Source organism: Ovis canadensis, chromosome 14 (genome assembly GCF_042477335.2).
Source record: "Ovis canadensis isolate MfBH-ARS-UI-01 breed Bighorn chromosome 14, ARS-UI_OviCan_v2, whole genome shotgun sequence".
Lineage (NCBI taxonomy): Eukaryota > Metazoa > Chordata > Mammalia > Artiodactyla > Bovidae > Ovis > Ovis canadensis.
Genome location: NC_091258.1, coordinates 77,591,102 through 77,862,695, shown reverse-complemented (window position 1 = coordinate 77,862,695; position 271,594 = coordinate 77,591,102). Strand labels below are relative to the sequence as shown.

Here is a 271,594-nt window from a genome sequence, read left to right as displayed (position 1 = left end):
GGTCTGTCTGTGGTTTTGACGCCAAGCCGAGCATCTATCTCTTCGTGCGCTCGCCGGCTCCTTGCGTGTCGTTCTGGAGAAGCGTCTCTTCCATCCTCTGCCCCTTTTCAGTTGACTGATCTGTTTGAACCTAGTGCCTGGAAAAGATGAACCGGTCCGTGGGGTGGGGAGCGGATTTGGAGAGGGCTTGGAGGGTGCAGGCCCCAGGGGTGGGAGTTGGGAGAGGGCGGTGAGGGTGGGTGCAGGGCCTTCCCGGGGTGGAGGCTGAGAGGCAGCCACTGGGCCTCGGTAGCCTCAAGGCTGGGCCGGGGGCTGGGGAAAAATGGCTGGGGAGGAGCCGGGGGTCCCACCTGCGGCCTGACGGCAGCCCAGGAACAGAGAGGCTGGGGGGAGAAGCGAGGAGACGGCTGGGGCAGCTGTCTCCGGCAGCGGGAGCCCTGGGCAGGCTCTGGAGCAGGGCCGGCCGGAGGCGGCGGCGAGATTGGCAGCGGAAGAAAGAGCCGGCGGGTAATTGGTGGGCAGGCATCCAGTGCAGGTGGGTGGGTCTAATAACAAGAATAATAATAATTTGTCTCGCGGGCCCTGCCGACTCCCAGGCTAATTGGACCGCTGCAGGCCCCCGCGGGGGTGGGCCTTCGTCTCTGTGGAGTGGGTGGGAGTCAGAGCGGGGCGGCCGGCCCTGACAGGTGTGCTGGGCTGCGGAGCGTCTGGGGGGCCGGGAGCGCAGGACCCACCACCTTCAGCCTCCAGAGTCATCAGGTTCCACAGTTGGGCTGGCGCAGGAATCGCCCCACCTCCCCCAGGGAGCTGCCGGGTCAGGGGCTGCCCCAGCCCCAGCTCTGGGTGGGAGGGCTGCGGCTTCCCCCTCCCCCCAGGTCCTGGGGTAGGACCCCAAGGCCCCGGGGCTCGGGGCAACACAGGAGCCCGAGCGGCCGCAGTGGAGGACCGCACGAGCTGCTGGGGGTGACTCTGCAGTGCACGCTCTCGGCCCTTTACAGGGACCCAGGGGGTCTCCCAGGGTGCGCTCCGGCTCCTCCCCGCCACCACCCTGGGCTCCTGGGGTCCCTGCTGTGCGAGACTGCGGTGGGGGCACAGGGCCCGGCCCCTGAGCCAGAGCAGCCCCCCGCAACCCCCACGAGAGGCCCAGCAGGTGGATGCCAGGGTCACTCCGTGGCTGGCCTTAAGTCTCCCTTCGCCGGGGGGTGGGGTCACTGCCCTCTGCTCAAGGCCAAAACCAGAATGCAGAGCGGACTGTCCCGTCCCAGTGCCCTGCGCCAGGTGGGAGAGCCCGTGGGCCCTAGAAGTCAGCCAGAGAAGCTGCCACTTGTGGAGCATAGTCGGGGCTTCCTGCCAGGTTCCGAGTTCCGGGCGGACCGCCCCCGCCCCCTCTGCTGCGGGCTCCCCTTGGGCTCCTCCAGGCGTTTCCCAGGGTGCCCGTGTGGCTGGCACTTCCCTGAATCATGGCGGCCCCCGTGCCCTGGCCTCTGGGTCGCAGACTCTGTGACCTGCCACTGGGCGGCCTCGCTGAGGGTCTGTGTGGACACCTCGATCCCACTTAGACTCAGTGAAAAGTTGGATAGCAGCTCCCCACTCTGCTCCAGTCTGTCGACCGAGGGGCCTTCCCCTGCCCTCCTGGGGCTTCCAGCTGGACTTACTGAGGCGATCAGGAGGAGAGATGGATTCTGTTAAGCACCAGCTCAAGAAAACCGAGTGATGGGGCAGAGCACCAGCGGGGGGGTCTGCGTGCTGGGGGGTAACCTGGCTGCGGTGGGGGGGTCAAAGGAAGGTCATGTGGGCAGGTCCCCCGCCCTCTTGGGGTATCGTTCCCTCCTGGTGTGGGACCCTCTATCACGGGGGACTTGCCTCATCCTCTCAGGGAGTTGTGGGTTCAGAGTGAGCTCCTTACATCAGGAGCTGGGCGTGGGTGAGGGTCCTGCAGTTCGAGGCCCGCCCCGCTCCCCACCCGCCATGGGAATCAGGCAGTGTCTCCCTCACTCCCTGTCTGAGCTGCCCCGTCTGGGGGTGTGGGGACCTCTGGCCTCGGGGCAAGCTGCCTACCACCTCCCTGTCCTGCGTCCCCTCCCCTGGAGCCTATGGACGCCCTGGGGAGGCTGGAGGTCCCCCACCTTCTCAGTGCAGGAAGCGGCCGGAGGTGGACACCTTCCCAGGGAAGGCCCTGCTTGCTTGTCTTGGACATGGTTGTTCCGGCCCCACACGTGGCCGCCTGGCAGATAGGTATGGATCGGAAGGCTTGCCGAGCGGCCCCTCCTGCCCCGGCTGCTCCTGTTTCTCTTTCACTCTTTCTGACGTGGACGGTGCTTGAGTCAGGGCCTGCGCACACATCTCAGTCTGTTCACGGATTCACTGGGACATAAGCCACCCTCGTGAAAGGGACAGTCTGCTGGGTGTTACTCACAGACTTCGGCAGCCACCGCCGCCGTCTCGTCCCGGAACCTTTCATCACTCAGAAGCCCCGTGCCCCCACGTGGGTGCTCCTCCCACCCGCAGCCTGGCAGCCCGGCCTCAGCCCGACCTTCCATGGCCCGCTCCACTCCCCTTGCTGCCTCTGCGCGGCGCTGCTGTGAAGGTGGCCTCGGAGCAGGATTCTGGGGCCACGTGGGCTGAGCCCCTGTGGTCAGCCTGCCAGGCTGTTCTTATGGCGGCCCTCCTGGTTGGCACGCCCGACCACCCTCTGCCGGGACTGTGGGGTGGTACCCGCTCGGCTCTGGCCGTCTGTCCTGTGGGGTCTGGGGTGGAGGGGCCTGGATGGGGGGCCTGGGGGCCCGTGTATCGGCGTTTGGCGGGCTGCCTTCTGGACCTGGAGCCTCCACGATGCTCGGGCCGTTCATGGGCATCGCCCACCATCAGCAGCGCCTGCTGTGGGCCCAGGGATCTCGGGGTGGCGCGTCCTGGGGCCACCAGCTTCCTGGGAGCCACGTGGCCCCACGCTCCACCTCCGCTCGGGGCAGCCGTCCTGGGAAGGCGGCTGGGGTCCTCGGCTCCGGCTGAGCACCACCCAAGTCTGTCTTGTGGCCATCCAGCTCGGGGGTGGAGGGTGCAGCTGGGGCCCCTGCATGCGCTCTGGCGTCCTGTGAACCCTCTCCTTCTCTCCCCTCCGACAGGGCCCAGACATGGAGCTGCGGGAAGAGGCCTGGTCTCCGGGGCCGCTGGACTCCGAGGACCAACAGATGGCCAGTCACGAGAACCCAGGTGAGGGCCCCTGGGCTTCTCCTGGCTGACCTGGAGCTTCCCCCCGCACCGCGGCTCGGGGTCCCACCCTGCCTCCCGGGCCCAGCCAGCCACTTCCCGGGCCTGGTGGGGTCTCCGTGGCCCCCCAGCCGGGAGCCTTTGGGGGCTGCCTTGGGTGGGGGCTCCTCAGCCCAGGGAGGGCCCAGGGGCTGGGGGCCAGGAGGATGTAGGGCGTCCGGGTGGGCCTGGGTCCTCCTGGGTTTTCATCTTCATATAAGACATGGGCAACCTGTCTTATTTAATAAAGCGTTACCTGGCTTGAGTAACCTCCTCTGTGAGCCCCGGGGGATGAGACTTCGCGTGCTGAGACCCGGCCACAGCCTCCCCAGCCCCCGCCCTCGGTGGGAGCCATGGCCCCTTCTCCCTGGGCCTCGGGGCTTCCATGCAGGGCGCCTGTGAAATAAAGCGTGAAGTGCTCCGTGCAGCTGTCGATGCGTCTTCCTGCGTCCTGGCCGGCGACCACGACCTCTCCCTGTGAGGGCTCCCGGCCGGGCCCAGACCCCGCCCTACAGGGAGGCCCCAGCCCCTCCTTCGCTGCAGCGCCCCGCCTCCCTGTCTTACTGCTTTAAAGTAAGATTAAGCGGAGGGTCGGTTTCCTTCTGGAAACTTCCAGCCCGACAGTGTGGTGGCCGCTCGCCCGCTGCCTGGCCCCAGCAGTGAGCCACACTGGGCGGTCCTACACTGCCTGTGCCCCTTTCCTAGAGGGTTTCAAACAACGTCCCTGGGTGTCTCAGCGGTTCACCCATAAATTCTCCGGGAGCAGCAAACGCTCGTCTTGGCTGACGGCCTGAGCATTGCCCCTGCCTATCTTCTGCCGCCAGCAGCCTCCGGAGGGCGCTTTACCTCGGAGCCCGGAGTTCTGCCCGTCCACACTGTCCACTCACGTGCTCTGGCTGGGCAGACCTTGACGAGCAGGTGGGCTCTCACCTGTGCCCTGCCCAGCAGCCTGCTCGGGCCCCTACCCCGTGACCCCCTGCTGCTCTGCTCCCCCTTGTGGGCACCCCTATAGGCCCCTCCCGTGAGGGGCAGCGTGGGACCCCTGCTCCGAGACCCCGGGTGCTGTCTGGTGCGGTGGGGAGGGCCGAGGGGCCCCGGGGGTAAGGCTGTGAGCCCGGGGCACGGGATGGCAGGGCCACCAGGAGCCAGGGTTGGGGCTGGGCTGGACTGTCTGCAGGCCGCAGCCAGGTCTGTGCTGACTGCCTCATGGGCATGCTGACCCCTGCCCCAGGCCTGCAGACCCCCGGGGGGAGCCGGCAGGGATGCGGTGTGAGAGCTGGCCAGGTCTTCCACGTGGGCGCTCAGAGAGAGGTCCTCTGAACACGATCGTAGGTGAAGAGATGGTCTGACTGAGGTGCGGAGGAGTCTTCAGCTGGTGGGTTGGAGATCACCCTCAGGGCCAGGGTCCTGGCCTCGCGCGGTCAGGCCTGCCTCTCCTATCTCAGTGCCACTAGCATCACCCTGCAGAGTCCCCTAAAATGCTCTGCCTGAGCTGGGGCAACAGCAGACCCGTGTGAAAAGACAGCAACCTCACCCGGGCAAGACCCACATGCCCTGGCAGAGCCCTGAGCAGAGCGGGATGGGGCCGGGCCCGCCCGCGTGGTGTTAGGGGCGGGGAGCTGGCCGCCAGGCTGCCCTCGGGGGTCACTGTGGGCAGCAGCTGCAGCGGGTGCTCCATGGAGGGCAGCGGCGGGGTGTGCAGGCTGCCTGGGCCTGCGGCTTCCCGACCGTGTCCAGGGAAAGACCCACCGGGGAGGCCCCAGGCAGGGCAGGGCCTGCACGGGGGGCTTCAGGGTCCAGTGGGACCCCCAGTGGGGACCGCAGTGGGGAGGGGAAGGTACTGACCAAATGGGGTGGCGGCAGAGCGGGGGTCCCTGGGAGGCAGGTCACACACACGGCAGAGGACTCCCGAGGAGCTGCAAACAGTGTCCAGAAGGTAGCCGCCTGCGAATTCAGGGAAGCGGACGTCCAGAGATGGGCAGACAGGGAACTGAAGTTCCATCCTGCTGACCCCACCCCGCAGGAGCTAGTAGAATAAGGGAAAGGGGCCGAGGAGGGTGTCCTCAGATGGGGAGGCGTCAGAGGTGCGCTCCCAGACAGGTGGGACTGTGCGGAGGGGCTTGGAAGAACAAGACCAGGACCACGCGGCCGGGGGCAAGGCTGAGCAGAGAGCCAGAGATATAGACAAAGCCATTTCAAGACGAAGATGGGACAGCTCAAGACCAAGCCAAAGCAGTGCATCGTTCCCTGAGGAAACCTGCAGGTGAGACAGAGGGACGGTGTGAAATCAGAAAGAAAGACATGACGGCAGGGTGTGAAGTCAAAAAGAAAGCAAGATGACGGCAGGGTGTGCAAAAAGAAAGGTACCGAAGTTAGTTAAAGAAAGCTCCAAGAAGACAAAATCCTGTATAAGGAAGAGAACGGTGAAACCTACACATCTAGAACACACTCCTGAAATGGAGAAGTTGGGCGTCGAAGGAGCAAGTTGAAAATCTGAGAACATCAGCTCGGATGGATGGTCTTTGACTCAAGTCGCTGGGCTCGAAGAAGCAGATGCCCCCAGGTACCTGGGGAAAGAGCGAACGGCCCCGGGCAGAGGAGACAGCATCGCGCTCAGCCGGTCAGCGGTGCCTTCTGCCAGGGCAGAGTGGAGGGGTCCTGTTTCTGATTGTTGGGGGAAGCGGCGGGTCACATCATACGCCTGCAGAACCGACCTGCACATTTGAAGGGCGCAGGTGAACTGCTTACCCGCAGAGCCAAGCAGACTGCCTCCACATGGGCCCTTCCTGGGGATCTGCGGGCCAGGGACCCACAGGCAGGGAGCGGGGCCAGGCTGGCTGTGAGGTGGGCGCCCAAGTCCTGAGGAACCGTGCTTGGCCGTGCTGGTGTGGTGTCAGCAGCCTGGCAGAGACGGCGCCTCCGGGTTCTCTACTCGCCTTATGAGGACCAGGGATGCGGGTGTCTAAGGAAGACGGCAGAGAAGCCTGCTGGCCTGGATCTGTATGGAAAGTGTCAGTTAGAACTTACAGGAATTTTACCTTAAAAAAAAAAAAGCAGTGATCACTTCCATATTTGGAGCTTGAAATTGTTTCCCGCTCAGAGAAATCAGAGCGCCCTTGTAGAAATGGCCGGCTGCAGGTCTGGGGAAGGAAGTGTGGGTGAGCCCGTGGTGGCAGAGATGCTGTCAAAGGCCCCCCTGGGTCCCATCCAGAGGACTCGAAGCCCCCTCAAGGCTCCCACACGCCGCAGCTGGCAGGGTGACAGGCGGGGGGTGCAGCCCACCAGATGTGTGTAAATCCGTGGACTCAGCACAGTGAGGAAAGGGAAGGTTACCTGGTCATGTTGGAGGACAACGGAAGACCGGGCAGGTGAGGGAAAATGAGGTTCATCCCGCCGTAAACCCGTGAAATTGACCGCTGGGTCCCAACCAGCGGACGAGGGAGCGTCTCTAAAAACTACTCCACCTACTAAACAGAATCCAGAGCTGACCACGCTCAACGCAGGACAAATGCTGTCACGACGGGGGCGGGGCCCCTCTGAGCCCGCTGCGTGCAGGGGCCGCGCCGTGCATCCGTCTGTGATTCCGGAGACGGCCGAGTTCCTGCGTGTCAGTGGCTCTTGATGTCACAGAAACGATACGCCATCACACGAGAGACGATAATCCATGCCTTTGGTGAGAGGACGGGATTGCACCTTCAGAATGACCGACCACAGGGCTGGTGGGGTTGGGCCCCCAGCTGCAGCCCACGAGGAGGAATTGGCAGCCCGCGAGGGTCCAGATGGCCACAGGCTCCGCGAAAAGATTGTCAGGAAAAGCAAGAGACCCGGGAAGCTGTGTATTACATAGGACCTAAAAGACGTAGCTGAAGTCAAAAGTGAAGGGACCGAACTCTTGTCTGGGGATGTGCACTTGGGTGACGGCGCGCAGGAGCTCGAGGGGGCGGCTCCTGCACGGCTCTCTGGGGTTGGGGGGTTGGTGCGTGGGGCGGGGCACGGAGGGGCTCTGGTAGGGAGGGCGGACCGGGGGCAGCCGCTGACCTTCTTCCTGACCTGGACGGGGTGCAGAGTCGGACTCGGGGATGCGCGAGAGCTTGGGGCCCTGCACCCACTGCAGGAGACCAGGGGTCCCCGGGTTGAGAGGCAGGCCCGTCTCCTGGAGTGAGTAGACACTCCTCCACTGGGCCGTTTAACACCTGCTCGAAAAGTAGTGCCTGCGGTGAAGGCGGTGCAGCGCCGCCCCTGGCTCAGCCCCACTCTCAGTCCAGCCCTGCGGCACCCCCCACCGCCGGCTTTCTCTCCTGCTTCCGGACCGGCGCTCCGCCCCTCGCCCTCCCCCCGCATCCAGGACTGCTGGTTGAGTCCCAGGGGTCTCACGGGTTCAGGTGGGCTGTGTTATGTGCGGGTCCTCGCGATGGCAAGTGCCCGTCATCGCCGAGTCACGTGTCTGTTGTTAAACTTTCGGGATAACTTGGAAAGCAGAGCGTGTACTCCGGCCTTCCGCCAGTAGCAAGCGTGTTCCCACCCCCTCCCTTCCCCACGCCGCGGGATGTCGTGTTCTTATGACTGTTTCTCCTTCTTACCTCTCTTGGCCGCGCTGCGTGGCTTGCTGGATCGTAGGGCCCCGATCAGGGTGGAACTGGGGCCCGCGAGGCAGTGGAGTCTTAACGGCGGCCGCCCGGGAGTTCCCGATTTATGTTGACGTCGAAGTGGAGTGGGCCCCAGGCCATCTCTTCAGAAGCGCCTCCCACCCTGCCCAGGCTTCCTACCGAAGTGGTGTCCTGTTCCGGTACTCCTCGCGTGGAGTCCTGGTTCTCAAAGCGTCGGTGCTCAGTCACCGGGGGTGGCGCGGGGGGCATCGTCCCCCAGCGCTGCCGGGGCTCAGGGCGGCCACCTGGGATCCGGACTGCGGGCCCCTGGTGCTTCTCCGCCCCTAGGCGTGTCGCCGCGGGAGGCGGCTCATCTGGCTCGGTGTCCTCGCTGCGAAGGCCCGAGTCCCCAGCGCCCACCTCGCGGGACTTAACGCACGGATGCTTACCGAGTGCACGAGGACGTTATCTCGGGGACAGTGTTGGGGCACTTTGTCTCCATCCGGGTGCTGGAACACGGTCCGACCGCTGGCCCTGTGGGCCTGCAGGCTAGTGCGAGGGGGCGGGAAGACAGAGCTAGGTAGGTTATGGTGGGGTTCACCTTTGAGCGACGCCTTCGCGTTGCACCTGGGGGCGGGGCCGGAGGCTGGTGGGCGGGGCCGTTCCTAGGGTGGGGCCGAAGCCTGGGGGGCGGAGCTGTGTCCGCGGCCCAGGCCGGAGGCTGGGTCCGGGGCGAGGCTGGGTCGGTGTGGGCGGGGCTGTGCCCAGGGGTGGAGCACGAGACTGGTGGGCGGGGCCGTATATGAGGCGAGGCCACGCCTAGGGGTGGAGCCTGGGGGTTGTGGGCGGGGCTGGGCTGGGCCCCGGCAGGTGTCTGAGCTGGAGCCCCCCTGCCGTCTCCATTCTGTAGCTCAGGCCCGAGTCGCAGAGGGAAGGCAGATGTCGCCGAGGGTGCACCCAGATCTCGTGGAGCCGCTCATCTCTCCCGGGAGGCCGCCCGGGCAAGCGGCGGTGCAAATGTATTAGAGGCTTTGTCGGGCAGTCGGCCCGTGGAGGTGTCCGAGGTGGTGTCTGAGGTTCGCAGGCGCCGGGACCGAGGCCCCGTGCTCCTTTCTTGTCTCCACTGGGCACACAGGGCCCAGGCTGAGGACCTCTGTGATAGAGGCTGCGGAGTGTGGTGTTGCACCCCCAGTTAGTGGCGGGTAGTCAGGGCTCTCCTGCTGTAATCTCATTAACCAGTCCGACCCTCGCAGCGACGGTCGTCTTCCCAGAACCGAAATGTGACACCGTCCTTTCCCGGGCCGATTCGAGCCGCCTGGTGCGAGGATCTCCTGCCTCAGGGGTCATTCTGTACTAGGGCCTTCCCTAGCCCTCCACCCGCAGCCCCGTTCGATTCTGTTGATTCCTTTAGCAGACGTTTCTGGAATCCCCACCAAGTCCCGGGCATTGTTCTGGGCGTGGGGGAAACGGCTGTGAAGGAAGGAGAAGCCCTAGGGGATGGTTACGGAGTGTTTGGTAAAACGCAGGAAACTGGGGGTGTGGGGGGTTGTGGGGATGGGGACTGAGCGAGCACGTCTGCCCGGGGCAGGTCCAGCACGAGCAGGCCAGGTTCTAGGCGCTCCGAGGGAGGTGCCGCCCCCGGCCTGGTGGAGGGGAGCCGGTTCCGGAGGCCTCGCAGCGCGGCAGGGAAGCAGCCCCAGCCGCCCTCCGCGGGTTCTCTGACGCCCTCTCCCCCTTTCCTTGTAGTGGACATCCTCATCATGGATGACGACGACGTCCCCAGCTGGCCCCCGACCAAGCTGTCCCCACCCCCATCGGCGCCCCCCGCCGGCCCTCCGCCCCGGCCGCGGCCGCCCGCGCCCTACATCTGCAACGAGTGCGGCAAGAGCTTCAGCCACTGGTCCAAGCTGACGCGGCACCAGCGCACGCACACCGGCGAGCGGCCCAACGCCTGCGCCGACTGCGGCAAGACCTTCTCGCAGAGCTCGCACCTGGTGCAGCACAGGCGCATCCACACGGGAGAGAAGCCCTACGCCTGCTCCGAGTGCGGCAAGCGCTTCAGCTGGAGCTCCAACCTCATGCAGCACCAGCGCATCCACACGGGCGAGAAGCCCTACGCCTGCCCCGATTGCGGCCGCAGCTTCACGCAGAGCAAGAGCCTGGCCAAGCACCGGCGCTCGCACAGCGGCCTCAAGCCCTTCGTGTGCCCGCGCTGTGGCCGCGGCTTCAGCCAGCCCAAGAGCCTGGCCCGCCACCTGCGGCTGCACCCCGAGCTGTCGGGGCCGGGCGTGGCGGCCAAGGTGCTAGCGGCCAGCGTGCGCCGGGCCAAGGCGCCCGAGGAGGCGGCGGCGGCGGACGGCGAGATCGCCATCCCAGTGGGCGACGGAGAGGGCATCATTGTGGTGGGCGCGCCGGGCGAGGGGGCGGCGGCGGCCGCAGCCATGGCGAGCACGGGGGCCAGGGCGCCGGGACCCCGCTCGCGGCGCGCCCCGGCCCCCAAGCCGTACGTGTGCGTGGAGTGCGGGAAGGGCTTCGGGCACGGGGCCGGGCTGCTGGCCCACCAGCGCGCCCAGCACGGGGACGGGCTGGGGGCGGCGGGGGGCGAGGAGCCGGCGCACATCTGCGTGGAGTGCGGCGAGGGCTTCGTGCAGGGCGCGGCGCTGCGCCGGCACAAGAAGGTGCACGCCGTGGGCGCGCCCTCGGTCTGCAGCCACTGCGGACAGAACTACTACCGGGCGGGCGGGGACGACGACGACGACGACGACGACGAGGAGGCGGCGGGCGGGCGGTGCAGCGAGTGCCGCGGCGGGGAGGGCCGGTAGGGGCGGCGGCCCGGGGGGGCGGGGCCCCTCGGGCTGGGCGGGAACGACGGCGCGGGACCCAGAGGCTGGGGCGGAACGGACAGAGGGGCGCCCCGGGGCTGCGGCGGGCCTGGGGCGGGGCGCGCGGGGCGCCCACCAGGCCGCCCGGCCCCTCCCCGCGCCCGCCGCTCGGCCTGGCTTGGCCCCGTCGGTTCTCGGCCAAGCCCGAATCGAGACGTTGGTTGGGAACTAGAGAGACCAAGACGCGACGAAACCCATGAGCGGAAGACCATTCGCCCTCTTTCCTTTCCCCCGCCAACCGGGCTGCTGCGAGAACGGCGAGCCGTGCGCCCTTTACCCTCAGAGGGGCCCCAGCGGGAAGGGAGAGAGGGTCCTTTTCCCCTTTAGAATTTTCTTTTAATCACACCGCCTCCTGCCCCCGCCCGCCTGTTATTTTCTTCCCCTTCGCGGTCCCAGCCTTTCTCCTCTCCCTACCCTCCCCCACCCCGCCGGGTCTGGGGTCGCGGAGGCGTGCGGAGCCGAGCGACCGCGTCCCGGGCGACCCCGCGGACAGCGGGTCCCGGCTCATCCCAGGCCTGGGCGCGGCGGGAGGAGGGCACGGGGGCAATAAATCGCACTATCCGATCGTCCCTCCTGTGCGTGGTTCTTGAGTCCGGGGAAACGGAGGGCCCCGCACCCGGGCAGCTGCTGATGGGTGGGTGGGTAGGGGGCACCGGCCAGGCCGGAGGAGAGAGGCCGACGTCGGCCCAGGCCGCGCGCGTGCCCGGGTGCGCCCTGGAGGCTGTCCCGGGAGAGTGCATGAGCGGCGTCCTCAGTCCGGGAGGACAGACAGGCCCGTGAGGACCTGGGGCGGGTGTTCCGAGGGAGGCCCGCCCACCGCTGGTTTTAAAAGGACTCCGGCGGCCGGGAGGGGGCGGGGCGGGGCTGCACAGGCGGTGCCTCGCCTCGCGGAGGCAGACAGCTCTTCCCCCGCGCTGCCAAGGACCGCAGGCTCCCGTCTCCACCAGCCCCGGCGGCCCCGCCTGCGTTCAGCGTCTTGGAAGACCTGTCCTGCACCTTGTAGCCGTGTCCCGTCCTCAGATCCCCTGGGGGAGCGGGGTACAGCCACGGCGTCACAGGTCACCGCAGAGGAGTGCCTGTCTCGACTTCCCAGCGACAGAACTATTGCCTTTAGGAAGAAGCTGGACTCTGGTGGGTGGGCAGGTACCTGCCTACACACCGCCCCGCCCCGCCCCCGCCCCCCAGGAGCCAGCGGGGCCCGGGGGAAGACAAGGGTGGGCAGTGGCTTTCTGCTGCTGCTGGGCCACGTGCCAGACCCACAGGTCGGCCCGGGTGGGGGCGGTGCCTGATACCACCCCACCATCCCGGGACCCTCCGCTGGAGGCCTGGGGACCTTGGGAGGCTGGGGTCTTGGGAAGCTGCAGTGGGTGACCCCAGGGAGGTAGGCCCAGGGAGGTAGGGTCCTCCCTGGGGGTGTTTCCAGCCTGGCCAATCGGTTCCTCTGTGTTCCTCTGACCTCCGCGGAGCGCGGAGCTGACCAACCAGCCGGGGGAGCTGGAGGAGGAGGCAGGGGTGGGGAGTGTGTCCTCTCAGGGCTGAGTCCCCTCTGGCCTCTGCTGTCCCTGAGCATGCCCCAGGCCACATCCCCCTGGGGCCTCGGGCTCGGAAGCCAAGGTCAAGGCCGGCCACCCGTGGGCAGGGACGTGTAGCCCAGGAGGCTTCATTAGAACACCTTGTTCTCAAGTGGCCGTGGCCTCGCTTGGAAACGGTGGACCCGGGTCTGTTTCTTCTGAGGTCTCGGACCCCTGTACAGGAGGGAGGGGGAAAGCCGCTGTTTGTCCAGCAAGGCCGGGGGAAACATAAGGCTGAGGAGACGTTGCCCGGTGCCCGCAGATCCCTTCTCCGTATGCCGCGGACCTCGGGTGCTTCCGGAGGCGGGGAGGAGGGGGGGCAGTGCTGCCTGCTGGGCGCGGGGGTGTGCCATGTCCCCTGGGGAGGAGTAAGCGTTGGGTTGAGTCGTTCTGTCCCCACCTCCATGGGCAGAGGCAACACCTGTCTCCCGGCCAGATTCTGGGCCACAGAGAGAGGCTGTGTGACCCCGGGTAAGTGAACTAACCCCTCTGACCCTCCGCTGCCGCCTCTGCACAAAGAAAAACTTGCCTGTCACAACTGTTTGAAGGGACCCCTGGGGTGTCTCTAAGTGCCCGGATTCCTGTCCCAGGAGGAGCCTAGTGCGGGACTTGGGAGCCAGCCGTGCCGCCTGCCTTCTCCAGTCCTCAGCTCGCTTCTCGTCACAGTGTGGCATTCACTGAGCTCGAGGGGCTTCCCAGGTGGCTCGGTGGTCAAGAATCCACCTGCCAACGTAGGAGATGCGGGTTCAGTCCCTGGGTGAGCAAGATCCCCTGGAGCAGTGCATGGCACCCCACTCCTGGATTCTTGCCTGGAGCATCCCATGGATAGAAGAGCCTGGTGGGCTGCAGTCCACGGGGTCACACAGAGTCAGGCATGACTGAGCGCGCATGCAGTGAGCCAGCAGGGGAACGTACTTATTTATCCAGTCTCCTCCTGCTCCCAAGCTCTGGCGGCTGTGACTCATGCAGCCGCACTTTTGGGTCTAGGAAACAGCCCTCCTCCTCCGCGGGGAGCAGGCAGTGGCCACCCCCTAACATGTCAGGAGTACGCGGGCCTGCGTGGAGAGCACTTTCGTCCCGTGGGGCGTGGACGTGCGGCCAGGAGAGGGTTTTCGGTCTCAAGTGAAGCGGCAGTTCTCAGCTGCGTGGGTGCACGTGGCATCTAGTGGGGGAAAGGCCAGGGATGCTGCTGACGTCCTGCCATGCACAGGGGGGGCTCCCGCCCCCAAAGGGTTATCCTGCTTGGAGGCCGGCGGTGCTGGGGAGACACTGGCCCCAGGGACCCCTCCATCCTTCCTGCTCCCGCGCGCGTAAAGGGAAAGGCGACGCTCTGCCGCCACCTGGTGGGCACCAGGGGGAGCGCAGGGAGGTGGGCTGGGCGCCTGCTCCTGGGGCCGCGGGACTAACTAAACCTGGACTCATCCACCCACCGACTTGTCGCCCAGTGAACGGGGAGGCTCTACACAGCGGCCCCGGGCCAGGCATTCGGGGCTTGTGGCTTAGAGGACCAGCTGACATGGCCACACACACACACACACACACACAGACACAGACAGACACAGACACAGACACACACACACACACACACACCACAGACACACACACACACACCACAGACAGACACAGACACACACACACACTGACACACACACAGACACACACTGACACACACAGACACACACACAGACACACACACACAGACACACACACACAGACACACACACACACACCACAGACACAGACACAGACACAGACACAGACACACACACCACAGACAGACACAGACACACACACACTGACACACACACACACACTGACACACAGACACACACACACCACAGACACACACACAGACACACACACACACACCACAGACACAGACACACACACGGCCACACACACAGACACACAGACACAGACACACACGGCCACACACACACAGACACACACACACGGCCACACACACACCACAGACACACACACAGACACACCCACACACACACACGGCCACACACAGACACAGACACACACACCCACAGACACACACACACATACGGCCACACACACACACACGGCCACACACGGCCACACACACACACAGCCACACACACACACAGACACACAGACACACACAGACACACCACAGACACAGACACACACACACACGGCCACACACACACACAAACACACCCACACACACACAGACACACATCACACACACCACAGACACACCCACAGACACACACACACCACAGACACCACAGACACACACAGACACACCCACACCCACACACACGGCCACACACACACACCACAGACACACACAGAGACACACCCACACACGGCCACACACACACACACGGCCACACACACACACACGGCCACACACAGACACACACAGACACACACCACAGACACAGACACACAGACACACACAGACACACACACACACAGACACACCCACACACACCACACACACACAGAGACACACCCACACACACAGACACGGCCACACACACACACACGGCCACACACACACACACGGCCACACACAGACACACACACAAACACACACACACAGAGACACACACACACAGACACACACACACCACAGACACACACACACAGACACACACAGACACACCCACACACACACACCCACACACAGACACACACACACACACAGACACACACACACACACCACAGACACACACCACAGACACACCCACACACACGGCCACACACACACACACGGCCACACACACACACACGGCCACACACGGCCACACACAGACACACACAGACACACACACAGACACACACAGACACAGACACACACACCACAGACACACCCACACACACACAGACACACCCACACACACACAGACACACCCACAGACACACCCACAGACACACCCACAGACACACACACACAGACACACACACACCACAGACACACACACAGACACACACACACACCACAGACACACACACAGACACACACAGACACACACACACGGCCACACACACACACCACAGACACACACACAGACACACACACACACACGGCCACACACAGACACACACAGACACAGACACATACACACACAGACACATACACACACAGACACACACACAGACACACACACAGAGACACACACACGGCCACACACACACGGCCACACGGCCACACACACACACGGCCACACACACACAGACACACACACGGCGCCACACACACACACAGACACACACACACAGACACACACACACACACCCCCACACACAGACACAGACACACACACACCACAGACACACACACACACAGACACACACCACAGACACACATACACAGACACACACAGCCACACACACACAGACACACCCACCACAGACACACACACACACAGACACATACCACAGACACACACACCCACACAGCCACACACTGACAGACACACACAGACACACACACAGACACACCCACACCGACACACACCACAGACACACAGCCACACACACACACACACCCACACACAGACACACACAGACACACACACACACACCCACACACACAGACACACACACCCACCCACACAGACACACACAGACACACACACCCCCCACACACACAGACACACACCCACACACACACCCACACACAGACACACACACACACAGCCACACGCACACACACACCACAGACACACACACAGACACACACAGACACAGACACACACACGGTCACACAGACACACACCCACAGACACACACACACCCCCCCCCACACACACCACACACACACACCACAGACAGACACAGACACACACACACACCACAGACAGACACAGACACACACACACACCCCCCCACACACACACAGCCGACTTTATCCACCTGGAGAAAATGACAAGGGAAGAGCAAGAGCCCAGTCATCTAGGACGCAGTACGGATGCCACCCCAGGTCCGCCACCCCCCCGCCCCGCGCCGGCCCATGGCCAGACGTACTTGGTTGGTCAGGGCGATGCCCCTGGATTTGCCAAGGGTCACCCTCCAAAGCTTCCCTGGTGGCTCAGTGGTAATCCCCTGGCAGAGGAAATGGCAACCCCCTCCATATTCTTGTCTGGAGACTCCCAGGGACAGAAGGGCCTGGCGAGCTACAGTCCACGGGGTGGCAAAGAGTCGGACATGACCGAGCGACTGAACAGTAGGGACGGACCCCTCCAGGAGTGGGTCCCTGACCTCTTGCCCTGCCTTTCCCTGGTGCAAATATGGACGTAAACGTGCACATAACTGTGCGTCGAATTTTAGATTTCATGTGGAGTGATAACCACACGGCGTTTGCCTTTCTCTTCCTGGACTGTGATCATCCTGAGGCCACCCACGCTGCTGCAGATGGCAAGCGCCGCCCTTTACGGCCGAGCAGCACTCCCCGTGCGCCGTCTTTGCCCACTCATCTGTCATGCGCACTGAGGTGTCTCCGTGTCTTTGGTTATTGTAAACAGTGCTCCTATGAATTTTGGGGTGCAGGGTTTTGCTTTTTTTTTTTCAAATGAGAGCTTTCTCAGGATGTCTAAATGACTTTTTGTGACGCCGGGCCAATGTCAACATCCATCAGCCTTTGTTTCCTTCTCTGTAAAACAGGAAAAACATTCCCTACCTCGTGGTTGCTTTGAGGAGGAGACTCTGGCAGACCAGTTCTTTACTACAGTAAGCGATAAAGTCAACATTGTGTTCATACCTCTGATGTTCAGTGACAGTCACATCTTCCTTTGAAATTCAGATATGCACTTAAACAGTTTTTGTTTAAGAAACATCAGAGTTGTGACTTTTTTAAAGACCCAAGGCCTTCCTCATCTGCTCTGGAGTCACACCCCGATCGATCAAGAAGGCACTGGATGCTTCTTCCAAATGCTCAGTGTTTATTCAGTCCTGCCCGTGTGTTCAGGTAGGACAGACGATTCACAGATAACTGAAGTTCCAGGACGTGAAGGGCACACGCCTTCGTCAGAGGCAGACACCGGCAACCGAGCTGAAGTGGATACTCAGGAACCACCACCAGTGAGGCTTTGTGAGGATCAGGAATCGTCATCCGTCTCCTGAAGGGTCCCGCATCAGAGCGGGGGTGGGCGGGGGGGGGGGAGGCGGTTCTCCTGGCTTCAGATTCTCCACCAGCGCTGGTCCTCCTCCTCCGAGTACCAGGCGACACTGATGACCACGTGGGGCTTCAGTCTCTGCACCTGCTCCAGCAGCCTTCTCACTCGGGCTGGGTATTGCTCTTTCCACAGCCTGGGAAGGCGGCCAGAAAGGGGCCTCCTCACCCTGGGAACTTGCCTCTGATGCCTCTCTCTCCCTCAGCACTCCCAGACACCCCGCCCAAGGGTCTGAAACCTCTTCTTACACTGTTGCAGACAGACAGCTCCTTCCCCCTAGAATAAAACTCAGCCCCCGACCCTTTAAAAAAATCAAATTCCATCTCTTTCAGGGCTGTCCAAGGTGGCTCAGATGGTAAAGAATCTCCCTGCAACACAGGAAACCTGAGTCCCATCCCTGGGTCTGGAAGATCCCTTGGAGGAGGAAACAACAACCCACTCCAGTGTCCTTGCCTGGAGAATCCCCATAGACAGCGGAGCCTGGCAGGCTGCAGTCCAGGAGGCTCACAATAGAGTCAGACACGACTTAGCCGCCAAATTACCACCAAGACCGCAAGTGGTCTGGCTGGACCCTGCAGTAACCCTCCTTATGGTTTTTTGGAAGACACAAACATTTTGTCTGTTTGCATTTCAGAAGCCATCTCTGGGGGCTCACCCGATGGTCTGTAGATTAGAGGAGGGATGCATGAAGGCGGAACACAGCGTCGCCATTCCTCCGGGGCCGAGGTCGTTGCACATCAGGTTCAGGCTGGCCAGGTGCCGGCTGCAGATGAGGGCGGCGGACAGGGCCTTGCAGCCTTCAGAGGTCAGTCCACACGCCTCCAACCTGCAGGGTCAGCACAGCCAAGAAAGACCCCGCCATCTGGGAGCCTCCCTCCAACCTGTATTTGACTTCCACTACAGTCTTATTTATTTTCGATAGCTTTTTCTTTTATTATCATTATTTGGGCTCTTCTGGTGTGCTCGGATGGTAAAGAACCTGCCTGCTAATGCAGGTTCAATCCCTGGGTTGCGAAGATCCCCTGGAGAAGGGAATGGTAACCCACTCTGGGATTCTTGCCTGTACAACATTTTTAAAATTTTTAAAGAGATATATCCTATTGTTATCATCACTATTTGGCTGTGCCATGTGGCAGGCGGGATCTTAGTTCCCCAGCCAGAGATCAAGCCCACGCCCCCCGTACTGGAATAGCAGAGTCCGAGCCACTGGACCCCTAGGAAGTTGCCCTACTTCGAGTTTAAAAGTACAGTGGAATACTATTCACAAAAAAGAACAAAAATCTCGCCATCTGCAACAGCTCGGCTGGACCTGGAGGGTATTATGCGTGGTGAAGGAAGCCAGGGAAAGACAAGCGCTGTATGGTTTTACTTAAATATGGAGAGTCTGAAAAATGAGTGGATGAAGAAAGCAGGAGCAGAGTCACGGGCACTGAGAGCAAGCTCGTGGCTGCCAGGGGCGCGGCCTGTTTCGCTAAGAGCCTTTCCTGAGCGCAGAGTTGATCTGTAACGCTGCATTAGGTTCGGGTGTGCAGCAGAGGGACCCCGTGATACCGAGCGTAAAACCAGTGTTTCAGATCCCTTCCCCACGTAGGTCATTACGGAATGTTGAGTAGAGCACCCTGTGCTCTGCAGTGGGCCCTTGATTATTTCCCCGCACAGTGTTCTGTGTGTAATTCCAACCTCCTGCTTTATCCCTCTCCCACCACCGCTTTCCCGTTTGCTTGCTGCGTCTGAGAGTCTGTTTCTGTTTCATAAGGAAGCTCATCTGTATCATTTCTTAAGATCCCGCACTTGGGAGATACCATATGGTCTTTGTCCTTCTCCGCCCAACTCACTTCACTCCGTGTGGCCAGCTCTGGGCCCATCCGTGTTGCTGCCCGTGGCTTTAGCCCTTCCCTTTGCCGGGCTGCAGAGCAGGCCACTGTACATACTGGCACAGTGTTCTAAGCAGCCTCTGGGGCGATTCTGGTGCTCTCGAGAGTCTGAGCTCCACCCGTGTCCTCATTTGCTCTTTGATCCATCCTTCTCACTAGACCGGCAACGCCAGGGTCTGTATACCTTCACCATTCGGCACTGTGTCCAGCAGACACTTATCTACTTAGCTCTCAGCACCTCTGGACCATGTTGTCCAGCATTTGCTACTTCATTCATCCACATACAGGTGCCCAGTCGGCCTGGATGCCTCGGTCTGCTCCTCTGCCGAGGCTGGGCTCCACTCGATGGGATGGTGAGCAGAACCTGCTCTTTGTGGGAGCGATGTCGTGTCTGCGTTCCCCTCCCCCTGAGCCCAGCCCTCTGGGAGGTGATCCCAGGACCGTACCCGAGTCTCGTCAGGGCGTTCTTCTGCTTCAGCCCCTTGCACAGTGCCGCAATCCCCTCATCACCCAGGGCGTTGGCAGCCAGATCCAGGCTTCTCAGGTGCCGACTCCCGGTGATCACGTTGGACAGACTCTCGCAGCACGCGGCAGTGAGGCGGCAGTTCACCAAACTGCGGGAAGAGGGAGGGGATGGGGAGCGAGGGAGAGCTGGAGGTGGGGGGAGAGAGAGCAAGACGGGGACGCAGAGACGGACCCTGGAACTAACTCAGGGTGTCCTCTCTTTTGACCGGCTAGAACCTCAGGCCTCCGTATGGTAGACTTGATCTCCGACAAGTGGGGAAACTTACTCCAGGTCCTGGAGGGGACAGGACGGCTCCATCATGACCTCGCACAGAAGGTTCATCCCGGGATCTTCCAGGGGGTTCATGCTGAGGCTCAGGTGGGTCAGATGCCTGTTGCTCATGAGTGCCAAGGCGAGGAAGCCACAGCCAGCCACGTCCAGGCTGCATGCGTTTAGTCTGCGGGGCACACACAGAGAAGGGGGAGCTCAGGTGTGCTCCTCAGAGTGACCTCAGCCTTTCAGATGGCCCCCAGGGACAGTGCTGAGGCTACGGAGGCTGGAAGGCGCCTTAGAGAAAACGGCTGTGTTCCACAAGCTTCCTGCAGGCACGAGGTACAGCGCTGCTGGCTGTGAGCTCCACGTTTGTTCTTGAGTCGCTCAGTCGTGTCCGACTCTTTCGAGACCGCATAGACAGTAGCCCGCCGGGCTCCTCTGTCCATGGGATTCTGCAGGCAAGAATACTGGAGTGGGTTGCTTTGTCCTCCTCCAGGGGATCTTGCCCTCCCAGGGAGGAATCTCCTGCCTTGGCAGGCGGATTCTTTACCACTGAGCCCCCAGGGAAGCCTGAGTTCAATGTTAATGATTCAATAATATGTATTACATGAGGTGTCTGTAAACAGAAACACATAAAACAAGGTTAGGTATTGATCGGTTGGAGAACATAGGGCACAGATGAACTTTTCTCTGAAACAGAAGCTGACTCACAGCCTGGTGGTGGCCAAGGGCCAGGGGTGTTGCTGGGGGCGGAAAGGATGGGGAGTCTGGGTCAGCAGACGTGAGCTCTTGCATACAGGATGGGTAAACGTCAGGGTCCTAGTGCTTAGCACAGGAAGCGCGTTCAACATCTTGTGGCGAGCCACGATGGAAAAGCGTTTAGAAAAAGCTGAGTCACCTGTGCAGTCAGCAGAAATTAACACAACATGCTAAATCAACCATGCTTCAGTAAAAGAAATTTTAAGAAAACGCTGTGACCAGAGGCGCCCAGGAACCTAAGCCTGTATTCTCCCAGGAGCAGTGGGAGTCTCTCCGCGGAGAGTCACTCATCCTGCGCCCACCTGTCCTGTCCTCTCGGCAACTTTACCGAACAGGACTGCCGGGAGTAATGAGATGCGGCTGTGTGTGGATGAATGAGGACTTGTGGCTCGAAGGAAACACAGAAGCAGCGGTGGGATTTTCCAGGGTAGGAGCTGTCAGGAGGGGGCAGGATGCGGCGCTTCTGAGGTCCCCGCGTCCTGACCATTTCCCCGCTGCTCTGCACTCGCTGCAATAGAGCTACAGATGCTCTGGAGGCCGAGGGGTGGACTCACGCCAGCTTCTGCAGACCGCAGCTGGGGAGCTTCACGGCCCGACACAGCAGGCTCATCCCTTCGCTCCCTAGTTCGTCGCCCGACAGGGACAGGTGTGTCAAGCCCTGGTTCTCTATGAGAGCGGATGCCAGGTCTTGGCAGGTGGTGGCTGCAAGCCCGCAGCTCCCCAGGCTGCAAGGAGAGAGGCCAGAAAGGAGATGACGGCTCAGCCGGTGAAGAACCCGCCTGCCAGCGCAGGAGACGCTGGAGACGCGTGTTCCATCCCTGGGTCGGGAGGATCTCCTGGAGGAGGGCACGGCAACCCCCTCCAGTATCCTTCCCTGGAGAATCCCATGGACAGAGGAGCCTGGCGAGCTACTATCTATGGGGTCGCAAAAGAGTCAGACAGGACTTCGCGACTAAACAGAAATAAACAAACTTCCACAGAGGGCTTCCCGAAGGAGGCCCTCCCTCCCCATGCTAACCCTCAGCTTATGCATCAGCCAGTTCCCCTCCCTTCCCCCCACCCCCGTGACAAGGGAAGACAGGGCTGGTGAACAGAAGTACCGCTCACATTAGCTTCTGCAGGGCGCAGGGTGCAACCTTCAAGGCGTCACAGAGAGACTTCACGCCCTGGTCTGCAACCTTATTTCCCATGAGGCTGAGGGATTTCAGGCTGACAGACGTAGCAAGCACTTGGGAGATCACCCGACAAGAGGCTGGGGTTAATCCACAGCGATCCAACCTGCAGAGACAGGCAACGTGGAGCACGTCCTCACCTCTCTCCAGAAGCAGCCCAGCTTGCCCCCCTCAGCCGCCCTGTCCCTTCGGCTGGCTCCTGGGCGTTCTCTGCTCTGGCTTGAGGGTCCCAGCATTTGCCATGCCTGTCCGCAGCCTCAGACCTTTTTGTGGTTCAGTTTTCCGTTCACCCTCTGGGATGCCACTTCGCCTGAGCAAGTCGGTCTCACCACCTTCCCAAGCATGCCTGCCCGCCCTCCTCTGCCCGTCTTCTCATCCCCTATTACTTTATTCATCGCAATGATCACCAGCTGACGTGTTGTATGTCTGTCTGACCTATAACTGTGTAAGTTGGGGTGTCAGCGTGCTGACTTGGTGCACGGATATACTGCGGTATAACTGCCAAGGCTGCATTAGCTAACATCTGGATCCCACCACACAGCATCTTTTTTCTTTTGGTAGGAATCATTAAAATGTAGTCTTTCAGCAATTTTGATGTTCATAATACAGGATTGAGGTATGTTAGTCAATAAAGCTGAACAGACCTCATGTTTCTCTCTCTCAAAATACAGCCAAAGCACCAAGTAGTCCTGTTTTTTAGTCCCAGTGAATCTAACTGGCAAAACACACCCCCAGGAAATGACAAACTGGCAGCAACTGAGATGTCCCTGGAATGGTGAATGACGGCACAACTGCACACGCCGTATCACCGAATGGGGGGTGTGTGTGTAGGTGTGTGTGGGTGAGGGGTGTGTGTGTGGGGGGGTGAGGTGTGTGTGTGTGTGGGGGTGAGGGGTGTGTGGGTGTGGGTGTGTGGGTGTGTGTGTGGGGGGGTGAGGTGTGTGTGGGTGTGTGGGTGTGTGTGTGTGGGTGTGGGGGGGTGAGGTGTGTGTGTGTGTGGGTGTGTGTGTGTGGGGGGGTGGGGTGTGTGTGGGGTGTGTGTGTGTAGGGGTGTGTGTGGGGTGTGTGTGTGTGTAGGGGTGTGTGTGTGTGTAGGGGTGGGTGTGTGTGTAGGGGGGGTGTGTGTGTAGGGGGGGTGTGTGTGTAGGGGGGGTGTGTGTGTAGGGGGGGTGTGTGTGTAGGGGGGGTGTGTGTGTAGGGGGGGTGTGTAGGGTGTGTGTGTAGGGGTGTGTGTGTGTAGGGGTGTGTGTGTAGGGGTGTATGTGTGTAGGGGTGTATGTGTGTAGGGGTGTGTGTGTGTGTAGGGGTGTGTGTGTAGGGGGGTGTGTGTAGGGGGGTGTGTGTGTGGGTGCACGTGTGGTGTGTGCAGGTGTGTGGGTGCAGGTGTGTGTGTGAGTGTGGGTATAGGTGTGTGTGGGTATGTGTGTGGGTGTGTGTGTGTAGGGGTGTGTGTGTAGGGGGGGTGGGTGTGTAGGGTGTGTGTGTAGGGTGTGTGTGTGTAGGGGTGTGTGTGTGTAGGGGTGTGTGTGTAGGGGTGTGTGTGTGTGTGTGTGTGTGTAGGGGTGTGTGTGTAGGGGTGTGTGTGTAGGGGTGTGTGTGTAGGGGTGTGTGTGTGTAGGGGGTGTGTGTGTAGGGGTGTGTGTGTGTGTAGGGGTGTGTGTGTAGGGGTGTGTGTGTGTGGGTGCACGTGTGGTGTGTGCAGGTGTGTGGGTGCAGGTGTGTGTGTGAGTGTGGGTATAGGTGTGTGTGTGAGTGCGGGTATAGGTGTGTGTGGGTATGTGTGTGGGTGTGTGTGTGTAGGGGTGTGTGTGTGTAGGGGTGTGTGTGTGTAGGGGTGTGTGGGTGTGTGTGGGTGTGTGTGGGTGTGTGTGTGTGTGGGTGTGTGTGTGTGTGGGGTGTGGGTGTGTGCGCTCGTGCGTGGCTCAGTCAGTCCGACTCTGCCCCAAACCCCGCGCCTGTCCAGGCTACCCCGGAGCCCTGAGCAGAGTCCCGCGGGCCGTGCGCGCGCTGGGTTTTGGGGGGCGGCTCGCGGGGTCTGGTTCCCCGGCCAGGACGGAACCCGGGCGCCCCGCATCGCGAGCGCAGTCTCGGCTGCGGCGCCCCCAGGGACCCCCCCCCCCCGGAAGTTGCGTTTCACCCTGAAGCGCACGTGACCCGTGAAGCGCACGTGACTGCGCCCTTCGTGAAGCGCACGCGATACGCGAAGCGCAGGCGACCGCGCGCTTCCTCGGGTCGGGTTTGGCGGCGCTCATCATACACACGCGGTGGAGCACTCGTCCCGGCGCCAGACTCCCAGAGCTTGGTAAGACCTCAGCAGCTTTCTGCGAAAGCTTATTTCCAAGTGGAAAGCAAAGCAGTAACGCCCGGAAACCCGAGCGGCAGAAAGCGGGCAGCGCGGGACTCGCCTGAGAGTCTGCAGCGCGCAGTGCGGGTGCCTGAGGGCCGCGCCCGCCGCCAGCACGTCCTCCTCGCCCAGGCGGGAGCCCGCCAGGTCCAGGCGCGTGACGTTCCGGTTGACAAGCAGAGTCATCCAGAGGTGGCGGAGACCAGGGGTGACCCGGGCGCCGGTAAATCTGCAGACGAGAAAAGGGGGCTCGAGTTAGGACGAAGGGACAGGTTCCGTCGCGTCCTCGTCTTTCCTTCTCTGTTCCCGTTTTGACTCTGATCTTTCATTATTTGCGCTTACAGTTGCTCCTCACACAACACGGGTTTAAACTATATGAGTTCTTGTGTATGTGGGGTTTTTCTCAAGAAATAGAAAAACACGCATGAACACCATCGTATGCAAAACTGGTGTTGACGTGGGCCGCCTGTCCCTACACAGGAAGAAGGTGAGTGGCATTCAGTGTAAAACCAACGATGTGTTTTCTTACTATTTTAGAACTTTGCTTGCAAAGAATTACATTGCTGTACAGAATGCTTTTCTCTCTTATAACCAGAGAAACAGCCTGTCAGCCAACCATTAAAGGTACGTGTTTTTTTAGAATACAGCAATGTTTCCAATATTGTGTTATGATTGTGACCGTAATATGGACGCCATGGGAAGTGTGTAATGACTCATTCATCCGTGTCCAGGCAGGGCTACCGGGTTGTTCTTGCAGCTTAGTTGCAAAGTCGTGTCTGACTTTTTTCGACTCTATGTACTGTAGCCCCCCGGGCTCCTCTGTCCATGGGATTCTCCAGGCAAGAATACTGGAGTGGGTTGCCATTTCCTTCTCCAGGGGATCTTTCCTACCCAGGAATCCATAAAGCAACGTTATTGATGCTTCTTCATTATCAATGTGTACATCATTATATGTATAAATACATTTATGATTTTTTTACATTGTATTTTCATTTTTGATGTCCAGTGTTACACGTATGTATAGACACATACGTAGGTTATACGTATAACATCTAAAGTGTTTTCTATCACAGCATTGATGGAGGTACTGACACATGATTCGTCAGACAGGCAATGTAAGGTTATGGTATCAATGAATACAGTACTGAAATGAACCTTCCTCACTACCTCCCCTGCTAACCAACTCCTATTCATCCTTCAAAACCCTGAGTAAATGAACCCACCTTAGTAATCCCTTCACAAGATCCTTAGTCATTCCCCACCTGTACTTTTGGGAACTTGGTTCCTGCACCTTCCACAGCCCTTATTCCCTGCAAATACGTTCTAAAGATCAGTAGGTAGGAGAGGAGAACTGTGACACAGCCACACACAGAGGGAGGTACGGGGTCTGGGAAGCCTCACATCAGATTCTGTATTTTACAGGCTGGCTGCCGCAGCTTGACACAGAGGGTCTTCATGGCCTCCTTGCTCAAGACGCTGCCACTCAGGTCGAGCTCTCGTAGGTTTGGGTGCGTGCCGAGCACGGAGCAGAGGTCTTCCCAGTGCTCATCAAGGGTCTTGATCTTCAGCCTATTGCGGAGAAGGAAACAAACATTTGTTCACACAGGATGGATTCGACATGAGCAACTGCGCGATCCATGCCTGAGGAGAGCAGTCAGGCTGTTAGGATGGGGAGGATCTCAGAGGCTCTGAGTGGATCTGATCTCATGGTCTGGAGGAGTAGTGTCATAACCAAACTGCCTCCAGAACACTTCTGTACCCACAGGGCATACCGCCAGCTCTAAGTAAGATCTGTGCTTGAATTCTAGCTGCCTCTTGAACGTCAAAGTGTAGCCACTATGGAAAACGGTATGGAACGTCCCTCCCCCAAAATTAAAAATAGAACTACCATTTGTTGTTGTCCAGTCGCCAAGTCATGTCCGACTGTGACTCCATGGACTGGAGCACGCCAGCCTTCCCTGTCCTGTGCTGTTTCCCAGAGTTTGCCCAAGTTTGTGTCCACTGAATCGGTGATGCCATCCAGCCATCTCATCCTCTCCCATATGATCCGGAAACCCCACTTTTGTGGGTGTGTCCAAGAGAATTGGAATCAGGGTCCCAGAGAAGCATTTGTACATTATTCACCACAGTCAAGATGCAGAAACAACCTAAGTGTCCATCAGTGGGTAAAGAAACTGGCGTGTGTGCCCCAGCGTCCGCTGTGGCGCTGTTTACAACAGGCAGGACGTGGGAGCAGCCTAGATGTCCACCGGTAGCGGCGTGGATAAAGCAGCTGTGGCACATACTCACTCAGTGGGCTGTGACTCAGCCATGAGAAGGAATGAGGCTGAGTCAGTTCTAATGACGTAGATGAACCTAGAGCCTGTTATATACAGAGTGAAGTCAGAAAGATGAAAATAAATACTGCCTATTGACGCATTATATGGAATCCAGAAAGGTGGTACTTATGCATTTACTTGGAGGGCAGGGGTGGAGACACAGACCTAGAGAGCCGACCTGTGGACACAGCGGGGGACGGAGAGGCTGGGATCAGCTGAGAGTAGCCTTGGAACATGTACATTATCGTGTAAAACAGATGGCGGATGGGAATTTGCCACATGACACCGGGAGCTCGGCTTGGTGCTCTGTGATGACCTAGAGTGGTGGGATGGGGTGGGGGGGGAGGTTCAAGGGCGGGGGGACACGTGTATACCTGTGGCTGATTTGTGTGGATGTGTGGCAGAAACACAACACTATGAAGCAATTATCCTCCCACTAAACATAAACACTTAAAAAGAGAAAATGTGGTGTACACACACACAGTGGAACATGATTCAGGCCTGAAAAAGAGGGAGGCACTGCCATCGGCCACAGCAGCGGTGAGCCAGAGGACAGTGTGCCAAGCGAGATGAGCCAGTCACGGAGCGACGGGCCCGGTCTCACTTAGATTCTAAAGCAGCCAAGTTCACGGAAGCCGAGCGTGGAGCGGTGCTTGCCTGGGCCTTGGCGTGGGGAACTGGGAGATGTGGGCCAAACGGTACAAAGTTGCAGTTATCAGGATGAGTGCATTCTGGAGCTCTAACGTGTTAACACGATGCAGACCCAGGGGGATAGTCTTTAGGTGTTTTCACACACAAAGAAAATGGTAACTATATGAGGCATGGGTGTGCTGACTAGCTTGATGGTGATTATTTCAGGTACATCAAAACACCAAATCATACACCTTACATGCGTGCAATTTTGCTCAGTTATACCTCTCTTGTGTTGGAAAGAAACACAAGAATGGGAATGGCAGAGGTGGGGCACTCACCCTTGGGGAGCCCCGGGCCATGCCTCAGCAGACTCATCCTTTGGTGTCTCTCTGACATCCAGTCGAACTTTCCGTAAATGCTGGCAACGACGGAGACAGGAGGAAGACACCGTTAAGTCCATCGGCCGGTTCAGCTGCAGCCACACTTCTTGGAAGCCGTTCAAGGCCAAACGAACAAACTCGTCGTCCTGTGTCTCGAAAAGGCAGTAGAAGGCCTCGAGCAAGTCTGGGGAGGTGGCGGGGGCGGCAGGGTGCTGACCCAGCAGGCAGATCCAGTGCAGAAGGCACTGCTTAGCCACGGGGGCGACGGGACAGCCTAGGAGGGTTTCCAGGGCCCGCGTCGCCTCCTTGCTCACAAGGCCAAACAGGAACCTCTTCATCTGGACCAGGTGGACGTTGAGGTCAACGTGCCTGAGCTCCATCAGGCTCTTTGTGCTCTGGGGAAACAGTGGGTAGCCCTCCCCGTCTCCCTCGACGCCTCGCAGGACGTAGAACAAGGCAGCAAAGAACTCCTGGAGGCTGAGGTGGGAGAACGCGTGGCCCCTTCCGCAGCAGCTGTCAGGGAGAAGGATGCTCGCCTGCTGCAGGGCGGAGAGCTCGGGCCCCTTCAGCCCGTGGACGCCCAGGTCGTCGCCGTCAAACACGAACTTCGCGTTCCACACGCCGTCCACGGCCAGCCGGCACAAGCCCTTCAGGGCACTGAGTTCCTCCCTGCTCAGCGCGCGCCGGCCTGCATCTTTGGGAGCCAGGCGCTGGAACACGAAGGCGGCGTACAAGCCCGTGAGGGTGTGGCCGGGGACAGGAAGGCCTTTCTCGGGCTCCCCGTGCAGCTCGAGGGCCTCACGGACAAGGGCGCATACCACGGGCACCTGACACTTGTCAAGCACCTCCTGGTGGTCTGTGCCCGCGTGCCAGGCGCGCGTCTCCTGAAGACCGTGCTTCCCGCCGCCGAGCAGCAACTGCACCCTGTTTTCCACCGAGAGGCCCCCTACCCAGAGGTAACGGGGAGACCGGAGCAGGGCTTGGAGCCTCTGCACGCCCGTGTCCTGGACGGTGAGGAGGAGGGCGCACTCGGGGAGCAGGACTTTCTTCAGCAGGCTGTGTGCCAGGACGGCCGCGGGCTGCCTCTCCACCCAGTTGGCTGAGAGGCTGGAATCCTGGTCTCCGAGGGTGAGCTCCAGCTCCTCGAGTCCATCCACCATGATCAAGAGCCTTTTGGACTGGGACAGGACCTTCTCCACCGGGACCGGGGTGTCCGGCCACTCCCTGGAGATGAGCTCCGCGAAGCTGGTCTCCCTGGACCCCTGGAGGTCTCTGGCACGGAGAAGGAAGACGTAGGAGAACAAGCCCTGGTAGAGGTCGCCTTGTGCCCAGAACAGCAGGAGCCTCCGGGCCAGCATGGACTTCCCGACCCCCGGGGGTCCGTGCAGAACCACCGTGAGAGGCCGGAAGCCCCCCGAGGGGTCTGGGTTAAATGCCCCCGATAGCACGTGCGCGTCCGGACACTCGGAGGCAAAGTCTTCAAAGTGCTGGGGTGTGTCCAGCCTGGTGGAGAATGTTGTCATCACGTGGATCCTGTAGTCCCGCGAGTGCTGTGGGTCCTCTCTGGGGCCTGCGTGGGACGGAAGAGAGGGGAATAATGGGACTGGGCGTGAAGAGAGTCACGGTTTCAGCAAGAAACAAGCAGAGACGCAAAACGAAGACCACAGAGCCAGTCGCTGCGAAGACAGCCAGCCAGCCTGCCTCTGGGGCGCTTTCGTTTCTTCCTAGCAATGTGCGTATAAGGATCTCTGGCCCTAAGATCACCTCTTCAGAGCGGACGGATGTCCTGGGAAATAGATCTGTGTCCCTTTAACTGGGCCGCTCTTTCCTGCACTCACAGCTGACGTGTGACGCTTTACGTGTCTGTCTCCCACCATAGGCTGTGCCAGAGACTTTGCTGCTTGCTAATGTACCTTTGTGGTAAAGAATCTGCCTGCAATGCAGAAGACGCAGGAGATGAGGGTTCAGTCACTGGGTCGGGAAGATCCCCTGGAGGAGGGAATGACACCGTGCTCCAGCATTCTTGCCTAGAGAATCCCCACGGACTGAGGGGCCTGCAGGCTGCAGTCCTGGTTGCCATTTCCTCCTCCAGGGGATCTTCCTGATCCCGGGATCAAACCTGGGTCTCCTGCATTGCCAGGTAGATTCTGTACTACTGAGTCACCTGGAAAGCCCCACGAAGTTCTTAGCTATCACTACCAGGACTTCCCAGGTGGCCCAGTGGTTAAGACTTCACCTTCTAACTCAGGGGTTGTGGGTTCGACCCCTGGTCAAGGACCTAAAATCTCACATACCTCGGGGCTAAAATATATATATATATATATATATATATATATATATATATATATATATATATGAAACAATATTGGAACAAATTCAATACAGACTTTAAAAACGGTCCATATCAAAACAAAGTTTTCCCACGATCACCTCCTTGTTTATAAATGTTAAGAGCAGCGTAATTCATCCACTTTCCCACCACTTCTTCCCTCCCCATGATCCCCAACTAACCCGGCACTTCTTTCATGCTTGGACCTTGGTCAGTCTTTGCTGGTGCGGAATCTTCTGATGTTTCAGCCAGTAGATACTCTGCAATTAAGAACAGGCGCGCCGCTGTCTCAATAACATCATGGCAGCCACCCTCATCAGGGATGAAAACATCCCCAGCCCAAAATACTGAAGGGAACCCATGCTCGTCTCAGCATCTCAGTTTATTCCCCAGTTCGTCTGCAGCGAGGAAAATGGAGACGCAGGGCCCGTGCCAGTCTCAACACGGTGGCTCGGCTGGGGGTACTGATCAGTAAACACCCACTCTTATTCTGATTTTATAACCCTCATTTCCTACAGTGACAGATTTTATTATCCTGGGCTCCAAGATCACTGCAGACAGTGACTGCAGCCATGAAATTAAAAGACTCTTGCTCCTTGGAAGGAAAGCTATGACAAACCCAGACAGTGTATCAAAAAGCAGAGATTTCACTGTGCTAGCAAAGGTCCTTAGAGTCAGAGCTATGGTTTTTCCAGTAGTCATGTATGGATGTGAGATCTGGACTGTAAAGAAAGCTGAGCACTGAAGAATTGATGCTTTTGAACTGTGGTGTTGGAGAAGACACTCGAGAGGCCCTTGGACTGCAAGGAGATCCAACCAGTCAATCCTAGAGGAAATCAACCCTGAATAGTCATTAGAATGACTGATGCTGAAGCTCCAATACTTTTGGCCACCTGATGCAAAGAGCTGACTCACTGGAAAAGACCCTGATGCTGAGAAAGATTGAAGGCAGGAGGAGAAGGGGATGACAGAGGATGAGATGGTTGGATGGCATCACTGGCTCAATGGACGTGAGTTTGGGTAAGCTCCAGCAGTTGGTGATGGACAAGGAAGCCTGGTGTGCTGCAGTCCATGGGGTCACAAAGTCAGACATGACTGAGCAACTGAAAAACAACAATTTCCTATGAATAATACTAATATGTTTTCCATCCAGGGATTTTTTTTTGATTCTCAGAAGGAAGAGCTTCTGTTCAAGCCCTTTACAGACACAACAGCTGAGCAACATCGAGGCGTGGACTACCTGTAAGTCTTTAGTCAATCTGGCTGCTCACACTTGGGACTTTTTGTCCACAGTTGAAAGAGAGAATTCCTCCTGATAAAGGAGAAGTGAAGTGAAGTCAAGTCAAGTCGCTCAGTTGCATCCGACTCTTTGCGACCCTGTGGACTGTAGCCCACCCCGCTCCTCCGTCCATGGGATTCTCCAGGCAAGAATACTGGAGTGGGTTGCCATTTCCTTCTCCAGATAAAGGAGAGCTATTATTTTTTTTCTACTACCTTTCTCCTCAATACCTGAAGATAACCACAGAACTTGATGTAAGTACATTCCTAGAATATGGGTACCAACATTCTGAGGGAGGGCAATCCTTAGAGAAGTTCCTTGAACCTTAGTCTCTAAATCTAAGGCAAGAAATAAGGGAGATAGCCATTCTACAGCTGTTACTGTTCTTAAAAACAAAGAAACCCAGATGCTTCAGACCTAGGGACACACACTGAGACAGAAAGTGAAGGGCTGGAGAAAGCTATTCCATGCAAGCGGAAGTCGAAAGAAGCAGGAGCGGTAATACTCATATTAGATAAAACAGACTTTCAAGTAAGGCACTTCCCAGGTGGCGCTAGTGGTAAAGAATCCACCTGCCAGTGCAGGAGACAGGAGAGACTTGGATTTGATCCCTGGGTCAGGAAGAGCCCCTGGAGGAGGAAACGGCAACCCACTCCGGTATTCTTGTCTGGAAAATTCCAGGAAGATGGACAGAGGAGCCTGGCAGGCTACCGTCCATGGGGTTGCAGAGTCAGACACGACCGAGTACATTCACGAGACAAGGAAGGCCGCTACATAATGACTGAGGGATCTATCCAAGAAGATGATGGAACAATTATAAAGACACATGCACCCAACCCAGCAGCACCTCAGTGCATGAGGCAAATGCTGGCAACTGTTAAAGGGGAAATTGACAGCAACAAGATAGTCGTCGGGGACTTCAGTACCCCACTCACACCGAAGGACAGATCTTCCAGACAGAAAATTAATAAGGACAAACGGTGAAGATTCACTTTCTTACTGAACCTTGGCAACAGCACATAGAGGCAGCACAAAGACTCTTCCCCAGATGCAGAGGAGGAGAGAATTTGCCAGAAGTCACACGTGTGGGGGCACCAGAGCTCTGGCTTGGCACTTTTGACCCGTCTGCTACCTTCAACCCACCAGGCAGACCTGTCTGCTCCTTCATGGTTTCACAGGCTGCAGATGACTTGGGTTTCCAGCGAGGCAGGCTGAGCAGTGAGTGAGTGAGTGCTCCTAGTTCAGAGTCCCGCTGTAGAGATGGGCCGCCCCCACCCCCGAGAGACCAACGGTACCTTCCCCATCTCCTGGGAACTTGAGGTCACCCCCCGTTTCCCCTACCCCCGAGGTCTGCCCCATCTCACTCACTTTTCATCTCGTCCCTCGCCATCTCAGACAGCACCGACAGGCCCATCTTTTCAAAGATGCCGATGGATGTCTTCCAGGCGAGAGACGCTCTGCAGTGCTCATGCAGGAGGGAGGCGAGGGACGCCGCATCGGCCCTGTCCACCTGGACCAGCGGGAAGGAGCACGCTGCCGGTTCTGATGCGTGCTCCTTCAGGAGGGCCTTAAAGGTCTGAAGCTCCTCTTTGCCCAGCTGCTCGAAGCACCACTGCAGTCCGTAACTGGAGAAGGGTGCTGTTTTGGCTTCTCTCATCCTGACGCAAGGCTGAGCGCTCAGGCGGAATGGAAACGTAGTCTTCGGTAAATGAAGCCAATGGGACCTGTTAGAAGGGTGAAGAGTTAGTTGCTCAGGGGTGTCTGACTCTTTGCAACCCCAAGGACTGTAGCCCACCAGGCTCCTCTGTGCGTGGGATTCTCCAGGCGAGAATACTGGAGTGGGTTGCCATGCCCTCCTCCAGGGCATCTTTCCGACCCAGAGATCGAACCCGGGTCTCCTGCGTTGCAGGCAGAGTCTTTACCTGCTGAGCCCTGGGGAAGGTCGTAGAGGAAGATTGAAAACACTTGCCAGTGAGTGATCCTGGCTAACAGGCTAGGCTCAGCAGAATTGGCCAATGGGTTCCTGTCACTTAGTGAAAATCAGCCACAGGGTTTTCAGATGAGTTGTTCCCTGTTGCGCTTGTTAACGTACCCTCCAGTTACACAAACACAGTGAAGACTTTTGGTATAAAGGTATTCCGAGGACTTCCCTGGGAATACAGTGGCTAAGAGTCTGCCTGCCAATGCCGGGGACACGAGTTCAATCGCAGGAGGGTCCCCTATGCCGAGGGCAGCTGAGACCATGCAGCAGAGCTCCAAGGCCTGGGAGCCTCAGCTCCTGACGCTTGAGTGCCCCGAGCCCCTGCTCTGCAGCCAGAGACTAGCCCCCACTCAGAGCCCTGGGGCAGCAACTGCAGAAACCTGTTCTCTACGTCTGTGCGTTCGTTTTGTTTCATAGATAAGTTCATTTGCTGCAAAGGGGTCTTGAGTGATCCCACAGAAGCTGTTAGGATTACAGGGCCTGAAATCAGACCCTGTTTGAATATCGAGTCTTGTTGCCCCAGGCAAAGGCGTTTCACTCAGAAACTCGGTTTCCTCCCGTGACGAAGAGCACCCTCAGGACTGTAGGGTGTAGTAGAGTGGTTTGATGACCGTAAGCCACAGTGAGTGACACCCCCAGACTCCTTTAAGACACAGATACACATCAGCTGGTCCTGACCTTCAAGTCAGAGCACCCCAAGGTCATCTTCTACTTTAGATCAAGGGGCTTGCCAGGTGGCACGGTGGTAAAGAATCCGCCTGCCAGTGCGGGAGACCCAGGTTCAATCCCTGGATCAGGAAGGTCCCCTGGAAGAGGAAACGCAACCCACTCCAGTAGTCTTGTCTGGAGAATCGCATGGACAGAGGAGCCTGGTGGGCTACAGTCCATGGGGTTCAGAAAGAGTCAGATACAACTCAGCGGCTAAACAACAACTTCAGACCTAGAGGTTGGGAAGAGCCGGGAGATATACCGAAATTTGCCAAACAGATACGTTTTGTGGGTGGACTTTTTCATCAAAGCAGAGCAGTGGGACACACCTCCTTCTCTCTGAGGGTTTCTCTGGTCCCTGGGCTCTGACAAATCTAACTGGAGAGACTGAGAGCAGAGCGCAGGGCTCAGCGAGCAGGTTCCAACCAGGAAGGGAGAAAAACAGGGAGAGAGAGATTCCAGGGAGAAGGCAGGAGGAAACGCCCACCACCCTGACTCCTCACCTCTAGGACGGGATCCCGACTGGCAAGCATGTGGTGACGGGCCTTTGGGGGATCCGCGCGGTGACGTTCTTGCCGTCTATTGGCTGCTGCGCTCCACGTGGGCACACCCAGGGTAGACGGGGAGCAGCAGCTCTCTGCACATGCTTGCCCCGCGCCCTCCCACCTGTCAGGTGAGGATGGTCTGTTGGCCTTAGTTCACCTGTGCTGAAGACCCGTGGGTCAGTACAGCCCTCACCTGGGTGGCCCGGAGCAACATTGTGTGTGTGTGTACCTGACTGGCCCAGAGCAACGGGGGTGTGTGTGTGTCTGTGTGTGTGTTGGCACTTACTGACCACTCTTTAAGGGTGCTGCTGTTGCTTGCTCAGTTGACTTTCTCCATACCACCCTCTTACCTGGATTTCCGTGAATTCATAGTATTTACTTGCTCTGTTGCTCAGCCGTGTCTCACTCTTTGCGACCCCGTGGACTGTAGCCCGCCAGGCTCCTCTGTCCATGGGATTGTCCAGGCAAGAATACTGGAGTGGGTTGCCGTGCCCTCCCCCAGGGGATCCTCCCAACCCAAGGATCAAACCCACGTCTCCTGTGTTTCCTGCACTGGCAGGCGGGTTCTTTACCACTGGCACCACTTGGGAAGCCCCATGGTATATACACCTGTTTGTTATCAAACGAATCTTCTGCAGTGTTCTAAAGTGCACCTGTCTTCAACACCACTAATAAAGGAAATGCAAGTCAAAACCAGTGAGATCTCACCTGACACCTGTCAGAATGGCCATCATTAAAAAGAACACAAGAAATGTTGGCTAGGACATGGACAAAAGGAAACCCTCACACACTGCTGTGTACGAATGTAGCTTGATGCAATTTGAATGCAAATTGGTGCAGTCGCTGTGGAAAGCATTATGGGAGTTTCTCAAAAACTAAAACCGAAGCTCCTTCGACATTGAAACTCCAAAAATGTTACTGTATCTACTTACACATAATTGTGATTCATAGTGGAACTATATGTAACTTTGGTCTATTTTTTCCAAGTCTCCTGTAAATATGTTATCATACTTTCGTAATTTAAACACTGAGCAAGAGAGAGAAAGAACAAGTACATAAAATAAATCTACCATATGACTCAACAGGTCCACTCTTGGGTGTATTCTGGATCAGCACAGAAGCTCTCAACAGGTCCACTCTTGGTTGTATTCTGGATCAGCACAGAAGCTCTCAAGAGGTCCACTCTTGGGTGTATTCTGGATCAGCACAGAAGCTCTCATTTGGAAAGATACCTGCACCTCTGTGGTCTTAGCGGCAGCATCCGCAATAGCCAAGGTATGGAAACCACCTCCATGTCCGCCGACAGAGGAGTGGATAAAGGTGTGGTGCGTTTATACAACAGAGTATTACTCAGGCATCAAAAAGAGCAAAGTTTGCCATGTGCAGCAACAGGGTGAGACTCGGAGGTAGTGTGCTGAGGTGAGGGCTTCCCTGGTAGCTCAGCTGGTAAAGGATCCACCTGCAATCCTGGAGACCCCGGTTCAATTCCTGGGTCAGGAAGTTCCTCTGGAGAAGGGACAGGCTACCCACTCTGGTATTCTTGGGCTTCCCTGGTGGCTCAGACAGTAAAGAATCCGCCTGCAATGTGGGCGACCTGGGTTTAATCCCTGGGTCGGGAAGATCCCCCGGAGGAGGGCATGGCAACCCCCTTCAGTATTCTTGCCTGGAGAATCCCATGGACAGAGGAGCCTGGCGGGCTCCAGTCCACTGAGTCACAAAGAGTCAGACACGACTGAGCAACTAAGCTAAGGTGAAATAAGTCAGACAGAGAAAGACAAATACTGTATCTTACCCCCGATATCTGGAATCTGAAAAGGCAACAGACTATGGAATATAAAAAAAGAGAAGCAGACACATGTAGAGGGTAAGGTGCCAGTCCCCAGCAGCAGGTGCAGGGGGGTGGTTTAGGGGTGGGCGAGAGATCAGCTGCTGAGCTACAGGGATGTTGTGCACAACACAGGGAATTGATAGCCGAGGTTTTCTAATAACTGTAAATGAAGTAGGACCTTTGAAAACTGTATAAAAAATTAAAATTTGAAAATGCCCGTCTCAGTTAACAGTAAGACCAGCTATTTCGTGCCTTAAGTCTCCACGTGAATGGTTCTCTCCCAAAGCATTTCTTCTTTTTTCCCCGGCTTTATTAAGAGAATCATCAACCCTGCATAGGTTTAAGGTGTATAATGTGTTCATTTCACGCACATGTATTGCAAAACGTTTACCACAGTAGTGATTTGTCTAACCCCAGGAATTCCCAAATTTCTCTGCACGTTGGAATCACTTGGAGGAACTTTTACAATCCCTGAGCCTCAGGCCACGCCCATTTCATTTCAGACAGGATGGGGCTGCTTGGGATGGCATTGTTTAGTCGCTAGGTTGGGTCTGACTCTTTTGCGACCACATGGACTGCAGGATGCGTGAGATTCTCCAGGCAAGAACAGTGCAGTGGGTTGCCATTCCCTTCTGCAGGGGATCTTCCCGACCCAGGAATCGGGCCTGCGTCTCCTGCATTGGCAGGCGGGTTCTTTACCACTGAGCCGCCTGGGAAGCCCGCTACGGTATCTTTAAGGAGTCCGTGTAGTACAATGTGCCCCAAAGATGGCTCGCCTCAAGGCATTGTCCCTCCTTGCTTAATTTAGCAAAGTGGGGACCTCTGAGGTCCTCCTAGGGAGTGTGTTAGTGGGGGGTGGTGTTCTCTGGATTTACACTGTCCTCCTCCCAGCCTGCTGACCCCAGGGAAAGCATTTTGGGGGCAGCCATCCTCATTCACCGTGAATCCTCTCACCTGTGCGTGACGTGTCAAACTCTGGGCTTTGGAGAACAAGTTAAAGCCAGTGTTCCCTTTAGAGCCTGAGTTTGGATGGACCTTTATTTCTGTCTGACCCTGTAAGAGTGGAGCAGGGGTTGGGGCTGGAGGTGAGGGTCCCAACTGCTCTGACTTTTGGACAGAGCCCCTTTATAGTGTAGAGAAGCTGACGCAGGTCATACCTGGTCTTCACTTTGTGTAGAACAAGATGACTAAGAATGTAACCAAGCGGGCTCTGATAATTCTTAGACTTTACTTGGCTTTGATGACCTTGATGATTTTTGAGTACTTGTCAGAGTTTCCCTGGTGGCTCAGACAGTAAAGAATCTGCCTGCATTGCAGGAGATGTGAGTTCGATCTCTGGGTTGGAAAGATTCCCCGGAGGAGGGCATGGCAACCCACTCCAGTATTTTTGCCTGGAGAATCCCATGGGCAGAGGAGCCACAGGTGGGCTATAGTCCTTGGGGTCGCAAGAGTTGGACATGACTGAAGCCACGAACACACAGGCGTTTTTGTAGGATGCCCTTCTATTGATATTTGCCTTGATGTGTTTTTCATAATTAAAATATAGTTTTGAGATTTGGGGAGGGGTTAAGTGCTATCTACAGCCAGACATCCTGGAATGTGAAGTCAAGTGGGCCTTAGAAAGCATCACTACGAACAAAGCTAGTGGAGGTGATGGCATTCCAGTTGAGCTGTTTCAAATCCTGAAAGATGATGCTGTGAAAGTGCTGCACCTAATATGCCAGCACATTTGCAAAACTCAGCAGTGGCCACAGGACTGGAAAAGGTCAGTTTTCATTCCAATCCCAAAGAAAGGCAATGCCAAAGAATGCTCAAACTACCGCACAGTTGCACTCATCTCACGTGCTAGTAAAGTAATGCTCAAAATTCTCCTAGCCAGGCTTCAACAATACGTGAACTGTGAACTCCCTGATGTTCCAGCTGGTTTTCGAAAAGGCAGAGGAACCAGAGATCAAATTGCCAACATCTGCTGGATCACCGAAAAAGCAAGAGAGTTCCAGAAAAACATCTATTTCTGCTTTATTGACTATGCCAAAGCCTTTGACTGTGTGGATCAAAATAAACTGTGGAAAAGTCTGAAAGAGATGGGAATACCAGACCACCTAACCTGCCTCTTGAGAAATCTGTATGCAGGTCAGGAGGCAACAGATAGAACTGGACATGGAACAACAGACTGGTTCCAAATAGGAAAAGGAGTATGTCAAGGCTGTATATTGTCACCCTGCTTATTTAACTTCTATGCAGAGTACATCATGAGAAACGCGGGACTGGAAGAAACACAAGCTGGAATCAAGATTGCCGGGAGAAATATCAATAACCTCAGATGTGCAGATGACACCACCGTTATGGCAGAAAATGAAGAGGAACTAAAAAGCCTCTTGATGAGAGTGAAAGAGGAGAGTGAAAAAGTTGGCTTAAAGCTCAACATTCAGAAAACGAAGATCATGGCATCCAGTCCCATCACTTCATGGGAAATAGATGGGGAAACAGTGGAAACAGTTTCAGACTTTATTTTGGGGGGCTCCAAAATCACTGCAGATGGTGACTGCAGCCATGAAATTAAAAGACGCTTACTACTTGGAAGAAAAGTTATGACCAACCTAGATAGTATATTCAGAAGCAGAGACATTACTTTGCCGACTAAGGTCCGTCTAGTCAAGGCTATGGTTTTTCCTGTGGTCATGTATGGATGTGAGAATTGGACTGTGAAGAAAGCTGAGGGCCGAAGAATTGATGGTTTTGAACTGTGGTGTTGGAGAAGACTCTTGAGAGTCCCTTGGACTGCAAGGAGATCCAACCAGTCCATTCTAAAGGAGATCAGTCCTGGGATTTCTTTGGAAGGAATGATGCTAAAGCTGAAGCTCCAGTACTTTGGCCACCTCATGCGAAGAGTTGACTCATTGGAAAAGACTCTGATGCTGGGAGGGATTGGAGGCAGGAGGAGAAGGGGAAGACCGAGGATGAGATGGCTGGATGGCATCACTGACTCGATGGACGTTGAGTCTGAGTGAACTCCGGGAGTTGGTGATAAACAGGGAGGCCTGGCATGCTGCAATTCATGGGGTCGAAAAGAGTCGGACACGACTGAGCGACTGAATTGAACTGAAAGTGCCATTTTAAATCACATCAAGAATAAATATCAATACAGCACAATTTGTCAGTGTTGATTTTAATCTTAGTGAGCTGGCTGACGCGTCTGTCGGGTTCCCTGCCTTTCCATCCTTCCCTTTTCGGGTGGGAGTCACTAGGCGTGGCACACGCTTAAGGAGTCGCGGGAGTTCACTCCTTCTTTTGACAGCAGAGTGTTCATGTAAGTTATCTGGAGTTGTGCATGGAGGACTTGGCTGCTCTCCTGCGTTTATTTATCCACGTATATCTGTTACAGAATCACGTGCATTTGTATTTCGTCACAGCGCCGGCTGAGCCTGCGTCACGCTGCAGCCTCCCACTGGTTCTCCGTTGTGCTCGTGGTAATGAGTGTGCATTTGCACGCAGCTCTCAGTTCTTCCCACCCCCTCCTGCCCCTGGCGTGTCCACAAGCCTGTTCTGTCTGCATCTGTTCCTGCCCTGCAAATAGGCTCACCTGTACCACTTTCCCTTTCACGCATTGGAGAAGGAAATGGCAACCCACTCCAGTGTTCTTGCCTGGAGAATCCCAGGGACGGGGGAGCCTGGTGGGCTGCCGTCTATGGGGTCGCACAGAGTCGGACACGACTGAAGCGACTTAGCAGCAGCAGCAGCAGCACCATTTTCCTAGATTCCATATATATGCGTTGTGTTCTTCAGTCATGTCTCTTTGTGACCCCATGGGCTGCAGCACGCCAGGCCTCCCTGTCCATCACCAACTCCCAGAGCTTACTCACACTCATGCCCATTGAGTCAGTGATGCCGTCCAACCTTCTCATCCTCTGCTGCCCCCTTCTCCTCCTGTCCTCAATCTTTCCCAGCATCGGGGTATACGCGTTAGTGCGAGATGTTTTTCTGACTTAACGTATCGTCTTCCACCTAGCTTTTAGAAATGGTTTGCTGAAGCCCTTTTGGGACCTCAGGGTTTTTAGAGCATGAGCCACTCGTCTCTCTGGCCCTGCAGTAAACCTTTCTCTGCTCCAAACAGCGACATCTCAGTCTGTTTCGCTTCACTGTGTGTTGGGCACATGAACTCATGCCAACAAAAAGAGAATGACCCTACGACTGCTTTCGAGGTCTTTGAGTCCTAAACGCTGTCCTAACTTTTAACTAGCTGTGTGCTAGTTAGCAGGCTTCCCACGTGGCTCGGACAGTAAAGCGTCTGCCTGTAATTCGGGAGACCCAGGCGCTAGTTGGCCGTGTTTGCTATACTATGTGTCCAACTCCAGGGACTGTAGCCCGCCAGGCTCCTCTGTCCATGGGATTCTCCAGGCAAGAATGCTGGAGTGGGTTGCCATTCCCTTCTCCAGGGGATCTTCCCCACCCAGGGATCAAACCCTCGTCTCCTGCACTGGCAGGTTGATTCCTTACCACTAGGCCACCAGGGAAGTCCTGGGCTAGATGGCTAGAACCCCAAAAAGCCCATAGTCTGGGGCCTTCCCAGCTGGTCCAGGTAGGGCTCTGCACTTTCACTGCCAAGAGCCTGGGGCTGAGTCTCTGGTCTGAAACTGAGATCCTGCAAGCAGGGTGGCTGGAAAACACCAGAGCAAAGTCTGTCCTGGGTGGTACAGTCCCTCCAGGAGGTTGCACAGGAAGCCAGCTGCATGTTATACAACTTCTCAAGGCCCTGGGATGATAACTGGGGAGGCAAAATTGAGGAAACCACCCTCTAGACCCCCAGCTGGGCCCAGGCCCATCCCAGTATAAGTCGCAGAGAAATTCCCTTTGCTTTACTCTAGTAATGGACTAAACTCCTTTAAAAAGTTGAGAGTCACACTTCACTTTTTTCGTTGTTGTTTTCAGCTCACTGGCTTAGTTGCTGCACAACACGTGGAATCTGAACAGACCAGGGGTTGAACCTCTGTCTCCTGATCGGCAGGCGGATTCTTTACCACCGAGCCACCTGGGAGGTCCACCTTTCACCTTGTAAAAAGACTTCCTTAAATATGAGATAATTTCCATTTTCCATTGCTTGCTGTGTTATCTTCCTTGGATTTTCCTCCCCCCAAACTTTAGACTTTTTATTTTGTATGGGGTATAGCTAATTAACAATGTTATGATATTTTCAGGTGTACAGCAAAAGGACTCAGCCATACATATACGTGTATCCGTTCCCCCCCAAGCTCCCCTCCCACCCAGGCTGCCGCATGACACTGAGCAGAGTTCCCTGTGCTAACAGTGGGTCTTCTTGGTCATCCATTTGGAATACAGCAGTGTGCGCGTGCCCCTCCCCCACGCGGCAACCATAAGTCCGTTCTCTAAGTCTGTGAGTCTGTTTTGTAAGCACGCCCATTGGTATCATCTCTTTCCGTTCCACACACAAGGGATGTCATACGATATTTCTCCTCCTCTCCCTGACTTACTTCACTCGGTAGGACGCTCTCTAGATCTCCCCAGATCTTCACTCTAGTAGGACGCATGCTCTCGAAGCAAGATGTCTTTCCTTTAACAGTTGACTTGCAAGTCTGTTTATAAATGAACACTCGAAACGTTTTCTAATTGCATTTATGCACAATTTTAATTCAATTCTTGCAACACCCCAGTAGGTGAGTCAGAGACAATGTTAACAGGACATATTCAAAGACATCCAGAAGCCAGGAGTAGACGTGAGCTGGAACGCTCCTTCCCGTGGTGACCCCAGTTCCATGACTAATCTCTGTTGGACACACAACGTTCAGTATCTCCCAGGGGGCTCTTTGCAGGTCATGCTCCACAGAATCTCCTGGAATTTACTGCGCCATCCCAGACTCAGAATGGCCCACAGACAAGGCAACCGATTCCCAATTTTCATCAGGAAAAAAACCACAACTATATCCAGGGCGGGGGGTGGGGTGGGGTGGGGTCACGAGATCAAACCGTCCCTGCGGCCTGATCACAGAGCTCATCCTTCCAGTCCTGAACCACCTGCAGGACGTCCTTGTTCACCTCCGGGCCCTCCAGTCTCCTCATCATGTCCACGCCACGGCTTTGTCTCTTCTTGCTGTGAAAGGCAAGAATCAGTGTATGCTTTTTTTTTTTTGCAGTCCTGGAAAAATACAGAAACCCTCTAGAACAGAACTTTACCACCCAGGAGACGGATAAACGGAACACTGCCTGTCAGATCAGTAAACAAAGGATGTCCCAGTCATCAGTGGTTGCCAGCAGAGCCAAAGGTGAGCTGGTGAGCCCTGAGGAACTCAGGAAGGAAGGGACAGCTGCCGTCCAGCAGCCGTCAGACTGCACCCACTTCCCACGGTGAGCCCTGAGGAAACTCGGGACGGGAAAACAGGGTCCTGGCCCCAGAGAGCTGAGGTGCACATCAAAGGAAGGCGTGCAGTGAGCCCAGAGTCTCCCAGCTTCCCATACACATGCTAAGTCACGTCTGACTCCTTCTGAGCCCGTGGACTGTAGCCCATCAGGCTCCTCCGTCCATGAGATTCTCCAGGCAAAAATACTGCAGTGGGTTGCCATTCCCTTCTCCAGGGGATTTTCTCTACCCAGAGATCAAACCCGGGTCTCCCGCATCGCAGGCAGATTCTTTACCACTGAGCCACCAGGGTGGAGGAGGACATGCACACACTGCTATATTTAAAACAGACAACTGGACCTCCCTGGAGGTGTCTAGCAGCTAGGACTCTACGATCCCAGTGCAGGGGAACCAGGTTCAGTTCCTGGTCAGGGAACTATATCCCACATGCCACAGCTAAGACCCTGAGCAGCCAAATAAATATTTTTAAAAATAAAATAGATAACCAACAGGACCTATTGTAAAAAAAATTAAATAAAATTTTTAAATGTAAAAAAAAAAAAAGCAGACGGGAGTATCCGGGTCCACTTTCTCATCACAGACAAGCAAGAGTTGGGGCGTGGCAGCCCCATGAGGGAACTGTAGACCCCCAGGAAAAGGGTGCAGGATGTGGCCGCCTCCACCAGCAGCATCTCAGGCCCAGGGTCGCCCTCCCGACAGGGCGCCTTCCCTCCCAGGGCTGTGGCTGCCGCACCGGAAGCGGCGGGGACGTACAGGACGACCTCCGGGCGGAGCACCCTCTTCAGGGCGGCGTCCTGCAGGAGCTTGGCGCCCCGGAGCCCGACGCTGTTTCCGCTGAGGTCCAGGTGCCGCAGGGTCCGGTTGTGGAGGAGCACGGAGGTCAGGGCCGGGCAGCAGACGGAGGTGAACTGGCACTCCTCCAGCCTGCGGGAGGGAAAGAGGCCGGGGCTGAGCGCCGGGCAGCCGAGCTGTTCACAGCCCGGAAGGCGCACTGTGGCCGGAATACCTCGGTTCCTTCTGAGTAGTCTGATGCTTTCCAACTGTGGTGTTGGAGAAGACTCTTGAGAGTCCCTTGGGCAGAAAGGAGATCCAACCAGTCCATCCTAAAGGAGATCAGTCCTGAATACTCACTGGAAGGACTGATGCTGAAGCTCCAGTGCTTTGGCCACCTGATGAGGAGAGCCAACTCATTGGAAAAGACCCTGATGCTGGGAAAGATCGAAGGCGGGAGAAGAAGGGTGCGACAGAGGGCGAGATGGTTGGATGGCATCACCGACTCGATGGGCATGAGTTTGAGCAAACTCTGGGAGTTGGTGATGGACAGGGAAGCCTGGCATGTTGCAGTCCATGGGGCTGCACGGAGTTGGACACAACTTAGTGACTCAACAACAACAGAAGTTTTATTTTCCCTTTTAAAAATTTTATTTTGGAGCATAGTTGGTTGACAGCATTGTGTTAGTTGTAGGTGTTCAGCAAAGAGATTCCCTTGTACATGTATATGTATCTTTTCTTTGAATAATGTTTTCCCATTTAAGTTATTATAGAGTATTGAGCAGAGTTCTTCTGTGCTACCCAGTAGGTCCTTGCTGGTTACCTGTTTTATGTATAGTAGCAGTTTTAAAAAATTAAACTACTGTATAGCACAGGGGACTCTGCTCCATGCTGTGTGTTAGCCTGGTTAGGAGGGGAATTTGGGGGAGAACAGATACATGTATCGGAGAAGGCAGTGGCCCCCCACTCCAGTGCTCTTGCCTGGACGATCCCACAGGCGGAGGAGCCTGGTGGGCTGCAGTCCACGGTGTTGCTAAGAGTCGGAGACGACTGAGCGACTTCACTTTCACTTTTCGCTTTCATGCATTGGAGAAGGCAATGGCAACCCACTCCAGTGTTCTTGCCTGGAGAATCCCAGGGACGGGGGAGCCTGGTGGGCTGCCGTCTATGGGGTCGCACAGAGTCAGACATGATTGAAGCGACTTAGCAGCAGCAGCAGGGCTTGGAGAAGGAAATGGCAACCCACTCCAGTGTTGTTGCCTGGAGAATCCCAGGGACGCAGAGCCTGGTGGGCTGCTGTCTATGGGGTCACACAGGCAGACATGACTGAAGTGACTTTGCAGCAGCAGTAGCAGATACATGTATATGTATGTTATGGCCAAGTCCCTTCACTGTTCACCTGAAACTATCACAACATTGTTAATCAGCTATGCTGCTGCTGCTGCTAAGTCGCTTCAGTCATGTCCGACTCTGTGCAACCCCATGGACTGTAGCCCACCAGGCTCCTCCATCCATGGGATTTTCCAGGCAAGAGTACTGGAGTGGGGTGCCATTGCCTTCTCCAGTTCATCAGGTATACCTTAATACAAAATAAAAAAGTTAAAAATACATTACTTATTTAAAATATAGTTGATTTACAATGTTGTATTAATTTCTGTTCTACTGCAAAATGATTCAAATATACATATGTATATATATTTTTCCACTTATGGTCACCTGGAAATGTATTCCACAGTTGCAAATATACTTCACTCAACCTAGGAGATAAATCAATATTTAAATTTCTGGAGTAAAAGTATTGTGACCTCCAGTGAATTCCCTTCGAGTAGTTAATTATCAACAAAAATGAAATCCATTATCAGGATTAATCCTAGGAATTAAAGATGTAACATAAAGTGACTTAAATGATCTAGACTTAAGTGATGTCACTTATATGTGGAATATAAGAAATCACACAAGTGAGTAAACAGACAAAATCTCACAGATATAGAAAACAAACCAGTGTTAACAAGGGGGAGATGGAAAAAAGGGCAAATTAATTGAATTAAGAGAAACAGACTGTTAAGTATAAAATAAGTAACAAGGATGTATTGTACAACATAGGGAATCGTAATTATTTTATAATAGTGTTTAATGGGGTGGACTCTGTAAAAATACTGAATCCCGATGCTGTATGCCTGAAACAAGCAACTGGACTTCAATAAAAAAAAAAAAAAAGCTCACATATCTGAGTGAAAAAAAAGACCTAGAGCTAGAACCCAGATCATACCAATAGTGAACCGAAAATGCAGGTAGGAAAGAGGCAAAAAAAAGCGCATATGCATAGCTGAACCACTTTGCTGTTTACCTGAAACTAACAACATTGTTGATCAATCCCAATACAGAATTTAAAAGAAATAAAAAGCAACTCTAAAAACGTTTCAACATTTGTTACTGGAGAAGAGATGTTTCTAAATCTTTTCTAAATATCTGGAGTAGCCACTATAACAATTAAAAATAGGACAGATCCTTTTAAGTCACTGACTAGTATGATGTTGGCATAGAGACGTTATGGGAAGAAAAAATTATATGCAGAGAAAAGAGCCCCTAAGCACAAACATTGATTTCGGAAGACTCCACCTAAGGCTAAGGTATTCGTCTAAAAGTAACATGTTTTCTGTACGTTTCACTGAGTAGACGAATTTTTCCCGGAATGATAGTCCTTAAACCCTAGCGTTCCTGGGACGCATGGGAGGGGTCTGTGAGATACAGACTGTGCAGGGCCCACGTGATCCAGCAACCCGACGTCTGGGTATGGACCCAGGAACTCGGAACGAGAATACCAGGTAGAGTTCTCTGCACCTCATGTTCACAGTGGCACTGTTCACAACAGCCACGATACGGAGCGCCCTGGATGCCCACCGCCAGATGAATGGGTAAAGACGGTGTGGTATGCACACAGTGGGACGCTACGCAGCCATGAAGCAGCAGCTGCGGCGCATACTCACAGCAGAACACCTCGCAGCCACGAGGGAGAAGGAAGCCCTGCCGATTGTGATAACTCCGGTGGACCTTGAGGGCGTAACGCTCAACGAGATAAACCAGACACACACAGACAAATTGTGCGAGAACCTGCCTTTCTAACAACTTCCCAGACAAAAACATTCACGGTCTGAGCCACTTCCCACGTGGCTCAGGGATAAAAAATCCACCTGCCAATGGAGGAGATGTAGGTTTGATCCCTGGGTCAAGAAGATCCCTGGGAAGAGGAAATTGCAACCCACTTTAGTATTCTTGCTGGAAAATCCCATGGACAGAGGAACCTGGCAGGCTGCAGTCCATGGGGTCGCAAAGTCGGACACTATTGAGTGACCACACACACACACACACACACAGCCCACAGCGTCACCGAGACACGACCGAGCAACTGAGCAATATTTGAGGACTACACTCTGAGAACCACTGCTCTGAAGCTTCTAAGTCCTCTACCCAAATGGATGGCAAATCCCAGCAATGCAAAACACGTCCCCACATTCCACCCCGAGAATTTTACAGACCCCGGGTCCCAAAGGAAGCAATGGGGACAGCTTACTCGAGAACCTGGAGGCCAGAGTCAGGGTTCAACAGGGGCTGACACAGCAGGACCACGCCGTTGTCCCTCAGGCTGTTACAGCCAAGGTCCAGACTTCTCAGGTTTTTATTTTTATCAAGAGCAGATGCTATATCTTGACAGCACTCGGAGGTCAGGGCGCAACTCCTCAGCCTGCAAAGAAACACCAACCAAAACACCGTTAAGCTCCTTTTCTGCCTTTTGTATTTTTTTTTGTAAAACAGCTTTACTTAAATATAATAACTGGTGCTTTCGAACTGTGGTGCTGGAGAAGACTCTTGAGGGTCCCTTGGACAGCAAGATCAAGCTGGTCAATCCTAAAGGAAGCCACCCTGAATATTCATTGGTGATGCTGAAGCTGAAGCTCCAATACTTCGACCACCTGATGTAAAGAGAAGACTCATTGTAAAAGACCCTGATGTTGGGAAAGACTGAGGGCGGGAGAAGGGGGTGACAGAGGATGAGGTGGTTGGATGGCATCATTGACTCAATGGACATGAGTTTGAGCAAGTTCCGGGAGACGGTAAAGGACAGGGAAGCCTGGCGTGCTGCAGTCGATGGGGTTGCAAAGAGTCAGACACAACTGAAGTGACTTAGCACACTTGCGCAGCATCACTGGAAGGAATTTAGCACCATCTGCTGTTGGAACTGCCTCAAGCTAATAGCTCTGGCAGCGATGAAAAGGTGTCAGCATCTCTGACATCTCACAAAGCCGTGCCTCTGTGATTCCCCGGGGAGTTGCCCGGCACACAGTCTGAGAACTCTGCCCCTAGCTAGTTTGCCCCTGAGCCTGAAACCACTGCCATCCTCCTCTCTGATACGCTTTCTTCCAGTATCCGCACGATGCCCCTTGTGCGGTAGGCTCTTGATCATCCGTGGCGTAAAGAAACATATAACATACACAGGGCAGTCTCTCCCCACCGCCCTATCCTTCCCCAGGGAGCTCCAGACAGCGGTGTCTAGGACTTACACCAGCCTCTGCAGAGGAGACGGAAAGTGTCTTAAGACGTTCCAGAGCTGCTTCGCCCCGTCATCCTGCAAGGCGTTTTCTGCTAGGCTCAGGTGGGTCAGACTCTGGTTACTCACGAGAGAAAAGGCAAGACTTCCACAGGAAAGCGGTGTGAGGTCACAGCTCTCCAGCCTGTGGGTGAGACACTCACAGTCGGGATGCAGTCTAATTTGTTCCCTTGACTGGGTTTTTCCTGGGCTCCCGCTGAAACTCAACGGTTTCCATCTGGGCTTCCGATCTAAAGGCAGACGTCTCCTCCCACTTCTGTGACCAGGGCTTCCCAGGTTTAAAGGAGGGGACTGGGGGTCGTGATGTGAGAAGGAATTGTGGATTAAGAAAACAGTCACAGAGAGGGATGAAGAGGGTGAGAAAGTGGCCAGCAGGAACTCTAAGAGTGAAGACATTTATGGAGGTGACGTGGGAAGAGACAACATCTCTGAAAGTTACAGGAAGATGGAAAGGTGCCCTGAAGACGTACGGCAGGCCTTCGTGTTAGAGAAGCTAAGTGCAGCGGGTTCCTTGGAGGGCTGGTGGTTATGGCCCTGTACTTCCACTGCAGGGGCAAGGGTTTGATCCCCGGTTAGGGAACTAACCTCTCACATGCTGTGTAGCCAAAAAGTAGCCAAAAAAAAAAAACACAAAAAACCAGCTAAGTGGAGAGGATGGTCCTGAAAGCATTTTCATCCACAGCAAGGGAGGGCAGATGTAAATAAGAAAGTGTCTCTGGTGGTCCAGTGGCTAAGCCTGCACATCCCCAGGGCAGGGGCTCAGGTTCGATTCCCAGTCAGGGAAGTCGATCCCACGTGGTACAACTAAGACCAGCTCAGCCAAATAAATAAAATAAATATTAAAACGTTAAACGTTATAAAATGGAGAAAAGTATCTAATGTTGTCATTACTCGGCATGGTGACAGCTGATCACTGGACTTACCGTGGTGATCGTTCTGTGAGTTAGAAAGTACCAGGTCACCGGAAACTCACGTAAGGTTGTGAGTCAGTTATACTTCAGTTAAAAAATAATCTAGTGCTTGAGTTACACATAAACAGCAGCATGTCATTTTCTCAACAGATGGGCCAAAGCTGTAGCAGTAACAAGAGTCTGATGAGAATTTGGGGGATTTTCACACGCACCACAGGTGGGACTGCAAACTGGTACGTGTGGTCTGGAAACGAGCCTGGTAATCCTGAAGATGAGCGCCTCCGTGACAGGGCAGTTCGTATATGTGTGCGTGCGTGCGCGTGCGCGCGTGCGTGTGTGTGTGCGTGCGTCCGTGCGTCCAGCTCAGGCCTCAGCGGCAGATAGGACAGACACTTAAACTGTTGTGCGTCCATACACACGTTGCTGCTCAGCACCAAAGAGGGACAGCCTGCAGAAACGAGGAAGCACAGGAGCCGGCTGCGACCTCGGTTGGCTGGGGAAAGCACGCGCGGCCGACGAGGCCGCTCGGGAGCCCGAGGGCCTGCAGACCCGGCTCCGTGTCGGGTCCGTGTGCGGCCGGGTCGTGACAAGCACAGGTGGGGAGCCAGAGCCCACCTCCAGATGGGGCGGGGGTCCCAGGGCCACCCGTGAGGAGGGAAGATGGTGCCGGCGAGGTTCCCGTGCGAAGAGGGGCTGACGACGTGCCAGGATCCCCGTGCTCCTACCTCTCGGGACAGCAGGTGCAGACACGCGCTGGGCTAGAGCCCGGTCTGTCTCTCTGGGTCTCTCTCTGTGTGTCTTTCCCTGTCTCTGTCTGTCTCCGTCTCTCTGTCTCTGTCTGGCTCTCTGTCTCTCTCTCTCTCCGTGTCTCTGTCTCTCTCTCTCTCTGTGTGTGTCTGTCTGTCTGCCTCTCTCCGTGTCTCTGTCTGTCTCAACCCTCCACTGTCCCTCCCACCATTAACAGTCACAAGACTTCGCGTTGTTCCGTGATGCACTCTCCCCCTTTCCTGTCTGTCTCCGTCCACCGGCCATCTGAGCCGCAGCACGGCACCCAGGAAGACTCACGACAGCCTCTCCAGCTGGCGCGCCACCACGGGGGGACACTGCTCGCCCCTCTCCAGGGAGCCACGTCTCAGCATCAGGGTCTTCAGATGGATGTTCCTCTTGAGATTCTTGGTGAGGTCAGCCCTGTTGGTGGGGTCGAACGGGCAACCTTCCAGCCTGAGGGAGTCACAGCAACGGCAGCCCTGAGCTCCCGGGGGGGCGTGGTGCCCCCAGCCACCCAACCTCGCGTCCTCCTCGGCCCTCATCCCTCCCCGAGAGCTGCAGGAGGGGGCTTCCACCCTCCCCGGGTGAACCCCCATCCGTTCAGCATCTGAACTGCACGTCAGCAACAGAAAACAAGCTTCCCTGCTGGCTCAGCTGGTAAAGAATCCACCGCAGTGCGGGAGACTCCGGCTCAATTCCTGGGTTGGGAAGATCCGCTGGAGAAGGGAAAGGCTGTCCACCCCAGGGCTCTGGCCTGGAGAATCCCACGGACTGCGTAGTCCACGGGGTCACAGAGGATCAGACACGACCGAGCGACTTTCCCTCGCACGGTAGAAAGCAGCACACACGCGGGGCCGTGACGCACTGGCGTGGGTAACCGTGGGGCTCTAGTCCCGAGACAGGGACTCCAGCCGCCCCTGAGCACACCTCCTTTCCACGCTTATCCGCCACACCACCTTCAGGATGAAGACCCATCGGACAGAGTGGGGGCTGTGGGCGGGGGGCGGGGTGGAGGAAACGACGGTTAAAGCGCAACCCCCCAGTTACAAGGCGAGTGAACTCGGGAGACCTCTGGTCCAGGGTGCTGACGGTGCTTAACTCGACGGCCGTGTGCACAGACGTGGCTGACAGAGCTGGTCTCAGGGGTTCAAACGGCGGCTTGTGAGCCGGCCAAGGGGTGAATCAGCCTGACGGTGGCAAGCGGCTCACAGTGTGTGCAGGTATGAGGCCATCATCTTAAAAAAGAAGCTGAGTGAACGGTCACAGATAGGAATGCAGTGCTGCCATTTACAGAGATGGACCCAGGGGTGATCATACTGCGCGAAGTGAGTCAGACACAGACATCCTGGTATCACTTATACGTGGACTCTGAAGCATAACATGAAGGAATTTACTTACAGAAGAGAAAAGACTCACAAACAGAGGCAAAAAACTCCCAGTTACCAAAGGGGAAAGCGGTGGGGAGAGGCAGAGACCATGAGTCCGGGATGAGCAGGCGTGTGTTCAGGAGAAAGTGTCCAAGATAGATTGCGTTGCTGTACAGCGGAAGCAAAGACGACATTGTCAAGCAACTATACTCCAACTGAACAGCAGAGCAGACGAAGCAATAAGGGTTTCCTCTAAAGCACAGGGGACTGTAGGGCTTCCCAGGCTAAAGACCCGCCTGCCAACGCAGGAGACGCCAGTTCCATCCCTGGGTCGGGAAGATCCCCTGGAGGAGGGCCCGGCAACCCGCTCCAGTGTTCTTGCCTGGAGAATCCCCCAGACAGAGGAGCCTGGTGGGCTACGGTCCAGGGGGTTGCACAGAGTGGGACAGGACTGAAGTGACTTGGCACAGCACAGCATAGCCCAGGAAGCTATCTTCAATATCTCACAATAACCTATAATGGAAAAGAATCTGAAAAAGAAACCCTATCTGCAGGACGGAATCACGTTGCTGTACACCTGACACTAACACGATACTGTAAATCGATGACACTTTGATAAAAGAAGCTGGAACGAGGAGCAGCTGCACCGCAGCGAGACATCAGCCAGGCTGAGCCTGTGGCCCGCGCCCTGGGCGCCGGCGTGCTCTCCCCGCCGCGCCTCCGGCCTCACCTGAGACACTGCAGGAAGCACCGCGGGTGCCTCAGGGTGTTGCAGAGAGCATCCATCACTCGGGGGCCCATTTCCGAGTCTCGGATTTCCAAGTGCCTCAGGTACTGGTTCTTCACCAAAACTCTGATGATGCCTTCACTCACCATGAGGGGGCCCACACGCTTAAAGCTGAAGAAGTAAGCGGTGTCAGTTACCACAGCGTCCTGCTAGCCCGTCAACCCTGAACACTCTCTGGAAGGACGGATGCTGAAGCTGAAGCTCCAGTGCTTTGGCCCCCTGAGGTGAAGAGCTGACTCACTGGGAAAGCCCCTGACGCTGGGAAAGAGAGAAGGCAGGAGGAGAAGGCGATGACAGAGGATGAGATGGTCGGATGGCATCACTGACTCGATGGACATGGGTTTGGGTGAACTCCGGGAGTTGGTGATGGACAGGGAGGCCTGGCGTGCTGCGGTCCATGGGGTCGTAAGAGTCGGACGTGACTGGGGCTGACGCTGAGGTCAGGGTGACTGGCACTCACATCAGTTTGAGCAGACGCTGAGGTCAGGGTGACTGGCACGCATCAGTTTGAGCAGGCTCTGGGAGATGGTGAAGGACAGGGAGGCCTGGCGTGCTGCGGTCGCTAAGAGTCGGACACGACTGGGGCTGACGCTGAGGTCAGGGTGACTGGCACTCACATGAGTTTTCGGAGGTTGCAGTGTGGATGCCTCAGGGCTGCGGCAAGAATCTCCACGGCCTCCGTGTCCATCGCGCTGTCTTTCACAGTCAGAACTTCCAAACTCTCGTGTGTCTTAAACACAGAGCAGAAGTCTTGCCACCAGAGAGAACTCCTGTCACTGCCTTCTGGTCTGTGTGGGAGTAAAGAAAAAAACAAACAGGAAAAAAAGGCTCATCATTAGCGATTAAGCTCAAGAAAACCTACCAGCAAACCCAGGACTTGCTTATGACTGTGGATCCCTTTGGGGCTTTCCTGAGATGCCCTCACTTAGAAAGTGGCCCGGGGGACTTGCCTGGTGGCCCAGTGATTAAGAATCTGCCTCGCAATGCAGGGGGTGTGGGTTCGATCCCTGGTGGGAACTAAGCTCCCACGTGCCTGCAGAGCAGCAAACCCCCCCGCGCTACAGCTCCTGAGCCCAGGAAGCACAGCTGGAGAGTCTGCGCTGCGAGGGGAGATCCCACCCGATGCAAGGAGGGAGCCGCCGCCGCCACCCAGACCCCACGCAGCCAAATGCGTAACATATACTTAACCAATAAGTACAAAGTCGCCCAGCAGAACTGCGCTGAGGCTCCTCACTCTATTCCAGAAGATTTGTGGCCCCACTTACAGTTTAACGTGACTGAGGGAGGGAGCGAGCTGCGCTGTGATCAGTCAGGATTCATGTGCGGGCAAGAATTAGGTCGCAAGATAGAAACCATATTCTTACTGTGTGCCAATGAAACTGTCATTAAGGAGAAACGCCTTGAAGCAAGGCAGAGAAAGGGAAGTGTCATGTGACGCCCCTCGGACGTGGATCTGGAGAGAATTGATGCAGATGAACTTACGGAACAGAAAGACTCACACGTAGAGAACGAACTTGCGGTTCAGTTCAGTCGCTCAGTCGTGTCTGACTCTTTGGGAGCTTCTGGTCAGCAGGGGGGAAGGGTGAGGGGAAGGGATGGTCAGGGAGTTTGGGATGGACATGCTCACACTGCTATTAAAATGGAGAACCACCAGGGACCTTCTGTAGACACAGGGTACTCTGCTCAGGGCTATGTGGGGGCCTGGATGGGAGGGGGGTTTGCGAGAGAATGGACACACGTGTATGTAGGGCCGAGGCCCTTCACGGTTCACCCGAAACGATCACAGCACTGTTAATCGGCTCTACCACAACATAAAGTAAAAACTTTTAAAAACGAAGAGTAAGAACTCTATAAAGGAACAGAATAAGGGGAAAGTTTATTACTACTAGGGCACGGTGAGCACAGACTCTAAACTCTCTCCCAACAGCAGCGCGTTCAGTGGCTCAGCTCTGGTTTTCGCCTTCACTCTTCCCGTCGCAGACGCCCCACTGGGCAGCTCGTGCCTGGAGACTTAAACATTACAGCGTGTGCGGGATGAGGGGGCAGACGGGGAGGCTTAGTACAGTGTGCGCGCGATGAGGGGGACAGCAGGGGGCCCCACAGAATGAGGGGGACAGCAGGGGGCCCCACAGAATGAGGGGGACAGCAGGGGGCCCTACAGAATAACGGGGTGACAGGGAGCCCCACGTGCGTGGGGGCAGGGCCCTCGGCACAGCAGGGAGGAAGGTGAACTGCACTCCTGCCGGTGCAGGAGATGTAACAGACGCGGGTTCGATCCCCGGGTCAGAAAGGCCCCCTGAAGAAGGACGTGGCAACCCACTCCAGTGCTCTGGCCTGGAGAATCCCACAGACAGAGGAGCCTGGCGGGCTGCAGTCCGTGGGGTTGCAGAGAATCAGACACGACTTAGCAATTAAACAACGGGAAGTTTAGAATGTCACATACTCTTAGACATGTTGGTCAGTGAAACTGTACCAAACATTCACGACAACCCTCAGCCGAGACATAAACACTTGTTTCCCGCTCGTGTTTTCAACGAAGCCATACTGTTTCAAGCAGAATTACTTGGAATATGACTAAACACAGGCCCTGCAGAACATTTAACCCAGCACTTCCTTCAGCTGCATGAAAGAGAAAAAAAAATATACGAAGTTTCTCTCGTTCACTGATGGTCTCTGGGGTTCAGATAATGAAGTCACCATTGAGCCCACCGCTACAAATTCTTTTTTTTTGTTAAACCGGAACAGCCTGTTTATAAGACAAACTCCGATGCGCAAGGGATCCACTCACGACAGGCGGTCACCCTTGACGCCCAGGAGACGCTAGACAAGGTTCCCCAGCAGGACGTCGAATCCCACCGAAGGGGAGGTTCAAGCACTTACCGGGGGGAAGGCAGCCGGCCTGGCGAGAGGCTGGTCGCTTTGGCGACAGCCCAGGCGACGGCCAGTTCTAGCTCCTGCAGCCGTGGGCAGAACTTGAGGCAGAAGGCAGAGACCTGCAGGTCTCTGACCTCGCTGATGGCCAGCCGTGCCTTCCGGTGGTTGTGGAGGATCTGACCCACAAAGGCCTCCTCCCGGGTCTCGTGCAGACAGTAGAGAAGCTGGGGGAGCCCGTGCTTCGGGGTTGGGAGGTCACCGTCGGGCGGCACGGTGGCAACCTTCAGCAGCTTCCTCTTGTTCCCCAGGGACACCTTGCACCCAAACAGCTGCTCCACGGCCAGGGCGCACGTGTCATTCAGCAGGCCAAACAGGAAGAGCGCCATCCCGGCCAGGTGGTTTCTCCTTCTCTCGGGATGAGCGAGCAGCTGTAAGATGCGGAAGCGGTCCAACGCCTGGAAATTCCTGAGCCTCTGCGGGAAGCAGAGGACGAAGAGCAGGGCGGCAAAGAACTCCTGGAAGCTGGGGTGGGTGAAGGCGACGAGGTCCTCGCCGGCCACCGCCCTGCGGAGGACCCTCACCCCGAGAAACGCCTCGACGTCCCTTTCGTCCAGTCTGGCCAGGCTGAGGTCCGTCTCACCAAACACCCACTGGTTCTTCCACATGCCTTCTGCAGCCAAGGAGCACAGACGTTTCAGCTGCTCCTGGTGGGTCTCGCTGACAGCGTGCCTCACCCTGGTTGGCAACAGGCTGGAGAGGTAGTGGGCGAACACGGCCGTGGCGTTGGGGAACGCCCGCGGCAGGCCGCTTCCTCTCTCCATCTGCCTCTTCAGACAAGAGCAGACCAGCCAGCAGGTGACGGGGACTCGGCACATGGAGAAGAGGACCGCGTTGCCCGTGGCGAAACTCAAGGCTGCGTCAGCATCGTGCCTGTTTTTGAAGTACGACCTGAAATACGTGGATCTCTCAGGCGCGCTGAAGCCCGTCAGGGGGATCAGAGAGGGGCCTTTCAGAAAGGGGCTCACGGTCTTCCACAAGCTGGACCTCAGGAAGACGATGAGCGTGGCGTCAGGGAGCATCCTTTTGCTCAACAGACTGGTCAGGAGGACGGAGCCTGGCATTTTCTGGCCCCAGTCTTCACTCAGGTCCTCCGGTCTGTCTATGAGGGTCAAGGTTAGCTCCTCGAAGCCGTCCAGCAGGAGGAGGAGGTGCTCCGGGTGGGAGAGGATCCTAGACGCGAGAGCCAGAGACCCAGACAACTTGTGGGCGATCAGCTCGGAGAAGCTCTGCTCCTCCGGCCGGTCCAGCTCCCGGCAGTGGAGGTAGAAAGCAAGCCAGCCCTTGTGGGCGTAGAACGTGTCCTGCGCCCACTGCAGCATCAGTGTGTTGGCCACGGTGGTTTTCCCGACACCGGCGTCTCCCTGCAGGACCACGGTCCCGGGCTGTCTTCCTTGGGGCTTTCTGGGGAGAAGAAGGCACTGCAGGAGAGTGTCTTCTCTCCAGGGCTCTTGGTAAAAGAAGTCCACGTTGTTCCCAGGCCAACATGTCCTGTCGCACAGGGTTGAGTGCTCACTCATCACACGTGCCTTGTACTCCCGAATTTTATCTGCAAGAACGAGACGGCGGAGACACGGGGTCCAGCATCAGCTGTTGCTGAGAACTAAGCGACCAACCAGAGGACGAGCCTGCGTGTCCACCGCCGGCTGCAGCACACAGGTGCACTGATCAGGCGCTTGTGCTGCAAGCGCTGGCGGTCCGGGGGCGAAGGCTCCACGCTCCCAATGCACGGGGCGCGGGCTCTGCCCCTGGCCAGGGAACTAGACCCCACCTGCCGCAGCTAAGACCTGGCACAGCCAAAGTAGATTAAAAATATATTATGAAAAAGACTGAATCCAACCAAGTGAGAGAGAGAAGGATGGTGGCTGGACTTCCTCCCGAGATGAGTCCTTTATCTGAAGTTCCGGTTCACAGAAGGGACGCTGGCACACCCGTTTGCAGCCCCCCGCGCCTCAGGAAGCCAGCATCTCATCCCAACCCACCGCCTCTTGTCCGCCAGGGTCTACGCAGGGCCAGCACGCACCAGACTCATCTTCCTCCAAAGTCAGCACCCTCCTTCTCAGGCTCGAGGCCTCCGGTTCCAAGTTAGGTAACATTTCTGGAACAGACCGAAAAAACATGAAAGGAGCCTGTCTCACAGGCATGACAAGACGGACAGAAAGACAGAGCCGCCCAGAGGCAACAGGGCTTTTAAGGAGAGCGGCGGCCAGGCCATCTGTCCTCTCCCCTTCTTGGTGCAGGGAGAGGGAAACTCCCGGCTTCCATCGCCATGGTGGGAGGTGAGAATGGTGGGAGGCGAGAACGGTGGGAGGCGGGGGCACCGGGCAGGGGGTCTGTGTGTGTGTGTTCAGTCGCTTAGTCGTCAGGTAAAGCCAATGTCAGAAGGGTGGGGAGAGGAGGGAAGTTCTAGAATAAAAGTGTTTTAAAAGCTGTGATGCGTGCGTGCTGAGTCGCTTCAGTCGTGTCTGACTCTTTGCGACCCCGTGGACTGTAGCCCACCAGGCTCCTCTGTCCACGGGATTCTCCAGGCAGGAATGCTGGAGCAGGTCGCCATTTCCTTCTCCAGGGGATCTTCCCGACCCAGGGATGGAACTTGTGTCTCCTACATTGCAGGCGACCTCTCTACCACCAAGCCGCCAGGGAAGCCCATACGTGTGTGTGTGTGCGCACACACACTCACACTCACACACAGAGACACACACACACTCTCACACACAGAGACACACTCACACACAGACACACACACAGAGACACAGAGACACACACACACACACACACTCACACAGACAGACACACTCACACACACACTCACTCCACTACTTGCCCTTGTTCGGCTGGCCCACAGGAGCGGCGGAGAAAGCGCTGAGTTCTCCAGCCCCCAAGCCCGCCCCGCCCTGTTCTAGATCCCCGCTCACCGTTCAGCTCCCTCTGCGTCTGAAGACACAGCTCTGTCTGGTTCATCTTGGTGAAGATGTCACGAGCCACCTCCCAGGCGCGTCGTCCCGGGAAGTACTCGGTCAGCAGATGGACCACCTCCCCGCAGCGGGCTGACTTCAGCTGGCCCCAGGTGAGCGGGGTGCAGCCGGGGCTGGGGTCCTCCTCCACCAGAAGCTCCTTGAACCTCTGTAGCTGCTCCGCGCTCACAGACAGCATGAAAAGCATGACTCCGTTTCTGAAGGGGAGGGTGGAGGAGGAGGGCTCCAGCGAGGGAGGGGAGACACCAGAGCGGGACAGAGGGGAGGACAGGCAGGAGCAGGGGTCAGAGTTCAAGTCCACGTCGCCCATGGTCACTCAGGGTCGGGAACCGCAGCGCCGGCGGGCAGAGGGGACCAGCTGGCAGGGAAGACAGAGGCAGCCTGCGGAGACATGAGGTTACAGAGCGTGAGAGCACCACCTGGGGAGGAGGTTTACGTCGTCTAGACTTGGAGCCTGGCGGCTTCCCTGGTGGTCCAGACCTAAAGGACCCGCCTGCAGCGCAGGAGACCCGGGTTCCATCCCTGGGCGGGGAAGAGCCCCTGGAGGAGGAAATAGCAACCCGCTCCAGTACCCTTGCCTGGAGAATCCCACGGACGGAGGAGCTTGGGGGGCTGCAGTCCTCGGGGTCACGAAAGGGTGTGATATGACTGAGTGGCGAACACTGTAAGCGCTGGAGCCTGTCACACGCTGGATTTTCTCTTTCGCTCCCTTCCTGGGAAATTCTCTGTCCTGTGGGAAGACCTGGGGTCCAGCCGGTGCTGGGGCTCAGCATTTAGACTCAGATCCGCTCTGGTGTTTATTCTCTTGTCACCTTTGACGGCAGCAATCTTATCACAGGTGCTGGGCACGGTTCTCAGACACACGCAGAGGTGCGTTTAAGACAGTACCTGGCACATCGAAGCGAGTAGTGACTCGGCTTCCTTCTACACCACGGTCATTTTAAAGACTCAATGAGCGTTTATAAAAAGCACCTGAAACCAACGTCGCCGTTTAGGAAGGTGAAACACTCAGGAGAGGGCCGCTGGTTAGATTTGCGTGACAATGGGAATTTCTTAGGGCTGCTGAACTGTACAGTTAAATGCGGTTAATATAGTAGGTTTTATATTGTGTCACATTTACCACAATAAAAAAAAAAAAAAGCCAACGTCAAAAGGGCGGGGAGGGGAGAGAAGTTCTAAAATAAAAGTGTTTTAAAAGCCATAATGCGTGCTTGCTAAGTTGTTTCAGTCCTGTCTGACTCTTTGCAACCCCATGGACTGTACCCCGCCAGGCTCCTCTGTCCATGGGATTCTCCAGGCAAGAATACTGGACTGGGTTGCCATTTCCTTCTCCAGGACATCTTCCCAACCCAGGGATCGAGCCTGCGTCTCTTGCGTCTCCTGCGTCTCCTGAACTGGTAGGCAGGTTCTTTACTCCAGCGCCACCTGGGAAGCCCAAAGGCTGTAATAAAAGCAGATGCAACTTGTGTTCCTAGTTTAAACAAGACAGCTGCAGGAGACATTCGTAGGACAGCTGCGGAAATCTGAATATGGATTTGATAATATATGGTATTAAAGAACTGATGAAAATATATATTTTTTAAAAGGTATATACGTTATTCCCTTCTACCGATCTTCACATCACATCCTCTTGCGCCGGCTGGCACCGGATTTACTGTGTGTAAACAGCGGAATGTGGAGAAGAGAGAAGGAAGTCTTTATCAGGAGGGGCTTGTGTCTCAGTCTCCTTATGCTCACATCCTATTGCTTCTCTGAGGTTTTTTTTTTTTTTTTTTAAGATTTTGGGATGTGGACCATTTTCAAAGTCTTTATTGCATTTGTTACCATAATGCTTCTGTTCCATGTTTTGGATTTTTGGCCACAAAGCACGTGGGATCTTAGCCCCCTGACCAGGATGGAACCCGCCCCCACACCGGAAGGTGGGGTCTCAACCGCTGGACCACCAGGGGAGCCCCTCTCTGAGCCATCTTTCCTATCTTTCCGCGCTCATCCCGCTTCCGGGAACTTCCCGGTTGCTTCAGTCACCCGGTGTTGGGCGCTGACTCCAAGTTTTCTCTCTTTCCCTTCCAGCAGTGGTTTTGGATAACTGCAAGCTCCCTGTGGATAAGAACCACCCCCACTCTTGACTCCGTTATTCTGCTATTTGAGCAAAAAGAAGCAGCCTAGGTTAAGAAAAAGGAAAGATCTTCAATATAACCACTTAACTTCACACCTCGAGGAACTAGAAAGAAGCGCAAACTAAGCCTCGCGAATGCACGGGTCTGACCCAGTAACGGTGAGAAAGCGCTGCGGAAGACTAGGACGTAGAAAGGAAAACAACCCACTCACCCCGAAGAGAGCTAGGCTTCCTGGCTCCTTCCAGTCACAGACATCTCCCAAAGCAGAAAGGGAAGGCGCCGGGCCGGCCCGCCTTCCACCTTTATAAGCTCCGGGCTCCACTCAGCTTCCCATTGGCTGCGGCTGGCGCGTTGCCGCCTCCTCACCGCACAAGCTGGAAAGCATTTAGCGTTCTGAGTGGGAGGCCCTGGGCTGCAAGGCTTGTCCTCACGGGTGCTCCCATTTGGGAAGGACCTGCGCCCCTGCCTCTATTCAGAAGAACAGGCAACTTTAGAAAATTACAGATGTGGGGCGTTCCCCGGACTCGTAGAGGGCAAAACGCCTGTCTTCGGCCCAGAGATGCTGCGTCCAGCGGGTAAACCTCTAGAGCCATTAACCGGATGATCTTGTTCCCATGACCGTCATCCCTATTTGGAATGTAATTTCACTGAGCAAAAGGAAGGTTTTGGTATCAGCAGGACCTAATGTGGGTCTCCCCAAAACAGACCCTCTCAGAGGGAGACCCAGAGACAGAGCGTGTCAGAAAATCACACACACACATCTAGGTCATAGCTTTTCCACAAAATCTGTTGGGTTTTCCAATATGTAATCAAGAATCTGCATATACACTTCACCTGATCTTTTCCAGGCCTCACGCCTTGCTCTAATTGCTTCCTCATTGCCAAATTTAAAACTAATTACAATTGCCCATTGCCTGGGTCCTCAGCCTATTAAAGGTGGAAGGCAGGGCACATATGGGTTATTCTCAAATATCCTTTGGTATTGATTTCTAACATAATTCCACAGTGACAAGGGCACAGACTCTGTAAGCTTTCCAAACCTTTAGACTGACATTTTTTCACCTGGATATGTTCAGTCCTAAAGGAAACCAACCCTGAATATTCCTTGGAAGGACTAAAGCTGAAACTCCAATCCTTTGCCCACCTGATGCGAAGAGCTGACTCGTCGAAAAAGACCCTGACGTTGGGAAAGATTGAAGGCGGGAGGAGAAGGGGACGACAGAGGATGAGATGGCTGGATGCCATCACGGACTCGATGGATATGAGTCTGAGTGAACTCCGGGAGATGGTGATGGACAGGGAGGCCTGGTGTGCTGCGGTTCATAGGGTCGCAAAGAGTCAGACACGACTGAGCGACTGGAACAACATGTTCCAGTGTCTCCTAGTGCACACTCCATGGGAACGTGAATAGAGTTTATTCCGTGCTGCTGTGTGAAAGCTGTATAAATCTTAGTTGCTGAATTGGTTCATAGTGCTTTTAGGTCTACAGCTCTTTCTATGGGCTTCCCCGTGGCTCAGTGGGAAAGAGTCTGCAAAGCAGGAGCTGCGGGAGGTGCAGCTTTGATCCCTGGGTCAGGAGGATCCCCTCGAGTAGGAAATGGCAGCCCACTCCAGCACTCTTGCCTGGAGAATCCCATGGACAGAGGAGCCTTGCAGGCTACAGCCCATAGGGTTGCAGAGTCGGACACGACTGAAGCGACTTAACATTACACACATACCCTTCTACTTTCTGTCTATTCATAATATTGATTTCTAAGAGTTCAATATTGAAACTCCAACTAGAAATCTTAATTTATCTACTTAAAAAATAATTGTGATAGTGGAATTTTATGTAACTCTGTTCTGAGTTTCTCAAGCCTACTGTAAATGTGCTATCCTGCTTTCAGACTTTAAAAAATTTAAAAGAAAGGGCGGCGGGGGGGTGGGGGGCGGGAGGGGTGGGGAAGGTGGATGGTGGGGCGGACCAAGTGCATTTTCCTTCTGCTTTGGGAGATGTTTATGACAGGAAGGAGTCGAGAAGCCTAATTCCCTCCAGGGGTGAGTTAAATGAGTTTAAATTGTTAGTTAAAAATCACTAATTTAATTGTTAATACAATAGTAAGTAGTGGTGGTATAAAGACTAAGCTGCCTCGATCCTGCCTTCAGTGGAAAAGCCTCCGTGTTTCTGGTTCATGGCGTTGGGAGAAGAAATGTTTCCAGATGTGGTTGTGATTTTCAGACCTCACAGACGCTTATTTTTATTTTTGTTTTATTGAAGTGTAGTCGACATACAATGCTGTGTTCCTTTCTCCTGTACAGCAAAGTGGTTCAGTTACACGCAGACACGTACATCCTTTTCAATAGTCTTTTCCATGAGGGGTTATCCTGGGAAGCTGGACACAGTGCCCTGAGCTCTGCGGTAGGACCGTATCCCCCCTCTATAATCGTTCACATCCGCTACTCCAGAGCCCCAGTCCTCCCCAGCCTCTCCCTTGGCGACCAGCAGTCTGTTTGCTCTGTCGGAGCCTCACAGACTCTTTATTCGTCTCCTCTCTCATCATCCTATTAAGACCCCTGGACACACCCCCGCCCTGAAGGCGGTGGTTGTTTTCCAGCTGCTAAGTTGTGTCCAACTTTGTGACCCCATGGACTGCAGCACACCAGGCCTCCCTGTCCATCACCAACTCCGGGAGTTCACTCAAACTTATATCCATCCAGTCAGTGATGCCATCCAGCCACCTCATCCTCTGTCGTCCCCTTCTCCTCCTGCCTTCAGTCTTTCCCAGCATCAGGCTCTTTTCCAGTGAGTGCGTTCTTATCAGGTGGCCAAAGGATTGGAGCTTCAGCGTCATCAGTCCTTCCAATGAATATTCATGACTGATCTCCTTTAGGATGGACTGGTTGGATCTCCTTGCAGTCCAGGGGACTCTCAAGAGTCTTCTCCAACAGCACAGTTCAAAAGCATCAATTCTTCGGCGCTCAGCCTTCTTCATGGCCCCACTCTAGGACAGGTATTCACACCAGTGGCCTCCAGCTGATCTGGGAGATTTCATTTACATCAGCTGGGTTTTAATTAGAACCCCATCTCTGCATCCCTCTCCTAGCCAGGGCGACTTACACCTGGAAGAGAAGGACTCCTGGATCACCTGCGGCAGGTGGCTTCGGCGGAGGGGGCGGGACAGCCGCGGACAGACCTGATAGGAGCTGGAGGGCCCCGGGGCTAATCACGGGCTGGGGAGGGGTGGGGCATCTGCGTTCCAGAAACTTGCAAGAGCTGAGAAGACAGCTTGGTGAGTGAGGTCTCCTTACACTGGCTTTTTATTTCTTTTCTTTCTTTAAACAGCTTTGTTGAGATGGATTTAAAGGTAAGGGGGGAAAAAACCCAGCTATATTGAGGTATAATTAAATACGAAAAAAAAGAGAAAAAACACCAACCCACAGCACGCAAACATTTAACAAGCAGCTTAATGAGTGTGGACACAGACAAGGGGAGACGTAGCCAGAACCTCCAGAAGTTTTTTGCAGGGTCTGTGTGTGTGGCGGGAACATTTAACATGAGGCGGACCCTCTTACAATTTTCAGGGTATGAAAGCGTATTGATGACTGGGGGCCCTTTGCTGTAGGGCGCATCCCCAAACTAATTCCTTTTGCATGACTTGCACTTAGTCTGGGAGATACATGGCGATACAATAGGCTCTTAGCCTTAAAAAGGAAGGGAAAAATGGAAGTGTTGTTGCTCAGTCGTTTCTGACTGTGCGACCCCATGGACTGTAGCCCGTCAGGCTGCTCTGTCCATGAGATTTCCCACAAAAATGCTGGGGCGGGTTACCGTTTCCTCCTCCACGGATCTTGCCGACCCAGGGGTGGAACCCGGGTCTCCTGCATTGGGAGGCGGATTCTTTACGGCTGAGGCCCCTGGGAAGCCCTCCTTGTGGAAGGGAGAGGTCAGTAAGCGCAGCAAAACAAGGCAGGCGGGCTGCGCGGAGAAAACGGCGCGTGGCTGGATCCGGCTGCGCGAAGCGGGTGACAGTCGCCGTGCCCGGCCTCCGCTGTCTGTTTCCGCAGGAGCTGTTCCTGCTGCGGCTGGAGACCTCGCTCCCGGGCCGATGGCTTCCCCTGCCGGCATTCCTGGGCACGATGGTGCCCGTGACCAGCTGCTGTCCCACCTGAGGCGCTTGGATCCCTGGCAGCTGGAGGACTTCAAACTCGGCCTGCAGTGCCCGGAGCTGCTGCCGGCGGGCGCCCGCTGGATCCCCTGGGCAGACCTGAGAGCCGCGGGCCCCGCCGACCTGCTCTGCCTGCTGGAGGAGTGCTACCCCGGGAGGCGGGCGTGGGAGGCGGCCCTCCGCGTCTTTCAGAACCTGAGGCTGAGCTCGCTGTGCGAGCGGCTGCGAGCAGAGCTGCACGGTGAGCGGGCGGCGGGCGCGCTGCCGGGCGTTTGTGGGGTCCTCCCTGACTGCGGGGCCCCCCTGAGCGGCAGCCTCCCTGACGGGCTGTGGGAGTCCGGCGCCCTGGCCCGGGAGCGGGTAGTGATGGAAAGAAAGCACCAGGAGGGAGCTGGAAGTTCAGCTCTGTTACCAGGCAGCTGTCGTTTCAAAAATCTTCACTTCTTACCCATTCTTGGCTGTGCTCCGTCGTCACTGCTGCGCCCGGGCTTTCTCTAGTTGCAGTCAGCGGGGCGTCTCTGGTTTCCGAGCGCCGGCCGAGGTGCACGCGGGCTTCCCCGGCCTCCAGAGCACCGCCGCAGGAGTTGAGCAGGAGTGCATTTGCGCCACAGCCTGTGGGATCTTCCCAGACCAGGGACTGAACTGGTGTCTCCTGCGTTGCAAGGCAGATTTGTAGCCACTGGGCCACACAGGGCAGCCCTGCTTTTTTTTTTTTTTTTTTTTTAAAGCTTATTTAGTTATTTGAGTTTCCCCAGTGGCTCAGTGGTAAAGAATTCACCAGCCGATGCAGGAGACACAGGAGATTCAGGTTCAATCCCTAGTCTGGGACGATCCCCTGAAGAAGGAAATTGCAACCTACCCAATATTCTTGCCGGGGAAATCCCGTGGGCTACAGTCCACGGGGTCTCACAGAGTCCCACACGCCTGAGTGACTTACCAAGACATCAATGTTCCCTACACGCCCTCCAACATTTATTGCTTGTAGACTTTTCAATAGCCATTCTGACTGATGTGAGCTGATAGCTCATTGTAGTTTTGATTAGAATTTCTTAAATATTTAGCAAAGTGGAGTGTTTCTCTTTTTAAAAATTGGAGTATAATTGCTTTCAAGGTTACAATGTACTTAAAAAAAAAACCAGTAGGAGTAAACTTGGAAATTGGCTTCTTGACCGTCTGCCCTGCTTTGAATTCTTTTTCCTGGACTTACTCCAGGACGTTTGTTGATCATGGGTGTTGTTTCCTTACATCCGGGAGGCCAGGTGAATGGTAAGTGCCCATCCGCAGAGGTTTTTCAGGTGTTGTTACCAAACGTGGCCACAAGGCGGCAGCATTTCTCCATGCGCTACTTAATTCCGTTCTTAGTTTCTACTGGAGTCCAGTAGATTTCCCATGTTCTGTTTGCTTTAGGTTTACAGGAAATTGCCTCAGCTATACCTGGACGCTTATATATTCTTCCTGGAGTATTCCCATTTAGGTTATCACAGTGTGTTCGATAGACTTCCCTGTGTGTAGGTTTTTAAAAATTATCTGTTTGATATATACTAGCGTGTATATTCAGAGAAGGCAATGGCACCCCACTCCAGTCCTCTTGCCTGGAAAATCCCATGGATGGAGGAGCCTGGTGGGCTGCAGCCCATGGGGTCGCTAAGAGTCGGACACGACTGAGCGACTTCACTTTCCCTTTTCCCTTTCATGCATTGGGGAAGGAAATGGCAACCCACTCCAGTGTTCTTGCCTGGAGACTCCCAGGGACGGGGGAGCCTGGTGGGCTGCTGTCTATGGGGTCGCAGAGTCGAACACGACTGAAGCGCCTTAGCAGCAGCAGCAGTGCGTATCTGTTAACCAAGCTCTTAATGTATCCCTCCCCCTGGACTTATAATCATCAGTTGCTCTTTTAGTCTGAGTCTGCTTCTGCCTCTAAATGAGTTCATCAGTGTGAATTATCGCTTCTGTCTGTAAGAGCGGCCTCTCTCCCTCTCTGGCTTCGCGCCGTGTGGTAAATCTCTCGGTCCATCCATGCAGCTGCGTTGGCACTTTCCGTTCTTTTTTGACGACTGCGTGTCTTCCAGGGCGTAGGTGGACCCGCTCCTCTTCATTTCTCTACTGACAGACATTCTGCTCTGACGCTGTGTCTCGTATATTGTGAACAGTCCTGCCCTGAAGATTGAGATGCCTGAGTCGTTTTAAACTGATTTTCTCCGGACCTAAGGCAAAGGGTGGGGTTGCCGGATCAGGCGGTTAGTCTGTGCTTAGTGTTTTAAGAGTTCCCTGGTGGCTCAGACGGTAAGGCATCTCCATAGTGTTTTAAGGAATCTCCATACTGCTTTCCTTGGTGCCAGCACCCACCCACGTCCCTCCCGGCCCACAGAGCAGGAGTCGTCCCTGTTTCCCCGCCCTCCGCAGCCATTATCTTTGTAGGTCTTTCAAGGATGGCCGTTCTGAGGGGTGGGCTGATGGTACCTTATTGCCGTTTTGATTGGCATTTCTCTAACAGTGATGCTGAGCATCTTTTCACGTGCTGTATGGCCACCTGGATGCCTTCCTTGGAGACATGTCCATTTAGGTCTTTGGCTCATTTCCCCATTAGGTGGTTCGGTTCGTATTTTCTGATTTGCTCTGCATGAGCTGTTTGCATGCTTCAGAGATGAATTTCTTGTGGGTATCTTCATTTGAAAGGTTTTTTTCTCATTCTGAGGCTTGTCTTTTTCTTTATGGCTTTCCCTAGCTGTGCAAATGCTCTTGCCTTTCACTGAGTTTTCTTTTTCATTTTTCTGAGTTGGGCCCCAAAGCCCTGCCTGTGGTTAACGTGAAAACTCACTCTGCCTATACTTTGCCCAAGAGGTTGAGAGTAGTCGTGCCCCCATGGAGGTCTTCAATCGATTTGGGGTTTCTTTTCCTGTCTGGGGTTCGGAAGCATCCTAACTTCATTCTCTTTTCACTTGTTTAATGACCCTCCACTTAGTCCTCCCTCCTGGCTGTTATCAATTTCCCAGCGTCAGTGCAGCAGGCTTCCTCTTCTCCACACCCTCTCCAGCGTTTATTGTTTGTGGACTTTTTGACAAAGGCCGCTCTGATCAGTGCGAGGCGATGGCTGCCTTTCAGTTCTGGTTTGCATTGCTCTAAAGATTTAGCGATGTTGAAGGCTTTTTCATGTGATTTTTAAAAAGCAGTGTGAGTAAAACTAACCTCTTGAAATTTGCCTATTAAACGTCTACTCTGTTTTGAATTCTTTCCCCGGACCTACCCAAGGACATTTGTGTTCCTTTCCATCCATCCTAGCAGGCTTGGTGATACTAAGTGCCCATGAAGTGAAGTGAAAGATGTTCAGTCGTGTCCGACTGTTTGCGACCCCATGGACTATATACTCCGTGGAGTTCTCCAGGCCAGAACACTGGAGTGGGTAGCCTTTCCCTTCTCCAGGGGGAGATCCCAACCCAGGGATCAAACCCAGGTCTCCCGCATTGCCGGCGGATTCTTTACCAGCTGAGCCACAAGGGAAGCCCAGGAATACTGGAGTGGGTAGTCTAGCCCCTTCGCCAGCGGATCTTCCCGACCCAGGAATTGAACCGGGGTCTCAGGCATTGCAGGTGGATTCTTTCCCAGCTGAGCTGTCAGGGTCAATTGCCCATGAGCACAGGTTTTCCCACTGTAGTTACCAAAAGAGACCACAAGGAGGCAGCATTTTCCCATGCGCAACTTTTTTCTCCTTTTGGTAATATAATTTTTATTTTCTATTGGAGCAGCGTTGATTTCCGATGTGTTTGTTTCAGGCGAACAGGAACTTGACTGAGTTATACATCCATGTGTCTCTTTTTTTTCTCTTCCCATGTATGTTATGACAGTGTGTTCAGTAGATTTCCCTGGGCTAACAGGAGGATAAGAAGTGGTGTGTGTCTGTTAATCCCAGCCTCTTAACGTCTCCCTTCTCCTCCTCCCTTTTTCCCTTAATAATCATAAGTTGGTTTCCTAAGTCTGTGAGTCTGTTTGTAAATGAGTTCACTGGTATGAAGTGATGGCTCTCTCCTGTAAGTGGTCTCTCTCCCTGGCTTCGCTTAGTGAGGTCATCTCTCGCTCCATCCATGCTGCTCACAGAGGCATTTTTCCCCCGCTCTTTTTGATGGCTGAGTGTATTCCGGTGTGTGGATGGACCAGGCACTCAGTTTTCGGTCAGTGGATGTTTTGGCCAATGCTCTGCCTAGGGTATTATGAAGAGTGCTGCCCTGAAAATAGGGGTGCACGTATCACTTCAAATTATGATTTTCTGTGGATCTAAGCCAAGGTGTGGGCTTAGATGTGGTAACTCCATGTTTAGTGTATTAAGAAATCTCCGCGCTGTTTTCCTTCCTACATCCGGCCTACAGTGTGGGAGGATTCCATGCGACACTTAATCTTTCCAAAATCTTTTGGAGGATGGCCGTTCTGAGCAGTGGGACTGATAGCATCCTGTGTTTTGATTTGCGTTGCTTGAATAATTAGTGATGCAGAGTCTCTTTCCATGGGCTTTTTATCTTCTAATCAGCCCTGTTATGAATTCTCTCCCGATGACTTACCTCGGGATCATTTCTTGAGGGCAGGTGTCATTTCCAGCCCCGCAGGCCTGGTGAATAGTCGGCCCATCAACACCGTTTTCAAGGGGTTGTTACAGGGAATGGCCACAGGGCGGCAGCATTTCTTCCTGCCCAACTCCGGTTACCTGGGCAACCAGAGCCTCCGGGCGAGTCCTGTTCCTGGGGTGTTAATTAGAATGGAGACACCTAAGGCCTGTGTGTCCTTCTCCTTACCTGTGATCCCCAGACACACCCCAGTTCCTGCCACACCGCTCTGCAGAGGGAGCTGTCCTCAGGCGGGGACCCTAAGGGAGGAGGCTGAACCCCACCCCCAGGACACACGGAGCCCCGGCGACTTTGCGAAGCGCCTCCAGCCCAGAGACCGCACGGCCCTTTGGGGGCGCTGGGCTTGCCTCTGCTGCGGGAGAGACCCCTGGGTCTGGAGACGGTGGGCTCAGGCTGCCGGGAACAGGAAGGCCAGGTCTGGGGAGGAGGCGGGGGGTGGTGCTCACTGCGGGCACAGCCTGCCCGGCGCCCTCAGCCCCGTCCCGCCTGGGGACCCGCGCCTGCTCAGGCCCCAGGGCTGCGACACCAGCCCGGGTCCCCAAGGCCTGAGGGGACAGGGTCAGCGGCTCTTCTGTCCTTCTCTCTCCCTCCCTCCATGTTTATTTTCAATTGGAGTGAAAAGGTGAGTTATGATGGTGTGGGATTTTTTTTTTTTTTTGGTGTACAGAAACTTAGTTCATTTATACATACATTTATACATTTATACAGAGTGTTGAGTGGGGTTCCTTGTGCTCCGCAGTGGGTCCCTGTGGATTCTTTTATAAATAGTAGTGAGTCTGTGTTCTCTTGCCTGCTGATCTCTCCCTGCCGCACACCTTTCCCTTTGGTAGCCGTCGTGTGTGAGGCTGTTTCCGTTTCCTAAGCAAGGTCATGTGTATCCACGTTGAGATTCCAGCTCTCAGTGATATTGCATGGCGCTTGTCTTTCCTCTTCTCCTGGCCTCGCTCCGTGTGGTCGCCGCTTCGCTTCCCCCACGGCTGAGCGGGCGTCTCTCGCCCGTTCTTGCGGCGGGCGGACACCGCCTTCTGTCCGCGCGCCCCCCTCCTTTGTCCAGCCCTCTGTCCTCTGCAGTCAGGTTGCTCCTGCATCTTGGCTGTTGGACCTGGTGCCGCCGTGACCGTCGTGGTGCGGGCGTCCTTAAAGTTTTGGGTTCTCTGGATCTACGCTTGGGTGTGGGGTGGCTGCGTCCGTGTATGGTGGGTGTTTAGCTGTCTCCTGCTCCCGTGTGGGAGCTGGTGATGGACGTGATGGATCAGTACATTACAGAACCCGGTAGACGGTGAGCAATGCAGGGGAGAGGAAAGAAGGGGAAGGGCTGGGGAGGGGAGGGGAGGGCGAGTAGGGGCCGAGGAAGGCGCGTGATGCATTCTTAACAGGACCACCAACTATCTTTTTTTTTTTTTTTTTTGCTTTTACAGTCGGTGGGGGCCAGATATTTTTCTTTTCTTTTTAAAACCGTCTTTCTGGGAGTATAGCTGCTTACAGTGCTGTCGGTTTCTGCTGCGCAGCAGGGCGAGGCAGCCGTCTGTGCACTTAGACCCTCTTGGACTCCCCTCGGTCGCCGAGAGCGCTGAGCGGAGCTCCCTGCGGGCCGGCAGGTTCTCATTAGGCGCCTGTTTGCGCGCAGCCTCCACAGTGTGTCCCCGTCTCCCAGCCCCCCACCCCCGCCCCTCTTGGTGTCCGTAGGCTTCTTCTCCTCGTCTGTGTTGTGTTTCTATTTCTGCTTTATAATTAAGATCATCTCTGCCAGTTTTTTCAGACTCCACATATATGTAATTCATGAACAATATGTGTATTCTCTTTCTGACTTACCACACTCTGACACACTGTAGGTCCACCCAGGTCGCCAGGCGCCAAGATGTGAGCAGAGACTCCGAGGGGATGGAGTGAGCCAAGCGGAAATGGCGGGGGTGGCGGGTTGGGGTGCGGGGGAAAGCATTCCAGACCAGGTGGGGGGTGCTGGCTGCATCCAGGGCCCCAGGAAGTGGGGGTTTTTTTTAATAATTAAAAAATAATTAACTGAAAGATAATTACTTTACAGACTTGTTTTCTGTCAAACCTCAACATGAATTGGTCACAGGTATACACATGCCCCTCCCTCTTGAAGCTCCCTCCCATCTCCCCGCCCACCGCACCACCCCACCCCTCTAGGTTGATATGGAGCCCCTGTTTGAGTCTCCTGAGCCACGCAGCAAATTCCCGTCGGCTGTCTCTTTTGCCCACAGGAATGGACGTTTCCGTGTTACTCTCTCCGTGCGTCTCCCCCTTTCCTCCCCTCTCCCTGTGCCCACAGGGGTGCGCTTTCAACATGAGCTGCGGCTTTGCAAAGGAGCCTGTCTCCAGTGTGGTCAGGTTGATAAGCTGGAAGGTATGACGTTCAGTCTCTTTAATCCCACGTCTGGCAGAGAAACGGTTGGTTCTGCTTAGATCACCCGTGGTTCTGAGCTTGTTTTCCAGCCGGGCAGAATCTCAGCATCCCAACCTCACTGTTTCATTTCAGAAATGTCACAGGTGGGCAGACTCCAAGACCCAAACCAGGAAGAACCAGCGGCGCTGGAAGAGACAGGTTTGTAGACTACTTCGCGATGATCGCAGACAAGCTGCTCGGTGGAACGCGCATTCCACGCGTTCTGCTTTTGCCCCTGCCTTGAAATTGCCTCCCAGTTACAGTGTGCCAGAAACTAGCCGACCTGACCTTCCGATCAAGCCTGGGAGGGCAACAGGTCACCATTAGCCGGACATTCTCACCGGGTCCCCTCTAAGGGGTTAGGTACAGCGTCCGTCTCTGGACTTTGCGCTGCAGTGATAGGTAGCTGTATTTTATTTTTTACACAATTGTAACAGGTTGCATTGTATTTACAGGTTTTTTTGAAAAAAATTATTAGGTATATTCCCCGTGTGGTACACAGCATCCTTGTAGCCTGTCTTAGGAACAGTAGTTCGTACCTCCCCTCCCCCACCCCCTATATTGCCCCTCCCCTCCCCCACCGGGCAACCACAAGTTTGTTCTGTGTCTGAGTCTTTTCTGTTATAGTCACTAGTTTGATTTTTTTTAGATGTCACATATGAATGATATTGTATGTAGGTCTGACTTAGTTCATTTAGTAAAGCGGTGTCCAAGCCCATTCCATATTGCTGCAGGTGGCTTTGTATTCTTTTTATAGCTGAGTAATAGTCCACTACACACGTTCACACACACAGGCACACACGCTCCGGGTCTTTGTTGTCCATTTGTCTGTGAATGGACATCTAGGGTGCTTCCGCATCCTGGCTGTTGTAAATAGCGCTGCTGTGAACGCTGGGATGCCTGTGTCTTTTCCGACTGTGGCTTTCTTCAGATATATGACCGGAAGTGGGCATGCGGTAGTTTTTTTTGTTTTTTTTTTTAAGGAACCTTCACACTCTTCTCCTTAGTGGCTGCACCAGTTTCCATTCCCCGGCCACAGTGCAGGAGGGCTCCCTTGTCTCCACACCCTCTCCAGCATTTATTTCTCGTGGACTTTATGATGGCTGTTCTGACCAGTGTGAGGTGATACCTCATTGTAGGGGTTTGTTGTTGTTTTTTTTTTTTTTTTTTGAGTTTTTCATTTCATATTGGAGTACAGCTTCCCCTCTGGCTCCGGGGTAAAGAATCTGCCCGCCAGTGCAGGAGACTAGGGTTCGATCCCTGGGTGTGGACGATCCCCTGGAGAAGGAAATGGCAACCCACTCCAGTATTCTTGCCTGGAGAATCCCCTGGACAGAGGAGCCTGGTGGGCGACAGTCCACGGGGTTGCAAAGAGTCAGACACGACTTAGCAACTCTAGAGCGACCACAGCGGATCAACAATGCTGTAACAGTTTTAAGTGGACCGCGAAGGGACTCAGCCTACTATACCTGTATCCATTCTCCGCCCAAACCTGGCTCCCACCACCCTGTAGTTCCGACCTGCGACTTGCGTTTCTCTGGTCCTTAGCGATGCTGAGCATCATCTCAGGCGCCTCTGGGCCGTCTGTGTCGCCTCCCTTCCCTTTCAGCCCACAGAAGAAGATACAGGGAGAGGCTGAGGACCCGGATCCTGGCCCTGTGGGACCGCACGCCCTGGCCCGAGGACCACATCTACCTGCGGGACGTGACGCAGCGGGAGCACGCAGAGCTGCGGGGCCTCCTGCAACCGCGGGGGCCCGGGGCGCCGCCCCTCACCGTGCTGCTCGAGGGCGCGGCTGGCGTGGGCAAGACCACCCTGGCCACCAAGCTGGTGCTGCACTGGGCGGAGGGCGTCCTCTTCCGGGGCCGCTTCTCCTACGTCTTCTACATCAGCGGCCACCGGCTGGCCGAGCTCGGCGACACCAGTTTCGCCGGCCTGCTGGCCCTGGACTGGCCGGACTCGCAGGTCCCCGTGGAAGAGCTCAGGGCGCACCCCGAGCGGCTGCTGTTCGTCATCGACGGCGCGGAAGAGGTGATCCTGGGCTCCGACGGCTCCGCCAGCCGGCCCAGCGCCGACTGGTACCAGGAGCTCCCGGCGGCCAGCATCCTGGTCCGCCTGCTGAAGAGGGAGCTGGTCCCCGAGGCGACCTTGCTCGTCACCGCCGGGCCCCCTGGGGGCCGCGCCCTCCGGAGGCTGCTGCTCAGCCCGTGCTGCGTGGGCATCCCGGGCTTCACCGAAGGGGACCGCCGGGAGTATCTCCGGAGGTTCCTGGGGGACCCGGACGTGGCCGAGGAGGCCTGGCGCCGGATGCGCGGGTCGGAGACCCTGGTCCGCTCGTGCGCCGCGCCGCTGGCGTGCTGGGCCGTGTGCGCCGGCCTCAAGCGGCAGCTGGCCGCCAGCCCGGCCTCGGCACCGGCGCCGGGCGCGCCCACCCCCACCAGCCTCTACGCCCGCCTCTTCTGCAGCCTCCTCGCGGAGGCGGAGCCGGGTCTGCGGGCCGGCAGCTCGGCCGGACAGTGGAGGGCGTTCTGCTCGCTGGCCGCCGAGGGGCTGTGGCTGGCCGCCTTCACCTTTGCGGGAGACGCCCTGGAGCGCCGGCGCCTGGAGGCCCCTTTCATCGACGGTCTGCTGAGGCTGCAGATTCTCCGAAGGGTCAGCGATTGTGAGCACTGCGTGACGTTTGCTCACCGGAGCTTCCAGGAGTTCTTCGGGGCCTTGTTCTACGTGCTCCGGGGGTCCCGAGGCTCGCTGGGCGGGGTCCCCCGGCATCAGGAGATGAGGCGGTGGCTGAACCACGCCTTCGCCGACGCCAACCCCTACTGGCGTCAGACGGTGCGCTTTTTCTTCGGCCTCTTAGGAACAGACCTGGCCGGGCAACTGGAAGAGGCCTTGGGTTGCCAGATGTACCCCGGGGCGGCGGACGAGCTGTTGGACTGGGCGGAGGAGCTGGAGAGGTGCGGAGCCGTCTCGGCGCACTTTGACTTCCTCTGGCTCTTCCAGTGCCTGCATGAGACCCAGGACGAAAACTTGGCCCGGCGGGTTTTGAATCACCTCCCGGAGGCCGATCTGGACATTCAGGGCTGCGAACACCTCCGGGTTTCTTCCTTTTGCCTCAAGCACTGTCAGAAGTTACGAAAGCTGAGGCTCTCCGTCAGCTGCGACCTGGAAAAGAAGAGGACTTCCGGCCTGGGAACTCCGGAGTGAGTGCTGCGGAGGCCCCCCTCCTTACCTGACTTTGGCTCCCCTTCGCAGGCTCTGCCCACGTTCTTCCAGGAAATGCGGGGGGTCTGGTCTGTTGTTGTGTTATCCGTGGTTTGCTGTTTGCTTGTTGAGTCATGCCCGGCTCTTTGAGACCCCACGGACTGCAGCACGCCAGGCTTCTCTGTCCTTTACCATCTCCCGGAGCTTGCTCAAACTCATGCCCACCAGGTCGGGGATGCCATCCAACCATCTCCTCTCTGTCGTCCCCTTCTCCTCCTGCCCCCAGTCCCTTCCAGCATCAGGGTCTTTTCCAGTGAGTCAGCTCTTCGCATCAGGTGGCCAAAGGACTGGGGCTTCAGCTTCATCAGTCCTTCCAGTGAATATTCAGGGCTGATTTCTTTTAGGACTGACCAAGCATCCTAGATCAGCTCCAGTCTGTGAGCACTTTTTCCTGGAGGTTTTCTGTAGGATTCCCTGGGTTCTTAACTCATTTACTCAGGGGTAATTTTTGTATCTCAGACCCTGCATGTTGAAGGTTTATGTACCAGACATCAAGAGATGATATCTACTGTGTCAAACTGGTGCCCGAAACTCAGTGGAGGGGAGTCTGCTATTGTCTCTCAGAGATAAGAAAGCACAGTTCTCTTAGTCCCTGTGGCTCTGAAGTAGCCCGGCCCAGGATCAGTGCCCAGCTCTATTTCAGAGCTCCAGACCGTCCATAAAATGCCCTGTGGCTCTCCTCTGAGCCTGTGTTGGAGCCACAGTGGGGCCAGTGGCGTCACCAAAGTCTTAAAGCTTTCTCTGAGTTTGTCCTCCTGAAAGAATAATATTTTAAAATATTTGAGTTTCATCTGGTTCTTCTGTGACCTTTTCTTATCCTGTCCCTGACACTTCTGGCTTCCTGGCTGGATGATAAGGAAGCTTAGCTGTTCTCCTAAATTCAGGCCCCAGAAATGTTTTCTAAATTATCTTGAAACAGGAGTTGCTGTATATGTTATCAAACCCTTTCCTGTTTAACCCTCAAATTTTCGAGAAGCAGCAGTTCAGTTTTGAGTGAAGACGTTGAAATGCTGAGCAGCTTAATTTCTTTGTGTTGACCTGTGACATCAATAAGGTGCTTGGTTTGGGGGTGTGACGGCAGGAGGAGAAGGGGGCAACAGAGAATGAGATGGTTGGATGGTATCACTGATTGATGGACATGAGTTTCACCAAGTTCTGGGAGTTGGTAATGGACAGGGAGGCCTGGCGTGCTGCAGTCCATGGGGTCGCAAAGAGTCGGGTGTGACTGAGCGACTGAACTGATACTTACTGGTGATCATTTGTCCTGTCCTGGAATCCCTAAAACTTCAATAGGTGACTATTTTGGTGATGTTCAGTAATGGGTCATGTAAGTGCTTTTACTACAGGTGATTTTCCAAAAGTAATCTCAACTTATTATGAGAATTAACAGCCACAACATCATCCCTCACTTTATGCGTGATCATCCTAAGATGTAAGGAAGTTTCAGACCTCCCTGAAGTGAAGATCTTCTGATGTTGAGATTATTTCTTGCTTCTCTACAGCACAGCTTCTTACTGGCTTTTTTCCCCCTCAGTGGTTTTAAACGCTGTATCAGTATTACTGTTGCTCAGTTGCTAAGCCATAGCCTGTCCAACTCTTTGCGACCCCATGGCCTGCAGCATGCCAGGCTTCCTTGTCCTTTACTATCCCCCAGAGCTTACTCCTTGGAAGGAAAGTTATGACCAACCTAGATAGTATATTCAAAAGCAGAGACATTACTGTGCTGTCTAAGGTCCGTCTAGTCAAGGCTATGGTTTTTCCATTGGTCGTGTATGGATGTGAGAGTTGGACTGTGAAGAAGGCTGAGCGCCGAAGAATTGGTGCTTTTGAACTGTGGTGTTGGAGAAGACTCTTGAGAGTCCCTTGGACTGCAAGGAGATCCAACCAGTCCATTCTGAAGGACATCAGCCCTGGGATTTCTTTGCAAGGAATGATGCTGAAGCTGAAACTCCAGTACTTTGGCCACCTCATGCGAAGAGTTGACTCATTGGAAAAGACTCTGATGCTGGGAGGGATTGGGGGCAGGAGGGGAAGGGGACGACCGAGGATGAGATGGCTGGATGGCATCACGGACTCGATGGACGTGAGTCTGAGTGAACTCCAGGAGATGGTGATGGACAGGGAGGCCTGGCGTGCTGCGATTCATGGGGTCGCGAAGAGTCGGACACGACTGAGCGACTGAACTGAACAGTTTACTCAGACTCATGTCCATTGAGTCAATGATGCCATCCAACCATCTCATCCTCTGTCGTCCCCTTCTCCTGCCCTCAATCTTTCCCAGCATCAGGATATCTTCCAATGAGTTGACTCATCAGGTGGCCAAAGTATTGGAGTTTCAGCTTCAGCATCAGTCCTTCTAATGAATATTCAGAACTGATGTCCTTTAGGATGGACTGGTTGGATCTCCTTGCAGTCCCAGGGACTCTCAAGAGTCCAGCACCACAGTTCAAAAGCATCAATTCTTCAGTGCTCAGCTTTCTTTATAGTCCAACTCTCACATCCATACACAACTACTGGAAAAACCATAGCCTTGACTAGACGGACCTTTGTCGGCAAAGTGCTGTCTCTGCTTTTCGGATTGCACACTTTCCTGTTCAGGGCCCCAGTGAGTCCCTTGTGAGGATGTCTTGCTGCCTCCTGTACGTCACGCTCTGGGTGTTGGTTGGGTTTCACCTACTCTCATCAGTGTTCTCTCCTGTTTCCCCCATGAAGGATGAGGGCTGCCGATTTCCAGATGCATCAGTGGGAGGATGTTTGCTCGGTGTTTTGCAGCGGGAACCTGATCGAGCTGGACCTGAGTAACAGCAAGCTTAGCACTGCCTCCATGATGAGACTCTGTCTCAACCTGGGAAACCCACGGTGCAGACTTCAGAAACTGGCGTAAGTGTGAGACGCTCACAATTTGAAGAACACAACTGGAGAATAGCCCAGCTTATTTTATCTTTTGATAACGGTCATAAGTATCTATTAGCCAGAAAGTGAGCTGGGTGTTTAGGAGAATAAAATCAAGGGACTTAGAGTCATGAAGCGCCTACTTAGGCAGAGTCTCCTGAAGTTTTTTAAAAAATGGCCATCTGATGGAGTAAGAAGTGGCAAGCTGGCCAGAGACTTGTCCTTTCTAGAGCAAATTCCTTCAGAGCCATGAACAGCTCAGTAACTGTCATGGATCTTGGCTCTAGAATTAGTGTGTGGCGTTCCCGCGCATGTGGCGCCCTTCATTTCCACTTGGTTTATTTGAGTCTGACCTGTGTGTGTGTGCGTGTGTGTGTGTGTTTTAATTGTGCCGAGTTGTGTAGGGATCAGCCATAACTACACGTCCATCCGCCTCCTGCCGCCCCGCTCCCTCCGCCATCGCGGAGGCGGCTCGCCAGAAGCTCGTGACCCGCCCCCAGCCTTAGCCGACCCGCCCCTCCCTCTCCTTCCCCCTCTGTTTCCACAATTCTCTGCATCTCCATCGCGGCCTGCAGATAGCTTCATCCGCACCATCTTTCTCGATTCCATATACGTGCGTTGATAGGCAGTATTTGTTTTCCTCTTTCTGACTTTGTATAACAGGCTCTAGGTTCATCCATTTCGCTAGAACTGACTCAAATGCATTGCTTTTCACGGCTGAGTGACATTCCGTTGTATGAACGGCCACACCTTCCTAATCCATGCATCTGTCGCTGGACACCCAGGTTGCCTCCGTGTCCTGGCTATTGCAGACAGCACTGCGGTGAACCCCTGGGGACCCGACCCTCTAATAATTTGGCTCTAGGGCCCCCGGGCGTCAGGAGTTCTGGCGCATGGGCTTAGTGGCCCTGCAGCGCGTGGGGTTCTCCTGGGTCAGGGATTCAACCTGTGTCCCCTACATAGGCGGGCAAATTCTTAACCTCTGGACCGCCAGGGAAGTCCCAGAACAGTTCCTTCTTGCCCTTGTGGAGCTTAGGGTTAGGAGCTTACGTTATGGCGGAGAAACAAAGTTTTTTTTATTTTATTTTAAAGATTGTGTGTGTGTGTGGACCACTTTTAAAGTCTTTATTGAATTTGTTGCGGTACTGCTTCTGTTTTTTTTTTTTTTTTTTAAATTTTTTTCGCGGGAAGGCCTGTGGGTTCTTAGCTCTCCAGCCAGGGACTGCACCCACACCCCTTGCACTGAGAGGCAGAATCTTAAACACTGGGCCCCCAGGGAAGTCCCTGGGGAAACAGACTTCAGTGTTCATGAGATGGGGACTTCTCCCAAAGCAGAAGGAAGCCAGTTCAGCAACTCCCCCACCCCGTCTCGCTGCGACCCCGCGGACTGCAGCCCGCCAGGCTCCTCTGTCCGTGAGATTCTCCAGGCAAGAATTCTGGAGTGGGTTGCCATTTCCTCCTCCAGGGGATCTTCCCAACCCAGGGATCGAACCTGCATCTCCTGCATTGGCAGGTGGATTCTTTACCACTGAGCCACCTGGGAAGCCCACAGACGCACCAAAGCAGATAATCAGGCAGCCGGTGGGAAGCTGCTGCGTCGCTCAGGGAGCTCAGCCCGGTGCTCTGCAATGACCTAGCGGGCGGGGTGGGGCGGGAGGCGGGAGGAGGGTTCAGAGGGAGGGGCCTGTGCACGTGCCGGTGGCTGGTTCCTGTTGCTGTATGGCAGAGACTCCACAACACGGGAAAACGATTGTCGTCCAATTAGAAATGGAAACCGATGTTCAGCGCCGCGACTCCCCTCAGTGTCTGGGTTCCTCTTGTATCAGTCCCTCGCCCTGGCGGTTGGGTGTGTGTGCTGGAGAAGGCAATGGCACCCCACTCCAGTACTCTTGCCTGGAAAATCCCATGGATGGAGGAGCCTGGTAGGCTGCAGTCCATGGGGTCGCGAAGAGTCGGACAGGACTGGGCGACTTCCCTTTCACTTTTCACTTTCATGCATTGGAGAAGGAAATGGCAACCCACTCCAGTGTTCTTGCCTGGAGAATCCCAGGGACGGGGGAGCCTGGTGGGCTGCCATCTATGGGGTCCCACAGAGTCGGACACGACTGAAGTGACTTAGCAGCAGCAGCAGTGTTGGAAAGATGAGCTGCGGGAGCGTCTCCCCTCCAGCGCTCCGTCCCTGCGTCTCTCTGCAGCTGGAAGTCCGTGTCCCCTGTGGAGGGTCTGAGGAAGCTTGGCCTTCTGCTTCATGGTAACCGGCACCTGACCCACCTGGACCTGAGCTCCAACATCCTGCGTGCCGCCGTGTCCCCGGGTGTGTTCAGGATGCTGGGGCACTCGGCCTGCAGCCTCAAGTATCTGTGGTGAGTCTCTGCGTTCCAGGCCTGTCCCCAACATCACGCGGGTTTGAAGACTCACTGGGGGGGCTGGAGTCAACATTGCAGGAAAAGGATGCCAAGGCTAGCAAAGGGGGAGAATGCACGGGGGTGGAGCACGCGTGCTAAGGTGTTTCGGTCGTGTCCGATTCTTTCTGACCCCATGGACTGTAGCCCGCCAGGCTCCTCTGTCCCTGAGGATTCTCCAGGCAAGAATCCTGGAATGGGTTGCCATTTCCTCCTCCAGGGCATCTTCCCGACCCAAGGATCGAACCCAGGTCTCCTGCATTGGCAGGCGGGTTCTTTACTGTCTGAGCCGCCAGGGAAGCCCCGGGTCTCTCCGATAGGTTGGAGTCCTGTGGCCTGAGCGCTGAGGTTTGCCATCAGCTCTTCATGGAACTCGGCAGGAACTCGAGTCTGAGGTTCCTCAGCCTTGCAGACAACAACCTCTCCCACGTTGAGCTGGAGAGACTGCGGGAGCCCCCTGGGACAGCCACCTGTGCCCTGAAGGAGCTGTCGTAAGTCGCCCTGCTTCGGCAGAAAGCCCTTCCTTGCAGGATTGCAGGGCAGAGTGGGGGTGTCAGTGGGGCTGCGTCTGGGGCGCCTCGGGGACCTCCGTGTTGTCTCCCTACCCCCTACAAGGGTCTCGTCACCCTCATGCCGCCTCTCCCCTCTCCCCTCAGGCCCCATCTCTGCCACCCCTCCCCTCAGGGCCCTGGCTCGGCTACCTCTCCCCTCGGGGCCCGTCTCAGCCGCCTCTCCCCTCTCCCCTCTCCCCTTGGGGCCCCTTCTCAGCCAGCTTCGCTCTCACCTTGTCTTGGCCGTCTTGACCATCAGCTGCTTTTGTCTCTTTCGTCTCACCTCCTCAGGCCTCTGCCAGCCTCCTCCAAACAGGCTGCTTTTCACCCAGGGGCGATTTTGTCCTGCCAGGGACGTGAGGCAGTGTCTGGACCCGGGCTTGGTTTTCACATGTGGGGAGGAGAGTTTGCTCTTGGCATCTAGTGGGTCAGGACCAGCTGTGATCAGAGCCTCCGGAGCCCTGGAGCGCGTGTGCTCAGTTGCATCCAACCGTTGGTCGCTCTCTGCGGCCTCTGTCCGTGGGGTTCTCCAGGCGAGAAGACTGGAGTGGGTTGGCTGTTTCCTCCTGCGGGGGATCTTCCTGAGCCAGGGATTGAACCCGGGCCTCCTGCAATTGGCAGGTGGATTCTTTACCGCTGAGCCACGGAGCCTTGGAGGGGGCCCCCAATCGAGAATGATCTGGCCCAACGGTCAGCAGGACTGAAATGGATAAATCTTTTTTTTTAAACGTTTAATTTTGTAGTGGGGTATAGCTGATTAGCAAACAATGTTGTGTGAGTTTCAAGTGAACAGAAAAGAGACTCAGCCGAACATGAATATGCATCCGTTCTCCCCCAAGCTCCCCTCCCTTCCAGGCTTCCACGGAGCAGAGTTCCCTGTGCTTACAGCCGCTCCTTGTTGGTGCTCTATGTTAAATACAGCCGTGTGCCCACGTCCATCCCAAACTCCCTAACTATCCCTTCCCCCACCCTCCTGCCCTAGAAACTATAAGTTCATTCTCTGAGTCTGTGGGTTTCCTTTTAAATTAAAAATTTTTTTGATACATATTTTATCTTTTTAAATTTTTAAATTATGAAAATATAAACAGGTTTGGAAAACACAGAACAAAGTTACATATGGTTCCATTATATGTTACAGTTTTTTAAGTAGATAAATGAAGATTTTTAGTTGGAGGTTCAATTTCAAACTCTCAGGAATTAGAGTGAATGTACAGAGAAGCAGAAGAATATAGCAGACCTGAAAAGCGTTATGATCTAATTCGACATAATTAAACTTTGTGCAGCTTTGTGAGCCTCCTCCTGTTCCGTAAGATCGTCTGTGAGGATATGAGGACTGTCATGCGGTAGAGAGGTGTTAGCTTTGCCACCTCACTCTCCTCCTTGGTGTTTCTCTTCTTTACCTGACTTGATCTTTGCACAGCCCTGGGCCCCGGGACAGAGAGTTGGGGAGCAGAAAGGGAGCTGGGCGTGCCGGGGCTCACCCGGCGTCTCCCCCGCTGCAGGCTGGAGAAGGGGAACCTGTCAGCGGCTGCCTGTGAGGCCTTGGCCTCACTTCTCACCAGCACCCCCCGCCTGACTCGACTGTGCCTGGGACTGAACCCGCTGGGAAACGAGGGCGTGCGGCTGCTGTGCGGCTCCCTGACTTGGCCAGCGTGCGTCCTGCAGAGACTGGAGTGAGTCCCTCCTGGCTCGGTGTCCGGGGGGACCCTCCGAGGGGCGGCCCCTGGGGGTCCCTTTGCATCCCTGGGCTTCCTAGGTGGCGCTGGTGGTGAAAAACCTGCCTGCCAGTGCAGGAGCCCTGGGTTCCATCCCTGGGTCGGGAAGATGCCCTGGAGGAGGAAACAGCAACCCACGCCAGTGTTCTTGCCTGGAGAATCCCACGGACAGGAGAGCCTGGCGGGCTGCAGTCCATGGGGTCACACAGTCGGACATGACTGAAATGACTTAACACATTTGTATAAAGCTCAAAAAAGCAACACAAAAGATGCTTCTATTTTTTTAACCCAGCCATGAGTGGGTCAGTCTGGGGTGAGAGAGGGTGACAGGCAGGTACCGGGCATGTCCGGGATGGGGCTCAGGGAGGCCCCGCGGGGCGGGAGGGCAGTGTCGCCCCGAGCCGCTGTCCTGAGCGCCCATCTCTGTGCTTCTGGCTGCACAGGCTCTGGTGGTGCCTGCTCGGTGCACCCAGCTGTAGGCACCTGTCGGACGCCCTCTGCCGGAGCCGGAGCCTGACGCACCTGAACCTGAGGAAGAACAACCTGGGAGATGGAGGAGTGAAGCTTCTGTGCGCAGCCCTGGGCCGTGCTTACTGCGCCCTGCAGAGCCTGAAGTGAGTCCCGCCACTGCCTCGAGGAGGGGTGTGTCACTCGGCCTGAGGTCAGCTGGGCTCTGAGTCCTGGGCCCGGTGGCCAGTCCCCAGCGGGCTCTTGGTTTTGCTGGAGGTGGGAATGTGTGGGTGGATGTCGGTGGTGGTGGCAGTTCAGTCGTTCAGTCGTGTTCGACTCTTTGCGACCCCATGGACTGCAGCATGCCAGGCCTCCCTGTCCATCACCAACTCCCGGAGTTCACTCAGACTCACGTCCATAGAGTCAGTGATGCCATCCAGCCATCTCATCCTCTGTCGTCCCCTTCTCCTCCTGCCCCCAATCCCTCCCAGCATCAGGGTTTTTTCAAATGAGTCAGTTCTTCGCATGAGGTGGCCAAAGTATTGGAGCTTCAGCTTCAACATCAGTCCTTCCAGTAAACACCCAGGACTGATCTCCTTTAGGATGGAATATTCTCTGATAGCAACAACGAAAAAAAAAGAAAGAGTCTGGGTGCTCTGGGGGTCAGTGTTGCAGAGAGAAGTCCTGAACACAGACGAGCCTGTAGATGGCCTGAGGGTGGGCGGGGACAGGCTGTTCCTTCTACTTTCTTCCGTTCACGGGTACATGGGGCGCCCAGGCGTTCAGACCTCCTAACCAGCACCCTCCTCTTTCCAGGGCTCAGGAGAAGCCTGGTTTTGGGGTCGCTTTCTTCCTTAGAAGGCGGGCTGGAACGTGCAGAGAGGAAGGGTTCAAGGGTTGCTTTTCCCTCATTTGTATTTTCTTTTTTTCATCTTGCAGCTTGTCACACTGTTCTCTCACGGTGGCGGGCTGTTGCGAGCTTGCTTACGCCCTCAAGCGCAATGGTCACCTGAAGATTCTGGACGTCGGGAACAATGCCGTTCAGGACGAGGGGGTGAGGGAGCTGTGCAGTGTCCTGAAAAGTCCGAGTTGTGTGTTGCAGACACTTGGGTGAGTCAGTGCTTTTTCTTTCTTTTTTTTGGGGGGGGGTTATCTTTTCGTCCGGTAATACACTGAATTTACAGAAAAGGTGCAAAAGAGGTGCAAAGAATTGCCATTAACTTTTGAACAAGACTCAGTGGTAGTTCACGTTCTGCCTGAAAGATGGATTCTGCAACCTCTCTCCGTCCCCATCTCTCTGTATCTGTAGCATTTGTCATCCAGGCACCTGTGAGTCTACCCGCTTTGTATACGTCTGTTATCTGTGGATTTATGTGTCAGCTTCTTGCCACCTTTGCTTTGTATTGCTAGCAGCTAGCTAGTATTTCAGGTTTTTGCATTTGAAATGTAGAAATAAGATGGACAAAGTGTAATGAGGGATGGTCGTGTTATTTTTGTCCTTTTCAGGCCTTATAAATGAACACGTCCACTTTATCCTAAAATTACTTCCTCCACGTTCGGGCAGGCTAAACTTCAGTTTCCTCATCTGTCAGGTGGGGTTTAAGATATCCCCTGCCTTCTACAGGATCGGGATGTGGATTAAATGTTACCTGTCAACACTTGCAAAGTGTCTGGTGTGTGTTAGCAAGTCTGCTTCAGTAGCACGTGAGCTGTGTGCGTGTCTTCAGGGCCCAGCTCTTTTGCGACCCCGTGGACTGTGGCCCGCCAGGTTCCTCTGTCCATGGGATTCTCCAGGCAAGGGTACTGGAGGGGGTTGCCATTGCCTTCTCCAGGGGATCTTCCCCACCCAGGGATCGAGCCCGCGTCTCTGGTGTCTCCCTCGTTGGCAGGCGGATTCTTTACCACTGCGCCGCCTGGGAAGCCCTTCAGTAGCGTGTTTCCCCCTAAATCCGGAGTCCCTTTTGTGTGTAACCCCTCTGTCTTGGAGGACCATCTTTCACGCTTCTGTCCCAACACCCCTAGGTTGGAGAAATGCAGTTTGACAGCTGTTTGCTGCCGGCCGCTGTCCTGTGTTCTCGGAAGCAGTAAAAGCCTGGAGAACCTGAACCTTTTAGGAAACAACCTGGGGCCGGACGGAGTCAGCAGACTGTGGAAGCCCTTGAGAAAGTCGACGTGCAGGCTGCGGAAACTCGGGTAATCCCCGACTCCTACACGGGGAAGTGGCTGTCGGGATGGGGATGAATGGGACAAGGTCCTAGAGCAAACCCACAGTTCAGTTTTCCAGGGCGTTCAGTTTCCTAGGGCGGTTCGGGCCAGCGAACTTCCGGCGTCACGCGTGGTGGTCTGCATCCATGTTGTCCAGTAGCAGAGCCGCTAGCGGCGTGCATGTACCGGACGCTTGAAATGTGGTTCCTGTGGTAGACAAGCTGACTTTTTAGTCTTTAGGCTGAACTAACCAGCCACGTGTGCCTGGGGGTCCCCAGACTGGATGGCGCGGTCCTACGCACTTGGTGCTTTGGGGAGTGAGTCCCCTACTTTTCTCATTCTGGTGCCTGCCGTGTCTCGCTCAGACGTTCACTCAGAGACTTCCTTCCCAGTGCTGACCTTGGGCCGAGCACAAGGGCGTGGCTGTTGGTGTGACACACAGTCCTGGGCCTTCTCATCATGGTGTGTGTTTGTCTTTGGGAGATAAATCCAAGATCCATGATAGCAGGGTTAGCTGCTGTGAATGCTGGGAGGGAAGCCCCAGGTTGTGGTGGTGAGCAGGGCGGTGAGGGAAGGCGTGTCTGGGGGGTCCTGGCGAGGCTGGAGGGATGAACCGTGTGTCTGGCGGGGAAGACAGACAGTGACTGCAGCTGAGGGAGGCATGTGCTCCGAGGAAGTCAGAGAACGTGTGGGGAGCCCCAAGGTTGGACCGGGCTCTGTGTGGCCTTTGGGGGCATTGCAAGAAGCGCATTTGAGTTTTTAAACTTTTTATTTTGTGTTGGAGTACAGCCGATGAACGATGTTGTGATAGTTTCAGGTGAACAGCGAAGGGACTCAGCCATCCACATAGATATACCCATTCTCTCCGACTCCCCTCCCATCCAGCCTGCCACGTGATGCTGAGCAGAGTTCCCTGCGTCTGCAGCAGGGCCTTGTTTCCCATTTTAAACACAGCCGTGTATGCATGTCCATCCCAGACTCTATTTTTTGCCACTGGCAACTGTGAGTTCGTTTGAAAGAAGAGCATTTAATTAGAATGCTTCCCACCTTGTTTAATATCCTGGAGATGAGGTCAGAAAGATAAGCTGTGGTTTTGCTTTTATTTTTTTTGAGAAAGACCTTAAACGAAGCATGTTTTAGCAGGAATCCTCTTCAATACCAGGGAACCTTGCCCACTTTGAGAAGTTGGTCAAAAGCTGTACATTGAGGATTTCGTATTATCAACTTCATAACTAAGACACACGTTAAAAGGTTTTATTGGGGTCTAGTTGCTTTACCGTGTTGCTAGTCTCTGCTGTGCTGTGCAGCAACGTGTATCGGCCGTCTGCCACCTGCATCCCCTCTATTTTGCATCTCCTTTCCATTTAGGTGGCTCAGAGGGTAACGCGTCTGCCTGCAACGCAGGAGACCTGGGTTCGATCCCTGGGTCAGGAAGATCCTCTGGAGAAGGAAATGGCAACCCACTCCAATACTCTTGCCTGGAAAATCCCATGGACAGAGAAGCCTGGTAGGCTACAGTCCATGGGATCGCAAAGAGCCGGACATGACTGAGCGACTTCACTTTCACCTTCCCATTTAGGTTGCCAGAGTATTGAGTAGAGTCCCGTGTGCTGTGCAGGGGGTTCTCCTTAGTCACCGATTTTATACGTAGTATCAAGAGTGGATATGTGTCGGTTCCAATCTCCCCGTTCCTCCCACCCCCTCTACACCCCCCCTTTATGTCTATATGTCTGTTCTCAATGTCTGTGTCTCTACTTCTGCTTTGTAAATAAGGCTGTATACACAGTATTTTTCGGATTCCACATATCTGCATTAATATATGGCATTTGTTTTCCGCTGACTTACTTCACTCTGTCTGACCGTCTCTAGGTCCTTCCACGTCTCTGCAGATGCTCCGTCACACGTTTAAAAATGGAAGTACGGCTGATGTATAACTGCGCTGCTTTCCGGTGTAAAGCAGAGTGATTCAGTTATGCGTTCCGTGTCGATTATATCTGCTCTTTTCTACTCTCATTCCTTTCCCTCATGGGTTATTACCAAATGTTGGGTCTAGTTTTCTGTGCTTTTCTTTGTGGTTGTGCTTTTCATTGGAATGCCCTGTCTTAGGTTTGTTTCATCATCTTTCCTGGGGATTTCCTGTCTGTGGAAAGGCACTCCAGTGCCTTGGAATCTGCGTGAAGCTGGAGGTAGAGAGAGATGCGTGGGACGTAGAAGTCAGCCTCTCTGGGGCACCCATCATAGCATCCCATCCTGTCTCCATCTCCTCTCCTTCTGTCTCTGCTTTTGCAGGCTCGAAAAAGACTTGTGCTCTGCAGTCAGTGCCGAGTTGGAGAAACTGCATGAGAAGGGGTGCTCTTTGCGAGTCACGTCTCAGTGGGACTTTAATGACCCTGAAGAGAGATGGTGGTGGTGACCCAGGGAGACGACACCGCAGGTTTACCGCGGCCCGTCTGGGAGAACAGCCTCCCGGACGCGTGTGTCGCTCAGGAATTTCCGTTCATGGGGACGAATGAGCCGTCGCCTCCAGAATGCCCCTTCAGCCTGTGACAGGCAGCAGGTTAAATGCCCAGTCTCCCGAATCCTCACCCAAGTCTGTATTTGGCCCAAGATCCCTCATGGGCTCGCCTGTAAGTGTTTTTTTCCCTCACTGGTGTAATAATTTAAATTCTTGGGGCCATTAAGAGGATTAAATAAAGCAAAGGATATAAAAAAATGTCTTGAGGAAATTGAAAACTTCATTTCTCATGGACTGAGAGGTGGGATAGATGTAGGTATAATCCCATAATTATAATACTGTGATGAAATTTGCCTGATGGACAACTTGACGGATTCTTTTTTGTTTGACAAATTGTATTTCTTCTTCAGCACTTTGTCTTGTGTTGGAGTACAGCTGATTAACAATGTTGTGACAGTTTCAGGGGGACAGCAAGGGGACTTGGCCACACATACACATGGATCCACTCTCCCCCAACCCCCCTGCCATCCAGGCTGCCACATAACCCTGAGCAGAGTTCCTGTCTCTACAGCAGGTCCTTATTGGTTCTCCGTTTTAAATACAACCCTGTTTGCACGTCCATCCTCCACTCCTAGGGGAGGTGGGGTAGACTGGTTCTTAATATGCAGATAGACCCAGTTTCAGCCTTTGCTTCTTATTGTGAAAGATCACAGGCTGTGTTTACATCTAAAGCGTAATCCACCGACCTGGAAATATCGAATGTGGATCCCGCACAGGATATGACGTGACATCGATGGTGTCATGCATGAAAAGTATGTGAAGAGTAGGAAGTCACAGAGTGGTCATTTTCTCTCCCTTTTCCTAACCCCCAGGATTCTTTCTTACCCTCCTTTTCAACAAGCAAAGGCTACCAGTGGTCTCAGGGCACAGACAGAGATTTTATTTTGAACTTGATGATTTATAACACCTTCATTTTTTTGTTGTTCAGCTGCTAAGTCATGTCCAGCTCTTTGCAACCCCATGGACTGCAGCACGCCAGGCTTCCCTTTACTATCGTTTACTACAGCATCCTTCCCTATCTCCTGGAGTTTGCTCAAATTCATGTCCATTGAGTCGGTGATGCCATCCAACCATCTCATCCTCTGTCTTCCCCTTCTCGTCCTGCCTTCAATCTTTCCCAGCATCAGGCTCTTTTCCAATGAGTCAATTCTTTGCATCAGGTGGCCAAAGTATTGGAGTTTCAGCTTCAGCATCATTCCAATGAATATTCAGGACTGATCTCCTTTAGGATGGACTGGTTGGCTCTCCTTGCAGTCCAAAGGACTCTCAAGAGTCTTCTCCAACACCACAGTTCAAAAGCATCAGTTCTTCAGCACTCGCTTTCTTCTCAGTCTAACTCTCACATCCATACACGACCACTGGAAAAACCATAGCTTTGACTAGATGGACCTTTGCTGGCAAAGTAATGTCTCTGCTTTTTAATATGTTGTCTAGGTTGATCATAGCTTTTCTTCCAAGGAGCAAGCGTGTTATAATTTCATGGCTGTAGTCACCACCTGAAGTGATTTTGGAGCTCCCCCCCAAATAAAGTCTGTCACTGTTTCCACTGTTTCCCCATCTATTTGCCAAGATTCAGGAGAAGAACCTGAGGGTTCTAGGATCCCTAAGGAGCAGCAGGAAGGGGGAATTGATGGGAAAACACAAAGCCAAGGCATCTGAAAGCTGCATCAACCACAGGTGAAAATCATCATGGGCCCTGATATAAAAAGTGAGAACAGAATTGAGCAGGTAGAAGGTGACGAAGGTGACCACCAGCATCAGGATGGTGTGGGCGGCTCTGGTCTCCGGGGGGCGTCTGTGGTGCCTCGTGGGGGTGTGGACATACTGCACCCTCTGGCGGCGTCTGTGCAGGAGAAGCACCGTGGAGCCGCTGGACTAGACCATGAGGGTAAGAAACACGGCATCTGAGGTGGACCACAAGCAGACAAAGCCTGCTTTAGAAGCCGAGGGTGAGCAGAACCACATGCCTTGGGCATCAGTATAGTTGTGCTTGTCCTGTGGACCAGAGATGCTCACAGGAATCCAGATATTCATTAAGAGACTGGGCATCCAGCAGGTGCAGCAGGAAGGGCCAGTGACCCTGGGGGCCTTTCCTCTGAGCATCGCCCACTCCGCCCTCCTGGGGGTGAGCGTGAAGGCCTGATAGGTGCTCAGGACGCAGGGGGAGCACAGGGCGGTGCTGCGAGCCACCCTCTGTATGTAATACACAAACTTACACCCGAGGCTGGAGAGGGGCTTCCTTGACACAAAAGCTGCCATTGTGTGGGGAGGCTCAGCGGACAGAAGAACCCAGGAGTTGGCCACGGCCATGTGGGCGACAGTCGTCTGCAGGGGTCTCCGTTTGTGGCCAAGCAAGGCTGGGGAGACACTGCAGAAGAAGAGGGTGACGTCAGCCAGAGCCCCGTTCCCAACATGGAACAGAAATAGGGCTTTCAGAAACATTTCCCCTGATTCTTTCTGGGGGCGGAGCATCTTTCTGAATGTGGGTTTCTCTGGTGGTTCAGACAGTAAAGAATCCGCCTGCAACGCAGGAGACCTGGGTTTGATCCCTGGGTCAGGAAGATCCCCCGGAGAAGGGAATGGCAACCCACTCCAATATTCTTGCCTGGAGAATCCCATGGACAGAGGAGCCTGGCGGGCTACAGTCCACGGGGTCACAAAGATTCGGACACGACCGAGCAACTGGCACTTTTGGTTTCTCACACCCTTCTGAGCACACGTGGAGAGGGCTTCAGAGTGGCCTGGCGTGAAGGTCAGGATTTGCTAGTGCAGGCATGGGGACTCTTATATGACCTCGCACACAGGTCCTGGACCTTCTATTCCGAAAACAGAGACCATCATCCATCACAGAGGAGGGACTGAACCTGCAGAAGTATGCCACTGACACCTATTTCACATTTTATCATTATTACTTTGTGTTTCTTTCTTTTTACTTTTATATTCTGACTCCCTACACAGATGTAAAACCTAGGAGCTTAGAAGCCATGCCTGTGTTGGTAAAAAATATATGATTGACACATAATAATAAATTAATAAATGTGTAGTTGGTAAATAAGTGAAAGGAGACAAAAATGAAAATACACGGCTGTTCTTCAGTCACTCGGTCGTGTCCGACTCTTTCTTGACCCCATGGACTGCGGCATGCCAGGCTTCCCTGTCCTTTACTATCTCCTGGAGTTTGTTCAAGCTCTCATCCGTGGAGTCGGTGCCTACACCATATTTACAATTCATTTTCACCCTCCTTACCATTATCATGCATGAAGAAAATTAAACAGAAAGGCAGAATAATATACATATTACAGGGTTACAGAAGTTATTAAAGTTTTCAAAGAATATAGTTCCAGCTGTGCAGAAATCTAAATTATACATTGATGCGATATGCCGGGATCCGGCCCCAGTGGATCCAGGGTGATTCGAAGGTGGGGACGGAGTCGGAGTCCTTGGAAAAATACATATTTAATTACAGATATATAGAGATTAGAAACGGATAGTGTAGTAGGAAGATTAGTGGAGAAAAAGAGGCTGAATAACTTGGTTTACGTGGAATAGCACCCATGCTCCAGATGGGAATTCAGCCAGAGAAACGGGGAGCAAGAAAGAAGTGACATGGGGGAATCAGTCTTTCTGGAAACTGATCCGATTTCTTTATTTTTGGGTTTGCTTATATACCTTTTGTTACACATAGGGATGAATACAGAGTCACTCGGGGGTCAGCAGTTCTGACCTTTATCAAAATCAGGTGCTTCACATAAATGTATAAAAAAAGGTCTTAGGGATATTACATCAGCTTCTGGCCATGAGATCTGCTGACATTTTATGATCCTTTCTTTCTGATAACCAAAAAACTTATTTCTTCCAAGGGTGTTTTTTCTTAAACCAGGCACCACCCTCCAAATAAAGTTACATTCCTATAGGGTGAGGGTGTGGTGAGTTACAATCAAGAAAGGAATTTATTTAACCCAAGGTTAACATGATTAATCTTAAAGGTTAATGCTTATTTCTCCTATATGTTAGTTATATTCATTATAAGGGCAGGGAACATGGAGATTTAGCAGCAAACATCAGCCCAACAAATGAAAATCCTTTCACCAATGCTCCCCTTAAGATCTATTTAGTCTTAAGATAGTGATAGAGTTACATTTTTACATAGCAAGGACACAGTGATTTATAACAAAGCACAATGATCTATTACAAAAGAGAAAATTCATTAACTCAAAAAGTCTAGTGTTGCCAACCTTAAAAACTACTATATTTCCTTTGCTATATTCCAAATACATTGATTAATATATTCCCAGGCGCCTAAGGATATGGAGGCCTGGCGGCAATCATTGACTCAACAAGAAGAAAAAGCCCTATGCTAATTAAGACTCAAAATATTCCAAAACTCTATGTGCTGTTTATGGTTAAGAGGTAGTAAACAATCATGCGGCAGGAGTATGGATAATCCTGTCACACAAGCTAGTCTGTCAGCAGAGAGGTTTGACCTGAGACACCCTTGTCCCACCCAGGGCAGGGAATTAGCAGTAATTATTGGCACAAGAAATGAAAAACCCTTCACCAATATAATTCCTAACCAACCCACTATACTAATTTTCAACTCCCCAAAAGAATTTGCCTTTAGTAAGTCTAAAACATCTCAGATTGGGAGGCTGTAAACAATCACATGTGGCTGGATAAACCTATACAGGTGGGCTAGATAACCTTCAGAGGAGTCCATAAGCTGAAACACTCTAGTCACGCCCAGGAATTTTTATTGCCTTGGAGCTGCACGTTTACTCCTTCTCCGAGAGAAACGGTTATGGGGGAGAGCCCCCCGTAAAGTCAGAGGTGTAGGTGAGAGCATCAAACAGACTCTGGTTTCGGGGTAGATGCTCGGGAACAGGGGCTTTCCTGAGGCTTGATCACGCCTTTGCGTATGCCAAGCCTCGTTCCTCATGACCTTTGCCATGGGCGGAGTTCCTCACGCTGGCCCCCGACAGTGATAGTATACAAAACACCCATCATGAAATGGGCAGCTCTCTGACTATACAGGCTGCTGAAAGTCCCTCAGATGATCTATTTGGTATGGAAAATAACCTTAGTTTGCAAAGAATTTTAATCATTAATAATTTTGCAGGTCTTGACTTGCTGAGAAGTCTGTGGAGAGATTTTTCTAGAGCAGTTTCCAGCTTGCCTCAGGCTGTATGTAAAAATAAACACTTCAGTCAAAACATCCAGGTGTACACCTTCAATAAGTACAGTTTTTGCTTGTCAATTATGTGACCCGAAAGCAAATAAAATACTTTGGTTGTTAGACCCAATGCACAGACAGATTGCTTTACATCTTCATTAGTTTTCATTTTTGTAAAAATGAGAATCTTGCTAAACTTGCAAACGAATATGATAACTAGTCTTTTTTGTTAAGATTTTTTTTTTGGATGTGGACCATTTTTAAAGTTTGTATTGAATTAGTTACAATCGTTTCTGTCTTTGTTTTGGTTTTTTGACCTCAAGGTATGTGGGATGCCTTAGCTCCAGGACCAGGGATGGATCCCGTACCCCCTGCATTGGAAGGCGAAGTCTTAACCACGGGACTGCCAGGCAAGTCCCAAAAGAAAGATTTTAAGGAACAATCTAACTTTATACATCCAGGAACTAAAAGAAAAAAAAAAACTAAGCCCAATGCTCACCAGAAGGAAAGCATTAACAAAAATCAGAGCAGAAGTAAATGAAGTACAGACCACAGTGATAAAAGATCAGCAAAGACAATAGCTGGTTTTTTGAAAAGATAAACTCTCCGCCCGCCCGGTAGGAATGTGAGTGTTAGGAACAAACTGGAGCCAGGACAGGCTCTAAGGAGCAGGCTAGGCCTGAGGTTTAGTCTCTAGGAAAGCTGAGGCCCTGGGAACTCCCGCAGGCAGTGTAGCTCGACCAATCAGAAAAAATCCCCGTAGCCCCCCGCCTGCGCCAGACCCGAGCCAATCTGGATAAGGATTCGAGGTTTAAAAGTCCTGCGCACGCATACAGTTTAGCCAATCAGCTATGCTGTTACAGGAACAAAGCACCGTCTGTATAAAAGAAGATGTGATTCAGAGCTCGGGGCTCTCCTCAAGACTCCACTGCACTGGATGAGACCTGAGCCCTAGCTCGAGCTAGCAATAAAACCCCTTTGTGCTTTTGCATTGCTGTGAGGGTCTTATTCTCTCAGTCTTAGGGAACCGGACCGTGGGCATAACAGTGAGGGATGATTATAACACTCAAGGTCAGGCGCCTAAGGCATTTCCCATCTTACTAGTGTTTCTTGTCCGAAGTCCAGCTGAATTAACTTCCCTTAAAAAAAAACACACACACATATTTTCCTTTTATCACAACAATTCACATCCATCCTTTTTCCTGGAATTCCCTTCTTTCCACTCCTTCAACTGTCTTGCTCCCTCAGACTCCAGCCCACTTGGTTTCACTTGCTTACAGTCCCCTGATGATAATCCTCAATGACGGGTTCTGATTCGCTATCTCAGTCTCAAGATGGGATGGGGAGGGAGGTGGGAGGAGGGGTTCAGGATGGGGGACGCATGTACACCCATGGCTGATTCATGTCAATGTATGGCAAAAACTACTACAATGTTGTAATTAGCCTCCAATTAAAAAAATAACAAAAAGAAAACTTGAAAGAAAAGATACTAGAAAAAGCAAAAGGGGGTAAGATCACTGACATAAACACAGATGTTACCTTGGGAAAGAAGCTGAAATTCTTGCTCCGTTGGAAAGATGATGAACTTTCTTTAACATCCCACTGTTCCTACACCCACCTCCCACTGATGCTGCTGCTGAAATGCAAGTCAGTCTATGAGGAGGAAGTGATTTTCCTGTTGCACACTGACACCAGAAAATTTGAATAATAAAATGTCATTTACTCGAAAAAAACACAAAAACTTTTTTTTTTTTTTGCTTTTGTTTTTACTCCACCTCCCTCTTTGGGTTTCCCTGGTGGCTCAGATGGTAAAGAATCTGCCTGCAATGCAGGAGACTCATGTTCAGTCCCTGGGTCGGGAAGATCCCCTGGAGAAGGGAATAGCAACCCACTCTTCTTGCCTGGAGAATCCCATGGACAGAGAAGCCTGGTGGGCTACAGTCCATGGGGCTGCAAAGAGTTGGACGCAACTGAGGACCAACACTTCCTCTTGCAATACACTCAGAGTCATTTGAGGACAAGTACAGCTCCCCCTGTTGACTAACAGATTCCCTGCCCGCAGTGTCTGGACATTCAACATGCTGTGAGCATCAGCTACTGCTACTCCACAGCGTCTCCAGCAACAGAGGGAGGAGATACAAGACTTATGGATTCTGATCTCTGCTGTGAATTACAGTTACCTGCAGCTTCCACAGCATTCCTAGAAAGCTGCGTCTCGCCGTGGCCCCAGCCATGACGGAGAACAAACCTCACCTCGTACTGGACCTCCTCCTTTGGCTGTGACCTTCGCGCCCCGTTGCCTGTGCTCAGCTGCGCTGTTTGAGAAACAACACTGCCGGCATGTGTGCCAAGTTGCTGCAGTCGTGTCCAACTGTTTGCGACCCTGGGCATGGACATGCAGAGTGAGGCAGGGTCAGCCTGCATCCTGCACAGTCTCAGCTCCAAACTCCTCTCCCGCTGAGAGCCGGCTCTCCTGTTTCCTGCCCTGAGACTGAACACAAGGGAGCACTCACCTGCCTGCACTCGGCGCCACACTCTGTGCAGGGAAGTGGCAGTCGGGATGGGCCCCAGTTATAGAGACAGGGCCCCTGGGTCCGCTCTCCCCACAGAGGAGCCATTATCATGTCGTCTGGAGCGGAGGTGACACTGTCTGCATGGAGAGTCTGGGGCGTCTCCAGTGAGGGCCGGATCTTACCCCCAGGGCTCGTCACCCTCACCCACGCCTGGGGACTAGGGACAACTCCTGGCAATTACTGAGAAGGTTCACGCGAGCAGCTGAGCAGAGGGCAGGAGAGTTTTCTGTGTTCCCTGTGGGAGAGCCCAAGTTCACAGTGACAGTCATAGCCGGGGGAGGGACACTCACAGAGCACGCGGGCTCCCTTCACTGCCTCCCGGTGGGCATTTTCCTTCATGGCCTCACTCTTCCAAACTGTCCCAAAGTGTGTTCTCACTGATCATCAGCGTGGGGTCTGGAGGCTGGGCTTTCTCCTGAGTTGAAGTTCCACAGCCCTTTCTATTTATGGCCTCAGGTCTGTTTAATCTGGAAAACGCCCCCTTTGAAGCCAGAGTTTCCCTTCTCAGAATCCTCAGGTCTCCCTCACATCCATGTGGCTCTGCAAGGACCTTGTCATTGGCTCCGCGTCACCCATGGAGCCCCCTCCTTGAGCCTCTTACTGGACATCCAGCCCGTCCCCGTGTTCTGGGCCATGAGCCTGGTCACACGCATTCCTAGATGTGCAGACAGGGGTTAGCAAGATGAACTTATTAGGACAATATTAGACTTCAGAATTCTTTACGTTGATCGCTGTAATGATCAGTTGCTAGTTGGAGATGTAAATCGGTGTTTGGGTCCTTGAAACCTGCTCCATTAGGTGCACAGTGGGCCTGGGATCATTGTCCCGAGGGAAGACGGTACACTCTCTGCATCGGGCCCCTTCTGGGGAGAATCGGCGCATGAAGGCAGCAGACACGTCCACGTTTCATAAACGTGGGTTTTCCAAGATGACCCAGGTAGACGGGACACCGCTTCTATATGGTCGTACATTCATGACCCCTGTCTGGGACAGGGTGCTTGATACTCATCTTAATGTGCTGAATTCACCATGGGGACGTTGCTGGACACAGACACATAGAGATAGTTTGGGCCTACTATGTGCCATTCCTCGACTAGGTAGTGAAGATACAAAAAGAGTTACTAATACCCTGGATTCTGATATTTGAAACCCATGACTCATCAGCAGACTTTCTAGCTGAGCTGGTGGAAGTGTCCAGATCTGAGCCGTCCGGTGTGGAAGCTCCCGTCCCAGGCGGCCACTGAGCTCATCTGGACCGGGCTCATCTGGACCGAGAGGGGTTTGGGTGTAACAGACATCCTGGATTCGCCTTCTGTATTGAGGTGCTCCCATGTTGGGTGCAAATATATTTACAACTATTTCATCTTCTTCGTGGACTGATCCCTTGGGCGTTATGTGCTGTCCTTCCATGTCTCTTATAACAATCTTAGTTTAAAGTCTATTTTCTCTTAGCAAGTATTGCTACTCTGACTCTCTCTCGATTTTCTTTTGTGAGGAATATCTTTTCCCATCCTCTCACTTTCAGCCTGTGTGTCTTTAGCGCGAAAATGAGTGCTTTGTACAGCAGGTGCATGGTATGTTTCTTTATCCATTTTGGTGGGAGCATTTCAATTCTTACATCTTCTTCGAAATGGTCATAGTAGTTCTAACCAGAATATAAGAATTTGTGAACCCACATGTAATGACTAGAGCATTCTATACAAAGAGTTACACATTAAGACGACCTCTTTTAAAAATGCAATGATAAATATGCCACATTTTCCTAAAAGATAGAATTAGAGAAAAGGAACTCAGAAAATAGCGATTAGGATGAAACAGAAAACAAAGTCCCAAGATTCTGCACAACAGTGACGAAAACTAAACGTTTATGTGACAAACAGGAGTAGGCACCTTCTATTATTCCCTCCTGTTACTCCATCCATCGAGTCAGTGATATTTACTGGTCAAATATGGAAAGAAAGTCCAGGCTCAAAGGTAAAATGATCCACTGTACAATACGGGTAATTATGTGTGGCATTACAGCACAGTAAAGAAATAGAAGTGAAACAAAGATACAAAAGAGTGTAGAGAGTCACCTCCATTTTCCAGGTTTCATAGCATCACCGTGAAATAAAATCTCCCCACAACTCAGGGGTGATACTTATCGGGACCAATATTGGAATAAGTGCCAATCAATGTACATCAGGTATTAGTCAAACTAATATGGAAATAAAGTGTGTGGACACACTTCAAACGATACCGAATAAAGGACAATTCTTTCAGAGCATTACACTGTCCAAGAGGGTAGCTGATTTCCTCAATGTTTCTGCGAATAGCTCTTGAGCTGCTATTTCATGGTTTGACTTTCAGATCTCTCAAGGCAGTGCCAACATTGATTTGCCTTCTAGGTTGATGGGATTTTATGTAAAAATTTGGTACTGAGTACACATGTCAGGAAGTGAAAGTGAAGTCGCTCAGTCATGTCCGACTCTTTGTGACCCCATGGACTGTAGCCTACCATGCTCCTCCATTCATGGGATTTTCCAGGCAAGAGTACTGGAGTGGGTTGCCAATGCCTTCTCCAGGGGATCTTCCCGACCCAGGCATTGAACCTGGGTCTCCCGCATTTTAAGCAGACACTTTACCATTTGAGCCACCAGGGAAATCAGAAGGCATAGGGAATTCCCTGGCTGTCCTGTGGTGGGGACCCGGTGCTTCCATTGCTGAGGGCACGAGTTTAATCCCTGGTCAAGGACTGGATCCTGCAAGCAGGGTCAAAATTTAAAAAAGAAAGGAAAGAATTAGTAAAGAACAGAAAAAAGGTACAAACTTTCTCTTATAAGTAATTATGGAGAGGGGTATACAAGACGTGACAATACTCTACCGCATATCTGGACGTCGCTAAGAGAGCAATCTTAAAAGTTGTCACCACAAGACGAATCTTTGTAACTATATACAGATATTGTATTAACTAGACTTGTGATGTTTTGCATTCTATCAAAGAAGGGCACTGCCAAAGAATGCTCACACTGCTGGACAACTGCGCTCATTTCCAATGCTGGTAAGGTTATGTTCAAAATTCTTCAAGCCAAGCTTCGGCGGTATGTGAACCAAGAATTTCCAGATGTACAAGCAGGGTTTAGAAAAGGTAGAGGAACCAGAGATTAAATTGCCAACGTCCGCTGGATCACAGAAAACGCAAGGGAATTCCAGAAAAACATCTGCTTGTGCTTTATTGACTACGCTATATCACAACAAACTGGAGAATTCTTAAAGAGATGGGAATACCAAACCACCTTACCTGCCTCCTGAGAAACCTGTATGGAGGTCAAGGTGCAACAGTTAGAACCTTACATGGAACAATAGACTGGTTCAACATTGGGAAAAGAGTATGTCAAGGCTGTATATTGTCACCTTGCTTATTTAACTTATATGCATAAAACATCCTGCAAAATGATGGGCTGGATGAAGCACAGGCTGGTATCAAGACTGCTGGGAGAAATATCAGCAGTCTCAGATATGCAGATGACACCACTCTAATGGCAGAAAGTGAAGAGGAACTAAAAAGCCTCTTGATGAAAGTGAAAGAGGAGAGTGAAAAAGCTGGCTTAAAACTCAACATTCAAAAAATGAAGATCATGGCATCCGGTTGCATCACTTCAGGGCAACTAGAAGGAGAAAAAGTAGAAGCGGCAGCAGGTTTTGTTTTCTTGGGCTCCAAAATCACTGCAGATGGTGACTGCAGCCATGAGATTAGAAGATGCTTTCTACTCGGAAGAAAAGCTATGACAAACCTGATCAGCATATTGAAAAGCAAAGACTTCTCTTTACCAACAAAGGACTGTATAGTCAAAGCTATGGCTTTTCCAGCAGTCATGCACAGATGTGAGAGTTGGACCATACCAAGGGCTGACACCGAAGAATTAATGCTTTCGAATTGTGGTGTTGGAGAAGACTCTTCAGAGTCCCTTGAACTGTGACGAAATGAAACCTATCAATCCTAAAGGAAATCAACCCTGAACATTCATTGGAAGGACCGATGCTCAGACTGAAGGTCCAGTATACTTTGTCCTGATGTGAAGAGCTGACTCACTGAGAAAGACCTTGATGCTGGGAAATATTGAAGGCAAAAAGGAGAAGAGGGCGGCAGAGGATGAGATGGTTGGTTGCCATCACCGATTCAATGGACATGAATTTGAGCAGACTCTGGGAGACAGTGGAGGACAGGGAAGCCTGGCGTGCTTCCACAGCAGTCCACAGGGTTGCAAAGAGTCAGATACAACTGAGCGACTGTACGACAGCAACACACAAAGACTGTGTTATTCTGTTGCATAACCAAAACTTCTGTAATGGTGTGTGCTAATTATACTTCAAAATAAACAGTGCTCAGTAGATAGTTACAAAATAGAGAGCTTGTAGCTAATATGCAAGTTTCTTCATATTTACTATTTCAGCCACGATGCCTAAAAACCCAAGAGCAGCACCCCTGAGCTCTAGGATCCCTAAGGAGCAGCAGCAGCGGGCTAACAGTGGGGAAACATGAAGCCAAGATGTTAGCGGTATGAAGCAACGACAGGCGAAAATCTAAAAATGCAGCAATACGAAAAGCAAAAATGCAATCCAGTGCGTAGAAGGTGACGAAGGTGACCACCAGCATCAGGGTGGTGTGGGCGGCTCTGGTCTCCGGGGGGCGTCTGTGGCGTCCAGTGGGGGTGCGGATATACTGCACCCTCTGGCGATGTCTGAGCAGGAGAAGCACCATGGAGCCGCTGGACCAGACCATCAGGGCAATAAACACGGCATCAGAGACGGACCATAGGTACAGAAAGCGTGCTTTCGGAGCTGAGGAGGAACAGAACCACTTGCCATGGTTATCAGTATAGTTGTTTGTGCCCTGTGGACCAGTGACTGTCACAGGGACACAGATATTCATTAGGAAACTGAGCAACCAGCAGGCGTAACAGGAAGGACCAATGACCTTGGGGGCCCCTCCTCTGAGCATCACCCACTCCGCCCTCCTGGGGGTGAGAGTAAAGGCCTGATAGGTGCTCAGGACGCAGGTGGAGCACAGGGTGGTGCCTCGAGCCACCCTCTGTACGTAATACACAAACTTACACCCGAGACTGGAGAGGGGCTTCCTCAAAACAAAAGCTACTATTATGTGGGGAATCCCAGGGGAGAAAATAATCAAAAGATTGGACACAACCATGTGGGCGAGAATCACTTCTGTGGGTCTCGTCTTGCGGCCAAGCAAGATCGGACAGATGCTGTGGAAGAAAAGAATGACATTACCCAGAGCCCCAACCACCATCTGTAATAGAGAGATGGTTTCCAGAACCGCCTCCCCTGGGTTTCTCAGGGCAGCTCTGTGAACAGACATGGAGAGGACGTTAGAGTGTCCTGGAGCGGAAAGAGGGCTGAGCTGGTGATGACATCAGAAGTCTTCTTACACAATCAAAGTGGAAAAGGATTCTTGCATTTTCTGTCTCCCGAGAAGGGAGACATTGTCCTGCTCCACAGGAGGGTCTCAACCTAGAGAACACATGCACGGCATCAGTTACAATGTCTAATACAAAATACTTCCTATTTTGTATTTATTTCTGTCCACTTGTGTAAGCTGATGCTCCACTAGCCTGTGAGGTCCAGGAACTTGAGAACCATGTCTCTCTTGATCAATAACATGACTGATGGATGCGTGCGTCCGTACACGCCAAGTCTCAGTTGCGTCCGACTCTTAGTGACCCCGTGGACTGCAGTTGCCCGGGCTCCTCTGTCCCTGGGATTCTGCATGAAAAATACTTGGAGTGGGCTGCCATGCCCGCCCCAGGGGATCTTCCCGACCCAGGGATCGAACTCGAGTCTTTTATGTCTCCTGCATTGCAGGTGGGTTTTTTTTTCTTTTTTTACCAAATAGCACCACCTGGGAAGCCCTGGTTGACCAATAATTGGTGTTAAATAATATGTCCTGAATATACATATTACAGGTGACATGAGAGAAAGACAGTGATATACCCTTCCCCTTTAGAGTGTATGATCATTCTGACTATTATAGTAACAGATTGACTCTGAAAAATGAAACAATACTACTGAGATTATAGGAGAGTCTGACTACATTTAATACAGCTGTCGCTGAACCAGTTGTCCACCTTGGAGAACTCACAGCTCATCAGAGATACGAAAGAACGATAAAACATTGGTCATGCAGTTCTGGATTCTGCTCCCTCATGGAAGTCAACTTTCTGTCCTAACAATAATTAAAACACAGAACACTCTGTAAATTCCTGAATTCCTAACAGAGGCGAGAACAGAGGGGAAACCTCTGCTTCCATGATTGGAGAGACGGACAGTGAATAGAAGGGGTCGAGGGTATTGGAGCACAGGTTCATGAGCGAAACACCTCGGACCCAGGGCAGAAAACCCTGAACTTATAAAGGATTTATGTAGGCTCTATGGGTTGCTGGAGGCTCCGCATGGAGATGTCTGGCAATTAGAAACTCCAGGAACACCAAGTTATAGGGAGATCCCCACAGTTCTGAGTTTTGTAATATTTCTTTGAGGGAAAAATCAGTGGCAAAAAAATCAGTGGCAAAATCTCCTTGTGCTTTCAGTGGGGGTTGGAAGGGGAAAAACCATTCTGAAAAACATCAGAGCACGAGGTTCTTCTTAATCTGCCTTTAGGAGAGGTCAGCTAACTGGAGCCTAACCAACCGGGGTTTTTCTCAGAGCCTGACTGACCTGGGAAGGGAAATACCCAGCATCCAGCCCACACTAGCCATTCTGCCCAATCAACTGGGGAGAAAAAAAGCAGAGAATTGCTGGTGAGGTTCACAGTCCAGAGGCACAGGCTCACAGAGAGACTGGGACCTCATTGTAGGATGTAGAATCTCCCCTCTCCCCTCACCTCACCACCACATCACTGAAGGCTGATTAACAGTTCCTTTTACCCAGTACCTCATGTCCAGATATCAAGAAAAAACTCCTAGGCATACTACAAGGCAAAGAAAAATTTGGAGACACAGAGCAAACTTTAAATTCAGACACGGCAGGAACGAGGGAATGATGAAACCTTCTGGACTTTGTATGTGCTGTGACTAAGCACGCACAAGCCAGTGGAAGCAGCAGGAATTAACGCGATGCTGAAGCTTCAGAGGAGAATGTAACTCACCTCACCCCAGCTCAGCACAGAGATCAGGGCTGGTCTGTGCAGGCCTCCTAAGAGAATAAGAAAGCCCTGCTAAGAGAGCATATCGTGTACCCAGGACCATGGGCAGAAGAGTCGGGACCTCAGCCCTGCACAGAGGGACACAGCGGGGGCAGGGGAGGGCGGAGCAGGCCGCGTCCAGTGCAGAATCACTCGGCCTCTTCTCAGAGCTCGCCTCGATGAAAGTCCTCAGTCTTAGGCAGGACTGCCACCCGGGGTCCTTCTCTGTATTCACCTGTTTTAGTCTGCTTGAGGTGTTATTTCAAAAAAAATGCATCACCCACTCAGGGGATTATAAACAACAGAAATTCACTGCTCACAGTCCTGGAGGCTGGATGCCCACAAACAAGGCTGTAGCGAGGACCCCTCTGTGAGAGTGCCCTTCCTGACTCACGGCTGGTGCTTCTCAGAGCGTCCTCATGTGATGGAAAAGTCCATGGTGCTCTGCAGAGCCTCGCTTACAGCAACACTAATTCCACATGTGAGGGCACGGAGCACCCACCTCCAAAGACGGTCATGTGTGGGGTTAGGTTTGCAAAGCACGAAATTTGCAGGGACTCAAACTTTAGACCCGGAGAAGGAAATGGCAACCCACTCCAGTGTTCTTGCCTGGAGAATCCCAGGGACGGGGGAGCCTGGTGGGCTGCCTTCTATGGGGTCGCACAGAGTCGGACACGACTGAAGTGACTTAGCAGCAACAAACTTCAGACCACGGACAGCCCAAGATATATTTCAGTGCATTTCTGAGTATAAAATGCAAAGTTAACTTACAAAAGCCAGTCATATTCTAACTTCTATTTATAAGTAAAAAAAAAAAAAGCGTACATGGTTCCTTTCCATCGCTCACATTTCTTGGCAGACTTGAAAATTACCTGAATTTCATCTCGCTGCAGATTCTTTTCCCTTTCCATAATGCCTCAGGTTAAGGAAGGACAGTTGGGATTTTTTTCCATATTCCTGAGAAAAATATGTGGATCACACACAGCAACACAAAGCCCACGCAGAATGGAGAGAGAATATCTTTGCCGAAATTAGTGAAAACCTTCATCCAACTGAAGAGGGGCTGAAAATAGGAAAAATGTGTCTGTCGTTATTAAGAAGCGTAATTCTGTGTATTTCTGTGTGTGCACGTGTGTGTCTGTGTCATCAGGACTTATTTGATGCTGTAGGATTTTCCAGTTTAATGAACTCAGCACAAAAATATGTTCTCATGTATTCATACTGCTGCTGCTGCTAAGTCACTTCAGTCGTGTCCGACTCTGTGCGACCCCATAGACGGCAGCCCACCAGGCTCCCCAGTCCCTGGGATTCTCCAGGCAAGAGCACTGGAGTGGGTTGCCATTTCCTTCTCCAATGCATCAAAGTGAAAAGTCAAAGTGAAGTCGCTCAGTCGTGTCCGACCCTCAGCAACCCCATGGACTGCAGGCCACCAGGCTCCTCCATCCATGGGATTTTCCAGGCAAGAGTACTGGAGTGGGGTGCCATTTCCTTCTCCAGTATTCATACTAACCCTAATCTATTAGGTCTGAGAATATCAACAGACTTCCTTTAAACATGGCTGAAGGACTCAGTGACTCTGCTCATACAAGACTTGGCAGAGAGTCCACAGTGACCCCCTCCCTCTTCCCCTCATTGTCAGGGACCCCAGGACACAGGATTTGCAGAGAACTCCCAGCTCTGGTCCCACTCAGGTACACACCCCAGCACATTCCCCCCTTCCACCTGCCAGCCAGGGCATGGATGGGGCAGCTCAGGACAAGGCAGGGGGGCACCTGTCCTGCCCAAGGTGCTGACAACGCAGCTCTGAGCTCCTCTCCCGCTGAGAGCCGGCTCTCCTGTTTCCTGCCCTGAGACTGAACACAAGGGAGCACTCACCTGCCTGCACTTGGCACCGGCTCTCCTGTTTCCTGCCCTGAGACTGAACACAGGGTAGCACTCACCTGCCTGCACTCAGCGCCACACTCTGTGCAGGGAAGTGGCAGTCGGGATGGGCCCCAGTTATAGGGACAGGGCCCCTGGGCCCGCTCTCCCCACAGAGGAGCCATTATCATGTCGTCTGGAGCGGAGGTGACATGTCTGCATGGAGAGTCTGGGGCGTCTCCAGTGAGGGCCAGATTTACCCCCAGGGCGCGTCACCCTCACCCACGCCTGGGGACTAGGGACAACTCCTGGCAGTTACTGAGAAGGTCCACGCGAGCAGCTGAGCAGAGGGCAGGAGCGTTTTCTGTGTTCCCTGTGGGAGAGCCCAAGTTCACAGTGACAGTCATAGCCGGGGGAGGGACACTCACAGAGCACGCGGGCTCCCTTCACTGCCTCCCGGTGGGCATTTTCCTTCATGGCCTCACTCTTCCAAACTGTCCCAAAGTGTGTTCTCACTGATCATCAGCGTGGGGTCTGGAGGCTGGGCTTTCTCCTGAGTTGAAGTTCCACAGCCCTTTCTGTTTATGGCCTCAGGTCTGTTTAATCTGGAAAACGCCCCCTCTGAAGCCAGAGTTTCCCTCCTCAGGATCCTCAGGCCTCCCTCACGTCCACGTGGCTCTGCAAGGACCTTGTCATTGGCTCCGCGTCGCCCAGAGGCCACCTCCTTGAGTCTCACTGGATCACCAGCCTGCCCTTGTGTTACAGTCCATTAGCTCTGGCAAGATGCACTCTGGGACATGCAGACAGGGGTTGGGGAAAAGAATTTATTAAACTTATATTAGGGAGAAAATGTTAGAATTCTTTAAATTGATCTGTGGGTGATCAATTGCTAGCTGGAAGTTCGACTTGATAACTGGATGTTTGATACCTGATCCATCAGGTGGGCAGCTGGCCTGGTGTTTCTCCTGGGGGACCGTGGAGCAGAAGGGACACCATCCACCCTCCCCATCAGGCGCCTCCTATGGAGAACTGGTGCATGAAGGCTGCAGACACGTCCGCATTTCATGAGCAAGGGGCTTCCGAGATAACCCTGGTAGACAGAACATCTACCGCTTCTTCAGAAAACAGTATTTATGTTGGCTGCACGAGGCTTCTGGGGCTGTGCACAGCCTTTCTCTCGCTGTGGAGAGCGGGGCTACTCTAGTTGTGGTGCGTGAGCTTCTCGTTGTGACTTCTCTTCCTGCAGAGCTCGGGCTCTAGGCCACAGCGGCTCTAGGCCACAGCGGCACAAGCTCAGTTGCTCTGCGGCGTGAGAAACCCTCCCAGACCAGAGATGGAACCCATGTCCCCCGCACTGGCAAGCGGATTCTTAACCACTGGGCCACCAGGGAACTCTTACTGCTCCTATAAAGCTGTACACTCATGGCCATGTCTGGGACAATGTGCGTAAAGGTTTTAATATATTGAATGATTATTCACTATGGGGACATTGCTCAACATAAACACATAGAGACAGTTTGGACCTACTATGTGCCATTCCTCAACTAGGTAATGAAGACACAAAGAGAATTACTAACACTTCAGGTTCTGATATTTGAAACACACGATTCATCCCCAGACTTCTAGCTGAGTGGGTAAAAGCATCCAGATCTGAGCCATCCAGTGTGGAAGCTCCAGTCCCAGGGGGCCACTGAGCTCCTGACACGGGCTCATTTGGACTGAGGGGCTTGGGTGTAACACACACACCGGATTTACCTTCTGTATTGAGGTGCTCCTATGTTGGGTGCATATATACTTAAACAATTGTTACATCTTCGTGGATTGATCCTTCAATCAATATGTAGTGTTATTCTTTGTCTCTTGTAACAGTCTTTATTTTCAAGTCTTTTTTGAATAACTATCTCTGATTTTGCTTTGATTTGTGTGGAATAACCTTTTCCATTCTATCACTTTCAGTCTACATGTGTCTCTAGATGGAAAGTTTTTTGTAAATAGCAGGTATATGGGTCTGTTTCTTTATCTAATCAGCCTGTCTGTGTCCTTTGGTTGGAGCATTTCTATTCTGACATATTATTTGAAACAGTCATAATCATTCTAAGGAGAATATAAGAAAATTTGGAAGCTCATATGTAATTGATACAGCAATAAATACAAATAATTATACATTAAGACTACTAAGTACAATGGAATATTAAAATGCCACATTTTCCCAGAAAAAATATATTATGACAAAGCAACACAGAAAACAGTGATTAGGATAAAATATAAAACTAAGTCTCAATATTCTGTGTTTCAGTGATGAAGACTAAACGTTTAAATGAAAAATATGGAATGGGAAGCTTCTCTTCCCTCCATCATATGACTTCATCTGTCTAATCAATCAAATTTACTGACGGTCAGCCGTGACCAACCTATACAACATACTAAAAAGCAGAGACATTACTTTGCCGACAAAAGTTCATCTAGTCAAAGCTATAGTTTTTCCAGTAGTCATGTATGGATGTGAGAGTTAGACTATAAAGAAAGCCGAGCACCAAAGAACTGATGCTTTTGAACTGTGGTGCTGGAGAAGATTCCTGAGAGTCCCTCGGACTGCAAGGAGACCAAACCAGTCCATTCTAAAGGAGATCAGTCCTGAATATTCATTGGAAGGAGAAAGATGCTGAAGCTGAAACTCCAATTCTTTGGCCACATGATGCAAAGAACTGACTCACTGGAAAAGATTCTGAAGCTGGAAAAGATTGAAGGCAGGAGGGAAAGGGGACAACAGAGGATGGGATGGTTGGTTGGCATCACTAACTCAATGGACATGAGTTTGAACAAGCTCCGGGAGTTGGTGATGGACAGGGAGGCCTGGCATGCTGCAGTCCATAGAGTTACAAAGAGTCGGACTTGACCGAGCGACTGAACTGAACCATGTAAAGAAAATCCAACATGAAAAATGATGTTACCCATTGAATAACATTGATTTTCGTGTAACACTACAGCATATCAGAGAAACATGAGCGAAAAAAAAAAAACACCACAAACAAAAACCTAACACTGTCTCCATTTCCCAGGATTCTTACCCTCACCTATGAAATAAACCGTCCACCCCCTCTGGAGTAACACAATGTAGAGCAATACTGGATTACGTGTAAGCGTGTATCGGATATGAGCTACACCCAGGGAGACAAACTTTGTGGAAACACTTCAGATGTTCCTGAAGAAAGGAGGCTTCTTTCAGGCAGCTGCACTGGCCAAGGGGAAAGTGGGTTTCCTCAGTAATGGCTGGAATCTTTTTCAAGTTGATAATCTCATGGATTCACTTTCAGACCTCTCAAGGCAGCATGAGCATTTATCTGTTTGACCTTCAAAGTTGTTTGGATTTTGTGTAAAAATTTGTACTGAGTACAAACATCAATGGTACCAAATTCTAATTATAAAAAATACATTAGTCATGGGTATATAAACATACAGCATGGAGACAGTGGTTAATAATACTGTATTGCATAATGAAAAGTGGTAATAGAGTCAACCTTCAAAGTTCTTGTCACAGGAAAATTTTTGTAGTATGTACAGAGGTGGAAATGGTGACAGATTTTATCTGGGGGGCTCCAAAGTCACTGTGGACGGTGACTGCAGCCAGGAAATGAAAATACGCTTGCTCCTTGGATGAAAAGCTATGACAAATCTAGACAGTGTATTAAAAGCAGAGAACATCACTTTGTCAACAAAGGTCCATATAGTCAAAGCTGTTTTTCCAGTAGTCATGTATGGATGTGAGAGTTGGACCATAAAGAAGGCTGAGCACTGAAGAACTGATGCCTTCAAACTCTGGTGCTGGAGAAGCCTCTTGAGAGTCCCTTCAACAGCAAGGAGATGAAACCAGTCCATCCTAAAGGAAATCAACCCTGAATATTCACTGAAAGGACTGACGCTGAGGCTCAAATACTGTGGCCACCTGATGTGAAGAACTGACTCACTGGAAAAGACCCTGATGCTGAGAGAGACTGAGGGCAGGAGGAGAGGGCAACGGAGGGCGAGATGATGAGATGGCGTCGCCGACTCAACGGACGTGTGTTTGAGCAAACTCTGGGAGGTGGTGAAGCACAGGGAGGCCTGGTGTGCTGCAGTTCACGTGATCACGAAGAATCGGACGTGACAAACACTGAAAACAACCTGGCGGTAGATAGATATTAACTAGACTTACTTGATTATCTGCAACATATACAAATATCCAATCATAATGTAAGACCTTAAGTGATACAATGTCACATTAATTACGCTTCAGTTAAAGTGGGTATAAAACAAATATATAAAGAACTACAGAAGAAAGGAATTGGCTATTACTGAAGCTGTCTACTATGTATCTAAGGGGCTTCCCAGGGGGCACAGTGGTAGAGCCTGCCTAATGCAGGAGACACAGGCTGAGCCCTGGTTTAGGGGAATCCCCCAGAGGAGGAAATGGCAACCTGCTCCAATATTCTTGCCTAGAAAATTCCGTGGACAGAGGAGCCTGGAGTTGCAAAGAGTCAGACATGACTGAGAGATTAAACACGGATGCACTACATATTTAGCTATTTAACCACTTTTTCTAACAATTCAAGAGCAGAACCTAGGAGTTCTAGGATCCCTCAGGAGCGACTGGAAGGGGGAAACAGTGGAAAAACATGAAGCCAAGACACTAGAGGTCTGTATCAACCATAGACAAGAATCTAAAAGGGCACTGATATAAAAAGAAAAAATAGAATTCAGCACGTAGAAGATGACGAAGGTGACCACCAGCATCAGGGTGGTGTGGGCAGCTCTGGTCTCCGGGGGGCATCTGTGGTGCCCAGTGTGGGTGTGGATATACTGCACCCTCTGGTGGTGTCTGAGCAGGAGAAGCACCATGGAGCCACTGGACCAGACCATGAGGGTAAGAAACACGGCATCAGAGATGAACCACAAGTACATAAAACCTGCGTAAGGAGCTGTGGGTGAGCAGAACCACTTCCCTTGATTGTCAGTATCATTTCTTGTGTTCTCTGGACCAGTAATCATCAAGGGAACACAGATACTCATTAAGAGACTGAGCACCCAGCAGGTGCAGCAGGAAGGGCCAGTGACCTCGGGAGCCCTTCCTCTGAGCATCACCCACTCCGCCCTCCTGGGGGTGAGCGTTAAGGACTGATAGGTGCTCAGGACGCAGGGGGAGCACAGGGCGGTGCTGAGAGCCACCCTCTGTACGTAATACACAAACTTACACCCAAGGCTGTTCAGGGGGTTCCTCAAAACAAAAACTGCCATTGTGTGGGGAATCCCAGAGAAGAGAATAATCAGGAGATTGGCCAGCACCAAGTGTGTGAGAATCACGTCTGTGTGTCTCTTTTTCTGGCCAAATAAGATTGGAGAGATGCTGTGGAAGAAAAGGATGATATTACCCAGAGCCCCAGCCACCACCTGAAACAGAAAGATGGTTTTCAGAACCACCTCCCCTGGGTTTCTCAGGGCATTTCTGTGAACAGACATGGAGAAGACGTCAGTGTCCTGAAGGTGAAAGGAAGCTGGGCAGGAGATGATATCACCAGTCGTCTTACAGAATCAACATTGGGAAAGAATTATTGATCTTTTCCTCTCCTGAGAAGGGAGACACTGTCATACTCCACATGTGGAGCTCAACCTCTAGGACACATGCGTGACATCAGTTATACTTTTCACTATTAGTATATTAGGTCCTAATATGGCATATCCTTATTCTCCACCAGCATGTAAGTTCCATGAAGTTAAGAACCACACCCGGACTTCCCTGGGGCCCAGGGGTTAAGAAACCGGCTTGCAATGCAAGGACAGAGGATCAAACACTTATCGGGGAACCGAGGTTCCACAGGCCGAGGAGCAAGTAAGGCTATGCGCTGCACCTAAGACCCAATGCAGCCAAATAAATAAATACATTTTTTTAAAGGACCACTTTTATCTTGTTTACCAACATGGCTGATGCATAACAGATGTTACAAATATGTACTGAGTATATATGACTGCGCAGCAGGACAGAAAACATACACCAAACCTCTTAGAGACATTCCTGCCTATTTTAAGAGCGCATGAAGGAAAAAATCGCAAATGGCAAAAGTATTGAACTTATACTACTGTCCAGCTGATCTTAACACAGTTTCAACACAGTCAGCTATCCACACTTGACACTCACATTTCATCAGAATTACCACACACTGTATAACTTGAGAAATCAGCTGTGGACCTGCACTTTGCAGTTCCTCGTGTGAGGAGCTTGGGAGTCACCTCTCTGTCCTAACAAGGAAAACACCAAATAGATGGAAAATTCTCCAATCAGTAAGAGAGGTGAGAGACAGGGGACATCACTGCCTCCACAAGGGAAGGGACAGCAGGTGAAGAGAAGGAACCAAGATTATACTGGAGCAAAGATTCCTGAGCAGAAATCCCTCTGGAGCAAGCCCTGGGTAGGAAATCCTGCCTCATAATCAATGGATTGATGGGGACTCCGTGTGCAAGAGTCTGACAGAATCTCCAGGAGGACCCCCTCATCCCACAGTTCTGTGAGTCTGGTGATATTTCCCTCAGTTACTATCAGAGAAATCCACCAGATCACTTGGAGTTCTGTATCCGCTGTGACTAAACACGCACACAAGCCAGTAGAAGCAATAATTATTAGTGTGACGCTGCATCAGCAGAGAAGTGTGTAACTCACCTCATCCCAGGTGAGCACAGAAGTCAGAGCTGGTCTGTGCAGGCCTCTTAAGAGAGGGAGAAAGCCCTGCTGAGAGAGCTTGTCATGTGCCCAGGACCATGGACAGAGGAGTCGGGACCTCAGCCCTGCACAGAGGGACACAGGGGGGCCGCTGGGGAGAGCGGAACAGGCCGTGTCCAGTGCAGAATCACTCAGCCTTTTCTCAGAGATTGCCTCTGATGGCGCTCAGTCTTAGCCACGACGACCACCTGGGGTCCTTGTCAATACTGGCCTTAGAATGTCTGAACTGGTACAACAAAACATCACCCACTTGAGAGGATTATAAGCAGAAATTTATTGCTCACAGCTCCAGAGGTTAGAAGTCCAAGATCAAGGCTGCAGCATGGCTCCTGTCTGAGGAGAGCTGCCTTCTTGATTCATAACTGGTGCCTCTTGCTGTGTTCTCAGATGATGGAGTCATGGAGCTCTAGAGGTCTCTTTTATAAGGGCACTTTTATAGTTCATGACATCCTAATACCATCATGTTTGGGGTTATGATATCAATATATGAATTTTGGGACAGAAATACTCAGACAATTCCACGGTTCAAGCTACATTTCACTGTATTTGAAAATATTAAATTCAGCATTGAATTGTCACAGACAGTATTATTCTAATCCTATTACCATTTTTAAAAAAAAATTTATTTTGTATTGAGGTATAGGCGATTGACAATGCTATGATAGTTTCAGGTGAACAGTGAAGGGCCTCAGCCATACATACACAAGTATCCATTCTCCACCAAACTCCCCTCCCATCCTGACTGCCAGATCAAATTGAGCAGAGTTCCCTTGCTATACAGTAGGTCATTTGTTGGTTTTCCATTTTAGTACTTCCAATTCTTTAAAAAGGGCACACACTGCTCATTTTCTAGCATTTGCAGTTTTCACAGAGTTGAAAATTCATTAGATTTCATCTCATTACAAAGTCTTTTTTCTTTCTCCTCCTGCTCCAAAATAAAGTAGCGGGGGAGCATATCCCCCATTCAATCAGAGAGACAAAAATATGAGTAACATCTATACATACAACTTAAAAACATCCAGAACTCTAACAGAATGTGCCGGGATCCAGCCCCTGCAGGATCCAGGGGAACCTGAAGGAAAAACGGCGTCGGCGGATGATTTAGAGAGAGAGATAAGGAAAGAATATTGTAGATAAGAAAATAGGGGAGAGACAGGCTGATATTCCTTGGTTTACATAGAAAGCCAATAAAACTTCGAGACAAGAAGTTTGCCCTGTTCACGGAGGCCACAGGTGCCTTCCCGGTCTCCCGAGGGAGTGAAGATGCAGAACGTCTTCCCGTTCAGGTCTTAGAAACCCGGGCAGATAAGTGAACGCAGGGAGCCTCCATGCTCCAAGGGATCAGCCTGAAAAAAGAGGGAGGGAGAAAATGATTGACACGAGGAGATCAAGCTATTTCAGTAAGCAAGGCCCAATACCTTTATTTTTTAAAGGTACTTATATAGCTTATCTTATACATAGAGGGAAATGAAAGATGCAAAGTCATACAGAGTCAGCCCAAACATTACATCTGTTTTGTCTTTATCAAAACCGGGATTTTTTCTGCAAACCTTTCCCATATACAATGTTGTGTATATTATCTTCTGGCCTTGGAGGCCTGTGAACATTTTATGACCCTCTTTTGATAAAGGCTTCTCAACCAGAAAACTTATTTTCCCTTGAAATATTTTTTCTTATATTTCTAATCTACGTCAGCCTCAAAAAGTATTAAACAGAGTTACAGTCTCCCGAAGCAAAGGTGCAGTGAGTTACAAGAAAGAACCAATTAGCTCAAAAGTCCAATATGGTTAATTTCAAGGCTACACTTGTTTTTCTTACTTTCCAACTATGTTAACTAATGCACTCCCAGGTGCACAGTGGATAAAATATGGGAACTTGGCAATGAGCATTGGCCCAATAATGAAATCCTACATTAGCACTACTCTAATAAGTTTTAACTCTTTGAAAGGCTCTATGTTTCAGGCTTTCTGTGCCTCTCACAGTTGGGAGGCTGTAAATAATCACATGTGTAGCTGTAAGAGTCTGGATATATCTGCCAAGCAAGCTAAAATGCTAACAGAGGGGTTTTGATTGGAAATATTTTTCTCATGTCCAGACTTATTAGCTATAGCCCTACGTTGATTTTCTCCAGAGAGGTGGTCAGGAATAGCCCCCTGTTAATGTCAGAGGAGTTGGTGAAAGTCATGAAATAGTAAGACAGATTCTGGTTTTGGGATAGATGTTCAAGAAATCCTAGGGAGCCCGAAGAGTTCTGAAGCCTTGCTTAACAGTTCTCTTCCACATGACTTTTGTCATGGGTGGGATCTCCCGTGGTGGCTCCCGGCAAGAATGTCTTAGCAGAAATTATAACCCATAGTCTAATTTGTTAGGTTCTGAGAAGTCACTAGACGGCTTTACACATGGTTGAGAAGCTCAGTGGCTCTGGTCATGCAGACTTGACAGATTCCGCAGTGCCCTCCCCCCCTTCTTTTTCCCTCATTGTCAAGGAACCCAGGGCACAGGGATTTGCAGTGAAGTCAGCGCCTTGGTCCCACCCAGATACACTGTTGTTGAATTATTACAACATCCAAGTCCTGGAAATAATCTAAGTGCCCACTATAAATAAATAGACAAAGAAGCTGTGGTGTATTATACAATGGGATGTTTGTCATTGGAGGATGGCTGTTATAATGTTGTAACACATGTTTTTATTGGAGTATAGTTGTGTTGCATTGCATGCTGTACAATATTATTTAGTTTCTGCTGTACAGCAAAGTGATTCACTTATCCCCTCTTTTCTTCACCTTTAGGTCACCACTGAGCACTGAGTAGAGTTCCCTGTGCTATACAGTAGGTTCTCATTAGTTATCTATTTTACGCATTGTAGTGTATACATGTCAAACTAATAGTATTACTCATAAGCACTGAATCGTTATTTTACCCATGAAACTGACATAACATTATATCAGCTTATATTCCAATTTAAAAAACTGCAAAAACAAAAGTTGGACACTATCATATACAAAAATGATCTCAACTGGATCACCAGCGAAGTCCCCCAACAAGTCTTAACAGATTTAAGACTGAAATCTCATGAAGTGTCTTTTCTAACCCCTATGATATGAAACTAGACGCCAATAACAGCAGGAAAGTCGGAAAATTCACAGATACATGGAGATGAACAACCACCTCTAGAGCAAACAGTGGTCAAAAAATCCAAAAGGAAATAAAAGACCTTGAGACAAGAGTGCGTGGAAACATAGCAAACAGAAGGTTATGGGATTCAGCACAAGTTGTTCTGAGAGGGGCCTTTTCACAACAGATGCCTACATTAAGAAAAACGATTCTAGTAATCAAGCTAACTTTTTACCACAAGGATCAACAGCAACCAAAAACCACCAAAATACCACCACCACCCCCTCCCCTGCCCCCCAAAACCAAACCCCAAACTAAGGAAAAGTCAATGGATACGAGGAAATAAGAAAGAACAGAGTGGAAATAAATGAAGTAGAGACCAGAAAAACAATAGGGAAGACCAAGGAAACCACGAGCTGGCGTTTGGAAAGATGAACATTCCCTTTGTCACGGAGCACCCGCGGCAATGTGAGGAGGAAACAGTGACTTCGGGCACCTCGGGTGTTTCTAACCCCACGGCCGCCCTCGCTCCTTTTCCCACCAGAGCGGCGGCATTCCTTCCGCTCAAAGCCGGAAAGCCGTCCTGGCCTCACCTCCCAGCTCCTAGTCGCCCCTCTTCCCGCCACGTCAACGGTCTGGTCCTTCAGGCTCAGTCTCCTGGCTCCACCTGCTCAGAGTCACCTCAGGAGCACCCCCACTCACGACTGACCCACTCACTCTCTTCACCTCAAGATGAGATTCATACCTTTTTGTTCGTTTCCTCCTCTCCGCTCTCTCTTCCTGATACATCGAGAGCTCTCGGAAATAAGAAATACTCTCGCGGCAGATGCAGCGCCCGCCCGACAAGCACCGTGGCTCCCGGCCGGCCTCTCCCTCAGCTCTGGCTCGTGCCGGAGCTGCTATGTGCAGGCACCACCTCTGATTTCGCGAGAGTTTACCGGGACGAGGACCTAAACACTAACCCTGCTCTCGCGACAGTTCCTAGACGCTTACCCCTGCTCTCGCGACAGCTCCTGGTAACCCTGCTCTCGCGACAGTTCCTAGGCTCTTACCCCTGCTCTCGCGACAGCTCCTGGAAAGAGGACGTGGACACATGCTCCTGATCTCGCGACAGTTCCCGAGGCACAGGCCTGTTCAGGTACCTCTGATCTCGCTGTAGCTCCCGGAGCTCGAAGATGGACGTGTTCCCCTGATCTCCCGGCAGCCCCCGAGGAAAAGCCCCGGACAGGTGAGTGGACTGTGGGCCCTGCCCTGCACGACGGTACAGCGACTTCTACCTGCGCTGTGTCCCGTCCAGCCTCCTTCAGGCTGCGGTGGCCCATCCTGGGGGTGCCCTGAGCCTGGCCCTCCTAATGCGGCTGCTCCATGAATCTGATGGAACTGTATCAGCAGAAACCCTGACATGAATCTCAACGCACAGTAACTCCTCATAGGATCCTCCGGAAGCCCCCTCATGACTGCCTACATCACAGCTCCCAGTGACTCCTGTTCATGCCTGTCCTTTCATCCTCTTGCACCTTCTCCTCCCACACACATGGCCCATGACCTTCCTGTGAGGCTGGGTATTCACTGGGGTGAGAGATGTGGTCAAACCTACATATCCTGGGAGACACAGAAATCAACCCCACAGGTGAGGTGCCTCCCTGACACCAACAGTCACGATCAGAAGGACACACCTGCCCCCACACAGTCCATGACCCCCAGCCCCACACGGTCACACACGGGGGCCACTGCCACAGCCAGAGTCAGAAACCAGCTCACAGCAGGTGCTGACAGGGCTCTTCTTTCATGAAACACCATTCAAGGCAGTTCTGGCTCTTTTGCTCCTCAGCACTTTTTGCTACACTAACTTTCTCGTATAGTTTGTGTTTTTTTAACTTCTGTGAGTAAAAATGCCTACAACACAGTGGAAGCAGCAGGAATTAATTCTGTTGTGTTGACAGAGGAGTGTGTAACTCATCACAGGTGAGCCCTGAAATCAGAACTGGTGTGTAGCCCAGTGCTGAGGGAGAGCCGAGAATAAGCTGCTTAGAGGCATCGTCATGAGCTGTGGGCAACGGGACTAAAGGAGCCTGGAGTAGGGTCTCAGGTGCCGATATACTGAGAAAGGGGGCAGGGGGACTCCTTTGCCTGCAAGCATAGATGTGTGAGGTCTGCTACAATGAGCAGGGAAAGTGGAAGTCGCTCAGTCGTGTCCAACTCTTTTCGACCCCATGGACTATACAGCCTGTGAAATTCTCCAGGCCAGAGTACTGGAGTGGGTAACCTTTCCCTTCTCCAGGGGATCTTCCCAACCTAGGGATCGAATCCAGGTCTCCCCCACTGCAGGCAGATTCTGTACCAGCTGAGCTATCAGGAAAGCCTACAGTGAGCAGAGTCCTTGTTAACAACAGAGAGGAGCTCAGTGACGGAATCTTCCAAGGCTTGGCACACAATCCAGAGAGACCCCATCCCTCCTCTCATCTTTAGAGACTCCAGGGCACAGGGCTTTGCCGTGGACCACCTGGCTCTGCTCCCGGCCTGAGACACTCCCCGGCTCACAGCCACCCTCCACCCAGCAGAGCATGGATGAGGATGCTCAAGTGAGGCTGTGTTGCCCCTGTCCTGCCCAGTGTGAGTTAAGTCTTAAGTCCCTCTCCTGCTGGAGGCAATGTCTCTCCCAGTCTTTGCCCTGAGATTGAACAGAAGGAAGCACTCACCTGGCTGGTCTTTGCTTCAGAGCTCTGTGCAGGGATGTGTCACTCAGGATGAGCCCCGAGCACCTGAGATCATGGTTATAGGGATGGTGTTTCTAACCTTGGTCTCTCCACAGAGATTCCGTTATCACGTCACCTGCTGTGTGGGTGACACTAACCTCGTGGGGAGTCTGGGGCGTTTCCAGTGAGGAGCAAATGTTATCCCCAGTGTAAATCATCTTCCTTCTTGGGTGATTAAGGACAGCTTTTGAGAATCAATGAAAAGATCTGAATGGGCAGCCAAATAGCTGGCAGAAAACTTTTTTCTGAATTCCCTGTGGAAAACGGTAGTTCCGAATCAAAGTTGTCATCAAGTACTATAGGATCGCTTGAAGGTGCATCAAACTTTTTTTTCTTTTACCACACTTCCAATTGGGCTTATTCCTCAAGGTATTTTCTTATATATAGGCAGGTGTTTACCAATTCGGTTTTGGTAACAGTGTCTTTGAACAGCTTTAATTCACATACCACATAACTCACCCATTTAAAATACACCACTCAGTGATCTTACTTTATTCAGAGAGTGGTCTTTGTTGTTGTTTAGTCTCTAAGTCTTGCCAGACTCTTTGCGACCCCACTGGCTGTAACCCTCCAGGCCCTTATGTCCATGGGATTTCCCAGACAAGAATACTGGAGTGGGTTGCCATTTCCTTCTCCAGGGGATCTTCCCCACCCAGGAATAAAATCCACGTCTCCTCGTTTAGCCGGTGGATTCTTTCCCACTGTGCCACCAGGAAAGCCTGTTGTGGTCTTTACCACACTCATTTTAGGAAATTTTCATCAACCTGGAAAAAAGCCCAAATCCTTTTTTTTTCTCTTTTTCCAGATTTTTACAATTAAACTATATATTTTATATTGGAGTATGGCCAGTTAACCAGGTTGTGACTGTTTCAGGTGGACAGCAAAGGAGCTCAGCTGTATATATGTATCCATTCTCCTCCAAACTGCCCTCCCATTCATTCCCCCACATAACACTCAATGCATTTTCATGTCTCCAAAATAATGAGCATCATCACTGGATCCCGAGTCTAGTATTCCTGTGACTTTCTATGAGAAATTTTGGGTGACCTCCTTGGGAGTCCTGTGGTTAAGACTCCACACTTCCAATGCAGAGAGTGCAGTTTCGATCCCTGGTTGGGGAACCAAGTTCCTACAAGTCAAACAGCCAAAAAAAGTTTTTTTCTGGTCTAAGAAGTATTTATTACTCTCACGTACAGAAAGCTCAATAGTGTACATTAGCCCAGTTTGGTGGCCTGTTCTTTGACCCTCGCCTTTTCTACCTTGGCAATGGGAGCCACTGATTTGGGACCCAGGACACGGCCTCCCCAGTGATGGCGGATCTCATGATATCTGTTGTTGTAACGGGTGCTGACAGCTTCCACCAGCTCAGCCGAAGTGGTCTTGTCGTCCGAGCTGACTTGTGTAAAGGCAACAGTAGTACTGGTCTTCTTGTGCACTAGACGCCCTGGCCTGGCCTTCCCTTGGACCGTCATCTTTTTTATTATTAATATTAAAAATGTTTAATTGGAGGATAATTGCTTAAAAATGTTGTGTTGGTTCCTGCCATATGACAACATGAATCAGCTATATGTACATATACACCCCCTGTGAGCCTCCCTGCCCTCCCCATCCCACCCCTCTATGGCCTCAAACAGCACCGAGTCAACCTCCCGGGGCTATACAGCAGCTTCCTGCTAGCTAGCTATTTACACATGGTGTTGTATATATTTCAGTGCTACCCTTTCAATTCATCCCACGCTCGCCTTCCCCCCGCTGTGTCTACAAGTCTGTTCTCTACCTCTGCGTCTCTATGCCTGCCTGGCAAATAGGTTCAGATGCCATTTTTCTAGATTCCGTATATGTGCGTTAATATATGATGTTTGTTGTTCTCTCTCTGATTTACTTCACTCTGTATAACAGGCTCTAGGTTCATCCACCTCAGTCCAGCTGACTCACATTAGAGACCCCCATTCTTACTGTACCTGATGAGCAGGACGGCCACCAGTTCTGTGCCACATAGTAGGTTACCTTGTTTATATATAGTAGTGTGAAAAATGAAGTAGGGTTGAAATTACTTCTATTCAGTTATTTTAAAGATAAAAATAATTCATAGGCAGTTAATTTCTTACTGTTTAAGAGGAGGTTGTCTATCACTAAATATACTTCTACTATTGATCACATTTTATTACCTTTTATACACTTTAATAAGAAAAATAGGCAGTAAAATTATGATATTTTTTAGATAAATAGATATTGAAAAAATCCACTCATAGTAGAACTAACTCCTTAAAAGCTAAAGGGACTTCTTCACTCAGAAGACAAATTGTACCAAAGAAAAAAACACTTAACAAAAAAGAACTACGAGCATTGGAAAAGGCAATCACATTGACACATGCATAAACTCTACTTTCTCTTCATTTCTTATTTTGTATAAGGCACAACTATCTCATGACAGCTAAAACCATAGCATTACTTGTCAGTAGTAATGTATATAGATACTCTATCGGGGGATCCTTACATGACGACCAAAAGGTCACTGGAACACAGCTATACATTAGCACCTTAAATTTAAAAATAGGACTTTACAAATAACACACTAAAAGGAAGGCAAAAAAACAGAAAAAAAACCAAAGTGGAGAAATAGAAACAAATCTCAAATTTACAAAATGCAATCATGAAAACTATATATTCAAGTGACAAATAAAAAAGAAGGCAGCTACTGGTCTTTCCTTCAGCTCACACCATCCATCTAATCGACTAAATTTATTGAGAGTCTACCATGTAAGCAATCCAGGTTTAAAGGAGAAGCAAGCCATTGAACAGCACTGATTTTCTGTGTAACACTACAGCACATTGGAGAAATAGAAGTGAAATAAAGGTACACGGTAATATAGAGAAACATATTCTCATTTTCATGTGTATTACCTTTATCTCAGAAATCAAATCTCCACCCACCCAAGAATAATATTCATGGAGATCAATATTGGATTATGTGCCAGTGTGTGTCCACTATTAGCCGCAACACACAAGGATAAAATTTGGTGAAACTCTTGAAATGTTCCTAAAGAAAGGCGATTTTCTTCAGACAGCTGCATTGGTCAAGGGTGAAATGGTTTCCTTAGTAATGGTTTGTACATTTCTCAAGCTGATGATTCATGGATTGACTTTCAGATCTCCTAAGGCATCTCTGGAATTAAATGAACCTTCTCAGCTCATTGGAAATTATGTAGAAATTTGGTGTTGAGTGCAGACATCAAAAGGTATCAACTTCTAGTTATAAAATAAGCTAGTCAAGGGGATGTGATGAACCACATGGTGAATATAATCAACTACATTTCATCACATAAGTCGCTTCCTTCATGTCCGACTCTTTCTTTGTGACCCTATGGACCACAGCCTGCCAGGCTCCTCTGTCCTTCTAATTCTCCAGGCAAGAATACTGGACTAGATTTCTGTACCCTCCTCCAGGGGATCTTCTGACCCAGGGACTGATCCCACGTCTCCTGCATTGGCAGGTGGGTTCTTTACCTGTAGCGCCACCTGGGAAGCTCAGCATGTGAGAGTCAAACATACAAAAAAACTAAGAATGTGGCATCTGGTCCCATCACTTCATGGCAAATAGAAGGGGGGAAGTGGAAACGGTGACGGATTTTATTTAGGCTCCAGAATCACTGCGGACGGTGACTGCAGCCATGAAATGAAAAGACTGGATGAAACGCTACGATAAGTCTAGAGAGTATCTTAAAAAGCAGAGACATCACTTTGCTGACAAAGGTTCAGATAGTCAAAGCTATGGTTTTTCCTGTAGTCATGTATGGATGTGAGAGCTAGACCAAAAAGAAGGCTGAGCGATGAAGAATTGATGCTTTTGAACTGTGGTGTTGGGACTTGAGAGTCCCTTGGACTGCAAGGGGATCTAATTAGTCAAAAAGGAAATCAACCCTGAGTATTCATTGGGAGGACTGATACTGAAGCTGAAGCTCCAATACTTTGGCACCTGATGCAAGGAGCCGACTCGTTGGAAAAGACCTTGATGCTGGGAAAGACTAAAGGTGAAATGAGAAGGGAGTGACAGGGGATGCAGTGGTTTAATAGCATCACACTCAGTGGACTTGAATTTTGAGCAAACTCCGGGAGCTGGTGAAGGACAGGGGAGCCTGGTGTGCTGCAGTCCATGGGGTTGCAAAGAGTTGGATACAACTTAATGACTGAAGAAGAACAAGAGAGTCAACCTTCAAGGTTCTCGTCACAGGGACTTCCCTGGTGGTTAAGACTTGGACCTTCCACTGCAGGGGGTGCTGATTTGATCCTTGGTTTTGGAACTAACATCCCATGTGCCCCACAGCCAAATAATAATAATAATAAACAAACTAAAATCAATAAACGTGGCAAAGTTCGTATCACAAGAAAGAAGTTCGTATCATCTGTGAACGTGCGGGGATCATAATTAGACTTACTATGATCATTCTGCAACATGAATAAATGTCCGTCCATTGTGTTGTCTGTCTGAAACTAATGCGAGGTTATATGTTAATCGTACCTCAAAAAAAAAAAAGGATACTGAGTACTTCAGAATAATTATGGCTATTGAAAGTGACTACTAGATATTTAGCACTTTAACCATACATTCGAACAAGTCAAGAGCAGAACCTAGGAGTTCTAGGATCTCTAAGAAGCAGCAGGAAAGGGCAAATGGTAGGAAAACAGGAGCCCAATGCATTAGAGGTCTGTATCAGCCATAGACGAATATCAAAGAAGGCTGTAATATAAAAAGACAGAACAGAATTTAGGAAGTAGAAGGTGATGAAGGTGACCACCAGCATCAGGATGGTGTGGGCGGCTCTGGTCTCCGGGGGGCATCTGTGGTGCCCAGCGGGGGTGTGGATATACTGTACCCTCTGGCGGTGTCTGAGCAGGAGAAGCACCATGGAGCCACTGGACCAGACCATGAGGCCAATAAACACGGCATCAGAGACAGACCACAAATAGCTCGTACCGATTTCATCAGGTGAGGATGAACAGAACCACTTGTCTTTGGTATCAGTATAGTTGTGCATGTTTGGTGGACCAGTGATTTTCAGAGGAGCAATGATGTGCATTATGAAACTGAGCATCCAGCAGGTGCAGCAGGAAGGACCAATGACCTTGGGGGCCCTTCCTCTGAGCACCACCCACTCCGCTCTCCTGGGGGTGAGAGTGAAGGACTGATAGGTGCTCAGGACGCAGGTGGAGCACAGGGTGGTGCTGCGAGCCACCCTCTGTACGTAATACACAAACTTACACCCAAGACCCGACAGGGGCTTCCTCGGAAAAGAAGCTGCCATTGTGTGGGCAATGCCAGGGGACAGAAGAACCAGGAGATTGGCCACTGCCATGTGGGTGTGAATCATGTCTGTGGGTCTCTGGCTCTGACCAATCAAGACTAGAGAGATGCTGTGGAAGAAAAGGATGACATTGACCAGGGACCCAATTCCCATCTGTGTAAGATACGTGATTTTCAGAGCAGCCTGACTTGTGGTTCTCAGGGCATCTTTGTGAAAAAACATGGAGAGGATGTCAAGAGTGTCCTGGAGCAGAAAGAAGGCTGTGGGCGTGGTGACATCAGCTGTCTTCTTATAGAACCAATACTGGACAAGGATTCCCACATTTTATTTGTCCTGAAAAAAAAAAAAGTCTCATGGTCTAGAGAATGACTTTACCAGGATAACATAATCCAGACACCAGTTAAAGCATTCACCGTTATTTATTTGGTTTTGCTTTGTATTTGCTTTTACATCCTGATGTTCGATCTCCATGCAGGATCTACAAAGTGAAGGTTATATCTATTTTGTTCAACAGCAATGTTGGTCTAGTTCACCCATTTTTGTCATTATTCACAGAAATAGAAAAAAAAATCCCCAAATTGCATGCAACCATAAAATACTCCCAAATACTGTAAACATTTTGTGAAAGAAGAACAAAACATTGAGCTTCCTCATTTCAAACTATATGTCAAATCAGTGGTAACAGAAACAGTACGGTATAGGCATAAAGACAGACCAATGGGACGGAATAGCGAGTGCAGAAATAAATCTATGCTCCTCTGGCTAATCAGTTTTCACAAAGGCACTAAGGATACATAATTGTAAAAGGCTAGTTTAGTTAATAAACGGTGTTTGGAAAATTGGAAATCCACATCTAAAGATAAAAACTTAGAGGCTAAACCTTACAATTCTGACCAGAACAAAAAAAACCTGTAACTATGTATATAATAGGTGTTAATTAGATGCACTGTTATCAGCTGCAATATATGCAAACAGTGAATCATGAAACTGACATAACGTCATGTCAATTATATCTCAATTTCAAAAAATGAAAAAGAAGCTGGACGCTGTTTTACACCACACACAGAAATGATCTGAACTACATTAAGATTTGGATGTAAGATCTGAAACCATGAAATTCCTAGAGGAAAGAAGCAAGCTCCCTGATGTTAATCTTGGTCATAATGGTTTGGATTTGACAACAAAAGCGAAGATAAAGCAGTGGTGTATCATGTAAGAGCGTCTTCAGAGCAAAGGAAATCATGAAAATGCAGCTATGCATAGGAGACAATATTAGCGAACCACATACCCAGTAATGAGTGAATATCCAATTTGGGCAGATCCCCAAATCATCCAGTTTAAAACGGGCAAAGGAGGGTCAAAGGCTCAGAGTTTACACCCGGTAGTCACATAACTGCTCACCAGCAAAGAATTCGCCTGCAATGCAGGAGCTGCCGGAGACGCAGTTTCGATCCCTGGTGCAGGAAGATCCCCTGGAGGAGGAAAGGGCAACCCACTCCAGTACTCTTGCCTGGGAAAAATTCCATGGAGAGAGGAGCCCCGTGGGATCATTTGTGACATGGCCTTTCTTAAGAGTGCTCCATGGAACGTCCTTGGGGGTCTAGTGGTTAAGAATCTGCCTGACAAGGCAGAGGACACAAGTTTGATCCCTGGTTCAGGAGGATCCCACATGACTTGGGGCAACTAAGCCTGAGTGCCACAACCCTGAGCCCACCCTCTAGAGCCGGGAGCCTGAACTACCGAAGCCCTCACACCCTAGAGCCCGAGCTCCGCAAGAGAGGCCACCGCAGTGAGAAGCCTGTGCGCCGCAGTTACAGAGCAGCCGCTGCTCGCAAGGAGAGAAAGCCTGCACGCCGCAACGGAGACCCAGTGTAGCCAAAAATGAAGGAAGGAAGAAACAAATATTTTTAAAAATTAAAAAGGGCTCCATTATTGTCCCCAGGATTATACTTCAACCCACTGACACCCATTCTCTTATGTGGACACTTTCCCATTTGATGCAGCCCATAAATTAGGTTTTTCCTCAATTAAATAGCTCAGTTAAATAGGATGGATTTTTTTTTTTTAACAACAAGTCCTTCAAACATGCTTTTAAGAACTGGACTTTTCTGTTTTTTAACAGTATCTCAGATTGAACTTAGAGCTTTCCAGTTACTTTTTTTTTTTTTAAGTCAGTTCTTGGAAGATATTTTTATATCTTTTTTTTCTTTTCTTTTTGGGAGATATTTTTGAACGGTATAAAGGAAATGTAAAGGGGTCTGGTTGATGGCTGAAAGAGAGTGAGAATTTTATGAAGTCACCAAGAGCAGACTACAAAGAGCTCTGAGGACTGGAATTTAATTCTGATAGCATGGGGAGTGCCGCAATCAGATACAACACTGAAAAGCATGGACTTGGGACTATGTGGACAGTGAGTGGGGAGGCAGAGATACCTGGGAAGATGCTGGGGCCATGAGGCAAGAGGTAGCTGTGGTCTTTACCAGAGCAATGGCAGAGACATGGGGATAAAGGATGGACCAAATCTGGGGGATGTAATATACAGCATGACGACTATAGTTAATAATACTGTTTTGCATATTTGAAAGTTGCTGAGAAAGTAGATTTTAAAATCCTCATCACAAGAAAAGAATTTTTTGTAATTGTATATAGTGATGGATATTAACTAGGCTTATGTAGTGATCATTTCATAACACATACAAATATTGAATTATTATGTTGTGTACTTGAAACCAGCACATGTTATATATCAGGTATACCTCAGTATAAAAAAATGGACTAGGAATGGCTTCAGAAAGTAGAAAGGGCAGGGCGTGGAGACTGGATGGGAGAATGAAGAGTCAAAGTGGGGGTCCAGATTTCCAGGCGAGGGGGATGGTGGCATCAACCACTAAGAGGGCAAACATAAGAAATAGAGCTGCGGCAAGGGTGGAAAATATATGTTAGTTCTTTTTAATTAAAAAATTGTTTAATTATAGAATATATTATTATTGTACAAATGTCAACACAAAAGAATTAAAATTCCTCTGTTCACCACCCCCCCCCAAAATGGGCAAAGGACCTGAACAGACATTTTTCCAAAGAAGACATACAAAGAGTTAAAAGGTACATGGATGGGAGTTCAATATCTCTAGTCATCAAGTCAAAATTACAGTGAGGTAACATTTCTCACCTGTTAGTCTGTCTGTTCTCCAAAAACCAAAAGGCAACACACTGGCAAGGAGGTTGAGAGAAAGAAACACTTTACACACTGTTGGGAATGTAAGCTGGTATATCCTCGTGGAAAACGTTACGGAAGTTCCTCAGACATTAAAACCAGAACCCCCGTACCAGCCAGCAGTCATGCTTCTAGGATAGATCCAAGGAAAAGAAACCACGATCAGGAGGAGATACCTGCACTCCGTGTTCACTAGTACCTTATTACAACAGCCAAGACCTGGAAACAACCCAAGGGTCTACTGATAGAAGAACAGATAAGGAAGCTGTGGCGTGTTACACAGTGGAATATTTTTTTATTCAAGTTTTGTTGCTTTACAGTGTTGAGTTACGTCTACTGTACAGCAATAGAATCCGCTATACACATACGCTTATCCACTCTTTGTTACATTTCCCTCCCATTTTGGTCACCGCAAAGCACTGAGTAGAGTTCCCTGTGCTATACAGTAGCTTCTCATTATTTGTCATTTTATACATAGGGGTTGGAGAAGGAAATGGCAACCCACTGCAATATTTTTGCCTGGGAAATCCCGTGGATGGAGGGACGTGGCGGGCTACAGTCCATGGGGTCGCAAAGAGTCAGACATGACTGAGCAGCTGCACAGTAAGCGCAGCTGCTCCAGTTAAAAAGGCTGAGGGCATTTCGCCATTCAGTTAGAGGAAAACATGAGCCCCACTGATGTACAGAACACAAATGCAGAGAGAGTCGCAGTGAAATATCGCAGCAGGAATTGCTGAGCCGACTGCAGCCGGTGAAGGAACTGTGAAGGTTGTCCTTACAGGGCAGCCTGTCTCTCTGTGTTTCTGTTTGTGTGTGTGTCTGTCACTGGATCTTATTTTAGGACTTGCAGGTTCTAACCCCAACTCTGTACATCAATTTATCTCACCTTACTCACATCCAGCAGTAATCAGTTAGGTTCGAGGAGGTCACTAGAACCGTTTCTACAAGATTCAGAAGCCCGGGGCTCCACTCATACGGGACTTGGCACAGATTCCACAGTGACCCCCTCCCTCTTCCCCTCATTGTCAGGGACCCCAGGACACAGGATTGGCAGTGAACTCACGGCTCTGGTCCCACTCAGGTACACACCCCAGCACATTCCCCCCTTCCACCTGCCAGCCAGGACATGGATGGGGCAGCTCAGGACAAGGCAGGGGCACCTGTCCTGCGCAAGGTGCTGACAACGCAGCTCTGAGCTCCTCTCCTGCTGAGAGCCTGCTCTCCTGTTTCCTGCCCTGAGACTGAACACAAGGGAGCACTCACCTGCCTGCACTCGGCGCCACACTCTGTGCAGGGAAGTGGCAGTCAGGATGGGCCCCAGTTATAGGGACAGGGCCCCTGGGCCCGCTCTCCCCACAGAGGAGCCATTATCATGTCATCTGGAGCGGAGGTGACACTGTCTGCATGGAGAGTCTGGGGCGTCTCCAGTGAGGGCCAGATCTTACCCCCAGTGCTCATCACCCTCACCCATGCCTGGGGACTAGGGACAAGTCCTGGCAATTACTGAGAAGGTCCATGTGAGCAGCTGAGCAGAGGGCAGGAGAGTTTTCTGTGTTCCCTGTGGGAGAGCCCAAGTTCACAGTGACAGTCATAGTCGGGGGAGGGACACTCACAGAGCACGCGGGCTCCCTTCACTGTCTCCCGGTGGGCATTTTCCTTCATGGCCTCACTCTTCCAAACTGTTGCAAAGTGTGTTCTCACTGATCATCAGCGTGGGATCTGGAGGCTGGGCTTCCCTTGAATTTAAGTTTCACAGCACTTTCTATATGTGATCTCGGCCTGTTTAATCTGGAAAATAATGTCTTTGGAGCTGCTGTTTCCCTCCTCCCAGTCCTCAGGTCTCCCTCGTGTCCACATGACTCTATAAGGAGATTATAATTTGTTCTAAGTCACCCATGGATCCCCCTCCGACCACCAGCCTGTCTCTAGGTTCTGAGCCATTTGAGTTGGATAGGAGGTAAAATAGACTTTGTCAAGGGACAAAGAAGAACACTACATAATGAACAAGGGACAAGCGATCGACTGAAGAAAAAGATGTAATAATTTTAAACACATATGCACCAACATTTGTTGTGCAGTTGCTAAGTAGTGTTTGACTCTTTGTGACCCTATGAACTACAGCACATCAAGGTTTCCTTGTCCTTTGATATCTCCCAGAGTTTGCTCAAGTTCATGTCCACTGAGCTGGTGATGTCATCCAACCATCTCACCCTCTGTTGTCCCCTTCTCCTCCTGCCCTTCCATTGAGTTGGCTCTTCCCATCAGGAGGACGAAGTATTGTACCTTCAGCTTCAGCATCAGTCCTTCCGATGAATATTCAGGGTTGCTTTCCTTTAGGATGGACTGGTTTGCACTCTCTGCTGTCAAAGGGACTCTCAAGAGTCTTCCCCAGCACCACAATTCAAGCATCAATTTTTCACAGGAGCACCTCAAAGTATAAGCCAAATATTGATAGACATAAAAGGAGAAATCAACAGAAACACAGTCATAGGAGGGGATTTCAACTTTCCACTTACATCAGTAAATAGATCGCCCAGGCAGAAATGAAGAAGGAAGCACAGCCTGAAAATAACACATTGGACCTTTGAGTCTGTAGTTGGTATATATCGAACATCCATGCGAAAGCAGCAGGAGACGCAATGTCTTCAGTGGCACGTAGGTTGTTCTACAGGAGGTTCACAGGCTGGGTCATAAAGCTAGCCTCAGTAAAGTTAGGAAAATTGAAATGATCTCAGAAGTCTTTTCAAATTGCAATGCTATGAGACGAGAATCAACTACAAGGAAAAACCTAAAAAAAAAAAAAAACCACGTGGAGACTAAACAACATGCTACTGAGAAACCAGTGGTTTGCAGAAGAAATAAAGGAGGAAACGAAAAATCCAGGAGACGAATGAAAATGAAAGCAAGCTGATTCAAAACCTATGGGATGCCGCAGAAGCAGCTCTAAGAGGGAGGTTTATGCAGATGCAAGCCACAGAACTAGACAAAAACTCAGCTAAACAACCTAATATTACACCTATGGGATGCCGCAGAAGCAGCTCTAAGATAGAGGTTTATGCAGATACAAGCCACAGAACTAGAAAAAAAAATAACACAGCTAAACAACCTAATATTACACCTAAAGCAACTAGAGAAGGACAGCAACACCCAAAGTTAAAAAAGTCATAAAGATCACAGCAGAAATCAATAAAATGGAGAGAAAAATAAGTGATAGAGGAGGTCAATGAAATTAAAAGCTGGTTCCTTGAGAAGATAAACAAGATTGATTAACCTTTAGCCAGACTCGTTAAGAAAAAAAAGGGAGAGATCTCAATCAATAAAATCCAAAAAGAAAAATGAGAAAGTACAACCAACACCCCAGAAATACAAAAAAATCTTAAGAGATCACTTGGGTCTATAAAATGGAAAACGTGGAAGAAATGGACAAATCCTTAGAAAGGTACAACTTTCCAAGACTGAACCAGGAAGAAATAGAAAATATGAACAGACCAAATCCCACAATGTCCAAAGAAAAGACAAAATAAAACTCAGGAATAGTAAGATAGGACAAACAGAAAAAAAAATCCCAAGTTGCTGTTTGCAAGGATGAAAATGAAATATTCAAGTGACAAATATGAAGAGGAAAGCCTCTAGTCTGTCCTTCCAATTATTGTGTCTGCCTAAACAATAACATTTAATGATGGTCGACGATGTAAAGAAAACCCAGGTTTAAAGGAGGAGGTAATATAGAAAAAGACCTCCTTCACTTTGCAGATTTCTTATCTTCACTAGGAAATACCATCTCCATGCAGCATGGACTAATACTTAATGAGACCAGTAACTGAATTACGGGCTAACGTATGCCAGGAATTACCCACAACTAATGGAGATAAAGTTTGTGGAAACTCTTGAAATGATCCACAAGAGCGGAGTGTTCTTTCAGAAAGCTGCCATGGCCAAGGGTGAATGGATTCTTCGATAATAACCTGTGTCTTTTCTGAGCAGATAATTTCATGGATTGACTTTGAGATCCCCCACGTTAGCACCTGCAGTAAATCAACCTCCTTTGTTCCTTGGATTTTACATACAAATGTCAACAGGCATCTACAGCTTGTTACAAAGTAAATAAGTCGTGGGAATGGGATGTCCAGCATGGTGACTGTGGTTCATCGCACTGCGTTGCGTTGTTGGAAAATGCTGAGGCATTCACACGTTAAGCTCTCACCAGGAGAAAGCATTTGTGCCATGTGTGGGGAGGGGTGCAGATGGAAAGGAGAATTGTGGTGATCAATTTGCAGCATGTGGCAGTATCCATACGGCGTGATGTTACTTATTAATTATGACTAATGTAACGCTCCTTATTCATTATGACTCAGGTAAAACCCGTGGTGCTGATTAGTTACAGGATAGTTTCTGCTATAATTCAAGCTGTCTGCTAAATACAATAAATTTAAGGGGAGAACTTTTAGCCATACCTGCTAACAACTCAAGAGCAGATCCTAGCAGTTCTAGGATCCCTGAGGAGCAGCAGGAAGGGAGAAATGGTGGGAAAACGGGAAACAAAGATATCAGAGGTCTGTATCAACCATTGTCGAAAATCAAAAAAGGCAGTGATATAAAAAACAAGAATAGAAGTCACCACGTAGAAGATGACGAAGGTGACCACCGGCATCAGGATGGTGCGGGCAGCTGTGGTCTCCGGGGGGCATCTGTGGTGCCCAGTGGGGGTGTGGATATACCGCACCCTCTGGTGGTGTCTGTGCAGGAGAAGCACCGAGGAGCCGCAGGACCAGACCACGAGGCCAATAAACACGGCGTCCGAGGTGGACCACAGGACGACAGTCCCTGCGCTGGGACTTGAGAGCAGAACCAGTCGCCCTGCGCATGAGTATAATTGTGTCTGTTCACTGAAGCAGTGATTTTGACAGGAACATAAATTACATTAAAACACTGAACAGCCAACAGGTGCAGCAGAAAGAAGCTGAGACCCTGGGGGCTCCTCCCCTGAGCCATGACCTCCCTTCTCTCCCGGGGTTGAGCGTGAAGGGCTGATAGGTGCTCAGGACGCAGGTGCAGCACAGGGCGGTGCTGCGAGCCACTTTCTGTAAACAGTACACGAATTTACACCCAAGAGGAGACGGGCTTCCTTGAAATGAAAGCTGCCATTGTGTGGGGGATCCCCGAGGAGAGAAGAACCAAAAGGTTGGCCACAGCTGTGTGGCTGAGAATCTTGTCTGTGGGTCTCTTCTTGTCTCCAGACAAGATAGGAGAGATGTGATAGAAAAAAAGAATGGCATTGGCCAGAGACCCAACTCCCATCTGTAAGAGATACATGGTTTTCAGGGCTGCCTGGCTTGCGGTCACACGGGCATCTTTCTCCAAAGACGTGGAGTGGCTGTCAGAGTGGCCTGGAGCGGAGGAGAGGCTGGGCAATGATGACATCAGCAGTCTTCTCACGGAACCAACTAGGAAAGGGAGTCTCACCCTTCAACTCTCTTGAGAAAAAAAGACGCTGTCATACTCCAGAGAGATGGTTTCACCTGCAGAACATACAGTTGGCATTAGGTATACCTTTCACCATCACAAACTTTTATCTACTCCTATTGACTTGTGCATTCCTGTTCTCCACACGTGTGAGCAAGGTCCACGACCATAGGGACCGTGTCCGTCTCGTTCAACAACATTGTTGACCCATAGTAATTTTTAAAATATATAACAAGTATGTGAATAAGTGACAGGAGATAAAGACAAACTCTACCCCTTTAGAATCCACGGTCATCTTGCTTATTACAAGACTGTATCGGGTGATGTCACCAACATGGCAACACAGGAGGCTCCTTCCTCCCACAGACACAGCAAAAACACTTACACGTGGATCAGCTCCTTCGAGAGAAATGCAGAAAGGCTTCTACACTGAGTGACTTGTACACATCGGATGACTTAGAATCACGCCACGTCAGAATGGGTGGGGAATGCTGGGACACCTGCTCACCATGAACCCCACCCCCAGCACAGGGCCTCCCAACCACAATGAAACCCTCAATGCCTTGCTTCTCTGTCAAGGATCTGAACCTCGTACCAGCATGCTAAGTTTTTAAAATTAAGTTAGTTTAATTGGAGGTTAATTCCCTTACAATATTGTGGTGGTTTTTTTGTATGCATTGACATGAATCAGCCATGGGTATACATGTGTCCCCCATCCTGAACCCCTCTCCCTGCAGGGCTGTCCCAGTTCACCGGCTTGCCCTGTTTCATGCATCAAACTTGGACTGCTGATCTATTTCACATACGGTAATATACACGTTTCAATGCTATTCTTTCAAATCATCCCACCCTCTCCCTCTCCCACAGAGTCCAAAAGTCTGTTCTTTACATCTGTGTCTCCTTTGCTGTCTCTCATATAGGGTCGTCATTGCCATCTTTCTAATTTCCATATATGTGCGTTAATACACTGTGTTGGTATTTTTCTTTCTGACTTACTTCACTCTCTATAACAGGCTCCAGTTTCATCCACTTCATTAGAACTGATTCAAATGCATTATTTTTAATAGCTGAGTAATATTCCATTCTGTGTATGTACCACAGCTTTCTTATCCATTCATCTGCTGATGGACATCTAGGTTGCTTCCGTGTCCTGGCTATTGTAAACAGTGCTGCAGTGAACATTGGGGTACACATGTCTCTTTCAGTTCTGGCTTCCTTGGTGTGTATGCCTAGCATTGGGATTCCTGGGTCATATGGCAGATCTATTTTCAGTTTTTTAAGGAATTACCACACTGTTCTCCATAGTGGCTATACTAGTTTGCATTCCCACCAACAGTGTAAGAGGGTTCCCTTTTCTCCACACCCTCTCCAGCATTTATTGCTTGTAGACTTTTTGATAGCAGCCATTGACCGGCATGAGATGGTACCTCATTGTGGTTTTGATTTGCATTTCTCTGATAATGAGGGATGTTGAGCATTTTAACTTTAAAGGCTGGCCTCAGAGGAAGAGGCCCTCAGATCACTTAGCTCTGGTAGCCAATGCGGATGGGCATTGCTGAGCCCCGCAGGACTGAGAAAATAACAGAGCGGTGGTGAAATGGACCTACTGGCGCTCCCCATGGCCTCCTCCCAGGCCCAGTGCAGCGGGAGTAGGCTTGCACACCCACCACCTCATCTGAGTTGGCCGGCACACACCATCCACTGCTGCCTGAGGCTCTGGCGTCTAACCCTGCACCCAGCGGCTGACTGGGGTGCTCTTGGGGGCCTGAAGGAGCACGTGGACACTGTTTCCACATTCTCCCTCTGGCTTGATCCAAACATAAAATCAAGCCTCCAGCATCTGCCTGGAAAGGGCCTATCCACATGTCTTAGGCACCAACCTTTGTGGCTGACCCCCAAAGGGTGGACCGTCCAATCACCTCGCCCCAACAATCAAGGGTACTCAGCCTACTTGAGTCCCACAGGACTATGTGATGCAAAAAAAAAAAAAAAACTCAGTTTACACTGGTCACACATAGACCTAAAGAGAAGGGCTGGAAAAGACAGTCCAGGGAAATGGAAAAGAACGTAGGAGTAGCTGTCGTCATCTCAGACAAAACAGACTGTAAGCCAAAGCACGTGACAAGCGACAAAGGAGACCATTCCATAACGACAGACGTAGCGAGTCATCGAGGAAATAGAACACTGTAAATGTCTGTAAGCCCAAACTGGGAGCACTTCAATATATGAAGCACCTGCTAACAGAAGTCAAGGGGAAAATAGACAATCCTGCGATAATAATACGGGCATCAATTCCATACTCAGCAATAGAACAATCATATAGAAAATCTATAATCATTGGATTTAAACTACATATGAGATCAGATGTACTTAACCAGCCAACAGCAGCAGAAAATAGTCTTCTCAAGTGTCTGTGGACCATTCTCCGTGTGAGTCGTAACGTATTTAAGAAGACTGAAGTCATTTCAGGTATCTTTTTCAACCACACTGATATGAAATTTCAAAATAATTGTTAGAGGAAAATAGGATAAATCACTAATATGTGGAGATTAAACTTCGTGGATGAGATGAAAAACAAGAAAAAGTTTTCAGAGAAATCAAAGTGGAAATACAAGATAACAAAACTCATGGAGAGCAGTTTAAGGACTGAACTGAGAGCGATGGATGTCTATATGAACAAGGAAGAACGGTCTCAGATAAACAGAATAGCTTTATGCCTCAAGGAACTATAAGAGAACAATGAATCCAGCCCAAAGGAAAGAAATTGTGAGGTTCACAGCAGAAATACTGCCGTTGAGAGGCATTGTGAATTTGGTTCCAGACCACAGCAATGAAGTCAGTGTCACGAAAAAGCGAATCGTACACGTTTTCGGCTTCCCGGTGCACATAAAGATTATATTTGAGATTGCAGTCATCATCCTGGTGCATAGACAAGCCTCCTACATAAGTTCTCATCCAACCTCAGATCACCTAAAGAGAAAGCAAACATTACCAGACCGAAAGTGAGAAACACAGTCACAGTGGGGACTGCAATACCCCCACTTTCATCAGACAGAAAATCAACATGGAAACGCTGGACTGAGCTGCACATTAGAACAGTTGAGCCTTATAGACATAACCTGACCCATCTACCCATCAGCAGCAAAATACACATTCTTCTCAAGAGCTTGCAGAACACTCACCAGATCAGAGCACATGTTTGGACCCAAACAGGTCTTTTTTTAAAGCCTTTATTGAATCTGTCATAATTTTGCTTCTTCCTTTTTTTTTACGTTTTGTTTTTTTTGGCCGAGAGGCCTGTGGGATCATAACTCCTCGACCAGGGATCGAACCCACATCCCCTGCATTGGAAGGTGAAGTCTTAACTAGTGAGCCACCAGGGAAGTCCCCAAAACAAGTCTTTAACAGATTTAAGACTGAAATCACATAAAGTATCTTTTCCAAACACAGTGATATGAAACAAGTTGCCAATAACAGCAGGAGAGCTGGAACATTCACAGATACGCAGAGATGAACAACCACCCCAGGACAAACTGTGGTCAAAGAAAAATCCAAAAGCATTTTTGGACAACCATGAATGGAAACACACAAACTGAAATTTCTGGGGTTCAGCACAAGCTTCTCTAAGAGATATTTTCACAACAGATGCCTAGATTAAGGAAAAGAAGGTTCTAATAATCAAGCTAACGTTTTACCACAAGGAACCAAACAAGACAAAACCCAAACTAAGGCAAAAGTTAGCAACTACAAGGAAATAAGAAAGAGCAGAGTGGAAATAAAAGAAATAAGGGCCAGAAAAACAATACACCCGTGGCTGATTCATGTCAATGTATGACAAAAACCATTACAATCTTGTAAATAATTAGCTTCCAATTAAAATGCATTAATTTTTAAAAGATAAACATAAAAACAATAGAAAAGACCAAGGAAACCACGAGCTGGCGTTTGGAAAGATGAACATTCCCCTTGTCACGGAGCACCTGCGGCAACGTGAGGAGGAAACAGTGACTTCGGGCACCTCAGGCGTTTCTAACCCCACGGCCGCCCTCGTTCCTTTTCCCACCAGAGCGGAGGCATTCCTTCCCCTCAAAGCCGGAAAGCCGTCCTGGCCTCACCTCCCAGCTCCTAGTCGCCCCTCTTCCCGCCGCTTCAGTGGTCTCGTCCTTCAGGCTCAGCCTCCTGGCTACACCTGCTCGGAGTCACCTCAGGAGCATCTGCACCCACAGGTGCGTGGGGACTGGACTGGGAAGGTCACTCTCTCTGTGTAACAGGACAAGCTGGAAGCAACCTTCCTTAGCAAAAAAGCAGAGAACCCCGGAGCCCTATTTTCCAGCCCCTTTCCCGATGACACAGCTCTGCTTTGACAAAACACATTTTAACGGCACTTCTGTCTCTTGCTCCTGAGCACTTCTTGCTACACTGGTTTCCTCGTACTGTCTTGGTTTTCTTTTCTTTTTTTACTTCTGTGAATAAAAATGCTTACACTACAGTGGAAGCAGCAGGAATTAATTCTGTTGTGTTGACAGAGGAGTGTGTAACTCATCACAGGTGAGCCCTGAGATCAGAGCTGGTGTGTAGCCCAGTGCTGAGGGAGAGCCGAGAATGAGCTGCTTAGAGGCATCGTCACGAGGTGTGGGCAACGGGACTAAAGGAGCCTGGAATAAGGTCCCGGGTGGAGATGATCTGAGAAAGGGGGCAGGGGGACTCCTTCCCCTGCAAGCACAGATCTGTGAGGTCTGCTGCACTGAGCAGGGCCCTTGTTAGCAACAGGGAGGAGCTCAGTGACTGGGTCATCCAAGGCTTGGCACACATTCCAGAGACCACATCCCTCCTCTCTCATCTTTAGAGAGTCCAGGGCTCAGGGCTTTGTGGTGGACCACCTGGCTCTGCTCCCGGCCTGAGACACTCCCCGGCTCACAGCCACCCTCCACCCAGCAGAGCATGGATGAGGATGCTCAAGTGCGGCTGTGTTGCCCCTGTCCTGCCCAGTGTGAGTTAAGTCTCAAGCCCCTCTCCTGCTGGAGGCAACGTCTCTCCCAGCCTTTGCCCTGAGATTGAACAGAAGGAAGCGCTCACCTGGCTGGTCTTTGCTTCAGAGCTCTGTGCAGGGACGTGTCACTCAGGATGAGCCCCGAGCACCTGAGATCATGGTTATAGGGACGGTGTTTCTAGCCTTGGTCTCTCCACAGAGATTCCATTATCACGTCACCTGCTGAGTGGGTGACACTGACCTCATGGGGAGTCTGGGGCGTTTCCAGTGAGGAGCAAATTTATCCTCAGTGTAAATCATCATCTTTCTCCTTGGGTGATTAGGGACAGCTTTTGGCAATAAGTGAAAAGACCCGGATGGGCAGCCAACTAGTTGGCAGAAAACCTTTCTGTATTCCTTGTGGGAAAAGGGAATTCAGAATCAAAGTTGTCATTGGGTATTACACGGACACTTCAAGGTGCATCAGTAACTTTTTAAAACTAAACTTGGAATTGGGGTTATTCCTCAAAGCATTGTATATATTTGCTTTTTGTCAGATTTTAATAACTTTTATTTTGGCAGCAGTTCTTTGAGACTTAATTCACACACCATATACCTTATCCATTTAAAGTATGCCGCTCAGTGATGTTAGTTTATTCAGAGCTGTGGTCTCTGCTGCTGCTGTTTAGTGGCTAAGATGTGTTTGATCCTTTGTGACCCGCCAGGCTCCTCTGTCCACGGGATTTCCCAGGCGAGAATACTGGAGTGGGTTGCCATTTCCTCCTCCAGGGATTCTTCCCAACCCAGGGATCGAACCCCCATCTCCTGCACTGCGGGCGGAATCTTAACCACGGAGCCACCAGGGAAGCCCGTTGTGGTCTCTGCTGCACTCAGTTTTAGGAAATTTTCGTCCATGTGAAAAGGAAGCCCACATCCTTCATTGTTCTGTGTGTGTTTCAGATGTTTTGTTAAACTTTCTATTTTGTGTTGAAGTACAGCCAGTTAACAATGCTGTGAGTTTCAGGTGGACAGCAGAGGGACTCAGTCATAACTACTCCGTGCGTCCATCCGCCCTCAGACTCCCCTCCTGTCCAGGCCGCCGCGTAACACGCAGTGCGTTTTCATGTCTCCGCAGTAATCAGCATCACCAGTGGCCCCATGCCGAGTGTGCCTCTGACTTTATTTCCAAAGTGCTGAGGGTCTTCCCTGGCAGTCCAGCGTTAGACTCTGCGCTTCCAGTGCAGGAGGCCCAGGTTCCATCCCGGGTGGGAGAACTAAGCTTCCATACGTCCTGCAGCCAAAACGAAGTTTCTTGGTTGGGCTGGGGGGAGGGCGGCGGCAAAAGAAGTATTTATCACTCCCGTGTATGGGAAATCCAATAGTGTACACTCAGCCCAGTTTGGTGGCCTGTTCTTTGACCCTTGCCTTTTCCAGCTTGGCGTGGGAGCCACTGCTTCTGGACCCAGGACGCGGCCTCCCCAGGGGTGCAGGTCTCCTGTCTCTGTCGCTGTAATGGATCCTGGCGGCTCCCGCCTGCTCAGCCAGAGCACCTTGTGTTCCGAGCCGACGTGTGTGAAGGCAGCAGTGCTGCGCGCCTTCCTGTAGACCAGATGCCCTAGCCTGACCTCTGTGAGCCCCCATCGATTTTTTAAAATTAATGTATTTATTTTAATTGGAGGCTAATTACTTGACAATATCGTGGTGGGTTTTGCTATACATTGACCTCAATCAGCCATGGGTGTACCTGTGTCCCCATCCTGAACCCCCCTCCCACCTCCCTGCCCATCCCACCCCTCAGGGTCATCCCAGTGCACCGGCCCTGAGCGCCCTGTCCCATGCATCGAACCTGAACTGGCGATCTGTTTCACACATGCTAATATGCATGTTTCAGTGTTATTCTCTCAAATCATCCCACCCTCGCCCTCTCCCACAGAGTCCAACAGTCTGTTTTTACATCTGTGTATCTTTTGCTGTCTCACATATAGGGTCATCATTACCATCTTTCTAAATTCCATATATATGTGTTAATATACTGTATTGGTGTTTCTCTTTCTGACTTACTTCACTCTGTATAACAGGCTCTAGTTTCATCCACCTCATTACAACTGATTCAAATGCATTTTTAATAGCTGAGTAACAATAAACTGTGTAAAATTCTGAGAGAGATGGGAACACCAGACCACCTGACCTGCCTCTTGAGAAACCTGTATGCAGGTCAGGAAGCAACAGTTAGAACTGGACATGGAACAACAGACTGGTTCCAAATAGAAAAAGGAGTATGTCAAGGCTGTATATTGTCACCCTGCTTATTTAACTTATATGCAGAGTACATCATGAGAAACGCTGGGCTGGAGGAAGCACAAGCTGGAATCAAGATTGCCAGGAGAAATATCGATAACCTCAGATAGGCAGGTGACACAACCCTTATGGCAGAAAGTGAAGAGAAACTAAAAAGCCTCCTGATGAAAGAGGAGAGTGAAAAAGTTGGCTTAAAGCTCAACATTCAGAAAACTAAAATCATGGCATCTGGTCCCATTGCTTCATGGGAAATAGATGGGGAAACAGTGGAAACAGTGTCAGACTTTATTTTGGGGGCTCCAAAATCACTGCAGATGGTGACTGCAGCCATGAAATTAAAAGACACTTACTCCTTGAAAGTTATGACCATCCTAGATAGTGAATTAAACAGCAGAGACATTACTTTGCCAACAGAGGCTCATCTAGTCAAGGCTATGGTTTTTCCTGTGGTCATGTATGGATGTGAGAGTTGGACTGTGAAGAAAGCTGAGCACTGAATAATTGATGCTTTTGAACTGTGGTGTTGGAGAAGACTCTTGAGAGTCCTTTGGACTGCAAGGAGATCCAACCAGTCCATCCTAAAGGAGATCGGTCCTGGGTGTTCTTTGGAAGGAATGATGCTAAAGCTGAAACTCCAGTACTTTGGCCACCTCATGTGAAGAGTTAACTCATTGGAAAAGAGCCTGATGCTGGGAGGGATTGAGGGCAGGAGGAGAAGGGGACGACAGAGGATGAGATGGCTGGATGGCATCACCGACTTGATGGACATGAGTTTGGGTGAACTCTGGGAGATAGTGATGGACAGGGAGGCCTGGCGTGCTGCAATTCATGGGGTCGCAAAAAGTCGGACACGCCTGAGTGACTGAACTGAACTGAACTGAATGAATATTCCATTGAGCATATGTACCACAGCTCATCCATCCGTCTGCTGATGGACATCTAGGTTGCTTCCGTGGCCTGTTGGAGGATAAGTGCTTTATAGCACTGTGTTGGTTTCTGCCGTACAGCAGTGTGAGTCAGACATGGGCATGTGTGTCCCGTCCCTCGCCAGCCCCCTTCCCTCCCCCCCACCCCCCTGCTCTGGGTCATCACTGAGCACCGAGCTGCGCTCCCGGCGCTGCAGCAGCTTCCCACTGCCATCTGACACGGTCGCGCACAGACGCCAGTGCCGCTGTCCAGTCCGTCCACCTTCCCCTTCCCCTGCTTGCCCACAAGTCTGTGCTCTACGTCTGCCGCTCTGTTCCTGCCCTGAAACAGGCTCATCTGTGCCACGTTTCAGGATTCCATGTATATGCGTTAACACACGATGTTTCTCTCTCTCTTTCCGACTTACTTCGCTCCGTACAACAGGCTCTAGGTTCATCCACCTCAGTTCAGCTGACTCACGTTCAGGAACCCCTATCACTGTACCCGGTGGGCAGGGCGACCACCAGCTCTGTGCTATTTATACAGTAGGTCCTTACTAGTTATCTGCTTATACACAGCAGTGTGAAAAATGAAGTAGAATTGAAATTGCTTCTAATCAATTAGATTAAAAACAAAAGTAAGTCAGAGGCATTTAACTCCTTAGTGTTTAAAAGGAGATTATCTATCGCTGCTGCTGCTAAGTCGCTGCAGTCGTGTCCGACTCTGTGCGACCCCATAGACAACAGCCCACCAGGCTCCCCCGTCCCTGGGATTGTCCAGGCAAGAACACTGGAGTGGGTTGCCATTTCCTGCTCCAATGCATGAAGGTGAAAAGAGAAGGTGAAGTCACTCAGTCCTGTCTGACTCTTAGCGACCCATGGACTGCAGCCTACCACGCTCGTCCGCCCATGGCATTGTCCAGGCAAGAGTGGGGTGGGGTGCCATTGCCTTCTCCAATCTATTGCTAAGTATATTTTTATTATTGGTCACATTTTATTACTTTTTCATACACTTTAATAGGAAAAACCGTAAGTAAAATAATGGTACTTTTAGATAAACATTGAAATAACTCACTCATATTAAAACAAATTCCATAAAAGTTAAAGGAAATTCTTCACCCAAAAGGTAAGTTATACCAAAGAGGAAAAAACTTGAAAAAAAAAGAACTACAACCATTGGAAAATGTAATCATATTGATACATGCATAAACTATACCTCTTCATTGCTTTTTTGGTATAAGACACAACCAGTTCATGACAGAAAACTCATAGCATTAATTGTCAATAATAACATGTGCCTGCATGCTATGTTGCTTCAGTCATGTCCAGCTCTTTGTGACCTACTGAGCTGCAGCCCACCATGGGATTCTCCAGGCAAGAATACTGGAGTGGGCTCTTGTGCCCTCCTCCAGGAGATTTTCCCCACCCAGTGATCGAACCTGCGTCTCTTACATCTCTTGCATTGGCAGGTGGGTTTGAAATAGATACGCTACTTGGGAATCCGCACATGATGGCTGAAACATCACTGAAAAATAGCTATAGCTCAGATTTTTTTAAATGGGACTTCAATAATTACACTCCAAAAAGACGGCCAAAAAAAAAAAAAAAGGCAGAAAAAATAGGTTGGACAAATAGAAACAAACCTCAGGTTGCAAAATGCAATCAAGAAAACTATATATTCAAGGAACAGATTTTTTAAAAAGAGCAACTTCTGATCTGTCCTTCAGATTACATGATTCATCTAATCAATTAAGTTTATTGAGGGTCCACCATGTAAACAATCCAGGTTTAAAGGAGAAGCAAGCCGTTGCACAACATGGATTTTCTGTGTGACACTACAGCATCCTGGAGAATTAACAGTGAAATAAAGTTACAGGTAATACAGAAGAACACATTCTCTGTTTTCACGTGTTTTATCTTCATCTCAGAAATCAAATCTCCGCCCACGCAAGACTAATATTCCCGGAGCCCTATATTGGATTGTGTGCCAGTGTTTCAGGTATCAGCCGCAACACATGGAGATAAAGTCCGTGGAAACCCTTGAAATGTTCCTGAGAAAGGAGGTTTCTTTCAGACGGCCGCATGGGTCAAGATGGAAATCGTTTCCTCAATAATAGTTGGTAGGTTTTTTGAGCAGATAATTTCATGGATGGATTTTCAGCACTCCTAAGGCATCAGTGGTATCCAGTGAACCTTCTCCATTCAATGGAGTTTACGTAGAAATGTGGTAGTGGGGGCTCAGCTGCTCATTCGTGTCTGACTCTTTGCAATCCCATGGACAGAGGAGCCTGGCAGGCTACAGTCCATGGGAGTTTTCAGGCAAAATACTGGAGTCGGTTGCCATTTCCTCCTCCAGGGTATTGCGTGCAAACATCAAAAGGTCTCAACTTCTAGTTACAGAATAAACAAGTCAAGGGGGTGTAGCATGCCTCATGGTGAATACAGTCAATTGTATTCATTACATACTTGAAAAATGCTAGGAGGGTTGACCTTCAAAGTTCTTCTGATGGGGACTTCCCTGGCAGTCCAGTGGTTAAGACTTCAAGCTTCCACTGCAGGGGTACTGGTTCAGTCCCTGGTCTGGGAACTAAGATCCCACATGTTGCACAGCCAAATAATAACCAAAAACTAACTAAATAAATGTGGCAAAATTCTGATCGCAAGAAAACAATTCCTATCATCTGTGAAGGTGGAAGGATGGTAACTAGACTTACTGTGGTCATTTTGGATACAAATATCCATTCATGATGTCATCTCTCTGAAGTTAATATAATTGTATATCGATTGACAGAGAATGATACTGAGGCCTTACAGAATAATTAGTTACTATTGGAAGTGTCTACTAGATATTTAGCACTTTATCCATACATTCTAATGACTCAAGAGCAGAACCTAGGCGTTCTAGGATCCCTCAGGAGCAGCAGGAAGGGGGAAATAGTGGGGAAACAAGAAGCCAAGACATGTGAGACCTGAAGCAACCACAGACGAAAATCTGAAAAGGCACTGATATGGAAAACTAAACTGTAATTCAGCAGGTAGAAGGTGACGAAGGCGACCATGAGCATCAGGATGGTGTGGGCGGCTCTGGTCTCCGGGGGGCATCTGTGGTGCCCAGTGGGGGTGTGAAGATACTGCACCCTCTGGTGGTGTCTGTGCAGGAGAAGCACCATGGAGCCGCTGGAGCAGACCATGAGGGTAATAAACATGGCATCAGAGATGAACCACAAGTAGCCCAAGCCTGTGACAGTACCTGAGACTGAGCAGAACCACTTGCCTTGGGAATGAGTATAGTTGTGTGTGTCCTGAGGACCAGTGATTTTCACAGGAACGTAGATGTACATTAAGAGACTGAGCATCCAGCAGGTGCAGCAGGAAGGGCCAGTGACCCAGGGGACCCTTCCTCTGAGCATCACGCACTCCGCCCTCCTGGGGGTGAGCGTGAAGGCCTGATAGGTGCTCAGGACGCAGGTGGAGCACAGGGCGGTGCTGAGAGCCACCCTCTGTACGTAATACGCAAACTTACACCCGAGGCTGTTCAGGGGCTTCCTTGACACAAAAGCTGCCATTGTGTAGAGAACCCCAGAGGACAGAAGAAACAAAAGGTTGGCCAGGGCCATGTGGGTGAGAATGGTGTGTGGAGGCCGCGGGCTGTGGCCAAGCAAGCCTGGAGCGATGTTGTGGAACAGAAGGATGGCGTTGCCCAGAGCCCCAACCCCCATCTGTGTCAGGTACGTGGTCTTCAGCGCTGCCTGGCCTATGGTTCTCAGGGCCTCTCCGTGAAAAGACATGGGGAGGACTTCGGAGTGGCCCGGAGCAGACAGGAGACGCTGCAGATAGAGACACCAGCAGTGTTCTTGCGCAACTACCAGTGGACGAGGATTCCCACATTTTATTTCTCCTGAAAAGAGAAGAGACTGTCATAGTCCAGAGAAGTGACTTTAACCGGATAACATGTTCCTGATACCAGTCAAAGCATCCGCCATTATTATTTTATATATTTAAATTTACTTAAATTTTTTAAATTGGGGACTAATTGCTTTACAACGTTTTGATAGTTTCTGCTGTAGAACAATGTGAATCAAATATAAGTATACATGCTGCTAAGTTGCTTCAGTCGTGTCCGACTCTGTGTGACCCCACAGATGGCAGCCCACCAGGCTCCACCATCCCTGGGATTCTTCAGGCAAGAACACTGGAGTGGGTTGCCATTTCCTTCATCAATGCATGAAAGTGAGAAGCGAAAGTGAAGTCACTGAGTTGTGTCCAACTTTCAGCGACCCCATGGACTGCAGCCCACCAGGCTCCTCCGTCCATGGGATTTTCGAGGCAAGAGTACTGGAGTGGGTTGCCATTGCCTTCTCCATAAGTATACATACATACATCTATATATATCTCCTCCCTCTTGAGCCTCCCCCATCTCCCAGTTGTGCCCCTCGAGCCCATGACAGGGCACTGAGCTGAGTGCCCCGTGTTATCCAACAGCTTTCTACTTGCGTTTATATCCTGATCCCCTGTCTCCATGTAAGGCCTGTCTGTCAACTTTGGAAACATGTCTGCCTTCTTCAGCAACATTGCTGGCTTAGGTTAACCATTTTCAATGTCATTATTCTCAGAAACAGAAAAAAAAAAAAAAACAACCAAATTTGTAGTCAATCAAAAAATACCCAAATGGTGAAAGAATCTTGAGAAAGAACAACAAAGCATGAAACTTCTTTATTTCAAATTGTATGTCAGATTTATAGTAACAGAAACGCATATGGGCGTTTAAACAGACAGATCAGTGGAATAGAATAAAGAGGTGGAAACAAACCCAAGCTCCAGTGGTTAAGTTTTGACAGAGGCACTAAGAATATATAACAGAAAAAGGATAGTTTCTTCAACAAGTGCTGTTTGGAAACTGAACATCCATGTCTAAAGACGGAAACTGGTAGTCACAAACCTACCAAATTCTGACTGAATGAAAAAAATGTCATGCCTGGATAATAGACGTTAATTAGACTTACTGTGACCAGCTGGCAACATAGACAAGTGCTGAATCAGTATTTTGTACACATGAAACTCATATGATGTTATGTCAGTTATGTCCCAATTTTAAAAACTACAAGAAAAACTGCAGGCCGTCTTACATCACACCCAAAAATGGGCTCAGCTGGGCTAAGAGCTGAAACCAGGAAGCTCTGAGAGGAGAGAGGTGAGCTCCTTGACACTGGTCTTGGTCACGGTGGTTTGAGTTTAACAACAAAAGCAAAGGTAAGCGAATGGCAGTGTGTCACGTAAGACCTCTGCAGAGCAAAGGAAGCCATGGAGAGGCAGCTGTGCAACAGGAGACAGGATCAGCAACCCACACCCCAGTAATGGCCCAGCATCCTAAATGTGAAGGGGATTCCTGAAGAAACCCACCACCCCGTTTAAAGTGCACAGAGGACTCCAGTAGACATTTGTCCACAGACAGCAAACAAAGGGCTGAAAAGGTTCATGGCCAGCTGCTCAGTATCTCCAGTCATCAGATCAAAATCCCGATGTGATAGCGCCTCTCACCTGTTAGTGCCTGTTCCCCCAGAGACAAGAGGGAGCAGACTGGCAGGGGTGTTGAGAAAAAGGAACACTGACGCACTGTTTGTTGGTGGGAACATGAACGGGTCCAGCCTCTGCGGAAAACGTTAAAATTCCTCAGAAACTAAAACCAGATCTGCCATAAGGCCCAGCAGGCCTGCTTCTAGTACATATACAAGGGGATGAAATCAAGATCTCGAAGCAATGTCTGGACCCCTGTGTTCATTGCTGCCTTGTCGCCACGAGAGCCAAGACACGGAAACAAGCCAAGCGCCACTGACAGACGAGTCGGTCAGGGAGCTGGGGTGCATTGTACGGCGGCAGAGAGCTCAGTTCTTCAAAGGTGGAAATCCTTCCTTTGGGAACAGCATGGATAAAACTCGGGGACACTTTGGTGTGTGAAATATCCAGACATAGATATTTGCCATTCCCTTCTCCATTTCTGTCAATTACAGGTAGAGTTATTATAAAAAAAAAACAAACAGTCTCAGAAACAGAGTCGAATGGTGGTCGCCTGGGAACTGGGGTTGGGGGAAAGGGGAAAAGACGGTAAAGAGATGCAGTCTTTCTGAACAAGGTCTGAGGGCTAATGTAGAACCTGGTGAGCACAGGTGATGACACCTAATATGCGAGGCGATGGATGCCTCAGTCCTGCCAACTGTGGACGCCTTCAGAACGTGTGCATGTATGAGATCATGAGGTACTTTGTGGATCCACTGCAATTTCAGTGATCAGTTATGGCCCATCAGCTCCTTCCTCTTGGGCTGAGTATTTGCTGGGGGGAGTGATGTGGCCATAGCTACTGTCTGTCCTTTCTGTGGGACACACACAAAGACCACCACACAGGGCAAGTGCCTCCCTGAAACCAACAGTTATCACCTGGAATTGCAGGACACACCTGCCCCCACCTGACCCCTGACCCCCAGCCACAAGCAGTCACACGCGGGAGGGCACCACCACAGCCAGAGTCAGAAATGAACCCACAGAAGGGGCCCTTGTGCTGAGACAGGAACACACGTTCTAGCGCCCGCCACCCCCAGGGGCCTCTCTGCACCCACAGGTGGGGGTGGACCAGCCTGGGCACGGAAGTGTCCATGAATTTGGACAGGGAGTGAAAAAACGTTATGTCTGACTCTTTGCGACCCCATGAACTGTAGCCCTCCAGGGTCCTCTGTCCATGGGATTCTCCAGGCAAGAATTCTGGAGAGGGCAGGATTTGCCTGACCCAGGGATTGAATCTGGGTCTCCTGCATTGCGGGCAGTTTCTTTACCATCTGAGGCACCGGGGAAGCCCAGTTTGGACAAGTTGGGAATCCTATTCACAAAGGGCCTCCCACTTAATATAAGCGCCTCCAAAGGCTCGTCTAACACCCTCGTCTCTAAGACATAGGATTTCAGCACATGAATATTTGTGAGACACAAACATCAATTTGTGGCATGGCCCAAAGTCCATTTCACTGTATTTCCTAATATAAAACATTGAGTTATCACAGAGGGTACTCCTTCAGTTCCTGATTCCAATCGTTTGAAAATCTAACAATGCTTGCTGTCTAACATTTACACTCCTACGGCAGGTTGGAAAGTTAACTGAACTCCGTCTCAATACAAATTCTTTTTTCTTTTCCGTGCTGCTCATGGTAATAAGGCTGAGGGTATTGTGATATTCAGTTAGAGAGGGGAAGACGTGAGCCACGCTGACATACACAACACAAAACACAGAGAGAACCATGAAAGGCAAACCACGGCCGAACACACAGAGACGACGTCGTCCAGCAAAGCGGAATCGCGGTGTTGTTACAGGCGGCCTTTCTCTCTGTGTTTCTGTGTGTGTGTGTGTGTGTGTGTGTCTGTCTGTCTGTCTGTCTGTCTGGATCTTAGTTCAGGACTTTCAGGTTCTAACCGAAACTCTTGCACATCGACCTATTCCATCATATTCACACCCAAGCCTAATCAATTAGGTCCGAGGTCAGTAGACACTTTTATGCAATATTGAGAAGCCCAAGGCTCTGGTCATACAGGACTTGGCAGAGATTCCACAGTGACCCCCTCCCTCTTCCCCTCATTGTCAGGGACCTCAGGACACAGGATTGGCAGTGAACTCCCAGCTCTGGTCCCACTCAGATACACACCCCAGCACATTCGCCCCTTCCACCTGCCAGCCAGGGCATGGACGGGCAGCTCAGGACAAGGCAGGGGGGCACCTGTCCTGCCCAAGGTGCTGACAATGCAGCTCTGAGCTCCTCTCCTGCTGAGAGCCAGCTCTCCCGTTTCCTGCCCTGAGACTGAACACAAGGAAGCACTCACCTGCCTGCCCTCGGCACCACACTCTGTGGAGGGAAGTGGCAGTCAGGATGGGCCCCAGTTATAGGGGCAGGGCCCCTGGGCCCGCTCTCCCCACAGAGGAGCCATTATCATGTCATCTGGAGCGGAGGTGACATGTCTGCATGGAGGGTCTGGGGCGTCTCCAGTGAGGGCCACATCTTACCCCCAGTGCTCATCACCCTCACCCACGCCTGGGGACTAGGGACAAGTCCTGGCAATTACTGAGAAGGTCCACGAGAGCAGCTGAGCAGAGGGCAGGAGAGTTTTCTGTGTTCCCTGTGGGAGAGCCCAAGTTCACAGTGACAGTCATAGCCGGGGGAGGGACGCTCACAGAGCACCCGGGCTCCCTTCACTGCCTCCTGGTGGGCATTTTCCTTCATGGCCTCACTCTTCCAAACTGTTTTCTCACTGATCATCAGCATGGGATCTGCAGGCTGGTCTTCCCCTGAGTTTAAGTTCCACTATCTTTCCTCATTATAGCCTCAGGTCTATTTTATCTGGAAACACAACTCTGAAGGCAGTATCCCTCTCCTTAGAAATGTCAGATGTCCCTCACTTCCACATACTCTTCAAGGAGACTGTAATTTGCCCTAAATCACCCATGGATCCTTTTCCTCGGGGCTCCGATTGAACCACCAGCCCATCTCCGAGTGCTGGGTCATTTGGACTGGGAAGCAGACAAGGCAGTCTTTATAATGGAGACTGTTTCAAGAGACAAGGACACTACTAATGATCAAAGGTTAAACTTATAAAGAAGATGTAACAACTGCAAATTCATATGCACCCAACAGAGGAGCACCTCGATATACAAGAGAAATGTTACCAGATCTACAAGGAAAAATCCATGGTAACACCATCGTAGTGGGGTCTTCACCACCCCCATTACATCAATGGACAGATCATCCAGACAGAAAATAAATCAAGAAACATGTTTAACCAACTAATCTCACCACTTTTATTCAACCTAATTTTGAAAGTTCTAGCCATAGTGATCAGAGAAGAAAAAGAAATGAATCCACATTTGAAAGGAAATAGTAATACTGTCACTGCAGATGAAGCAATATTATATATAAATAATTCTAAAGATGTATCATAAAACTACTAGAGCTCACTGATGAATTCAGGAACACTGCAAGAGACAAATTAATACACAGAAATCTCTCACATTTCTGTACATTAGAACAACAAGCTGTCAGAAAAAGAAATTAAGGACACAGTCCATTTACCATTGCATCAGGAATAAAACATCTCTGAATAAACCTACTGAAGGAGAGAAAAGAACTATCCTCGAAAAGTCTGAGATGCTGATGAGAGAAACTCAAGTGACACAAAGGAGGGGCAGATATATTCTGCTTTTCAGATGGAAGAATCGATACTGTTAAGATGATTATCCTGTTACCGAAAATGGGGTCCAGCTGCTCGCCACTCAAAAGCCATTACAGGCCAGGCTGGTGAAAAGAACACTTGCTTTATTTAGATGCAGGTGACATGGGGGGAGGGGTGACGTCTGTCCAATGGCCAAGTCCCTCTGCTGACAGTCAGCGGGTGAGAGGTTTTATAGACAGAGGCGAGGGGCTACATGCAAACAGTCAGCTCTGACAGTCGTCTTGAAGTTGGTCACTGGTGGTCTGACCAGCGTCGTCTTGCTTTATGATGGATGGATGGATGGATAGATCACGGACAGGATGGGTAGATAGATGGAATGATGGATGGATGGATGGATAGATGACAGAACAGGATGGGTAGATAGATGATAGACAGATGGGATGATGGATGGGATGATGGATGGATGGATAGATGACGGAACAGGATGGGTAGATAGATGATAGACAGATGGGATGATGGATGGATGGATGGATGGATAGATGACGGAACAGGATGGGTAGATAGATGATAGACAGATGGAATGATGGATGGGATGATGGATGGATGGATGGATAGATGACGGAACAGGATGGGCAGATAGATGATAGACAGATGGGATGATGGATGGGATGATGGATGGATGGATGGATGGATGGATGGATAGATGACGGAACAGGATGGGTAGATAGATGATAGACAGATGGAATGATGGATGGATGGATGGGTGGATGACGGAACAGGATGGATAGATAGATGATAGATGGGATGATGGATGGGATGATGGATGGATGGATAGATGACAGAACAGGATGGGTAGATAGATGATAGATAGATGGAATGATGGGTGGGATGGATGGATGGATGGATAGATCATGGAACAGGATGGGTAGATAGATGGAATGATGGATGGATGGATGGCTAGATGACAGAACAGGATGGGTAGATAGATGATAGACAGATGGGATGATGGATGGGATGATGGATGGATGGATGGATAGATGACGGAACAGGATGGGTAGATAGATGATAGACAGATGGAATGATGGATGGATATATGGATGGATGATAGACTACGACGGATGGATGATAGATAAATAAATAGATAGAGTCATGGAGCCTGTGCCCTTGAGATGTGTGTGTTTAACTCTATGTGAATAATACCTCTCACTTAAAAGAAGTTCTTTAGAAGAAGGAAACACACATTTATTGGCGATCTGAGGAAAGAGCCTCCCACTTGCCTAGTCCCCTGAGGGGCCTCTCCCTCATCATCCACTCCTTGCTGGAAGTTCTCCCTTCCTTCTCCAGCTGGGAAGACTTTTACTTAGGGCTCTGCTGTCCAGTTCAGCATAAGTCATTCCACGGGCTTCTCCAGCTCTGGGGACCGGGGATCCTTCATCCTGAAAGTAAGCAAGGAGAAAAGGAGCGAGTATTGTAGAGAGTTAGCCACCATCAGAACTTCCCTGGGGGTCCAGTGGCTAAGACCCCCACACTCCCAATGCAGGGGGCCCAGGTTCGATCCCTGGTCAGGGAACTAGAGCCCCCTTGGCTGCAACTAAAGATCCCGAGGGTCACAACTGAGACCCAGTGCAGACACAGAAGTAAACTTTTTAAAGAACAAGTTCTGTGGTAGACGATGGAGTCGGCCCTGTATCACGATAGCAGCCTGTGGAAAGAGGTGTTCAGGACTGTTTTGCTTTTACCTGACTCCCCGCGGACGTGCCTCTGTGTACACCAGGCTTCAAGCAGGAAAGCCCCCGCAATAACCATAATCACAGCGGCTAGAGCTAGTCTGATGTGGTTCCCCGTGGTGTAATCCGAGGTTATGGAAGGCAGGGAAGCTGAAAGAGAGACGTGGATCAGCACGGACCATGCAAGGGCGCCATCTACCCAGAGTGGCTCTCATACAGCCGCCCGGGTTTCCTGGCCGGTGGCCAGCTGCACCCACACTGAAGTGTCAGTCATGGAGACAATAAGCACCGCCGTGGTCCCACCTGCCTCCTCTGTTCTTTACATCCCCTCTGCCTTGCCATGTGTCTTTCGCTTATTTGTTACTTTTGCTCATATTTATTTGGCTGTATTACATCTTATTTGCTGGGTGTAGGATCCAGGGAACCAAGTCCAGCCCCCCGGCATTGGGACTGCAGAGTCTTAGCCACTGGGCCACCAGTGAAGTCTCCATTTATTTGTTCTTTATCACATTTCCACTTTCCCGCATTTCCGTTTTCCCTTCTACCTCCATGAATCAGGAATTAAGAGACATGGGCTCAATCCCTGGATCAGGAAGATTCCCCTGGAGAAGAAAATGGCATCCCACTCCAGTATTTGTGCCTGGAGAATCCCATGGACAGAGGAGCCTGGCAGGCTGCAGTCCGTGGGGTCGCAAAGAGTCAGACACGATTGAAGTGATTTCACACACACAGCCTTAGAAACAACTCTAAAAACCTAAGTTGCTCCACAAAGCACTGAAATAATTCAGCAGCTTCATCTGCTTCCCCCTCCATCGCACAGACCTTCATGCCGACAGCGAGTCTAGGAAACTGAGCTTAGTAGCCCAGCATCTGGACCTTGGCGGATCTCCGCTTCAGCCAAGAAAGGCTCCAGCCTGGCACTGGTCTTGGTTCCTAAAGAGAAGCCTGTGTTCGTGTCTTTCCCCTACACATCCCAGTCAGTGCCAAGCTCTTCTCTAAACCATCACCAGCAGTGTTCCCTGCAGGCAAAAGCCACCAGGGGACAGAGTAATGACACCACCTCGCTCGGTAAGCCCTCTCCCCATCTTGGGGTTGAGCACACAGACCCTGATTTCTAATCATAAACATTCACAGGGGGATGTCCCTGGTGGGTCCAGTGGCTAAGACTCTGTCCTCCCAATGCTGGGGCCCGAGTTTGATCCCTGATCACGGAACTAGGCCCCACATGCTGCGACTAAAGATCCTGTGTGCTGCAACTAAGTGACGCCGAATAAATAAGTAAAAATAAATTTTTAAAAGAGAGAGAAGTTGACAAAGTTGAGAAAAGGAAAGTCTGTAGCAGTCAGTGGAACAAATTCTGCCAGGAAGCAAAATCATCTCAAATTCAAACAGTAATTGACCTGAGATATGGAAAGATATTGCATCCGTTTCTCTAAATTGAGAAATCACCACATTCTGAGAACAACAACAACAACAAAAAAAACTTCTCGAGAATAAAATCAAGATCACCAGGATAAACCAAACTTTAAGAGATGCGAGAGTGATAGAAAGAATTCTGAGGATGGTGGGTTTGATCGCTTTGAAGAAAAGCAGGGGAAATTGACCAAGAATGCACAACAACAACAAAGGAGTAGAAAGTAGGAAAGGAAAGACATTAAAAAGAGGAGATAGCGTGGACCTCCCTGGTGGTCCAGGGGTTAGAAACCCACCCTGCAATGCAGGGGACGCAGGATCGATCCCCGGTCCGGGAGGATCCCACATTCCGTGGAGCCACTCAGCCCATGTGCCACAATTACTGAACCGGAGCCCCCAGAGCCTGTGCCCCCCAAGGAGAGAAGCCACTTCAGTGAGAAGGCTGCACACTGCCGCAAAGCCCAGCCTGGGCAGCTAGAGAAAGCCCAGGGGCTAGAGAAAGCCCAGGGGCAGCAACGAAGACCCATTGCGGCCAAAAGTGAGTAAATGAATCGACTTAAAAAACAGAAGTGCAAGTGGAGTAGAAACGAGATCCAAAGGATAAGTCACTCACTCACTGCAGTTGAAAAGAAGTCCTCAAATCCCGCAGAACCTTACCGGCCACCCGGATCTCCAGGCGAGGACTAGCCTGCGAAGCCCGGAAGGGGGCCCTGGCCTGGTAGTACACGCAGCTGTAGTTCCCGCTGTCGCCCGCGCTCACGCTCAGCAGGGAGAAGTCGGTCTCCCGCCCGGCCGACGGCCGAACCTGCACCGGCGCTGCGCTTCCTGCCTTGAGCAGGGCGAACATGACCGGCCCCAGCTCCGTGGCCGGCCTCTGGCACTGCAGGGTCACCTCTTGTCCCTCAGTCACTGCGCCGCTTCGGTGGGCTTGGAGGGAAGGTTTACGGAGATACCCTGTGAGAGAAGGGGGACTCTGAGGTCACGGAGAGGGGAGCCTTGGGTGCCCCGCTTGCCCTGTTCTCCTGGCAGGGGCTTCTTGTGGGACGTGCCAATGACCTCTTGCTCTTTCTGCCTGACTCCAACAAGGAGGTTTTTCCCTCCTAGGAGCCCTGGATCAAACCAAGGCATCACCTCTGTCCCTGTCTCTCTCCATCTCCCCTCTCTCTCCGCCTCTTCGTCGGTCCCTCCCTCGGCCCCTGGCCCCGGGGGCCGTCTGTCCTTCCCAGGCGCCCCCTCACCCGTCACCAGCAGTAGCAGGGCGTCACTGGGCCCTGAGCTCGCGTGGGGGTCCCCCCTCCTGTGGTATTCGCAGGTGTACTGTCCCGCGTGGCTGGACTTTACATCGGGGAGATGGAATTCAGCCTGGCCCTCTGTGGAGTCGGGTGACTGGACCATCTCCCAGACGCTCCCCGCCTTCCTGAGAGCGAAGCTTACGTCCCTGGTGGGAGTCCCGCATCTCAGGGTCACAGAGCTCCCGGAGGGAACCACCGAGCTGGGCCAGGCCCTGAGGGAGGGCTTGGGAAGCGCCTCTGGAAGGAAGCGGGTCTCAGGGCTGGTCTCGGGAAGTCCATGGCGGGGAGGGAAAAGCGGGGGTCCCTGGGAGGGAGGACCAGGAGGGGCCATGGAGAACCACTCACCAGCTCTTCCTTCGTCTGCTTGGCCGACACACAGCCCTGCAGGGAATGAGACGCAGATACCAGCCTGGAGCCCGCGTGGTCACCTCCTGGCCCCCAGGGGCCGTCCTGGGGCTCCCGCCCGCGGGGGTGCGCAAGTCCCCACGCTGGACCCTGGGCCCTGCTCTGCTCCCAGCTCTTCCACCCCGACCCTCAGGGCTTCTCCAGGGCTGCGCTCACGTCCCAAGACCCCAGGACCTTTCTCGGCTTCCCGAGCCTCTTACCCCCTCCTTCTGCCTGAGCCACGCTTAGTCTGACACGTCTTTCTTTCTCTCTCTCTCTCTGTTTGGCTGTGCTGCCCGTGGGCTCCTAGTTCCCACAGATAGCAAGCAAACTTATGGTTACCAAAGGTGAAAGATAAGGGAGGGATAAGTTATGAGCTTGGGATGAACAAGGTCACACCACTGTACATAAAATAAGCAACAAGGACCTACTGAGTAGCACACGGGACGGTTTCCAATATCCTGCAATAACCAGTAAGGGAAAAGAATCTGAAAAGTGTGTATGTATACACACGCATACTACCGTTAATGCCTGGACGTGGTAGATACAGGTTTACCTGAGTGCTAACATCTCTTTCGGAGAAGGAAATGGCAACCCACTCCAGTGTTCTTTCCTGGACAAACCCAGGGACAGCGGAGCCTGGTGGGCTGCCGTCTGTGGGGTTGCACAGAGTCGGACACGACTGAAGCAACTTAGCAGCAGCAGCAGCAATATCTCTTTAAAGCTAATATCAAGCCTGTTTTCTAACGTTATTAAAAGAGAGAGATAGATCTAACTCAACGAATGTTGGTTAGGTCTGTGTGGCTAAGAGATTTCCTCTTTTTACCCCTCTGTGGACTAAACAGCTCTGTGTCTTGCAATGAAAGAGGGAAGTTACCAAGCCTTTGAGCTAAAATTGCATGAGTCAATCAAAAATCTTATGTTTCATGTTTTGAAAAAAAGCAGAAAAGTAAATACCCAAAAGGTGAGAAGACCCAAATGTCCATCAAAAGATCAATGGATTGCAAAAATGAGGTGCATACACATAATGGAATACTATTCAGCCATGAAAATGAATGAAGTTCTGATACATGCCACAGCAAGGATGGGCCTGGAAAAGGTTAGGCTAAGTGAAACTTGCCAGACACACTTAAAAACAAATACGGCTATGACTCCACTTAAATACCTGAAACAGGCAAATTCATGGAGGCATAAAGTACAGTAGAAGTCCCCGGGGGCTGAGGAGAAAGAGGAGACAGGTTATTGGTTAACAAGTACAGAGGGTATGTCGGAGATGATGAAAAAGTGTGGGCTGATGCTTTGCACAACACTGTGAATGCCCAGAATACCTCTGAAATACATACTTGCAAATGGTTGAAAGGAGAAGGTTTTAAAAGTTCAAAGGCTAAAAGATCTCTGGAAGCAGTTGTTAATGGAATCAATGTCCAACCAGGTCAGAGGGGACCGAATGATAAAAGGAATAATAAACATTGAATTCTCTCTCAGGCCAGTGGTTAAGAGTCCAAACTTCCACTGCAGGGAGCACCAGTTCGATCCCTGGTTGGGGACCTGAGATGCCATATGCTGCCCTGCATGGCCGGAAAAAGAAAAGGAATAAAAAACATAAAACGGTAGTGCTTGGATTTCCCTGGCGATCCAGTGGTTAAGAATCCTCCTGCCAGAACTGCTTACAATAGCTAGGACATGGAAGCAACCTAGATGGCCATCAGCAGACGGATAAGAAAGCTGTGGTACATGTGAAGTGAAGTGAAGTCGCTCAGTCGTATCCGACTCTTTGCGACCCCATGGACTGTAGCCTACCAGGCTCCTCCCTCCATGGGATTCTCCAGGCAAGAGTACTGGAGTGGGGTGCCATTTCCTTCTCCAGGGGATCTTCCTCACCCAGGGATCGAACAACACAATGATATATTACTCAGCTATTAAAAAGAATGCATTTGAATCAGCTCTAATGAGGTGGATGAAACTGGAGCCGATTATACAGGGCGAAGTAAGTCAGAAAGAAAAACACCAGTACAGTATATTAACACATATATATGGAATTTAGAAAGATGGTAATGATGACCCTATATGTGAGACAGCAAAAGAGACACAGATGTAAAGAACAGACTTTTGGACTCTGTGGGAGAAGGCGAGGGTGGGATGATTTGAGAGAATAGCATTGAAACATGTATATTACCGTATGTGAAACAGATCGCCAGTCCAAGTTTGATGCATAAGAAGGGGTGCTCAGGGCTGGTGCACGGGGATGACCCTGAGGGACGGGGGTTCAGGATGGGGGACACATGTACACCCATGGCTGATTCATGTCAACGTGTGGCAAAAACCACCACAATACTGTAATTAGCCTCCAGTTAAAATTAATTAATTAAAAAAAAAAAAAAAAAAGAATCCTGCCAGTGCAGGGGACATGAGTTAGATCCCCGGTCCGGGAAGATCCCACATGCTGCGGGGCAACTAAGCTCGTGGGCCGTGACTACTGAGCCCGCCCTCTGCAACAAGAAGCTACTGCGATGAGACACAGCTGGACAGTAGCCCCCACTCGCTGTGACTAGAGGAAGCCTACGTGCAGCAACGCGGACCCAACACAGACCAAACTTTAAAAGTCAATTGGTTAAACAAGTAGCCCTTCTTGAGCATGTGCTATGCTGTGTTGGTGGCTCAGCCGTGTCCAGCTCTTTGTGACCCCAGGAACCGTAGCCTGCCCAAGAACGTCATGCATGCTTGACCCTAATTGTGAAGGTAACCCTGAACGATGAGGAAACTTTCAGATGCTGGCCTGGTTTTCCCAAAGTTCCCGCAGATGGCGAGCGTGCAGCAGCCCTGCCTTTCCCTCTGAAAACACAGCTAAGACGTGTCTCTGAAACAGCCTCTGACTCGAGGAACACGAGCAGCAGCCTGGGGATCAGAAAGATATGATGACAGAAGTGAAGGGCGTTCAAGTGTCAGTCGCTCAGCCGTGTCCGACTCTGCGACCCCGTGGACTGCAGCCCACCAGGCTCCTCTGTCCGTGGCATTCTCCAGGCGAGAAGACTGGAGTGGGTTGGCCTGATAGCCGAAAGCCAAGTGCAAAGGCCCCCATGGAGGCGAGTCCTCCTCTCCAGATTTGCTGTGAATAGAAAGCCTTGTTGGTTTCTGGAAATACTCGTGTGTCACCTCCTAGCTTTATAGCTGGAGGGCGGGGGACATTCTGAACCACGTATCTTTTCCCTCCTTGGGGATTTTCCAACCCGCAAGTCCCATCAGGCACGCCCAGGGTGCTTCCATACCGAAGACCACGTGGGTATGTTCCTCTTAACACTGTGCCTGAGTGGAATCATTTGGGGAGCTAGACCCTTCTGGGTTTAATTTGGCTTCCTCACATACCACCTGTGCAATCTGAGGCAAGCCCCTTGGTTCTGCAAACTCACGTCTGAGTCCTAAGCTGTCGATGCGGACCTGATCTTCTCTTGCAGGGTTTTGCTTGGCTTGGCTGGTTGGTTGGTTGTTTGGGGAAGGATCAGAGAGGTGCCTCCCAAATGTGGGATATGGTCCACTGGTGTTACGTGTGATGATTTTAGGTAGAAGGAAGGATGGTTAAATCGTTGCATGACAAGGGATAGTTAGGGAGTTTGGGATGGACGTGCACACACTTCTGTATTTAACTGGATAACCAGCAAGGACGTACTATAGACACAGGGAACTCTGCCCAGTGGTGTGCAGCAGCCTGGATGGGAGGGGAGTTTGGGGGAGAAGGGGTACCTGTATGTGTAGGGCTGAGTCCCTCCGCTGTTCACCTGAAACTATCTCAACACTGTTCATCGGCCCTACATGCTCACTCGCTCCGTCGTGTCTGACTCTTTGTGACCCCACGGACTGTATGTAGCCCACCAAGCTCCTCCATCCATGAGATTAACCCAGCAAGAATACTGGAGTGGGTTGCCATTTCCTTCTCCAGGGGAATCTTCCCAACCCAGGGATCAAACATGTATCTCCTGAGGTTCCTGCATTGGCAGGCGGATTCTTTACCACTGAGCCGTTTGGGAAGCCATGTTAATCGGCTATACCCCAAATCAAAATAAAAAGATTCTTTAAAAAATAGTAAAAAAAAAAAAAAATTCCTGCATGACAGCACGCCGTAAGCACTCTCATATTGCCTTTGATGATATCAACAAGACGTCTATTTGAAACTAGCCTCCAATGTATCTCGGCCATGGTTGCTTGCCTTTCTAATGAAGAAACCGTGTATTTCAGGGTCAGAAACTTGACATGGAACACAGCATCTTCTCACATTTACTATCTCGCTGCATTTTTTTATAGTTACCTTCTATGTGACACGGGACTTTTATTCATGGTATTGATATAGAGGCTCTAACATGTATTTTTATGTTAGCAAAACAGTGTGAGTCAGTCTTAAGAAAACGCAAAGCCAGAAAAAAAAGAAAAGCACAAGCCTATAACGCCCAGGCATTCAGCAAACATCCCAAACAAAGCTGGGACAAGAGCAAGCGCCGTTTGTTGAGCCCTGGTTTAGGGGGAACGTGTGTATTGCACTCCGATTTCCGACATGGTATGCACTCAGTAGCTAAAGCTGATGTCATTTCTCTCTCCAAGCCCCATGTAAACTGCCCACCAGTTACCTTATTTCTGTGTTCTCCATGTTGGGCCCTGTGAGACTTACTGAAGCAGAGGAGGAGAAGTAGTTTGGAGAGCATCGTAGCATGTCAGCTGGGCCAGGGATCCTTCTTCTGTTTCGCAGCCACAGAAAGGGGAAAAGCTGGAATGATCGGCGCCTCACTGCCCCCCTGCTCCAGAGTGAGGGCAGGAACAGTCTTCTTGGACAGTGCGGTTCCCTCTTCCCACACCTTCCGGAAACGTGCTGAGGATGCCGATTGTAACATGTTTCTTGCACAAGAACTTGGCTCACAGGAAATCCTCACCTGTCTCGGGCAAATTTCAGGCTTCAGATAGGTAGGCGTCCAGATGCCTTAGGCATGAGCCTGAAGGATTCCTGAAGAGGTGAAGGCGCTTCGCCATTGAGGATATTGGAAATCCCGGGCAAGCATCAGTTGGTTGGTAGACATGCCCACTGGCTAAGAAGTAAGGGCCGTTGTCAAATTATTTCACAAACTGTGACGATGAGAATTCAGTTGACAAAGTAGACTCCTAGAACCTGACCGGCGGTCCAGTGGTTAGGACTCATTCTCACTGCTGGCGTCCCCAGCAGGCTGTTTTGGTTAGCCTAAAGTTTAAATTAAATCATGTATAGGCCAGAATGACTTCCCCATACCTCAATATGTGAACATTTCTTCCATCCTTTCCCCCTTTTAACTGTGGCTCCTTTCGTAGGAATCATTGATAATCAATATATTTTCCCAACATTGCCAGAGAGGCTCTTTTTTCTGCCTGCTCTGGGCCCAGCCACCTCCTTGGATGCTGGGCCTCCTTTTTGTTTATATATTGCCTAGCTGTCCACGTTGGGGGAAGTTCATAAGCTATCGTGAGCAGGCTCAGAGGTATGCTAGCAGAGAAATGTTTTACAGGCCGTTCATTGCATCGTCTATGCCCAGTGGTTACACAAACACTGTACCTGTGCTTTAAGCAGTAAACTTAGAGCCGGCGGCGTCACACGCCGTGATAGTTATGCCCTGTGACAGCTTTATGGGGCAGTTTTTCCATCCTGAACACTGGGGTCAGAAGTATAAGAAACAAAACAATTACTTTCCATCGGCAGTCTCTGTTATCAAAATCAGAGCAATATTCTAGGAGAACTCTGCTTTCTTAACAGAGACAAAAAAAAACGAAACAAGTTCAGCCTTGCATCAGTTTACTGTTAACAAGGACATTCATAAACCTAATTAAACTCAGTCTAATCTTAACCCTGACAACATACAAAATTCTCTCCTCAAAGTTCCTTTTTCATAAGTCTTTTATCTGGATCCAAACCACTTTGTTCTGTATTTTCTCATCCAGAAGCAGACAACTGTAGGACAAAATAATAATCATCTTTTTCCACCAAAAATACCTCTGTTCTTTATCCTTTCTCCTCGCCAACAACTCATGTTCTATTTGTTTGACACACAGAAATGTTTCCCTTACCATTTTTACATGTCACAACTTTCAACCCTTGGAACCTTAACAAAACCAAGTGATTGAAATGATACACCAGCATTTTCTGATTGCAGACCTAAGGCTATATTTCATACATCTAAAAGTATACATTTTTCACAGCATAACTTTTCTTTAATAGTACATCATGCATGTTTAATAAACCCAAACATCTTTCGTTTCCCTCTTGGTCTTATGAGAAGACAAAAGTAGGTAAATTTAGATTTGTTTGATTTGTAAGCACTTTTATTTTTTAAGGCCAATTAAATAGAGCCCCTTCACACATTAACCTCAGCAATATTACCTAATGGCAGAAACACATATTGAGACATACAAACCTCCAGACAAACGGAGATCTCTTTGCTTCATCTTTTTACATTTACTGAATTAGGCACTGCAATAAAACTTATCAATTTATGACTAATAGAATAGTCGAATTTACATTCTCAGTTTTAAAACGCTTCTATCTTTTCTTTTTCCTTGACTTGAAGTTTTATAGTTAACCCAAGGCTGAAGATCCAGGCAAAGTGGACTGTGTATATTTCAAGGACATGATAAGCATTAACTTCAAATGTTCTCCTAGGCATATTTTTGTTTTCCCAGGGTCTGATAAAAGCATTTTATCAAACTAGATTTTTGTAACTACATATGCAAAAAGAACTGGGTTTTTTGGAATTTCAAGAGTTTCATCTTAAGCAATCTTCTCTGAAGAATACTGCTGCCATACATTGTCCAAGAAAATCATATTTTTGGTCATAATCTCACAGCTAAAATTTTTCTTAATGAACTGAACCTGAATTTCCCATCTTACATAAGGCAACAAGAGTACCAACCACACAAATGGAATATACACTCACACACCAAACAACAGATCAGTCATAAACTCTCTCCGAGGGTGACCTGTGGAGTCCCAAACAAACACGTTCCCAAAACAGTCCTCAACGGTAGATGTCAGAGCCAACTGGCAAAATGCCTAAATGACACTCAGCCCTCACAAACGGCCCTCAACAGCAGACAGGTGTCAACCAACTGGCAAGAGTGCCCAGAACTGTGGCAGCTCGTGTCCTGGGTAGAGGCTGGCCATCATGTAGTTAACTTCTCCACCTGGAGTTTCAGTATCTTTAAGACAGCTCACAGAATATGGCTCAGAACAGTATCTGCAGCCCTTGAGAAGGGACTAAGTGTCCTCGACTATGCTTAATGCTAAGTCGCTTCAGTCGTGTCCGACTCTGTGCGACCCCATAGACAGCAGCCCACTAGGGTTACCCCCGTCCCTGGGATTCTCCAGGCAAGAACACTGGAGTGGGTTGCCATTTTCCTCTCCAATGCATGAAAGTGAAAAGTGAAAGTGAAGTCGCTCAGTGGTGTCTGACTCTTAGTGACCCCATGGACTGCAGCCCACCAGGCTCCTCCATCCATGAGATTCTCCAGGCAAGAGCACTGGAGTGGAGTGCCATTGCCTTCTCCGTCGCTTAATGACTACATTGTTATTATTTGGTCTCCTTTTGACTGTTTTCCTTTGTTTTCACATGTTCTCATTTCTCTGATTAAACTCACTCTTTGACTAACTTTTCCACAGACAAAAAGCAGGCAGAGGACGTGGGGGCAGGGCAATGACCATACCTTCTTGGGTCAATGCGTCACGTGTTGGGGACAAGTTATTGCTTTGATTTGGCAGTCCCCAGCGTTTCTGGCACCAGGGACCAATTTCGTGGAAGATCATTTTTCCGCAGCCCGAGGGGGGAAGATGGTTTCAGGGTGATTCAAGTGCCTTACGTTTGCTGTGCACTTTATTTCTATTAATATTACATCAGCTCCACCTCAGAGCACCAGGCATGAGATCCCACAGGGCAGGGACCCCTGCTTTAATTCTCTCTAGAATTGACATGGTTTAGTTTCTCCTTCCACAGGTACAATCTCAGAAGGATCTGTAGGTTGTTCAAAGCTATCCACCCAGTGAGTGGCGGGGCTGTGGCTGTCCAAAATCAAAAACAAACAAACAAACAAAAAAAAGGAAGTCATCCTCTTCTCTATAAAGTAGGAAGAGAGAAAGGAGAAGTTGGGAATTTTAATAAAAACAGAAGAGGATGTGTTCCACCAAAATTAGGCATAAATCAAGAACACATGCGTGAGTGGTTAGGACTTGCTTAGCAACGGAAAATGTGTGTCTAAAGCAGGAGAAAGGCATCAGATTGCCAGATAAAATGAGAATTAAATTAATAAACTCGGGAAAAACTATGGGAGTAGCCAGGGCTTCCCAAAGGTAGATTTTAGGATCCAGGTCAAAGGTCTACTGTGCCCAAGGCTGTTGCCTGAGCAACCGACCCTGCCTCTTACTGATGAGGAGGGTTCTGGGAAATAGCTGTGGGCACCGGAATCTGTAATCAGAGAAGAAATTCTGCAGAACTCTGGAAGAGGTTTGCTTGGCCACCAAGAGTGATGTCATGAGAATGATGGTGACTCCTTTAAAAGGTGAGCCGAAGGGACTTCCCTGGTGGTCCAGTGGCTAAGACTCCATACTCCCGACGCAGGGGGCTCAGGTTCCATCCCTGGTCAGGGAACTAGATCCCACAAGCCACAACCAGGACCCATAGCAGGGAAATAAATATATATATAAAATTAAAAAAAATAAAAGGTGAGTTGGAGCATGAAGAAGGGAACAACAGCAATCACAACGAATTTCGTGTGGTCTGTGAGTCTGAGAGAAGCAGCTCTTATACATTTATTGAGCATTGTCCAAGGTAACCCTAATGAAGTATTTCCAAGGCTTCCGTTCTACCGCCAGGGCAGCGGAGGCTGGGAAGTGTCGCTTTCCTAATACCCCCCAAGGAGAGAGGAGCGGCACTGGGGTTCGGCCTCAGGTCTTACTGGTTAGGAAGGCTTAACCACCGATAGCGCCTTCTACTGATCTGGGGGGTCCTGGAGAGATGGCGCAGGAGGAAGATCCCGGGCGCCGTGCAAGGACGTCATTACTCGGGAAGCTGGGCTGTGGGGCTGCCGGCAGGGCCGGTCCAACCGCGGGGCCCCCGCGGCTCCTCCTTCCCCTCTGGCAAGTCTTCTCTGCCCTCCCGGGCTCAGGCCCAGACGTGGCCGGGGGCGCGATTCTGGCTGTGCCGGTCGAAAACGACCAGCGCGCCCAGCGAGATGAGAACCAGGCCCGCCAGCCCCAGGCGGAGGACGTTGCCCTGGGTGTAGTCCGAGGCGCCCGAGCCTGCGGGGCCAGCAAGGGAGAGAGGCGGTCGGCGTCCCCGCCAGACCTGTATCTCCGCCCGTCCTCTGGGTCTCTAACCTCCAGGGCGGAGCTGAGAACGCACCTCCCGGTCTCAACACCGCAGGAGCTGCGCTGCAGCAGGGCTTCGACCCCCGGGTCTAAGGAGGAGGGCCGGGGCCCGGACCCCCGGGTCTAAGAAGGAGGGCCGGGGGGCCTGGACCCCCAGGTCTAAGGGGGGAGGGGCGGGGGGCCTGGACCCCCAGGTCTAAGGAGGAGGGCCGGGGCCCGGACCCCCGGGTCTAAGAAGGAGGGCCGGGGGGCCTGGACCCCCAGGTCTAAGGAGGAGGGCCGGGGCCCGGACCTCCGGGTCTAAGAAGGAGGGCCGGGGGGCCTGGACCCCCAGGTCTAAGGAGGAGGGGCGGGGGGCCTGGACCCCCAGGTCTAAGGAGGAGGGCCGGGGCCCGGACCCCCGGGTCTAAGAAGGAGGGCCGGGGGGCCTGGACCCCCAGGTCTAAGGAGGAGGGCCGGGGCCCGGACCTCCGGGTCTAAGAAGGAGGGCCGGGGGGCCTGGACCCCCAGGTCTAAGGAGGAGGGCCGGGGCCCGGACCCCCGGGTCTAAGGGGGGAGGGGCGGGGGGCCTGGACCCCCAGGTCTAAGGAGGAGGGCCGGGGCCCGGACCCCCGGGTCTAAGAAGGAGGGCCGGGGGGCCTGGACCCCCAGGTCTAAGGAGGAGGGCCGGGGCCCGGACCCCCGGGTCTAAGAAGGAGGGCCGGGGGGCCTGGACCCCCAGGTCTAAGGAGGAGGGCCGGGGCCCGGACCCCCGGGTCTAAGGGGGGAGGGGCGGGGGGCCTGGACCCCCAGGTCTAAGAAGGAGGGCCGGGGGGCCTGGACCCCCAGGTCTAAGGGGGGAGGGGCGGGGGGCCTGGACCCCCAGGTCTAAGGAGGAGGGCCGGGGCCCGGACCCCCGGGTCTAAGAAGGAGGGCCGGGGGGCCTGGACCCCCAGGTCTAAGGAGGAGGGCCGGGGCCCGGACCCCCGGGTCTAAGGGGGGAGGGGCGGGGGGCCTGGACCCCCAGGTCTAAGAAGGAGGGCCGGGGCCCGGACCCCCGGGTCTAAGAAGGAGGGCCGGGGGGCCTGGACCCCCAGGTCTAAGGAGGAGGGCCGGGGCCCGGACCCCCGGGTCTAAGAAGGAGGGCCGGGGGGCCTGGACCCCCAGGTCTAAGGAGGAGGGCCGGGGCCCGGACCCCCGGGTCTCAGGGGGGAGGGGCGGGGGGCCTGGACCCCCAGGTCTAAGAAGGAGGGCCGGGGGGCCTGGACCCCCAGGTCTAAGGGGGGAGGGGCGGGGGGCCTGGACCCCCAGGTCTAAGGAGGAGGGCCGGGGCCCGGACCCCCGGGTCTAAGAAGGAGGGCCGGGGGGCCTGGACCCCCAGGTCTAAGGAGGAGGGCCGGGGCCCGGACCCCCGGGTCTAAGAAGGAGGGCCGGGGGGCCTGGACCCCCAGGTCTAAGGGGGGAGGGGCGGGGGGCCTGGACCCCCAGGTCTAAGGAGGAGGGCCGGGGCCCGGACCCCCGGGTCTAAGAAGGAGGGCCGGGGGGCCTGGACCCCCAGGTCTAAGGAGGAGGGCCGGGGCCCGGACCCCCGGGTCTAAGAAGGAGGGCCGGGGGGCCTGGACCCCCAGGTCTAAGGGGGGAGGGGCGGGGGGCCTGGACCCCCAGGTCTAAGGAGGAGGGCCGGGGCCCGGACCCCCGGGTCTAAGAAGGAGGGCCGGGGGGCCTGGACCCCCAGGTCTAAGGGGGGAGGGGCGGGGGGCCTGGACCCCCAGGTCTAAGGAGGAGGGCCGGGGCCCGGACCCCCGGGTCTAAGAAGGAGGGCCGGGGGGCCTGGACCCCCAGGTCTAAGGAGGAGGGCCGGGGCCCGGACCCCCGGGTCTAAGGGGGGAGGGGCGGGGCCCGGACCCCCGGGTCTAAGGGAGGAGGGCCGGGGGGCCCGGACCCCCAGGTCTAAGGAGGAGGGCGGGGGCCCGGACCCCCGGGTCTAAGGAGGAGGGGCGGGGGGCCTGGACCCCCAGGTCTAAGGAGGAGGGGCGGGGCCCGGACCCCCGGGTCTAAGGAGGAGGGGCGGGGCCCGGACCCCCGGGTCTAAGGGGGGAGGGGCGGGGGGCCTGGACCCCCAGGTCTAAGGAGGAGGGGCGGGGCCCGGACCCCCGGGTCTAAGGAGGAGGGCCGGGGGGCTCGGATCCCCGGGTCTGAGCGGGGAGGGGCGGGGCCCGGACCCCCGGGTCTGAGCGGGGAGGGGCCGGGGGCCTGGACCCCACGGACTGTTGGGGGAAAGGCGGGGGACCTGCACTCCCGGGTCTGGGGGAGCAGGTGTGCGGTGTGGACCCCCGGGTCTGGGGGCGGAGGGCAGGCCGCTCACCGTCCGCGCGGACCACCAGCGGCTCGCTGCGCGCCGACAGCACGTAGGGGGCGGAGGGCGTGTGGTAGTAGCAGGTGTAGGTGCCCGGCGCGCGGGCGCCGAGCAGCGGGAAGTCCGCCCAGGGCTGCTCCGAGTCCCGGTACTGCAGCGGGGCCGCCTCGCCCTCGCGGTACAGCGCGAAGCTCATGCCCCGCAGGCGGCCGGCGCAGCGCAGGCTCACGTTGGCCCCGGGCGCCACCACCGGCGCGGGCAGCGCCACCAGCGACGGGCGCGGCAGCTCGTCTGCGGGATGAGGAGGTGGGAGGGTCGGGGTCCGCTTCTCCCGGCCTCATCCCTCCCCTCCCCTTCCCCTCCCCTCCCCTTCCCTCCCCTCCCGTTCCCTTCCCTCCCGTCCCCGCACCTCCGCCTCATTCTCTCCTCTCCCCTCCCCCCACCCCGACTCATTCTCTCCCCCCTCCTCTCCCCTCCCCTTCTTCTTCCCTTCCTCTCTCCCCTCCCTCACCCCCATCCCCCGCCCCATCCTTTCCCCGCTCCTCTCCCCTCCCCCACACCCACCCCCGCCCCATTCTCTCCCCTCTCCCCTCCCCTTCCCCCATTCTCTCCCCTGCCCTCCCCCCTCCCTCTCCCCATCCCACCCTATCCCCTGCCCTCCCTCCTCCCCTCTCCCCCACCCCACCCTATTCTCTCCCCTCCCCTCCCACTCCCCCATTCTCTCCCCTCCCCTTTCCCCTCCCCTCCCTTCCCCTCCCCTCCCCTCCCCCATTCTCTCCCCTCCCCCCACCCCTCCTTCCTCTTTCCACTCTTCCCGCCCCGCTCTCCCTGTCTCCCTGCCCATCTCTCTCCTCCACTCCCGGCCAGTGTCTGCAGGCCTCTCACCTTCTCCGGTCTCCCTCAGCTCCTCCGTGTCCGGCCCCTGTCTCTCCCAGCCCCTGCGTGTCTGCCTCCCTCTCCCTCCCACTCTTTCCCTCTGTCCCTGTGCTCACTAAAATGCTCCGTTTTTAACCCTCCTGTCGTGCGTGTTTCACTCCCGCGTGGGGCTCAGAGGCTGTCTCTCCCCCAGGGTTTCTCCGTTTCTTAGGGGCTCTCACTTCCCCCATCAGGGATTGAACCTGCACCCTTGGCAGTCAATGTTTGGAAACCTAACCACTGGACCCCGGGAGATTCCCGTTAGCGACATTTTCGGATAAACCTGGATGATTGTTTGGGGGTGGGTGTTGCGGGGGGGTGGGCTGCCCTGTACACAGGGTGTTATAACATCTCTAGCCTCTAACCCCTGTGACGCCGGCAGCACACCCTTCCCCGGTCAGGACAAGCAGAAATGTCTCCAGACTCTGCCAGACTCGGCGGGCGGGTCGGGGGAGGCATAAGTACCCCGCCTGAGAGTGCTCTCTCTGTGTCTCTCTGTGTAACTCTCCGTGTGTGGCCTTGTGCGAGCTCCTCTCCATACCTACGTGGATCCCTCCTTGCCCCTCCACCCCACCTGTGTCCCTTCTGCACACCCCGCTCCCCCAGGACCTCACCTGTTACCAGCAGTTCCAGGGCATCACTGGGGTGGGACCAGACATTTGGCTCCCAGCCTCGCCTCCAGTAGCAGCAGTGGTAACTGCCCCCCTGGGCTGGGGTCACCTCCTCCAGGAAGAACTCCTCCAGTTCCACAGATGCATCCCGGTAAATCACATCAGTGAGCTCTGCAGACCTGAAGAGTGCAAACCTCCAGGCGGGCTGGGGTGCCTGGCACCTCAAGGTGACATTGACCCCGGGGGTCACAACTGCAGCCGGCTGAGCACCCAGCCACGGCCTGGGGTTGGAGGCTGGGGAGACTGAGGAAGCGTGGCTGACTGGGTCCTCGGACTTCTTGGGAGCCCAAGGAGATGAGCGGGCAGCTGGAGGAGGAGAAGCTCCTTGAGAATCAGTGCCTCTTTCTCAGCCTCAGATCCCTGCTCCTAAAGTAGGGGAGACACTGGACCCCAACCAAGGCTTTCAAAACTGGCTGCACGTCAGAGGAGCGAGGCAGCGACTCCTGTTTTAAACATCACTTCAAGGGATTGGATCCCATAAATCTTAGAACTCAAATTGTCCTCCAAAATACTTGTAACATGTTTGACATATTTCAACAGTCGCCCAAACTTGCCATCTATCTGGGGGGAAAAATTGTTGGATCCCTACCTCACACACCATTCCCCCAAGCAAATTCCAGATTAATGTAAAGAATTATGTGAGTTTTTTTAAAAAGCTATAAAAGTATCAGAAGAAAATATAGGAAAATGTATTTATCTTTGGGGTTGAGAAGGCTGTCTGAAAATGTAAAATGAAAAATTCAGAAGGGAAAACTGTTCGTTAATTTGGCCGTTTTAACCTTTTAAAGCTGTATATGAGAAAAGACGTGTAAATGAAGCTAGTAAAAGACATGTAAATGACGATAAGTGACAGGACTGTCAGAAATGGCTTATTCATAAATCTCATAGATTAAGAGTGTAGGAGGGACTTTCCTGGTGGTCCAGTGGTTAAGACTGTCCCTTCCAACACAGGGGGTGTGGGTTCCATCACTGGTGGAGGAGTTAAATCCCACATGGCTCGTGGCCAAAAAATAAAACAAAACACCAAACCATAAAGCAGAAGCAATATTGTAACAAATTCAATAAAGACTTTAAAAAAAAGGTCCACATTTTTAAAAAAAAGTGTAAAAAGAAATCTTAGAGCCAATTCAACTGAAATTCGGGCAAAACATGAACAGGCAATTCATGGAGGAGGAAGTCCAGCTGACCGAAACACATCTAGGGGTTGCGATGTGAAAGTCACTCCATGATGATACTATTTTTAAAAAGTTAAAACAATAGTAAGACATTTTTGCCTCTCGGGTTGTCAAAAATGTAAATACTGGTTAACATTGTGTTTGGGATAATACATAGTAAAACAGGTGCTTAGGTGCACTCAACCGCACCTTTTGAGACAGCAGGTTGTCAGTTTCTACAAGATACACAAAAGATATGACCAACCACTCAGTAAGTCCAACCTAGACAAACGCACTTACAGGAACGTGGAAACTTCACACTGCAATGCGCACCGCAGCGACGAATGCGCGGATGAACGCTGGGAGCAACCTAAATACACAGAGGAGAACCAACCAAACTAGAACCCCGCCCTCCGATGGTGACTGCTAGGCAGCGATTTTTAAACAGAGAGAGAAAAAAAGTAGAACCATCGACAATGACGTGGAAACGTCTGCAACAGCGGTTACAAAGTGAGGAATGTAAGGTGTCGAACACCTGACACAAAATACCAGTTTTGCTTTGGGGGAAGAAAAAGAAGAAGCACAAAAATACATGCGTGTGTTTGAATGCATGGAAAGTTTTTTATAAGCGTTCGGAGATTATACAAGGAAGATGAGGAAAGGCAAGACAGCCATTGCTATACGTCCTTTAATAGTAACTAATGGGGCTTTTGGGGCTCGCTGTGCGGCATGTGGAACCTTACCCCACCAGGGAACGAACCCATCCGTGCTCCCTGTAATGGAAGCACGGAGTCTCAACCACGGGACCACCAGGGAAGTCTGATGATAATTCATTCTTAAAATCATGAATATATGTTAGCTTTAGCATTTAAAACTTAAAAAAATTGCTAACTAAGGTATTAATGGTTTTCCAGGCAACTCTTATTTGGAGTGTAGTTGGGGGGAAATTGAGAGGAAGAAGAGATCTCCCGCATCAGAAACCCTGGAAAGAAACCGAGTCATGTCAGGGTGGAGAGCCACACTTTCCAAATGGGGAAATAATGGGTTTTGCCAGCGATCCTGTTTCCTGAGCCCTGCACTTCACCAAGCTCTAGGCCAAGAGTTCTACGCATGTGAATTTGTTAAATCCTCACAACGGCCCATTTTACAGAGCAGAAAATTTGAGTCTGTTCAAGGTCATAAATGAATGGGATGGTGAAACCGGGGTTCCCGTTTAGGTCTCATTCACTCCAATGTGCATGACCTTCCCTACTTCTCTACACTGGTCACTAAAGTGAATACGGGGACTTCCCTGGTGGCACAGTGGGTAAGAATCTGCCTGCCAGTGCAGGGGACATCGGTTCGACCCCTGGTTTGGAAAGATCTCACATGCGATGAGGCACCCAAGCCTGTGTGCTGCAACTACCAAGCCCACGCACCGAGAGCCTGTGCTGGGCAACAAGGGAAGCCACGGCAGCGAGACGCCTGTGGCCACGACTAGAGAAAACAGCGCGCAGCAACCGCGATCCAGCGCGCAACCGCGATCCAGCGCGCAACCGCGATCCAGCGCGCAACCGCGATCCAGCGCGCAACCGCGATCCAGCGCGGCGAAAAGGAAACATAGTGAGGGAGGGAGGGAGGAGGGAAAGAAAGAGGAGAGGGGAGGGAAGTAAGGAAATCTGGGGGGAGGGTGGGCACCAAAAGAAAGGCTGAGCAGTTGGAAATGGGATGTCAGGAACACGTGGGGGAATGGGGGGCGGGGGGAGTGTTACTCACCAGCTGGAGTGCTGTCTGCGTGACACACCAGCCCTACAGAGGGTTAGGGGGAGGGGGCTTGGTCTTGTCAGAGCCTTCAGCTGCTCCCAGCCCCACTTCACTGCGCGCCCAGGAATCTAAGTCCCCGGGCTCTCTTTCCTCTGAGAAACAGGAATCTTGCCCAAACTTCCTCTTCTCTCATCAGCCATAAATTCAGACTTCCAATCCCCACTTATTTCAGAGACCAAAAGTCTGGACAGGCAATTCCCTGGGCATCCAGTGGTTACAGCTAAGCGCTCTCCCTGCCAATGGCTGGGGTTCGATCCCCGGTTTGGGGAACTAAACACCCACAAGCCGTGCCACACAGCCAGAAAAATGAAACAAAGCCTAGACCCAAATCCCTCTTTCCTCTACACCCAAGAATTCAGGTGCTTGGGCTCCCCTTTTTTTCAGGAGACAATTGTCTGATTGCGCAGTTCTCCTCTTGGGTTTGGGGGTCTGCACCCCCAGTTTCCTCCTTTCCCAGGGACCCAGGTGTCTCAGCTGCCGTCTTTCTGTTACATCAAGGTTTAGGACTGGACAGTCCCTGTTCCCAGGAATTCAGGTCCCTAGCCTTCTCTCGCTCCAAGATCTAGAGCATCCTGCTCCCTAACTTCCTCCTCTCCCAGGAACCCAGGAATCTGGGACCCCTGTGTCCTCTTACCTTAGGATTCAGGGGTCGGAGCCCCAGTCCTGTTATTCTAACCTAGAATCCCCCTGAACCCTCAGCTAGTGCTGCACCTGCCCTCAGGGAGACCCCAGCCCAGCCTGGGACCCAGGGGGAAGGGGGTAGGTGTCTCACAGAGAGTCAGCAGCTGCAGGCTCAGCATCTCCGCCATAATGGGCAGTTGTCGGTTGGAGCGGGAAGAGCAGCCCCGGCTCACCGTGCCCGGTCCCCTACCGGGAAATGAGGCAACTTCAGAAAATCAGAGCAGTGCTCAGGAAAGGGAGGAGGAGCGAGGTGAGGGCCCCTGGGTAATTGTGTCATAGCCTTATAGTGCTGTGGGAAAAGTCGGGAGAGTGGGAGGTCATCACTGTTGTGCTCATTAGGCTAAAAAAAAAAAAAAAAGCTAGCACCTATTATGTATCAGACCCTGTGCTGCACGGTTGGGGGTGGGGGGACACAGGAGAGTCAGACCCCATTACTGTGCTCCAGTAGTTCCCAGCTTGCGGTCAGGAAAGCCACATCCCGACCAGGTTAGTTAAAACAAAGCGATGTGCGCTAGAATGAGGGGCTTCCGTGGTGGCTCAGACGGCAAAGAATCTGCCTGAGATGCAGGAGACCTGGGTTCCATCCTTGGGTCGGGAAGATCCCCTGCAGAAGGGAATGGCAACCAGCTCCAGTAGTCTTGCCTGGAGAATTCCATGGACAGAGGAGCCTGGGGGGGCTACAGTCCATGGGGTCGCAAAGAGTTGAACATGACTGAGCCACAAACAGGTTTACTACTTTTTCACAGGCTGCAGATCACACGGGGCACTGTGAGAGCCCACAGAAGGTCCCTAACCCGTCAGGAATGAGAGTTAGGGCTTGCAGGACGAACTGATTTTGAGCTAAGACCTCAACTGACAGATTGATCATTTGTCCTTTCGCAGACTTCGTTTGCCCATCTGTAAGTAAAGATGGGCTCTCAGAAGTAAACTATACATGAGGACTGATGCACTCCGCTTTAGCTGGGCTGCAGTAGAACTGGAAGTTACTCCTCCGGAACGACGTTCTGAGAAAAGCGAACCTTGGCAGGTGCGCCAAGACAGGCTTGCGTTTAAACCCACAGCGCCGCCTCCGTTTCTGCAGCCTTCATCACAGACCGCTGTTCTGCAATACTGCGCACGCGCTGACTCAGCCAGTGGAGGCTCGCGCGTCGGGACTACAACTCCCAGAGCGCTTCGCGCCACCACCGCCTCGGGGAGTCGTTCGGCGCCACTGCGCAAGCGCGGACTCAGACTGCGGGGGCCATGCCCAGGGACCACAACTCCCAGAGTGCTCCGCGTCCTCGCCGCCGCCGCCGCCGAGACCAAGATGGCTCCGAGTAAGTTCGGCTTCTGCCGGCGCGTGAAGCTGGTTCTAGGAGCCCCGGGTGGTGCAGGGGTTAGGCCAACGCGGAGCCCCTGTGGAGCCAGTGGGGTCCGGGACGGAGGGGGGTGCGGAGGTTACGAGGGGCCTCCTTCAGGGCGGTGCTGACGGAAGAGGGATAGAGGTCACCGGGGGCATCACCTGCGACGGTGACCCTCCTCACCCATCCTTACAGGAGTCGCAGCCTTCCTCAAGAATGTCTGGGCCAAGGAACCGGTGCTCGTGGCATCCTTCGCCATTGCGGGCCTCGGTGCGTGAGTGGCCCTGGTGCGAACGTGCATCACCCCCAACCGGCGTCCCAGCTTTACCTTCCATCCCGTAGAGGTCCCATCGCTCCCCGCCCTTCATGCCATCCTGTACCGCGAACCGCGACCCTCGCCCTCAACATCCCGTGTCCCTCACACCCCATCATTCCATCCTGTCCCCCGAGCCGCGACCCTCGCCCTCAACATCCCGTGTCCACCCATCACTCCATCCTGTACCCCGAGCCCCGACCCTCACCCTCAACATCCCGTGTCCACCCATCACTCCATCCTGTACCCCCAGCCCCGACCCTCGCCCTCAACATCCCATGTCCACCCATCATTCCATCCTGTACCCCGAGCCGCGACCCTCGCCCTCAACATCCCGTGTCCCTCACACCCCATCATTCCATCCTGTACCCCCAGCCCCGACCCTCGCCCTCAACATCCCGTGTCCCTCATCATTCCATCCTGTCCCCCAGCCCCGACCCTCGCCCTCAACATCCCGTGTCCACCCATCATTCCATCCTGTACCCCCAGCCCCGACCCTCGCCCTCAACATCCCGTGTCCCTCACACCCCGTCACTCCATCCTGTACCCCGAGCCCCGACCCTCGCCCTCAACATCCCGTGTCCTTCATCATTCCATCCTGTACCCCCAGCCCCGACCCTCGCCCTCAACATCCCGTGTCCCCAATAGTGTGCCAACACCCCAACCCCTAATATTTTGACCCCTCCACCACCCCATCGCTCCGCACCCCATCTGCACCCACCCAAGAGTTCTATAATCCCTTGAAAGAAGTTCTCAATCCTAGTTGCCCATTATAAATACCTAACCCCTTAAAAAATAAGTGAAAAGTGATGTCGTCTCTCCCCGTTGCCCCTCACCCCCCACCAGATTCTGAATTGGGTTGGTAGCGGGTGGAGGTGGAACTCGGGAATTTGCTATCTCCTGAAAATCCTCTGGAGACTAACATGCCTCCCTGATGGAGAGCCTCAGCCCTGGAGCTGGACTGCTCAGACTTCAGGAGTGGGAGTGGGGCTCTCATTAAAACACAGGCTCTGATTCAGTAGGTCTGGGAGGGGCCCGGGCAGCTGCTCTAAGAAGTTCCCAGGCCTTGTCAGTAGCGCTGGTGGGCAGGCCCCACACTGGGTGAGGTTCTGGACCACAGTTGTCTGGCCTGGCAGCCACGGCCCACATCGGCCCTAGAGCTCTTGCAGCGGGGCTGGTATGAACTGAGATGGGCCGTGTAACGCTCGTGTAAAGTACGTGCTGGATTTCAAAGACTTCCTATAACAAAAAGTATATACTGAATTTTTTTCATGTTGATATATGGAAACAGTATTTTGCATATACCTGGTTCATTTTCTAAAACCGTGCCTTTCAGTGTGGCTATTCAGGTCAGCTGCGCAGCCGTGTCTGACTCTTTGCGACCATGGGCCGCGGCACGCCAGGCCTCCCTGTCCATGTAACTTGCATCGCTGCTTCTTGCATTCCCATCAGACAGTGCTGCCCTGCCCCACCTCCCCGTGACTCCCAGCTCCCACCCCAGAGGGACTGGTTTCTCAATGATTGTTCTTTGAACCTCCCCCTCTTCCTCTGTTGCCTCTGGAACATTCCCCAGAAACCCCCTGACCCATACCCCCCAGTATGCTCCATGACTCAAATGCACTCCTTCTGTGACCAACCCCCTCTTCCCTCCTGTGCCCTCCAGGTCCCACGTGTCTGTGAGTACTTGGCTTTCACCCAACCTCTGAAAAGTGTTATAAACCCTTCTGCTGATGTATGGGGTCCCCAGGGTGCCAAGGGCCTCCTTGGAGGTGAACCCCTGCTCCCCTCCACTCCACGCACTTGACCCTCATTTGGCCAAAGCTCAGCTTCTGTCCGCGGGGATCTCCTCCTTCCCCTAGGCCTCATGCCTGTTATCTCTCCGCAGCTGTAATCCTGCCCACACTCAGCCCCTACACCAAGTACTCGCTCATGATCAACCGGGCCACACCCTACAACTACCCAGGTGAGTGAGGCCTGCCTGTGCTGGGGAAGGGCAGTAATGGGCAGGTGCGTCTTCCACAGGGCTCCCAAGATTCTGCAGTGCACTCTGGACTCTGTCCTTTCATCCTTCAGTAGACAGAATCCACATGCCGTCGAGTTCACTTCTTTTTTAAATTTATTTGGCTGCTCCGGGTTTTAGTTGCGGTGCTCGAGATGGTCACCTTCACTGCAGCAACGTGGGATCTTTATTGTGGCATGTGGGATCTAGTTCCCTGACGGGTCGCACCCGGGCCCCCTGCCTCGGGAGCACCGAGTCTTAGCCCCTGGGCCACCGGGGAGGCCCCGCCTGTCTTGTTTTCGCACTCTGTGAGTTGCTGTGGTTTCAGCTTTGTGTCCTTGCCTGGGTTCCCAGCCTGTTGCTTTCCCAGCTGCTGACTTTCTGGACCTCCGCCCCTCCAGGCCGGTCCCGCTTCCTCATGCCTGTTGGTCCTTCCCTGGGGCTCCTGTCTGTGTCCCTCATTCTGGGTTTTCATGTCTCCAGGTCTCTCTCTCCCTGCTTCCCTACATCTCTGACTCTCTGACCCTTGGTGGTGGTACTTGAGTCGCTAAGTCTTGTCCGACTCTTGTGACTCCACGGACCATAGCCCGCCAGGCCCCTCTGTCCATGGGATTTCCCAGGCAAGGATGCTGGAGTGGGCTGCCATTTTGTCCTCCAGGGCATCTCCCCCACCCAGGGATCAAACCCCGTCTCCTGCATTGCAGACAGATTCTTTGCCCCTGAGGCCCCAGGGAAGCCCTCTCTGACCCTTACTTTCTCATCTCTCCCCTGGGGTCCTGTCTCCCTGTCTGAATGTAAGCTGACAGGCTGGCCCTTCTCTGGGGGCCCTGGCGATCTGCTGGTCTCAGCGGCCCCCTCCTGTCCACAGTGCCCCTCCGAGACGACGGGAACATGCCCGACGTGCCCAGCCACCCCCAGGACCCCCAGGGCCCGAGCCTGGAGTGGCTGAAGAGACTGTGAGCGCCTCCGTTGACAGGGAGCGGCCCCCGCCCTGATGGCCCCAATAAATGTGTGAAAACCAGCCCGAGCCTGAGTGTGTGTGGGCACCGGTGGGCACAGTGGGCAGCGGCCAAGGCGAGAGTGGGGGCTGGTTTATTGGGGGGAGTGAGTTAGTCAAAGGGGGGGCTGGCTAGGGTGGGGTAGGGCAGCAGTTTGTCTGGCCCCCGAGAAACCCAGCTTGAGTCGAGGGCCTCGTCCGCTTCAAAGCCAAAGTCTTCCTCAACCTTGATCTGGGGGAGACGAGAGTGGGGCGTGAGGAGGCCCTGGCCCACGGGATGTCCCCGTACACGCTCCCCAGAGCCGCCCCCACCCGTCAGCTCTCCCTGCTCTGCTGCCAGCCCGCCTGGGTATCTCTCCTCCTCCCCAGAACCTCCTCCAGGTCTTCCTTCTCCACCCCCGCCTGACCCTTTCCAGCTCTCTCCTTCCCAGGCCAGCCTCACCCCCTTCCCGCCCCCGCCTCGCAAGGCCCTCTCTCCCCCAAGGCCGTCTCTCCCCCGCAGTCCCGGCCTGGCCTTTCCCTGCGCCCCCTGCACCCCTCTCCCTCCCCCGCCCCCCCACCCCCCTCACCGGGGCCAGTTCCGGGGTCAGCGCAGCCCCGCCTCTTCGGCCGTCGCGCGGTGCTCGCCGCCGCCTCCTCCCGCTGGACCCCTCGCCGGGGGCCGGGCTGCCTGGCTCTGGGGGCGCGGGGGTCCTCCGAGGTGGGGACAGCCCCTCTTTCTCTGGAGGCTCGTTTTCGGCATTGCCGGGGGTGGGGGCATCTGTGCCCTGGCTGCCCTCGTCCTGGCAGACGGGAGAGGGGCAGGTGGAGGCCGTGTCCGGGCTCCGGGCCCGCCGCCCGCCCGCGACCCCAGCTCACCTCCAGCACGATGGTGAACTGGCTGGAGCGGTAGTCATCGCCGTAGGAGTCCAGCACTCTCATGAGGAACCTGCAGCGAAGCCGCCGGGGGCGGGGGGGGGGGGGGCGGGGGGGGCGGGGCCCGCTTTACCTTCCGCCCGGCAGGCGGAGCGGGATGCAGCGCAGCTCTGACCTGAAGGTCCGAGACGCCCGGGTGCCCAGTGGACTCGGGGCAGGACACCGGGCCCTCTGCACCTCAGCTCCTGCTCTGGAACCCGGGGGTGTGACCCCCGCACCGGGGCGGCCTGCAGACAGCGGCACGGTAGTGCCACAGGCCCGGGTGAGGTGTCGGCTCAGTAACTGGTCATTTTCATTGGTAGCTGGGAGGCGGGCCCAGGGCCCTCGCTGATGACCCTGCCTTCTCTTCCTGCCCCCTGCTCCCGCAAGCTTTTTGGTTTTCTGTCTCTTCTGAGCTCTGATCAGATGGTCCCCATAAGCCAGCGCCTGGGCGGAGCCTCTTCCACGCATGACCTCTCCTCCCAGCACGTGCCAGCTGCTCTTGGGGCTGTCCGCTACAGAAGCCGCTGCCACCTGTCCTCTCCTCGGGCACCTGGGACGTGGCGAGAGCGACTGACATGCGGAAATGGTTGATTCGCTTACTTTTATTTAGTTGTTCTGAAAATTAGAACCAGGTGGCTACATGCCCCGAGGGCTCCCATTCAGTCCTCAGCAGCCCTGTGATCCTGGCATAATCCTGTCTCGATGGCAGCCTAGTGCTCAGACAGGGGTGTGGCTGGCCTGGAGGCACCCAGCAGAGCAGGGCTCAAGGCTGGGTCTGTGACCCTTGGGCTGGTCTTCTACACTCCGCCCACCCCATTCACTGGGGGCACACCTGCCGCCCCAGGCCTGGGACTCAGCTTGCTGCCCAGGCCCGACCTGAGATGGTGCGGATGAGATGGCAGGGATGGGCTGAGGCGCGGGCCGCGAGGGGGTTACCTCCGCTCCTGCTGGAGTCTCCGGGTTATTCTCTGCACCTGGTGGAGCCTGTTCAGGACCCGCTCGTTCACCTGCGGGGAGGTGGAGCAAGCATGCATCAGCTGGGCTCCGAGGACCCAGCACGGTGAGTGGGGCCCCTGGGCACCAGGGAGACTGGCCGGGGCCTCCAGGGCCCACGTGTGTGCCGCTTCCCCTGCTCACTGCCTCTCCTGTTCCACGCCTGGTCCGCTGCGCTCACACTCGAGTCCCCTGGCACGGGCCGGGCCTGGGGGCACTCAGTGCGCTCCTCCCCAGGTGCCTGTGAGGCTCACTTCCTCCAGACTGCGCTCAGGGACCTCGCTGAAGGTCCAGAGGTTAGACTGTGCTCTTCCATGGCAGGGGGCACAGGCTCGATCCCTGCTCAGGGAACTAAGATCCCACGTGCCCCACGATGTGGCCAAAAAAAGGAAAAACACCTGCGTCAAAGGCCCCCGCTCAGGCCCCCACTTCCCACGCCAGAGCCCCACCGCCCGTCCGCTCTGCTCAGCTCTGCTGCTCCGCCTTCCAGCCTCTGTTTCTACTCAGTGTCCTCCCTGTCTCTGCCGCCAGGGCAGAAGCTCCAATGGGCTGAGGTCTGTGCCCCTGTCCCCAGGGCCTGGAGCAGAGCCTGGCAGGGGGCTGCTCCCTAAACCCTGCCAACCAGAGGACTTGTTCACAGAGTGATAAAGTGCTTCAAGGACCCCAAACCAGGAGACAGGCTGGAGATTAGGGCAGGAGGTGGCTGCTTTAGGTAGGGCCGTCACGGGAGATGCGTGGATTGCTCCTGGGTCAGAAGGACCTGGGTTCAAATACCACACTGCCCTTCCCCAGCTGTGTGGCCTTGGGTAAGTTACTTAACCTCTCTGAGCCTCAAGTTTCTGCACTGGTCAAAGAGTAATAATGTAACTTACTCCTGGTTGGGGTTGGGCTAAGAGCAGAGGCTCAAATGCAGCTCCATTTGAGCAAATGGTGAGTCTCTTTGGAACCTAGCATCCAGCTGTTAAACAGGGCTCGGGATACCTGCTGCTGCTTGGGGGTGGGGTGGGGGGGCCGGGGGCCATGGGCTGAAAGTCCCCAGCCTGGCATAGAGCGGGTGTTCTCGGGAGAGTGCTCACTCTGCCAGCGTCACCCTTGCACTGAAAGACTCTGTGAACAGAAGGACACAAGGAGCCTTGAAATCACTGGGGGAGAAAAGAGACGCGAGATCATGGAGAAAAGAGAGGTCGAGGGGAGCTGAAGGATGGAGCGGAGCCGAAAGCCTCCTGGTGAAAGACATTCCCAGGTGGCCCAGCAGTCAAGAACCTGCCTGCCAATGCAGGAGATGTGGGTTCAATCCCCAGGTCGGGAAGATCCCCTGGAGGAGGGCACGGCAACCCACTCCAGTATTCAGCCTGGAGAATCCCATGGACAGAGGAGCCCGGCAGGCTGCAGCCCACGGGGTCACAGAGAGTTGGATACGACTGAGCAACTAAGCAACAACAATAATAAAAATAAATGGATCTGGTTTATATGTATTATGTGTACTTATATTAGGTATCATGCTAGACATCCTGGAATGTGAAGTCAAGTGGGCCTTAGGAAGCATCAGTACGAACAAAGCTAGTGGAGGTGATGGAATTCCAGTTGAGCTGTTTCAAATCCTGAAAGATGATGCCGTGAAAGTGCTGCACTCAATCTGCCAGCAAATTTGGAAAACTCAGCAGTGGCCACAGGACAGGAAAAGGTCAGTTTTCACTCCCATTCCAAAGAAAGGCAATGCCAAAGAATGCTCAAACTACCACACAATTGCACTCATCTCACATGCTAGTAAAGTAATGCTCAAAATTCTTCAAGCCAGGCTTCAGCAATACGTGAACCGTGAACTCCCTGATGTTCAAGCTGGTTTTAGAAAAGGCAGAGGAACCAGAGATCAAATTGCCAACATCTGCTGGATGATGGAAAAAGCAAGAGAGTTCCAGAAAAACATCTATTTCTGCTTTATTGACTATGCCAGAGCCTTTGACTATGTGGATCACAATAAACTGGAAAAATTCTGAAAGAGATGGGAATACCAGACCACCTGACCTGCCTCTTGAGAAACCTATATGCAGGTCAGGAAGCAACAGTTAGAACTGGACATGGAACAACAGACTGGTTCCAAATAGGAAAAGGGGTACGTCAAGGGTGTATATTGTCACCCTGGTTATTTAACTTCTATGCAGAGTACATCATGAGAAACGCTGGGCTGGAAGAAGCACAAACTGGAATCAAGATTGCCGGGAGAAATATCAATAATTTCAGATATGCAGATGACACCACCCTTATGGCAGAAAGTGAAGAGAAACAAAAAGCCTCTTGATGAAAGTGAAAGAGGAGAGTGAAAAAGTTGGCTTAAAGCTCAACATTCAGAAAACGAAGATCATGGCATCTGGTTCCATCACTTCATGGGAAATAGATGTGGAAACAGTGTCAGACTTTATTTTGGGGGGCTCAAAAATCACTGCAGATGGTGATTGCAGCCATGAAATTAAAAGACACCTACTCCTTGGAAGGAAAGTTATGACCAACCTAGATAGCATATTCAAAAGCAGAGACATTACTTTGCCAACACATGTCCGTCTAGTCAAGGCTATGGTTTTTCCAGTGGTCATGTACGGATGTGAGAGTTGGACTGTGAAGAAAGCTGAGCGCTGAAGAATTGATGCTTTTGAAGTGTGGTGTTGGAGAAGACTCTTGATAGTCCCTTGGACTGCAAGAGATCCAACCAGTCCATTTTAAGAGAGATTAGTTCTGGGTGTTCTTTGGAAGGACTGATGCTAAAGCTGAAGCTCCAGTACTTTGGCCACCTCATGCGAAGAGTTGACTCATTGGAAAAGAATCTGATGCAGGGAGGGACTGGGGGCAGGAGGAGAAGGGGACGACAGAGGATGAGATGGCTGGATGGCATCACGGACTTGATGGATGTGAGTCTGGGTGAACTCCGGGAGATGGTGATGGACAGGGAGGCCTGGCGTGCTGTGATTCATGGGGTCGCAAAGAGTCGGACACGCCTGAGTGACTGAACTGAACTGAACTGAAGACTTGTATTAGGGCTCCCCTGGGGGCTCAGCTGGTAAAGAGTCCGCCTGCGATGCGGGAGACCTGGGTTGGATCCCTGGGCTGGGAAGATCCCCTGAAGAAGGGAAAGGCAACCCACTCCACTATTCTGGCCTGGAGAATTCCATGGACTATACAGTCCATGGTGTTGCAAAGAGTAGGACACGGCTGAGCGACTTTCACTCACTCACTCATACTTACATCACCAGCTTCCTATCTATACACATACATAAAACCATGTTAGAAAGAGTACTGCTAGGAATGCCTGGTAACCGTTGGCGGCGCATTTGTCTTGTGTGTCTGCTGGGTATTTCTGGAGGACTGGGCCTGCTGGCCACGGTATGCATAGGTTCAACCTTCCTGCACTTCAGGGGAATGTATGTAATCTGACATCCAGAGCTGGCCCTGCTCCGAGCACTTCCACTGGTCCTGCTGCCCTCAGCCCGGCCTTCAGATCCCCTTCCCATCATCGCCGTGAAGCCAAATGCCTCTGCAGTCCTGAGCAAGCCCTGTGCTTTGTGAAGCTCTGGATGTGCTTCTCCAGCCTGCCGTGCTCCTGCTCACCCTAAGCCTCGGCTCAGGCCTCGCTCCCGTTAGTTCCCTGCCACCCCTGCCTCTTCCTCTCCTCTGTTCCTACCCGAGCGCAGGCCGCCTCCTCTCCTGCCTGGGCCACCACACTAGCTGCCCCCATCTTCCAGAACTCACCCAACACCACTGTCATGGGCTGGGTTTTTGTTGTTTAGTCGCTAAGTCATGTCCGACTCTTTGTCCCCCAAAAATGGTGTGTTGCAGTCCTAATTCCCAGGACCTCAGAATGTGGCCTTATTTGGACACAAGCTCTTCACAAAGCTAATCGGGCTAAGTGAGGCTATTATACAGCGGGTCCTAATCCAGTATGGCGGGGACAGACACACACACACAGCACAGGAAGAACGCTGTGTGATTCTGAAAGCCGAGACCTACAAGCCAAGGAACATGAAAGATCCCCAGCAAGCCACTGGAAGCCAGGGAGGGTGCCCAGAACAGATAGCAGATTCTCGCTCACAGCGCTCAGGGTGAACCAACACTCCTGACACCTTGATCCCAGACTTCTAGAACCCGTTTGTGGTTCTCGATATAGCAGCCCTAGCAAATGACTCCAACCAAAGATAGACAGTCTTTCAAACACCCAGACCTGACCCTGTTTCTCCCTATCTGAAGCCTTTTGATCACTCCCTTCACGCTCAAAAAAGAAAAAATCCAAACTTCTTGCTATCATGTTCGTGGCCTTTCAAGATCTGGGCCCGGCTTCCTGCTCCATCCTCATTCTCACAAAGGAGGCTAGCGCAGTGATTCAGTGGAAAGAACCTGAGTCTTGGCAAAGGCTGTGGGGATAGAGGAGAAGGAGCTGAGAGAGATCAGAGAGGCAGAATGGACAGGACCCGAGCAAATGATGTCAGGGGTGTGAGGTCTGAAAAGTCAGCTCAGTGGGGAGCCACGGAGGCGCCTGTGAGACAGCAGTGAGCTGCTTTGTGTTGTCAAAGGAAGCTCATGGAGGAGACAGCCCTCCAAGGTGCCTTGCCGGGAGCCAGACACACACTAGGTGCTAAATAAATGAATGAAGAATGGACGGAAGGTTCATTCACCTGGGCAAGTTGGGCTGGGCACCTAGACAGGCAGACACGGGGAAGGACTACTAACTCAGGCCAGAGGAGCCCCAAACGGGGGGACCCACACTCACCTGCTCGATCTCCCGGCAGCGCCGACCCAGCGCCTGGTACTTCCTGCGATTTAGTTCCCGCTGGCGCCGCCGACGGCCCCGGGCTGCCTCTTCCTCTTCATCTCGCTCCCGGAGCCCGGAGCCGCCCAGACCCCCGGACACAAACTCCACTTCGGTCTCAAGCTCGCTCTCCAGGATGTGACCACCGAAGAGCGGAGGCAGCGCCAACTCCGAGCCTGGCGGCGCCGAGAACTCCTCGAAGCCCACGGCGGCCATGGTCCTGTAAGGTCGGGGGTGCTCAGGGACCCCGACGCCCCGGCTCCTAATCCCTTCTCGCTGAGGTTTAGGAAGGAGTCCAGGCCCCTAGTCCACCCCCTCCCAGGATCCAGAAGTCCAGGCTCCCAGCCCACCCCTTCCCAGGACCCAGATCTCTTCACTGGACAGCTCAAGCCCCAACCCCTCAACCAGACCCAGGGGTCCCGGCCTCCGCCAGACCCGCAGCCTTCTGCCTCAGGATGCTCGAGTACGGACCCCAGACCCTGAAGAGTCCTAAGCTAAAGCAACTGCCAGAAACTGCAGCCCGGCGTCAGTCCTCAGCGCAGACTGCTATCATGCAGCTACAACGTCTTTTGCGATTCGAAGTTTTCCTCAAAACCACTCACCCCTCTCTCTGCTCCAGTTCCATCTCTCCTGCTCGGGGAGCCCCAGGCCCCAGAACTTCCAACCTCGGCAATCTCCGTAGGTCAAGTGCTTCGCAAAACTACCCGTCCCGTCAGGCTATGCGGCTCCAACATCCGGGACTCTGCCGCCACGCCTTCTGGGAGTGGTAGTTTCCTATTTCCGGTTCCGCTCCGTAACCCTTCCACCCGCCACCCCGACTCCCGGCTTAAACTAAGCCTTGCTTTCTCGTTGAGCGCCTCCACCGTTCGTCTCAGTTGCCCTTTATTCTTATCCTGACACCCTATTGCGAGACTGCGGCGAGTCTCCTTTATCGGGCTCAGTTCACAACGGGCCGCGAGCTGGATAAGGTGCCTCTCCTTTCCCCCTGCTCATCCCTTCCCCGCCTAGCGTCATGTGCTAATAAAGTTGTTGTTCCAAACGCTCCAGGAAAGACGCGGGGCGGTGGCCAATCAGAGCGCAGCTTTGCCTCGACGAGGGCGCGAGGGTGAGACGTCATCAGTGAGCGTCGACCGCTGTTTGCAAGCTATCTTCCTAGAAACCGTGGTGTGAGGAGGGAAGAGGTGAGCGTGATGGAGACGGGAAAGGCGAGGTCGGATTCCCGGGCCGGGGGGGAGGAAGTGTGCAAAGAGAAAGGGGGTCCCTTCGTAGACCGACTACCCAAGGGTCTCAGAGCGCCTTCAGGGTTACATCTCTGGGGTGTAGCGGGAGCAAGAAAACCGTTCCTGGGTGTCTTAGTGCTTTGCATGGTGTTGCCTGGGGAAACAGGCTTAATCAAGTCATTACCTGAATAAGTAATGTGTGATGCGCCTTAGGGTACACACAGGGCGTGTGCTGTGCGTATTACCAAGCAAGCTATCTACTCTGGAGCTGGAATAGAAGACGAGAACTGAAGGATAAGGAGGTGTTGAGCTGGTAAAAAAAGGGACGGTGTGAAGACCGAAAGCGAGGGGAAGAAGTGGGTTAGAGAAAGAAATGTGAGGACTCGTGGGGTTTGGGGGATAGGGGCAGGGGCTGAGGCTAGAAAGGTGGGGTGGTGTCAAGCGAGGTCGTGGCACCTACTCCGTGCCAGGTGCTAAGCTGGGCGCTGAAAATGGACACGGTCCCTGTTTTCATGGAACTTTTAGCTCAATGTGGAAGGTGGACATCAAACAAAATGTTAGAAGTTTAGAGAATTTCAAGTGTTGAAGTAAACAAACTGGTTCATATGTTGTACAGCAACAGGATAGGATCCATTCTCGGAGTCAGGGAAGATCCACGCTGCAAGAAATATTGTTTGCGTCCTTGCTTTAGGAATGAAAAAAATAATGTGTTCAGAGACTGGAGAAAGAAAACCAGACGTGGTTAGCATAAGGATTTAAGTCACTTATTCATTCATTTGCCCAATATATCTTGAATGCCTACCATACACTAGGTGTTTTGTTAGATGGTGGAGAAACAGTAAACAGAGAGATCTGGGCCCCTGGCAGTGTAAGCACCAAGTGCTAACCACTGGACTGCTGGGAAATTCCCGAAAGGTTTTTTGAAACTTTCTTTTTTTTTTTTTTTTTGGAGTATAGTTGATTGACAGTGTTGTGTTTCTGCTTCATTGGCCAAGCTGCAGGGCATGTGGGGTCTTGGTTCCCTGACCAGGGATCACACCCACTCCTCCTACAGTGTCAGCTCGGAGTGTTAACCACTGACTGTCAGTCCCTCTTTCCCCTTATAGGTTATTAGAAGATACTCAGTAGAGTCTCCTGTGCTATACAGCATGTCTTTGTTGGTTACCTATTTTATGTATAGTAGCGTGTATATGATACATATGTCTTACTGAAGAACAGGAAAAAGGAGCAATTTCTTATTTAAACAAAAAGCACTGGAGAGGACAGAGTGAGGGGATTGTACCTTGTAGAACAGTGCTTTGCGTGGATTTCACAAAAACAGTCTGTACAGCTCCCCGGGGTGGGACGAGGTGCTGCTCCGGGCCCGAGGTGATTGGCCTTCAGGCTCTGGACATTTTAGGCCCTGCCTGGCTGTCCTGACATGTGAGAGCATTATTTCAGGGTATCTGTCACCCATTTGGGGCCCAGCTATTGGTGGGGTGGGGCCTCTGTAATGGGTGGAAGAAAAGGAGGATGTAACAAGAGGTCGTATCATTAAGAGGAGGGGGTGCACTTTTTCCTAATAAGCCTTAGAGACACTGGTGTGAGGGTGTGCGGTGTCTTGTCCAGTGAAGTGAGGGTGGGAAGGGTGAGCGGTGACTGGAGACCACCTGCTTCTGGGAGGTGGCTTCACACTCAGCAGGTGTTCGTTGAGCATCTGTGGCGCGCCAGGCACCGGTAGGAGCCGGAGAGCAAAGCAAACGAAGGTGCCTTGTCCCTGTGGCGCCTGCGTGCAAGTGGGGCTGATCAAGAAGGACCAGGGCCTTCTGGCCAGGGGAGCCCCCTCCCCGTAAGTGAGGGGGAGTCCTGCCCTCCCTCCCCACAGGCCTCAGGATGTCTCTGGCTGATGAGCTGCTGGCCGACCTCGAGGAGGCAGCAGAAGAGGAGGAGGGAGGAAGCTATGGGGAGGAGGAGGAGGAGCCGGCCATCGAGGATGTGCAGGAGGAGACCCAGCTGGATCTTTCCGGGGACTCAGTCAAGAGTATCGCCAAGCTGTGGGACAGCAAGATGGTGAGCGGAGGTCCTAGGCAGGCTGACGCGGGCAGCAGCCCCCTTTTCCTGGCGGGACCTGGGCTCTGACTCTGCTCCCCTCCCCGCACAGTTTGCCGAGATCATGATGAAGATTGAGGAGTACATCAGCAAGCAGGCCAAAGCTTCAGAAGGTGCCTTCTCCCCTTCCACTCGTGACAGTACTGTTGCCACCGTCGTGATCAGGGCGTGAAGAGACAGGAACACACTGGAGGAAGAAGAGCTGTACCAGGAGAGGGAGCCGTGGGCCAGGCACCCCAGGGTGCAGCTTAGGGAACAGACACAGCACTGGCTCCCCCCGCCCCGGACCTTCCAGCCTTGGGGGAGCCCTCAGACATCACTCTGGGGAGCATGGCTTTTAGTCCTCAGGGCATGGGGAGCCCTGAGAGGGCTTAGTTCCAGGGAGAGAGAAGGTCAGATCTAGACTGGCCGGGATGGAAAGACGGGAGGTTCGCAGACACACGAACCTGTTCCCTAGTTTCCTCTTCAGCCCCTCCATGCCCCCCTCCAGCCGCATCCCCGGCCCCGCCCAGCTAGGACCTGGGAAGGGGTGGGTGCTTAGACACACACCCACACCAGGCTGTTTCTCGTCCCCACAGTGATGGGACCAGTGGAGGCGGCCCCTGAGTACCGGGTCATCGTGGACGCCAACAACCTAACAGTGGAGATCGAGAACGAGCTGAGTGAGTACCGGGAAGGGCGACCAGTGGAGACTGAGAACGAGCTGAGTGAGCAAGCAGAAACAGCCCTGCCCGGTGTCCCCCACAGCCTCTCCCGTCCCCACTGGAGGGGCGGGCAGGATCCCAGGCCACCTTCCCTGCTGGCGTCTCCCAGGGCCCTGCCCCGAAGCCCCTGCATTAGCTCAGACGTAGGTTCAGCTACTGAACAGAAGGGTGACGTGACAAGGAAGTGTATTTTCCTCTCGTGGGAAAGTCTGGATGAGGAGCCCAGGCTGTCTGTGTTTCACTGATTTGTCACCTGTTTCATGGTACAAAGTGACTGCCCACCTCCAGCCATCACCTCCACATCCCCATCAGCAAAAACAATCAGGAGAGAGGAGGAGGGCACATTTTTTCCCTTAAAAGAGTGACCTGGAAGTTGCCTGTGTGACTTGCCCTCACGCCTTATGGACCAGAACTGATCCACACAGCCGCACCCTGCAGTAGGGGCAGCCTTTGTGCTGTGTGTCTGTGAGCCCGGCTGCCACAAGGGGCTCCCTCACTGCAGGACGAAGGGCAGATGGGTGCTGGGGGAGCCAGCGGTGTCTGCCTGCCCCTCATCGGGCTCCTGCCCGCCCTGTGCCCCCAGACATCATCCATAAGTTCATCCGGGATAAGTACTCAAAGCGATTCCCCGAGCTGGAGTCCCTGGTCCCCAACGCCCTGGACTACATCCGCACCGTCAAGGTGAGCGCAGAGGATGGGCCCCCAGCCACCACGCCTGTTGAGAGCACCCTGCTCTTGGACCCTCCAGGGGGTCACTCAGCTCTGGGCCAGAGGCAGGATGGGAACAGGGAGCAGAGATTGGGGGAAGCCAAGACCCCGAGATGGCAACAGGCCCTGGAGCGTTCAGGGAGAGGGAGGAGGCTAGTGTAAGAGGTCATCAGGTCAATCTGGCCTCCGAGGCTCTGGGTCTGAGGGGCAGGCCCCACGGGAGGGGCAGGCACATGAAGGCGGGACACCACCCAGCACCCAGGCTCCTGGGAGAGTCGAGCAGATGGGGGTGGGGAGGAGACGTGGTCAGACCTGCACCGCGAGTGGACGCGGGCGGCAGGCCTGTGGGGGCAGCCCGTCCTCTGCAGGTGGACCGTCTGCTTCTGGGCAAGCCCCCTCCCAGGGCAGACTGCGGATGCTTTGAGCCGCGGGCTTGTAGGAACTGGGGGCAGACGGGGCGGCCACTGTCCCTGCAGGAGAGGTTCTAGACCCTCCTGAGTCCCCGGGCCTCCGCCTCGTGCCCCCTCATGCCCCCTCATGCCCCCCCATGCCCCTCATCCCCCTCATCCCCCTCATGCCCCTCCTCCCCCTCCTCCCCCTCCTCCCCCTCATGCCCCTCATCCCCCTCATGCCCCTCATGCCCCCCCATCCCCCTCATGCCCCTCCTCCCCCTCATGCCCCTCCTCCCCCTCATGCCCCTCCTCCCCCTCCTCCCCCTCATGCCCCCCCATCCCCCTCATGCCCCTCCTCCCCCTCATGCCCCTCATCCCCCTCCTCCCCCTCCTCCCCCTCCTCCCCCTCATGCCCCCCCATCCCCCTCATGCCCCTCATCCCCCTCATGCCCCTCATGCTCCCCCTCCCCCAGGAGCTGGGCAACAGCCTGGACAAATGCAAGAACAACGAGAACCTGCAGCAGATCCTGACCAACGCCACCATCATGGTCGTCAGCGTCACCGCCTCCACCACCCAGGGGTGCGTGCCCGGCGGGCCCAGCCGGCGGCCGTCGGTCGTGGGGCCCCCGCGGCACGGGCGTAGTGTCAGGAGGACGGGTTGCTGCGCTGCCACGTGTTCGCCGAGCACCTCCTGCAGGCCAGGCTCTGGGCCCCGGGTCCCTGGCGTTGGGAAGCCAGCCTCCTCCCAGAGCCTGTGGTCCTCAGGGGTGCAGCGGAGGGCAGGCCTGTAATTAGAAGTGGCGTCCCCTAAGGAGGGGCACACGGGGTCTCCCCCTGCCCCTCAACGTCTGTGGTGGGCCTGCGAGAAGGGCAGAGGCGTGTCACCCCACAGCAGGGCTCTGACTGGACAAGCCGTGAATGGGCGGGGTCGACGGCAGCTGGTGACGGCGCTCCTGGGGAGCAGCTGGATGGCGGCCTCGCTGGTTGGCAAGGCCGAGACCTGCAAGGTCTGGGGAGCTGGGGGAAGCGTTTCAGAAAGAGGGAACACCTGCAAAGAGCCCGGCTGCAGGCCGGGCAGAGAAGGGAAAGCGGCGAGGACGCGCCACCACGGGCAGCGGGCTGGCGGAGCTAGTAATCGTCCCGAAGGTGCACGCGCACGCAGGCGCACATGGCGGGGAGGTTGGGGCCCCTCACCACTCAGGACCCGCGGCAGCACGGGTCGTTCGGTCCGCCCCCGCCGTGCCCCGCCCCAGCTGTGCCCCCCCTGCCTGCAGGCAGCAGCTGTCGGAGGAGGAGCTGGAGCGGCTGGAGGAGGCCTGCGACATGGCGCTGGAGCTGAACGCCTCCAAGCACCGCATCTACGAGTACGTGGAGTCGCGGATGTCCTTCATCGCCCCCAACCTCTCCATCATCATCGGGGCCTCCACCGCCGCCAAGATCATGGGTGAGGCCCGGCCCCGCGCCCGTGGCTTCGCGGAGGCCTGTCCCTTTCCTGTGAATCGGGGCGTGTTCTGCACGTCCTGGGGCCCAGCACGCGGCCCCCATACCCACCTGCTCGTCTCTCCGGAGATCGCAGACCAGCGTGGCGGCCGGCAGAGCTGGGCCCCGGCAGCTGCAGGGGCGGCGGGGCGTGGCCGGTGGGGAGGCCGGGGACCCGGGGCCGCCTGGTGATGGGTCAGCTCTCTGCGCCCCAGGGTTCCCCGCAAGATGGGGGCGCTCGTCCTGGCAGTGTGATGGGGAAGAGTGCGTCCCTTCCTCCTCGGGGCGCCCCCCGCCACCTCCCCCAGGCACCTGGTCCCTTCAGCCGAGGAACGCTTGCGGGCACGTGTGTGATAGACCAGCGAGCGTGTCAGTCACCGCAGGCACGGCTTCGAGGGCGAGATCCGTCCTCGGGATAGGGCGGCACTGGGCGTCGGGGGCGGGGTGCCTCTGCGGCCTCTCCGCAGGGGGGTGGCCCCTGCCCGCGGGTCCTCTCCTGGTCATCCCGGGTCCCGGTCTCCCCCTCCCGTCGGGGCACCTGTCCTCCTGGTTGGGGGTCCAGCCTGGGGGCGTCGTCTCACCTGGCTCACCCCTGCAAAGGCCCTGTCTCCAGATTCTAAGATGGTGGGGGCTTAGGACTTCAGCGAGTGAATCTGTGGGGGACACAGTTCTGCCCGTGAGGCAGGGGTGTGCAGGGTTGCGGGAAGGATGAACTCCTGCTTCCCCCACTCCCCGCCACCTCTGACCTCACATCTTTGGGCAAACCGTGTCACGCGCCTTGGTTTCCACCCTGGAGACCAGGAGGGTGTTGCCCACACCCGCAGACACGCTCTTGGAACCCAGAGGTGGCTCACACCCAGGCCGCTGGCGTGGTGACCAACCCCTGAAGCACAGGCAGGCCCACGTGGCTTCCCAGACGAGGGGTCAGGTTTCTCGTGGGCCAGGGGCTCACTGTGCAGCCTCCGGCACGTCCCTTTGCCTCTCGGAGCCCCTCTGAATCCCCCCGAGATGGGACACGTTGACGCTCCCTGGCGGGCCCCCCTCAGGGCTGCGGCTGGAAACTCCTGTGAAGGGGCAGCGCTCAGCGGACCACCCCCCGCCACCTCGCTGATGCCTGCCCCCTCCTGCTGCAGGGGTGGCTGGCGGCCTGACCAACCTCTCCAAGATGCCTGCCTGCAACATCATGCTGCTTGGGGCGCAGCGCAAGACGCTGTCGGGCTTCTCGTCCACCTCGGTGTTGCCCCACACCGGCTACATCTACCACAGCGACATCGTGCAGTCCCTGCCCCCAGTGAGTGCCCCCTGGGTCCCCGGGTCACTGCTGGCGGCAGGCGTCGGGAGCTGGGAGCCAGAGGGTGGCCCGCACGGGCGGGAGCAAGGAGGCCGGAGCCGATGGGCTGGCTTGGGGTTCCGTCAGTGCCACCCACCTGCCCGGCACGGAGCCTGAGCTCTGAACCTCTGTCTCCCAGTCTGTACGTGGGCGAACTGGACCTGGTTTGTCTGCAGACGGGAGAGGAGGTGGAAAAAGACACCAGCGATGATCACTGGTTACTGTAACGCATCAGTGCAGGCCTGAGCCGCAGTGGAGGTGGAGGCTGCCGGGCAGAGAGGGCGGCAAGGCGGCAGTTCTGGGAAGCCTGGGCTCTGAAGCTGCTGCCTCGCTCTGACCCGCCTCCTTGTCTGTTGCCCCAGGATCTGCGGCGGAAAGCCGCCCGGCTGGTGGCCGCCAAGTGTACGCTGGCAGCCCGCGTGGACAGCTTCCACGAGAGTACGGAGGGGAAGGTGAGGGCGGCGTCCGCATGGCCTGTCTGTGGTCTGTCGAGGAGCGCCGTCATCAGAAGACCCTCCCGCACGGGGACTCAGGGCGGGGCGGGGGTGTCGCTGGGCCCCACCCGGGGCGGCGTCCCCTCCCCCACGCTGCCATGACGATGGCCTCAAGTGCAGTGGCCCAGAGGGACACCGGGTTGTGGTCTTAGAGTCCTGCAGGCCAGAGGCCCACGGGGGTTCCCCGAGCTGACGCCGCGGTGCTGGCCCCGTTTGCTCCTCCAGAGGCTCAAGCTCGGGAGGGCCGCTCCCGGCGGTTTCCAGCTTCCCAGGGCCACCGCGCCCCCTGCTCGGGGCCCCTGCCTCCATCTTCAGAGCCAGCACAGCCTCTGTGTGCTCTCCCTGGCTCTGCCTCTGCCTGCACTTCTTCTCTGGCCCTTTAAGACCCCTGTGACCCCACTGGCCCCACACACCACTAAGCTCTCACTCCCCTTCAAGATCCCTAACCCAGTCACACCTGCAGAGCCCCGCTTGTCAGGCAGTGAGAGCTCACAGGAACCAGGTAGCAGACACCCTGGGGCGGGGGAGGAACTTCTGTGCTGCACCGGGGTCTCTGGACACCCTGGGGTGGGGAGGAATTTTCTGCTGCACCGGGGTCTCTGGACACCCTGGGGCGGGGAGGAACGTCTTTGCTGCCTTGGGGTCTCTGGACACCCTGGGGCGGGGGAGGAACTTCTTTGCTGCACCGGGGTCTCTGGACACCTTGGGGCGGGGGAGGAACTTCTCTGTTGCACCGGGGTCTCTGGACACCCTGGGGCGGGGAGGAATTTTCTGCTGCACCGGGGTCTCTGGACACCCTGGGGCGGGGAGGAACGTCTTTGCTGCCTTGGGGTCTCTGGACACCCTGGGGCGGGGAGGAGCATCTTTGCTGCACCGGGGTCTCTGGACACCCTGGGGCGGGGAGGAGCATCTTTGCTGCACCGGGGTCTCTGGACACCTTGGGGCGGGGTGGGGGAGGAACTTCTCTGCTGCACCGGGGTCTCTGGACACCTTGGGGCAGGGGAGGAACTTCTCTGCTGCACCGGGGTCTGTGGACCCCCTGGGGTGGGGAGGAACTTCTCTGCTGCACCAGGGTCTCTGGACACCCTGGGGCGGGGAGGAATGTCTTTGCTGCACTCTGTCTCCTCTGCCAGCACTGCCGCCATGCTGGTGTTTATTCGTTAGCCTGTTTTCCTGGGCAGACCTGTTCTGTGACAGGAGATGTGTCTATCCCGTGCAGTATGGTTTTCCAGGCACCCAGCCTGCCACAGCGTTTGGGGCTCTCTGACCACAGGGTACGGCGGTGACCCGGCCAGATGCAAGTCCTACCCTGTGGCTTCTCCAGTCTGGCTGGGGGCGGGCGGCGATGGGGAGACGCACGCTGGTCAATATGCAGGGCGTCCGGGGTGCCGAGCAGAGGCTGAGGGGAGAGGAGGCCGTGGAGGTGCCAAGGGGGCTTAGACTGATGAACCTGGGAGGCGGGAGGGCTGCTCTGAGGAGGTGAGGGCTTAAAGTGGGCCTGCGAGCAGAGAGCAGGCGAGTCCCGTGGACGCTGGGGGACGGGGTCTGAAGCAGCGGGCGGTCAGCGCCAGGCTGGAGCCCAGCGAGCCCCGCGGAGGGGGAGCTGGTGGGACAGGGTGGGTCACGTTGAGCCTGTGCGCCTGGGGAGAGCCTGGCTCCTCAGAGGAGCTGACGGGGCCCTACTGGGGTCCTTCCTGAAGGAAGAGCCCAGCTGGATTCTCGGGTGCGGTGGTCTCCAGGGCATCCCCCTTACTGACCTGAGAGGAGCTGGGGCGGGGGGCAGGCCAGGCCCGTGGGAGCCGCTGCTGGACCCCAGCCCGCCCTCCCCAGGTGGGCTACGAGCTGAAGGACGAGATTGAGCGCAAGTTCGACAAGTGGCAGGAGCCGCCGCCCGTGAAGCAGGTGAAGCCGCTGCCCGCGCCCCTCGACGGGCAGCGCAAGAAGCGAGGCGGCCGCAGGTGGGGCCCGGGGACCGGACCGGGCGGGGTGGGAAGGGCCGAGGCTTCCCCTTCCCGGCTGACCCCCTGCCCCGCCCCAGGTACCGCAAGATGAAGGAGCGGCTGGGGCTGACGGAGATCCGGAAGCAGGCCAACCGCATGAGCTTCGGAGAGGTCACACCCCCTACCTCGCGCCCCCACGTCCCCTCCACTGCTGTGGCCGAGGCCACACCTCAGCCTCTTCCCGGGCCCCCTGGCCTCCGCTCTGTCCCAGCCCCAGAGGGCTCTCCCCCCACCGTCCCCACCCCGCTGTCCAGGCCCTCCCAGGCCCCGCGCCTGCCAGGCCCCGGCTACCTGAGCACCACCCCGCTGGTCCTGCCGGAACTAGCTTGCGTGTCGTCAGTGACCACTGTTGCGGCTCTTCACACGGCGCAGGCACACACACACACTCCCCCTCAGCTCAAGCAGTGCTAACAGGACCCCTGCTCCTCAGCGGGGCCCCAGCAAGGCTCACTGCACTCAGGGCCCAGGCAGTCCCGGATGGGATGGAGCCCTGGGCTGACTGAGGGGCGGCTGACACCTGGACGTCTCCCCTCCCACCAGATCGAGGAGGACGCCTACCAGGAGGATCTGGGTTTCAGCCTGGGACATCTGGGCAAGTCGGGCAGCGGGCGGGTGCGGCAGACGCAGGTGAACGAGGCTACCAAAGCCAGGATCTCCAAGACGCTGCAGGTGCGGGCCAGCCCTGGGGATGGGGGCGGGGCCTGGGCTACGGGGGCAGGCACGCGTGTGCAGACCCAGGCCACAGCCCTGAGCGCCCTGCCCTCCCCGCAGCGGACCCTGCAGAAGCAGAGCGTGGTGTACGGTGGGAAGTCCACCATCCGTGACCGCTCGTCGGGAACCGCCTCCAGCGTGGCCTTCACCCCACTCCAGGTACTGGGTCTCTGGAGGCAGCAGGCCCGGGGAAGGCCGTGTTCCCCTGTCCTGGGCTGCTGCTTCCTTACCTGTGCCCCACTTCAGGACTGCCATGGGTTTGGGCGGGGGGCTCCAAAGAAGCCCCCGAGGTTGTATCTGGATTCCCAGCACATGTCACGGTTCGCAGGGACCACTGAGTCTCTGTGGCCCCGAGCAGGCCCAGCTGCTCCCACCCCTGAGGATGCCCGCTGAATTCCGGGGGCACTGTCGCAGGCGCTGAGATGGACAGACACACACCAGGGAGTTTGGCCCTTTTGGAGTTTATCTCAGGGGACAGACAAATAGGACAAACAGACACACACACACACACACACACGGGGAGTTTCGCCCTCTTGGAGTTTATCTCAGGGGTCAGACAAGTAAGATACATAGTGTTGAGGGGTGGAAAGTGCTGGGCCAGAAAGGACTAAGGGAGACGGAGCCTCCAGGGGCAGCCTCAGCGAGGTGAGAATCCCCGGGTGTAAGACGTGGATCAACGCCAGCCACGTGTCAGACCCCCAGAGCTGGTTGGTAAATCCTCGCTGGGGCTGGTGCGGTTCATGCTGGGACTGCGGGCAAGCCTCTTACTTCTGGGACTCGGTTTCCTCATTCAGGAACTGAACGGGATCAGCCTTTCTCACACGGTGATGTTTTTAAAATCGCCTGGGGATCTTGTTAAAATTCAGGGATCCAGGTCCTCCCCGCTGGCCTCCCCCCAGAACCACAGAGGATCTCCCAGGGTGGGGGAGACCTGGGGGCTGGCACGCCCTCCACATGGTTGCCCAGAACCCCAGGCCCATCAGGAAGGGCCGTGGGCCCCTGACATGCCACGATTCCCTCACCGGGAGGCTGTTAGAGACCAGGCCGTCTCCCCGCCCCGCCCCTTATCCCTCCCCTGCCCAGGGCCTGGAGATTGTGAACCCACAAGCAGCGGAGAAGAAGGTGGCAGAGGCCAACCAGAAGTATTTCTCCAGCATGGCTGAGTTCCTCAAGGTCAAGGGCGAGAAGAGCGGCATCACGTCCACCTGAGGGGGGCGCCTGGCCGTTACTGGCCAGAGGGACACGGGGGCCCCCGCCCCAAGGGGGTCGGGGTCCGGAGGGGCTGGGGGTGCTGGCAGGGAGCGGCGCCCCAGGCCAGCCGCTGTGGCGTGACGGCCAGTGAGGCCTGAGAGGAGCCGGCCCCCCTGTGCGGAGCTCGCCACCCCCTCCGCAGACACACAGCCAGGCCTCACCACGAGTCATGTTTAACTGGGAAAGGAGCTATCTTTGGAAGAGATGTAATTAAAAACACGTTATCAGGATCCAGTCTTGGCGACTGAGCGTTTGTCAGCCACCTGGGTGGCTGAGGAGTCAGCGCTCTGGATTCGGGAGCAGAGCTCGGGCTCCACAGAACCCAGATCCACCCTGGGCCTGTCACCTCGTACGGTTCCCGGGTGAGGGGTGCCCTCTCCATCTCCAGGCCCCTTGGAGAACCGCGCTCATTCTGAGGCCCCAGCTTCCGGCACAGGCCACGTGGGTGCTCGCGGCATCCTGGGCAGTTGGCCTCCACCCTGCAGGCCTCCCCACTGACATCGCCAGGCGCACGCATGGGGACACAGAGATGCTCAGGAAGCACTCAGCCCCGGGCTCAGCCTCAGGGCCCCGTGACGGGGCCACTGTTGTTACTCCAATGTTGGCTGAGGACTTCCCGCTCCCGCCCTGCTGCGCCAAGCCCTGCCTGTGCGGGGCAGACAGGTGCCCTGCCCTGGGGGCACCCAGCACTGCGCAAGCACCTGCCAGGTAAGCAGAGTGCTGTGCCTCCAGGGGCTGCCTGCTCTGCGCTGGGAGCTGGCCTCAGCGCTACTTGCTGACCTGCGAGGTCAGCCACCCCGGAGGAGCAGCCCCACGGGGAGCCGGGCCTCTCCCGCTCGCAGTTTCTCCCTGGGCCTCTCTCCAGCTCATTGGGTCCTGGCTGAAATCTCTCTCCATGGAACTCCGCCGTCACCACCAGGGGCTCTGTGTGTCTCTGGACCCCAGTCTCCCCTCATCCCAGGGCTACTCTTCCCCTCCCTCACGTGAAAAGTATGCACACCTGGGAGGTTCTTTCCAAAGGCCAGATAGGCCACAGAACTGTCTTCCCAGACTTAACGCTGGATCTGTGTAGATCAGCCTTGCTTGAAAGTGACGACCTCTGCCTGTGGGTCTGCCGGGGAAGGGCCACCTGTCAGAGTCCCCGTCCCTCCCCCAACCCGACCAGACTGAACCGTTGAACCAGTGGACGGGCTTGGAGGTGCGAGTCTCAAGGAATCCCAGTACCTGGCCTGACAGCCCTGCATCCTCTTAGTTTCTCCAAGTTTAGCACGCTTCAGGATCACCCGGAAGGAGAGTTTGATTCAGCTGGTCTGTGTGTACATGTGTGTGTTTAGTGTCTCAGTCATGTCCGACTCTGCGACCCCGTGGGCTGTAGCCCGCCAGGCTCCTCTGTCTGTGGGACTTCCCAGAATACTGGAGTGGGTGACCGTTCCCTTTGCCAGGGGATCTTCCTCACCCAGGGATCGAACCTGCGTCTGCTGCACCCACAGATGACTCTTCCCTGCCGAGCCGCCAGGGAAGCACAGGCTATCGTGGGGCTCGAACACACGACTTTTTAGCAACTTCGCAGGTGGTGGTCATTGCTGCCAATGCGGGGACTAACACTTTGAAAACTGCTACTCTAGAAAGTTCTCTACCAGGTTAGCAGCATGTTGGAATCATCCTCAGAGTCTGAATTACCATGTCTGGTTCCCATCCCGAGAAACTCTTGATTTAATCGGTCTAGAGCAAGGCCTGAGTATCTGAATTGTTTTAAGTCCCCAGGTGCAGCCAAGTTTGAGAACCATTGCCCTAGTGTGAACGGTGGGCCATCACCATCACCTGGGAATCTTAGAAAGCAGGGCCTGGGACCTCCTGAATCAGAATATGCATCTGACAAATCCCCAGGGGATTTTTAAGCCTTCTTAAAGTCACTACTCCATCCAGGGACCACATGTTGAATAACAATGCTGTTATGGATCAATAACCTTAATTCTAGTGATCAGCCAGGAAGTTTGTAAAAATAGAGATCCCTAGCTTCACTCCCCGGAGAAGGCAATGGCACTCCACTCCAGTACTCTTGCCTGGAAAATCCATGGACAGAGGAGCCTGGTAGGCTGCAGTCCATGGGGTCGCTAAGAGTTGGGCACGACCGAGCGACTTCACTTTCATGCATTGGAGAAGACAATGGCAACCCACTCCAGTGTTCTTGCCTGGAGAATCCCAGGGGTGGGGAAGTCTGGTGGGCTGCCGTCTATGGGGTTGCACAGAGTCAGACACGATTGAAGTGACTTAGCAGCAGCAGCAGCAGCAGCAGCAGCAGCACCAGCAGCAGCAGGCTTCACTCCCCAGGCCTGGGTGAACCTGAAAGCAGTGCCTGCCTTGCCGCAGGTGATTCCAATGTTCTCACCGGCATCTCCCCTGGAGTTCCCTTACTTTCCTCCTCCACCTGACTTCCCATCTCCACTGTGTGGCCCAGGGCAAATGCCTCCTGGTTTGCAGAAGCACCGGTACCTAGCAAGTCTTAACCACAAGTCATTCCCCGTATCCATCCATGTATTCATTCAGCAAATGGTTACTGAGTGCTTTCTACTGAGAGAAGACTCAAACCACTAGGAAAAGGATGGCATACTCGCAAAAGTAGGTTCTAATGAACAGGGCTCATGGGACCGCTCAGAACGGGAGGTCAGGAAGTTTTCCCTTCAAGAGAAGCCCACCGAGCTGAGATGTGAAGGACCAGTAGGCGACAATCGTGGTGGGGGGACACGGAATCCCATCTGTACCTTCTGCGGCGTCCTCACGACAACAAGCGAACGGAGGTGCGGAGGAGAATTACTGTCCCACAATCACGTCACCATTCAGAGGAAGGCCCAAAACTCCATGCTGCTTCCCAAGCAGTGCAGCTATGCGTGATGTCAGTGACTTGGGGCATTGTCTTCTGCTTCCTTCCTTCTTCTGAGTCTCAAAGATGGGCCGTGCAACTGAGAGACCGGTCCGCCCGGCCAAGACACAAGGCAGGCGGAGGGATGCGCGCTGGTCCCAAGCCTACCTGCTCTGCCTGGTTTCACACGCTGCCAGGAGCGGGTACCGCCCACTCGTCACATCATTGGACGGACAGAAATGAACGACAGCCGGGCCCACGAAGGGGAAGGGGTGGGCACTCTTGCCTGGCTCCGCCCAAGGGCTGCCTTGATTGGCAGGTGCCTCCAGCCTGGCCCCGGCTTTGAAGGCACCTGTCTGTTTCCGATTAGGTACGCGGCCTTTAACGCCCACTCTCCATGCCTTCCTCCTCTTTCCCCACCCACTTCTGGATCAGCCAATGACTGCAGGGCAGAATGTCCCCCCACGACCAATGGAAGACGGCTCCAAACTTGACGGACGACTTCCCGCCCCTGATCAGCCTAGCTCCTCCCCCCGACCAATTGGGTTACGAGAGGGGGGCGGGCGTACCCAATCAGGGCGACACAGGCATCTGGATTGACGCACAAGTCCTCGCGCTGGCGTGTTGTGCCCCGAGGCGGGAGGAGGAGGCGGAGCGGGGAAGAAAGAGTGAGCCAATCCTAGCAGCTCGCGCGGGAAGCCAATCGAACGCCGCGCCTTGCGGCGATTGTCCAATCATCGAGAGGAGGCCGGCCGCATCCCGAACAAGAACCAATAGAGCGAGCTCGACGGGCAAGAGCGACGTGCGGCCGGAGCAATGATAGGCCTATATTCGGGGGTCGGGGGCGGGTCGGCGCCAGAGACGAGAAGAGAGGAGGGGAGGCCTCCTCCGCCGCCGCCATCTTGGACCGGGCCCGGTCAGCTTCCGCGGAGCCTTCGGCAGACGCCGCGGCCTCCCTTGAGCCCCGACCCCGTCGTCAGAACAACCCCGGGCCCACTTCCCCCCACCCCACTTCCGCTTCGCGCCGCTATCGCGATAGCGCCCGGGCCCGGGGCGCGAGAATAAGGCGGCGGGCGCTCGCCTCCCCCGCCTGTCGCGATACGCTCCTCAGCGGCGGCGCCAGCTCCTGTGGTGAGAGCGTCAGGCTCGACTGGGCCGGACCCCTTCCCCTCCTCCCTCGGCGCCGTCGGCCGCCTTCCCCGCCGCCTCCCGCCCCTGCGACCCCGCCGCCTGTCGCGACATGGCCGGCGCGGCGCCCCCGCCCCCGCGCGGCCCCGGCGCTCGCCGTCCGCCGGGCGGGGCGCGGCCCCCGCACGCCCGCCCCCTCCTCCACGCCCCTCAGCGGCGCCCGGGGGTCCGCCCCCGGCCCCGCGCGGCGTCCGCGTCGGGCCCCCGTGGGGTGTGAGGGTGCGAGGTGCCCGCCCCTCTCCGCGTCGGTATTGGCTCCTCGCTGGAAGGACGGAGGCGCCCCTGGCCGCAGGTGCCCGCCCTCTCGGGGCTCAGGTGCCTGCCCCCCACCCCTCGGCTGCAGCCCCTGTGCTGGGGGGGCGGTCTCCGGGCGAGGCTGCCCCCTTCGCGTGCGTGTGGGGCTGCGAGTCCCCCGGACGAGGAGAGGGGCCACCCTTCCCCCTCTTCTCCGCTCCCCTCCCACCGCGGGCGCCACGCTTCTCTTTGGGGAAGGGTCGGGGGGTGTCAGTTCTCCTGGAGGGAAGACACCAGCTCCAGAGCTTGGAGTTCCGGCCCAAGTTTCTGCCTCTGTAGTGACAAGTCCGCCAGGTCTAGGGCTTGACAAGTCCCCCGGCTCTAAGCTTGCACGGCCCTCGGCCCAGGCCTTCCTCCCGCGGGTGTCACGACTGTCCTCGCTGTCGGCCACTTGGGCCTCAGCTCTTACTCTTGAGTATCTGTCCCTGGCTCTTTTGGACGCTCTGTCTCCTGGATCCAGACTCTGCCCAGCTCCGGGTGTGGACTTCCTCTTGATGTCACTCCTGCCTCAGGGTCTTCTTGGTGGGACTGTTGAGCTCCTGTGGGTCCCGGGCATCTGGTCCTCTCTTGGGGGCCCCTCCCAAGTTCCCGCTCTCCCCGCGGCATCAGCCATCTCCTGGTGGCGGGCAGCGCCAGCGCCCTTCTTTCTAAGCAGGCCCTGCCTGTGAGCTCGGGGGCAAGCCCTTCCCCACGGTCGCTGCTCCTGTCCTTTGGTGCTGGTTGTTTTGGCTCCTTCCCCACCTCACTGCCCTCACCGTGTCGGCTGTCACTTTCCTTGGTCTGAGGCTTCTGTCTCCATTCACATTAGTCCCTTCAGTGGGGTGTGATCCTGCAAGAGAGCGAGGACCCCAGCCCCTGAGTGTTCATCTTGGGCGCCTCGCTGTGGCTGTGGAAGCTCCCCAGTCCTAAAGAACGCTCTTGGTGTAAGCAGTCGTGGAACCCGGGCTCAAGCCTGCCCAGACCACCCTACTGGAGCCCCCTCGGAGTGTAAGGTTCTCCAGGCTGAGGTTCCTGTGCTGTGCAGTGTGGGGTTTGGGGGCCGGAGTGGGGCTGTTTTCCCCAGGATGAGGAACTTCTCGGTGTTGCCTTCTCCAGGGGGTAGGTTCCTGTGTGTGTTGGTGTTGGCATTGGCCACTGTTGGACTTGAGGTGTCCGCCCCTTTCTGTGTGCCCCCCACCGTGGGACTAAGGACCCTTCCCGGTGCTGGTGCCCAGGGCCAATGTCTCTGCCCTGCACGTGATGTCCCACTAGGCGGGACTCGGCGTCTGCCCTCTCCTGAGGCCCAGCTTCCTTGATGTGGGGGTTAAGATGCCCGAGACTTGAGGGGAAGACCCCAGGGTGGGATTCCCAGTCCCCCAGCCTTGGTCCTGGGCCTTGCAGCGGGGAGATGACCCCCTCCACCCCAGGACCTGGTATGTCCGCCTCCTGCTTGTCAGTGGCCTCCCAGGTTAAGGGAGGCCTTCCAGCACCACTCCCCAGCAGGCCAGGGCGCCTCCCCCTACGGCTCGTGACAGCCCCCAGGGTTAGGGACCGCTTGGTATTGGTTCTCCAGGATTAAGGCTTTGGCTCTTTTGGCTTGTGTGCGGCAGAGTGGTCTCCCGTGAAGACGCTTTGGGGGCTCCTCTGTGTGAGTTTTAGTCCTGCCCGAGTGGTCGTTGGCTCCTGTGGGTCTGGCACACTGCTCACCGCCCTACCCCCAGGATAGGCTCCTGACTCGTGGGGATGTGCCTTCCTCCTGGATGGAGTGTTTTGGTTAAGTCTCCCGGGCCAGGGTTCCAGAGTCCTGGGTGCCGTTAGAGACTCTGGGCGGTGAGAGCACCTGCACGTCTCCCCCGAGACCCCTGCCACGCCTGCCTGCCCTGGAGCTCCCCGGCGGCCCCTCTGAGGGTGGCAGGGCCCCCAGCCCTGTCAGCCTGGGGCTCTTATGTGAGGAGCTTCTCTGCCTCAGGACTCGGGCTCCAGCCCCGTTTCTAGGCCTTTCCTGCAGATCTGAGGCACAGGCTCCCACTTGCTGGGGGGGGCTTCTCGGGGTGGGGTGGGGGCATGGTGCCTCCGCAGCCAAGGCTCTCAGCTCCTGTGAGTACCGACCCATCGTGGGGTGTGAGCACCCGACCCGCTGTACGAGCCCTCCTCGGAGCCGCTGCCTTCCCCAGCTCAGGTGGTGTCTTCTCGCGGGCTCAGCCCTGCCCATTTGGAGGTGCTGTCTGAAGAAGTCACTCCTGGGCTCAGGCTCTCCTTGGCCCTGGCACCTGCTTCCTTCAGGACTGCTGCTGCCGCAGTCTGTTGCTCCTCCAGAGGGCATCAGCTCCTCTCCTGGGCTGGGTGCCCAGGCCCATTTAGTGTGGGGACCCCCTTCCCTGAGGCCTGCAGTGCCTTGTTCGGGGCGTAAACCCTCTGGGCTGGAGTGCCTGTCCCTGCCCGCGCATGGAGCTTCTGGGGCAGAGGCGGAGAGCAGAAGCTCCTGTCTGACGCTCCTGGCCCCCCACACCCCTGGGCAGCAGGAAGTGCTCCAGCGTCGGGGTGTTGGCTGAGACTCACCGCTGCATGCCTCATGGCCAGTCCAGGCCCTGGTGTGAGCTCCTGGGCCCAGGTGCTGCCTCACCTGCTTTGAGCTCCTGGGTGTTTTTTCTGGCTGTTCTGCCTTCCTGGAGCTGGAGTTGCCCCGTGTTCCCCACCTTGCCGTGTCAGCCAGCCCTGGCTGAGGGTACAGCTGTCCCTCTCGCTTGGCCCTTTCTGCCCCGCGCCTCCCCCGCCCCATCAGAGGTTGGCGTCCCCAGAGTGGGACCCTCTGGAGGGTGGGCCCGTCCTGGGCTGCTTCTGGTTCGAAGGTGTGCTCTCAGACGCTGGCCCTCCGGTGGCTGCTAGCACGTTTTATTGGAATCCCAACTGGGTAGCAAAACCTGTAGCTGTGTTCTGTGTTGCCCTCGCCACGTTCACGGACAGCACAGATACAGGATGTTCCTCTCCCCGTGGAAGGTTCTGGGGGACAGGACTCTTCGGAGGCTCCCTGTTCCTTCTCCGTGGTGGAGGCGCTCTTGGCATGACTTCTCTCTGGGTCGAGGCTCCTAGTCCTCCTCGGCCTGCTCTTTCCGCCTGGGCAGTTGGGGCTGCTCGGGGGCTCCCCACCTTGGCCCGTGGGGTGCACTCCCCACCTCTGCAGGGACCTCCCTCCCCGAGGCTCGCCATCTCTCCTGGGCTTGGGGTTGGGTCCTGAGGGGCACCTTCCCCCCAGGGAAAGCTTCTGGTGGCTCCCCTGTGACCTCAGTCCCCTCTGGGTTCGTGTTGCTTCCTGTAGGCTGGAGATGCCCATCTCTGTGGAGAGGGGGCTTGTCGGAAGACTTAGGTGTCCCGAGTCTGCACCGCCGCTGCACCTGACGTGTAATCCCTTCCTGCGGGGGTGCAGGCAGCCCCGCCTCCGCCGAGGTCCCCTCCCCTCTCTCATCTCTGTCGGAGTGCTCGCCTCTCCTGGTCCTCTCTGGTGGTGCTCTCTGCCCCACACCTCTAACCCTTTGTGGTGTTGGCCCTGCGGGTTAGTAGTAATATCTTCTTTGGTTTCAGGATTGTCGTCAGGAGTAAACTTATCAGAGGTCTAAGGCCGTCTTCTGCTTGGGGCCCAGCCCTCTGTAAGGGTTGGTGGGTTTGGTTTTCCCAGGTGTAGGCACCTTCCGTCTGCTCCTACCACGCTTCCCCTCTGTCCCTTACAGCTTCACCGTGTGTATACGGTACCAACTCCTCTCTGTGGGATGCAAAGTTCTCTGTCTCCTGACTTGTCTGGAGAGTGATCTCCCGCTGTGTTACGATTCTGGTCACCTGTGTGCTTGACTCCTTTGGGGGAATCGTGGTCTCTGGGTCTAAGGCCTCATCCCTAGCAGTCAGCCTGACTCGGCCACGTGCCATTTTCCTGCTCTAAGAAATCCTTTTGAGTGTCATCTGGGGGAGAAGGTGTTTCATGCCCTAGGAATTTTCCACTTCCCGGGTCAGAGGTGTGAAAAAAGTATATCTATTTCCTTGGTCAGAAACTTCTAGAGTCCTCTCATGGGCCAGACCTGTGCTGGGCAGTCAGGGCCAGAGGAGGAGAATGGGGCCTGGTCTCCGTCACCAGATAGCTACTACCTCTTCCCCTCCGCCATCCACACACCCTGTAGTCCCGGCCTCGTTTGTGGCCCTCATCAGCCGGGGAGTAAGCGTGTGTTCCTCCTCGCTCTCTCCCAGCAGCGTCTGTCTCCAGGAGAGTATGAAGAGAGCGCGTCCGTAGGGCAGGGAAGATGGCGGACAAGCGCAAACTCCAAGGTACCAGGCTTCCTGCCGGCGCGCCGCGCGCTCGCGCCTCAGAACTCTTCTTCGGGTGCCTGCTGCCACGCAGGACACTCAGTCTCCTTTCCTCCCTGCCAGGTGAGATTGACCGCTGCCTCAAGAAGGTGTCCGAGGGCGTGGAGCAATTTGAAGATATTTGGCAGAAGGTACCGGGGCTGGGCCTAAAAATCCAGGTGCACCTCCAGGGATGGGCGAACAGGACAAGGCTGGGGAGCTCCTGAGAGGGACCGGGAGGGGCCCTGCCTGTCCAGGTGGTAAGGACCTTAGAGAAGCCGCTCTGGAGTGGCTTGGTGGGCATGGGGGTGGGTCCCCCAGAGTCCCCGGCCCGCAGAGAGACTGGAGTCTTCCCCTGCAGAGGGCCGTCGGGCAGCCAGAACCACACTGACGCCTGCATTCTCTCCGTCCCGCAGCTCCACAATGCAGCCAACGCGAACCAGAAAGAAAAGTATGAGGCTGATCTAAAGAAGGAGATTAAGAAGCTTCAAGTGAGGGGGCTGGGGGCCTGGACTCCTGTGTCCTGAGGGCGGCGGGAACAGGGAGCGTGGACTGCTGGGTCCCGGGAAGCTGAGGGCTGGAGAGCTGGGGGCCAGGCTGCCCTGAGGCCGCCTGACCATCTTGCCGTTGCCTCCTCTAGCGGCTGAGGGACCAGATCAAGACATGGGTAGCATCCAACGAGATCAAGGACAAGAGGCAGCTCATAGACAACCGCAAGCTCATTGAGACGGTAGGAGCTCAGGGTTGGTGTCTGAGAGGTGGGGGTGGCAGGAGTCCTGGGGCCCCAGAGGCCCTGAGAAGAAGGACCTGGGGAAGGCAGGCGGCGGCCCCTGGGGCTCCGGTGTGCGCTCCCCCGCCCTGAGCCAGCTGCTCTCCCGCCTTTGGGACCCCCTGCCAACGGCGCTCTCCACAGCAAATGGAACGGTTCAAAGTCGTGGAGCGAGAGACCAAGACCAAAGCCTACAGCAAGGAGGGCCTGGGCCTGGCGCAGAAGGTGGACCCTGCCCAGAAGGAGAAGGAGGAGGTCGGCCAGTGGCTCACGGTGTGTCAGGGCAGGGGGGGTTGAGCGAGTCGGGGCCCTAGCTCCGTGGGGTGAGGACTCTGCTGACCGTCTCCTCCCCTCTGCGTGCAGAACACCATCGACACCCTGAACATGCAGGTGGACCAGTTTGAGAGCGAAGTGGAGTCCCTGTCGGTGCAGACGCGCAAGAAGAAGGGTGACAAGGATGTGAGTGGGGGGCCCAGAGCGCGGGGGCCGGGGCAGGGGCAGGTCCAGGCAGGCAGCTGGGAGTCAGGGCCCGGGCTCCGGAGGCAGGTGGGGCGGAGCGGGAACGGTGAGAGTTGGGGCTGTGGGGAAGGGGAAAGCCGTCCCACGGGGGCTGCCTGGCGTCTGGGTGAACAGTGGGCTGTCAGGAGGGGCGGTTTTGGGGAAGATGCCAAGTTCAGCTCTGGTGGAGGGTAAGCATGAAGCCTGAGGCCCCCAGGGCAGGAGGCTTGGGAGCTGCCGCTGTGGCCTCCCAGCCACTGAGGGCCGAGGACCTGAGGAGGGCAGGAGGTGTGGGCACAGTGGGACGTGGAGGAACAGTTGGTTTGGCCTGAGGAGAGGAATGCTTTGAGACAAAGCCAGGGCCCAGGGCCCGAGTCCCGGAGAGCCAGGACTGCCGGGTCTGTGTTCCAGGGGTGCCCCTGTCTGTGTGCAGAGGAGGGTGGAGGACGGTGCAGGGGCGGCCGGGTGTCAGAGGGAGGCGGGTCCTTGCAGGGCAGAGGGATTGGAGCTGGAGCTGAGACGTCAAATCGTGAAGGCGATGGGGCCTTTGCGGCAGGCTTCTGAATCCAGACTTAGGGGTACATGGATAAGGGTGTGGTGTCAGGGTGGTGACAAAGATGGTCATAGTTTTGAGCAGTACGCACCCCCAAACGGGGTTGGCCGTTACTGCTGTTAGGGCGAGGAGGGGCGAGGGGTTAGTGTGCTGCAGGCGATGGACGCAGTGGGCGGGTGGGCTCAGGTGGGGGCTGCCACTGAGAGAGGCGGGTGGCTGGGTGGTGGATGGGGCCTGTCGCAGGGAGCCGCAGGGCTCCCTGGCTCTCCCTGCCACTGACAGTGATATCAGGGTGGGAAGCGTGTGCTGCCTCTGTGGGCTCCGGAGGGCTGGACGGGGCCGGCGGGCCCGTGGCCCCTGAGCCGGGCCCGGGCTTGGCAGCAGAAGCAGGACTGGATCGAGGGCCTGGGGGCCTGGGGCCTGGGGCGGGCTCTGTGAGGGCAGGGGGGCGGGCGGGGACAGGCTCTGTAGGGGGCCCGGGCTCTGTGGGTGGGGGTGGGCAGGGGGCCGGCTCCGGAGGACTCGGGGGGCCCGGGGACTGGGGTGGGCTCAGGAGGGCAGGGGGCGGGCTCGGGAAGACTCGGGGGGCCCGGGGCCCCGCCGCCCCCCCTGAGCCGGCCCGGGCTCGCCAGCAGAAGCAGGACCGCATCGAGGGCCTGAAGCGGCACATCGAGAAGCACCGCTACCACGTGCGCATGCTGGAGACCATCCTGCGCATGCTGGACAACGACTCCATCCTGGTGGACGCCATCCGCAAGATCAAGGACGACGTCGAGTACTACGTGGACTCGTCCCAGGACCCCGACTTCGAGGAGAACGAGTTCCTCTACGACGACCTGGACCTCGAGGACATTCGTGAGCGCGGCGCGGGCCTGCGGGGGCGGCGGGGCCCGGCGAGGGGGCTGCCCGCTGACGCGCCCGCCCACTCCCACAGCACAGGCGCTGGTCGCCACCTCCCCCCCCAGCCACAGCCACATGGAGGACGAGATCTTCAACCAGTCCAGCAGCACGCCCACCTCGACCACCTCCAGCTCGCCCATCCCGCCCAGCCCAGCCAACTGCACCACGGTGAGGCCTGGGGACCACGTCGTCCAGAGGCTCGGGCTGGGGGCGTGGTGGCGGGGTCTCAGGAGTGTCCTGCCGGGAGCCCCCGTGTTCGGGCTCTGGGCCCTCAGCTGTAGAGCGCCGGCAGGGAAGTCAGGGCCTCTGTGGGTCCAGCTGTGGAGGACGATGGGGGCTGGGGGTGTGCCTGGGCCACTGGACCCCTGGGAGGGGGCGGGGGGACTCCCGAAGGAGAGCTGCTTCCGCGGTCCCCGAGAGGCTGGCGGGGGTGCTGGCCCCCAAACACAGGAGTCCCGAGGAGCAGGGTTGGGTAGGTTCCCCTGGAGGCGAAGCTCATGGGGCCTGAACAGCTCTGGGGCCAGGAGTGGCCCACGGGCCTCAGATCTGGGGGCTCAGAAGTAGGCGGCTCTGTCAGGCCTTAGAGACTCGCAGGTTCTGACCGCGCCTCTCGAACATCAGGAAAACTCGGAAGACGACAAGAAGAGGGGGCGCTCAACGGACAGTGAAGTCAGCCAGGTAGGTGCGCTGGGGGTCGGCCCATCAAGGGCACTCAACCATTCGTGCCTCCCCGAGGGCTCACTGCAGCCAGAGCACGGCCCTCGTGCGGGGCTCTGGGGACATGCTGGGCAGGCGGCGGTGCTCCCTGGGAGGCCTGCGCAGCGGCAGGGCGTGGTCGGCGGGTGCTTCCAGGGAGAGGTGGCGGCCCTGGGAATTAGAGGAGGCTCCCCCTGTGAGGCAGTGGCGGGCAACGAGCCTGTCGTGATGGGCTGGGAAGCGTGGCGGGGAGCTGGCCAGGCGTGCTGGGCTTGCAGAGTACGGGACCTCAGGCGGGGGCCTGGGGCCCACACCGGTGGAGCAGCTCTGGAGGGGCCCAGCAAGCCTGAGCAGTGAGAGGTCGGGAGCCGGGCGGGTTGCGTGTCTCAGGGGCGCTCTGGGCCTTGGCCGTGCTGGCCATGTGTGCTGCAGGCCTCCCCTCGCGAGCCTGGTGGGCTCTGCTCCCCTCTGCCTGGACAGGGCCACGCAGTGGGGACTCCTGTCCCACCCGAAGGGGGCTTGGGCAGGCGAGTGTGGGCTCCTGGGAGGGCTGGTCCCCAGGGGCAGGCTGAGGCCAGGGTGGTGGAGCTGGGGTGAAACGGGTGACCGAGTGTGGTTCCAGGAAGGAGACAGAGTCAGACTCAGGAGTCCTGCTTGGTGCGCAGTGGGCTCGAGGGCCTGGGAGGCAGCGGGGCCATTGGGGAGGTGGTGGGGCGATGTGGGAGACAGCGGGGCGATCCAGGAGGGGGCTGGCAATCTGGGAGACGGCGGGGCGATCCGGGAGGCGGTGGGCAGTCCTGGAGACGGCGGGGCGATCCTGGAGACGGCGGGGCAATCCGGGAGGCGGGGGGCGATCCTGGAGACGGCGGGGCGATCCGGGAGGCGGGGGGCGATCCTGGAGACCGGGGGGCGATCCTGGAGACGGCAGGGCGATCCTGGAGGCGGGGGGGCAATCCTGGAGACGGCGGGGCGATCCGGGAGGCGGGGGGCGATCCTGGAGACGGCGGGGCGATCCGGGAGGCGGGGGGGCGATCCTGGAGACGGCGGGGCGATCCGGGAGGCGGGGGGCGATCCTGGAGACGGCGGGGCCGGCTGCCCGGGCCTTGAGCGTGGGCGGCAACAGCTCGGCCTTGGGGCAGGGGTGGGCTTGGCACTGGGCTCCGGATTCCACTTTGTGGCGTGGGGGTCACCAGCAGCTTCCCAAGTTACGTTAGTGACAGTTTAATTCAGAATTCCTGTCGTACTTTTAGGCAGGACAGGCTGGGTCCAGCCACCTCATTCTGAGGGCATTTGTGGCTCCCATTATCTGCCCCACCCCCCAGATATTCATATGGAGTCTCAGGTCCCTGTGGGACATTGTGGGGGTGTCCCCCCTCATCAGATGGCATCTCAGGTTCCTGTGAGATGTTGTGGGGGTGTCCCCCCCCATCGTCAGATGGGATCTCAGGTCCCTGTGTGACATTGTGGGGGTGTCCCCCCTTCATCAGATGGGGTCTCAGGTTCCTGTGTGACGTTGTGGGGTTGTCCCCCCTTCTCATTAGATGGTGTCTCAGGTACCTGTGGGATGTTGTGGGGTTGTCTTCCCCTCATCAGGTGGGGTCTCAGGTCCCCGTGTGATGTTGTGGAGGTGTCCCTCCGGCTCATCAGATGGGATCTCAGGTACCTGTGGGATGTTGTGGGGTTGTCCCCCCCCTCATCAGATGGGGTCTCAGGTCCCCGTGTGGTGATGTGGAGGTGTCCCTCTGGCTCAGCAGATGGGATCTCAGGTACCTGTGGGATGTTGTGGGGTTGTCCCCCCCTCATCAGATGGGGTCTCAGGTCCCCGTGTGATGTTGTGGAGGTGTCCCTCTGGCTCATCAGATGGGATCTCAGGTACCTGTGGGATGTTGTGGGGTTGTCCCCCCCTCATCAGGTGGGGTCTCAGGTCCCCGTGTGATGTTGTGGAGGTGTCCCTCCGGCTCATCAGATGGGATCTCAGGTACCTGTGGGATGTTGTGGGGTTGTCCCCCCCTCATCAGGTGGGGTCTCAGGTCCCTGTGTGACATTGTGGAGGTGTCCCCCCCCCATCAGATGGGGTCTCAGGTCCCTGTGTGACATTGTGGGGGTGTCCCCCCATCAGATTGGGTCTCAGGTCCCTGTGGGAAGTGGTGGGGGTGTCTCCCCCATCATATGGGGTCTAAGGTACCTGTGTGACGTGGGGGTGTCCCCCCCTCATTAGATGGGGTCTCAGGTTCCTATGTGACGTTGTGGGGGTGTCCCCCCCATCAGATGGGCCTCAGGTCCCCGTGGGAAGTTGTGGGGGTGTCTCCCCATCATCAGAAGGGGTCCCAGGTCCTTGTAGGATGTCATTGGGGGTTGTCCAGGCAGGATGTGGCGGGCTGGGTGCCAGCTGGAAATGCGTGAGTGTTGTCAGCGTGGAGCTAGAGATGAAAGCCACAGGGTCCTCGCAAGGGCTGGGGCAGCAGGGCCAGCGCTGAGGATGGGCCTTGTCGCAGGGAGGGTGTGGGGGCAGCCCCCTGGGTCCTGACCCTCTGCTCCTTCCCATCTGCAGTCTCCAGCCAAAAATGGCTCCAAGCCCGTCCACAGCAGCCAGCACCCTCAGTCCCCGGCTGTGCCGCCCAGCTACCCGCCTGGCCCCCAGCCAGCCGCCTCCGCCTTGAGCGCCGCCCCTGGCAGCAACGGGGCCCCAGCTGTGGCTGCCCCCGCGAGCACCCTGGGCACCAAGGCCAGCCCGGCGCCCAGCCACAGCGCGGGCACCCCTGCCCCCTACGCACAGGCTGTGGCCCCACCGGCCCCCAGTGGGCCCCCCAGCGCCCAGCCCCGGCCCCCCAGCGCCCAGCCTGGGGCGGGAGGCGCCGGTGGGGGCAACAGTGGCGGAGGCGGGGGCGCCAGCAAGCAGAACGGTGCCACCAGTAAGTGGGGGCGGTGGGGGGTAGGGGGAAGGCCCCGGGGGGCTGTGGTGGAGGCCGCCGTTGACCCCTCTTGCCTGCCAGGTTACAGCTCGGTGGTGGCAGACAGCCCGGCGGAGGCAGCGCTCAGCAGCACGGGGGGCAGCAGCACGGGCAGCCAGGCCCTGGGCCCCCCGCCTGGCCCCCACAACCCACCCCCCAGCACCGCGTGAGTGTGCGGCCCCGCCACGGCCCCAGCGCGCAGATGTGTGCCTGTCCGTGCCAGTGGCCCTCCCCAGAAGCCCCCGTCCGAGCGGGGCTGTCCCTGGGCCTCACACTGCTGGGCGCTCTGTGTCTCCTTGGCCCGTGTCCTCCCAGGGCCTAGCTCCGTAGGCGGGTCCTCGTCCGTTTCTCCAAGTGCGGGTCTCTGTCCCCTTCTCTGCACTCCTTCAGGTCTCAGGGCAGCCCTCCTCCCCCGCAGGGTCCTCCTTCCAGGGGGACACCCCGAGAGCATGCTCCCCTCCCTTGGGGGCTGCGGGCTGACCCCAGGCGCCTCCCCAGGCTCTGGGTGGGCATTCCCCGCACCCTGCTGCACCGGCCACTGCAGAGGAGGTCTCCTGAGGATGCGCGTTCCCAAGCAGTGTCCCTGTCCTGGGCTGACCGCACCCCACCGCTGGCCCCACTGTGCACGCTGCTTCTGTGACTTTCCCGACCTCCGAGTCTCCCTGTCCGTCCCACCCGGGACCCTCCTCTGAGCCTGCGCCCATCTGTTCTCCACAGGAAGGAACCCAGTGCCACAGCCCCAGTGGGTGCCGGGGGCGTGGCTCCAGGCTCAGGGAACAACGCAGGGGGACCCAGCCTCCTGGTGCCACTCCCTGTGAACCCCCCCAGCTCCCCAACGCCCAGCTTCAGTGAGGCCAAGGCCGCTGGCAGCCTGCTGAACGGGCCTCCGCAGTTCAGCGCCGCACCCGAGATCAAGGTGGGCCCGCGCCTCGCCCCGGGGCCCCTCCTCCAGCCCGCACGGCCCCCTGGCTCCTCGCCCACACCCCTGCGCTGTCACCTTGGCTCCGGCTGCTCTGCCGCTCCCTGCCAGGGTCTCTGTCCCCTGGACCCTTGCCTCCTGTGTCCACTGTCACCTTCCATCCATCAGTCTGTCCCCAGCTCGCCCCATGAGGCTGTCGTTTCACACAACTCACTGTCCGGGCCTCACTGCTTCCTTCCCTTTGAATACAAACAACTCTTAACTCCAGAAAACACTTGTCTGCTCTGAGCCACTTTGTGCTGGCCGAACTCACTTCCCACCTTCCCTGCAGACACTGTGGGGCAGGTCTGGTTGGGCTGGGGCACGGGGTGCTGTGGACCATGCAGGTATACCTGCCTTAACGTGGGGAGACCCCCAGCAAGGGCTCAGGGTGAGGGGAGGGGCTCATATCCAGGCTGGGCCCAGGGCCGGGGCGGGCAGGTTCAGCAGACAGGGTGAGCGGGCCGGGCGCGGCCTCCTGAGCCGGCGTATCTGCCCTCTGCTCCTCGGGAGACCCAGCCCTGCACTGTCCCCTGCCCCTTCCTTCCTTCAACCGGAAAAACGGAAGGGCTCACAGTCCCGCCTCCAGTGTGAGGGCTGCTTTGGGACGGGCCTCACGACGCGCTCAGAACCGTCTCTGGCTCAGAGTAAGCACCCAAGCTTGAGAGGTACTGTGAACAGGAAGCTCCGTGTGCATTTACTTCTCTGGAGAAAAATGAGTCTTGAGGTTCCCGACACTGGTCCACATTTTGTTTCTTCCGGTTACTGAGTGAGCCGTGGGGACGGGTAGAAAGGTTTCGAGGAGAGAGATGACAGGAGAGACGCGGGTGGAAAGGTCCCCTCGGGTCCCGTGCGCACAGCATGCTGTGGGGTAAGGGAGCCCGAGCAGCAGGGCAGAGCTTCGTCACTGCCAGCATGGGGTGAGGAGGTCAGAACAGCTGCAGGGCCTGGCAAGGCCGGAGCGGGCAGTGAGCAGGCCCTTCTGGCGTGTGGGCGCGCAGAGAAGCGGGCGCTCGGTGGGGCTTCCCACAGCGCTGACCATCTGCAGCGTGGGGGGCTTGGGGGTGTCCTGTGGTGCTGTGCAGCAGAGTCTACACGTGTTGGGTGCCTGGATCGGCGGGCACTCGGTTGTGCCCGGGTCTTCTCCCTGCTGCTCAGTGTTGCTGGAGTTTGTCGTATGCAGACAGCTTTGGCTCAGCTGAACCCCAGCGGAGAGGCAGGCATGCCGACCGCGAGGACCAGGGCCTGCCCGCCGCCCTGGCCTCAGCCACCCTTCCTCCCCAGGCCCCCGAGCCTCTGAGCTCGCTGAAGTCGATGGCGGAGCGTGCTGCCATCAGCTCTGGCATCGAAGACCCCGTACCCACGCTACACCTGACTGAGCGAGGTGAGTGGCCGGGGCCGGGGCCGGGGCCGGGGCGGGCCCACCAGGCAGGCTGCACGCTGTGGCCTCACGCTTGCCACCGCTCTGCAGACATCCTCCTGAGCAGCACATCAGCACCCCCGGCCTCGGCCCAGCCCCCCCTGCAGCTGTCGGAGGTGAACATCCCGCTGTCGCTGGGCGTGTGTCCGCTGGGCCCGGTGCCCCTCACCAAGGAGCAGCTCTACCAGCAGGCCATGGAGGAGGCCGCCTGGCACCACATGCCCCACCCCTCAGACTCGGAGCGCATCCGGTGAGGGCCTGTGGCAAGCGAGGGGGCCGCGGCCCTCTGCCCTTGGCCGGCCCTGACCCCCTGTCCCCCACAGGCAGTACCTGCCCCGGAACCCCTGTCCGACACCCCCCTACCACCACCAGATGCCACCCCCACACTCGGACACCGTGGAGTTCTACCAGCGCCTGTCCACCGAGACACTCTTCTTCATCTTCTACTATCTGGAGGTACGGCAGGGCCCCCTCGGGCTGCAGGAGTGAGGTGGGTGCCCCACTGCAGCTACCAGGACCACAACCCCCTGCTGCCCCAGCCCACCCCTTCCCCCGCTCCAGCAGGAGGGTCAGGGCTGCCGAGGTCGGGGCTGGCCTGTCCAGGGCAGCAGCAGGGAGCCCGCCCGCCCCGGCAACCATGGGCACGTTCTTAGGCCTCCCCGGGGACCACCACGGAGTGACCTCCACTCTCAGCCCTCCCTGGGAAAGTCTAAACTGCCTGCTCTCGGCTCTCATCACGATCAGTCGCTTTTCCTCCTCAAAGCTTTTCTGAAAGCACTTTCCACCTCCTGCCTCCTTTCCCTTCAGAGCCGCGCTGCTGTGTTTCGGGCCCCAGCCCGGCTCAGTCTGTGGCGGGGCCTGGGGCAGCCTGCCACCCTGCCCCAGCCCTGACCCCTGAGCGCCCCGCCTTCCCTCCCCAGGGCACGAAGGCGCAGTACCTGGCGGCCAAGGCCCTGAAGAAGCAGTCCTGGCGGTTCCACACCAAGTACATGATGTGGTTCCAGAGGCACGAGGAGCCCAAGACCATCACAGACGAGTTCGAGCAGGTGAGGGCCCCTCCCCGCGCCCCGTCGGCCCCGTCCCCTCGGGCCGAGTCCGCGTAGCGCGGCCTGCCCGGCCACCCTCTTCCCCACCCTGGCCGGCTCCGGGTCAGCCGAGACAGGCACCAGCCTCCGAGGTGCCTTCCTCCGAGGAGCCTCCCAGCCCCGCGCAGCCTGGCCCCTGCCTCGCTTCCAGCTTGGGGTGGGGGATGCGGTGTCTCCCACCCAAGATCAGGGCGCATGCGACACTCCCCAAACCCAGCAGGGCAGGGGCTCGGCTACATGGAAGGAGATGTCTTCTCGTTCTAATAAGTAATGAGAACCTCCACTTCACTGAGCCAGACCACCTGGGTTTGAACCCAGCTCTAGCTGGTGGTGACTGGACGGTTCACGTGAACATCTGTCTCCGTCTCCTTATCTGTAAAAGTGGGGTGACAGGATCTCCCTTTACACAGTTGTGAGGATTAAACGAGCTGATCGCTGGAAGTGCCGGTGCCTGCTATGTGGTGTCCTGGCTGTGCTGTACTTCATTTCACCTGTAGCTGGTGTGTTCCACAGTGCCTTTTCCACCTGGCCTTCAGCAGAGGCCAGGGCCCTGAGCAAGGGACTCCCTGTGTTATGGCAGGTCCTCTGAAGCACGCCCCCCACTCACTCAGAGCCCGCCCTCCCCACAGTGTCTCCTGGACACGGACTGCAGCCCTGTCCCTTGCCGGTTTGGCTGTAACCCTCTTAAGGGAGTGTATTTCTAGGCGTCAGCCCCTCAGAAATTCCCGCGCCACCGTGGTTGTAATAAAACGTCTGTCCAGGCAGCATGCCTGGACGGAGGCGCCCGCCTGTTCTGCGGCCTCGAGGGTTTGCCTCACACACTCAGCAGTGATCAGTGCTCCAAAGGCACAGCCATCACAAGGAGCAGCAGGAGTTGGGCACACACGCCTGGAGCCAGAGCCGGCTCCACTGCGGGGCGAGCACGTTCCCGCCGGAGAAGAGCCTCGTGAGGGTGCAGGGAGGCGGCGTATGCTCACAGCGGGCCGGCGCCCGCCTCTGCCAGGCCCTGAGTGCCGGCCCTCCGTCCTCCGTCCTCCAGCCGGACCCCAAGCCCCGTGCCTTCACTGACCGCCTTCTCCCCCGGCCAGGGCACCTACATCTACTTTGACTACGAGAAGTGGGGCCAGCGGAAGAAGGAAGGCTTCACCTTTGAGTACCGCTACCTGGAGGACCGGGACCTCCAGTGACACCGGCCCCGCCTCCCCTCCCCGCATGCGACCCCGCCCAGGTGAGGGCCCCGCCCCCGGGGGGACGGCGCCCGGCCTCGGCAGCCCCGCCCCTGGCAGCGGGGGGCTGGGAGGCTCCCCCAGCCCGCCCCAGGGCCCGGGCCCGGGCCAGGGCCGCCCCCTCCCCTCCCCAGTGAGGGACATTTTTTGGTAAACCTATTTTCATTTTGGAAAATATTTATGAATAAATAGTTTTATATGACGGCTGGCAGCAGCGGCCTCTCCTGTCCCCCCTTGAGAGTCAGGGAGCCGCGGGTGGGTCCTGGCGGCGGGGACGCCGGGCCAGCTGGGGGTTGAACTGCGAGTTGTACCGCCTCCGCCGCTCGTCCACCTCTTCCGGCTGCTCCTCCGGGGCCGCCGTGCCACCCACCCGGGCCAGCAGGGCCTCTGCCCGCGCCCTCTCGGCCGCTTCCCGCCGCAGACGGTCCGCTCGCAGCTGCTCCAGGGACGGAGGCCTGCAGGGAGAGTACAGTCAGTGTGGGAAGCTGGAGGCCCAGCCCCTCGAAGGGCAGGGGTTTGACGCTGGGACCCGGCAGGTGGCCTCGACGGGCAGTGCTCCTCTGCCAATCCTCGGCTGGGCGGATTTGCGCACTGCCTAGCTCATCCCCTCCTCTGTGAGGAGACTGGCCAGGGTGCCAGCCTGCACTCGGCGGTCTGGCATCCTAGGAACACAAGAACGCCTGTTGACTCGAACCTCTGCTCCTCAAACTCTGGTCTCAGAAACAACCTCAGAGCTGTCCAGAATCTAATGTATACAATGTGAACAAGAGCAAGCAGATGGCCCACCAGCCACCAGAGCAGTGGCCTTGTAATAAATACCATGTAGTCTCTGCAGACCCCGGAACAAGGCTGAAAACGTTCAACGGTGTTACGAAAATGGGCCTGACCTTGCAGACCCCAGAGCCCCTGCCTCAGCCAGAGCGCCCGTGGTGCCCACTTGGCCAAGGAGGCTCCTTACTCTCTGGGTCGCTGTTTCTCAGGCGCCTTCTTTTCCTTTGTGCTGTGACCACCACTGTCTCCACTGTGCTTTCTCTTCTTCCCCAAGTGCTTCTGCATCTCCCGCAGCGGGTCCAGGCGGCTCTTGATCCTCTCGTCGGGCCCAGGACCAGAGGCGGGGCCGCCCGGCCTAGGGGGCAGTTGGTACCATGGGGGCTGAGTCTGGGCTTCCGCTGCACTCTGTCCCAGGTATGTTAGGATGCCCAGGGCTTTCTCTTGCCTCTCCTGAGGGAGACAAGATGTGAAAGTGAGAACAGGAAGCATGTTCCCTCTCAGGCAGCCAGGGTTCCCGCGGAGGCAGAACCAGACATTCAGCCAGCAGAGCCCGTCAGGAGCCGACTCTGCCAGCTGCTGGGACTTCAGAGATGAGTCCCCGGGGCGCCCCTGCTCTGGGGCACCAGGACAGCTTCAGCAACAAACAGCATAGGAAGGAGGGGACTGCTTATGTTAGGGTTCAAAGGCAGCATCTTTGAGGAGATAGAAAAGAAACCGTGAAGCCAGCCAGGTAAAGCAGTGACTGAGCGGGGAGGGGCGGGGAGGCAGTCTGATAGGAAACCCCGAGGGCAAGTGAGGGACAGCGTCTGATTTACATTTTAAGAAGCTTAACACTTCCAACATCTTCAAGGTTTGCACATCAGGTTAGAGACCTGAGGGGGTCTACCTAGCACCCGGCAATAATCAACACCTCTTAACATGCTATGTTCTAATACTATTCTGAGTTCTCTAGCTTGTTTAATCCCCACCATCTCCCTAAATACTCCCGAAGTCACACCTGAGGGCAAGGTACACCCCCACCCCTGGCTCCACCCGTGACCCGAGGAAGAGGGTAAGGCCACCTTACTTTCTCCTGTCGCTTCTCTTCCTCGTACTCTTTATTGCCTCTCGTCGCCCCCTTGCCTTCTTCCAGCAGCTCCCGAAACAGATCCACAGGGCCAGAACTGCCTGCGGCTCCCGTTTCTGCTTCCAGTGCAGGAAGTGAGTTCTGATGCCTGGCTTTCTTCCGTAGGAATTCTGTGCGGGCCTGGAGGGAAAAAAAGTTACAGGCAGAACATTCAGAACCTAGCTGTAGCCCAAGGGACTCTTGAGCCTAGTGCTGACCACCGCAGTGGTAAGGGCTCGAAGGAAGGGAGCAGGGGCACTGGGAACCCAGAAGAGGCACCTGACTATTCCTGGGGAGAGGGTGGAGCAGTGAGGCAAGGCATGGTTTGTAAGCCATCTTCCAAACAGTAAACGAGGGGGTTTCATTTCTGACACAATGAAAACAGCTATAAAGGCAGCCAAAACATCTATTAGGACAGGTGATCTGAATTCCAGGAAGGGCGCTGAGTCATTATGCCCATTTGATTTCCAATTTCTGTTGATAACCGTGAACTTAAAAAATATTGCTTTGGCTGCATCAGATCTTAGTTTTATAGCATGTGCGATCTAGTTCTCTGATCAAGGACTGAATCTGGGGCCCCTGCATTGGACGCCACTGGGCCACTAGGGAAGTCCGATAAAGGTGAGCTTTAAAAACCCTGACTACCTCCCAGCCAGTGCTGACGATCGGATTAGTCAAAGGACTGGAAGCTAGGTGTAAACCAAACAGGTGAGGAGTTAGAGAGACTCTCTAACGTTTGTGCGCAGCGGTGCAGGCAAAAGGCACGCCTGGCGCAGCGGGACTGGCTTGAGACACTGTCGCTTCGCTGTGGCTCCTCTGAAGCCATCTCACTTCGCCGCCGAAGGGAGATAACCGCCCCGCTAAGAACGAACAGGGCTCGAGAGACTGCAAATCAAGCGCTTTGCACGGGATGAACAGGGGAAAGCGAAACTGAAGTCGCTCAGTCGTTTCTGACTCCTTGAGACCCCATGGTATGTAGCCCACCAGGCTCCTTCATCCAGGGGATTCTCCAGGCAAGAATACTGGAGCGGATCGCCATTTCCTCCTCCAGGGGATCTTCCCGACCCTGGGGTCGAACCCGGGTCTCCCGCACTGTAGGCAGACTCTTTACTGTCTGAGCCGCCAGGGGACAGCAAGAGCTCACTGCACAGGGTGTTTGTACAGCTAAAGTAACAAGCGGCCCGAGCTTCCGTGAACTGCCCAGGGCTCCGATTACTCACGACCCCCTACTCCGGCCCTCCAGGAGGACCAAGGAGAGGTCGAGGGGAACGTCGGCACGGCCCGCAGGCCCAGCCCGCCCGGGAGCCGGCCCCAGGTCCGCCAGGGCCCGCTCCCCGGCGCCGCCCCGCTCCCCGGCGCCGCCCCGCTCCCCGGCGCCGCCCCGCTCCCCGGCGCCGCCCCGCTCCCCGGCGCCGCCCCGCTCCCCGGCGCCGCCCCGCTCCCCGGCGCCGCCCCGCTCCCCGGCGCCGCCCCGCTCCCCGGCGCCGCCCCGCTCCCCGGCGCCGCCCCGCTCCCCGGCGCCGCCCCGCTCCCCGGCGCCGCCCCGCTCCCCGGCGCCGCCCCGCTCCCCGGCGCCGCCCCGCTCCCCGGCGCCTGCGCGCTGAGCCGCGGCGCCGCGTCCGCCCGGGCCGGGGGCTCACCTCCTGCTGAGCGAGCAGCGCCCTCCGCTCACGCTCTTTCTCCTCCTCACGGGCTCGGGCCTCGTCACGCCGCACGCGGGCGACATTGTCCTTGTTCCGGACGTGCCAGCTCTTCTTGGGTAAAATATTCATGGCGCCTCAGCCGTCCGCGGACCGACAGGCCCACCTCCTGGCACTTCCAATTGGCGAGAGGCAGGCCCCGCCCCGTTGCTCCTTCCTCGGCCACGGATTGGCTCTGCGCTGCCTGACACGACCCCCCAGGGCTGTAGCGAGAGGTGACTGGCTGCGGGGCCCACGTCCCCCGTCTCCGAGAATCGCGCGTGGCGTCGCCTAGCGACCGCCGCTCCCCAAGACTCTGATTCAATCACGTGCCCCCGCCCCGAGGCTCCTGAACGCAGCCGCTGATTGGCTGGCGCGGTCTCTCTCGCGGAAGAGTCCGCCACGCTCTCAGAGCCACACATTTGATTGGTTTATGTCCTGTGAAGGCTTGCCCCAGCTTCTGGACCGGAGATTAAAAAGCACTCAGCGGCCTCCGCTGTGTTTATTGACACAGTACTAGATTCATTGATACAGTACTAGAAAGACGTTCCCTGGAGGGTCGGGGCCTCAGCAGGGAATCCCGGGGCTGGAAAAGCACGGGGTCTTCCCCAGTTCACTCATTTTCCAAATGATGTTGACGAAGCTCAAAAAGGATCTGGGAGCAGGTCTGGGGCTGGAAGTGGGACGTCACCCCAAGCCAGGCTGGAGAGGTCAAAGAGTTCTGTCGGCCGAGCTCAGCGCCACAGCACGCTGTGCCAGGAAGACTTTATTCTGCGCCTCCTGAGGGAAAGGTAGAGGGGAGGTGAGACACATCTCTCCCCTGTGTTCTTTTTCATACTCTCCAGGACCCCTTCCCAGGGGCCAGGCCTGGCTCACCGTCTGTATCTGGCGTTTGAGTTCAGAGATGAGGCGTCCATATGAGTTAGCCAGGGCCACTGTATACGCCATCAGGATGCTAGCGGAGATAAAGTGGAAGCCACTCCGCAAACGTTCTCAGAATATCTTCCACGTAGGGCTTTTTAGAAAGCAGGGGTCTGGACCTCCTCCTTCAGACTCAAGGAGTCGAAGCATCCCAGCCCCCTCCTTCCCGCAGACCCAAGAGTTTGGGCCCCAACCCCCTTCTCTCTCGGAAGCAGGCAGCGGGACCCCAGGTCAGACATTCAGAATCAGACCCAGGAGTCTAGCGCCCTCACCTGGAGATCAGCAGAAGGGGCACAGCAAAAGCCTGGGTACCCAGGAAGAAGAGAAAATTCTGGGCCATCTGTGGCAGTTTGCAGATAGACTCGGGGATCGCCACCCAGATGGACGACTGACCCCGGAATGGACCACACACCTTGGAAGGTGGGATCCTGGAATCAGAGATAGGCAGAGGTCAAGGATGGCCCAAAGTCAGAACCCTGGACAGGAGGGTGGAGGGTGGGAGAGGCCGGTACCTCCCACACTTACAGGAAGATGCTATAAAGCACAGGAACCGCGGAGATGGCCAGACCCAGGAGAAGGACCAAGGGGAAAAAGAAATTCACAGTGGAGGCTCGAAAGGTGCGGGAGGCCGGGGAGCAGGTGGAGAAGAGGGTGATCTGGCAGGAGGGGATGAAGGGAATATGAGACACAGGAATCTGAGCCCCAGACGCTCCTTCTTCACCATCCAGGAGCCCTAATCCCTGGCCCCCTCTCCTCAATCAGGAGCCAGGAATCCCAGTTCTTTTCCACCATCAGACAAGAGTCCGGGTCGGTCCCCCACTTCCCTCATACCTAACAATTGGGATGCCCTGGACCCTTCCTCTCACATCCAGGGATCTGTCCTCCAGACCCGTGCTCTATCAGGATCTTGTAGTCCGGGACCCCGGCATCCTCCCTCACCAGGATTCGGGAGTCACATCCTTAAGTACTGTCTTCTCCCAGAATCCAGAAACCCAAGCCCCAGTACCTCCCCGCCTCAGACCCAAGGCTGCTCCCCACCGCTCACCTTCTTCAAGTAAAAAAGCAACAGGAACTTCACCGTGTTGAGCAAAGGCAGTAAAGGGCAGAAAAAACTCCCCACCCAGACCACCGTCTGTGCGTAGATGAGCCCCAGCACTTCGTCAGGCACCTGGAACTCCTGGGTCCTCGCGAAACGGCCCAGCGCCCCGGGACAGAGGCCGCAGAGCAGCCTGAGGGGCAGGGTGAGACCGGCCCAATCAGAGGCGGGCCGGCCACGGGTTTCCCCGCCTTCACCGTCCCACCCACCAATCGGAAGGGAGCCCATCTGGAGGCGGGGCGAAACTTCCCAGGCCCGGCAGGGGTGTGTGCCTAGGGGGCGGGGCTTGAGTGGAGTGAATAATCGTGGCTGTAGGGGGCGTGGTCTGGGGGGCCTAGGGCAGGGGCGGGGCCACAGCAAGGGGAGGGATTCGCACTTCCGAGGAAACTGGATGAGCAGGATGACTGCCAGGCCGGTTAGCAGATCAAATAGTAGGAGTTTGTACATCTCCTGTCCCAGGCGGGTCTCCCAGCACTGAGGGAGGAAGAACAGGTCAGAAAGACCTCAGGACCCTGTAGACCCAAACAGCTGAGTCTCCAAATTGCAAAAGTATGAGACTCTATCAATACTTTATCTGGGGGGGCGGGGTCTTTCTTCTTTTTAAATATCCATACCCCTGTCCTCATGGGGAAGGTATTCTAGCACCGCAAGCTCCTCTTTCCTCCCAAACCAAGAATCTGGAACCCACCGGGCTCTTCCTTTCCTTCAAGGACCCCAGGAGTCCCCGCATCCTCACCGGAAGTTCTTGGTAATTATAGCCACAGGTTTTGCACTTATTATCCTCCGCATCGCCCCCGCAAGTGATCTTACTCCAGAGAGAGACGAGCAGGACCAGCAGAGAGACCAGGCGGAGAGACACTGTCCTGGCAAGTGGAAAAGAGAAAAAGGGCATCAACACTGATGGAGCGCCCACCACGTGCCCGGATTCTCCTGCGTGGAGCGTGCTCACAGTTCTCCCCACTTCACAGATGAAGAAAACTGGGGTTCAGTGACAAGAGGAGTCGGGATCTGAATCCAGATCCCACCGGACCCCATATCTTGACGATGTCAGTCTCTTATTTGGTAGACCCAATGTCCCTTGGCCAGACCCAGCCCACGCCAGGAGTCCAGAACCTGAGTAGGATAAAAACGATCTGGCGACTCCTGGTGTAGCCCTCCAGGGGGGCAATGAGCTTGAACACAGGGGGCAGCACGAAGTTGGCCACGGAGATGAAGATGGACGGAAGGTAATCCACCACGAGCTTCAGTACTGGCGTCCGCTGGATAAGAGGCTTGTTCTAGGAGGGAGGGTGGACCAAGAGAAGAGGCTCTGCGGTCCTGCAGGGGCCATGCTTACCATTATCCTCCCCCAGCCTCTTCTTCCTTCAGCACCCTGAAAGTCCACGGTCCAATCATAACCACCACCACCACCACCACCCGGACCCCAATCCTTCCTCTCTGAGATTCCAAGAATCAGGCTTCAGTCTCCTCCACCCTTGGAAAGGTAGGTCCCAGGGCCTTTCCTCCCCCAGGGCCCTCCACACCTGCAGCCCCACAGTGGTTTCGGTAGCCCAGTAGACGCCGTAGAAGGCTGCCCCCAGGAGCGCCAGCACCACCAGGTTGACCAGCAGGCGCACCGACCACAGCCTGGCTTGTTGGCCCAGGGTCCGCACCGCAGCCTTGCGCCGCACTCGCGCTTCCTCCAGCTCCACCTAAGGCCGGAAGAGACGTCCACTTGTGTTCCACTGCCCCAGGTCCAGCCTGGGGTCCACGCTCAACGGGAACTGATGTTGCATCGGCTCCCTAAGAACATCTATAGTCCTGACCAGCCCATCCAAGACCCTCCGGATTGACAATTTAAAACTGACTCCGCCCTTCCAAGGCTGCGCCCAACACATCAAGCTCCTCCTAGGGCCCGCCCAGCACTTCTGCCTGGCCTTTGGAGTTTCGGTTCCACTCTACCAAGCCTTTTCTGGCCACGCCCTGCTCCTAACTGTGAACTGAGCTAGCTTTTTCCTGTACCCCTGACGTCAGGCATACCTGTAGTGGCCTTCAGCCCTTTTCCCTCAAGGCCCGCCTCCTAAGAAGAAAGCTCCGCCCAGCATCTCTCTGGAGGCCCCGTTCCTGGCCCAGGCCCCGCCCACTCTCTCAACCCCGCCCCCTCGGGTGCCCCGTGCTCGCAGGGCCCCACCGCTAAGCGCACCTGCAACTCATATAGGATCAGGCGCTGGCGGAGTCTCACGTGGACCTCCCCGCTGAGTCCAAAGTTCCAGGCGGAGAACACGCGGTGGCTGTAGCGGGTCAGGGCCTCTGATTCAGCCAACAACGTCTGCTTCAGCCCAGACACCGAGCTAAGAGAGGGGAGAACCGGGAGATGGAGTGTAGGCAAGACATCTGTGAGCAGGGGGACACCTCTCCCATCTTAGGGGGCAAATAGGGAACGCTGAGACACAGGGCACTTGGAGAAATGCTACCTGATGGAGACACATCCAGACATTGATGCCAAAGACTAACGAGATTCAGAAACAGACCTGGAGGACCGACCCCGGAAAGGAGGGACAGACACCTAGGAGAGAAGGCCAGCTCTCCTGAGAAGGAACAGAGGCCCTGGAGGACAGACCCCTAAGAGAGAAGGCCAGCTCTTCTGAGAAGGAAACAGAGGCTCTGGAGAGAGATTCAGAGGGGAGACTGAGACCCCAAAGTGGCAGAGATTGCAAGAACGGGGGACAAAGACTCAGTAAGAGAAAAGGAGATGGGGAAAGCTGGGCTCAGAGGAGAGGCCCAGAGGCAGGAGGGGCAGGTAGAGAGACTGGAGAGAGGGGGACAAGGACCTAGGGAGGGGCTGGAAAGCCTGAGAAAAGGACTAAAACAGCAAACTAAAGGGACAAAAAGACTCCACGTCCAACTTCACCAGCCCCGGTGCCAGCCCCCATCACCCCCATGTGCACCCACCTGCCCTCCTTGCTTTCACCTGTGCCCTCTCGCCAGGCCCCCGCTCGCAGCCAGTCGAACCTTCCATTACGAGGATCCGTGGCATTCCCGCTTAGAACCTACTCCACAGCCTCTGCCTACCCTGTCTCAAGTGCCTGAGGCTTGTCTGTTCACCTGGCTGCCTCCCTGCCACCTTTGCAGCCCAGAGGTCACCTCCTCAGAGAGCTCTTTACTGGCCACTCCACGTAAAGACGGTCCCCACGCGTTATTTTGTATCAAAGAGGGCCGGCAAACCATGGCCCTGAGACCAAATCTTGTTTTTTGTCAATAAAGTTTTACTGGTGCACAGCCACGCCCACTCGTTCGCCCGCTGCCACAGCCGCTTTGCCCAGCAGACTGTAGTTGAGACGGAGACCACGTGACCTGCAGAGATGCCACTGCCTCCCACCTGGCCTTCCCCCTTTTACCAGCAAAACAAAAAATGTGCTGATCCCTGGTCTGTCAAATCCTCTCATTTGTTTTCTATGTAGTACCAGCTCCCAAACCGCAAATGCTGACTGGCTTGTTTATTTAAGTCAGTCTCGAAATTTATCTCCCCTACTTGACTATAAGCTGTACCCCCTCTGGTGTCGCTGGACCCCAGCACACACTCACTCTCTCTCTCTCTCTCTCTAAGTCGTGTTTCTTTCTTGACCCTAGTCCCTTCCTTTGGGAGTCTTGCAGGCTTGCCTGAGTGCTGGTGAGTCTCAGATTTTTAACTTCAGTGCAGGCTCCTCCTCCACCACCCCCGGTGCCAGCCCCCATCAACCCCCAAGTGCACCCACCTGCCCTCCTTGCTTCCACCTGTGGCCTTTCGCCCAGCCCCCACACATGCAAATGCCTACTCAATATTCCCTCATAATCTACTGATCCAAAACTGCACCCTGGATAGTCCCTGCCCAAAGCCTGCTCTTTCTACAGCCCTCCCCATCTCAATGTCATTCTTTTCTTGTTTGTTTTGGAGCCATTCGTCATTATTTTGTTTAATTTTTGGCTGCACCCTGCGGCATACAGGACCTTAGCTCCCTGATGAGGGGTTGAACCTGCGGCCCCTGCAGTGGAAGGCAGAGTCTTAACCCCTGGACGGCCAGGGAAGTCCCAACACCTAGAGTCGTTCCCAACTTCTATCATTCACCACATCCCTCTTCCAATTATTAGGGAGTCTCGTGGGCTTTAGTCTCAACATATATAGAGTCTTCCTTTATATAAAGAACAAAATGGGCCAAAAGCAAGCTATAGTGTTGATACAGGCGATGGTGGTCGGGGGCGGGGCAGTGGACCATCACCCTCTAACATGCCATACAGTCCGCCCACTCGTTACGGTCTATTGCTTGTTACTTGTCTCTCCTGTTAAAATGTCAGCTCCACCTGGACCAACCAGACTCTGCTGGTTTTTTTTTTTTTTTTTTTGCTCTATTTTGCCACATGCCTAGAACAATGCTTGACACATAGTATCTGCTCAGTTAATATCTATCCCTGAGTGAATGAATCACCCCTGTTTATTTCCTGTTCAGCCACTCTCCCCTCCAGAAAAGATGCAATTAATTTCCTTGTTTGTTTCATATCTTTCCCTCCCGACTAGACTAAGTCACAGGATGGAGACATCTGTCTTCATCCTCGGCCTGGAGCCAGTCATGAAGCATTTTAAAATCCGATTGCAATTCAAGGAGAGAGAAAGGGACCCCGCAGCGGAGCGAGACGCAGGCCTATGCAGGAGGGCGCTCCCCCCACCGCTCCTCCCCGCCACGGTCCAGGGGCTCTGGGTGCAGGGGTGTCGCTGACCGGTGGAGGATGAGCAGCAGGTAGAGGAGGCCAATGGCAAAGGCAGCGCACAGGTAGGTGATGGTCAGGCGTGGGCGGGGCGGGTAGAACCCGTAGAAGAGAGGAGACCATTCTAGAAAACCCTGCGGAAGGAAAGGCAGGACAAGGGGGCTCAGGGAGCGGGCCACCAGGGTCGGGGGGCCCTGAGGATCCCGGGACCCAGGCACGCACCTCTCCAGAGAGCAGGTTGAAAAGCTCAGTGGCGAAGGTGACCAGGCCGTGGGAGCCGGGGTTGTAGGAGCCGCAGGGCGAGGAGGCGTTCGGGGCAGGGGGACCCGGGGGAGTCCCCTCCAACCAGGTGGGCAGCAGAACCATGCAGGCCGTCAGCACCGAGGCCAGCACGTTGAGCAGCAGCAGGAAACGCAGCAGCGAGAAGTAGGACTCGGTGCCGGCGCCAAACTGTCCTGCAGGGGGCAGCAGAGAGGCCGCGGGCTCGGCTCCCAGTGCGGTCCTGGCCCGCCGGCCTCGGACCCCACACCTCCTCCCCAGACCCGGGGGCCCAGCCCCACACCTCCTCCCCAGACCCGGGGGCCCAGCCCCACACCTCCTCCCCAGACCCGGGGGCCCAGCCCCACACCTCCTCCCCCAGACCCGGGGGTCCCGGCCCGCCTCCCCAGACCGGGGGGCTCAGCCCCACACTTCCTCCCCAGACCTGGGGGCCCAGCCCCGCCTCCCTCAGACCCAGGGGCACAGCCCCACACCTCCTCCCCAGACCCGGGGTCACGGCCCACCTCCCTCGGACTCGGAGGTCTAGACCCCACACCTCATCCTCAGATCCGAGGATCCAGACCCCACACCTCCTCCCCAGACCCGGGGGCCCAGCCCCACCTCCCTCAGACCCGGGGGCCCAGACCCCACACCTCCTCCCCAGACTCGGGGGCCCAGCCCCACCTCCCTCAGACCCGGGGGCCCAGACCCCACACCTCCTCCCCAGACCCGGGGGCCCAGCCTCACCTCCCTCAGACCCAGGTTTCCAGACCCCACACCTCCTCCCCAGACCCGGGGGCCCAGCCTCACCTCCCTCAGACCCAGGTTTCCAGACCCCACACCTCCTCCCCAGACCCGGGGGCCCAGCCTCACCTCCCTCAGACCCAGGTTTCCAGACCCCAGACCCTCCTCCCTCGGACCCAGAGGTCCAGGCCCCCAGCCCCTCCTCTCTCAGGCCAGGAGTCCAGTTCTGCCCCAACTCGCCAGCCCAAACCCCATCCCCCGTACCCCCAATCCTCTTCAGCGTCCACGCCCAGGGCTGCAGGGAACGCAGGCCTTCCCGCACCTTCTCCTTGGACCTCCGAATCAGCCGAGTCCATTGGGCCCCTGTGGCCCCTGCGCCCTGGGCCACTCGGTCCCTGGCAAGCCTCTCTCTGGGGGGGAACAGAGTCAGAGACAGAACCGTAGCGACCCAGCCGCCCCGAATGGAGATCACCGACAGGTGGAGGCAACCCAGCCGCCGGGCGTCCCTAACTGGGCGTGCTCCGTAGCAATAGAAAGGAACACGCCTACGCTAAGCATAAGACGGGAAACAGACTGCAGGGGTCGATTCAGAGAGACCCAGAGCAAGCACAAAGTGTTCAGGGATGCACACAGAGATGGCGAAGCTGTGAAGAGAAGCAAGGAAGCGATCCTCTGCAGAAGTCTGGGAAGGAGATGGGGGTGCCCCAGGTGGAAGTTATCTGGATCCTCGCTTTGGGAAAACTCTGTAAGCCTCATGCACTTTTCTGTCGGCAAATATCATCATAAAGTTAAAAAAAAAAGGTAGGTGTGATACTGTGACTTATAATAAGAAACATATTTCATAGTGTATGATATCCCACGTGGAACCTAAAAGAACTGAACTGAGAGTTCCCTGGTGGTGCAGTGGTTAGGACTCTGTGCTCTCACTGCTGAGGGCGGAGGTTCAATCCCCGGTCGGGGAACTAAAAATCCCACAAGCTGCACGGAACAGTCAGAAAATGAAATGAAGTGAAATAAAAAAACTGAACTCACAAGACAGGAGGATGGTGGGAACCAGGGGGTAGAGTAGGTAAATGCTGATGTTGGTCGAGGAGGACAAACTTCCAGTTAGAAGATGAATGAATTCTGGGACTCTAAAGCAGAGCTCGGTGATCACAGCTCACAGTGCGGCACTGTATACTTGAAGCTTGCCCACAGAGTAAGTGTTCTCACCACAGAAAAACAAGCAGCAATTATGTGACATGGTGGAGATGCTAGCACGACTGTGGTGACCATTTTGCAACATATAAGGGCATGTGTGACGCTGTACACCTCACACTTATCAGATGCTATCTGTCAACTGTATCGAATAAAGCAGCAGGCGCGAGGACTTCCCTGGAGGTCCAGTGGTTAAGAGAAGATAAAATAAAAAGAACTGTATTATTTGGTCTTCCTCTTGTTAGCACAGGGCTCCTAAAGCCTAGAATTTCCTAAGTGGTGAGAGTGATAACCGTGTCTTTTTTCATGTGAATGAGGTTGTATCTCCAGGTAGAGAGTGTTACAGCTGAGCTGCGTTGTTGGACACCCAGCCGGAGTCAGAGCATTGCCTGGCATGAGGGAACCTCCCCACACCTCCGGACTAGTGTCCAGATTATATAAGGAGCAAGGGTCAGTGTCAAGGGTCACCTGAGGAGTGCCCAGGGCCCTGTTCTCGGAAGGGCCTCCGGCTTACTTTTACTGCTGAGCCATATGCATAGTAACTGTTGAACAAGAGACCCAGCTTTCACTGCGTCCTGCAAATTATGTAGCAGGACAGGGGAAAGAAAGACATAACAGTGGTGGGAGGCAGAGGCCGACATAAAGCTCAGAGAGAAAGAAAAAAAGTGAACGACAGATTTCAAACAGAGGCAGTCAGGCTTGGAGGGAGAAACAACAGACGACACGGAAGCTGGGAGAGAGAGAGCACCAGGACTCCTGCAGACGGGACTCCTTGGAGCCTGAGAAGCGTCAACAGTGACGGGAGGCAAGGAAACCCAGAGGGGCGGCTGGGAGAGGGGCAGGGGCAGACGGGCGGCCAGAGACGGGGGCGGCGCGGCCAGCCGGCGGCGAGGAGGCCGGGCCTGGCGGGGGCCTCACCTGTGCGCCCGCCTGGCCGCCATGGGCCACGGCAGTTCCCGGGAGGCGCCGGGCGCCGGCTGCTCCTCATGTGCGGCGTCTGCGGAGGTCTGCATGCTCCCCCATGCCTCCTCGTCCTCAGCCTCCTCAGCCCCCCAGGGCAGCACCCCAGGGCCTCGGTACCGAAGGGTGGCAGCGCTGGGCAGCTCATTCAGCACAGAGGACAGCGACGGGCCTGGGCAGGGACGGGGCGCTGGATGGGCCCGGGACTCAGGCACCCGCCCCACCCCCCCCCGGGGGTCCGGGCCCGGAAGTGCAGATCCCCGCCCCTCCTCCGTCAGACCGGAGGGGGGGCGTGGTCCAGGCCTCCAGCCCCTCCCCCTTCAGACCAGGGGGTCCAGGCCCCCCTCTTCCCCCCTCAGACCCGGGGATCCAGGCCCCCAGCCCCTCCTCCCCTCTCAGACCCGGGGATCCATGTCCCCTCAGACCCGGGGGTCCAGGCCCCCAGCCCCTCCTCCCTCCTCAGACCCGGGGGTCCAGGCGCCCAGCCTCTCCTCCCCTCTCAGACCTGGGGGTCCAGACCCCCGCCTCCCTCCTCAGACCCGGGGGTCCAGACCCCCGCCTTCCCCCCTCAGACCCGGGGGTCCAGGCCCCCAGCCCCTCCTCCCCCCTGAGACCCGGGGGTCCAGGCGCCCAGCCCCTCCTCCCCCCTCAGACCCGGGGGTCCAGGCCCCCAGCCCCTCCTCCCCCCTCAGACCCGGGGGTCCAGGCCCCCAGCCCCTCCTCCCCCCTCAGACCCGGGGGTCCAGGCCCCCAGCCCCTCCTCCCCCCTCAGACCCGGGAGTCCAGGCCCCCCTCCTCCCCCCTCAGACCCGGAGGTCCAGGCCCCCAGCCCCTCCTCCCTCCTCAGACCCGGGGGTCCAGGCGCCCAGCCTCTCCTCCCCTCTCAGACCTGGGGGTCCAGACCCCCGCCTCCCTCCTCAGACCCGGGGGTCCAGACCCCCGCCTTCCCCCCCAGACCCGGGAGTTTGGACCTCCAGCCCCAGACACCGCCCCTCCCCGCCCCCCGCCCTCCAAGCACCCAAGAGTGGCCGCTCCCACCTCAGGCTGAGGGCTGGGCTCCGCGCTTCCTTCCCCTCTTACTCGGTTTGTGACTCTGGCCCCTGCCAGCCCTCAGACACCCCCGCCTCTAGCGCTTTCCGCCTCCCAGGCTCTGGGTCTGCGCACTCCTCCCGGGAGCTCGAAGTCCCGGCCCCCGGGTCGCCTCCGCCCGGGGTCCCGTTCTCCGCCTCCCCCAGGCCGTCTCCCCGCCAGGCGGACCGGACCCGACCTTCTCCAGGCCCCCGACCTGTTCTGGCCGCCCGGGGTGCCGGCCGCCCCTCCACGGAGCCCCAGGCCTCCGGGCCCCACTGCGGGCGCTCCTCCATGGCCCGGCCGCCGATCCGTTTCCGTCTCCAGGGCCCCCGAGCCGGGACCGCCCCGGGCGAGGGCGGGGCCTGAGGCGGGCGCGCACCTGGCCGCCAGGTGGCCGGAGGCAGTGCCCGCTCCTTCCCATAAACTTCAGGGCCGCTGCTGCTGGAGCCTCCTGGGAGCTGAGGCCCACAGAGGCCCGGGCGGTGACACCTCGCGGCGGAATGCTGGAGGGATGCGGTCCCCCCCCCCCTGGCTGACCGTCCACAGACATCCCACAGAGTCTCCGTGTGACACTTTATTGGGAGAGATTTACACATTCTGAGCCTGTCTCAGGCCCGAGGATGACAGGAGGCTACAGGAGCGCGGGGACCCTTGGCTGGCTCAGATGGAACCCACGAAGGCCAGGACGTCTGCACCAAGGCTTCTCCCTTCCAAGAGGGTCACCCTCCGAGCGGGTCTACCGAGAAGACGTGGAGCGAAAGCGGCCAGAAAGCGCCCACTTCCCCCCACCCAACTCCCGGACCCGCCCTGAGGCTCCGACCCCCACACCGAGCAGCCAAAGCAAGGCCATCCGCCCAAGAAACCCTGTGGCCCACCAGCCCCAGCGCAGCGGGAGACACAGCCCTCTGAACAGCAGGCCCAGGCAGGGACAACGGAGATTCTCTCTGGGCACTTAGCTTGATTTTTACGGGAGGGAAAACTGAGCATCGGGCCGAGGGTGGCGGCAGCCAGGGACGCAGGCGCCCCCCGCCTTGGCCTGTCAGGCAGGGCACAGAGCCGGGAATCCTCTCCAGGTCCCGGGCCAAATTCCGGCCTCTTCTTGGGAAGGGCGGCGGCAGCCTGGTTCACGGGATTCCCAGGCCAAAGCGAGGGGGCCGATCGACCGGCAGACGGTGTGTGGCGAGGGCTCACTCCTCCCGGAGCTTTCCCGAGGCCGGGCTGGGGGCCGGGGCCCCCGACTTCCGCCGCCCGGGGCCGCCCCGGCCCAGCGCCAGCCCCAGCCCCAGGGCCGCCAGGGCCAGGACGTGGATGCAGAAGTAGACCGAGGCCCAGTAGCGGAGCGTGTCGCGCAGCGAGAGCAGCACGAAGCCCATGCACATGTAGTCGTAGGCCCGCATCTTCAGGAACCAGTGCGCCCAGTCCCAGGCCTTCTGGCCCCCGGGGCCCAGCCGCCAGCGCAGGGCCGACTCCAGCTGGCGCTCGGCTGCCAGGCACAGCGGGATGGTGAGGAAGCTCAGGTAGTAACCAGGGTGCAGGCCGTGCCAGTAGGCGCTCAGCAGCATGGTCCACACACTCCTGCCGGGGGGCGCGAATCAGGGCTTGGGCTGCAGACCCCGGCCTCCCCGCGCAGGCACCGGGCCAGGCCCCTCCCCGCTCAGACCCCGGGATCCAGGCCCCCCGGGCCCCTCTCCCCTCAGACCCGGCCCCTCCCCGCTCAGACCCCGGGATCCAGGCCCCCCCGGCCCCTCCCCCCTCAGACCCCGGGGTCCAGGCCCCACACCTCCTTCCCCCCTCAGACCCGCGGATCCAGGCCCCCATCCTCTCCTCCCTCAGACCCAGGAGTCTCTACTGTCTTCTCAGCAACCCCCAACACTCTCCCCTCAGGACCTAGGAATCAAATCCCTGCCACTTCCTAAGGATTTGAGGATCTAGGAGTATAATTCCTGACCCACGAAGACTCAGACATCTCCAGCCATGGTCCCTTCTTACTGATTCCAAAACCGCTAGCCCTTGAAGACCCACAGATTCAGGCCCCGACCCCCACTTCCACCGGGTGCCCACAAATCACAGCTGGCTCTGCCAGGGTTGTGTCTGAGTTCCTGCCCACGGGCACCAAGGTTTGCCTCTGGCACGTCAGGGTGCTTAAAGTACAAATATGACCCTGATGCTGGGAATGATTGAAGGCAGGAGGAGAAGGGGCGGCAGAGGACGAGATGGCTGGATGCCATCACCGACTCGACAGGTATGGGTTTGAGCAAACTTCAAGAGATAGTGAAGGACAGAGAAGCCTGGCGTGCCACAGTCCATGGGATGACAAAGAATCGGACACGACAGCAAAAAACCCAACGATGAGCATGACACTGACCGCTGTGTGGGGGTAGCTGGGGGAGGGCGCAATGTCCATAAAAAGGCTAAATCTCCCTGTTGTTGACAGGGGAGATGTTTTCCTCCTTCTCTTTCCTTAGGCCATTTCCTTGGAAAAAAAAAAAAATCTACCATTTGAGCATCTTTCCTTTGTCCTTTGGATGCAGATATCAATCTCTGAAAAGGTGAGAGAGGCCTCTAGAAATTGTTACTGTCCAGGAATGTTTTCCTTGAGGGCCTGGGAGCTTTGTCCTGGGAGCAGAGATGTGGTGGGAGACAGAGCCTGTCTCCCTGCAGCTGTGGGGCTTTATCCCACCGGTGACAGAGGCAGGAGGTTTGTTGATAAGGACCCTTAACTAGCACAGTTGGCAAACCGATTGCCAGGTGAGCTTCAGATGGACCTGAGAGCAGGCACGTGCCGTGTGTCTCTTGAGAACATGCTATGTAAAGGGCATAGCAGTGGATAGTAAGAAAAAGAGAGGTTTCTAGACAACCAGTAAGGACCATGGGCTTCCCTGTAGCTCAGAGGCTAAAGAATCTGCCTGCAGTGTGAGAGACCTGGGTTCGCTCCCTGAGTCGGGAAGATGCCCCGGAGAAGGGAATGGCGACCCACTCCAGTATTCTTGCCTAGAAAATTCCATGGCCAGACCATGGGGTTGCAAAGAGTCAGACACGATTGGGCGACAAACACTTTCCCTTTCAATAAGGACCTACTGTATTGCACGGGGAACTCTACTCTATACTTTGTAAGGACCTGTATGGGAAAAGAAGTGGAAAAAGAAGGGATACACGTACACGTACCTAACTGACTCACTCTGCTGTACACCTGAAGCGAACGCAACTCTACTCCAACTTAAAAATAAAAGGGATGAACTTTTTTTTAAAAAATGGGTGAGATTTCTCTCCATCTTGGAAATTCTCAGCAGAAGGTTACTTGTGCTGTGCCTTGAAATCTGGTGTAATGCTCACTCAGGACCCAAACTGTTTCCTTTCTCTTACCTCTGGCAGAGAGACGATGCTCCGGGCTGCCAGAACTGACAGGAACTTACAGGAGGATGCACATGAGCGTGAGCCCAGCATCTCCAACTCTGCGTGTGCACAGCCTAGATCTTGGCCCCTCCCTTAGCTACTCGTCTCTCCCTGTTTCGCGGCCCCCGCCCTCCCCCATGCAGTGAAGTCTCCAGAGAATCTTCTAGCCTCTCGAACCCACTCCAATCCGGCTTTCACTTCACCTTGCAAGGAGGAGGGGGAATTCCTCCCACCATGCCCCCCACTCAGGGTCACACTTGCCCTCGCCCCCTGGAGCTCCTGGCAGGGGCAGACACACTTTCCCTCCAGCCCCTCCTCCTTGACACCCTTGCTTGTGTGAAGGGAACTAACCGAACGCTTTGCTGATTGTCCTCCTACCTCACTGGCTGTGTCTGCACTCGCCTCTCCTCCCAGCCCCTGTCTACACCAGGGTTCCGCAATGTTGGAGCTACAGACGTCTGGGGCTGGGCTGTCCTGTGCCTGCGTTTAGGCCTCCGCCTACTAGACTCCAATATGATATAGCGTCTCCAGACGCCAACTGCCCAACCCCCTACACCCCCATTGAGACAGTCCTGGGCCTTCCCTGGTGATTCTGATGGTAAAGAATTCACCTGCAGTGCAGGAGACCCGGGTTCACTTCCTGGCTTGGGAAGATGCCCTGGAGAAGGGAATGGCAACCCACTCCAGTAGTCTTGCCAGGAGAATCCCAAGGACAGAGCCGCCTGGCGGGCTTCAGTCCCTGAGGTCACAAAGAGTCAGACACCACTGAGTGACTCAGACATTGAAAATCACTGGTCTCAGTGTAGGTCCACTCTGTGCTTTGACCTGAGACTCAGCCCCAGAGCTTTAAGCACCATCCACAGCTGCCAATGCTCACGGGTCCACTTCTTACACCAACCTTTCCCTAATAAGCCAGAATCACATTACTCAGTGCCTATCCAATAACCCTGGCTAGAAATCTAACTGTCACCTCAAAGTCATTGAGACTAAACCCAAGGCTGGCTTCCTCAGCCTGCCCGCTTCTGAAACTTCCTCCTGCGCAGACTTCCTCTCCTTCATCACCCAGGCCCACTGCCTGGGCAACCCCACTGCGTGTCCTCTCTCGGCCCCCATGCATGTGGGGTCGAGCCGTGACCTCATCTCTCCAGCGCATCCACTTCTGACCACTGGTCCCTACTCTGGACAGCATCAGTGCCCACCGGGCCAGTCCCTGCCTCATCTCCTGCTCCCCTCCCCGCCTTTATTCCATGCCCCATACAAGGTCAGAGCGCATCTTTAAATCCAAACTAGACAGCACATCCAGGGAGGCCTAGCTCCAGAGGTGCCGTGATTAAACGCTTCACCATGAGGACATGTTACGGGGCATCCTGACCTCACCTGGCAGCGAGGGGAAAAGGAGGGATGCTCGGCAGGTGGCCTGACCTCTCTGAGTCTAGATCTCTTCATCTTCAAGATTTCCTACTTCCTAAATTTGTCAAGATCTAAATTTGTCAGTTTATCTTATCTTTACAGAAAGTCTCCACTCAGGAATTACCAGGTGAGTGAAGGACAATGAAAGCTGCTCAGGGCTCACATTACGTGCATTTAACACTTTATCTCACTTATTCCTCAGGTCAACCTGTGACACAGGTTAACAGCATTACCCCCGCTGAAGAGTTGGGGACACTGGGTCGTGGCGAGGGACAAACTGGGAGTTCTGGGTTAACATATATACACTATATAAAATAGATAACCAACCAGGACTTAATGTATTGGCTACTGTATAGGGAATTCTACTCAGTACTCTGTAATAACTTATAAGGGAAAATAATCTGAAAAAAAAAAAAAAAAAGGATCGGGAACTCCCTGGTAGTCCAGTGGTTAGGACTCTGCCCTTTCACTGCTGGGGTGGGTTCAGATCCTGCAGGTTGCAAAGCACAGTGGGAAAAAGCAAGAAAAAAAAAAAAAACTAAATTACTTTGCTGTACATCTGAAACGAATACAACATTGTAAACCAACTATACTTCAATTAAAAAAAAAAAAACTAGAAAAAGCAAAGCATGTAGGGGAATTTTTTGAGAGAGGAAAAAAGAGTTGACGGAACAGAGGTCAACCAACTGCTTAACGTTTCTTAGGTACTGGCAGGGTCACGATTTCAGAAGGTCTAGCCATCGAGTCCATAGGACTCGGTGCACTGCGCCTGTGCCAAGCGGCCGGCTTTGCAGAAGCAGAAACGGAGGCCGGGAGAAAGACGAACCAGCTTACCTCGGGAACGCAATCCGAGCCGCAGCCAGAGGCTCAAGAAACTACAGCTCCCATGACCCTCAGGGGCGGAGGCCCGCTTGGGGGAGCCGCAGGGCGCCGCCGGGGCAGCTGGGAGATGTAGTTACACGCCGTCCTCCGCGACAGGAGGGCTCACCTGAGCACGTAGGAGCGGGCGGGCGCGCTCTTGTATATGTACTGCGCCAGCCACCACTGCACCGTCATGTTCCAGTACCGCATGCCCTCCCGCACTCTCACGCAGAAGTCTGTGTTGTAGCAGTCGATGTTGCGGATGGCCTCATAGTCGTACTCCAGGGAAGCTGCCATCTCCGGACTGGGGGGGTGGAGGACGAGGGTGGGGGACAGACATGCAGCTCAGCCAGGCCCCCTCCCGACGCCGGCTCCTGTCCCAGCCCCGGACGCTAAGGAGGGGAGTCTGGCCAGGCAACAGCTCCCTGGCTGTGGCATTTGCTAGGGCAACAGGGGAGGGGAGCCCAGAGGGTGCATTTTTTGGGGGGATGTGCACAATTCCACAGCAATAGGATTCTCTTTCTCTTGGGAAGGGGGCCTGCAACAGCCAGGAAAAGTCTGCAAGGGTTACATTTGCTAAGCTATGAGTCCTTAGCAACCTGACCTGCCAATGGTCTCAGATGTTGGGCTAAGGCCATCCCTGAGCACCCAAGCTCAGCATATCCAGAGAAGCCTCCAAGTAGTCCTTTCTAAACTCCTTAAACCCTTCCCTGGCTGGGCAAACAGCAGCCCTAACAGCGAGGTGGTCCGTGGTTGCTAGGGAGATATTCTAGGCCCGCCTGCCACCTAGATGGTCTCTGTTGCTAGGGAAAGGGCATTTCTTAGCCACAAGCCTAGGATGTTTTAAAAAAGCGTCCTGAAAAGGCGTTTCCTGGCTATCAGTCCGTATGACTGTTCTAGAAGGATCAGCTCCAGTAATACAGCGGTTCCTGGGTCACCGGTGCCAATGCTCCCAGCAGAAGGGGATTATCACTGACCTGCCTGAACCACTGGCTGCTTCTGATAACAGAAGCGGGGCTTCCATTAAGAGCAGGGCCCAGAAGGTTTAGAAAAGCTTTCAGCTCCTGCCTGACGTCTTCTGGGGGATACCCTCTAGCAACTGGAGGCCTGCCTTTGGTTACTCTGGCAGAAGGAAGAAATGTTGCGTGGGGGGGTGCCACTTCCCCCACAACGGAATGGCTGCTGTGACTACGGGGGGATGGCCCAACCCTAGTAAGGAGTCATTCAAAGTTTACATCAAGGGGCTGCTTTTCCAGCCCCAGCCTGAAGGCCAGAGGACGGCTGCAGGGAACCGAGGGAGGGCCCACTCCTGACTGCCAGGGTGCCACCTCCCCAGCAACACAGGAGCATCGTATCCTTAGCAACAAGGGAGTCCCTGGTTACTAGCTGTGTGATCTGCCTCATGATGAAGGAGCTAGGGGAGTAGCTTCACCAGCAACAAGCTTAACCCACAGTTACTGGGGCTTCTGGCGGTTACTAAGAATGGTGTCCCCCCCGGCCAGAGGCCAGCATGGTGGAGAATGCCATTTCTGGGACTTCCCAGGCGGGTAAGGATCCGCCTGCCAACACAGGGGGCTGACTCGGGTTCCATTGCTGGTCGGGGAAGACCCCAGACGCCCTGGAGCAGCTGAGGCTGTGGGCAACAGCTCCTGAGCCTGCGCTCCCCAATGAGAGAAGCCACCAGAAGGAGAAGCTTGCCCCCGCAAGACGAAGAGTAGCCCCACCTTGCCCCAACCAGAGAAAGCCTGTGCTCAGCAGCCAAAAATAAATAAAGAGAATGTCATTTAAAACAGAGGCTGTTATGTGGTGACATCTCACAGGGAGGGCCTGCTTGCTCCCAGCAAAGAAGGGGGCAGTTTAGGAGATGCTGTTTCCATAGCAACACAGGCAGGAAGGGGTAGTTCTGTTGCTAGGGAATGGTTTCCCTAGCAACAAGGGGCTGCTCCTCACTGCCCAGGGATGGCATCCTGAGCAACCAACAACAACCGGGTTACCGGGGTGACACTTCCATGGGAACAGAGGGGCAGCAGGGGGTTGCTAGAATACACCTTCCTTTTCCTAGCAACAGAGAGCAATTCATACCCCAGGGGGTGACAAGCACACAACAGGGGGCGATCCGCAGGTTTCAGGAGTTTTCCTAGGACAGGGGAGGGCGGGCTGCGGTGGCCAAGAGTGACACTGCTGACAACAGGTGGGAGACCAGCCCCCCTCCTCCCCGCTCTCCTCCCTGCTAGGGGCAGGGCCAGCCCGCGGTGATGGGGCCGGCCGGGTCTTGGGACACCTCCCTCCCGCCGCCTGACCTGCTGGGGGGTGGGCATTGGAGGGTGGGGCCGCCCCCGGCCCGGGCTTTGGCGGCCACGGGGTAGGCCCCGAAGCCAGCGGCAATGCAGCCGCACTCGGCGGCAATCCAGGCCACGTAGAAGCGCATGCGGAAGGCGAAGAAGACGGGAACCATGTAGAAGAGGCGGGCGGGCAGCGGGCGGGCGTAGAAGGCGTCCTCGCGCACGGCCTCCAGCGGGAAGAGGTGTGACGAGAGCAGGAAGAGCAGGCCGAAGAGCGGGGCCGGCCAGGCGCGGCGCAACAGGGGCCGCAGGCTGGGCACGGCCCCCGGGAAGGGCTGCTCCAGCCAGTCCAGGTAGGTGCGGTAGCGGAAGAACGGGCCTGTGGCGGGAGGGCGGGCCGCGGTCAGACGCTGGTGCGCGTAGGGGCGCCGGGCAGAGCGCCGGTCCCGGGGCGGGGGAGATGGGCCAGGAACCGGGGGACCAGGGGGACCGGGGGGGACCAGGGAGAGAGGAGAACGGAGAGCAAGGGAAAGCGGACAAAGGGGGAGACAGGGGGCTTGGCGGGAAAGAGGAACAGACAGACACTCAGGGAGCGTCTCTGACAGAGCAGTCTGAGAACCAGGGGGTCCCGGCACACTTGATGGAGACAGACAGGCCGCACTTGGAGGGAGGCGGGCAGGGGGGCCCGGGGGTCAGGAACAGGGAGCGCAGCAGCGCGTCCCTTGAGGAAGACAGGGGCCTGACAAGCAATCAGAGGGTTGCAGGGGCAAGGCCCTGGGCGGGATCTGACCAGGGCTTTGGGTTTAGCTTTATATATATATATATATAAAATTTTTTTTTTGGATAACGTGTGGTTTATCCACTCAATGGAATACTACACAGCCATGAAAACAAACCAGGTACAAGTCCGTGCAGCCAACGTCTCGCATCCCATTGAGCAAATAAGGCAGCACAGAGGAACACATACTGTATCTGATTCTATTCCCATAAAGCCCCAAAACAGACAACACTAACCTATGCTCTTAGAAGTCCAGAGAGTGGCTACCCTTGGGAGACAGCAACTAGAAGGGAGGAGAGACTAGTGCTGTGTTGGGAAGATTATTTGATGGGGTGCTGACCGTATGCATGTTTCCCATTGGTGTAAAACCACCCACTTGTTTGCATATGCTGTGCAGGCAAGCGTGTGCGCTCAGTCACGTCTAACTCTCTGCGAACCCATGGACTGTGGCCTGCCGGGCTGCTCTGTCCGTGGGATTTCCCAGGCAAGAATTCTGGAGTGGGTAGCCATTTCCTTCTCCAAAGACTCTGGTTTGTTTTCCTCCGTGCTAGGGTAACCACCGTAGGCTCCCCGACCAGGGAAGGGCTAGATTATTATTTTGCCTTTTCAGGAGACCCCTCAGCCACTGAGCAGGGAGGGGCTGCAGAGGGACACTGACGGAAAAGAGGGGACTGCTGCACTTTTTAGATAAAATGATGGCTTGGCCTGGGGAGGGAGCAGAGGGCTTTAACAGAAATGTGGAAAGTCTCACATGTCACAGAGGACCACACGCTGTATGATGCCATTTATAGAAGCTCAGGGTAGGCAGACACATAGAGAAAGTCAGTGCTTTCAGGGAATGGAGGCAGCTGGAGGTTTGGGAGACGATGGTAAAGGCTGCAGGGGTTCTTTTTGAGGTGATGAAATTGCCTGGGAGTCAGGCTGCACAACTCTGTAGAGAGACTCAAACTCAGCAAACTGGAGGTGGTTGTGAGTGGGTGAATATGGTAATTATAGCTCAATACAGTTGTTACAGAAGTCAAAACCTTCTACGAGGTCAACGGTGATGAAAAATACGTCCTGAAACTAAAAGTCGGATCATACGCTGTGAATCCTTGTGGCCTGGGCGGCAGACACATTAGGGTGACATCGATCTTTCTCCTTAATCTCCCATGTGCTCCCAGTAAGCTACAAAGAGTCACTGAGGCAGAGAACAATCTGTGTCTACTCTGGAGGGGTCCTGGGGCCAGCGGGAGAGGGAGACAGGGACTGGGGCTCAGAGGCTCACCCTCAGAGCAGCAGAGGCTGGAATGAGGGGTGGGGTGGGGCAGGAACACAGAACAGACAGCAGCGTCCTGGCAGAGGCAGGCCTGGGGTGGGCACGCTCACCTGTCATGATTCCCACGTAGCAGTAGCTGTAGCTGAGGGTCTCCATCAGAGAGGGCACGTCCGGCAGCAACCCCAAGGGGGGCTCCTTGCTGAAGCCCGAGGCCATTTCCTTCCTCTGGGCCACGTGCAGGTCCTGAACTTCACTGGCCAGACTCACCAGCTGGGAGGAAGGGGCGTGCGGGAGGACAGCTCAGACCCCGGCCTCCTCACACCCACCTCCCGTTCACGACCACCCTGGGCGGCCAAGGGCCGGGCGGTCCTGTGGGGCTGGGTGCCGAGGCGCTGCTCCTTGGGCAGCTCTGAGCATCTGACCACGGGTAAGGGCTCCCTCCTGGGCCCCTTGGTCTTTTTCTAAGTTCCATCTTTCCGTGTTCCCCTGCCGTTCACGGCTTTAGGTACCACCCACGCTGTACCCCGGTGGGACTTCTCCAAGCCCCGGGCTTGTCCATCAGGCTGCCTCTAGGGAATTCCCTGGTGGTCCAGAGGTTAGGACTTGGTGCTTTCCCTACCGGGGCCCGGGTTTGATGATGCTCGGTTTGCAAACTGAGATCCCACAAGCCGTGTGGCATGGCCAAAATAAATTAAAAAAAAAAGAAAAAGCAGCTGCCTCTTCTCATTAATACATGGATGGATGACTTCCGGGCACCTCGAATTTAACACATCACAAGTGGAAAACAGTTTTAGCCATTTCCCGAAGGGGGTGTTCATCTGGTCTCTCCCCTCATCAAATGCCAGTCCTTGGGATTCTCCAGGCCAGAATACTAGAGTGGGTAGCCTTTCCCTTCCCCAGGGGATCTTCCCAACCCAGGGATTGAACCCAGGTCTCCTGCATTGCAGGCAGATTCTCTACCAGCTGAGCCAGCAGGGAAGCCCCATCAAATGCCATCAGCATCCACTGAGCTGCTTAGACTGGAAACCTTCCTCACTCCCCAGGTCGCGTCCCTGAGGTCTCTGGGCCTGTCCCTTTCGCTTTGCCTCCACCACTGGGCTGAGTATGTTTACCCTAGGCCCCCAGCCTGCTCTCTACCCTTCTGCACACACACCCCAGGCTGGCCCGACATCCACAGGTCCGTGTCTTCCAGCTTCAGCCGGGGTTCAGTTGCCAGATGGCGGAGGCAGGCAGGAGTGAACCTTGGGTTTGTATTCCTGTATTTTTAATCCCTCTATTGATAAGACCGCCTGGGGCCTGGCCGTGACCCTTGACCAATCTCCTCGAATCTACCCAAGTCCTTTTCCTTCTGGGCTCCCCTCCTCTCGTCCCCGTGGGCCCAGGAGCCTTCCTCATCCCGCCCTGGTCGAGGTAAACATCAACAAAAACGCGCTCCAGGTTCTCCCACGTGCCAGGCCTCCTGGTGGGGCCCTGATAAGCGGCCCCAGGCCTGCCTCAAGCCTGCAGTTTGTCAGTTGGACTTAGATAAAGGAGTCCCACGTCAGCTCCCCTTACCCTTCCTGCTGCAGTTCCCTCAGCACCTGGAGGAAGTATTTTTAAACCTGTAAACCTGGTCACAGGTTTTCAGAAAAACCTCTTGCAGTGGCTCTTGGGCCCCCACAGGAAGAAGTCCAAACTCTGCACTGGGGCCAGCCAGGCCCTGCACGGCTTGGCCTGTGCTGCGGTCTCCCTTTGAAGGACAGTCCATGTGGCTAGCACACAGCTGGTGGCATGCGGCCAGGCCCCCTCCAAGCCCGCTGCTCCCTGTGTTCCGAGAGGCTCTGGTTTCCTCCAACTCCTAACCCACTCCTGCCCACTCTTCAGCTCCCGCCCGGGAACACGGGATGCTGGGCAAGCCCTGCCCGCCACTGCCGCCTGACCCTTCCATTCCCTGAAAGGTAGCACACAGGAGCAATGCGTGACCTTTCCTTCTGCGGCAGGGCCTGCAGACCTGTTTTCTCCCATCTTCCCAGGTCGTGGGAAGCCAGACGGGGTGTCCTGCTTTTGTGCCCTCAGCTCAGTGCTCTCTGCCCAGAGCTGGGTTTTGTTTTTTTTTCTTTTGTAACGTGGCTTGCTACAAAGATGCACTTTAGCCCAGCCACCCACTGACACCCACAGTTATATAGCTTTGGGTACTTTTTTACCCCGGGGAAGAGCTGAGAGGTGAAATCCTGCCTTCGGCGGAGTGAGTGGGAGAGACCGACCCGCCTCCTCTGCCTCCCCAGGGAGGAGAAGGTAAAGCTGGGCTGGTTCACGGGCACCCAGGGAGGGCTGGGGGTGTGGGGGGAGCCTGACCTTCAGTGTCAGCAGCAGTTGGACGGCATTGGTGAAGGGCGTGGGAGTGGGCAGGCCCAGCAGGCTGAGCGCTCGGAAGAAAAGCAGGTAGGAGAAGGTCCAGGCGAGGGCCAGGGCGTGGCAGGAGCTGAGACAAGACAGGAGGCCTTTCGCACTGGGTGCGGGAGGTCTTGCCTCTGTCGCCCCTGGATTCCAGCTGCAGATCCCACCCCCCACCGCCCACCTTCAGAGATAGGGGAGGTGGGTGTACGGGATGAACACGACCGAAAGAGCTGTATAAAAACGCACAGCAACAGAGAACAAGGAGGAGATGAAGAGAGGGGCTGCAGGGTGAAGACCCTTCATGCCTCCATTTGTTTCTGGGAGGGAGGGGGAGAGGTGAGGGAGAAAGAGAGAGAATCCCGGGGCCAGCAGCCCAGTAATGCCCTCCTCTCTCCTGAATCCATGACATGGACGTCAAGGGCCAGGACAGACACACAGGGACGAGACCCAGAAAAAGGCAGGAGAGGAGGAAAAACAGACCAAACACGTGACGCAGAGAATCTCGAGGCACACAAGAGACATCCAGAGGCTGACGCGGAAACAGAGAAAGACCCCAAGAGGAAAGAGGTTGCATCCTCCACCCGCTCCGTGCTCCCCCTCCTCCTCCCCCTCCTCCTCCCACCAAATCCTCACCAGGGCTGGGCCTGAATGAGCGCCCAGGTCCCAAGGATGGTGACCAGGGAATGCAAAGTGTGGGGGCCACAGGTGAACAAGGTGAGCCCCAGGCCCACGGCTGCTGCCCCCCATCTCTTCAGCCCAGGTCCTGCGGGGAGAAGGCACAGCGTCAGCGTAGAACTTTCCAGGGGGTCCCCCGTTCTGCCCACCCCCCCTTACTTTCCGTTGAGGAGGGAACCTGACTCACCAGCTTTCTTGAAGAGGAAGCCGATGGGGATGGAGATAAGAAGAACCACCAGATATGTCCATTCTTCGGGCGACATGTTCTAGGGGACGGGCAAACGTTCACAGTGAGAACCCAGGAGTCCGGCCGCCAGCCCCTCCTTAGAGGATTTAGGAATCTGCCCCCGTCTAAATCCCCAGTTGTCAAAGATCCAGGAATCCTACCCTCAGCTCCTCTCGTCTGAGAACACAGGAATCCTGACCTCCAGGCCCTTCCTCCTTTAAGGATAGAGGAAGTCACCCCCAGGACCTCTCTTGAGAATCCAGGCCCCCAGATCTCTTCTCCTTTGAGAACCCAGGAATCCAAACCTGCCGACCCCTTCTCCGTAGACGATCAAGCAACACCCAGCCCCCCTCTTATCCCCGCGCTCCCCACTGCCTCCGAAAACACTGCTCTCTAAACCCCTGCCGTTCTTCGAGGGGGCCTCAGAGGAGTCCAGGTCTCCAGCCTCCACCTCTCTCCGAGCTCGGGTTCCTTCTCCTGTCTGAAGCCGGAGAGCCGGCCCGCTCCCCAGTCCCAGCCCGAGTCCCGGGGCGCGCACCAAGCACGGCTCATATCCGCTTTGGGCAAAGCCACAGGCGGTTACGCCACCCGGGAGCTCGACCGTGCCACCCCGGAGCTCGGCCGGGCTCCCGGCGCCGCCCCCGCACCCCATCAGCCCGCCGATGCGCAGCGACCCCTCACTGTCCCGACCCCTCCCGGTTTCCTGGGCGCCTCCACACCCCGGCCCACCTGGACCCGCGGTTCTGCGCCGCCCGCAGGGCAGGAGGCGGCCGAGCAGTCCTGGCCCGCCGGGTACCGTGGGTCCGGCCACGCCTACCCCGCCCAGCACGCCCCCGCACCCCCCAGCCTCTTTCGGGGGGCCTGCAGAGCTGCGCGGCCCAGGGTCGTGCGCACAGCGCCCAGCGGTGTCCGGGCTGCGCGGGGAAGGAGCGCGAACGAGGCGCAGAGAGCACGACCCGGCGGCGGGACCCGGACTCGGATCTACCAGGCTGCGAGCACGCAAAGGGCGGGGCTTCGGCTCGGAAAGGGGTGGGGCCAGAAGCTTCGGGCTCCGAGGCCGCCGCGGGACCCGGGAAAGAGGCGGGGCCTGGAGCTGAGCTGTCAGAGGGAGGCGGGGCCTCCGCTCCAGGTTCCTTCGGCCAGAATCCGGGGGTGGTTTGGAGGCGGGGCCACAGGCTTCGGACTTTTTCGGAGGTGGTCGAGTAAGTTCGGTTGTGGGCGGGGCCAAGAGCTTCGGCCGGACGTGGGCGGGGCCACAGCCTCGGCTCCCTTCGGAGGTAGTCGGGTAGAAGCGACCTTGGGTTGCTCATAGGCGGAGTCTCAGGTTTAGGACGGAGGCGGAGCCACGGGCTTTGGACATACTTAGGAGGGACCCAGAAGCACCCCCCGCAAGGGGGTGGGGCAAACAGCGTTCTACCTCAAGGGGCGGGGCCAGCGTGGCGAGCCGCCCGTTTGCTAGTCCCGGAACCGAGGAGGGAGGTGCGCTTCGAGGGGCGGGCTCGAGGGGTTTACACTTCAGGGGGAAGGCAGGGCTACGGCCCCGCGGGGCGGGCCCCGCACTTCCCGCTCCGCTGAGGTGGCGGCGTGACGACACCGACGCAGGGGGTCGGCATGGGGGGTGGAGGAAGCCCCGCGTGGCGCGCTACGTAGGGGGCGGCTCCGCTGGGACTGCGAGCTGGTTACGAGGTGAATAGCTGTTTCCGTCAGAGGACGGTGCCACATTCTGAAGGGAGCGCTCACGAGCGCGCTGAGCCCGGCCGAGCAGAGAACGGACCGGGTTTCCGGCTGCGGGGTTCGGTCTTAGGGCGGGAACTCCAACCGGGGGAGGGGGAGCCCGCGGCCGACGGGGGCGGGGCCTCAGGCTGTGGGCGCGACGTGAGCCGAGGCCGTCCGAACGCCTGACGCCTAGTCTTCGGGAGGGGGCGGGGCCGCGATCGGCTGAGCCGAGGACTTCCGAAAGTACGAAGCGGCCACGCTCGGGCGGGGGCGGGGCTTCGCATTCTGCGAGCCGGGCTCAGAGCGGGGACCTGAGGCCGGACCTCTAGGGCTCAGAAAGGAGAGGCGTCCCCGAGGAACCCCAAGGGGGCGTGGCCTCGGGGGGCTGTGGCCTCCGGAGGTCCCGACCCCTGACGGGAACACCAGAGGGCGACGCCGAAACGGACCTTACGGAGGGGGCGTGGCCCGCCCTCCGGCAGGCTTTGCCGCAAGGCGCGGGGGCCCGCGCGGCCAGTCTCGCTCCTGGCCAGAATGCTGCCCGCAGGGTCCGAGGCGCCCCGGCGGGGCCCCAGCGCTCCTTTCGGGGCGGGGCCTCGTCTCGGTCAGCCCCGGGGCCTGGCGGGATCGCCCGGGGGCGGAGCCCGGCGCCCAGGGGGTGGGGCTAGCGCTCCCGCTCAGCAGGTGGCGAACGCGGCTCGGAGCCAGGCTCCGCCCCACGAGTCTCGGGGGTGGGGCTTCGCCGAGACCCCCGGCCAGGCGGTGGGCGCCCTCCCAGCGGCGCGAATCCCGCGGCAAGAGGCGTGCTGCCGGGTGGGTGACTGGTGTGCCCCTGGCCTCCCGCAGGAGGATGCTGGTGGTGGAGGTGGCGAACGGCCGTTCCCTGGTGTGGGGGGCCGAGGCGGTGCAGGCGCTGCGGGAGCGCCTGGGCGTCGGGGGCCGCACGGTGGGCGCCCTGCCCCGCGGGCCCCGCCAGAACTCGCGCCTGGGCCTCCCACTGCTGCTGATGCCTGAGGAGGCGCGACTGCTGGCCGAGATCGGCGCAGTCACCCTGGTCAGCGCCCCGCGCCCGGACCCTCGCCAACACAGCCTGGTAAGGGGGGGGGGGCAGGCTAGAGGCTCCCCTCCAGGGGGACCTGCGGGAGGAGAGGCCGGGGACGACTAGTCCCTGAGGTGGGAGGGGTCTGAGAGTCCTGGATTCTGGAATTCTGTGAGAGGAGGATAGTAGGATCCCCAGGTTCATCCCCCGAGGTTTGGAGGGGGCCAGAGTCAGGATTCCTAGATTCCCAAGGCAGGGCATGCCTGAATCCTGATATTACAGGAAAGTTTGCTTCTCAGGCACTGGCATCCTTCAAGCGCCAGCAAGAGCAGGGCTTCCAGGAACAAAGCGCTCTGGCAGCTGAGGCCCGAGAGACCCGTCGTCAGGAGCTACTAGAGAAGATTACAGAGGGCCAGGCTGCGAAGAAGCTAAAGCTGGAACAGGAATCAGGGACCAGTGGGAGCCAGGAGGCCGGTGGGAAGCAAGCTGCCGAAGAGAATGAGGCCAGTGCTGGCCAGGCTGCTGGAGAGCATGAGGAAGCACATGAAGGTGGGGGTTGGAGCCCACGGACCAGGGGAGGGAGGGAAGAGATCCTTGGGAAATTTTCGGCTGGCACTCTAGGGTTGGTCCTCGCTGGGGGCTGGGGAAAAACCTTGCCCCTTGGATTCATCAAACTCTTGGATTCATCCCCACCAGGCTCCTCTCCCCAGCCAGGGCCTTCAAATGGAGTGGCCCCCTTGCCGAAGTCTGCTCTGCTCATCCAGTTGGCCACTGCTCGGCCGCGGCCCATCAAGGCTAGGCCCCTGGACTGGCGTGTCCAGTCCAAAGACTGGCCCCATGCCGGCCGCCCTGCCCACGAGCTTCGCTACAGCATCTACAGAGACCTGTGGGAACGAGGCTTCTTCCTCAGTGCCGCTGGCAAGTTCGGGGGTGACTTCCTGGTCTATCCTGGTGAGTTTGTGTTGGGACCTCTTGTGACATTTTTCTTCACAATTCCACCCCGTTCTGCGTTTCCCGCCTTTTTTATCTCTTCTTCTCAGCTTCTAAGAAACAGGAAACACTTGGGAACCCAAGCTCTTTTGGAGAGTAGTTTAGTAAATGAACAAAGGAAAGAAGAACTCTCACAGAAAACATATAGAATAAAAAGTAAATCATTTTTTGTAGTGTTATGTACATTACTATATTTAATAATACATATACATTGCAGATTCTTCACCAGTGAGCCGCTTGGGAAGCCCTTCCATATCTTGGCTATTGTAAATAATGCTGCAGTGGACATAGGGGTGCGTTTTTCTTCTTGAATTAGTGTTTTCAGTTTTTTTTTCAGATAAATACCCAGGAGTAGAAATGCTGGAAGCCTTGCTCTTTTAGATTTATGTTACCTGTTAGTTTTCTGCATAGTTCCCTACTCAGGGTCCTACTTTACTTGGTCAGGTTCATCTACCCTGGGGGCAAAGTATAGCTCCCTCCCCTCAGCCTGTCAAATGAGGGCCACTGACAGGTTTTTTTTTTTTTTTAATAAAGTTTTATTGGAACACAGCTCTGTTTGTTTTTGACTTCCCTGGTGGCTCAGACGGTAAAGCATCTGTCTACAATGCGGGAGACCCGGGTTTGATCCCTGGGTTGGGAAGATCCCCTGGAGAAGGAAATGGCAATCCACTCTAGGACTATTGCCTGGAAAATCCCATGGACAGAGGAGCCTGGCGGACTACAGCCCATGGGGTCGCAAAGAGTCGGACACGACTGAGCGGCTTCACTTTCACTTTCTGTTTGTTTACATATGATCAGCGGATGCCATGGTGCTAGATTGGCAGAGTTGAGTATTTGCAGCATGGCCCACAAAATGGAAAATATTTACTACCTGGTCCTTTTCAGAAAAATTTGGTTGACTCCTTAATTCTATTTTATTTCACCCTTCTGTTGTAGATCATTCTCTTCTTTTAGTCTGAGTCACTTCTCGTTGGATATTTATGATACGATATACATGATGCCCTTTTGAGTTCCTCATGGCTTTGACTGACAGCGATATAGTCAGTTACTTGTTATTTTTGTGGCTCAGATGGTAAAGTGTCTGTCTACAATGCCGGAGACCCGGGTTTGAGCCCTGGGTTGGGAAGATCCCCTGGAGAAGGGAAATGGCAATCCACTCCAGTACTATTGCCTGGACAAAATCCCATGGACAGAGGAGCCTGGTAGGCCACAGTCTATGGGGTTGCAAAGAGTCGGACACGACTGAGCGACTTCATTTTCACATAATGTGTCGACTTGCTCCACCCCCCAGGCCCAAGAGTGTCTTTTACAATATTGGTAGTGATGGCTGGATGCCTTGCGATCCCCTCCGTGTTGGAGGTCCCAGTGTCTTCCAGCTTTCCACCAGTGGAAACTGCTACCTGCCTCTCTCCTTCACCCAGGTGACCCGCTCCGTTTCCACGCTCACTACATCGCCCAGTGCTGGGCTCCCGGGGATCCCATACCACTCCAGGACCTGGTTTCGGCTGGCCGCCTGGGCACCAGTGTCAGAAAGACGCTGCTGCTTTGCTCTCCGCAGCCCGATGGTAAGGTGGTCTACACGTCCCTGCAGTGGGCCAGCCTGCAGTGAGCTCCAGAGACCTGTGGGCGCATGGCCATGTCCGTGGCAAGACCATTTCTAGATGGTTCCAAGCTCATCTCTGCGTGGGAGGCCCCGCCCCACCTCCTCTCTCTCTTGGCGATTAGTGTTCGATTCCAGATTTATAAACACTACATCCTCCTTATATCCCTCCCCAATCCAAAGCACTTAGTGGCTGTGTTTTTTTTATTGTTAACAGTTTCCAACCATGAGTTTCCTGAGTGTGAAAGCTGATTCATTTCTGTTTTCTACAGGGCTTAGGTCCCAAGAGGTCTCAATAAATTTGTTGAATCAGTGTGGAGTTTGTGATTTGAATCCTTAAGACAATCCTGGGAGGTGTGGGCAGTTGCTGCAGGTGTTTGGGCAGATGAGGAAAAGCCTGGGGGAGGGGAAATGAGTTGCCCAAGGTCCCACTTCTAGTAAGGAGCAGGTGTGTTAGTTGCTGAGTTGTGTCCAACTCTTTGTGACCCCATGGGCTTCCCTGGTGGATCAAACGGTAAAGAGTGTGCCTCCAATGTGGGAGACCTGGGTTCGATGCCGGGGTTGGGAAGATCCCCTGGAGGAGGGCATGGCAACCCACTCCATTATTCCTGCCTGGAGAATCTCCATGGACAGAAGAACCTGACGGGCTATAGTCCATGGGGTCACACAAGAGTTGGACACGACTGAGCAACTAAACGCAGGCTCCTCTGTCCATGGGATTCCCCAGGCAAGAATACTGGAGTGGGCAGCCATTTTCCTCTGCAGGGGATTTTCTGGACCCAGGAATCGAATCCAGGTCTCCTGCATTGCAGGCAGATTCTTTACCATCTGAGCTGGGGTTTAAAACCTGGTCTTTCTGACTCTGAAGTCCGAGCTCTTCCACTGCACTACACTTACTTTGGAAAAGCTTTCTTTAAGGCATTTCAGATGCATACAAAGGCATAAACAAAAAATAACTTGTGTAAAAAAGGAGGCAACTGTTGCAGTTTTGAGGAGTAGGGAGGGAATATCGGGGGTGGTCTTGCTCTTGGATTGGGTGCTGTTTATTCAGGTGTTGGGAGAATTACTTTTTATACTGTACATTTCTAGATCCTCCTTTATATGTATGCTCTATTCCACAATTTTTTACAAAAGTTAAAACGCATACGTAGGAAATATGCACTTGTAAAACCATTTGCAGAGCTGCCTTTCTGCTTAAGAGATTACTAGAACATTACCAGTACCAACCTCCAATGTTTAAGAAACTGATTTGTAAAAATTTTTTATCTATTTATTTGGCTGCACCAGGTCTTGGTTGTGGCATGTGGGATCTAGTTCCCGACCAGGGATAGAACTCAAGGCCCCGACAGGTAATAAATGCTGGAGAGGGTGTGGAGAAGAGGGAACCCTCTTACACTATTGGTGGCAATGTAAATTGGTACAGCCACTAGGGAGAACAGTATGGAGGGTCCTTAAAAAACTAAAAATGGAACTACCAAATGACCCAGCAGTCACACTCCTGGGCATGTATACTGAGAAAACCATACTTTCAAAAGGTGCTTGCAGCACTATTTACAATAACCCAGACATGGAAGCAACCTAAGTGTCCATCAACAGATGAATGGATAAAGAAGATTCGGTACATATGTGCAATGGGGTATTACTCAGCCATAGAAAAGAGTGAAATCTTGCCATCTGCAGCAAAATGGGGGGACCTAGAGATGGTCATAGGTAATGACAACTAGTGAAGTAAGGCAATGACAAGTATGACGTGGCAATCGCTTATGTGGAATCTAGAAAAAAGTAGATAAACATTATTAAAACAAACAGACTCACAGACATGGAAAACAAGCTTATGGTCACCAAAGGGAACAGTGAGGGGAGGGAAGATAAATTATAAGTTTGGGATTAATATATACACATGACAATATGTAAAGCAGGTAAAAATCAAGAATTTACTAGATAGCACAGGAAACTATAGGGCTTCCCAGGTGGCACTAGGGGCAAAGAACCTGCCTGAAAGCACAAGGGACAAGAGACGCGGGTTTGATCCCTGGGCTGGGAAGATCCCCTGGAGGAGGGCATGGCAACCTACTTCAGTATCTTGCCTGAGGAATCCCATGGACAGAGGATCCTGGTGGGCTACAGTTCACGGGGTTGCAGAGAATTGGACACTATTGAAGGACAGAGGAGCCTGGTCGGCTACAGTTCATGTATCTTGCTTGAGAAATTCCATGGACAGAGGATCCTGGTGGGCTACAGTTCACGGGGTTGCAGAGAATTGGACACGATTGAAGGACAGAGGAGCCTGGTCGGCTACAGTTCATGGAGTTGCAGAGAGTTGGACACAATTGAAGCAATTTAGTATGCACACACTGTAGCCTGACTGGCTTCTCTGTCCACTAGCGCCACTGGGAAGCCCAGGATTAAGTAAATTAACATGGGTACAATTCTTTGAATGGGGCCTGATGCATAGTAATTAAGTATTCTAGAATGCCACCTATTATTTTTAGTGATAGAAATAATGGGTCACATGAATTAAAACATCAACAACAACAACAACAACAACAAAACACCCAAAACTGTAAGGTGTTTAACCCAAAGCCTAGGAGATTTAGAGTGCTTGTTAAATATTATCTAACCAAGATAAAGTTGGTGTGAATGGGATTATCCCAGAGAGAAAAGCACTAGAGGCAATAATCCTGGGGCTGTCTGAGAGGAGATATATATATATTTCAGGTTTATAGCAAGAGGTTTCAGAATATTTTCCCTGTTCTGGAAACCCAAAGAAAACCTCAGGATATAAACTGCTTTCACAAAGAGGCACAGAGTCTTTTAATCATTGGATCTCGTTTAAGGAAAAGTTAGTTACCTTTACGTGTATACACACATACACACACACATACACACAGTTTTCATCAGTCACCTTCTTAAGGAGGCTTCCCTGACCATCCTTTCTGAAATACCATTTTCCCTCCGTCACTGAGAGATGTGCTTAGTCGCTTAATCCTGTCCGACCCTTTGCGACCCCGTGGACTGTAGCCTGCCAGGCTCCTCTGTCCATGAGATTTTTCAGGCAATAGTCCTAGAGTGGATTGCCATTTCCTTCTCCAGGGGATCGTCCCAACCCAGGGATCGAACCTGGGTCTCCCGCACTGCAGGCGGATTCTTTACCACTGAGTCATCAGAGAAGCTCAGTCATTACCAATAATTTATTTTCCTCACAGCAGCTATCTGAAAAGACCTTATTATTTTCCCTCTCCTCCCTTAGACTCAAAGTTTCACGAACAGAGGGGCTGTTGAAGGGTTCAAAAGGGCAGACTGGCTTCTGGCTGTGCCTCGCGTAGACATTCTGATATGAAAAATTATTTTTTAAAAAGTATTCATGGATATAACAGAGCATCTTGGAAGGGGCTCTGAATTCGCATTGGTCCAGTCCTCTGGAGATCTCTTCAGAGAGACGCAGCATGCTGAAGCCTAGCGGCGGAGGCCGTGACTACTCCAGCTTCATACCGCGACTCAGACGTTAGCTGAGTGGTGATTTAAGAGAGGAGCCCTCACGTCGCACCAGACGGAGCATTAATCCCTCAGGAGTCCTCCCGGTTCAGCACGCCACTCTAGCCCAAGCTCTCCTCTTGACTGCTTTGTCCGCCCGCCAAGGCCTTTTCTGATTGGTGCAAACTTGCGCTCTGCGTGCTGACGTCACAAGATGGCGACGTTGCTATAAGAACGCGGCCGGCGGACGTGTGCTCCTCTTTCTTGGTTTCCAGAGCGTTCGCTCAGGTGAGCCTTGCGGCCGCGTTCGGTATTTTGGGTGTGGGTCTTAAAGTCTTGCGGGCTATTCGACCTTTAATGAGTACGCTAAAGCAGTTGGAGGTGAAATGGGCGTAACTGGAAAGTGGTAGAAATGAATAGTCGGTTATAAAACTCTTCAGGGACGGTTCTCGCGATATCTTCCCTAGGCGCCGGGAGGCTCTTGGCGTAGTTGTGGGACTGCGCAGGCGCCGCCGAGTCCTCTCAGGCCGCTCTCCTTCCCGCGCAGGCGCAGACGGGCAAACAGAGCCAGCATGCCGGTCGCCCGGAGCTGGGTTTGTCGCAAAACCTATGTGACCCCGCGGAGACCCTTCGAGAAGTCCCGCCTCGACCAAGAGCTGAAGCTGATCGGTGAGTGGCTAAAGCTAGTTTTCTGTTTCCCGGGCTGGGGAAGCTGACACGTGGGTGAGGCCGCCCACGTGCTCGTTAAAATTCTCCAGTGTGTTCGCCCTCCTCACCCAGTTGCGGGATTGTTGTTTTTCTGTATCCCGAAATCACTAATCCTTTTTCACTAGTCCATGGGACTGAGCTTTTTCACTCATTCTGCAGGCGAGTACGGGCTCCGGAACAAACGTGAGGTCTGGAGGGTCAAATTCACCCTGGCCAAGATCCGAAAGGCTGCCCGGGAGCTGCTGACGCTGGATGAGAAAGACCCGCGGCGTCTGTTCGAAGGTGTGTTTGTGAGCCCCCAGGAGAGCTGCTGGTGTTCTTCCTTCTAGGGTTGTGCAAGACATGGAGCAAGACATTGAATCCAGCCTTTAATAGGAGTTATGGAGTAGAGAAATAGGTCTGAATCTCCGAGTACGTAGCTTTTTTCTTATTTATGTCTGTTTTATTCAAACACTGAGAATCGGTTTCCAGTGGACTAGAACTAACAGTGCCAAGTATTGGGCACCTGGTTATATCTATACATAGTTCACAGAGCAGTATTGCTCCTTACGTTCTTGTTCCCTGCTAGAGGGACTGGACGGTGACATTTGAGAAGTCCCACCAGGGTGGAACTTGAGTGTGTGTATTTGCCGCCTTTAGCACGATGGTGAAGGACGTTTACTCAGGGTCTGAACAGTAGAGGACCTGTGGGTTTCACAGGAAAGAACGGTGCCAGCTGATCTTAGAGGGAACCCACCGTATGATTTAAGGTGAAAAAAAATGATGGTGTGGTATATTTGACAAACTGCCATCTTTTAGACTCTTAAGGTCTATCTGCTTTAAGATGTGAGGTTGATGGGCTTTTGGAAGGGACGATATCATTCATATTTCAGTAGGACCTCTTAGGTTGTCAGATGGTGAAAATACTAAGAAAGCTGGTACTTTATAAGGCTCACTGAATATCTTTTTCTATGCTCTTGGTGTACATTTGCACAAGTAGACTGGCGGGGGTACTGGATCACAGTCTTCAAATGAGCAAGTGATCCGAGACTTCCCGCAGTAGGTGGGACTGGAGGGCACGCGAGCTCAGGGTTGGGAGTTGAAGGAGGCTTCCAGATGATGGTTAGGTAACACGCCAAAAGTTGAAACAGTTCCTAAATGTGAGAGTAGTCAGTAGACTTGGTGCTGCATTCTGTCCCGAGTGTGGAGGAGCTTCATAGACAGTTTGTGACTCTAACGACCTTGGCTGTAGCTGACTCTTTTTTGGTGTAGGTGTATCTGTTTTTTGTGACACCTTTACACAACAGGAAGTTTGCTCACAGTATCTAAAATTTGTTTTTAGTTACCTCTAGAATTGGCCATTTTGTAGGTATTATCTTGATGCTGCTTTTGGTCTGACCCCGGGAAATCTTGATTCTAGTGAAAGTGAGGAGGGATTGGGCTAACTTGGGCAGCTGGCTTTTTATTTTCAATTAGAGTGGCTAGTCTGATTTTTCTCCCAAACCGTGATTAAGGATGGAAGTGCTCTTATACTTGTGTTAAGCATTAGTAGTCATCCATAGTAGAGACTGAGAAAGGTTTGGAGAGGTTACACTAACAGATTCATCACTTTGATCTATCCCAGTTCCAAGGGTGTGAGAGGTTCTCATTTTTAACCTTTGTTAGTTCGGAAGCTCCTTTGACACTTGTGAGAATTCAGGAATCTCCCTGGTGGATGTTGGTATTGGGTGGAACTCTGTCCCAGAGTTTGGGGGACAGACCTCAGCTTGTTCTGGTCTCAGGGAAACTTGCTGGAGAGTTAATCACAGAGAAACTTAGGTGCTAACCAGTCATGTGACAAAGAGATGGCACAGGGCAGGGTTGAGCAGCGGGTGTCCAGGGATTACTTGGTTTTCCAGGGGGGATGTTGCGTGGGGAGGGCAACAGCAAGTAATCCACAGTGAGTGAAGCTAGATTGCTGGGATGGAGAGGAGGAGCCTGGGAGCTCTGAGGTGTTTGCTTACTGCTGCAGCTTGGCCTTGTTTGAGGTCCAGCCTTTCCTACTAAGGTGTGAGTCTTACCTGACAAGAAGAGTTACTGGTTCATTTCATTCAGTCATTCACAGGTATCAACTCTCACCTGACACCAGCACAGGGTAAAGACCAAACCTGGCTCTCCTGCACTGCAGGCAGATTCTCTACCCTGTTCTGGTGTGAGGTGGGAGTTGACACCTGTGACTCTTTTTGTCATAAGACTCATACCTTAGTGGGAGTTTGATCCCTGGGTCAGGAAGATCCCCTGGAGTAGGAATGGCAACCCATTCCAGCTTATTCTTACCTGGAGAATGCTGTGGACAGGGGCCTGGCAGAGTTGGACACGACTGAGTGACTAACACATCATATTAGAAACTAAGGCCCTTAAATGCTTGCCTCATGCCATAGAGACAAGGGCCCCTTGGCCATTGAGGTGCCCACTGGCATACAGTTGTTTTTTTTTTTTTTAAACAAACTTTGATTTGGCTGATTCTGATTGTTAATTCTTTTGGCCAAATGAAAACCGTTTATCAATTTTCAGTAGTTTGACACATTCCTGTTGCTGAAGGCTGCAAGTTTATCAGTTTTATTTTTGTCTTCATATCCAGTAAGATTTTTCCTGTATTGATGGCCCTACTCACTATTAAAGGATGTAGGTGGGTTAATAATAGTAAGTAAAATATGTTTTCAAAGTAATACAGGTTGAGTTATTGTCAGATGTTTATTTTCTAATATAAGTACAAAAAGACATGAAGTGTCCAAACTGGTAGATAATTCCAAACTCACTTTTGTTTACCTTTGGATATGTTTTATAATAATATTTGATTATTATGTTCAGTTTTTAAATTGTATAATTTATCATTTGACATTATGAGTATGGAACAGAATGATACATTTGTATATTGTGAAATGATCTCCACAGTAACATCAGATCATCTTCCCATTTTTTAATCGAAGTGTTTTTTTTTTTTTTTGCTGTTGTATTATTTCATTATATATTTTGGTTATTAACGCCTTATTAGATATGTGATTTACAAATATTTTCTCCCATTCCGAAGGTGGTTTTTCTTTTTGTTATGCTCTGCAGAAGCTTTTTAGTTTGATGTGGTCCAACTTGTTGATTTTTCCTTTTGTTACCTTTAGTTTAGAATCAGATCCAAACAATCATCTCCGAGACTGAGGTCAAGGAGGGTAGTGCCTGTGTTCCTAGGAGTTTCATGGTGTCAGGTCTTACATTCCTGTGTTTAATCCACTTTGGGTTTGTTTTTTCCCCCCACTGGAGAGCTTAAGGGATCTTCATTCCCAGTTGTTGTTTAGTCGCTAAGTCATGTCCAACTCCCAGTGGACCCCATGGACCGTAGCCCGCCAGGCTCCTCTGTCCATGGGATTTCCACGGCAGGAATGATAGAGTAGGCTGCCGTTTCCTTCCCCCTGGGATCTCCCCCGCCCCCGACCAGGGATTTCCTGTGTTGCAGGCATATTCTTTACCGCTGAGCCGGGGCCACTGCAGTGGAATCACCAGTTTCCGAGTCCTCACTGCTGGACCTTGTGGGAATTCATGGTTTTTAGTTAACTTTTGCACAGGATAAGATAGGGGTTCAGCCTGGTTCTTGCATGTGGCTGTCCAGTTTTCCAGACACCATTATTGAGAGACTTCCCCACTGTGTATGCCCAGCTCCTTTGTTGTAAATTGACTGACCGTTTGTATATGTGGGCTTATTTCTGGTCTCCATTCTGCTCCCTTGATCTGTTTCTATGCCAGTAGTGTCGTACTGCTTTGATTACTGCGACTAATGTGTACAACTTTGGGGGGTTTTCTTCTCCTGTTTATTTTTTGTTTTTGTCTTTTTTACAACTTTGTTTTTCCTCCAGATGGGCTTTAGCTAGCTATTCAGGGTCTTTTCTGGTTCCATAAAGATTTTAGGATTGCTTGTTCTTTTCCTGTGAAAAATGGCATTGGAATTATTATAGGGATTGCCTCCAGTCTGTATGTTGCTATAGGTAGTGTGGGCGTTTTTAGCTGCGGCCCCAGTCCATGAGCACTGAATTTCTTTGCGTCTGCGTCTTTAGTTTCTTTGATGGTGTTTTGCAGTTCTCATTGTGCAGGCTTTTCACTAAGATTTCTATGCACTTGGAAATGGGAGACTATCCTTGACTTGTGTTCAGTGTGTATTCAGGGCAGATTAGTACCTGGGGTGTTGGAAAAGGCGTAGTATGTTTCTCCACTCAGATTCTCCTTGGCTGCGAGTCTGCTAGGAAGGCTGTGACAGAGTCAGCCAGCTTTCCTTCAGGCTTTGTCTGGGGGCGGGGGGTGTGGGTGGTAATGGTGCTTTTAGGAGCTAATAAATGATAACCTTCTGTGATGATAACCGGCCCCGGGAGTGCAGCCGGCAGCGACCCCGGAGCTCTCTTGAGTGGCGCTTGGACGCCCCCAGGCAAGGCCCCCTGAAGCTTGAGTTGCCGGGTGCCAGGGAGAAGCTGGCGCCCGCTGGTCTACTTTGCCAGGCACTGAGGCCATCCTCACCGTTGTCTCAGTAGAGCATGGACGGCAAGCACTCAGCTGGCGCGTGGGCCCGCGTCTCTTCCGGGCCGGACAGATGGCACTGACGCTGCTCCGGTGCGAGATGCGGGAGGTGGCTTGCGCGCGTTTGAGTGGTAGGGCTTCTTGGGCTCTAGCATGTTAGCTCGTGGCCCCTGTGCTGTGTTCCGGGAGGACTAGTGGAGGGGCCGCAGCGTGTAGACTGCGCTCTCCTAAGCGCTCTGGAGGGCTCTCCCTCGTTCAGGCGAGTTGTGGGTCGTCGTCTGCCCAGGGTGGTGAGGATCCCGGCAGTCACGGCGGCTTGTGCAGCAGCGCCTCGAGTCCTGTATCAGAACCTTCCTTCCTGCTGGGCCTCACCGCCGTGGTGCGGAGGTGCCGGGTTTGAACCAGAAGGCTGAGGCAGGCTTCTGTGCCCCCTCACCAGGTAATGCCCTGTTGCGGCGGCTCGTCCGTATCGGGGTGCTGGACGAGGGCAAGATGAAGCTGGATTACATCCTGGGCCTGAAGATTGAGGATTTCTTGGAGAGACGTCTGCAGACCCAGGTCTTCAAGCTGGGCCTGGCCAAGTCCATCCACCATGCCCGCGTGCTCATCCGCCAGCGTCACATCAGGTACCCCCTTGGGGCTCCCGGAGCCTCCCCACCCTGCCCGCTGAAGGGACGCCCTCGCTGAGCACCAAACCCCCCCCTCCCCCCCCGCCCCTGTCTTCCGTGCAGCCCTCGGAGGTGGTGAAGGTGTGAGCTCACCTCAAGGGGACAGGTTGGCCCCTACAGACAGCTCATGGGGGACTGGGGCAGCCTCACCCCCAGAGCCCTGCGCGAGGGTCACTGCGGCTGGGGCCGTACACCTCGCGAAGGCGCCAGCAGGCGTGCCGGGAGCTGGGCAGGTAACAGCTCTTGGAGTCCCGTCAGAGCCATCCCTGGAGCTCAGCTGACTGGGCTGGGCTGGGCCCGTGTGGTCACACAGTGCGTGCTCCTGGCAGCTGCTGCGGTCAGGGGCAGGGGCCAGGTGGGTCTGGGTGCTCAGTTTAGCCTATGGAGACAGGGCCCCGGTCACGGAGCCTGTGGAGACAGGGCCCCGGTCACGGGGCCTGTGGAGTGAGCGGGCTGCTGGCCTCCCAGCAGCCTCCGTGACACGGGCAGGAGCCTCTCATGCTGCTTGTCTGGAATGAAACCGTGGGGTGCGGCTTCAGAGACAGCGAGGGGGGCCCTGATGGAGACTGGAGCTCGGGGAGGGGCACGCAGCTCAGTGCCAGCCCCGCGCTCGTTCTGGGCCTGAGTTCCCCTGCCCTCCGTGAGAGGTGAGCGAGCGTCCAGGACACCCGCGGCCCGACCCTCACCCGCCGCCCCCCCCCCCCCCAGGGTCCGCAAGCAGGTGGTGAACATCCCGTCCTTCATCGTGCGCCTGGACTCCCAGAAGCACATCGACTTCTCCCTGCGCTCCCCGTACGGCGGGGGCCGCCCGGGCCGCGTGAAGAGGAAGAACGCCAAGAAGGGCCAGGGCGGGGCCGGGGCCGGCGACGACGAGGAGGAGGACTGAGCCCGGGCAGGGCCCAGGGCCGGCGCTGCGGCCGTGCGCCTCAGATAATAAAGCAGGATATCCACACGGTGGAACTGGCCTTTACTGCTGTGTCTCCTTCCCCGCTCTGACACACACCCTTCTGTAGCGGCAGTGGAGGCTGCCGGGTGAGCTTTGTTCCCGTCCGTGGAGCTGCTGCTGGATGGTGGTCCTCGTTCCCCTTAGGCCTGGCTTTACTGTATCCTGACAGGCAGGTCTGCACATCACTCCATCACCCTTCCAGGGGACCCACAGTACGGGCCAAGACAAAACTGGAGGCAGGTTCTCGGCCAGGACCTGCCCTGCACTGCTGTGCTGCGGCTTCGCGGTCAATCCCTGGTGGAGGAACTAAGCCGGTGCTTCCCACTGAACACCCAGCAGCCAAAGACAGTTCCCAGTGAGCGGTCATTTCCCAGACGGGAAGGGGGAACTCTGCTGCCACCCCATCCCCCGCGTGGTTAGGGGTTCTGGAGTTCATGGTCAGGAGGGAGGCAGGCTTCCCTTTTCTCTGTTGAGCTGCCTGGGGCAGGAAGGGGCTTGTTCTCAGGAAATGAGAAATAGGGGATTGAGCAACCCCAGCAGCTGCAGGCATGGGGCACCCAAGTCCTGCTCTGGGGGCTTGGGGCTCTGCTGCCAGTTCAGCGGCCATTCTCCAGCTTACAGCTCAGGATTTGCCAAGTCACCGAAGTGTGCAGGAGAGTGCTCGCAGCCTAGCCTACCTTCAGGAGGTCCCAGAGCTGCTGGTGTCAGGACTCCTGGCTGGCTGGGGTTGAACTGAGTGTTCGTGGGGGCAGCTCCTGGGGTCCCTGGAGGTGGGGTCTGGGTCGTCCTGGGCTAGTGCAAGGCGAGAGCAGCATACACGCTGGGCTCTGCTGGGCGCTCTCCTGACTGTGGGTTGGAGGGCGCAGTCGCCCCCTGTCTGACAGCTGAGTGGTCCAGTTCGGCATAGGTCACGTCCTGGGGGGCTTCAGGTGTGGCAGCCTTTGGGGGGTGTAGAGGTCAGGTGTGAGATGGGGAAAGCCTGGGGGCCTGGTAGGTAAGGATGCGCTCCTTTAGAGAGGGGTGAAGGCTGGTCTCTGAACCCTGCCCTCCTTCAGTTCCTGTAGTTTCGCCCCTCAGGAAGGAGGGAAGTGAAGCAAGTTGAAATCTGTAATGGATCACTTAAGTTTGATGCTGGGGGACAACGGGGCTGGAGATGGGAATTGGGTGTGGCCGTCCTCACTGAGGGACAGTTGGGCCCCACTGCGCCCTTCAGGAGAGCTAGGGGGTTGCCAGGGCAGCCACGGGATCTGGTCCTCGCTGCAGCGAACAGACGAGGTTCACCTGCCTGGGGACAGATGGCTGAGGGCTGAGCAAGGATCTCAGAATCCTCCCGATGTTAGAAGCCACAACCCACCCCCCCCACCCCTGCCCCAACCAACGGGGCCCTGTCCAGGCCCAGGGCTTGCATGTAGTACAGACTGTAGTACAGAATCTGCCAGCTCAACCTGAGCATTCAGCAGCGTGCTGGGCGGAGGAGCCCAGGTGTGGGGCGCGGCAGCCCAGGAGCAGGTGCTCCTGGGGGGTGGCCACCTGGCCTTGGGGTCAGTGTCCTCTGCCCTCCGTGTGTGAGTGAGGAGACGGGGGTCTCACCTGACTGTCCCGCACTCTGCCATGCTCTGGCCGTGCATCTTCCATGACGGCACCTGGTGGGGACAGGACAAGGGGGCCCAGCACCTGCTCAGACCCCCTCACACCTCCCACAGCAAATGTCCAGAGCAGCTTGGTGACAGGAGCCTCCCCCACCCAGTATCAGACTCAAGCTCGCTCCTCCCAAGCCCAGAATCACTGCCACCTGATCCCAGGCCCCCAGGACAGTGCCCCCCTTCCCCTTACAGTACAAGCTCTCCTCCGGGGCGTCAGCAGCTGGGCTGGAGCTGGGGAGGAGAGGGCAGTGTTGGGGTGGAGGGAGCCCTGGGCAGGCGGTGGGGTGCGAGTCTGGGGGAGAGGTCGGGCTGAGTAGTGTTGGGGCGGTGGGGGAGCCCTGGGCAGGCCGTGGGACGCGAGTCTGGGAGAGGTCTCACCTCTTCTGCTTGCCTCTGTCCTCAAGCACTGATGCTGCGGCTGCTGCGGGAAGACAGGAGTCAGCCTCCAGACCTCCCTGCCCCTCGCCACCCCCCAGCCCCAGAGCCCTTCTCTAGGGTTATAGGGAGATCTGCAAGGGTCTCCAGGCTGAAAAAATGATCATGCCTTCCCTCCACTGAGAATTCAAGAGAAGGGCTTCCCTGGTGGCTCAGTGGGAACGAATCCGCTAGCCAACGCAGGGGACGGGTTTGCTCCCTGGTCTGAGGGGATTCCACATTCCATGGAGCAATTAGGCCAGAACTACTAGGCTTGTGCCCTGGAGCCTGGGAGTGCGGCTGCTGAAACCTGAGAGCCCAGGAGCCCAGGAGCTGGGAGCTGCAGCAAGCGAAGCCCCAGCTTGCTGCAGCCAGAGAAAGCCCATGCACAGCAACCAGGACCCAGAGCAGCCAATAAACAGGATGCGAAAATGATTTTAGAAAATGCGAGCGCTCTAAGCCATAAAATGCAAAACTTGCATGTATTCTCAAGCAGCGTGTGAGTCTGGAAACATCAAAGGATGCTCTAGAATGCTCTAGAATGCTCACGGGTGCGCTCACGTCTAGTCTCCAGATTCCTCTCACCGGGAGATGCCAGAGCAGCTTTAACCGGACCCCACCCCTTTCTTAGGTTTCCCTTGGGCTGGCGCCCTAAGGCCGCCGCCGCCAGGGGTCCGAGTCACCCCGTTCCCTACTCACCTGACTTCCTGCGTCTGTCCTGACCCCGGTGTCGGAGGAAGAGGAGGACGAGGAGCAGCAGGACGAAGGTCACCGAGACCCCGATGAGGACACTCAGGTACCACGTGAGGCCTGGGGCACCAGAGACGCCCGAGTGAGCCAGGGGTGCCGCTTAGCTGGGCACCTGCTGTGTGAGCACTCGTGCTGGGGTCTGTGCGTCCATCTCCAGCCCATCCCACCCGTTTACAGACAAGGAGCCTGAGGCCTGGAGGGGGAGATCACGGGCCCCCAAGTCGCCCAGCCTGGAGGGGGCGGAGCTGGGACTGGAACCCAGGACTGTGGGTTCCCGCATGTTTTTTAGAATTAGGTTTTTTCATGCTTTCACTTCCAGGCAGAACACCAGTTGAGAGACGGGTGCATCAAGCCCAGCTCTGTCAGCCCAGCTGGATCCGTCTCCCACCCTGCAGAGCCCTGGCTCCCCGTCTGCCCGCCCTCAGTGGGGCAGGCTCTGGCCTTCCTGAGGCCCAAGCAGGCCCTGTGCTGCGGGCTGTCGTGCTGAGGAAGGAGGTGGGAGGCCCCCTGCGCGGAGGGTGGGCCTCGGGACCTGGGAGGAGCACGGCTGGCCCAAGGTCCCAAGGTTGGAAGTAGCGGAGCCGTGTGACTCCCACGCCCGGCTCTTTGCCTGGCACCAGGGCAGCTCCTTGCGGGGCTGGAGAGCTCAGACCCTGTCCCCTCCAGTGTTGCCACATCCCCGTCCTTGCTGTCGAGGCTGATGCCAGTGAGAAGGGGCTGTCCTGAGGCCATTAACTTGGGAAGTGACAGAGCTGATCCAGCCCCACCGCCCCGCAGAGAGCCTGACTCACCCGAGCCTGATTCCGAGGCAGGGAGGAGCTGATTCCCGGAGCCTCCTAAGGGTCAGGGTGGAGATGAGCGGCGGCCTGCCTCCCCTTGTCAGCCCTCCCCCCTCCCCCAGCTGGGCCCCATCATCCCCCTCTGCATGACCCCCACCCTTCGTCCACGTCTCATTCCCGGGAGCCCCGCGGTCCCCCGGGACACCAGCTGAGACAGGACAGCGTCCGGCCCCTCGCCTGAGGCCTCAAGGCCTAGGGGTCCCTAGGGTGTGACAGCTCTGGCCACCATAGACCCATCACCCCCCCCTCACTGACCGCTCTGGGGGCCTCCCTCCTGGGAGAAAGGAGCTGATCCTCAGAGCTCCTGGGGGTCAGGACAGGGGCGGCCCTCCCCCAGGCTGGGCCCCAGCATCCCCCTCTGCATGACCCCCACCCTTCATCCACGTCCACCTTGTCCCGCGGTCCCCCGGGACACCAGCTGAGCCAGGGCCTGTCCACTTGCTCCCTTGGGGGCTGTGGGCTCTGCCAGCCCCTCTCCTGTGCTGCTCTCTGGGCGAGGGGCCACGAGGACTGGAGACCAGAGGAGGGTGGGGACCGGGCGCTCTGGCCTTGAGTCCCGTGGTCGGCCCCGGGGCCTGGGTAGCTCTGCTCCATCACCAGGAGCGGGTCTGGACGCCCGGGATGAGGGCGAGGACGGGCAGGGAACGGGGGCCTCTGGCTCTTTCCAGCCCGTTCAGAGTTGATCCCTGCCTTCTGTGACCCCCCACCCCACTCAGCCCAGAGCTCCCCTGGGGCAGGGCCCTGGCCTGACCTGGAGGACGCCGAGGACCAGGGCTGGGCCTCACCTGAGACCAGGAGCTCCAGGGGGTCACTGGGGAGCGACAGCAGGTGGGGGGCGGTGCTGTGTGAGCTGTAGCACCTGTAGGTCCCACTGTGGGCTGAGGTCACAGCACGCAGGGTGAAGTTGGCCTGAACGGGTGGAGCCAGGTCCTGCAGACGAAGGTGCTGGGGAGCAGCGAGCGACCCCTCCTTGGACAGATGGAAGGTGTCTGCCTGGACCTCAGAGCGACACTGCAGGGTCACGTTCTCTCCCTGGGGCACTGAGGCCCCCGGGCGGGCGGAGAGGGAGGGTTTCCTGTGCATTCCTGGGGGGAGCACGGGGGTGATGAGTAGAGAGCCCCTCCCCACACCCCGGACCCTGAGCAGAGGGCCTCCCTGTGAGCCCTCCCAGCTCCTCTCGGCCCATCTGTGTGTATCTCCTTAATCTCCGTGCCTCTCACTCCTGTTTTCACGCTGCCCCTGCTAGACCCCTGCCCCACCTGGGCCTCTGCTCCAGGACCCTCTCCCCGGACCCTTCACCACCAGGGCTGACCGTGGTCCAGCACCCTGAGCAGACAGTCGGGACCTGGGCCAGGACAGGGGCGCCTCACCCGCGATCAGGATGTCCAGGGGGGCGCTGGGGGCCGACCACGCGTAGGAGAGGTTGTGTCCACTGTAGCATCTGTACCGGCCCCCATGGGCACGGCTCACGCGGCCCAGGGGGAAGTCGGGGCTCTGCTGCCCTTCTAGACGGAGGGGAGGGCTGAGCCCCTCGTCCTTGGTCAGAGCGAAGCTGCCAGAGCCGGCCTCTGAGCGACACTGGAGGGTCAGGTTGTCTCCGGGGAGCACGAGCGAGCCGGGCTGGGCGGAGAGGGAGGGGGCCCTGGACAGGCCTGCAGACGGGGCACAGAGGCACGCGGCTGCACGCCCTCCCTGCTCCCGGGGCTGCAGAGAGAGCTCGCCCTGCTCCCTCCTGAGGCTCCCGCCCGCGTCCTGCCCCAGGAGCCCAGTGTCCCTGCCCCCGCCTCCCCCAGGGCTCCTGGGCACATGTTTAGGTCAGGGGTCTGTCTAGGAAATAGAGGGGCTTGGGGCCTCACCTGTGACCTGGAGATGCAGAGGGTCACTGGGGCGCGACCACAGATAGGGCTGGGAGTTGGGAGCATCATAGCATCTGTAGGTCCCCCCGTGGGAGGCGGTCACGGGGCCCACAAAGAACACAGCCTGTTCCCGCCCCTGGTTCCCATAGTTCCTCCGTGTTCTGTATCGGAGCAGCTCAGCGCCTCCCTCCTTCAGCAGGTGCAGCGTGCCCCCTGCATACTGTGAACTGCACGTGAGGGACACGCTGCCTCCTGCGGCCACCACAGGGCTGGGCTGGGCAGACAGGAAGGGCGCCTTGTACACTCCTGGGGGTGAGGGGCTGTGTTAAAGGGGGACCTCCAGCCCAGTGACCCCGGGTGTGAGCTGGGAGGGCAGGGGCCCCTGAGCACACACTGCTCCTCTGCCCGTGAGGAGGCTCCCACGGTGGGAGGGATCCAGAGGCACCTGCCCCACCCTCTTACCTGTCACCACCAGGGGCAGGGGGTCACTCGTCACTGACCAGCCATGCCTGGTGTGATATGCACACTGATATATCCCAGCATCACTTGAGCTCATGTATTCAAGGTGGAACCTGGCCTTGTTCCTAGAGCCTTGTGGGGCATAAACGTCCCGGTATACAGAGCGCCTCTCCTTATACAGACGGTAGACATCCGCCAGCGGAGACCCCTGACACCAGATGGTCACCGGGCTCCCCTGGGAGACCATGGTGCCTGGGTCAGCCTGGATGGAGGGTTTGGGGAGAACCTCTGGAAAGGAATCAGGCCCGAAGAGTCAGGGCGCCTTCTCCCCCAGGTTTCCCAGCTGTCATCCAGGTCCCTCCCTGACAGGCCACCAGCAGCCCCGACCCGCTGTGCTCCCCAGGGACCAGGGGTGGTGGGCGGAAGCAGGAGCTCTGGGGGCTCACCTGCTTGTCCCTGGTCCCTCGGGCCCCAGCGCAGCCCTGGAAGAGAGTTCCCTGTGAGCGCCCAGCGCCCAGCCCCACCACACGTCCTGGACGCTCCAGGTCTGCTCTGCGCCCTGAGAGCTGGGGTCAGATCCGGGCCGAGGACATTCCCTTCTCCCCCAAGATAGTGTGTCCCCACCGAGCCTCCCGCGTCCTGGGGCCTCTCAGGGACCAGATGTGGGAGGAGAGGGGTTCCCACCCCTCCCTTCCCTGAAGCTCACCGAGGCAGAGAAGGGCGGTGAAGGTCAGAGTCGTGGCGCTGCCTCTCATGGTCCCCAGCAGAGCAGGTGACTTACAGAGACCTCAGAGCCCGCAGGACGGACAGACGCACTGGGCGTGGAGGTCCAGGCTCGGTGGGGCGCGTCTCGGGTTCCTCCTGAGCCTCGCTCCGCTCTCCCTGAAGGGTGGGGCTGAGGCAACCGTGGGCTCTGGGGGCCTTTCTGACCAGATCAGACTTACCGACAGCCCCCCTCCTCCCTGCCGCGACTCTGCCTGCCTGTTCCGGCTCCTCCTTGTGCCAAGTCTGATCCGGAGTGTGACCTCACGTCGCAGAGTGCAAGGCTGCAAGAAGCCGGGCAGGCCCCGGAGCCATCTGAGTGCCTGTCCCGGTTCTTACTCTGCCTGCCGCAGGGGTTGTGTGATCTTGGGCAAGTAGCTTCCCTTTCCTGAGCTTCTGCAAACTTTCTTCCTTTCTTCCGTCAGCTAGTCCAGTTCATCCGTATTTGTTGGGCAATGACTGTGTTCTGACATGGTGACAGAGCCTGGAGTTTCCTTGGTGACGCCATCAAATTCCTTCCCTGGACTTGTGGGGCTCAGATGAATAAAAACAGACAGGACAAACATCTACACGGCAAACAATTCGGCTGACTCTTGTGAGACTGTTAGAGTTGGAAGAAAACGGAACCATGAATATCTTTAACAGATCGAAGTCATGAAGCCTGGGTCCTGGCTGGGATGAACACACAGGAGCTGCTAGCTCAGGGGCGCTGGCGGTGGAGGTGGCGGCACCCCAACCAGACAGACAGACGACCTACTCTCAGAATTGAGAGCAATGAGGGCGAAGGCAGGGGCGTTGCCACACTGGGTCTTAAGCGCCATGTAAGCATTTTGGGTTTTATCTTTAAAGCAGTGGGAAGGTTTTCAGGAGCAGACAGTATGAATTGATTTCTAGTTTAGAAAGATTACCGCCATGTGGAGAGTGTAACGCAGGAGGGCTCTATTGATAATGAACCCCATTCACAGTAAAACGCCAGCTTGATCTGGCTCCTGGATGGCGTGCTGTCCAGTGTTTTAAGTCATTCATGTGGATAAACCTTACGTGAACCTATAACTAGAAATATATTTACACTGGGCTTCCCTGGTAGCTCAGACGGTAAAGTCTGCCTGTAGTAAGGGAGACCCAGGTTCGACCCCTGGGTCATGAAGATCCCCTGGAGAAGGAAATGGCAACCCACTCCAGTATTCTTGCCTGGAAAATCCCTTGGACAGAGGAACCTGGCGGGCCACAGTCCATGGGGTTGCAGAGTCGGACACGACTGAGCGACTTCACATATTTTACGCTGGAATGAGAAAGGAAGGCTTCTTGGTCCGGCAGGTTGGAAGGGACTGGGCCCTGTTCAGACTGGCTGAGGGGACGGTCTGTGGAGGCACAGAGCTGCTAAGTAGGTCTGTGTACGTGGGTGCTGGGGGCTATGTGGTTAAGTGTGATGAGCCTGGTCTAGGAGGGAGAGCTGTTTAGTGGGGCTGACCCGCCACAGCCTGGAATACAGGGCGGTGCACCTGGACCACATTTTTGAAGGTGGAAACTGTTGAAAGGATTTTGAACGGGGCAGGCTCAGACCTGATATGGTGGCGGGAAGAGTCCTTTGGGAGGTGGTGAGAGGTGAATGGGAGTAAGGGGCGGGGCCTGGACTGGAGGACCAGGAAGGAGGCTGATGGCAACACAGACGGGACGTCTGGGGATGGGTCAGGGACCTCGTTCAGAAGGGCCCCAGGGGCACAGTGGTGTGGGCCTGGTGGTTGGGTGGGAAGTGCGGGAGGCCGGGGAACTGCAGGTGCTTCCACCGTCTGCCTCGGTTGCCTGGAGGAGCCAGTGGGGCCGTCGCACGTAGGACGACCCCAGGAGAGAGGCGCATGGGAGCCGCTTGGGGTACTGACCCCCACTCTTCAGCATGAGGCACAGCCCTCCTTCCTGGCCTGGGATGGTGCATTCGCTTTTCCTCTGCACTGAAGTCTTACTTGTTTCTACAATTTAGCACCATCTTTTCTCGTTGCCCGTCTTCTAAACCTCTGAGTCATCGCTGCCTCCTCAGTGCCCCTTCTCACCCTGAGCAGAACATTTCATCTCATTCTGTGAATTCTTTCTCTAGGCAAACGGGAAGAACACAGGCTGGAGGCAAAAAAAAAGGTTTTAAAAAATGAACACAGGCCCAGGATCTCTGAGACAGTCATTGATCACCCAGCAAAAGGAGGAGGATATCAATGAAGAAAAATAATTTTGAGGACGTAAATATTGACCATTTTACAGATTTGATGAAAGCCATAAATTTACATGTCCAACATGCTCATCAGATAACCTTCAAAAATGATGCCCAAACATCACAATTACATTCAAATCAGTGGGGAAAAATTTTTAAAACCATGTCCACATACATCAGAGTCAAAACGGAATCAGTGGGAAAAAGTGGAAAGCATCCAGATAAAAGGGCCAGGTTACATACAGAGGAAAAATGGTTTGAATGGTTTCAGATTTCACGTCAGAAGCCACTGTGGTATAAGACTGATCGTCCTGAGAGACGGGCAGAGCCAGCGTGGAGCTCTGGGCATATTCTTCAGGAATGACAGCAAAGCACTCATTCTGAGAGGAAGAACACTTGAGAGGATGTGTTGCCTGCAGACCTTCCTTAAAGGGATGAGAAGGCGAGTTCTTCAGGCAGAAAGGAAATAATTCTCGAGGGAAACTTGGAAATTCAACAGTAAAGGAAGAGTAAAAAGTGGTGAGTATCTAGGTAAATGGAATAGCATATTTTTCTCATCTCCTGTATATGTGACTGTTGAAAGCAAAAACAACAATGTTTGGCGGGGTTTTTAATATATGTATAATAGATGAATACATATAACAGCTATACCATGATGGAGGGTGAAAGGACCCGTGTGATGAGGTTTCCATGTTTCTCTGGAGGATATAAAATACTCACTGTGTGGACTCTGTGGAATTAGGTGCATATATTATAACGCCCACAGTTGCCACTAAAAACACGTGAAGATTTACAGTGAGAATGCTAACAGATGTAACAGAGTGTTAAAAAAAAAAAATTCCAAAAAGCCGAAAGGAGACAGGAGAGGGGAACCTGAAGAGCAAACACTAGAGGGGACAAAGAAAAGGCAAATAAGAAAAGGTTAAAGCTGAACAGTATGAAAAGGTAAAAAGATAGGACACGGAAAGATCAACTCCCCAGGCTGGTAGGTGCCCAACATGCTACTGGAGATCAGTGGAGAAATAACTCCAGAAAGAATGAATAGATGGAGCCAAAGCAAAAACAATACCCAGTTGTGGTTGTGACTGGTGATGGAAGCAAAGTCCACCACTGTAAAAAGCAGTATTGCATAGGAACCTGGAATGTTAGGTCCTTGAATCAAAGCAAATTGGAAGTGGTCAAACAGGAGATGGCAAGAGTGAACGTCGACATTTTAGGACTCAACGAACTAAAATGGATTATTGGACTGGGTGAGTTTAACTCAGATGACCATTATGTCTACTACTGTGGGCAAGAATCTCTTAGAAGAAATGGAGTAGCCATCATGGTCAACAAGAGTCCGAAATGCAGTACTTGGGTGCAATCTCAAAAACGACAGAATGATCTCTCTTCGTTTCCAAGGCAAACTATTCAATATCACGGTAATCCAGTCTATACCCCAACCAATAGTGCTTAAGAAGCTGAACTGTTCTATGAAGACCCACAAGACCTTCTAGAACTAACACCCCAAAAAAGATGTCCTTTTCATTGTAGGGGACTGGAATGCAAAAGTAGGAAGTCAAGAAACACCTGGAGTAACAGGCGAATTTGGCCTTGGAGTACAGAATGAAGCAGGGCAAAGGCTAATAGAGTTTTGCCAAGAGAATGCACTGGTCACAGCAAACACCCTCTTCCACTAGCACAAGAGAAGACTCCACACGTGGACCTCACCAGATGGCCAACACCCAAATCAGATATCAGAATGATATCAATGATTATATTCTTTGCAGCCAAAGATGGAGAAGCTCTGTACAGTCAGCAAAAACAAGACCGGGAACTGACTGTGGCTCAGATCATGAACTCCTTATGGCCAAATTCAGACTCAAATTGGAGAAAGTGGGGAAAACCACTAGACCATTCAGGTATGACCTAAATAAAATCCCTTACGATTATACAGTGGAAGTGAGAAATAGATTTAAGGGACTAGATCTGATAGAGTGCCTGATGAACTATGGACTGAGGTTTGTGACATTGTACAGGAGACAGGGATCAAGACCATCCTCAAGAAAAAGAAACACAATAAAGCAAAATGGCTGTTTGAGGAGGCCTTACAAATAGCTGTGAAAAGAAGAGAAGCAAAAAGCAAAGGAGAAAAGGAAAGATATACCCATTTGAATGCAGAGTTCCAAAGAATAGCAAAGAGAGATAAGAAAGTCGTCCTCAGCAATCAGTGCAAAGAGAGGAAAACAATAGAATGGGAAAGACTGGTGATCTCTTCAAGAAAATTAGAGACACCAAGGGAACATTTCATGCAAAGATGGGCTTGATAAAGGACAGAAATAGTAGGGACCTAACAGAAGCAGAAGATATTAAGAAGAGGTGGCAAGAATACACAGAACTGTACAAAAAAGATCTTCATGACCAGATAATCACGATGGTGTGATCACTCACCTAGAGCCACACATCCTGGAATGTGAAGTCAAGTGGGCCTTAGGAAGCATCACCTTGAATAAAGCTAGCGGAGGTGATCGAATTCCAGTTGAGCTATTTCAAATCCTGAAAGATGATGCTGTGAAAGTGCTGCACTCAATATGCCAGCAAATTTGGAAAACTCAGCAGTGCTGAGCAGAGCTTCAAAATACTGAAAGCAGAAACTGACAGAAATGAAAGAGATAGATGAGTCAACAGGTATAGTCAGGGACCTTAATTCTCCTCTCTTGCTAGAGTAAATAGATGGCCAGTCGGCAAGGATATAGAAAACCTTAACCATTGTATCAGCTGACTTGGCCTAACTGGCACACAGAACACAGTCAACCATATTGCAAACGCACCTTTTTTTCAAGAGTACATGAAATATTGGCCAAGGTAGTCTTTATTCTTGGTTGTTAAACAGCCTAGCAGATTTAAAAGAATTGCTGCCACTCATGACTTGTCTTCCAACCTAACTGGGACTTAAGTTAAAATCTATCACCAGAAAGCTGTCTGGAAAATCTTTAACTCTTTGGAAATTAAACAACACACTTCTAAATAATCCAGAGCACAAAGAGGAGCTCAAGGAAAATTGGAAAAATATTTTGAACTGGATGAAAGTGAAAGTACAGTAGCCTTGTGGGATGCCGGTGAAGCAGTGTTCAGAAGGCAAATGAGACCAGCAAGTGTTCATATTTTAAAAAAGAATGGTTTCTAATCACAAACCTAACTTTGCATTTTAAGACACCAGAAAAAAGAGCAACTTGCCTCAAAGTAAGCATAATAAATAATAAAGGATTCCCTGGTGGTCCAGTGGTTAAGAGCCCACCTGCTTAAGCAGGGGACACAGGTTCGATCCCTGGTCCAGGAAGACCCCACACGCCGCAGGGCAACTGAGCCTGTGCACCCTGGCGCCCCTGCTCCGCAACAAGAGGAGCCGCTGTGAGGAGAAGCCATTGCCCCAGAAGTGCAGGGCGGCCCTGCTCACGGCAGCTGGAGAAAGCCCGCAGGGCAGCGCAGACCCAGCACAGCCATGAAGAGAGAAATGATACTGTAAACCAGGAAAGGGCAGAACTCCATGAACCTGAAAACAGCAGAGCAATAATAGGGATGAATGAAACCCAGGGCCAGTTCTTTAGAAAGGTCAGTGACACTGACAAGCCACTAGTCAGAGAAACCGTGGAAGAGAGAGGGAGGACACCATTTGCCAATATTTGTGATGAACGACAGGTTATCAGTGGAGACCCCACTGACATAAATAGGGTCATAAGAAGAAAGTAACAGACAGTTCTGTGCCCATGATCTCGGCAACTCTTGAGAGACACAGGCTGCCAAAACTCACTTGAGAAGAAATAGTCTGAATATTCCTTAAAAAATACTAAAGAAATTGAATTTGTGGTAACTTTGCAACAAATAAGAAAGACTCCAGGGCAGAGTGGGTTCACTGGCATGCACTACTAAACGTTTAGGGAAGAAATGACACAATTTTATACAATCTCGTCCAGAAAACAGAAGGGAAAGAGAACACTGGCAACAATTTTACGAGGTAAGCATTACTCCAGACTCAAGTCAGGAAAAGGAAAGAGAGTTGCAGACAGCACAGGTGAGGAAGACAGACACAGAAATTCTCACCAAAATATTGATGCATGAAAGCCAAGCAAGTCTGAAAAGGATGGCACACTGCAACGAAGTGTGGTTCACCGTCAGATGCTAGGCTGGTTCAGTATTTGAAAACCAGTAAGGCTGGCGTCACCGACTCGATGGACGTGAGTCTGAGTGAGCTCCGGGAGATGGTGATGGACAGGGAGGCCTGGCGTGCTGCGATTCATGGGGTCGCAAAGAGTCGGACACGACTGAGCGACTGAACTGAACTGAGCTGAAGGTTCATCCACCATGTTAATAGACTATCGAAGAACACCCCCATCATTACATAAGTCTGGGCATCAGAACCATTTGATAAAATTAATAAAATGCTCAGCTACGTAGGAAGGGAAGGGGCCTCTCTAATCAGGTTGGGAGCGTCTGGGATCTGTGTTTGCTGGTGCTTAGTTGCTAAGTCGTGTCTGACTCTTTTGCGACTCCCTGGACTCTGGCCCACCAGGCTCCTCTGTCCATGGGATTCTCCAGGCAAGAACACGAGTGGGCTGCCACTTCCTGCCGCAGGGGATCTTCCCGACCCAGGGATGGAGCGTGTAGGTCTGGCGTCTCCTGCATCGGCAGGCGTGTTCTTTACCACCGAGCCACCTGGGAAGCCGCAGGGGCCGTTCTGTAAGTAGCCTCCGGCTCTCGGTTGCAGATGGTGGGTGTGATGGCGTGAGCCCATAGGGCTAGACCTCACCTCTGTCGCTGGGGCTCGCCAAGAGTCCATGCAGCCTCCACTACACGCGGATGTGGGGGTCCCGGGACTGAAGTTACTGCGGAGCCCCGCCTTGGGGCTCCACTCCGGTCCGCCAGCTTCTCAGTCACGTGAGAAGTCACTCGTTTTCCCAAGGATGACATATGCTGCTTCTGCAAGAAGAGGATGCCCACCCAGAAGCGTGCCTCTCTCTCAGGGCTAGGTGTGGCACGGCGCAGGGGCCCGTGCTTACTACACGGAGTGTCTTGACAGCCTCTGAGAACAGGACCTCTGTTAACCTCCCTGCTTTGGGACGCTCTGGATCGCTGAATTTCTTTTTTCTTAAAAAGCAGAAAGAAAATGACAACTCCCACCTTTCACAGTGTATACCAGGGTTAACAGAGTACTCGCCGCCCTCTGCCCAGCAGGTCCAGTTAACAAGACGTCATCGACGCTGTGGACAGATGGGATGTTCTGCCCGATGTCAGGGAGCCGGGGGCCCTGTGCTGCGAGGCGGGGAGGATTAATTTGCCTCCGGCAAAGTGTGGACGTGAACTGCAGTCCAGCCTAGGTGAACACGAACTGCTTCTTAGTTACCAGATCCACAGCTGCGTGAAAGTGAGCCAAGGCTGCCTAATTCTGTTTTGGGGGAGGTACCCACCCCACACAGCAGCTGCGACAGGAGCTGACGTGGGTGAAGTCTGAGGCCTTCATGCGTCGGGTCTGCAGAGGCCAGGCTGGGTGCTGAGCAGGAGCGCGGTGCATGAGCCCCACTGCCCACCTAAGTCTTTGCGGGCGGCGCTGCCGTTCCACCTGACTGCAGCGTTGCTTTTGATTGCCTATGCGCTCTGGGATAGGACAGTTACATCGTTTCTCGTTCGAGCCAGTCAGCTTGCAGGATCTTTGTTCCCTAAGCAGGGAGTGAATTCCGGCCCTTGGGTGTGAAAGGACAGAGTCCTAACCCCTGGACTACAGGGAAGTCCCCGAAGTTATGCTGTGGAGCGTACAGATTCTGCTTCCTGTCTTTAAAGTGAATCTATGTTTTGGAGATTGATAAAATGACTGGTTCAGCTTATGCTTTCAAGGCTTAAAAACAACCTCTGTTTGGGAATATTCTGGAGCTCGTTTGGCTTTACTGTGAGGGTGTGGCTTCTCTGAGTGTGTCTGATTGTCCTGAGTGTTCCATGCGTCCTCTTTTCTTTTTAATTCTTTGTTTATTTCTGGCTGTGGTGGGTCTTCCTTGCCACACGGGCTTTTCTGTAGCTGTGGTGCGCGGGGGCTCCCCTCTAGCTGCGGTGCCCAGGTTTCTCACCGCGGTGGCCTTTCTCGCTGAGAGCACAGGCTCTCGGGCACGCGCGCTTCAGTAGCTGTGGCCCCCCGGGCTCTCGGGCGCAGGCTCGGTAGCTGTGGCCCCCC

General features: G+C 54.5%; 20 protein-coding genes, 1 long non-coding RNA gene and 1 pseudogene across 60 annotated transcripts in view; 8 read left to right on the top strand and 14 right to left on the bottom strand.

The window, feature by feature from the left end:
• Window positions 1-11,283, top strand: part of ZNF787 (zinc finger protein 787) — a 15,810-nt gene extending 4,527 nt beyond the window's left edge. For 7 of the 8 annotated variants that reach the window (XM_069552207.1, XM_069552212.1, XM_069552208.1 and 4 more), the window contains 2 exons: window positions 3,123-3,210; window positions 9,579-11,283. In XM_069552207.1, coding sequence (XP_069408308.1) covers window positions 3,132-3,210; window positions 9,579-10,654 — 1,155 coding nt within the window. In that variant the 5' untranslated portion in view covers window positions 3,123-3,131 and the 3' untranslated portion in view covers window positions 10,655-11,283. Of the gene's footprint in view, window positions 1-2,147; window positions 2,236-3,122; window positions 3,211-9,578 lie in introns of those variants that run through there. The other variant, XM_069552209.1, reaches the window with a different exon arrangement.
• A 286-nt stretch (window positions 11,284-11,569) lies between these two features.
• Window positions 11,570-17,100, top strand: LOC138418309 (uncharacterized). The gene is made up of 2 exons (XR_011248506.1): window positions 11,570-11,845; window positions 16,931-17,100. It is a non-coding gene; the product is annotated as an uncharacterized lncRNA (long non-coding RNA).
• Window positions 17,101-17,445: 345 nt separating this feature from the next.
• On the bottom strand, window positions 17,446-32,962 carry NLRP5 (NLR family pyrin domain containing 5). Its single transcript, XM_069549502.1, has 11 exons — window positions 32,674-32,962; window positions 30,209-30,286; window positions 27,656-29,267; window positions 25,768-25,935; window positions 24,428-24,595; window positions 21,958-22,128; window positions 21,405-21,575; window positions 20,105-20,275; window positions 19,760-19,927; window positions 18,095-18,265; window positions 17,446-17,575 (listed from the first exon to the last, which is right to left on the bottom strand). The coding sequence occupies exons 1-11, from the start codon at window positions 32,960-32,962 to the stop codon at window positions 17,446-17,448; spliced, it is 3,297 nt and encodes a 1,098-aa protein (XP_069405603.1).
• Window positions 32,963-42,343: 9,381 nt separating this feature from the next.
• Window positions 42,344-58,166, bottom strand: NLRP8 (NLR family pyrin domain containing 8). Its single transcript, XM_069552490.1, has 10 exons — window positions 57,797-58,166; window positions 56,905-56,979; window positions 54,831-56,430; window positions 52,568-52,738; window positions 51,894-52,061; window positions 50,094-50,249; window positions 48,071-48,241; window positions 47,083-47,253; window positions 43,494-43,664; window positions 42,344-42,473 (listed from the first exon to the last, which is right to left on the bottom strand). The coding sequence occupies exons 1-10, from the start codon at window positions 58,164-58,166 to the stop codon at window positions 42,344-42,346; spliced, it is 3,183 nt and encodes a 1,060-aa protein (XP_069408591.1).
• A 5,892-nt stretch (window positions 58,167-64,058) lies between these two features.
• NLRP13 (NLR family pyrin domain containing 13) lies at window positions 64,059-84,606 on the top strand. The gene is made up of 12 exons (XM_069552489.1): window positions 64,059-64,478; window positions 69,803-69,927; window positions 70,957-71,099; window positions 71,232-71,297; window positions 72,748-74,338; window positions 77,112-77,279; window positions 79,487-79,654; window positions 81,747-81,917; window positions 82,403-82,573; window positions 83,349-83,519; window positions 84,034-84,113; window positions 84,299-84,606. The coding sequence occupies exons 1-12, from the start codon at window positions 64,059-64,061 to the stop codon at window positions 84,604-84,606; spliced, it is 3,582 nt and encodes a 1,193-aa protein (XP_069408590.1).
• Window positions 84,607-87,986: 3,380 nt separating this feature from the next.
• On the bottom strand, window positions 87,987-114,815 carry LOC138418306 (vomeronasal type-1 receptor 4-like). 8 transcript variants are annotated; one of them, XR_011248502.1, is made up of 6 exons: window positions 114,520-114,700; window positions 104,341-104,702; window positions 102,925-103,115; window positions 100,302-100,383; window positions 89,346-89,497; window positions 87,987-89,033 (listed from the first exon to the last, which is right to left on the bottom strand). XR_011248502.1 is itself a non-coding variant. In XM_069549498.1 (4 exons), the coding sequence occupies exon 4, from the start codon at window positions 100,229-100,231 to the stop codon at window positions 99,302-99,304; it is 930 nt and encodes a 309-aa protein (XP_069405599.1). In that variant the 5' UTR covers window positions 100,232-100,383; window positions 102,925-103,115; window positions 104,341-104,702; window positions 114,520-114,700; the 3' UTR covers window positions 98,059-99,301. The 8 variants fall into 8 exon arrangements, 2 of the variants coding, with proteins under 2 accessions (XP_069405599.1, XP_069405600.1); XR_011248504.1 differs by lacking the exon at window positions 104,341-104,702 and having other exon boundaries at window positions 87,987-89,004; window positions 114,520-114,761; XR_011248501.1 differs by lacking the exons at window positions 87,987-89,033; window positions 89,346-89,497 and having other exon boundaries at window positions 98,059-100,383; window positions 103,993-104,702; window positions 114,520-114,733.
• LOC138418307 (vomeronasal type-1 receptor 4-like) lies at window positions 108,497-109,405 on the bottom strand. The gene has a single exon (XM_069549501.1). It carries the CDS (start codon window positions 109,403-109,405, stop codon window positions 108,497-108,499), a length of 909 nt encoding a protein of 302 aa, XP_069405602.1.
• Window positions 114,816-116,481: 1,666 nt separating the features above from the next.
• Window positions 116,482-123,713, bottom strand: LOC138419340 (vomeronasal type-1 receptor 4-like). Its single transcript, XM_069552101.1, has 2 exons — window positions 120,667-123,713; window positions 116,482-119,906 (listed from the first exon to the last, which is right to left on the bottom strand). The coding sequence occupies exon 1, from the start codon at window positions 122,053-122,055 to the stop codon at window positions 121,147-121,149; it is 909 nt and encodes a 302-aa protein (XP_069408202.1). The 5' UTR covers window positions 122,056-123,713; the 3' UTR covers window positions 116,482-119,906; window positions 120,667-121,146.
• Window positions 123,714-129,512: 5,799 nt separating this feature from the next.
• On the bottom strand, window positions 129,513-130,468 carry LOC138418537 (vomeronasal type-1 receptor 1-like; annotated as a pseudogene).
• Window positions 130,469-139,674: 9,206 nt separating this feature from the next.
• Window positions 139,675-147,561, bottom strand: LOC138419339 (vomeronasal type-1 receptor 4-like). Its single transcript, XM_069552100.1, has one exon. The coding sequence runs from the start codon at window positions 142,468-142,470 to the stop codon at window positions 141,562-141,564; it is 909 nt and encodes a 302-aa protein (XP_069408201.1). The 5' UTR covers window positions 142,471-147,561; the 3' UTR covers window positions 139,675-141,561.
• Window positions 147,562-149,103: 1,542 nt separating this feature from the next.
• Window positions 149,104-159,082, bottom strand: TARM1 (T cell-interacting, activating receptor on myeloid cells 1). 3 transcript variants are annotated; one of them, XM_069552093.1, is made up of 6 exons: window positions 157,357-157,917; window positions 152,661-152,696; window positions 152,262-152,552; window positions 151,681-151,977; window positions 149,623-149,760; window positions 149,104-149,319 (listed from the first exon to the last, which is right to left on the bottom strand). In XM_069552093.1, exons 1-6 carry the CDS (start codon window positions 157,388-157,390, stop codon window positions 149,315-149,317), a joined length of 801 nt encoding a protein of 266 aa, XP_069408194.1. In that variant the 5' UTR covers window positions 157,391-157,917; the 3' UTR covers window positions 149,104-149,314. The 3 variants fall into 3 exon arrangements, 2 of the variants coding, with proteins under 2 accessions (XP_069408194.1, XP_069408193.1); XR_011248944.1 differs by having other exon boundaries at window positions 151,637-151,977; window positions 152,262-152,696; window positions 157,357-159,082; XM_069552092.1 differs by having other exon boundaries at window positions 152,262-152,696; window positions 157,357-158,896.
• Window positions 159,083-161,462: 2,380 nt separating this feature from the next.
• Window positions 161,463-169,833, bottom strand: OSCAR (osteoclast associated Ig-like receptor). 4 transcript variants are annotated; one of them, XM_069552090.1, is made up of 5 exons: window positions 169,714-169,833; window positions 168,894-168,926; window positions 165,928-166,290; window positions 164,408-164,689; window positions 161,463-161,994 (listed from the first exon to the last, which is right to left on the bottom strand). In XM_069552090.1, the coding sequence occupies exons 1-5, from the start codon at window positions 169,748-169,750 to the stop codon at window positions 161,858-161,860; spliced, it is 852 nt and encodes a 283-aa protein (XP_069408191.1). In that variant the 5' UTR covers window positions 169,751-169,833; the 3' UTR covers window positions 161,463-161,857. The 4 variants fall into 4 exon arrangements, with proteins under 4 accessions (XP_069408191.1, XP_069408192.1, XP_069408189.1 ...); XM_069552091.1 differs by lacking the exon at window positions 168,894-168,926 and having other exon boundaries at window positions 169,714-169,807; XM_069552088.1 differs by lacking the exon at window positions 161,463-161,994 and having other exon boundaries at window positions 164,135-164,689; window positions 169,714-169,814.
• Window positions 169,834-170,509: 676 nt separating this feature from the next.
• Window positions 170,510-174,295, top strand: NDUFA3 (NADH:ubiquinone oxidoreductase subunit A3). Its single transcript, XM_069552097.1, has 4 exons — window positions 170,510-170,938; window positions 171,158-171,232; window positions 173,161-173,238; window positions 174,143-174,295. The coding sequence occupies exons 1-4, from the start codon at window positions 170,557-170,559 to the stop codon at window positions 174,232-174,234; spliced, it is 627 nt and encodes a 208-aa protein (XP_069408198.1). The 5' UTR covers window positions 170,510-170,556; the 3' UTR covers window positions 174,235-174,295.
• A 55-nt stretch (window positions 174,296-174,350) lies between these two features.
• TFPT (TCF3 fusion partner) lies at window positions 174,351-181,992 on the bottom strand. Of its 2 annotated transcripts, none has more exons than XR_011248945.1 (6): window positions 181,559-181,974; window positions 180,918-181,176; window positions 176,105-176,175; window positions 175,130-175,718; window positions 174,841-175,053; window positions 174,351-174,503 (listed from the first exon to the last, which is right to left on the bottom strand). XR_011248945.1 is itself a non-coding variant. In XM_069552095.1 (6 exons), exons 1-6 carry the CDS (start codon window positions 181,579-181,581, stop codon window positions 174,384-174,386), a joined length of 756 nt encoding a protein of 251 aa, XP_069408196.1. In that variant the 5' UTR covers window positions 181,582-181,992; the 3' UTR covers window positions 174,351-174,383. The 2 variants fall into 2 exon arrangements, 1 of the variants encoding a protein (XP_069408196.1); XM_069552095.1 differs by having other exon boundaries at window positions 175,130-175,199; window positions 181,559-181,992.
• Window positions 181,716-193,563, top strand: PRPF31 (pre-mRNA processing factor 31). 2 transcript variants are annotated; one of them, XM_069552076.1, is made up of 15 exons: window positions 181,716-181,924; window positions 182,004-182,137; window positions 184,041-184,225; window positions 184,317-184,377; window positions 184,843-184,926; window positions 185,552-185,649; window positions 186,542-186,648; window positions 187,343-187,512; window positions 188,681-188,838; window positions 189,240-189,329; window positions 191,202-191,329; window positions 191,410-191,482; window positions 191,912-192,040; window positions 192,143-192,241; window positions 193,166-193,563. In XM_069552076.1, the coding sequence occupies exons 3-15, from the start codon at window positions 184,049-184,051 to the stop codon at window positions 193,289-193,291; spliced, it is 1,500 nt and encodes a 499-aa protein (XP_069408177.1). In that variant the 5' UTR covers window positions 181,716-181,924; window positions 182,004-182,137; window positions 184,041-184,048; the 3' UTR covers window positions 193,292-193,563. The 2 variants fall into 2 exon arrangements, with proteins under 2 accessions (XP_069408177.1, XP_069408179.1); XM_069552078.1 differs by lacking the exon at window positions 181,716-181,924 and adding an exon at window positions 182,390-182,489.
• A 3,484-nt stretch (window positions 193,564-197,047) lies between these two features.
• On the top strand, window positions 197,048-213,241 carry CNOT3 (CCR4-NOT transcription complex subunit 3). Of its 7 annotated transcripts, none has more exons than XM_069552065.1 (18): window positions 197,048-197,324; window positions 201,891-201,965; window positions 202,068-202,135; window positions 202,400-202,474; window positions 202,624-202,713; window positions 202,897-203,025; window positions 203,116-203,211; window positions 204,439-204,658; window positions 204,738-204,871; window positions 205,325-205,381; window positions 207,951-208,311; window positions 208,393-208,516; window positions 209,068-209,266; window positions 210,593-210,692; window positions 210,780-210,978; window positions 211,052-211,184; window positions 211,649-211,774; window positions 212,902-213,241. In XM_069552065.1, the coding sequence occupies exons 2-18, from the start codon at window positions 201,941-201,943 to the stop codon at window positions 212,998-213,000; spliced, it is 2,235 nt and encodes a 744-aa protein (XP_069408166.1). In that variant the 5' UTR covers window positions 197,048-197,324; window positions 201,891-201,940; the 3' UTR covers window positions 213,001-213,241. The 7 variants fall into 7 exon arrangements, with proteins under 7 accessions (XP_069408166.1, XP_069408165.1, XP_069408163.1 ...); XM_069552064.1 differs by having other exon boundaries at window positions 201,888-201,965; XM_069552062.1 differs by having other exon boundaries at window positions 197,051-197,324; window positions 201,888-201,965; window positions 204,436-204,658.
• On the bottom strand, window positions 213,199-217,124 carry LENG1 (leukocyte receptor cluster member 1). Its single transcript, XM_069552096.1, has 4 exons — window positions 216,556-217,124; window positions 214,877-215,056; window positions 213,998-214,260; window positions 213,199-213,494 (listed from the first exon to the last, which is right to left on the bottom strand). Exons 1-4 carry the CDS (start codon window positions 216,685-216,687, stop codon window positions 213,281-213,283), a joined length of 789 nt encoding a protein of 262 aa, XP_069408197.1. The 5' UTR covers window positions 216,688-217,124; the 3' UTR covers window positions 213,199-213,280.
• Window positions 217,067-227,937, bottom strand: TMC4 (transmembrane channel like 4). The gene is made up of 15 exons (XM_069552058.1): window positions 227,775-227,937; window positions 226,448-226,661; window positions 224,597-224,742; window positions 223,553-223,785; window positions 223,343-223,464; window positions 220,794-220,941; window positions 220,135-220,302; window positions 219,725-219,888; window positions 219,348-219,474; window positions 218,988-219,085; window positions 218,561-218,744; window positions 218,041-218,171; window positions 217,788-217,943; window positions 217,471-217,549; window positions 217,067-217,374 (listed from the first exon to the last, which is right to left on the bottom strand). Exons 1-15 carry the CDS (start codon window positions 227,851-227,853, stop codon window positions 217,306-217,308), a joined length of 2,118 nt encoding a protein of 705 aa, XP_069408159.1. The 5' UTR covers window positions 227,854-227,937; the 3' UTR covers window positions 217,067-217,305.
• A 182-nt stretch (window positions 227,938-228,119) lies between these two features.
• On the bottom strand, window positions 228,120-241,967 carry MBOAT7 (membrane bound O-acyltransferase domain containing 7). 2 transcript variants are annotated; one of them, XM_069552079.1, is made up of 8 exons: window positions 241,549-241,967; window positions 240,781-240,859; window positions 240,552-240,681; window positions 239,877-240,003; window positions 237,653-237,812; window positions 235,525-235,885; window positions 233,352-233,528; window positions 228,120-229,135 (listed from the first exon to the last, which is right to left on the bottom strand). In XM_069552079.1, exons 2-8 carry the CDS (start codon window positions 240,854-240,856, stop codon window positions 228,748-228,750), a joined length of 1,419 nt encoding a protein of 472 aa, XP_069408180.1. In that variant the 5' UTR covers window positions 240,857-240,859; window positions 241,549-241,967; the 3' UTR covers window positions 228,120-228,747. The 2 variants fall into 2 exon arrangements, with proteins under 2 accessions (XP_069408180.1, XP_069408181.1); XM_069552080.1 differs by lacking the exon at window positions 239,877-240,003 and having other exon boundaries at window positions 241,549-241,821.
• A 103-nt stretch (window positions 241,968-242,070) lies between these two features.
• Window positions 242,071-246,474, top strand: TSEN34 (tRNA splicing endonuclease subunit 34). 3 transcript variants are annotated; one of them, XM_069552087.1, is made up of 5 exons: window positions 242,071-242,298; window positions 243,379-243,625; window positions 243,871-244,120; window positions 244,268-244,522; window positions 245,983-246,474. In XM_069552087.1, exons 2-5 carry the CDS (start codon window positions 243,383-243,385, stop codon window positions 246,168-246,170), a joined length of 936 nt encoding a protein of 311 aa, XP_069408188.1. In that variant the 5' UTR covers window positions 242,071-242,298; window positions 243,379-243,382; the 3' UTR covers window positions 246,171-246,474. The 3 variants fall into 3 exon arrangements, with proteins under 3 accessions (XP_069408188.1, XP_069408185.1, XP_069408186.1); XM_069552084.1 differs by having other exon boundaries at window positions 242,266-242,505; XM_069552085.1 differs by lacking the exon at window positions 242,071-242,298 and adding an exon at window positions 242,454-242,611.
• Window positions 246,475-249,813: 3,339 nt separating this feature from the next.
• RPS9 (ribosomal protein S9) lies at window positions 249,814-256,486 on the top strand. Of its 2 annotated transcripts, none has more exons than XM_069552098.1 (5): window positions 249,814-249,923; window positions 250,183-250,304; window positions 250,503-250,625; window positions 255,298-255,484; window positions 256,235-256,486. In XM_069552098.1, the coding sequence occupies exons 2-5, from the start codon at window positions 250,208-250,210 to the stop codon at window positions 256,410-256,412; spliced, it is 585 nt and encodes a 194-aa protein (XP_069408199.1). In that variant the 5' UTR covers window positions 249,814-249,923; window positions 250,183-250,207; the 3' UTR covers window positions 256,413-256,486. The 2 variants fall into 2 exon arrangements, with proteins under 2 accessions (XP_069408199.1, XP_069408200.1); XM_069552099.1 differs by having other exon boundaries at window positions 249,844-249,923; window positions 250,103-250,304.
• On the bottom strand, window positions 255,620-266,227 carry LOC138419325 (leukocyte immunoglobulin-like receptor subfamily B member 3). Of its 9 annotated transcripts, none has more exons than XR_011248939.1 (13): window positions 263,140-266,227; window positions 262,880-262,915; window positions 262,437-262,721; window positions 261,975-262,280; window positions 261,489-261,770; window positions 260,904-261,203; window positions 260,071-260,115; window positions 259,229-259,339; window positions 258,494-258,536; window positions 258,306-258,346; window positions 258,063-258,115; window positions 257,150-257,411; window positions 255,620-255,905 (listed from the first exon to the last, which is right to left on the bottom strand). XR_011248939.1 is itself a non-coding variant. In XM_069552069.1 (12 exons), exons 1-12 carry the CDS (start codon window positions 263,186-263,188, stop codon window positions 257,265-257,267), a joined length of 1,698 nt encoding a protein of 565 aa, XP_069408170.1. In that variant the 5' UTR covers window positions 263,189-266,227; the 3' UTR covers window positions 256,477-257,264. The 9 variants fall into 9 exon arrangements, 4 of the variants coding, with proteins under 4 accessions (XP_069408170.1, XP_069408172.1, XP_069408173.1 ...); XR_011248938.1 differs by lacking the exon at window positions 255,620-255,905 and adding an exon at window positions 256,477-256,766; XR_011248940.1 differs by lacking the exon at window positions 255,620-255,905 and adding an exon at window positions 256,477-256,766 and having other exon boundaries at window positions 258,494-258,533.
• Between the last annotated feature and the right edge of the window lie 5,367 nt (window positions 266,228-271,594).

What these genes read in the sequence shown, in the direction of transcription:
- TMC4 (XM_069552058.1), bottom strand. Translation starts at nt 227,853, where the DNA reads ATGGAGGAGCGCCCGCAGTGGGGCCCGGAGGCCTGGGGCTCCGTGGAG. An exon ending in TGATCCTATATGAGTTGCAG is followed by an intron (nt 220,303 to 220,793) that starts GTGCGCTTAGCG and finishes TTCCGGCCTTAG; the next exon opens with GTGGAGCTGGAGGAAGCGCG. An exon ending in CTCATCCAGTTTCCTCGGAA is followed by an intron (nt 218,745 to 218,987) that starts GTGCGAATCCCT and finishes CCTGCCCCTCAG; the next exon opens with GCTGCTCTGCGGCCTCTGTC.
- LOC138419340 (XM_069552101.1), bottom strand. Translation starts at nt 122,055, where the DNA reads ATGTTTTTTCACAAAGATGCCCTGAGAACCACAAGTCAGGCTGCTCTG.
- MBOAT7 (XM_069552079.1), bottom strand. Translation starts at nt 240,856, where the DNA reads ATGTCGCCCGAAGAATGGACATATCTGGTGGTTCTTCTTATCTCCATC. An exon ending in CTTCCTCTTCAAGAAAGCTG is followed by an intron (nt 240,682 to 240,780) that starts GTGAGTCAGGTT and finishes TTCTCCCCGCAG; the next exon opens with GACCTGGGCTGAAGAGATGG. An exon ending in AACTGCTGCTGACACTGAAG is followed by an intron (nt 237,813 to 239,876) that starts GTCAGGCTCCCC and finishes CCTTCCTCCCAG; the next exon opens with CTGGTGAGTCTGGCCAGTGA.
- LENG1 (XM_069552096.1), bottom strand. Translation starts at nt 216,687, where the DNA reads ATGAATATTTTACCCAAGAAGAGCTGGCACGTCCGGAACAAGGACAAT. An exon ending in CGCTGCTCGCTCAGCAGGAG is followed by an intron (nt 215,057 to 216,555) that starts GTGAGCCCCCGG and finishes TTTTCCCTCCAG; the next exon opens with GCCCGCACAGAATTCCTACG. An exon ending in AAGAGAAGCGACAGGAGAAA is followed by an intron (nt 214,261 to 214,876) that starts GTAAGGTGGCCT and finishes TGTCTCCCTCAG; the next exon opens with GAGAGGCAAGAGAAAGCCCT.
- LOC138418306 (XM_069549499.1), bottom strand. Translation starts at nt 100,231, where the DNA reads ATGTCTGTTCACAGAGCTGCCCTGAGAAACCCAGGGGAGGCGGTTCTG.
- NDUFA3 (XM_069552097.1), top strand. Translation starts at nt 170,557, where the DNA reads ATGAGGACTGATGCACTCCGCTTTAGCTGGGCTGCAGTAGAACTGGAA. An exon ending in CGAGACCAAGATGGCTCCGA is followed by an intron (nt 170,939 to 171,157) that starts GTAAGTTCGGCT and finishes CCATCCTTACAG; the next exon opens with GAGTCGCAGCCTTCCTCAAG. An exon ending in CTTCGCCATTGCGGGCCTCG is followed by an intron (nt 171,233 to 173,160) that starts GTGCGTGAGTGG and finishes ATCTCTCCGCAG; the next exon opens with CTGTAATCCTGCCCACACTC.
- LOC138418307 (XM_069549501.1), bottom strand. Translation starts at nt 109,405, where the DNA reads ATGTCTGTTCACAGAAATGCCCTGAGAAACCCAGGGGAGGTGGTTCTG.
- TARM1 (XM_069552092.1), bottom strand. Translation starts at nt 157,390, where the DNA reads ATGCTCTCCAAACTACTTCTCCTCCTCTGCTTCA. An exon ending in CCTGCTACTGCTGGTGACGG is followed by an intron (nt 151,978 to 152,261) that starts GTGAGGGGGCGC and finishes CTTCTCTCACAG; the next exon opens with GGTATCTCCGTAAACCTTCC. An exon ending in CCTGGAGATCCGGGTGGCCG is followed by an intron (nt 149,761 to 151,680) that starts GTAAGGTTCTGC and finishes TCTCTCTTTCAG; the next exon opens with CTTCCCTGCCTTCCATAACC.
- TSEN34 (XM_069552087.1), top strand. Translation starts at nt 243,383, where the DNA reads ATGCTGGTGGTGGAGGTGGCGAACGGCCGTTCCCTGGTGTGGGGGGCC. An exon ending in GCATGAGGAAGCACATGAAG is followed by an intron (nt 244,121 to 244,267) that starts GTGGGGGTTGGA and finishes CATCCCCACCAG; the next exon opens with GCTCCTCTCCCCAGCCAGGG. An exon ending in TGACTTCCTGGTCTATCCTG is followed by an intron (nt 244,523 to 245,982) that starts GTGAGTTTGTGT and finishes TCCTTCACCCAG; the next exon opens with GTGACCCGCTCCGTTTCCAC.
- NLRP13 (XM_069552489.1), top strand. Translation starts at nt 64,059, where the DNA reads ATGGCTTCCCCTGCCGGCATTCCTGGGCACGATGGTGCCCGTGACCAG. An exon ending in TCCGGCCTGGGAACTCCGGA is followed by an intron (nt 74,339 to 77,111) that starts GTGAGTGCTGCG and finishes TCCCCCATGAAG; the next exon opens with GATGAGGGCTGCCGATTTCC. An exon ending in TGCAGCCTCAAGTATCTGTG is followed by an intron (nt 79,655 to 81,746) that starts GTGAGTCTCTGC and finishes CCCCCGCTGCAG; the next exon opens with GCTGGAGAAGGGGAACCTGT.
- RPS9 (XM_069552098.1), top strand. Translation starts at nt 250,208, where the DNA reads ATGCCGGTCGCCCGGAGCTGGGTTTGTCGCAAAACCTATGTGACCCCG. An exon ending in CCCGCGGCGTCTGTTCGAAG is followed by an intron (nt 250,626 to 255,297) that starts GTGTGTTTGTGA and finishes CCCCCTCACCAG; the next exon opens with GTAATGCCCTGTTGCGGCGG. An exon ending in ATCCGCCAGCGTCACATCAG is followed by an intron (nt 255,485 to 256,234) that starts GTACCCCCTTGG and finishes CCCCCCCCCCAG; the next exon opens with GGTCCGCAAGCAGGTGGTGA.
- NLRP8 (XM_069552490.1), bottom strand. Translation starts at nt 58,166, where the DNA reads ATGGGCGACGTGGACTTGAACTCTGACCCCTGCTCCTGCCTGTCCTCC. An exon ending in GACGCAGAGGGAGCTGAACG is followed by an intron (nt 56,980 to 57,796) that starts GTGAGCGGGGAT and finishes GGTCTGTTCCAG; the next exon opens with AAATGTTACCTAACTTGGAA. An exon ending in TGCTTCCTGCAGTGTCTCAG is followed by an intron (nt 50,250 to 51,893) that starts GTGAGGCCGGAG and finishes TGACTCCCTCAG; the next exon opens with GCTGGAAGGTTGCCCGTTCG.
- CNOT3 (XM_069552062.1), top strand. Translation starts at nt 201,941, where the DNA reads ATGGCGGACAAGCGCAAACTCCAAG. An exon ending in GGACAAGCGCAAACTCCAAG is followed by an intron (nt 201,966 to 202,067) that starts GTACCAGGCTTC and finishes CCTCCCTGCCAG; the next exon opens with GTGAGATTGACCGCTGCCTC. An exon ending in AGGAGATTAAGAAGCTTCAA is followed by an intron (nt 202,475 to 202,623) that starts GTGAGGGGGCTG and finishes TGCCTCCTCTAG; the next exon opens with CGGCTGAGGGACCAGATCAA.
- OSCAR (XM_069552088.1), bottom strand. Translation starts at nt 169,750, where the DNA reads ATGGCGGAGATGCTGAGCCTGCAGCTGCTGACTCTCT. An exon ending in CCTGCAGCTGCTGACTCTCT is followed by an intron (nt 168,927 to 169,713) that starts GTGAGACACCTA and finishes AACCCTCTGTAG; the next exon opens with GGCTGGTGTGTCACGCAGAC. An exon ending in CCTGGAACTGCTGGTAACAG is followed by an intron (nt 164,690 to 165,927) that starts GTGAGGTCCTGG and finishes CTCATCCCGCAG; the next exon opens with ACGAGCTGCCGCGCCCGTCG.
- TFPT (XM_069552095.1), bottom strand. Translation starts at nt 181,581, where the DNA reads ATGGAACTGGAGCAGAGAGAGGG. An exon ending in AGTTCACCATCGTGCTGGAG is followed by an intron (nt 175,054 to 175,129) that starts GTGAGCTGGGGT and finishes CCCGTCTGCCAG; the next exon opens with GACGAGGGCAGCCAGGGCAC. An exon ending in TGACCCCGGAACTGGCCCCG is followed by an intron (nt 174,504 to 174,840) that starts GTGAGGGGGGTG and finishes CGTCTCCCCCAG; the next exon opens with ATCAAGGTTGAGGAAGACTT.
- LOC138419339 (XM_069552100.1), bottom strand. Translation starts at nt 142,470, where the DNA reads ATGTCTTTTCACGGAGAGGCCCTGAGAACCATAGGCCAGGCAGCGCTG.
- LOC138419325 (XM_069552069.1), bottom strand. Translation starts at nt 263,188, where the DNA reads ATGAGAGGCAGCGCCACGACTCTGACCTTCACCGCCCTTCTCTGCCTC. An exon ending in GAGGGACCAGGGACAAGCAG is followed by an intron (nt 262,722 to 262,879) that starts GTGAGCCCCCAG and finishes ATTCCTTTCCAG; the next exon opens with AGGTTCTCCCCAAACCCTCC. An exon ending in GCAGAGTGCGGGACAGTCAG is followed by an intron (nt 257,412 to 258,062) that starts GTGAGACCCCCG and finishes CACCCCCCAAAG; the next exon opens with GCTGCCACACCTGAAGCCCC.
- PRPF31 (XM_069552076.1), top strand. Translation starts at nt 184,049, where the DNA reads ATGTCTCTGGCTGATGAGCTGCTGGCCGACCTCGAGGAGGCAGCAGAA. An exon ending in CACCGCCGCCAAGATCATGG is followed by an intron (nt 187,513 to 188,680) that starts GTGAGGCCCGGC and finishes CTCCTGCTGCAG; the next exon opens with GGGTGGCTGGCGGCCTGACC. An exon ending in ACGAGAGTACGGAGGGGAAG is followed by an intron (nt 189,330 to 191,201) that starts GTGAGGGCGGCG and finishes CGCCCTCCCCAG; the next exon opens with GTGGGCTACGAGCTGAAGGA.
- NLRP5 (XM_069549502.1), bottom strand. Translation starts at nt 32,962, where the DNA reads ATGAGAGAAGCCAAAACAGCACCCTTCTCCAGTTACGGACTGCAGTGG. An exon ending in TGGCCCGGGGCTCCCCAAGG is followed by an intron (nt 25,936 to 27,655) that starts GTGAGTGCCCCA and finishes TCTCCGCAATAG; the next exon opens with GCTGAAGATCAAGACCCTTG. An exon ending in TCTAATCTACAGACCATCGG is followed by an intron (nt 17,576 to 18,094) that starts GTGAGCCCCCAG and finishes CCGCCTTCCCAG; the next exon opens with GCTGTGGAAAGAGCAATACC.